Genomic DNA, 252,727 nt, shown 5'->3' on the forward strand with positions numbered 1-252,727 from the left:
AGCTCCTACATGGGGTGCGCTAGATTTAAATTAACATTTTGTGCCTGGAGTTCAGCTTTAAAGGAAAACCGTCAAAAACAGAAACATTGAGGTTGTCTTTACTGACCTTTGCTCATAAATAGGCTAGTTGCCTAGCTTGCTAGCCCTTTCAGTTTCATTACTTTTTTTTACTTGCTCCGTACTTGCTTTGGTTGACTAAAGCCAATGGTTCAGCAAGAAAGCCAGGGAACTGGCATTTTCAGAAGATGGTCAGTAGTGGCAGAATAGATTTACTTTAAAAGATGCGCTGGAAAAACATCTCATAATGCCATTATTTTCATTCAGGACAGGAAAATTGGGAATGGACTAAAATGTGTTATTCCACTCAATGAGATTATTACGCTTTCTTCATGAAGAATCCTAAACATTAGAAATTGAAGTCTCTGAAGTCCAAGTTTAGTAATAAATGGGGTTTTGTTTTGGGACTAGAAAGACTCGGCGACAAGGCAGATCTCCTGCGTCACATCACATACCTAGTACATGATCTGCGATCATGGGAAGGGGGCGCACACATGCCCGCTGGCCCGACAGTGCTGTGATTCAATTCAGCACCGATAAGTCTTCAGGTCCAGGCCAATAACTTTTGGCCTGGTCCTGCTGATCGGTCCTGGCAAATCACAGATCAGCATGTGCCTGTATTTACAAAACACAGGCACATGAAATTACGAGATCTTATCTCCTGGAGTCCTTTTTGGTTCCAGAGAGAGAAGAGATCGGTCACAGTGAGTCAAAGCAACACACATACACGTTAAATCACTTAGTTGGGCACATTTAATCCCCTGATCACTCCCCCCCCTCAGTTAACCCTTTTACTACTCTATTACAACGTCATTAGTGCAGTGCACAGATTTTTTCATTGATCACTGTATTCGTTTCATGGGTTACGCCAAATAGCGTCTGCGTCAGTTAGCGTCAATCCCAGATAGCGTCAGTTTGCCCACCACACGTTCATCATCACATTTAACCCTTTTATTGCCAGCAACACTATCACAGACACACTATAAATCTCCATTACTAGTATGATGTCGGAATGGATCAACATCTTTGATCAGATCAGAACTATTGAAATCAAAAAATGTGCTGCTCTAGAACATAGTGAAAGTGAAATCACCAAAATGTACACTCAAACCTATTTTTAAAGTGAAAAAACGGCTGAAAACAATCAGTGATTTGTGATATCATCAAATAATATATATCATGTGTGCACAAAATACTTGAAATTTATCACAAGTAACAAAACAATCTGTGCAAAACAAAGAAAAAAAGAATATGGAAACAAGAGGATAATTTAAGTCCCAATAGAGTCTATGGTGGTAAAACACAGAAATTATTTCAGGAAGATCAGCCACAAGGTCCCAGAAATTATTATTATATCACCAAAAAGAATCAGATGGCTGCTTACCAGACAGAGTTGGTCACTCAAACTAATGAATAGACCTAAATGGGCTTATGTGCAGTACCGAGATTGGCTACAGGATGTCTCCTTACAGACTCAAGTACGATATCCACATCATGAGAACAGGGGAAAAAGTATAGACAGGGACATAGCGTAACTCCATATAAAACCGTTTTTATTTATATTAAAAGCAGGTATTGCACTCACATTTCAGTAGAATGCGAACGAACATCTCCCACGGTCTGGATGTCTCTTGGTAGCCGGCTATTGGGGGCATGGTCACGTCACGTCTGACTCACCCGACCGGTTTCGTCATACGCTTGACGTCATCAGGGGTGTGAATGTAATGCCCGTAAGCCATGCCTGATGATGGCAACTATCTTTCGGAATAAAACTATTCCTATCTGTTTTTTTTAAATGGGTACTAGTGACAAGAGAATTATTATGTACCTCCAAATTGAGGTCTAAAAACGTGATACATGAGGAACTACTAGTATACTCAAGTTTGATGCCCTTATCATTGAAGTTAAGGCCTAACATAAAATTTTCCAAGGAGGCGGAGTCGCCATCCCATAGGAGGAGGAAGTCATCAATGTATCGCCGCCACAAAACTAATTGGGTGGGTCGATTACCAAAAACGACGTCCTCCTCCCACTTCGCCATAAACAAATTTGCGAGACTGGGCGCAAATTTCGCGCCCATGGCGACTCCGCGGTCCTGTAAATAATAAGTATGGTCAAACCAAAAAAAAATGATGTGTCATGGCAAACTTGAGTATTTGAAGAACAACATTTCTTTGCTCTGCGGGTACTGAACCATCCATTTCTAGATAGTATTTAGCTGCCTCTAAACCATGGTGGTGGGATATAATCGTATATAGCGAATTTACATCCGCCGTCGCTAGTATGTATCCCTCCCTCCAAGTGAGGTCTTGTACAAGATTCAGAACATGAGTCGTATCTTTTAGATATGATGGCATCTTTGTGACTAATGGCTGAAGAAACTCGTCAATATACTTTCCGATTCGGGAACACAAAGAGTCTATCCCACTAATAATGGGACGCCCTGGAGGTTTCACAGGGTCTTTGTGTACCTTCGGCAGAAAGTATATGACCGCTAGTCTTGGGGTGGAAGGGATAAGGAATGCTTTTTCTTTTTTACTGAGAATACCTGCATTGTATGCTCTATCAATGAGAGTTTGGAGTTCCCCCTTATATCTAAAAGTGGGGTTATTTTTTAAAATTTTATAAGTGTCCCTGTCATTTAAAATTGTTTTCATTTCTGAAACATAGTCCTGTTTATCCATAACAACTACCCCCCCCCGCCCTTGTCGGCGGGGGGGATAACAATATTTTTGTCCTTACAGAGCCAGGGGGGTTGAATAGAGAAGCATTGGATAATGAGGTATGAATATATCCACTATCATTGTTATTAAAAGTCGAGCGGGTGGGATTTGAAATCAGGTATCTTTTAATATTCATTTTTCTTATATATTTTTGAATATCTATAAAGGTATTAAACTTATTTAGTGTTTTTGGAGGTGCAAATTTCAGGGCCTTATTGAGGACCAATTTCTCTTCCTCCGAAAATACCTTTTTAGATAGATTAAAGATACCTATGTCCGTTAAACCCGCCTTCTTTTTCGACCTGGTGCGCCTCCGCCCTCTGGTCCCTCTCTTTGTTCTGGATCTCTTTGGTAGTTGTAGTTTTCCCTGTGAAAATCCATGGAGTATTGTTCTCTATTCTGATTGGAATTATGTGGTTGAGGAGGGGGTCCTGAAAATTGTGAGGGCCTCCTTGGTGAATACAGAGTTTCTGGGCGTGGTTCTCTGTTATGATACCATCCCTGATTGGGTGTATGTGCCGGGTGGTGGGTAATAACCCTATTGACACTAGGGGTGTCAAATTCTTGCTCCTCTAACGGCGCATATCGGTTGTAGGTGGAGATGGGTTCCCCCCTTCTTGGTGTAAAATTGTGATAATTCCCATTTCTAGGAGTAAAATTGGGGTTGTTAAAGCTCCCATTCCTCGTTTGAGGGGGGCCTGGTGAGTACCAATTATTAGTGGGGAGTCTTGGGCCCTGGTTACTCCAATTGGGGGGTGGTGGTCTCTGATAATTATACTGGTTGTTAGGAATAGGTCTATAATTATTCCCTGATTTATTTGGGCGTGGAGCCCCACCTCCCCCTCTGTTCACCTGTTGGTTTTGTCCTCTGAGGGGGATATTACTCCCTCTATTGTTAGGTGGTTGAGAGAGGGTACTTACGGGTAATTCCATGGGTTCTTCTTGATTAGAAGCCCCTACTACAGTGTTTTGTGGCCTATTACTTTGCCACTTAAAAACTGAGTTGCTTTTATAGTCATTAATATCTCTGTTAAATTTACGTTTTTTCTTGTTTTTTTGGTCATTATCCTCTTTCTCTAGATGTTTTAAGAGGAGGTCTGATTTTTTCTTATACTCCTCACTGTCTTTAAGTTCTGTTAATGAACTTTTCAGACTGTCAATTTCAGTATCGATTTTGGTTAGCTTTAACTTTTTCCTGGAAATCAAGAATTCGAGGAACTTAACCCCCGCTTCATTGAAATAGGCAAACCATTCATCGATGTCCTCATCATTTGGAGGGTTCACCTCCCACCTCAAACTCCGTGGGACCATTTTGTCGGTGACATAGCGTTCTAAAAAGGCTATGTCCCAACTCACATGTATCTCGGACGTCATGAGGTTTTTAAGTCTCATAAAATGGCTTCCTAGGTCGTCCGTTGTATGTGGACTCCCATCGAAAACACCATCTGTATCCAAAACATGTTTGTTACGAAATTCAAAAATATCCATAATTAAAAATTGTATATAAAAAGTATTTTTAAAGGTATGTGATTTAACAAATAAGCTGCAGAAAAAATTCTATGTAATAAGACTGGTGTAATGGTGGAATTTCTGCGCTAATCAAATAAAATAATTAATAAATAAAATTGTTATATGATAAGCTGCTGCACAAAGGAATCATAGACAAACCCAAAATATATTGAAATCAAAAAATGTGCTGCGCTAGAACATAGTGAAAGTGAAATCACCAAAATGTACACTCAAACCTATTTTTAAAGTGAAAAAACGGCTGAAAACAATCAGTGATCTGTGATATCATCAAATAATATATATCATGTGTGCACAAAATACTTGAAATTTATCACAAGTAACAAAACAATCTGTGCAAAACAAAGAAAAAAATAATATGGAAACAAGAGGATAATTTAAGTCCCAATAGAGTCCATGGTGGTAAAACACAGAAATTATTTCAGGAAGATCAGCCACAAGGTCCCAGAAATTATTATTATATCCACATGACACTTTATGAGGATAGGGAGGATACTGATGTGCAAATCACCAAAAATTTAGATGGCTGCTTACCAGACAGAGTTGGTCACTCAAACTAATGAGTAGACCTATATGGGCTTATGTGCAGTACCGAGATTGGCCACAGGATGTCTCCTTACAGACTCAAGTACGATATCCACATCATGAGAACAGGGGAAAAAATATAGACAGGGACATAGCGTAACTCCATATAAAACCGTTTTTATTTATATTAAAAGCAGGTATTGCACTCACATTTCAGTAGAATGTCAAAGGCATATAGAAGCTGAATGGTACCGCATTAGGAGCGAACAAACATCTCCCACGGTCTGGATGTCTCTTGGTAGCCGGCTATTGGGGGCGTGGTCACGTCACGTCTGACTCACCCGACCGGTTTCGTCATACGCTTGACGTCATCAGGGGAGTGAATGTCAGACGTGACTCCACGCCTATATACCCCCTAGAAGGACGGCGGGCGGAGCCGCGCACCTCTCATAAACATAGGCATGAGAGGGCGGAAGTAAGCACCATGGTTGACTCGAATGAGGGTGGAAGTGATCATAAATAATAGGAAGTACCTCCAGTGACGATAGGACTATTAAATCCAGTACAATACATTTGGTTCAATTATAAGATTATACAAATAGTAATTATATAATTCTGGGATTGTGTGAAAATAAAACTTATTACAGTGTATGACTAGTTTAATAGTGAATAAAATCTATATTAAAAAATTATTTTTTAGTATATATAGTGAATAAGAAGAAAAATAAATGTAAAAAAGCCATCTTGTGGACAAAAGTGAATATACAAAAAAGTGATGAAGAATTAATAGTGAATGTGAAAACATCAATTGAGGTGCTTAATCCCGATCCTATATAAATACAATAAAATTTATAAATAACCTGGAGATGTTCGTTCCATATAATAATCATATTGACAAGGGTGCATTAATACTTCCATACAGTGATATAAAAATGAATTGTTTAAAACCTCTTATTACATCACATAAAATTCATTAAAAATACATGTAAAAATATAAAACGTACATATAAAAAGGAAAAAAGAGTAGTTTAGCTATTATTAATAAAACTATTTACGTCCCATTCGACATTTAAGCCGAATGGCACGTAAGTTTTGAGACAGTATATCCAGCGTGTCTCAGCCCGTGAGATTTCTCTCTTAGCATTAGAACCTCTCCAATGAGGGGTATGTTTGTCTATTGCTGTAAAAAATGTTTGTTTGGGATTTTTATGATGACATAAACTGTAGTGTTTGGACACACTATGCCCAGGCAAACCTTTTTTATATTCCCCACATGTTTGCCGAGGCGTACCTGTAAGGCCCTGGTAGTGCGGCCAACATACTGTTTCACACATTTGCATTGTATCATATATACTACATTTTAAGACTTGATCGTATATTCTTTAGAAGTTTGGGTTGAGAGAAATTTTTCAATTTTTCTCCCCTTAAAACTGTTAATAGCACAAATATTACATCTGCGGCATGTGTAGTAACCTTTTAATTCAGCAAAGAAGGTAGGTTTTCTATTACGTTACGGGCTATTTGGTGTCTAAGAGAAGGAACGCCTCTATAAACCACTACAGGCTGGTCAGGTAGAGTGCGGCCAAGGATGCGATCATTTTTTAATACAGGCCAATGTTTCTTGAAGATTTTTTTAATGAGGTAGTGTTGTGTAGAAAATGATGTTAAAAATATATCTTTAAATGTATCCTGTTCAGAGACATCTCGCCTTCTCGGAACTAATAAGGTGTTTCGATCAATGTTGGCCACCTCATTCAGAATATTATCAAGAGATTGCCTATCGTAACCCTTGTCTATAAACTTTTCTCTCAAATCCGAAACCTGTTTAAGAAATTCATTGTGGTGAGTGCAATTACGTTTTAAGCGAATAAATTGACTCTTTGGTACGGCCGTAAGCCATGCCTGTTGATGGCAACTATCTTTCGGAATAAAACTATTCCTATCTGTTTTTTTGAAATGGGTACTAGTGACAAGAGAATTATTATGTACCTCCAAATTGAGGTCTAAAAATGTGATACATGAGGAACTACTAGTATACTCAAGTTTGATGCCCTCATCATTGAAGTTAAGGCCTAACATAAAATTTTCCAAAGAGGCGGAGTCACCATCCCATAGGAGGAGGACGTCGTCAATGTATCGCCGCCACAAAACTAATTGGGTGGGTCGATTATCAAAAACGACGTCCTCCTCCCACTTCGCCATAAACAAATTCACGAGACTGGGCGCAAATTTCGCGCCCATGGCGACTCCGCGGTCCTGTCACAGATCACTGATTGTTTTCAGCCGTTTTTTCACTTTAAAAATAGGTTTGAGTGTACATTTTGGTGATTTCACTTTCACTATGTTCTAGCGCAGCACATTTTTTGATTTCAATATATTTTGGGTTTGTCTATGATTCCTTTGTGCAGCAGCTTATCATATAACAATTTTATTTATTAATTATTTTATTTGATTATGCAGAAATTCCACCATTACACCAGATCAGAACTATACCAGTGTCCCCAATAATATAGTGTCCACCAAAATGCAGCATTAGCAGGATCAGCCCTGACACCTGCCAGCACCTGCGTTTGGCCCATCCACCTCTCCCCCCAACAAGTGCAGTGTCAGTAGATCACTGTCACTTCTGATACATTGCACACAAAACCGCAGCGTTGGCAAGATCAGGTAAATTTTATTTGTAGCCACTCAAGCAGTCCCTGACAGCCAGGTGCTCTTTTTCCGCACTATGTACCTTAAATTTAGTGGCCAAAATGTCCAACAAAGTGTTACACTAGTGAAGAGGTCTACAGGACTCTAAATATTTAAGCTAAGAGCGAAGGAGAGTCTTTACGGACAGAATCAGGCTCAGAATACGAACCTGTAGAGAGCAGTGGTACCCCGACAGGTAGCTCAGATTATGGAGTAGAGGGCCCTGCTAAGGTCAGGCGTACCCAAACCGGTGCCCAGGTTGCTGCAGCCATCTTGGGCATGTGCAGACTGCTGTCTTTTATAAACTCTGTTTGCATCATCACTTGCCTGGTGCCTGGGCTCAGTGATGATGTTTCACACCTGACTATATATATATCACCTGTTGGCTTGCAGTCCTTTGCCCTTGTGTTTTTGCTCCTGGGTGCATCACTGCTAGCTGTCTTCTGTTCTCCGTGTTTCTTCGTGCATGACCTGGCTTGGCTGACGACTTTCCTGGCTCTCGATTCTGCATCAGCAGATGACCTGGCATCGGATCACTACCCGTTTCTAGACTCGATCCTGGCTTGGATGGCTACCCGCTCTGGACTTGACCCTGGCTGTTCCTGATTTCGCTCCTCACTCTTGCTGTGGGTTTATTGTTGCTGCTCTAATAAACTGCTTTATTTTACTTGCATCTTCGTGTGGTCTGGTTTTCTGGCACCCTGACAAGGAGCTACAATCGCATGATGATTCACGTATGCAGAAGAGTGCCAGTACTAGTGCCACACTACCTTTTGGTGAACTGACGAGCACCAGCGGCCTAGTACAATCTGGTTATCGACAAACCAGCACTGCAGTATCACTTGGTGACGTGTCAAGTCCCATAAGTGCAGTCCAAGCTGGTACGGTGGCTAGCACAAGTAGCATCCTGCAGCCACCAACAATTAGAAGACAGGCCCATGGAGCCCATAGTCTCCTTTCGAATGTGCTTGCAAGTCCTGATTGGAAGCCCACAGATTCTGCAGCACCCATACTTCCACAATTCACTGCCCAGGCGAGAATTCAGGTTTTTTTTTTTTTTTTTTTTCAATTCATTTTTTTTTTTTTTTTTTTTTCATACCAGCATCAGGTTCTGTTATATTAGTAATCCCCCTGTTTATCGCAGGTGGTAGTGCGACCTTCTGCGTCAGCAGTGATTTTTTTTTTTTTGCGCAGAAGCACTAATAATATTAAGGGCATAATTGCTGCTCCTCTTGTGCATCTCAGACGCTCTTCCTTCAGCTCCAGAAGTGGGTGTTTTTTTGATGGGTAGTGAACCAGCAACAATAATATTAGGACCATAATTGCTGTACCCCCTTGTAAATCTCAGGCGCTCTTCCTTCAGCTCCAGATGTGGGTGCTTTTTGGTGGATGGTGAACCAGCAACAATAATATTAGGGCCATATTTGCTGTACCCCCTTGTGCATCTCAGGCGCTCTTCCTTCTGCTCCAGACGTGGGTGTTTTTTGGTGGGTGGTGAACCAGCAACAATAATATTAGGGCCATAATTGCTGTACCCCTTGTGCATCTCAGACGCTCTTCCTTCTGCTCCAGATGTGGGTGTTTTTTAGTGGGTGGTGAACCAGCAACAATAATATTAAGGCCATAATTGCTGTACCACCTTTTGCATCTCAGGCGCTCTTTCTTCTGCTCCAGACGTGGGTGTTTTTTTTTTTGGTGGGTGGTGAACCAGCAACAATAATATTAGGGCCATATTTGCTGTACCCCCTTGTGCATCTCAGGTGTTCTTCCTTCTGCTCCAGACGTGGGTGTTTTTTGGTGGGTGGTGAACCACCAACAATAATATTAGGGCCATAATTGCTGTACCCCCTTGTGCATCTCAGGCGCTCTTCCTTCTGCTCCAGACGTGGGTGTTTTTTTTTGGTGGATGGTGAACCAGCAACAATAATATTAGGGCCATAATTGCTGTACCCCCTTGTGCATCTCAGACCCTCTTCCTTTTGCTCCAGATGTGGGTGGTGGGTGTTTTTTGGTGGGTGGTAATCCAGCAACAATAATATTAGGGCCATAATTGCTGTACCCCCTTGTGCATCTCAGGCACTCTTCCTTCGTCTCCAGACGTGGGTGTTTTTTTTTTGGTGGTAAACCAGCAACAATAATATTAGGGAAATAATTGCTGTACCCCCTTGTGCATCTCAGGCGCTCTTCCTTCTGCTCCAGACGGGGGTGTTTTTTTTTTTGTGGTGAACCAGCAAGAATAATATTAGGGCCATAAATTCTGTACCCCCCTTGTGTATCTCAGGCGCTCTTCCTTCAGCTCCAGACGTGAGTGTTTTTTGGTGGGTGATGAATCAGCAACAATAATATTAGGGCCATAATTGCTGTACCCCCTTGTGCATCTCAGGCACTCTTCCTTCTGCTCAAGACATGGGTGTTTTTTGGTGGGTGGTGAACCAGCAACATTAATATTAGGGCCATAATTGTTGTACCCCTTGTGCATCTCAGACGCTCTTGCTTCCGCTCCAGACGTGGGTGTTTCTGTTGTTGGCGCACCAGCACCAATAATATTAATGGCATAATTGCTGTACCCCCTTGTGCATCTCAGGCGCTATTCCTTCTCCTTCAGACGTGGGTGTTTTTTGGTGGGTGGTGAACCACCAACAATATTAGGGCCATAATTGCTGTACCCCCTTGTGCATCTCAGGCACTCTTCCTTCTCCTCCAGACATGGGTGTTTTTTTGGTGGGTGGTGAACCAGCAACAATAATATTAAGAACGTTTTGTTCATGTGGAGTGATCCCTTAAGTGCCACATCCCCAACTTGAACTACAAACACAATGAAGTTCCCCTTGGGCGGGACTTTTTAGGCACTGTTAGATCAAAAGTACACAAATGAGTGTAGAAACACAGAACTCCTTCTTCAGGGGTGCCCGCAGAGGGTGGTCTAAAGGTAATTGATATATGAGTAATGTGTTATACAAAAGAACATCAAGTTCATCAACATTGTAATATTTCCACAAAAAAGAACTCAAAACACTTACATAGTTCACTGTAATGAATGGGAGAACTTGCCTGCCTGCGAAGGCTAAAAACAGGAAATCAGTATGCCGATATAAGCCAACTGGGGTGCCGTATGGGGATTCTAGGTGTTGAACCCGGAAAAGGAAGGGTATTCTTAGGTGTCACATTAGTCGAGATTGCTTGCAAACCAGTCTCCTGCAGGAGGCTGGGTGGGAATAGCTGAAACCCCAATTAGGCAATCCTGCTGAACAGAAGCCAAATAATTAGAAATGTGGATCGTGTCCGGAAGTCAGGAAAGCAAAAAAGAGAGGAGGAAAAAATAAATATAATAATTTGAGAGAATCCCCAGTAGTAGTAATTATGGGGTCTCCATAGCCTTAAGGGAATCTGATTATTGGCAGAAAAATAAGTAGGCAAGTCATTTTTAAAGCAGGGTATCATAAGGGGCTGAAAAGCCCCAAATAAACCACCCAAAAGTTCAAGGGACAGACAATCCCCCATGAAAAAAACAAAGTCTGAAAAAAGGGGAAAAAGGGGCTTACTGCCAAAAATCAGATAGCCAGGCTAGTGATATAGCTCTCAATGTAATAAGAGGATTGTATGTCATAAATACCTTCAAGATCCAATTTTCCGGGCAAGATAGATGTTGTTACATGTTCGGCAAAGGAGCATATAAGTCCGATGCCAAGCATGTGAGGTATAAAAAGAGGCTGCCGATCAGCTGAGAGTAGTCTCAGCTGAACGGCAATTAGAAACAGCTGGTCGCCGGCGGGATTTCCTGGGTCACGTAAGCCGGGCCCGCCCCCAGCCGGAAGTGATCCGGCGGAAGCGGGGCCGGCCTCTGCGTCCCACCGACATGGTGATGGACTTCCGTCTGCGTGGAACGCATGGCAGGGTCCATTGGGCATGCGCCGAAAGCTCACAGAATGAGCCGGATGGTACAGGCTGCTGCCGAAACTGCAGGCGCCACTAGGTGGCGTCCGCCTTACCGTGCCGGGCTATCCCACAGCATAGATGGAGATATGGTTCTCTCCATCAAGCAAGCTCGATGCATCATGCCAATGTATAAGAATTGTGTCCTATGATGGTATAAAGAAAAAAAAAAAAAGGGGGAGTAAATATATATATTCAGACAGTTATTGCCATATCAACTTGAATGTGTAGAATATATTTTGAGGAAAAGAAAAAATGGTCTTATCTCCCAATTGGCCATATGGGCAGGCTAACATACCTGTGTACAGAAAAATAACACATATATGTAATCACAGAATGTATATACAAATAATGAGTCTGAACAAAAATAATAATAATGACTGAAAATAAACAAAAAAGGGGGGAGGAAAAGAAAGGGAGGCAGAAAAAAAGGGGGGGGGGGTTTGGTATAGGGGAAGGAGATCAGAAAATTGGGAAGCAAGGATCAAAAAAGAGGGAAAAGCAGAGAAATAGAGGATCAGGGAGATGAATAAGGATCCATGATTATACATCCAATGTAAAATTGGGTGCCCTATAATATACTGAAAATATCAGATATGACAAAAGGGGGCTACATCATGATAATAGGCTATCTTTCCATGCCTCCAGATGTGAAACCCTCCAGGAATGGTTTGAACGAGATCATCTCGTTAAGTCCTGGTGGTTCTGTCGCCTTTAAACGATAGATCCACCGCAGCTCAAGCTGGAGGAGAATCTTGTTCCAGTCTCCTCCTCTTGAGCTGGAGTGGACTCTATCTAAAATTAAAAATTTGATTTTCGGGAACCTACCTGCATGGACCAAACTAGTATGGCGACCGAGAGGAAGGTCTGGATCACAAGTTCTCATGCTTTTAATGTGCCTGCATGCACGTTTTGTAAAGTCTAGTTTGGTTTTGCCAACATAAAAGCAGCTGCACTCACAGAGGAGTAAATATACCACCCCGTGAGTGCGGCAGTTGGCAAAATGCATGGGTTTGAAAGTTTGTCCATTCGGAAGAATGGGATTTTTTTTGGTGTACATAAACTTGCAGTATTTGCACGCCCCACACATGTAGGTTCCCTTGGCTTTGCAAGGGTCCCTACCAGCGTGGGCCGCAAATTCACTGCGTACAAGTTGGTCTTTAAAGGCAGGGACTTTTTTGTATGTAATTTGAGGGAATGCAGGGACATGTTTAACCACAATGGGATCAAACAACAGCATGTGCCAGTATTTCGTCACAATCTTTTTGATATCCGTATGTTGTTCTGAATACTTGATAATCAATCTTAAGGTTTGATCAGTCGGTTTTGGGGTCTTTTGGGCCAACAATGTGGTCCTCTCCCTTGCCATGGCTTTCCTGTATGCCTTTTTCAAGGTAGTGGGGGGATAACCTCTGGCAAGGAGTCTCTCTCTTAGATCATCGGCTGCTTTTTGGAAACTGGTAAGATCCGTGCAGTTACGTCTGGCCCGAAGATATTCGCCAAACGGAATGGAGCGCACCAATGTTTTTGGGTGAAAACTAGAGGCATGGAGGATGGTGTTACCAGCAGTGGGCTTGCGGTACAGCCCACTGTGGAGAACACCATCCTCCCCCCTAGACACATCCACATCTAGAAAAGTAACGGGGCAAGCATCACAGTTCATCGTAAAGTTTAAATTGAAATCATTTTTGTTCATTCTGTCCATGAATGCATTAAGGAGTTCCAGCGATCCATGCCAGAGCATGAACACGTCATCAATGTACCGGAGCCCACAAATGAATGTGGTCCGTGTACATTGACAGCGCGTCATCTCTGAGGAGAGCTTGTTCCCACTCCCCCAGGTACAAATTGGTGTAGGATGGGGCACAACAATTATTTTGTAGAACTACAATTGATATTTCATAACAATATCTGCTGGAATTTTTCTATACCAGTTATAGTTCTTGAGGATCTTCAAGTACATGGCAACATATTGGGAATTATTCATAATCACCACGTTGCCGCCCTTGTCAGCCTGCTTGATAGTGATGGAATGATTAGCCTTAAGTTTTTCAATGGCCTGTTTTTGGCTAACGGTAATGTTTGTTTTAGTAGGTTTTTTGGTATTTAGTTTTTCAATTTCTTTTGTCACTAGTTTGACAAAGGCGGCAACGTGAGGATTTGATGTGCTAGGAAATTTATCTGATTTTTTCTTTAGGAGAGAGCCTTCATTTGTTTGTGTTGCTTTTTTGGGCTCCAGGCCGGCCAAAAGAGAAGGCAGGTCGACTCGATCAATGAGATCGTCATTCTCCTCTAAAAGTGAAATAAGTATGTCCAAGTCGGGATATTTTGGGATTGCACAGTCTTGGATGTATTTTCTTTGTCAAACAGAATTTTAAAATTCAGTTTGCGGGCAAAAAGATGTAGGTCCTTAAAGCGGTTGTAAACTCTATAAAAAAAAAAAAATAAAAAAAATAAAAAAACCTGCAAGACAAAGGCATAATGAGCTAGTATGCATCTTTTTAGGCACTGTTAGATCAAAAGTACACAAATGTTAATTTTTAGAAACTTTATTAAAGAATATGATACAAAAAGATAAAATTGAAAAGGCAAGTTGATTCATACATTACATATACAGTAGAACATAAACCACATGACCCCCGGGTATTCACCCGACGCGTTTCGGAGTAGAAACACAGAACTCCTTCTTCAGGGGTGCCCGCAGAGGGTGGTCTAAAGGTAATTGGTATATGAGTAATGTGTTATACAAAAGAACATCAAGTTCATCAACATTGTAATATTTCCACAAAAAAGAACTCAAAACACTTACATAGTTCACTGTAATGAATGGGAGAACTTGCCTGCCTGCGAAGGCTAAAAACAGGAAATCAGTATGCCGATATAAGCCAACTGGGGTGCCGTATGGGGATTCTAGGTGTTGAACCCGGAAAAGGAAGGGTATTCTTAGGTGTCACATTAGTCGAGATTGCTTGCAAACCAGTCTCCTGCAGGAGGCTGGGTGGGAATAGCTGAAACCCCAATTAGGCAATCCTGCTGAACAGAAGCCAAATAATTAGAAATGTGGATCGTGTCCGGAAGTCAGGAAAGCAAAAAAGAGAGGAGGAAAAAATAAATATAATAATTTGAGAGAATCCCCAGTAGTAGTAATTATGGGGTCTCCATAGCCTTAAGGGAATCTGAATTATTGGCAGAAAAATAAGTAGGCAAGTCATTTTTAAAGCAGGGTATCATAAGGGGCTGAAAAGCCCCAAATAAACCACCCAAAAGTTCAAGGGACAGACAATCCCCCCATCCAAAAAACAAAGTCTGAAAAAAGGGGAAAAAGGGGCTTACTGCCAAAAATCAGATAGCCAGGCTAGTGATATATCAGTACAAAAAGGTTTTGGTGAAACCAAAAAACTGCGCAAATGGTTCAACCGTAATGATGTGAAAATTATATATATATATATGTGTATATGATACATAAATAAATAAATTAATTAATTAAATAATTAGTTAATTTTAAGGAATTGCTTCCTTATTGTGAGCAGCAACAAAAAAAGCAGTGGTGCTAAATAATTTTTTAAATAGAAGAGAGTGTCCCGCTCAAACATAAATATAAAGTGCTTGTGCAGATAATAAATCAAAATTCAATAAAAACATCAATCTGTGCTCAGCATTATAAAGTGCAAAACAATCCATATGCAGCATCAAGGAACAAAAGTCCACATATCATTGGTGTCACTAAATATAGCAGAGACTTGATATTGGTGCAGATTAAGCCTTCACCTCCACAGTTCACCCAGTGATCTAGTAAGGTACTCCTTACCGGAAATATATGACCCCTTGATTATAGGGGGTCACATAGGCATTTTCTCCACTCAATACACGATCCTCAGCTCCTCAGCTCCACAGTAAATTTTCAAATGTCAAGCCTTTAGAGTACAGCTCGGATCAGGTAGCAGACATGAATGGAATAGAAAGAGACTCTCATGGTGTAGTAAGTCTAAACAGATCGCTTTATTTAAAAAAGGTTTACACTTACTAGAATCTCCATATATCAATCGCCTTTATGATAAAATCATGCAGCGGGATGATGAGCACTGCCGATCGCCAGCGCTCCTCTAACCCGGAAATGGCTACGGTCTCACGTTTCCCTTCCCGACGTACGTTTCGTCAGTACGACCTGACGTCATCAGGGGATCAGGCTAGTGATATAGCTCTCAATGTAATAAGAGGATTGTATGTTATGAATACCTTCAAGATCCAATTTTCTGGGCAAGAAAATCCACCGTGGCAAGATAGATGTTGTTACATGTTCGGCAAAGGAGCATATAAGTCCGATGCCGAGCATGTGAGGTATAAAAAGAAGCTGCCGATCAGCTGAGAGCAGTCTCAGCTGAACAGCAATTAGAAACAGCTGGTCGCCGGCGGGGTTTCCTGGGTCACGTAAGCCGGGCCCGCCCCCAGCCGGAAGTGATCCGGCGGAAGCGGGGCCGGCCTCTGCGTCCCACCGACACGGTGATGGACTTCTGTCTGCGTGGAACACATGGCGGGGTCCATTGGGTATGCGCCGAGCAGACATGAGGAATGAGGATCAGGAGGAACAGACTCCAGAGAGTGAAGCTAACGGATAAATGCACCCCATTCCTGGTTTCTCTCAGCGACAGCACAAACCTGACACTCCTGGATCTGAGTAATAATAATATTACTGATGCCAGTGCTACATACATACAGGATCTGATCGTGTCATCAACCAGCCTGAAGGAGATCAAAATTGATGGGAATCACTTTTCTTTGGAAGTAAAAAAGTTCCTTCAGCAATTAAAACCTAAAAAGTGTTCCATGAAGGCTACCAGATCTTCCTCTTCCCCTTGCCAGATGAAGATGATACAGCCTATACATGTGAGTGCAACACATTTTTACTTTTAATATAGCATTTTGTGGTTACGGTACTTCACTATGTGGGGCCATTTCTTTTTCTCCATGATATCCTGATACTGAGGGAGTGCGTGCAAGGATTTGTTATGAAGCAGTGGTGAACAGGTTCCTGCTCTATATCCATCTCACATTTCTGCGCAGTCTGCTCTTGTGTGAGAACACCTGAGCATTGAGTTCTGGTGAGTGGCCAATCCTACTATTCTGTGGTGTGACACCTGGTGGTTGATGGTGACCTAGCAATCCAACTAATTTCACTTACCCTTGGATTTCATGGACTGAATGGACATTAGTTCTTCTTCTTTTCTGATTACTTTTTTGAAATGTTTGTTTAGCAGTATTCTTCATAGCTTGCTTACAACATCTTGAGTCACTTATAGTTGATCTCGTGCGCTACTCTTTTTTCCATTTATGTATTTACAAATATCTTCCATTATTTGTTCAAGTAGCAGCAATATTTATCTGTTATAATAGTCAAGAGATTGACTCCTCCTCAAGCGCAAAGATATATTTCCCTTGACCATTTGTGTCCAAGTTTATATATATTTATTTATAATGTATGAATCAACTTGCCTTTTCAATTTTATCTTTTTGTATCATATTCTTTAATAAAGTTTCTAAAAATGAACATTTGTGTACTTTTGATCTAACAACAATAATATTAGGGCCATAATTGCTGGACTCCCTTGTGCATCTCAGACCCTCTTCCTTTTGCTCCAGATGTGGGTGGTGGGTGTTTTTTTTTGGTGGTAAACCAGCAACAATAATATTAGGGCCATAATTGCTATACCCCCTTGTGCATCTCAGGCGCTCTTCCTTCTGCTCCAGACGGGGGTGTTTTTTTTTTGTGGTGAACCAGCAAGAATAACATCAGGGCCATAAATTCTGTACCCCCTTGTGCATCTCAGGCACTCTTCCTTCAGCTCCAGACGTGAGTGTTTTTTGGTGGGTGGTGAATCAGCAATAATAATATTAGGGCCATAATTGCTGTACCCCCTTGTGCATCTCAGGCGCTCTTCCTTCTGCTCCAGACGTGGGTGTTTTTTGGTGGGTGGTGAACCAGAAACATTAATATTAGAGCCATAATTGCTGTACCCCTTGTGCATCTCAGACGCTCTTGCTTCCGCTCCAGACGTGGGTGTTTCTGTTGTTGGCGCACCAGCACCAATAATAATAAGGGCATAATTGCTGTACCCCCTTGTGCATCTCAGGCGCTATTCCTTCTGCCTCAGCAGGGGTTTTCTTTTTTTTTTTTTGGCTTTATTAATTTTTTTCTTTATTTGTAAAAAAACTAGAACAAAACGGTTTATAGTGCACCAAGCACAAAAGTATTGCACCCAAGCACCAAATTCTCTTTCCACACTCTATATTAAAAAGTTATCAAAATCCCCCCCAAAAAATAAAACACAATAATAAAACAGTTTATAGTGCACCAAGCATCATATTTCCATCACATTCTATAATAATCAGTTATAAAAACCACTCCAAAATCCACATCATGTCCAAAAGACCAAAAAGGAGAGGAAGATGCTCACAGGCCACTAAAAGAGTGCAAGTAACCTCTGTGTCCACAGTGAAAAGTGGTGGCCAGTGGCCACGAACATGGTGCATCCTCTGCAGGCGGGGCACGCTTGTCCTTTTTTCCGGTGCTGGCCATGTAATCGAGCCACAACATGCAGAAGAGTTGGTGGAGTGGATAACTAAGCCGTCCTCATCCTCCTCTGTCACACAGGCTCATACTAGTTTGCCTCACAACGCAGCTGCCAAAGTGGCCCGTTCCACAGGCTCCTTGTCTACAGCTACTCCTTCTGTAGCCTCACCATTATGCATGGAGGAGTCACCGGAATTATTTGATCATAGTGTCAGTTGCATTAAGCTGGAGGATGCGCAGCAGCTCAAATGCTCTGATGTTGATTCCCAGATTGAAGAAGGGAATAACGTGAGCCTAGAGAGAGGGGGTGACAATGACGGACTAGAAACTAGCAGTCATGTTGCCTTGCCACAGCTGCAGCATACTGCCAAGTTTGCTCTAGTGACGAGGAGGGAGGGGATGATGAGGTCACTGACTGTACTTGGGTACCTGAGAGAATAGAGGAGGAAAGTGAGGAGGAGGAGGTGTCACAACTCCAATGTGGCAGGATGTGCTCCAGGGGCCGCCTTAAAGGACGCCACCCTATTGCATCACGCCACATAGCTCCACAGGTACAGGGCGAATTCCGAAAGTTCATTGGTGTGGGCTTTTTTCAAGACATGTGCAGTAGACCTCAGCGTTACTGTTTGAAATCTCTGTCTGAAGCGGATCAAGCATGGCCAGAACACCAGCCGCTTAGGCACCACATGCTTGACAAGACATATGACGACCTGCCCTGCAGTCCGTTGGCAACAGCACCTGAAAGACCAACAGTGGCAGGTTCCAAAAAGACATTTATTTTCACATAAGGCCATTCCATCTCTTTACCATCGTATGGAAGGTAGTGTTTTGGCCTCCTTGCACAGAGCAGTCAGCAGGAAGGTTCACATTACTGCTGACTCTTGGTGCAGCAGGCATGGGCAGGGACGTTATATTTCTTTCACGGCGCACTGGGTAACTCTGCTGGCAGCTGGGAAGGATGCAGGACAGGGTTCAGTGCTGGAGCTTGTTCTGCCCTCCACACCTCCAAAAAGCTGGTGCTGATTCTGCCACATCTGTCTACTCCACCCCCTCCTCCACTTCTTCTTCCTCTGTGTCCTCTTCTGCTGAATTGTCCTCTAAACCAGCAGTGCTCCTGAAGCGTTCAAGGGGCTACGCTAGCAGTCAGGCTAAAAGATGCCATGCATGCTTCAGTTGGTCTGTCTAGGGGACAGGAGCCACACCGGGCAAGAGATTCTGTCAGCTATGCAGGGGCAGGCTGAGAGGTGGTTGACACCACGGCAGCGTGAGCCAGGAATGGTTGTATGCGACAATGGCACCAACCTTCTCTCTGCCCTCTGACAGGGACACTTGACACATGTTCCATGCTTGGCACATGTCCTGAATCTGGTGGTGCAGCATTTCTTGAACAGGTACCCGGGCTTACAAGATCTTCTGAAGGAGGCCAGAATAGTCTGTGGCCATTTCCGGCGGTCGTACAATGCCAGTTCTTGGCTATCTGACATTCAACGGGAATTCAACCTGCTAATAAACTGCCTCATTTGTGACATGCCCACCAGGTGGAGCTCAACATTGGCAATGCTGCAGCGGCTGCAAATGCAGCAGAGGGCCATCAATGAGTACCTGTGTGAGTATGGCACAAGGACAGGCTCAGGGGAGCTTGGCTTCTTTTCACCATGCCACTGGCTGCTGATAAAGGATGCATGCACTGTCCTGTCACCAGTTGAGGAGGCCACAAGGATGGTGGGCCAGGACGATGCATGCATCAGTGACACTATCCCTCTAGTCTTCCTGCGGAAGCACACGCTTCATGGAATCATGGCCAGGGCACTTGAGGCATAACAGCGGGAGGAAGAGGAGGACTCCCTTTATGCAGATGTCATTCCTGCGGGGCGACAAAACACACAGGAGCAGAAGGAAGCTCCCGGGTGGGGAAGAAGGAGGATTGTGGCAGCATGGATGTAGAGATTAACATAAAGCAGTCTTCAAGGGATGGTTGTCATTCCCAAAAACCCCAGGATTTGTACGTGGCTGGGGGAAGGTTGCTCCTGACAATTTCATCCTTAGTGACCCAGAGGACTCAGAATCTCATGCCTTCTCAAACTTACGCTGCATGGGCTCCCTGATTCTGCAAAGCCTGCGAAAGGACCAGAGATTTTGTGGTATCAAGGAGAGGGATTATTACTGGTTGACAACCCTTCTTGATCCATGTTACAAGGATAAAGTTGCAGAGCTCACCCTGCCTTCACAGAGGGAGCAGAGGATGAAACATCTTGGGGACACCTTAAAGAAAAACTTGTGTAACACCTTTCCAGACACTGGGAGGTTAACATTCTCTGGACGTGTTTCTGAGGCATCGTTCAGCCAAAGGAGGAGAGATGGAGAAGGCGGCCGGCTGACTGATGCCTTTAACCAATTCTTTAGTCCTCAGGGCCCAGGGCTGTTAGGTTTCAGCAACTACCGGCAGTGTCTCCATTATATGGTGCAGGATTATCTAAGGGCAAGAGCAGATTCTGAGAACTTTCCAACTAAGCATCCCCTGGGTTACTGGGTCACGAGGATGGAGCACTGGCCAGGACTTGCTCAATATGCAATGGAGCTACTGGCCTGTCCTGCTTCCAGCATGCTTTCCGAATGGACATTCAGTGCTGCTGGAGGTTTTGTGACGAACAAAAGAGTGCGTCTGTCCACAGACTCCGTTGACCAGCTGACTTTTATTAAAATTAATCAGTCCTGGATCAACAGTAGCTATCAAGCCCCTGATGCTGATATAACTAATTGAATTACATAGTTACATAGTTAGTGTGGTTGAAAAAAGACATCAGTCCATCCAGTTCAACCTATGATGTGTGTGTTTGCCGTTAACCGTACATTGTATACTCCTGTACGTTGTGGTCTTTAAGGTGCCCATTTAATCGTTTTTTGAAACTATCGATGCTCCCTGCTGATACGACTGTTTGCGGAATTTCACATCCTTACTGCTCTGACAGTGAAGAACCCTCTACGTACTTTAAGATTTAACCGCCTTTCCTCTAGTTTTAGTGAGTGGCCATGTGTCTTATTGTATTCCCTTTCTCTGAATAGTTTGTTCCTTATGCTAGGGTCGCCAGTACAGTATTTGTACATTGATATCATATCCCCCCTTAATCGTCTCTTCTCCAGAGAGAATAAGTTCAGTGCTTGTAGTCTTACCTCATAGCTGTTGCCCTCCATTCCCCTAATTATTTTTGTTGCCCTTCTCTGGACTCTTTCCACTTCCAGCACATCCTTCCTGAGGACCGGTGCCCAGAACTGGACAGCATACTCCAGATGTGGCAGGACCAGAGTCTTGTAGAGAGGGAGAATAATCTCTTTATTTCTGGAGGGAATCCCCTTTTTTTTTTTTTTTTTGGTGGAGGATGGTGAATCCCCTTTTTTTAAACATCCCAGTATTCTGTTGGCTTTGCTTGCAGCGGCTTGGCATTGCATGCCACTGCCAAGCCTGTTGTCTACCAGTACCCCCAGGTCCTTTTCCATCCTAGACTCACCCAGAGGTTCCCCCCCCCCCCTAGTGAGTAGCTTGCTTTCTGGTTTCTGGCACCCAAGTGCATTACTTTACATTTTTCAACATTACATTTCATCTGCATAGAAGATATTGGCATGCTTAGTTTAGTATCATCCGCAAATACTGAGATTGTACTAGATATCCCCTCCTCTAGATCATTTATGAATAAATTAAACAGGATTGGCCCCAAGACAGAACCCTGGGGGACCCCACTTTCCACACCACGCTCTGAAAGTGGTTAATACTGGGAGGTCTATAACAAACTCCAATGATAATCTTTGTATTACACACACCCATGTACATTTCCACCCATACTGCTTCAGACTCATCACACTCTCCATCAACTAGATCCTCTTTCACACTCACTTTGAGATCACTACTCACATAGAGACAGACACCACCGCCTCTCTGTTTTACCCTGTCTTTCTTAAAGAGAGCAAAGCCAGGAATATAAATAGCCCAGTCATGTGAAGAATAAAGCCAAGATTCAGCAATACCAATTAAATCATAGCTCTCCTAGTGCACCAGAGCTTCCAACTCACCTATTTTGCTTGGCAGACTTCTGGCATTGGTGAACAAATAGTTCAATTTATTGTCACATTTTGCACACTTATTTTGCATATTTTTAAATTTGGTACAAATAGTACAATTTCCAATGGTTGTTTGTAACATGGGAACCTTCTTATCCTATGCCATAACTCTCCCCCCATCTTTCCCCATTCCACCCACCAATAGGGGCTGACCTGTCTGCCCCATTATAATCAAATTCACCCTCCCCGCTCAATGCTAGTTTTAAAACTCCTCCAGCCGTCCCATAAACCTCTCCCCTAGCACAAAAGACCCCCTTCCATTGAGGTGCAAACCATCTTCAGCATATAGGTTGCACCCCAATGAAAAGTGAGCCCAGTGCTCTAAAAACCCAAATCCCTCCTTCTTACACCAGGTCTTTAGCCATGAATTCAGCTCTCTAATCTCCCCCTGTCTTTCCTGTGTTGCGCATGGCACAGGCAATTTTTAAGAGAATATCACCCTGGAGGTTCTTCCCTTCAACTTGCAGCCTAGTTCATTAAAATGGTTCTTAAGGAGCCTCCACCTTCCATATATTCTGTCCTTGGTTCCAATGTGGACCAAGACAGCTGGGTCATACCCAGCCCCTCCCAGTAATTTATTAACCTGGTCCACCACATGCCGAACCCTGGCACCAGGGAGACAGCAAACCATTTGGTTGAGGTGATCCTGGCGACAAATTATTCTATCAGTCCTGATTATAGAATCCCCAATTACCACCAACTGTCTTAGCCTACCTACAGTCCCCTCACCACCTCTACTACTCCTGGCTGTTAGGGATAGCAGTGACATCTAGGGCTGCCACCTCTGAGCTTGCCACCCTCACATCTTCACCCAACATGCCAAAATGTTAGGGTGATCAAACCCAGGGCTGGCCTTCCTTTTCTGTGAGCCCCTACCACTCCCTCTGACTGTATTAACCCATCTTCCTATCTGATAAACCTGACTTACCCCTCCACTCTCCAGTTAACCCCACTAGCCACCTGCTCAGTGAGCAGAGGACCCCTTTCAAGGTTGTCAGTTCTGCCCAATGTTGCAATTTGCTCCTCCAGATCTCTAATGTGAGCTTCCAGAAGGGAAACCCGCTCACATCTGTCACAGCGGTATCCATTCTGGAGTGATTGCTCCATTATTGTATACATGCGGCAAGCCTTCAATCTTGCTAGCACAAATTTTCCTGGTTACAACAATAATACGACTGATAGGCAACACAAGTTCCCCTACAGATGATATACCGACATACGAGCTCATGTGACTGTTTTCATAAAGAGGGCCTGTTTCTTCCAGAAAGAGTCTTCCAAGATGGTGGTTGGTACAGGTGTAAAATGTAGCAGCGGGGGGGGGGGGGGGGGGGGTGGAGCAAACAAGCAGAGCTTCCCCTTTTGTGTGGAGCTCTGCTTTAAATACTCTGGGAAAGGCCAGCAGGGGGAGTATGTTGTTGGGTGGAAGCTGGAGATGGAGTGCTGAGGAGGCTGTTGGTGGCCCTTCAGGCCAACCCCCCTAGGTTGGGGGGGGGGGGTCCTGTCCAGAGGCAAGGGAGCAAGAGTGAGGACAGCAAGAGCCAGCAAGCACGTCCAGGAGAAGACAGCCGGGTGGGCTGGTGAGTGCGCAGTCTGGGAGAACTGTAGGAAGTAGCCAGGAGGGCTAGTGACAGGGGCAGCTGCAGCCAGGTGGGCTGGCTGGGCCTGAAGAGGTGGTGCTGGTATCAGTGACCACAGAGAGGAAGTGTAGTGAAAGTGCTAGTGGTGTCACCCCATCGTTCTTAACCACCTAAGGACCGCCGACCGTACATATACTGTGGCAGGGTGGGCCTTAAGCGCAAAATCACGTACATATACGTGATCTTGCTTTAAGGCTCTAGGGGGTGCGCGTGCCTTCGAAGCCGTGCTCCCACTGTCGGCCTCCTCCAATAGTCCTGGAGACTGACAGAACGGAGGTCTGCCTATGTAAACAAGGCAGACAGTTGTTCTGTCAGAGGCAGAGATAGATCTTGTGTTTCAGCTGAGCTGAAACACAGATCTTTCTTTTCCGTGAGCACATTCATTCCCCCTGACAGTTAGAAAGCACTCCCTAAGAGCACACTTAACCCCTTGATCACCCCTAGTGGTAACCCCTTCACAAAACAGTGCATTTTATTAGCACTGATCACTGTATTCGTCACTGGTCCCCAAAAAGTATCACAGTGTCAGGTTTGTCCTCTGCAATGTTGCAGTCCAGCTGAAAATCGCTGATCACTGCCATTACAAATAAAAACAATAAAAAAAGTCCATATATCTATCTCATAGTTTGCAAACGCTATAACTTTTGCGCACACCAATTATTATACGCTTTTTGGGATTTTTTTTTTACCAAAAATATGTAGCAGAATACAAATTGGCCTAAACTGATAAAGAAATTAAATTTTTTATTTTTTTTTTTTATTAGGAATGTTTTATAGCAGAAAGTAAAAAACATTGTTTTTTTTTTTTTCAAAATTGTCTTTTATTTTATTTTTTTGTTCATAGCGCAAAAAATAAAAACCGCAGAGGTGATCAAATACCACCAAAAGAAAGCCCTGTTTTTTGGGAAAAAAAGAACATCAATTCTATTTGGGTACAGCGTCGCACATCCACGCAATTGTCAATTAAAGTAACGCAGTGCCGTAACGCAAAATAATGGCATGGTCATTAAGGGGGTAAAACCTTCCGGAGCTGAAGTGGTTAAGTATAGGGGCCCACGGTCAGTGCCTGTAAAGGGCCTTTGCTGTAGCCTTTTCCTGGGGTGACACCAGGGCCGGTGCTTCCACTAGGCAAACTAGGCAGCCGCCTAGGGCGCAGCCATGAGGAAGGGAAGGGAGCCCACTGGAGTGCTGCCTGCATGATGATCCTCTTTGTCTGGAGCTGAGGGGCATAAACCCTGGGCAGGATGTAACTCTCTACACTGAGCTGGTGGGCAGCTGTTCATTTCCCTGGGTCGGTATTAAGCAGGGAGTGGAGGAGAGCTGAACCTGAGCCGGAGCTGGGCACTGGAGGGCAGCACCTTTACTGGAGCAGAAGAGACAAGGCACCGGAATGGTCTGAGGATGTTGGTGATGGAGGTGCGGAGCTCTCGGACTGCTGCTTCTCCCTCCACCAGGAGCCGGTTGGAGCTGTGGTGAGCACTGTGGTCCAGGAGAGGAGCATCCTGGGAGAAGGAATCAGCAGGATCATGGTGAAGGAGGGCAGAGTGCATGCCACTCTCTTCATACTGCCCAGTGAGTGTCCCCAGAACAGGGGATCGGGGTCCCTGGGTGTGCCATGTAGGATCCCTGGTGTGAAAGAGAATTGGGGTCACCAGGTGTGCCATGGGGAATCAGTGTCACCAGGTGTGACATGGGGGATAGGGGTCATGAGTGTTATACACAGGGGTTTGAGGTCACCAGGTGTGCAATGAGGAATTGGGATCTCTGGTGTGCTATGGGGGATTGAGGTCCCCAGGTGTGACATGGAGGAACATCAGGGTCCCCTAGGTGTGACATGGAAAAACATCAGGGTCTCCGGGTATGACATGGAGGAACATCAGGGTCTCCTGGTGTGACATAGAGGAACATTGGGGTCACTGAGTATGACAGCATGACATGGAGGAACACAGGGGTCCCTGGGTGTGACATGGTGGAACATCGGGGTCATTGGGTATGACAGTATGACATAGAGGAACATTGGGGTCACTGAGTATGACAGCATGACATGGAGGAACACAGGGGTCCCTGGGTGTGACATGGTGGAACATCGGGGTCATTGGGTATGACAGTATGACATGGAGGAATATTGGGGTCCCAGGATGTGACATGGAAAAACATTAGGGTCCCTGGGTGTGATATAGGGGGACATCAGGGTCCTCAGATGTGACATGGAGGAATATGGGGGTCCCTAGGTATGACAGCATTACATGGAGGAACCATCAGATCAGGGTCACTGGGTATGAGGAGTTTTTAACCCCTTCCCTTTTTATTTATTTTGGTGGTGGCGCAAGTAGCTGGTCTTGCCTAGGGTGTAAAATAGTGTAGCACCGACCCTGGGTGACACCACAGTGGTTCTGCAAGCAAGTTTTGTTCAGGAGGAAGAGGAATGTATATATAGACGGTGTATATAATTGAAGTGTCCCTGAAGAAGTTTGTTCCAGTCAAGTGGGCATTCCTGGCCGTGCAGGGTGGGGGATCCCTACTCACCAGGGGCTCCTACATGGGGGGGCTACGCTGGTTTAAACATTTTATGTTACAATTAATATCTATATACAGGGAGACAAAGTTGCAGATTTAAGGACTGGCTCCGTGTGTAGGAAGTCACAGAGGGGTCACCTGTACAGATACAATGTGACAATGACCCTTATCAGGTTTCTCGGGACGCCAAACATTACATAGCGACCGTTACTAAGCGGCATTCATGCCTATCGGGCACGCGCCTCGGTGTACGTCAGGGACGTACATGCCCGCTCCCGCAGCTCTTCTCTCTTCGCGCATGCGCCACCTCTCCAGACAGCTCCGGTTGACGTAGAGCGCACGCTTCCTCCGGCTCCTCCCTGCTACAGCGGCGTCCTGTCTCCGCCCCTCCCTGGCTTGTGAATGTGACCGGCAGAGGCGCTTGTTCGTCCGCTCCCCACCTCCTCCTCCTCCACAGCCCCGTCCCGTCCTCCCCTCCTTCTCCTCCTCCTGTTACCCGGCATCGCCTCGTCACCGCTGGCCTCCTTTTTCAAACAAAAACATCCCGCAGAGGGGGAGAGAGAGCGGGAGAGGCCGGGGGCAGCGCTGACCTGGGGGGGAGCTGAGCATGGCAGCCAGCTTCGGCAAGATCCAGATCGGGATCTATGTGGAGATCAAGAGGAGCGATGGTGAGTGTGTCTTCCCCCTCCTTACTACTCCTCCCAGACCGGCATCCCCAGCCAGCCCTCCATTCATTCCTCATACACCGACCGCCATTGTGTGCCACAGGGTGGGGGGAACCAGCACTGCAGGAGCCGGCCCTTCCATCACCCCCCCCACCCCGGACCTGGGGGTGCTGAGGAGACAGGGAGAGACCATCACAGGATAGGGGGGTGCTGAGGAGACAGGAGAGCCCATCACAGGATAGGGGGGTGCTGAGGAGACAGGAGAGCCCATCACAGGATAGGGGGGTGCTGAGGAGACAGGGAGAGCCCATCACAGGATAGGGGGGTGCTGAGGAGACAGGGAGAGCCCATCACAGGATAGGGGGGTGCTGAGGAGACAGGGAGAGCCCATCACAGGATAGGGGGGTGCTGAGGAGGCAGGGAGAGCCCATCACAGGATAGGGGGTGAGGGGGAGCTGTCAGACAGCAGTGTGAGGATGTCTGCTGGTCCTATACATTTATATAGGAAGGAGGGGGACTGGGATCTTGTCTGGGAAGGACCATGTTTAGAGGAGGGGTGCCTGGCCAGATTGTTAGAGGATTGGCCCTCATGGATTGGCCTAGGTTTGTCTGAGGATGGGTGTACAGATTGGGCCCTGTCAGAGGATTGGGGAGACAGCCTCTGTCAGAAGAACGTTTGATGAGGCTTGTCTGGAAATGGGATGCCTTGGCAAGAAGCTCTTGAAAATTGGGATGGCTTTGGTTAGTAGCTGTCGGGTAATGGGGTGACTTGGCGTGTAGCCAATGTGTAATGGGGTGACTTGGTGTGTAGCTGTCAAATAATGGGGTGACTTGGCTTGTAGCTGATGTGTAATGGGGTGACTTGGCGTGTAGCTGTCAAATAATGGGGCGACTTGGCTTGTAGCTGTCAAATAATGGGGCGACTTGGCTTGTAGCTGATGTGTAATGGGGCGACTTTGCTTGGAGCTGATGTGTAATTGGGCGACTTTGCTTGGAGCTGATGTGTAATGGGGCGACTTTGCTTGGTGCTGATGTGTAATGGGGCGACTTTGCTTGGTGCTGATGTGTAATGGGGCGACTTGGCTTGGAGCTGATGTGTAATGGGGCGACTTGGCTTGGAGCTGATGTGTAATGGGGCGACTTGGCTCGGAGCTGATGTGTAATGGGGCGACTTGGCTTGGAGCTGATGTGTAATGGGGCGAATTGGCTTGGAGCTGATGTGTAATGGGGTGACTTTGCTTGGAGCTGATGTGTAATGGGGTGACTTTGCTTGGAGCTGATGTGTAATGGGGTGACTTTGCTTGGAGCTGATGTGTAATGGGGTGACTTGGCTTGGTGCTGATGTGTAATGGGGTGACTTGGCTTGGAGCTGATGTGTAATGGGGTGACTCGTGGCTTGGAGCTGTCGATAATTCAGATTCAGGATACTTTAATTATCCCAAAGGGAAATTACAGTTGCATTCAATGAATACAACACAAAATCACAATAATGAAAGGAAACCGCCACAATAAAGTTGTCACAAACAGTATTAATACTAAAAAAAATACTATGTTGTAAAAAACATTCCATCCTATTACAATACTACATAGAATACAATAACACTGATGGGTTGACCTGGCTCGGAGCTGGCAGCTAATGGGGTGACTTGGCTAGGAGCTATTAGGAAATGGGTTGGCATGACTAGAAAATGTGCAAGTGCTTTGATAAAAAAAAAAACAGGGGGGGGGGGGGGCTTGGTTAGAAAATGGGGGGGGGGGGTTTAAAAAAAAAAAAAAAAAGGAATGTCTTAGCTGGCAGCAGAAGGAACTCATGGGGTCTTGTAATTGATTTGTTAGAAAATGGCTTGGCTAGAGACTCTTACATTTTTGAAAGTGATGAAATGAATGACTGGGCGGAACATGGCAGAGTATGGATGATGGACTAGAAATGGTCATAGGAAGGGTTGTTTTAATTGGATGTCAGAAGCTGTAGGGATGGATTAGGACCTGTCAGTGGATGGAATAGTTGAGTGGGACTGATCAGTGGATGGAATGGTTGAGTGGGACTGACCAGTGGATGGAATGGTTGAGTGGGACTGACCAGTGGATGGAATGGTTGAGTGGGACTGACCAGTGGATGGAATGGTTGAGTGGGACTGATCAGTAGTGATGATATGAATAGTTTGACTTGTTTCTTGTGTATAAAAGTTAGGTGATTTATTGTAAACAAAGGCTGTGATAGTAGACTAGGACGTGCTGACAGTTGTCCACTGGAGATAGTTCTGTGGGAGTGGAGGAAAAGTATCAGAGAAGGAATACATAGGTAATGTGGAAGAATTGGCTGTGATCATGGGTACTTTTGTTGAGCAATGTTATGGCCTTTGTATTGTGGGGAAATGAGGTGAAGAATAAGAACATCTACTTGAAGTTCAGGTTATGAGATCTTTGTAGTGTGGGTTTAGTAATGTATGAGGATGTTGCAGTAGATGATATAACTAATGCTGGAAATGGGGTGAAATCTGAGGTATTGTTAGATAATGGAGAAGGCCAGATAGCCGTTGGCAGAGGCGCTTACTGCAGCATTCATAGTGATAACTTTGACTAAATATGTTTAGGTATGGCCAGTGTGGTGAAAGAAGTAGATTTGCTGTCCCCTATGGGGAAATTTAAGTCATTCTCCCAAAGGATGGCTTGGTAGGGCAGGTAGTGCTGCCAAGTGTATGTTTTGGTGTCTCCTTTCTTAGCAACCAACAATTGCTAAATAGCGACACTGAGAGACGCACTCCACCTGGGAGAGGTTGGGCCTATGTAGTCTCTTAGGTTTCATTAACACATTTCTTCTCACTCTGTCTTGTACCCTGTTCATTCTTCTTCTTCTTTTTTTTTTTTTTTTCTATATGGCCTTCAATATATTTCTGCAGCTGTCAGCCTGTGCTGAAAGGTTTTGCTGTAATGTCAGGATACATGCAGGATATTTGGAGCACCTTTCACTAATAATAACCTCATGCAGCTTGAGAGGACTGCAGTGCAATGTAGATTGGTTACATGGTAGATAAATCTGTGCTTTTTGTTGCAGATTCCTTGTATAATCTGCTTTTGCAGAGACATTTTGGCTTCCTTCCCTTTAGTCTAATAGCCTTGATGGCAAAGCACTTGTGTGAGAGAGCAAATTTGCAATTCCAGCACGTTGCAGTGACACATTACACGCCCCTTCTTACAGAATGTTTTAGGATATCATTGCCACAGTAACCAGACTCGCTACAATGAATGACTTAATTGTGTCAGTTGCTCGGTGTGTACATTACAATGCTGCTCGGTGGGTTTGAATGGGCTCGGCAGGTGTAATGTTTATAATGGAATTGGGCCGTGTTTTGCGGTTAAATCGACCTTTGTTAACCCCTTTGTTAAGCGTTGTGTCATCTATGCAGTAATTCACAAGCTCTCCTTGCTTCCTTTATGGAGCAGAGATTTTCGGACTTCTCTGGCAGCGAGGATGCAAAGTAGAGCAGTGGTTGAGGCCGTCCGCCTGTCCCTTGTATGTCCCCTCCTCTTTCCAGGCAGCATGGAGGTGCTGAAGCAGAGATTCTCCACAGGGTGTACAGTGCACTGCATCAGGATGCCCAGCCCAGCCTGCTGATTGGTCTGCTTCTGCTATCATCCTATCGCTCGCACTGCGTACAAGTGCCAAGACTTGTTGCTATGGCCAAATTAAGGGGGGTAACGCTTTTGTTACAACTTCACTGCTTCTCAAATCACACCGTTGTTCAAGCAGTGGACAGCTCCTCTGTGTTATACCATTGTGTTCTTTCATGTCATTGTTTTGCTGAATCATCTGTGAATTGTTATCTTTACAGCTGGTAGATGTGTTCTTTCATTACGTCATCCATAATGCCTTTGACTCTTAACAGCGTGTTAACAGACTAATGTACACTTCCTGTATTACTCCATAACATAGTTTACTGTACAAGGAGTAATCTGCATTGCTTATAACCATCCCTCATGTACTACATGCTTTGCAAGATTTATCAGAATGGGAGCTTGTGGAAAGTGTGTGTAAGGTTAGCGAAGAGCTTAAATTATAGCTTAAGTCCACATATTTTTTTGTTTTGAATAGAGCGAGGAGAGGAATAACAGCCCATTCACACCACAGCCCATTCACACTGCCGCGACAGGATTTTGTGGGGCGACGTGTGAAGTGCACCGCGACCTCGGCGCGACTTGCACAGACTTCATATAATTGAAGTCAATACAAGTCGCCTCCAGGTCGCCCCAAAGAAGTACAGGACCCTTTTTCTAAGTCGTAGCGACTTGTGTCGCTCGTATTATGGCGCTTTTCCACTGCATGGAACCGTACCGGTTCGGTACGCTTTTGTGCTTTTCCACTGCTGGTACCGCATGGTATAGGGTCGGAATGGTTAGCTACGGTACGGTATAGGTTTGCTTTTCCACTGCATGGAACCGTACGGTACGGCTCTGAAAAAACAGTACCTACTCGATTGTGGTTCCAACAGGTACCAAACTGGTACCATATCCCACAATCCTTTGCATGCAGTCACTACTAGCCACTGATTTGTCAGAGAATCCCACCCACTTAACTAGTACTACTTTAGTGGAAAAGCAAACCTATACCGTACCGTACCGAACCGTTCTGACACTATACCATGCGGTACCAGCAGTGGAAAAGCAAACCGGGCCAAGCAGGGCCGAGTAGAGCCGAGCCGGTACTTGCAGTGGAAAAGTGCCATTAGAATGGGTCCTGTACTATTCAATGGCGAGCGACCGACCGCAACTTGTCAGGTGACCAAGTCGCCTGACAAGTCGCGCTAGTGTGAATGGACCCTTAGAATACTTGTCATTATTTATTGCTGTGTGTGCCCCAGTTAGGGAGAGCCACCCTCTTTATTTGTCCTGCTTACCATTTATTATTGAAAGTGAAAGTAAAAAAAAAATCCCAAATTAGGGATTGTCTCCAGAAAAGTAATAGAGGGGAAATCTTCCAATGGGGACACTTGTTCTAGTGACCTGGGGGTCCCCAAAAAATTCCTTTAATTTGCGATGAATTCCTCTTACTTCCTGTTTGGCTATGGGACTGGAAGTTAAGGGAAATCTCCGCAATGGGACACAGATAGCAAAAAAAAAATCTGACTGGTTATAATAACCCTCCCTTACTCTATTCAAAATGAAAAACGTTTTGCCTATAGATCTACTTTAAAGGCTAATATAATTTTCAAAAATAAAAATATATTTTTGTTTGCATTTTAGCCTGGAAGCATTGCAACCATGATCAGTGACTCTCTGGTGCAATGCTCAGGCCCCTGTGGATTATTTGTCTAGCCCAGTGTCTCAACCTTTTTTTTAGTTTTCCAGGGTACCATGGAGCCCCTGAAGCACGTGTCACCACCTGACCCACTCTTAGAAGCTGCGGGACACTCTGGGTGGGTCTGTCTGCCCTGGTGGCCATGATGGCGGTCCTGCAGTCACTGGTGTCAAAAGTGGATGTAGCCCTCTAACAGAGATCCAGTAAAATGCGCCCTCCGCCTTCACCTGCTTCCTCAGCATCCTTAGACTCTAAATGCTGAATTGGCAACCGTAGAGGCGAGTCACCCCACGGGGTCCACGCACTTTGAGTGCTCTGATAGTGAGGATTAGGGATGCACTGAAATGAAAATTCTGAGCCGAAACCGAAAATGCAGCATGCCCTTGGCCGAAAACCGAAAATGACTTTTTCCCCCAAATAATTTTAAAATAGATAGAACAGGGGCATACACCAAAAACAGGCAGCGACGTACACCTGTCGCTGCCACCCTGTCACAGTATATGTACTGTGACGGGTTGGCAAGTGGTTAATTTATTTACCAATGGTATCTGTATTATGCAGCATGAGGGGGTTAATGTATTGCCACTGCTGGTCACTGATGCATTAGTGACCGACCAGTGGCAGTTAATTAACCCCTTTGTGCTGCATTAGTGCAACCAGTATCAGTGTCAATTAACACTGGTTGCACTAATGCAGCACAAAGGGGTTAATTAACTGCCACTGGTCGGTCACTAATGCATCAGTGACCAGCAGTGGCAATACATTAACCCTCTCATGCTGCATAATACTAATACCATTGGTAAGCTCGCCTCAGCGTCCCTCCCCATCCCAAGGATGCAATCTCCTTACTCTCGCTATGCTCCTCCGGTGTCCTTCCTTTTAAAAGACGCACCTCTGGCCGGTGGCCCGCCTCCCTGTGATGTCACTACTACTACGATCTGTGCATGAATGAGCTAACACACTGGGCGGGCGAGCGGCCGCTAATGGCTATAACTATGTGAGCGCTTCACTTCCCTGTCAGAAGAGATACCCGTCTGATAGGGAAGTGAAGCGCTCACTTAGTTACAGCTATTAGCAGCCGCTCGCCCGCCAGCCCGGTGTGTTAGTTCATTCATGCACAGATCGTAGTAGTAGTGACATCACAGGGAGGCGGGTCTTTTGAAACCTGCGCTGCGCCCGCAGCGGCAATCTTTAATATCGGCATCTTTAACCCATTTTCGGCCGAAATGGAATAAACCCATTTTCGGCCGAAAAATTTGGTTGCCGAAATTTCGGTGCACTACTAGTGAGGATGATTCCTCTTCCACTACATTTGCGCAAGAAAAGGCGCTTGTGGAGGCACGGATTGTATCAGTGCGGGAAACTTTAAAAAATGGAGGACACAGCTAATGCGTCAGCTGTGCTGGTGCAATTTGGCACCTGCAGACCATCCAAGGTGACTAAGGTGTTTCCCTTTCCTGCCTATTTTGACGGGATCGTTGCTAGTCAAAGGGGTTCGCTGAAACGCATGGTTGGGAACCTAAGCATTTCGCTAGGAGGTATCCCTTTTGAGGAGTCCCTCCTAAAGAAACTGAAAGTTCCACCGGTGGTGGATTCTCAGGTTTCCAGATTGAATAAAGTCTTGTTGCTACCGGTGTAGGATGCTCCGTCTTTTAAAGACAGGATGGCTAAATCTCTGGTCCAATACCTTTTCACTGTTGCAGGTTTAATTTTGAGGACAGTGTTTGCCATAACTTTAGTCTTTCAGACCTTAACGGAATGCGCAAAGCTTTTGCGTCAGGATTTGGTAGGGGGTCAGCACCCCCTGAGTTGGTGGAGCTGGTGGACCAGTTGATAAAGGGGTTACAGTATCTGAAACGCAGCCCCTTTAGCTTGCAGTGGGTCGGTGAAAGCAGTGACTCTGTGTCGCATGATCTGCTTGAAATGCTGGTCTGCGGACCAGGCCTCCAAAAAAGGTGCTGACAGATCTCCCCTTTGTGGGGGACTGCTTGTTCGGAGCTTTCATGGAAGAGATCATGAAAGGTCTCATGGGAGGCAGGAGGACCCTGCTTCCGCAGGTTACAAAAAGCAGCAAGGCTTGCCACAAACGTGGTCCGGTCTTCTCAGCCCACAGGCGGCCCTTTTGTCCCACAGGGGAATTTCTGGCCTCTATCGATTTAAAGGACGCTTACCTTCATATCCCAATACATGTCGAGCATCAGCATAACCCATCGGTCAAGGAAGATATGAAGCTGTTTTCGTCAAAGAACATCAGAGAAAAGGATTTTAGGGTAAAGGCCCGTACACACGTACCGATTGTTGGCCGTAAATATTCGGCCAACGTCCGATCGGCCGATTGTAGGCTTGTTAGTATGATGCTTCCGACAACCGACTGCGACTTTTCGGCCGAACAAAATCTGGTGTGCAGGCTTTAAAATTTTTGTTGGCCAACAAAGAACGGCCGATTGTTCATCAGTCAGTACAGATTTCGGCCGACAAAAATGTGATGATCAAGACTGGGTATGCTCAGTGAAGAAAAAACACACGAAAAGTAGACCAGAACATGACATCACTTCTGCAGTTGGTTGTTGTTGGCCGACAAAATTCGTGTGCAGTCTTGAGCACTTTTCAACCAACAAAACAGCACCGGACAAAAGACGGCCGATCGTTCGGCCGACAATCGGTACGTGTGTACGGGGCTTTAGACAAAAATCCAGTTTTCTCACATGTCGTATCCGCCTATGAAACTGTCACGAATGCTATATGGTACATTACTTTATATCCGTGGCCGCAGCTCCAGTGAAGTGTTGGCTTTATTGAATGGCTGTCCTTGTTTTGAAATAAGAGCCAGGCAAATAACATTGTCTGAAGGGAGGACAAAATGGCAGCCTATCATTTTTGAGCTTATTGGATAGGTCTGCCAATGTGGAGCAGACCTTATTAATGTTATGAACATCATGAAAGTTGATTTCTGTTCCTTTTATCTTTTTTCACTTCTTTATCTGAGAAAAGCCATGCACATTGCCAGCTTCCTGTGTCATAAAATGTGAAAGGCAGGAACGATCTAGAGCAAAGGAAAACTAGGTTAAGCTTTGCAAAACATGCTGATATACTGAGGACTTTAATTCAGATTTTTGTGTGCATCTCATCAGAAGCTGCATAAAATGGGTACTGGAAATACAATACTGTAGATACATTTGTGCAGTGTGGTTTGGATTTTGGTATGCAGCTTGAAATGCTGATTCTGTAGAGTTTTATACTAAGCACAGCAACTTTAAAACAGGAACTGGAGCGAGGTGGAAAAAAAAAAATAAAAATTAAAGACCGCTATGGCATTGGTGTTCTATACACAGCACTATGACAAACAGAATTTGCTGCCCATCAAGCTGTGGGTCCTGTTCATTTTCTTCTATACCTCAGCTTGACATGGGGGAATCTCAAGCAGAAGTTTATCTAGGCTCAGTTTATTGCAGTCCTACCAGTGCCGGTGAATGCAGCCTCGCCAGCGCAGTGTCCCCCAGTGCAGCCTCGCCAGCGCAGTGCCCCCCAGTGCAGCCTCGCCAGCGCAGTGCCCCCCAGTGCAGCCTCTCCAGCGCAGTGCCCCCCAGTGCAGCCTCGCCAGCGCAGTGTCCCTCAATGCAGGGCAAAGTAACAGCAGCCTCGCCAGCGCCATTGCAGAGAGCGGTGACATACCGGTATTTTAAAAAGGCCGCGCTGAGAGGCAGAGGTGGGCGGGCCGGACCGAGGAGAATCGAGGACGAGCGGCCGCTGTCATCAGTAGTCCCCGCGTCTATGATAGACGTCGCACGTCCCGCGTCCCGGCATTGGATCACTGGGCTGTCTATCATAGGAGGCGGGACTTCCTATGACAGCAACCGCTCTTCCTTCCTTCTACTCGGCCCGGCCGGCCCCCCTCCTCTGCCTCTGAGCGCTGCCTGGACTGTTTTTTTTTTTTTTTTTTTTTTTTTATACATCCGCGTATAACACGTACTGGTGTTTTGCCCTCCATTTTTAGGAGGAAAAAGTGCGTGTTATACGCCGATAAATACGGTAATTTATGCAGCACTTTACATATACATTGTACATATCACATCAGTCCCTTACCTCAAGTTGCTTAAAATCAAAGGTCGCTAACTCACATTCATACATAAACATGGGCCAAATTAGACAAATGCCAATTAACCTACCAGCATGTCTTTGGGGTGTGAGAGGAAACCAGAATACCTGGAGGAAACCCACGCGAGCACAGGGAGAACATGCAGATTCCATGCAGGTAGTGCTGCCCTTGGGATTTGAAGCGGTGACCCTAGTACTGTGCTGCCCTGTTGCAATTTTCTGTTGGCCTTTCCTTGTCGCTTCCCTGACTGGTAATCCCTATGGTGCTCGGTTCAGCCATGGTCACAAGAAGATGGGATACAAAGAGACCCAAGAGTGATAGATTTTCCAGCTCGACTCCTGGTATAAGTCCTGTCCTGCCAGGCGGTCCGCTCTCATCCGATTCCCCCATAGAGAGCAGCGGGCTCGGACACCTCCCTCTCCGCACATAGAGCAGAGACGGAGCTGTCATCCTCCTGCTCAGTGGGGATCTGTGTATCGATCCCCCGCTGAGCAGCACGGAGTCCGCCGACGGAACGGACCGTGTGAAAGAGCCTAAGGCTCCCTTTACACGCGTGCATTTTAACCACTTAAGGACCAGAAGGTTTTTCCCCTTAGTGACCAGGCCACTTTTTGAGATTCGGCACTGCGTTACTTTAACTAACAATTGTGCGGTCGTGCGACGCTGTACCCAAATAGAATTGATGTCCTTTTTTTTCCCCAAAAATAGAGCTTTCTTTTGGTAGTATTTGTTAACCTGTGCAAATTTTATTACGCTATTAAAAAAAAAAATCTAATTTTTTCATCCTTTTAGGCCAATTTGTATTCTGCTACATATTTTTGGTAAAAAAAATCCCAATAAGTATATTTTGTTTGATTTGTGCAAAAGTTATCTCGTCTACAAACTAGGGGAAAGATTTTGTCATATTTACTTATTTTTACTAGTAATGGCGGCTATCTGTGATTTTTAGTGGGACTGTGACATTGCGGAGGACAGATTGGACCCCTAACTGACATTTTTGATACTGGGGGGGGGGGGGGGGGAGCACCAGTGACATTACTACAGTAATCAGTTCTAAAAATATGTGCTGTTACTGGAATGTCACTGGCAGGGAATGGGTTGACCCAGGGGTGATCAAAGGGTTAAGTGTGAGCCTAGGGGGAGTGTTTTCTAACTGTATGGGGGAGAGACTTGTGGAATCATCGCAGAGACCTGTGATCCTAAATTGGAGGATCACAGGCGCTCTGTTTCCATTCCAGAGAGAACAGTCTGCTGTTTTAACAGCAGACTGTTGTTCTCTCTCCACGGGGAGTGGTTGTGGGTGCCCGGCGGCAACCGTGGCCGCTGGCCCCATGGATCAGCTTCCCCGCTGCCTAATGGGGGTGGGCGCGTGCCCCCAGGAGCGCTCCGGCAAACCGATGTACCGGTTTTCGTACAGCCAAGCCAGTCTGCTGCAGTATATCTGTGGCGGGCGGTCGGCAAGTGATTGTTATGCTTGTGTTTTAAACACACATTAATATGTCCTTCTCAACACGCACTGTCGTGCATCTTGTGTGTTTTGGTGAATAACGCATGTCCATTACCCAGTTGCCACCCACGCAACACACACATGCGGCAGAAAAAGGGTGGGCTTTAACATCTACACGCCACACACATGCGCGACTCTTCGGTCAAGGCTTCTGTGCTGAGAACATGCTCACTGCGATCCCAGCACACAGACCAAGCTGTCAAAGAAATGTCTTGATCCCCTGCTAACAATAGGTAGCCGGGGAACCAGCTCCAGATTGTGTAAACATTGAGACAACCAGTCAGTGGTCACATGATTTCCGATCCTTTCTGCTCCCCGGGCATACAGACCCTATTAAGGGTCTCCGGAGCTGGGTGGGAAGCTATTAAAAACAAGCAGCAGTCCAACTGTGTGAACGCTCTTCATAGTGAGGAGACCAGGCTGCCCTTGGGATTAACTAAAAATCTTGTCAGTGGCAGAATTGATTAGTGTGTTGAATCGACCATCTAAGAGTTGGCAGCAGCATTCTGTTAAGAAGCCCAGAGAACCACGTGCCACAGTATTGCGACTAGTCCATAATTGGGTTGGGTTTCGGATAGGTAGACAGAATGATACACTGACAAACAGGAATAGTTTGAGCTGAAGCCAATGCGGTTTTGGATTCTGAAGCAGGTGCTGATTATATCAAGCTGTGGCTTTGTCCAGTCATTGAGTCCAAACTGACTCAGCATAGCCTTAGCCCTTCACTTCTGGTTGTCAGCAAATGGAAAAGTGTTGGCCTGGTTGTCTATCTTGTAAGGAACTGGAATTGTATCCTTATGCTGGTTCTATGTAGGGCCTTACTGCCTAACGAAATAAGAGCTCTACAATGTCCATACCCCTCCACATCCCTCTGCTCCATACACAATGTTACCAAAGGCTCTTGTAGAATAGTGAAGCTTGGTGTTTGGCTTTAAAGCTGAACTCCAGACATACAGTATACTAAAAAAAAACACATCATTTGACAGTTAAATGTTCATTTTAAAAGGCCATAAATATTTGAAAAAGTCTAAGTGCCTGAATGTGACCAAATTTGCCTCCTCTGTGTCCCCATCTGGTTTTGTTTTGCTTTGTCACTGTGGCCTGGCTTTGCACACTTCATAGCCAGATGTCACCTGCTGACATTCCACTGGTCAATGAGTCAGTCTCACCAGGCAGGTGACAAGGCTTAGCCATAAAGGCAGGAGGTCTGACATTTGACAGCATCTTTGTTTTATTCGAGTGTGTTATAAGCACTGAGCTCAGGCAGGTCATTGGTCGCCCTTATAACCTTGACACTTCAGAAAAACCCTGAGAGGTAAAGCTGCACTATTACAACTATTCAAAATTACAGATGTCAACTGGTGACTGGTTCTCTTTATCCCTTTTACTGCCGCTAATCACTACAGAACGGCAGTAATTGGTTTCAAAGCAGCCCACAGCTAGCAGCAGACTGTTCTTCTTTTTTTTTTTTGTAGAAGTGATTTTGGTGGCTTTTCTATGGTATTGTGAATAATGGAATAATGAGATGTTCTAACTGTATTAAAGTGGTTGGTAAATCCTTTACGTATACCCAGTAAAGTGACTGGCCTCAGGTGATACACAAAAATTAAACCAATCCTCCTACATACGTTGTACCTGTTTATCTGCAGTCTTCTCTTCTCTTCTCTACAGCTGTTTAAAGTCCAACATTTATAGAGTGTCTTAGATGTCAGAAAAAAACGGGATGAAGAGCTGAAGTTATGCTCTTTAGACCTCTGTGAGGAGAGCTTTGAGAGCTGATTGGAGGTAAGGGACACACCCCCTTGCACACAGGAACAGAGCTGTGAGGAGAGCTCTGAGAGGTGATTGGAGGGAAGGGGTACCCCCCCTCCCCCCTTCACACAGGAACATAGCTGAGGCTGTTAATCTGCTGGACCTCCCTTCCCTGTCACCATTTTTCTCTTGGTGTCAGGAAAATGTATCGAAAGTGATTCAGAGGAAAGGAGCATCAGACCGAAATTGCACTTAGGCTGGCCATGCATTATACAATTTTTCCTTTAGATTTACCAAAACCATATAATATGAGGTCAAACCTAAACACTTTCAATTTGAAAACAATCGGGCAGGCCCTTGCACTACATAGCTAAAGGTGAATCTAGTTGTGTAATATATGGCCACACTATAGAGGGATATTGTTTGTTTATATTTCATGTCTGAGGCTTACAACTAGAGGTGCACCGAATGGATATTTTGGTGCTGAAACCGAAAATGTAGGATTACTTGGCGGTAAACCGAAAATTAAAATTTAAAAAAAAATACTTATGTTTTTATATATAATTTGTATTCTATTCGACTTTTTTAAATTAATATGAATTTTATTGTCTGCCAATTATTGGCACGATTTTAGCACAAGAAAAGCTCAAGAAAAATGTATCCCTTCAAATTCTATGTATGTCTTTACACTGGTCTGTTCCCCTCCCGTTGTGGTGTTAAAAATCTTGCTTAGAAATATATGGACCTATGCACAGGACCAAAGGAATAGTGTAAAAAAAAATTGTGATTGAATGTGCAAGATATATAACTCACAAGCAGCCCGTTTTAAAGCAAATACTTTGCCCAAAATAAAAAACAAAATATATATATATATAGTTGACCGCGCTTATAAGCAACCAGTATAATAAACCAAAAATTTATAAAAATTATTCTAAAATCCACTATGTGAAAAAACAGTGCTCCAAAAAAATCCCTTAACATAAATTCCTATATTGTGGAGATGCAATCTTCTCCAATAACTTAACTCCACATGAACACCCGTGATAGTGCGATTTCCTTCCTCCACCGACGCTCGCATGCACAAGCCACCCACCAGATGTGTTTGACCCCCCCACTACAGGTAGTCAAAAATAGCATTAAAGATGAATCCATATGGGTCCCGGATTTCACATATGAGGTATTAGTTCTCAGATTGGGGGTATGTAGAAAGAAGAAAAAGGCCTCCTCATTGCGTAGTATTCCAACACATTTAATAAAGGTAAAAAATTCACTCACAAGGTAAAAGCTTGCTCTCAATCGTTATTTGCAAGCAGGGGACGCCATTCTGCGTTCCACTCAGCAGAAGTTGCGTGTCCGTATTCCAAAGCGTTTCGTCAGGAACGTCTGACGTCGTCAGGAGTCAGGTGACCACCCACGTCGCTTCTCCCTATATCCATAGCCGCCATGAAATCGCCATAAAGTCAATCCAATTCAATCTTAAGTTGCAGTGCCTGAACGATGACTACCGGATATTTAAATCCTGCTTGCTGCATTTTGCACCTCTCCGTTGAAATGCAAAAGCCCTTGTTCACACTGAACAGAGCTTTGAAATCGTGTAGCTTCATCTGAAATTGCACAATGTGATTTGATCTGTCGAACAGCATGACAAAGAGCTTCAATGGGAACGAGGGCAAAAATGCAGTAAGAATGCATCTTTATCGCACCCGTGTTATGTTTTTGATGTCACATGACCTATGAAAAGCAAACCATAAGCACAGTAAAATTGTGTCAAAATTGGTCACGAATTTGCATGCATTTTCAGCGCCCTTATCAGCAAAATGCCAAGAACACCAATATGGCCAATTCGGCCAATATGTTTCAGAGGCCAAAATTTCAGGACATCTGACTTACAACCACTTTAAGGTGAAAAGTGAGGTGTGCTTTCTGTATGCTGCCCATACCTTCCACACTGCTCTACTTTGTATGCTATACTCTGTTATACATGCCTTACTGCGAATCATCACAGCATTGTCCTATTAATGGACACACCATTAACACCATCAAGACTTCTGAATTCAGGAATGGGCACACTGCTTTGTTAGTACCATGAAGAAGGTTTGGTCCATGTGCCAGCTGATTATCTTTGGGTTAGTTTGACAAGTAGCTTTCCTAGCTATTACAGTCCATGTATAAGCAGGACTAAACACAAAAAGAAAATGCTACAAGCTGAAGAGGCATGTCACTGCTGGCAAAAAAAACCCCAAAACTTTATCCTTGTTTTTTGAAAATTTGTTTTTTTTGTAGCGTTACCCTGTCCGTGGCACTTCTGTAAGATGCAGAGAATGACGTCAGTTCAGGGACAATATAAACTTCAGCTTACAGGAGTTACAGCCTGAGCAGCCAGCCAGTGGCTGAAGGGGATTGATGCAAGGTTTGGAATAGACCAGGAGAAGATGGCTACATAACACTTAGTCATATATCAGCTCATGTTCATAAATACATAAAGGAGGTAAGAACTCAACTTTTCAGGGATGTTGGAACCCCCATTTTTTTCATGAACATGCAGGAGGTTTTTGAGAAAGAGAGGGTTCCTCCTCTCCCCCCCCCCAATAAAAAAAAATGGGTTCTCCCCTTCCATTCTATTAAATAAGTTCTGGCTCTGACTTCCTTCCCATTCTATTTTTGGTGCTGAATTCCTGTATGTATTTCTGAGAATCAGCTGCTATATGACTAAGTGGTGATCACTTTATGGACATGGTACTCCTTTTGGTTATAGTTCAGTCACACTTCCTGCAGCCCTGAACTGACCATGGTTAAAATGCTTTGCACGCTCCTAAATTCTCCTTTTTTTTTTTTCCCTGCTAAGATGAGTGCATTTATCTATTTTGCAAAAGGTGGACTTCGCTTATAAAGCGGTTTATAAATGTATTTAATGTTTAACTAGAGCCATGGGACAAGCTAGTCGTTGTTGGACAGTTAAAGGCACATGACCTAGAAAACATGACCTAATCTTTTTAAGTTTTAACTTGGTCAAGGCTGTGTCCTCTGTCTGTGACATACATTTCAAACTGTTTAATGGCTTCAATGGTTTGTTGTGCCATTTTGTGAAACCAGATGTGTGATTTTATAAGCCACTATCTTGCTACATCAAAAGATTAATGCAAACTTTTTTTGTGCTGCACTGTGAGCCTACAGCTGCAAGTTTCATCTTTCCCGATAGACTCGAAAAGAAGCTGACATTTTTTATGTATTTTAAAGTGCACTGATGCCCAGGCTATGGACATTTAAAATAGAAGTATACCCAAAAATATTTTGTCTGTACTTCTATAGTTTACAGAAGTGCAGTTTGTTCTGCACTCCTGTGATCCCGTTTTCAGCTGACAGTGGGCTGAAGCCCGCTGTTGGCTGACATCATAGAGCCGGTCCAGGCTTTGAAAAGATCCTGACCATATGGTAGAGATCAGCCTAGAAGCCTGAACCGACAACTGGCTCAGCCTTTTAGCAATCTGCTGAGAGCCTGAGCCAGCCCCTCCCACCCCCTCCACAGCCTGGCGCTCCAGTGCGTGTGTGTTGCGCGTGCGTGTTTGGGGGCGGAGTAAAGCAGAAAGTCCAAGACTGAACGTCTCTGGCTGTCTGCTCACAGAATGCTGGAAATCCTTTGATCGCTCAGTTCTCAGTGCAGAGCTGGCTGAGAATAAATGCAGCATCAGATCAATATAAATGTGTTCTTTTTTTTTTTTGAAAGTCTTTACTTCTCTCTTCAAGGAGAAGTAGAGCCAAAGCTCTTTAGTCTCTACTTCTCCTGTGGGTCACAGGAGTACACTTCGTTCTGCACTCCTGTGACCCAGATTCAGCCGACAGCGGCTAAAGTCCAGACTCTAAAGGAATCCAGATTTTTTTTAATGTCAGGATCTAACCAGATCCTGACTCACGCCGCTGAGAACCTGAGTCAGCCACTTCCATCCACTCCACAGCCCAGCACTCCATTGAGCGCTTGTGGGGCACAGTAGTGAGCCAGTGACTGGCAGTCACCGTGTCTCTGCTCACTGAAGGCCAAGAACTGAGCGATCAGCAGTCTTTGATCGCTCAGTTCTCTGTCTTAGAGGTGACAGGGGACAGATGCTGCATCCACCTATAGAGGAGTATGGTTGGTTTTGTTTTTTTTAATCCCAGTTTTTTTATCACAGTTTCATGTGTGTGTGTGTGTGTGTTTTTTTTTTTTGTTAACTCTATTTGAAGTGCACAAAGTTACTTCAAATCTCCACACAGCTGGCCGTGCCTCACTTCCATGCAGCATTGCATTGCAAGCGGGACAGAGAAAACAATTGTTTTCTATGTGCCCCAGCAGTGACCAGCATTCTTCCAGTGCATAAAAATCCAAGGCACTGCACCGATGTGTGGATGACCTCTAAATGTTTGGAGCACCTGCTGTCTGTTTACATTAGGATGGCGGGTGTCTAGTCCCTGAAGACGTCACATTGAACCCACGGTCATATTGGAAAAGGCGCCAGTAGAAAACATTGATGTCCGATCTCTGTATGTTCTATGTGAGTGTGCAATTTGCTGTTTTTCTGCTCTACTAAATTAAAAAATAGTATTAGGGCTCTTTCACACGGTCCGCCTCCGTAGGCGGATCCGTGTTGCTCAGCGGGGATCGATCCGCGATCCCCGCTGAGCCGGCGGATGACAGCTCCGTCTCCGCTTGCAGAGCGGAGAGGGAGGTGTCTCAGCCCCCGCTGCTCTCTATGGGGGATCGGATGAGAGCGGACCGCCTGTCCGCTCTCATCAGATCCGATCCGCTCCGATTACTGAACGGATGGAAAAATAGGGTTTCCATCCATCCAGATTTCACGGACAGGATCGGATGCGGATGGCAGCGGGTGTCAGCGGAGGTGTCTCCGCTGACATCCGCTGCCCCATAGAGCTGCATGGAGGATCCGATCAGATCCGCCTAAAAAACTGACAGGCGGATCTGATCGGATCGCCCGTGTGAAAGAGCCCTTACACTGTTGCTAGTCTTCTCTCTTGATGCTATGTTTTGGAACCTGGTAATACTGGAGTAATAAAGTTGGAGGTATAATACAGAGGAGAATGCGAGGTGGAGACCTGGATGAGGGGCAGCCTGTATATAAGCGCCTAAGAGCTTATTTCATAAGGGGTCATATAATAATAGAGTGTCTCTCATAGAGGGGGAAGGAGTTTGTGCTCCGAGCACTTTGTTTTGGAGTAAATTGAAGCACTGGTTGATATAGAATAAGCACTTTATCAGCACTTTATTGGAGATCAGTTTACTAATATGATATGGACTGGATGAATGGACACTGAATTTATTTGCACTTTTAATAAATGGCACATTAGCACTTTGTAGTAACGTAGAACGTATTAGTGACATGAATTTCAGTGTTTTGATTTATTATAATTTTTGCGGTACACCTATTTATCGCTTATCACTTGTTCACATTGATGCGATTTGACAGATTAAATCGCATGACAAATTGCAACCTATTGCCAGCAATGGCACCGCCCCAATCACTGCGATGCTGCCTTTGGGGCGCCGCACCGATTTCCAAAAGTAGTTCCTGTACTACTTTTGGCGACTTCAATAGACATCTGTGCATAAACCCGCACAGATATCTTTCAAGTTGCCCCCGAAGTTGGACTGAAATGCGGCTTTGAAATTGTACAAGTTCAGATGAAGTCTCACGATTTAAAAGCCGCGTTTGAGGGCTTAGTGTCATTAACCACTTAACGCCAAATCACGTACGTTTACATCATTTGACATTAAGTGGTTGTACTGGGATGATCCCTGCAGCTACAGGCATCATCCCGGTATCTTTTTTTTTTTTTTCCCTCTGCTGGCTTTTATGTAAAGCCATCCTAGCAGCTAGTCTCTCCAAGTACTCCCGTTCTGTACTCGCACGCCAAGGCGAATGCACACATTGATCCCGCACCACATGTGAGGTATTGCCACAAACTTTAGAGCGAGAGCAATAATTCTAGCACCAGACCTCCTCTAAACTGGTAGCTTGTAAAGGCTTTTAAAGCATTGCCTATAGTTTGTCACCACTCCACGAGCATGCACAATTTTAAAGCGTGACATGTTTATCTATTCGCTCAACACAATACCATCTTCTATATTTTACCAAAAAAATGGGTATTATATTGTGTTTGTGCATTAAGATTCATTAAAGTGTTTTTTGTTCAAAAAACACTGCGCAAATACCACGTAACAAAAAAATTGCAAAACCCACCATTTTATTCTCCTAGGGCAGTGATGGGTATCTGCTAAAAAAAAATCTATATAGTGACATAGAGTAGTTGGCTCTCATGGTAGATACATTTATACAGTCAGTGCAGGGAAAACAGGAACTATTTTTAAGGGCCTGGTAACCCTTCTTTTTTCTTTTTAACCACTTGCCGACCGCCCACAGTATATTTACTGTGGCAGTCAGCCCCTCCTGCGTCGCTCGCCCAGGAGCCTGCAGGGTGCGAGCGGGAGGCGCGCCCCCGCTCGTTCAGGGACATCCTGATGTCCGCCGGTCACTCGCGATGTCCGCTCCCTGGTGTAACTGCAGAGATCCTAGGATCCTGCTATGTAGGATCGTGTGTCTCTGTGGTTACATCACAAGCCACGTCCATTTACAGTTAGAATCACACCCCTAGGGACACACTTAACCCCTTGATCACTAATAAAGTTAACCCCTTCCCTGCCGGTGTCATTATTACAGTAACAGTGTATATGTATAGCACTAATTACTGTAGTAATGTCACTGGTACCCCCAAAAGTGTCAAATGTTAGTCAGGGGTCCGATCTGTCCGCCTCAATGTCGCAGTTCCGCAAAAAAAATCGCAGATCGTCGCCATTACTAGTTAAAAAAAAAGACATAAATCTTTCCCTTAGTAAACGCAATAACTTTTGCGCAAACCAATCAAAATACGCTTATTGCGATTTTTTTTTTTTTTTTTTTTTTTTTTTTTTTTTTTTTCTTTTACCAAAAATATGTAGCAGAAAACAAATTGGCCTAAAATGTTAAATTTTAGATTTTTAATTTTTTTTTTTTGGGGAATTTCATATAAAAAAAAATGTGAAAAATATAATTTTTTCAGAATTGTCGCCCTTTTTTGTTTATAGCGCAAAAAATAAAAATCGCACAGGTGATCAAATACCCCTAAAAGAAAGCTCTATTTGTGGGAAAAAAGGATATCAATTTCATTTGGGTACAGCGTCGCACGACCGCGTAATTGTCCATTAAAGTCACGCAGTGCCGAATCGCAAAATAGGCCCTGGTCTTTGAGCAGGAAAATCCTTCGGGGCTTAAGTGGTTAAATGAAGCAAAAAGTTCACAAACTAATGAACCACGCAGAGGATCTTCTCCAACTTCAGTAAAAAAAATATACACACTGGAAAATGCTGAGCCACCTGGCTCATATGCTCACTCAGCTACAATTGCAGAATCACACTGCTCCTCTTACCAGTCTCTCTGACTGTGATTTCCAGCACTCATGGATACTTGGCTCTCTAGCCTTTTGGTTGCAGCACCTCTGGCTTAAGGATTGGGGTTCTCCTTACACCCCAATAGGAGCTGACCTGGCTCCTGGAACTGAGCCCACTGTCTCTCGGCTTCTGGCTGAGCCCTCTGACCCCTCGATGAGACCTTTCACCTCCCACGCTGGGAGCTGTCTCCCATTGGGAGCTCTCAGCTATCCTCAGACCTGAGTATATAACAACCTCGCACACCTGTGCACTCTACCAGGTTGCAGGAGTCCAGAAAAAACCCAGAGGCAGGATTGAATGCTCCACTCCAGGCAGGACTACAGAATCCGGAGAGAACGTCACGTTTACCATTAAATGTGAATCCTGTGTCACATTTTCCTTCATTCTCAGTGACAGTCTCCTCCTGTCACAATATGTATGTTTGGGGGTTCTAAGTCATTTTTTCTTGCAAACAAAAGGTGTCAGAAAAGGCCTGGTCTTCAAGTGGTTAAATTTTAACTCTACACTTAAAAGAAGCTGTGATTCAGGTGCTTCTCTTGTGAACTTTGATTATGATTTCTGCAGCTACAGAAGTTATTTTAGAGGCTTGTTTTTAAGCTTTTGCTGCTTGTCAAGAATACGCAAATATTTATTTCCATAGTCTGTGCACAATGAGCACTTTTGTTCCTAAACTATTTACCTTTTTTCCATAGAATACGATTTTCGCCTCCTGTCTACACGCATTTGCTCCAGCGTCAGCTGAACATTATTTCTCTGGATTGCCTTCCCGATGGTGACAATGATGAATCATGGCAGGATCACCAGATATTCTTTTAATGAAAACTGCTTATTTTTCCACTTGACCACCGGAAGGTTTCCCCCTTCATGACCAGGCCATTTTTTGCTATTTAGCACTGTGCTACTTTGACTGACAATTGCGCGGTCATGCACCACTATACCCAAATGAAATTTAGATAATTTTGAGTGGTATTTGATCACCACTAGGTTTTATATTTTTTTGCTATATATACTAAAGACTGAAAATTTTGGAAAAAAACCCAATATTTTCTACTTTCTGTTATAAAACTTTCAATAAAATCTAATTTCTTCATAACTTTAGGCCAAAATGTATTTTGTTACATGTCTTTGGTAAAAAAAAAAAATCCCAATAAGTGTATATTGGTTTGTGTTAAAAGTTATAGTGTCTATAACCTATGGTGTATATATATTTAAAAATTAATCAATACTGATGTAGTGACTGCCTATCTCATTTCTTGAGGCCCTTAAAATGCCAGGACAGTACAAAAACTATATAGAACACGAAGTTTAGTGGACTGCTGACCTAAAATGACCTTGTCCTACACCATGCCATTAGTTGCCTCATTTGACTCTTGTAGAAAGATCTGTTCATTTTACGTCTGATACTGTTGTAATGGAATAAAGTAATTTTGTATGTCCTGGTGTAGACTGAACTCTTGTGAGGATACAGATCATCTGCTACTGTATCATTGGCTGGCTATTGCAGCACACACGCCTGAATTTTGCAATGGGAAGGCTGTGGCAGCAACATCCTACTTTTAGGACAACAATTATGACATCTAAATTACAGTGTGGATTTCATAGATTAATACACCATGGAACTTTAAGAATTTGGAAATTGATCTTATGCAATACAACACACCCAATTTAGTTTTTCATATTGTGGCATTGCAGCATAAATTACCTTTTGAGTCTTGGAATTCTGTTGCATATGGTGCATTTTACTGCATGCCATTAAGTACAACTTCCGGCAGTTGGCTAAATATAAATCTGTTCTGCCTACTAAATTATTTGAAGCAGCAGAGTCTTGTACTGGGTTAGTCATTAAGTGAAGTAGGTTTGGAGTTAAATTGGTATCATCTATTGGCAAGGTTTCAAGACCTACAAGGTTTGTTTCTTAGCCATTAACCTTAGCAAGGTGTCTTAGCAGAAGTCCGAAAGTCAGATTTTTATACCTATTTATCTGGTAGACACCCCCCCCCCCCCCCATAAATAAAAGGTTCAGGAGATGCTGTTCTAGAACTTGATTTTCTATGCTAAAGGTAATCTTTGCACAGTTAGGCCCCTTTCACACTGATGGACCGATTAGGTCCGCGGACCCAATCGGACAACCTATTGCTCTGTATGGAGTGGTGGATGTCAATGGACACCCGATCTGATCCTGTCTGCTAAAAACCGATAAATGGGAATCGATTCCCCATCCATCTGGCGCATTGAATCAGGTGGAGATTGGCAGGGGGGCTGTTTCCTTCTGACAGCCCATAGAGGACTAAGGGCTGTGTCTGTGTCGCATCAACAGAGCGGACACTGACCTGTTATCTGCCTGCTCAGTGGGGATCAGTGGAGAGAACCCCCTACTTAGGGGATGGACTCTGCTATTGTAAAAGAAGCCTTAGGGCTCTTTCACACGGGCGTTCCGTATGTCCGTTTTTCATCCCATCCGTTTGCGGATGAAAAACGGACATAATGTATCTCTATGTAAATACGGATGTCATCGGATGATCATCCTCTGACATCTGTTTTTTGTCAGTTCAGTTCAGTTTTTTTGAACGGAGGAGAACCCTATTTTTTCTTCCTTTCAAAAAACGGAACTGAAGCAAAAACGGATGTCAGTGGTGTCATCTGCAGACATCCGTATTTACATAGACATGCATTATGTCAGTTTTTCATCCGCAAACGGATGGGATGAAAAACGGACATACGGACCGGATGACACAAGTGTCATCCGTGTCCGTTACAAAAAAAAGAAGAAAAAAAAAGGACCTGATCGGGCAAAAAAAAAAAAGGAACGCCCGTGTGAAAGAGCCCTTAGGGGGCTATCCAAATATATGAACAGGCACTGTTAGATGTCTGTTATTCAACTAAAGAAAAATCCCCTGGGGTGTGGGACTTTTAAGGCAATTATCAATCCTTGAGTAATTATCGTAAAACATATGAGTCATTTTATTAATGTTATACAAAATATGAAAAAACCTTACAATTCCAAAAAAGGAAAATGAGAGATTAAAAATACATGTGGCCATAAGTTACATCACTAGAATGTGGAGTGGCTGAGAATTCCAATGAATGATCTGACGCGTTTCGGACTTTGGCCTTTTTCAGAGGTCAAATGGAGGTATATCTCATACTAAGGGTACAAGAAGATACAAATCTTTAATATGTAGCTATAGATATATAATATAACATGTTATACACAGAGTTTTCATACATATAACAAAATATACAGAGTATCTGCTGTATTTAGGTATGTACCAATATAATACTTTGTGATGTAATAAAATCTGATAATATATACGTACAACTGATGCCAATCCATGGGATGTATATAGCCACTATTTTAAAAACAGACGGAAGGTGTTATGCATCCAAAAGGACTGCTATAACCTTGACAAGGCCAGATAATATGGCTCAATTACAAGAAAAAATAAAAAAGAGAATAAATTGCCACGACTAAATGGAGAAAGAGATGACAAGCCGTCATTTCATGGCAAAGATAGCCGCCCTCTACCAATGGTTCCCACGAGGATCCCTGTGATCGGTCCCAAATGGGGCGTCTGAAAGGGGGGGGGGGGGAGAAGAGCAAGATGAGAAAAAATATAGTACTCAAGGCAAAAATTGGCTGTGATGAAAATAATTTAAATGTATTGTATTAAGAAATACATACTATATAACGTGTGAGTATATCACAGTCTTGATAGCATGTAAGCCTTGAAGTATACCTGGGGTGGCTGCTTTAATGGTCCTCTAAGGAGAGATGTAATTTTAGGATTCCATAGCCCAAATTACTTAATTTGATGATGCTGAGGGGAAATAGGGGTAAAAATTAGGGGTAAAAGGTTGTTGAGCCAGGCAGTCAATAAGGTAAGTATGAAAATGTGCAATAAGGACTCATAGGACCTGACGGCCATAAATATTAAAAGACATACCAGTGAGAGAGTGATGGTATAACGGAAAATGTGGTAGTATATATAGAGAGAGCCATCTCAATCCCATAAGAGTCTATAACCACCAAGTGAAAGGTATGAAAAATTGTAGAGCAGGGAGTGTAACAACCATGCTCTGCCCAAGTGTAGAACCCACAAAGTAGGTGGTCCAAAGATGCCCCAAAAGAAAGAAAAAAGTAAGAACATGATCGATGACCAAAAGAAACAAAGTAGATATTGCCTGGGTCAATTACCTGCATGTGTGGTTAGATGGATTCCTATGGCGGTACGCATCCGAGTGTCGGGCGTCCGATGTCTGTTATTCAGTTCTACTGTTTACCTTAAAGCGGTATTAAACCCAAAACCAAAAATGTATTCTGTTGCAGTTTACTAATAGATGTGAGGGCTGAATCAGTTTTTTATTTTCTTTGTCCTTTTTTCTCCTTGGTTTTCACCTGCTGATCTGGCCTGTATTGGTGAGACGGCTCTGGAGGAATGAGAACATGAGGCACAGCAGACAGCAGCATTGCCAGTCTAGGGGAAAGGGGATTGCTAGATGTATTCGCAGATTTAGAACCAATAACAAATTGGAGCCAAACTTCAGCTCACACTTTATAAGCAGTTGTAGCAAACAGTTTCTTTCCTTTTTGGTTTTGCATGAATAAATAAAAGCTGATAATTTTATCACTTCTGCCAGTGTTAAAGAGGAATTAAACTTCCTCTGTAGATATTTACCTACAGGTAAGCCTATAATAAGGCTTACCTATAGGTAGTGAAAATATCTCTTAAACGTGTACCCTGTAGGAGATATTTGCCTTGCATGCAGCCAGTGAAATTACTGGTGCATGTACTCTAAAGGAGTGGCCACGGATGCCGTTCTTTCCGAGCCCCGTGTAAGTATTACATAATGAGCTAGTAGCGATGCATACTAGCTCATTATGCCTTTTGTCCTACAGGGTTTTTTTTATTTTTGCAGAGTTTACAACCTCTAAGTGGTTTATCTCATCCATGTAAACTGATACATTCTGCTGGAGAGCTTGTGCTGTGACAAAAAGACTTGCTGGCTGGATCACCAGATGAAAAAACTAGAAAAAATGAAAAGAGAAAACCTAAAAAAGGAAACGAGTGTAGCCATCTCATCTAAGAATTGGTAGGCTGCAATGTTTTCTTTTGAGTTTATTACTGCATTAATGTAATCTCTAAAAATGTATAAACGTTAAAGTGGAAGTAAACCCATTGATTTAACAGTTTCAAAAAAGCCAGGAATGTAACTGACACAATGGTTGTGCTCTCAACCAACTGTCAAACCATCCAATCACTGGTGTCATAACTGATCAAATGTGCACCATCATGGCAGATGAAGATCAAACAGAGGCCAAGATGGCAGCTTCCTTGGTTGAAAACGATAGGAGGTTTTAGTTCCACTTCAATACGTTAACCTAATTGACTAACTTGTTTTCAAATGTTTAAAAACTTTTGAAATCTGTAATTTACAGAATACCTGGTGATCCCGCTATGGAAGTCATTGCTTGGTTATTTCCTGTTATGGGAAGCTTCTGTCTACCAACTGTGCTCTTTCACCCTGTAAAATGAACCCTGGCTGAACCTGAGATGCCACACAGGTACACATTACACAGGCATGGGTTTACCTTTGCCCCTTACAGAAGGCCATTCCGGAGCATTTTACCTGAATTTAAGTAATTAATTGCAGCCAGTATGAGGTGGGTTTTTGTACAGTGTATGTGGGACTACAGTCTGCCACATTATTTTGTTCTGTAAAGTGCAGAGGGTGGTTCTTGGAATAAAAGCACTTGGTTTGCTTTTTTGGAGCTTCCAGACGTCTTAATCCTTAAGTTTTCTTATACAGTTCCTACCTACTATTACACTATTTGAATTTGGGTGGATCTACTTTTGCATGATATCAGTGCTTGACATTGCCTAGAGTTGTCCTGAGCATATCCAGAAGCCAGATGGCACCATTGCCAAACAATGCATCCAGCAACATATTGCAAACATTTAAACCACTGCCCACTAATCCACCATAAAAAGCACATCTTCCTGAGAGTGATGGGCCAGGCAGGAGATATCGGTCTAGTAGAATGGACATCTTCCACTGAACATCACCCTGTTACAGGAAGATGTGCCACAATGAATAGTTTCAGCATCTAAGGGCTCCTCAACCCTTAAGCCCTATTCACACCTAGCATTTTGGGTGTGCATTTTTTTTTCTATGTTTTCAATAGGCTGCCCTACATGTAACAAATGTGGCAAAGTAGCCCGTGTAGCTTTTTGGCTCGTTCAGTTTTGCACGTTTATTAGTGAGTGCCCCCGCAAACGCAACGCATGTTTTCTAATTGCACACAAAACTGGGATTTTGCTTTCATTTGCAAAACGTGCGGGGGTGAATAGAGCCTTAGACTAGGCATGTCCAGACTTGTATAAAGTACTCAAAACCCATACTTGAGTAAAAGTACAAGTGCTCGATCAAAAAGTGACTTGAGTAGAAGTACTAAAGTATTCAACATTTTTTGTACTTAAGTACTGCAAGTAGTTTTTTTTTTAAATTTTGCTACTCAAGTACTGAAAGTAAAAGTACCAGTAGTTTTGAAAAAAAAATTGCTACTCAAGTACTGAAAGTAAAAGTACAAGTACTGTGTTATGTAGTTATTAAAGAAAGAAGTCAAAAGTTTGAACATCATATTGTTTTTTATTATTTCAAATGCAGCTTTTATTTATACATACAGTAGCATTTATTTTCGTATGCGCTGATAATACACATGTTTTGAGCTTCATGAAACCTGCCATCTACTGTTCTGGCAGTGGTAATTTTTATAATAGTAACGAGTAACTATGCAGCACAAAAAAAAAAATATCAGAGTATAAGTATTGAAATCATCGAAAAAATGTAGTGAAGTAAAAGTGGATTTACACCTACATATATACAGATACGTTTATAGCACTCTACAGTAACATTAAGAATTACAATATTTTATCCTAGAGAATCGTGCCATAGAACATGAGTGTAGCCTGCAAAAATAACAAGGTGGTGTAGCCTAAATCAACTGGAGGACAACTGGGGAATGGAAATTTTATAGATAGGCAACTCCTATCCTATTGATTAGTGGCTCAAAATGAATAACTACTGCAGTTGGAAACCGACACAAAAAGATACTCAGTATCTTTCCACTAAACTGTTCTGTTTATTTTCCGCAATTGTATTTTTTTCTATATACCTAATTACGTAAAAGTCACATTAATATTCCAATTGTACTTTTATGGTAACAAGGGGTTACATAGGCAGGCTAATTTCTAATCAGAACTTGAAAGAATGCAAGCGTAATCAAAACAATATTAGTGTAATGTGCAATATATAGGCAAAGCATACCAAACAGAATACAGAGTTTACCATTTCTTTTACAATCTCCCCTCTTTTTCATCACTGACCACACCTACTGTTACCTTTTTAACTAGTGATCGACCGATATCGGTTTTTCGTTGCCAATACCGATATTTTGGCAATCGCATATCGGTATCGACCGATTTTTGTACGTTTAAAATTTTGCAGAATAAACACAAATTTCGACACAAATCTGTTACTGAACATGTTAAAGAGGAAGTAAATCCTCCTCTGTAACTTGTACCTATAGGTAAGCCTATGATAAGGCTTACCTATAGGTACTGTAAATATCTCCTAAACATGCACCGTTTAGGAGATATTTACCTTACATGCAGCCAGTGACGTCACTGGCGCATGCGCTCTGAAGGAACGGCCGCTCGTGTCGTTCCTTCAGAGCTCCATGCCGTCGGCTCCCGCGCGCGTGCGTGGGAGTGACGTCACCGCGGCTCCGGGCAATCAGATGGCCGGATGCCGCTATCCTGGAAGACGGGCGACTGGACATGTCGCCCGTCATACAGGTAAGCAGACGGCACGGCGGGGGCTCGTTCTAAGGTAAGTATTTCGTAATGAGCTAGTATGCGATGCATACTAGCTCATTATGTGTTTCTCTTGCAGGTTGCAAAAAGAAAAAAAAAATGTTTACAACCTCTTTAATCTTAACATTTTTACCATTAAGGGCTCGTTCATCACACCTTAACTGCATGAAAACTGATAGGAAAACTTCACTTGCAGGGACATCCGTTTCACATCATCTGCTGCAGTAGTGCACTCACTGCAGTATTTTTTAAACCACTACTGCAGTGCAAAACTGCTAGAAAAAAAGCTAGGCAACAGCTACACAGTGGATAGGACTGGAGTCAGTGGACTACCGCTGCAGTAGGGCACTCACTGCAATAATTTTAAAGCAGTAGTGATTTAAAATTATTGCAGCAGTGAGTGGCGCACTACTGCAGCAGTAGTCCACTGACTCCAATCCACTGGCTAGCTTTTTTTCTAGTTTTGCACTGACTGCTAGAAAAAAAAAAAGCTAGACAGTGGAATGGAGTGGACTGGACACTACTTCTACACTTTCAATACTCCCAGTTAAGTAGAACAATATTATAGTGCAGAAAGCATAACATTTCAGCATGTTTACCAGTTAAATGGCTTCTTTTCATAAATTGTTGCCACTTCACTAAAAGCATGCTCACTTGGTACCGAGGAAGGAGGGGCAGAAAGGTATCTTCTTGCATTAGAAGCAAGTCTTTTGTAGCGTTCTTTCCACCACTGAAGAGGATCACTTCTTCTGTCAATTACTGGTTCCTTCAAATAGAGATGAAGTTCATCATCCAGGCTCATTCTTGCAGATTCTGAAGAATCCTCCGCATGAGGCCCCAATAAAACACTGAACATGGCATCTATTTGACCACAAGGAATTTTCTCTTCTGTCTGTTGTCTTTTTTAGACATATTTCTCCTGCATCCTGCTCTTCCACATCAGAAACCTTCTCTTCTTGACTTTTCTTTTCGTCAGGAACCTGCTGCACCTTCTGTTGAATATCTTCTGTCAGCCATTGTTTGGCCTTGGCCAATACATCATCAGAAGAGAGAGGATGGTTCTTGTATCGAGGATCCAAAAGACATGCAAGCACAACATTTTTATGCTCATGCTGAAAACGTTTGGCGAGGCTGTCCCTCATGGCCTGCCTACATGTTTTAATGCCACGTGTGTTGGGTCCTTCATTCTGTTGAAGAAGCATCTTCAGCACTCTCACACATGGGATGACAGAAGACACAGATGAGTCGTAATGACTCGCCTCTAGTGTCCCTTCCTCAATGGGTAAGAGGGTCTCAATGATGTTGGCTACTATGTCCCACTGATCAACAGTAGGACAAGAATGTCCTCCAAGTCCATATTCACTAGAATGAATGGTAAGAGCTCACCTCTGCTCCAGCATCCTTTGCATTGTTGCCTGGGATAGTGATGTTTCACCTTGTGATTTATTTTGTTTTTTTCTGTGCTGCATGATACAATTCAACATGATGAACTCTTAGATGGGCCCAAAGATTAGAAGTATTTTTGGTTGTTGCAGTCATTGATCCCATGCTTACATTGTTTTTGCAAGTGTTGCACAGTGCTGCTGCTTTTCCTGGAGATGGTGATGAGAAATAGTCCCAGACCACACTTTTAATTTTTCTATCTGCATCCATCGCCATTAAAACTTGAAAGACACTAATGAATATAGGCTTAAAAAAAATGGCAGGCTGGCACCCTTTGGTGGGTGGCTGGCTGTTACCCTTTCATAGGTGGCTGGCTGTTACCCTTTCATGGGTGGCTGGTTGTTACCCTTTGGTGGGTGGCTGGCTGGCACCCTTTGGTGGGTGGCTGGCACCCTTTGGTGGGTGGCTGGCTGGCACCCGGTGGTGGGTGCCTGGCACCCTTTGGTGGGTGGGTGGCTGGCTGGCACCCCTGGGTGGGTGGCTGGCTGGCACCCCTGGGTGGGTGGCTGGCTTGCACCCCTGGGTGGGTGGGTGGGTGGCTGGCTTGCACCCCTGGGTGGGTGGCTGGCTGGCTGGCTTGCACCCCTGGGTGGGTGGCTGGCTGGCTGGCTTGCACCCCTGGGTGGGTGGCTGGCTGGCTGGCTTGCACCCCTGGGTGGGGGGCTGGCTTGCACCCCTGGGTGGGTGGCTGGCTGGTACCCTTTGGTGGGTGGCACCCTGTGTTGTGGCCGGCTGGCTGGTACAGGGCCTGTGGCCGGCTGGCTGGTACAGGGCCTGTGGTGTGTGTGGATGGCTGGCTCGCACTGGGCAGCTGTGGGTGGGTGGCTGCAGTGGGTGTTTGTGCACTGTGACTGGTCACTGTACTGTATGATTTGATTTGAGAAAATCCCTCACTGTCCCGACTGTGCAGAGATTCCACTGTGGCCACGGTGGGTATAAAACACACTGTGCGCACTGTGAGACTCCAAAACGAGGCTGAGGGAGGCGGCCTAAGAAGGCCGCAGAAGCTGTCCCAGACTCGCATTGTGCGGAGGTGCATGGCGCAACATACGCAATGACGTCACGGCAATATCTGTAACCGTCGGGGCCGATTCCAATATATCAGGGCAAGTGCATATCAGCCCCGGATATATCGGCTAGTTCCAGCCTAAGCAAACTGCAGTGATTCATACACCCATGTGAAGGGCTGTCTTCACCTGCATGGGCAGCAGCCTATACAAGTCAATGAAAGGCAGCCCACTGTATGGACATGCACAGATATCCAAGCGCATCCCGGAGTGTACATCAGTGTGGGTCTTATCTGTACATCCCACGCAGGTGAGATGCCCTTTTACATTGGTCTAAAGATGAGTACGCCTGTGTGAATGAAGCATTAAAACAAGTTCGCAGTGGTAGTTTTTACATAATCATTCTCACGGATTCATGATAAAATGTATATAGAACAGAAATTTTGGGGATTTTTCTTGGATACTGTAGTGAATGGTCAAGATTCCTCCACAGGAAGTGAGAACAGATCAATTCAAACGGAGGAATTATTGATTTCAAGCGTCACCAAAAAGTGCTTCAACACTTGGATTTTCATTATATTCAGTGTTGTCTATTTACACCTGAACCTCATGGCTCGAAAAAGTACTTACGCTGCTTCTGAGGCAGAGATGTGTGTTTTGGCCCCAAAAGACTTCAATGGCAGCCCCTTAAAAATGTGCCTTGTCTAGTAACTAAATTCCACTGGCTAATAATCAACCCTCAAGCCTAAAACACAAGCAAAAAGGGCGTACAAATGCTTAAATGGCCAATAAGTGGCCAAAGACGTTTTACTCAAGTGTGAATGGAGCCTGAGGAGTAATTCCATTTTAGGCAGCTGTCCCTATAACTATGGTTCCTTTTGGAAGATTCTCTTTGTTTCTGTTCTTGATAGAACTACAAAACCTGGTACACACTATTTGTTTTTCTTTTTTTCGTTTAAAAAAAAACAAAAAAAAGTAAAGCGCTTGGGAGGAGCCGCTGTGCTAACCAATGTTAGTAAAGCGATCTTCCACAATGCGCTATTGTGTTCTGACAGGGGGTAGCCCCCTGGCAGAATACACTGGTTAGTGCTCCCCGCCATTGGCAAAGAGCGCTAATCGGATGCCGATAGCTAGACCTTTTTTGGTCTTGCCCCTTCGACAGAGGCCATCCTGGCTGCTGTACACACGGGTCGAATGTTGGCCGGTTTCTATTGAACTGGCCAATGCCGCCCAATATTTGGCCCGTGTGTATGGCCCTTTTTTTTTTTTTTTATTTCCTGTCACTTTCTAGCTAGATCAGGGGTCTCGACTTTCCAAACAAAGGGCCAGTTTACTGTCCTTCAGTCTTTAGGGGGGATGGACTATAACCAGTAAGAGTATATATTGCCCCAGCACCAGTGGGAGTAAACCATGTCTCAGGCTTGGTGGTCAGTGGGAAGGAAGAATACTTCCCCATCATTGGTATCAGTGGGAGAAATACTTCCCCCATCATTGGCATCAGTGGGGGGTATAGTGCCCTATCATTGGCATCAGTGGGGGGAATAGTGCCCCATCATTGGCGTCAGTGGGGGGAATAGTGCCCCATCATTGGCGTCAGTGGGGGGAATGGTGCCCCATCATTGGCGTCAGTGGGGGGAATGGTGCCCCATCATTGGCGTCAGTGGGCGAAATAGTGCCCCACCATTGGCCTCAGTGGGTTGAATAGTGCCCCACCATTGGCCTCAGTGGGTTGAATAGTGCCCCACCATTGGCCTCAGTGGGTTGAATAGTGCCCCACCATTGGCCTCAGTGGGTTGAATAGTGACCCATCCTTAGCGTCAGCGGGTGGAATAGTGCCCCATCGTTGGCATCAGTGGGAGAAATACTTCCCCCATCTTTGGTATTGGTGTAAGAAATAGTGCCCGATTATTGGCGTCAGTGGGTGGAATAGCGCCTCATCCTTGGCCTCAGTGGGTAGAATAGTGCCCCGTCATTGGTGTCAGTGGGTGGAATGGTGCCTCCTCATTGGTATCAGTTGGTGGAATATTGACCAAATGTTGGTGTCAGTGGGAGGAATGGTGCCCAATTATTGGTGTCAGTGGGAGGAATAGTATTCCGTAATTGGTATAAGTTGGAGGAATAGTGCCTCATCATTGGTGTCCACAAAAGAAATAGTGTCTCAATGTTGGTTTCAGTGAGAGGAATGGCACACCAATGTTGGTTTCAGTGGGTGGCCATCTTTGGTTATGGTGGAAGGATTAATACCTCATATCAGTGGGAGGAGCAGTGCCGCAAGGGCTGGATAAAGGTAAGCAAAGAGACCACTAATCCAGATGAATAACAGTGTTCACCAGAGTAGAAAGAGGATGAATCTACCCAGTGGGGACAGATCGGTCCTTTTGTCAAAGCTTACTTGAACAAGCTGAAGTTAGAAGCTGATTGGCTACCATGCGCAGCTCCACCAGATTTTGCACTCTTCAGTTTAAGTAAATCAACCCCAGTGTGCTGATACTTGGTTCCCAGCACATCAATGGGTTTCCTTTTTTCACAGAACTTTATTGAAATGTCAGTACAGTCATATTCACTACAGTTGCATGACAAAGAAAGCTGTGGTTATTGTTGCAACATGCAGCACTGAAAAAAAAAAAAAATGAACTGCATGCAGTACATTTTTTTTTTTTATGCACACCACCATAGCTCTTGTGTGACCTAATGCTATTGGAAACGAGGCATTTTGCCCTGTCTCTACATTGGGACTGCCCAGGAAATAGCTGCAAATGTAGTCCCAACAAATCGGGTATGAACGGTCCCTTAGGCCCCTTTCACACAGGCAGACCGTTCAGATCCGCCTGTTCGTTTTTTTGGCGGATCTGAACGGTCCCCCCATGCATTCCTATGGGGCATCAGATGTCAGCGGAGATATGTCCGCTGACATCCGATCCGTCAAATCTGGACGGATGGAAACCCTATTTTCCATCCGTCGATCGGATGGGAAGGGACCGACGGTCCATTCCCATCCGATTTCCCCCATAGAGATGCATGGGGAACTGACAGCCGTGTCTCCGCACACAGCGCGGAGACACATCTGTCATCCTTCTGCTCAGCAGGGGATCGGCTGATCGATCCCCCACTGAGAAAAGCGGAGTCCGTTTGACGGACACAGTGTGTGAAAGAGCCCTTAGGGCTCATGCACACTGCAGCTTAAAAAAAAAAAAAAAGCTGCTTTTTCAGGCATTTGAGTTTTTATTTCTCTGCCTAAGGCCCCTTTCACACACATTCAGTTCATCAGTTCAGTCACGTCAAAATGTATCCGTTTGTCATCCGTTTGTCATCCGTTTGTCATCCGTTTGTCATCCGTTTGTCATCCGTTTGTCATCCGTTTGTCATCCGTTTGTCATCCGTTTGTCATCCGTTTGTCATCCGTTTGTCATCCGTTTGTCATCCGTTTGTCATCCGTTTGTCATCCGTTTGTCATCCGTTTGTCATCCGTTTGTCATCCGTTTGTCATCCGTTTGTCATCCGTTTGTCATCCGTTTGTCATCCGTTTGTCATCCGTTTGTCATCCGTTTGTCATCCGTTTTTACATAGAGATGCATTGATGTCTGTTTTTCATCCGTCAACGGATGGATGAAAAACGGACAGCATGTGTGAAAGGGGCCTAAAGTTTCTTTCAATTCTTTAAATTAAGTTTTGTTTGCTTGATGGAACAATTGAAATACATCTGTTGATAAATTTCCTACATATGAACCTTTTATGATTTATCTCTCTGAGCACGTCACAGATATCCATAATACTCTCTAGTAAATACGTTCCTGTTTCTCTGTAATTAATATACAGAATGAAACAGACTGGCTATTATGTTCTGTATGGAAGTAATGACTAAGCTATTTGGCATTTACTAAATCAGGTCACCTCGAACTATTGCTTGCACTGATTGTATGGGGTGTAAGATAAAGACTGTTTATAAAGAGGAAGAAAATACCTGATTTTAAATACCTACCCCACCCTAAGATTGGAGCTACAAAGAAATTGTGATTTCATTATACAAGACTTGTGGCTCTAGTGATTTTGCCTATAGTTCTACTTTAATGCTACCAGTGTACAGAAACTGGTGAGAATCACAGCTTTAAAGCTATTGGTGTGCAAAAAAAACTTTGTGAAGTGTCATCCAATATTGGGTTGGAGGCTGCAAGCAATCATGTCATGTTGGTGTTTTAGCCTTGTTTAGGTCAACCTGAATGCTTAAAGGCCCATGCATACTATGGTGTTGTGGAAGCACGCAATAAATGCGTTAGAACAATGCAGAGCCATTCGTTATGAATGGCACCCCTGAACACTTTGCAAAAGACATGCAATACAGTACAACACCCGACAACTGGTGTATGCACCCCACAACTGGTGTATGCACACCACAAAAAAACAAATTAGTGTGTTGCCTTCTGCTGCTCTGCAGTGCATGTCCGTCAGCTTTGGGGTACCATTCAAATGACATAATGTCGCACCAAAACATGTAATGTGTGTTGCTGCTCGTTGCAGTAACGAATGTATTACCGAAACAGCATGGTGTAAGAGGACCCAAAGTCAAGATTTTCTGTGGTATAGGTAACATCTAGAAATGGTAATTGTGCCCTATCAGTATCCTGGAAAATGTTCCTTTTTTTGTCTGGCATTTCTCCTGAAAGATAATGACGCACTTCTTGCTATGCTGTCCTGTGCCCATAACCCCATAGCTGTATTTCTCTTTCATTCATTGACAGACACAGCTTCTGATTCTTCTTAACCATTGGGGGGGGGGACCCGCCCGGGGGCCCTCTCAGGGAGCCTGTGGCTGGGTTGAGTGCACTTGCGGCTGGGCCTCCACACTAAATGAGACTGTGGCCTACTAGGCCATGCGCCCTGCTTGGCACCTCCCTTGGAAGGGGTGGGGCTGTGGGGGTGGTTTAATTTTTGATGGCAACTATGCTGCTATTATTGTGGAGGGCACCTTCCCCTTTTAGTGCTGCGGTACCATCAGAACACCCAGCCTGCGCGTCCACGTCATGGCGGGCAGCCTATTTCCTGTTGTGCGGGCCTCTATGCAGGGGCGACCCCCTTGGTTTTTGTGGGGTGCAGTTGGTGGTCCATTTGTGGACCCTGGATCGGCGCCCCCCTTGCGTGATCGCAGTTGGTGGCCCTCCCCTGATTTAGATTTTCTGGGTAACCTTAGTATATAGTGTCCACCACCCTCATCTGTCCATCAGATCCTGAATCTGTTTCGACCACTGCAGACGCGAGTCACCCTAGTGAGTCTGCGTCCGCACACCCTGAGTGCTCAGTGAGGAGGTTTCTTCTGCTCTTCTAGCCGTGCATGAAAATGCGATGGTGGATGCACTGTTTGTGTCAGAGTGTGAAATTTTAAACATGGCGGAGATGCTGTGTCTGAGGCACCGGTCCCTTTTGGCACCATAGGTCCTTCACTGTGGCGGGGGTGTTCACCTTTCCTGCTTACTTTGACAACATTGTCACATAGCAGTGGGGTTGTCCAAAATGCACTCTTGTGGTCCCTAAGCAATCTGCTATGCGGTATCCTTATAAAGAGGGGTAAAAAAAAAATGAAAAGTCAGCAGTTACAAATACTGAAGCTGCTGACATTTTAAGTATAAACACTTGCCTGTCCAGGGAGCCCACGATGTAAGCACCCCAGCTGATTTTCTGAACGACTGCCGGGTGCTGCCACCACCATTCTTTCTAAGTGAAACCCATCAATGAAGCCTTTCGGCTTCACAGCCGGTTCCCTACTGCGCATGCGCGAATTGCGCTGCGCATCATCATAGGCTCGGTGGCGTGGAAAGGAGGAGGAGAACTGAACTCCCCGGTGGACAGCACCGCTGTCTCCCAAAAGTGGGGAAGGGTACCTGTCAAAGGTGCCAAATGTTGCACCAGAGGGGGGTAGGAAGCAAATAAACAAAATTTCCACTTTTGGTTGAAACTCCGCTTAAAGATTCCCTGCCTAAAAAATGGACGGTCCCACCTGTAGTGTACTTGCAGGTTTCCAGGTTAAATAAAGCTACCTTAATTCCGGTTGAGGAGTCCTTGGCCTTTAAAGATCCGGTCATAGGAGAGCGGAGGCTCTGGCCCACCATATGTTTCACTTTGGCTGGTTTGGCTTAGGCCGGTATATACTATTGCCCTGATGTCACAAACTCTGACAAGTGGGCTAAACTTTTACGCCGGGACCTGGAGGGGAAACGGCTTCCCCCTGCCTTTGCGGAGCTGGCGGATCAGTTGATCTAGGGGCTACTGTTTATCGGTGATGCCTCTTTGGATGCGGCGGTTTTGATTTTAGGCTGTTTGTATCAGCGGTGGTCCTTTGGTGTCTAATCTGTCTGACAATGCTGGTCTGCGGACCAGACTTCTAAGAAGGCCTCATCTGGTCTCCCCTTTGCGAGAGATCGCCTGTTTGGAGCTTCCTTGGATGACATCTTTAAGGGTCTCACAGGGGGGGAAGAGTACTCTTCTTCTGCAGGCTACCGAGGGCAAGGAGCCCCGTCATAGATGTGGGCCATTCTTCCCAGCTCATAAGAGGCTTTTTTGCGTCCCTCAAGGGATAAAAGTCCTTCAGGACCTCCCCTGAAGGTTCCAAAAGTACCTGGTCTGGCAAGCCACGAGTGACTTTTCCAGACCTACGGGTTCCTCTACATGAAGGGGCCTCCTCCCCGTATCTGGGGTGGGGGGATATCTTCACTGATTTCTGGATCCGTGGACCTCTCTGGTACAGGTCAAGTGGGTCCACAAAGTAATTTGGTCTGGCTACAAGATCGAGTTTCGGTCTTTTGCTCCGGAAAGGTTCTTCCCTTCCAACCTGCACTTGTCCCCAGATCCCTTGTGGGGTCACTTTGGGGCAGTGCAAGACTTGTTACTTCATGGGGTGATTGTCCTGGTTCAGGCTTCAGATTGTTTTCAGGGGTTTTACTGAAACCTGTTTAGTTCCCTGGAAGGAAGGCAAGGTACGTCCAATTCTGGACCTCAATGCGCTGAACTGCTTTGTGCGGGTTCAGAAGTTCCGAATGGAGTCCATTCGCACGGTAGCAGCGTCCCTACACCAGGGGGATTTTCTCACTTCTATCGACATCAAGGACACCTACCTTCACATTCCAATATGTGCCGGTCACCAGCGCTTCCTCCTCTTTGCCGTGGGCGAGGAGCATTATCAGTTTGTGGCATTTACCTTTTGGTCTCGCCTCGGCTCCTCTGGTCTTCACAAAGCGTTGGCCCCGGTGCTAGCATTGTTGCGTCAGCGGGGATCGCAGTATTGGGGTACCTGAATGATCATCTTCTGCGAGCAGAGTCTCCGACTGCTCTGATGGACATCTTGAAAATTACTCTGGGATATGGCCTAAGCCAGAGTGTTGCTTCCTCTGGGAAAATAACTCCAGAAAATTGAAGGAGGCAATTCAGGCAGACGGTCATCCCTCTGGGCTTGCATGCGGGTGCTGGGCCTGATGGGGTCTACCTTCGAGGCGATTCCGTTTGCACAGTTCCATGTGATTTCTCTACAAAAAGAGATTCTGGTGAAATGGGACAATAAATCCACAGTCTCTAGAGGTGGCTTCGCTCTCCGGCACTTCGACAGGGAAATCCTTCTCCCCCTGTACTGGGCGGTTGTCACCACGATTGCCAGCCTGTGGGGAGGCATCCTCGGCACAGTTTGTGCTCAGGGGGTCTGGACTCGGATCCAGACTGCCTATCAATGTACTGGAACTCCGAGCGATCGGACTTTGTCTGGATAATTAGTCTTCAGAGGTGTCCGGTACGAATTTGCCCATCTTGGTATGCCGATCTGATAGGCCTGGTTGCCGATGCTCCTTGGAGACTTCCTCTCGGGGAAGATCTGCTGTCTCAATGATCAATCTTCCATTCTGCTTTACAGAAGCTGGTTTTAACGGCTTGGCTGTTGAAAGCCAGGTGCTGAAGGGTAGATCGGTGATTCCTACGCTGTTAAGGTTAGAAAATCTACCTGTCGAAAGATCTACCATTGTATTTGGAAGACGTAGATTGCGTGGTGTGAGTCTTTTGGGGTTTTCCCTTGCTCCTTTTCGGTGGCTCAGATCTTGGCTTTCCTCCAACGGGGGGGGGGGGGGGGGGGATGAGCAGCGCCTGGCCTTAAGTACCATCAAGGGCCAATTTCCTTAAACATCCTAAGGAAATTGCTCTGTATTCCCTGGATGTGGTTCGGGCGATCAGGGTGTACCTGGCAGCTACGGAGTCTTTTAGGAAGTAAGACTCCCTATTTGTACCCACAGTTGGACCTCAAAGGGTTGGCTGTTTCTGCTGCAACCATTTTCAGATGGATCAGACAGACATTGATTCAGGCTTATTCAAAAAGGGGTCAGGTTTCTCCTTTCCCTGTTAAGGCACACTCTACTCGGGCGTTTAGTGCCTCCTGGGCCTTCTGTTATCAGGCTTCAGTGATGCAGGTTTGCAAGGCGGCCATCTGGTCTTTGGTGCTCACTTTTACAAAGTGGATGTGTTGGCATCTGCAGATGCTTCTTTTGGCTACAAGTTTTTGTAGGCTGCTGTTTAGAGGACCTGGTCCTCTTTGAGGGTGTGTTTGTTTTTTCAGATGAGCTCCAGTTGTTTTGGTTGAGCTCCATGTTACCTGGTTGGCTATGGTTAGCCTTGGGATTTTTTTTCTGCTTTTTTCCCACCCCTCATGTTTAACACTGCTTTGGGACATCCCAATGGTTAAGAAGTATCAGGAGCTGTGTCCGTCAATGAATGAAAGGGAAATTGGGATTTTTGACTTGCTGTAAAATCTATTTATCTGATGTTCATTGACAGACACAGTACCCACCCCTCTGTGGAGTTGGCTTTATTCTGACACTGCTTGTAACGAAACAGAGTGCCTTTTAACTGAGTGTGGGTGTATACCCCCTGGGACTGCCCATAGGCATAGTCAAGCTTTTTCCTCCCTGGTGTCCTACTCCTGTAGGGGGCAGTATAACCCAATGGTTAAGAAGAATCGGGAGCTGTGTCCGTCAATGAACATCAGAGAAATGGATTTTACAGTAAGTCAAAAATCCCATTATTTGCAGTGTGAGATCGAAGGCACTGCTGGTCTGAGGAAACTTGATGATTTGGTAATGACAGTCCTGTGCTACTTACTGTTCGTCTGATATGGCTACTTCCACTCAGAGACACAGTGCAGAACAAGGCATTATAAGTCGGTGGTCTAGTGAAAGATCAATTGCAGAGAAAACACAAACAATACTGGTGATCTGTTCTTCGCCCTCTTGTGATTTTTTTTTTGTCTTTGGCCATAGCTTTTAAAGTGTTCCCCCTACTCAGCAGATTGCAGAATTGGTCATCAGACAAGGTTTTCAAATCCCTATTCACCCACATAAGCCTTGGCCTCAAGCTAACAGGTACTGGTTTGAAAACTACCGGAACTGGAGTCAACCATCTAATGTCTATCGTTACTTTTAAATTGGAACTTCACTCTCCCAATCAACATTGATTATTTTTAACAATTATGCTGCTAGCATTAGTAATTAGATGGGAAAGTGTATCCTATTTACTTGTTTTTAAACCTTTTTTTTTTCCTTGTTTTAAAGTTTTTCAATTACTTCCTGGTTTCTTGCCTAGGCAAATTATGTCGTACATCCCAGGAGTCTTAGGGAGGGGAAGAGAAGCGTTTTTCTCAGCTAAACACACTCTCCTGCAAGCATGCTTGAGCTAAGGGATTCCAAGAAGTAAATTCTACATAAATCATTTGCCCTTACTGAAAATGACCACAACCAGAAATGCCAAGGGGCTGTTTTTAAAAGTGATTTCTCAACAAAATAAAGCATAGAGACATGGATGGATGGGGGCGTCTACTTTGAATATTAAAAATTCAGTGTTTGTGGTGCTCCGATGCAGTGAAGATCGCTTTGTCATACCTAGCATTTATGACATCTACTTACTTGTTGTCCGTTTTACTATGTCATTGTAACTGACCTGTATACTGAACCAGATACCCTCCTTTTTTTTTTTTTTTTTTTAATCTCGTCATTGGTATTCCTGCCTAATGTGCTGTCAATGTGTTGATTTTTGCAGGTCGAATACACCAAGCCATGGTAACGTCCCTAAATGAGGACAGTGAGAGTATCACTGTAGAATGGATTGAAAATGGAGACACAAAAGGAAAGGAGGTACGTGTTTTGTTTTTTTGTTTTTTCTTTGTAGATAAATTGAATCCTTAAACATCCAATAGTAAAGGAAAGCTCCCAGAAATATTACTAATTTAATGTAAGTGTAAAGTGTTAGTGATTGTAAAGGTTCTTGTTTTATTTAAAAAAAAAAAAAAAAACATACATGTTATACTTACCTGCTCTGTGCAAGGGTTTTGCACAGAACAGCCCCGATCCTCCATTTCTGGGGTTGCCCCGGCTGTGCTCCTGGCTCCTCCTCTTCATTGGGTTCCCCCCCCCCCACGGAGAGCCGCTTTCCATGACGGTACCCGTGCGGGCAGGCTCCCAAGTCCCGCTGCTGTGTTCATTGACACAGACTGCGTGACTCGATTCCGCCCCCAGCTCCCGTGTCACTGGATTTGATTGACAGCAGCGGGAGCCAATCCGGCCTTCCGGCCTCTGTTGCGGTCGATTCTCACTGGGGCGGAATTACGGGCGCTCTTTGTGCTCAGGGGAAGTGATCGGCAGGGGAGACTTTGCTGCCAGTAAACGTCTTGGAGCTCCGAGCGATCAAACTTTGTCTGTTCCGGTGGTCATCTCTACTTCAGGGGTGTCCGGTCCGGGTACAGACGGACAATGCCACGGCTGTGGCTTTTATCAATTACCAAGGGGGCACCAGGAGTGCCTGGGCGGCCAAGGAAGTGGCCGAGATTCTCTCTTGGGCCGAATCGCATGTACGTCAATCTGGCAGGCGGACTATCTGAGTCACCAGACCTTGGACCAAGGGGAATGGTCTCTGCATCCGGAGGTATTTCGCCTCCTGTGCGCCCGGTGGGTGATCCCGGATGTGGATCTGTTCGCGTCTCGTCTCACCGGAAAGGTGGAAAGATTTGTGGCCAGAACTTGCAATCCTCTGGCGGACGCGTTGGTGGTGCCTTGGCATCGCTCTCGGCCTTTCCTCCGATTCAGCTGTTGTCCATGTTCCTTCGCAGGTTGGCATCGGAACGGATGTTAGTCATTCTCATGGGCCCGGACTGGCCTTGACTTCTGTCTCAAGGACCGATCTTCCATCCTGCTTTACAGTCTCTGGCTTTAACGGCATGGCTGTTGAAAGCCGGGTCTTGAGTGATAGAGGTCTTCCACAGGTGGTCATCCCTGCCTTGTTAAAGGCTCGTAAAGCAACTTCTAGGAAGTTTCATCACCGTACCTGAAAAGCGCATATCGCTTGGTAAGAAGCGAATGGTTCTCATCCTCGCTCCTTCTCGGTGGCGAAGGTCTTGGCCTTCCTGCAGCAGGGCATGGGTCAGTGTCTGGCGCTGACTGCGGTCAAGGGTCGGTTGTCGGCTTTGGCCATCTTTTTTTTTTTTCTCAACGACCTTTGGTATCGCATTCCTTAGTCCGCACCTTCATTCCAGGGGTACGGCATTTGACTCCCCCCAGGAGTGCTCCCTTGACTCCCTGGGATCTGAATTTGGTTTTGTCTGTGTTACAACAACTTCCCTTCGAGAACATCAGAGGGATTCCTCTGTCTGGGTTGTCCCAAAAAGCTGCCTTTCTAGTGGCTATCACGTCGGCTCGCAGAGTTGGCGGACTTGTCTTGCCGCTCTCCTTATCTGGTACTTCGTAGAGATGAGGTGGTTCTGCGACCGATCAGTCTTTTTCTTCCTAAGGTGGTTTTTTCGTTCCACCTCAATGAAGATATCGGGTTGCCTTCGCTGTGTGCGTGGCCCGAGCGTCCGAAGGAATTTGCCTTGGATTCCCTGGATGTAGTCCGGGCGGTCTAGATCTACCTGTTCGCCACGGAGTCTGTTCGACAGTCTGATTCTCTATTTGTTCCTGAGGGACCTCGGAGGGAATCGGCCGCCTCTGCGGCGACCATTTCTGAATGGATCAGTCAGATAATTGTTCGGGCCTAATCCATTTTAGGTCGGATTCCTCCTTTTGCCGGTAAAGGCCCATTCTACTTGAGCCGTTAGTGCCTCTTGGACTTTTCGCCATCGGGCTAATGTGGCTCAGGTGTGCAGGGGGGCGACTTAGTCGTCCGTGCACACTTTCACAATGTTTTAAAAACTTGATGTTTTGGCATCTTTGGATGCTTCCTTTGCCCGCATAGTTTTGAGTGTTTTCAGGGGACATTATTTTTACTGTCCCGCCTTGGGGTGTTTTTTTGTTGTTCTGGGTTTGTTTCCAGTTTTTTCCTGTGAGCTCAGGTTGTTACTGGCCCGGCTGTTTGCGTTACCTTCTGAGATGTTGCGTTGTTTTCCCACCCCTCATACCTGCACTGCTTTGGGACGTCCCATTAATGAAGGCTAATACCATTGGGCGGCGACTGTCAGAGGATGTAAGGGAAAATATAATTTTTGTAAGAACTTGCCGTAAAATTCTTTTCTCTGAGTCCTCTGACAGTCGCCGCCCCCCCCCCCCCCCCCTCTGGTTTTGGATCTGGGGATTGTTGCTTTCCTGTACTGCTTGCTACAAACTGAGGTAATATCAGATTGGGTTCAGGATAATGGCTGAGGGATGGCCCCCTAGTGGCGTGCCGAGGTTAAAAAAAAAAAAGTTTTTTTTGTATTAACCTGATAATCAATTATCTGCCTAGCCTTGCTCCTGCAGAGGGCACCGTTGCCCATTAGTGAAGGCTAATACCATCGGGCGGCGACTGTCAGAGGACTCAGAGAAAATAATTTTACGGTAAGTTCTTACAAAAATTCTATTTTTTCATGAGCTGAACTCAAAGATCTAAGACTTTTTCTATGCACAAAAAAGACCTATTTCTCGCGGATATTGTTCATAAATCTGTGTTAGTGAGCACTTCTCCTTTTGCCGAGATAATCCATCCACCTCACAGGTGTGGCATATCAAGATGCTGATTAGACAGCATGATTATTGCACAGGTGTGCCTTAGGCTGGCCACAATAAAAGCCCTCTTTAAAATGTACAATTTTATCAATGCCACAGATGTCGCAAGTTTTGAGGGAGCGTGCATATGGCATGCTGACTGCAGAAATGTCCACCAGAGCTGTTGCTCGTGAATTGAATGTTTATTTCTCTACCATAAGCCATCTCCAAAGGTGTTTCAGAGAATTTGGCAGTACATCCAACCGGCCCCACAACCGCAGACCACGTGTAACCACACCAGCCCAGGACCTCCACATCCAGCATCTTCACCTCCAAGATCTGAGACCAGCCACCCGGACAGCTGCTGCAACAATCGGTTTGCATAATCGAAGAATCTCTTCACAAACTGCCAGAAACCATCTTCGGGAAGCTCATCTGCATGCTCATCGTCCTCATTGGGGTCTCAAACCTGACTGCAGTTCGTCGTCATAACCGATTTTTGTGTGGGTAAATGCTGACATTCGCTGGTGTCCGGCACTTTGGAGAGGTGTTCTCTTCAAGGATGAATCCTGGTTTTCACTATACAGGGCAGATGGCAGACAGCGTGTATGGCGTCATGTGGGTGAGCGGTTTGCTGATGTCAACGTTGTGAATAGAGTGGCCCATGGTAGCGGTGGGGTTATGGTATGGGCAGGTGTATGTAATCAACAACGAACACACCTGCATTTTTTTTTTTTTTTGCCATTTTAAATGCACAGGGATACCGTGATGAGATCCTGAGGCCCATTGTTGTGCCATTCTTCCATGACCATCACCTCATGTTGCAACATGATAATGCATGGCCCCATGTTGCAAGGATCTGTACACAATTCCTGAAAACATCCCAGTTCTTGCATGGCTAGCATACTCAACGGACATGTCACCCATTGAGCATATTTGGGATGCTCTGGATTGGTGTATACGACAGCGTGTTCCAGGTCCTGCAAATATTCAGCAACTTCACACAGCAATTGAAGAGGAGTGGACCAACATTCCACAGGCCACAATCAACGATCTGATCAACTGTATGCGAAGGAGATGTGTTGCACCACATTTTAGAGTGGCCTTTGTGGCCAGCCTAAGGCACACCTGTGCAATTATCATGCTGCCTAATCAGCATCTTGATATGCCACACCTATGAGGTGGATAATTATCTCGGCAAAGGAGAAGTGCACACTGACACATATTTAGACAGTTGCGAAAAATATTTGAGAGAAATCGGCCTTTTGTGTACATAGAAAAAGTCTTAGATCTTTGCGTTCAACTCATGAAAAATGGGGGCAAAAACAAAAGTGTTGCGTTTTATAATTTTGTTCAGTGTAAATGAATGGACACATTGGCTTTACGGACTCACCTGCAGAGCTGAGTTTGACAAGTCCACAGATCCCAATACACAGGCACGGGTGCTCAGGCTATGCATCTATCAAACTCTGCTGTGCAGGTGAGTGTACATTTATTTGGGCTGTCTGCTCGCAGCTCAGCACTAGTACAGAAATATAAATAGCTCTTCGCTGTATGAGGCTAAATGCTCATGTTATTGAGCTCTAAAAGAGAGAACTGTTCCAAAAAGACATGTCCTTTGCAGGCCGGCATGATGGGACAGCATTGCTCTCTATAGCCAGGTGCATTATAACTACCTTGTATTAATTGTGACCATTTTCTGTTTGTTTTTGTTAATTGCTTATTTTTTTCTTTTAGATTGACTTGGATAGCATATTTGCACTTAACCCAGATCTGGCCCCAGATGAAGAGATTGAGCCTGGCCCTGAATTACCGCCCCCACCTACGCCTACAACAAAAGTTAACAAAATTGTCAAGGTCAGTCCCTTTGATTGGTCATTAAAGAGGTTCTTCAGTCAACTTAAAAAAAAAAATGAAAAGACCCTTGGATTGCGTACCTTCAAGCCCACCTAGATGGTGGGTCATCTCGTGGATGGAGACCCGGGCCGAGGGGACCCCGGCTTTCTCTTTTTTTTAACTTTTTCTTTTATTCTTTCATTCGTTTTTTTGTTGGTTATTTCTTTCGTTATTTTTTTCTTTCTTTGCTTCTGTTGTACTTTAATAATTTTTTTTTGGTAAGGATGCTGATGGGGGACCAAAAGCCTCCCTGATCGTTATACTTCCTCAGGAACAAGGTTTTCTGATATGAGGCACTGGGTTTAATCCCGGACAGTAATGTACCACTACCTCTCCATGTACTTCAGCTATGCATGACCTACAGTTTATGGCAATGTTCACAGTTACGTTATTTTCAGATTTTTATTTTTGTAATCAGTTTGCTAATGCATATGGGCTCAAAGCCTTGGACTTGTGGTCGCTCTATTAGGTAGAGCCTAATCCTTAGGTCAGATCTTCTTGATTTAGCTGTTCTTTGGTTACTGTGATATGGCCTTTGATCACCTTGGTGGAAGCATCTGCTTTTTGTCATTTATTTGACATTGTTTGTATTTGTATAATTTGCAAAATGTTGCAATAAAAATTACTGGAAAAGGTAAAAATATGTTAGCATAGTTATACTGTTTCAGCTGACTTTTAATCAAGAGGCACTTGCCAGCAGTCCAGCGATCCAGTGTTGTCCTCACCGGTGTCAGTTCCTCAGGTCTCTGGTGCCACCATGTTTACTGTTGGAAGTCAGCTGTTACTCCTTCAGGCTTGAAAGAGAAGTATGGGAATTTTTTTCTTTAAAAATTATACTTACCTGGGTAAATGCCGCATCAGTCCGAGGCTGCATCTGTCCCCTGTTGGCTCTAAGACTGAGAGCCGAGCGATTAAACACCGCTAATCGCTCGGTTCTCTGAGCAGAGAGCTAGAGACTGTCACTGGAGCGTTGTGCTGTGGAGGGGGCGGGAGTGACTGGCTCGCTGAGAGGCTGAGCCAAGTGCCGATCCAGGGTTGTGGGCAGATCCCGACCATATTGTCGTGTTCTTGCCCCAGTCTGCACTGGCTCTCCGATGTTCAGCCCGCTGTCTAAATGAACTGCACTGCTGTGATCCACAGGAGAAGTACAGCCAAACAAGCTTTGGCTGTACTTCTCCTTTTAACAGTCTGCTCCCCACTGCGCATGTGCAAACTGTGCTGCTGTCCAAAAGTGCTCCCATAGCCACCTGTAACGTGTCCCAGGAGCTTGTGGACAGGTAGTGAAGGGGGCAAACAGCGCTGCAAAACCGCTGACAGCGCCTAGGCAATTCCAGCGGAAGTGAGAGCTAGGACCTTGCAGAAACTCCCCCAGAAAAAACATTATGAATTTTGGCAGAGGAGTTAAGAGGGGGGGAGGAAGCTCCAGGTCATTGGTTTTATTGGGGATAGGAAGGGGAAAGGGGGGTATTTGCGTTTGCATAAATGGCTGCTGTCAGGGGTAGGAAATTGTATGTATAATTGCTGTGACGGTCAGGATACTTTATATATGGCTACTGTGGAGGATAGGGATAGGCATCTGTTGTGTGAGAGACGAGAGCTGTATAAAAAGCTACTCTACTGGTGGGATAGAGTTGGTGGTTCCTGCTGTTTATCTAATTCTGGCTTTGACCTTACTTTTTAAAACTTTGTCTGAGAGATCAAAACCCTTTAAATGATGACTTGAGCCATAGGTGGCTGTGGGCTATGCCATAGCTTCCCCTGGGGTTTGCTACACTATTTATGGCATTGCCTGCAACAACATTCTGAGGACACCCTCCAGGTAGAATCAATATAAAGTCCCGATATTTAAATATCATATTTATGACATGGACAATATTCAAGGACTGTATGTATGTGAGTTTGGCGTCTAGACGCTCCTTTTTGGCTTTTTAGAAAACGTTCTCTTGTTTAGGTGGTGTGAGGTGGTTCACGTTTTTGTATTTATATTGTCTGATTTTTGTAATTTGTGTTTGTAAACCCATGCTCTTTTTAAAATAAAAATAACTCGTTCTACTTACCTGCTCTGCATTGGTTTTGCACAGAGCAGCCCCAATAGTCTTCTTCCATCCTCTTCTTCTGAGGTGCCCGGCCGGCGCTCCAAGCCCCTTCCCTTCAGGTGCCCTCACGGAAAGCCGCTTTCCATGGGGGCATCCATGCGGGGTTGCTTCCAAGTCCTGCTGCTGCGTCCATTGACGCAGACAGCGGGATTCGGCCATTGACTCCTGCTGCTATCAATCTGTTCAATGTGGAGAGTGGAAATGGCTGGAGCCACTGCGCTCGTGCACATCGCTGGATCGGATTGGGCTCAGGTAAGAAAAAGGGGGGGGGTGGTAGTTGTAGCAGAGAAGGTTTTGCACCTTAATGCATGGAGGTGAAAACCTTAAGGCTTTTCGACCACTTTAACCCCTTCTGGACTGGAAGGTTTTACCCCCTTAATGACCAGGCCATTTTTGCGATACGGCATGTTACTTTAACTGACAATTGCGCAGTCGTGTGACGCTGTACCTAACTAAAATTGATATCCTTTTCTTCCCACAAATGGAGCTTTCTGTTGGTGGTATTTGATCACCTCTGTGGTTTATTTTTTGTGCTAGAAATAAAAAAAAGAGCGAAAATTCTGAAAAAACAAAACTATTTTTTACTTTCTGCTATAAAACACAGACAATAAAAAAAAACTTAAAAAAATCGAATTTGTTCTTTAATTTAGGTCAATATGTATTCTGCCACATATTTTTGGTAAAAAAAATCTCAAGTGTCCGCTGGACCCACTGATTGGCTCCCACTCTGGCTATTACTGGCTCCCCCTCTGGCCAATCAGCATGCACGCCCCCACTGGATATTACACGAAACGACATACAGGTATGTCGTTTCACATAATAGAGCCAATATACCACAGTAAAAGTGCTGCGGCTGGTCGGCCAGTGGTTAATAAAGACTTTTTGTACTTTTTTATATGTATGCCCAAGTTTTTATTTGGATTAGGTCATCTTAACCAGGTGGCTCATTGTTATAGACCTGTTCTCTATACCTGCCTTTTGCGTTTATACACTTCGATATGATGCCTAATTCATGGTTGAGTCAATGATTAAGCTGCCCAGGTCTTGAAGCAGTAAAGCAAGCCAAAACCATATTATTTCTGTGACCATGCTTCACAGTTAGCACAAGGTTCAGCTCTTGAAATCCTTTCAAAGGTTTGTAACAAATATGTCGTTTATGTTGCCAAAAAACTCTGTTCTATTTATCCGTTCACAGCTAATTGTTCTAGAAAGCCTGGGCTGTCACTGGAACTGATTTACTAAAACTAGAAAGTGCAAAATCTGGTGCAGCTGTGCATGGTAGCCAATCCTCTTCTAACTTCAGCTTGTTCAATTAAGCTTTGACAAAAAAACCTGGAAGTCGATTGATTTCTATGCGGAGCTGCTCTAGGTTTTTCATTGTCCAATTTTAGTAAATTAACCCCAATATGTTTGATAGCAAGCTGTAGTCTCGCTCAAATCTTTGCTGTCCAAAAAAAAAAAGAAAAGATTTTTTTCCCTGGCACACCTACCATGCAGATTAAATTGGTGCAATTTTATTCTGATTGTTGAGGCATTTAATTTAACATAAACTGGTGCAAGAGTTCACAGATCTTGCTGTGACATTTTGTGGTTTATGGAGACTTCTTTTGGACTCAAACGGTTGGGCTGAATTTGCTGCAGTCTTGGAATATTTAGCATTTGTTTGAAATCTGCACCACTTGTAGATTAGTTTACTTATAAGTGCAATGATTGATTTCAGATAATTTAGCAACATTTTAAAATCCATTGCCATATTCGTTTGCATCCACTGCCTTTTTTCTGAGGGGCTCAGACCCTGGATACCCAAAGTTTACATAAATCGGATATAAAAATGAACCATCAATTCATAAAGTGCACAAATACATCCAAAGTGCAAATGAAAGTGCTATGTGATATGTAAACTAAGGTATTAAAAAATGGATGAATAAATATATATAACAAAAGTCCATCAGTCCATACAATGTGCAAATATATCCAATGTGAAGAAGATTTCACCCCAGTAGTGATAAGGTGCTATTTATTAGCAATTCTTCAAAGTGCTCGTGCCTGTGTTGTCTTTCACCTAATAATGTGAGGGTGACTCACCAGAGAACAGAGGGCCTCCAGGACCCAACTCGTTCTAATATGGACAAGTGGGCTCCTAGGATGAATGTAGTATCTTTACCAGATAGCGCCCTGGCTCACAGTATGAGATATGAAACTTGTCCACCAATCAGGAGAATGATGCCGTTCCCCATAAAAAATTAAAGGACATGCAATTGCGCAATATCGTTTGACAATTTATTCCACAAAACAGATTAAAATACATTCACGTTTAAAAGTGCCGCCATCGGCACATTAGAACAGCCAAAAGGAGAAATGAACACCGCTCAGTTCCGGCGTGCGTTCCAGACAAGGAGCAGAAGTGGTGAACCAGAAGTTGTGGCTCTCAACCAACCTCCTCTGTTTGGTAAAGATACTACATTCAGGAGCCCACTTGACCATATTAGAGCGAGTTGGGTCCTGGAGGCCCTCTGTTCTCTGGTGAGTCACCTTCACATTATTAGGTGGAAGACCACACAGGCACGAGCACTTTGAAGAATTGCTAATAAATAGCACCTTATCACTAGTGGGGTGAAATCTTCACATTGGATATATTTGCACATTGTATGGACTGATGGACTTTTGTTAGATATATTTATTTATCTATTTTTAATCATTTAGTTTGCATATCGCGTAGCACCTTCATTTGCTCTTTGGATGTATTTGTGCACTTTATGAATTGATGGTTCATATTTATATCTATTTATTTATTCACTTTATTCCAGGATTTATTTGCTTAGCCCTTTAATCCAGGATTTTTTTTTCATAGCACATTAGCACTTTCGGGTACAGCACCTTAAAATTTTTCTTTACTTATGGATTTTGGATTTTCCAAAATTGTAGGCAGCCGTACGCCTATAATATTTTACATTTTACACCTTTGGGAGGTGCTATTTTCTATTTGTATGTTTACATAAATCAGGCTTCACCTGCATATTTCCTAAGGAAGTTCTAATCATTGTCACCTAATCTGGGATACTTGATTATAATGTATGGATTTAAAGGGGTTCTAAAATCACAAGGCTTTTATCGTAATGCTTTAGGGTACAAAAACCTTTTACTAGTTTCCCCTCCTCCCAATACTTACCTGAGACACGGCACCTCCCGATGCTTATAATAACAGCTGAGCAGCTGCTTAGCTGCATCAGTTGTTATTATAAGAATGCCGACCGTCGGCTCTAAAAAATGGTACCGGGGTGATGCCTGTAGCTGCCACTTGCCACCACTTGTACCACTTGAAGCAATATCGGTCGGAGCGGCAAGTTTGTGACCAATACGTAAAAAAAAAAAAAAGTGAATTTTCGGCCTCACCGATAATCGGTCGATCCCTAATTCACAGCGCTTCACTTTTTCCACATTTTGTTTAAAACAGCCTTATTCCAAAATGGGTTAAATTCATTATTTTCCTCAACATTCTACAAACAATACCCCCATAATGACAACGTGAAAGATGTTTGTTTAAAATATTTGCACATTTATTAAAAACGAAAAAAAAATCCCATGTACATATTCACAACCTTTTGCTCAATACTTTGTTGAAGCATCTTTGGCACCAATTACAGCCTCACGTCTTTGTGAGTATGATGCTACAAGCTTGGTGCACCTATTTTTGGGCAGGTGCTCCCATTCCTCTGCAGGACTTCTCAAACTTCATCAGGTTTGGATGGGAAACGTCGTTGCACAGCCATTTTCAGATCTCTTTAAAGATGTTCAATCGGTTTCAAGTCTGGTCTCTGGCTGGGCTACTCAAGGAAATTCATAGAGTTGTCCTGTAGCCACTCCTTTGTTATCTTGGCTGTGTGCTTAGGGTCGCTGTCCTTTTGGAAGATGAACCTTCGCCCCAGTCTGAGGTCCAGAGTGCTCTGGAGCAGGTTTTCATTAAGGATGTCCTCTGTACATTGCTGCATTCATCTTGCGCTCGATCCTGACTAGTCTCCCAGTTCCTGCCACAGAAAAAACATCCCCACAGCATGATGCTGCCACCACCATGCTTCAATGTAGGGTTGGTATTGACCAGGTTTCCTTCAGACATGATGCTTCTCATTCAGGCCAAAGCGTTCAATCTTGTTTCATCAGACCAGAGAATTTTGTTTCTCATGGTCTGAGAGTCCTTCAGGTGCCTTTTACTGAGCAGTGACTTCCGTCTGGCCACTCTACCATACAAGCCTGATTGATGGAGTGCTGCAGAGATGGTTGTTCTTCTGGAAGGTTCTCCTCTCCACAGAGAAATGCTGAAGCTCTGTCAGAGTGACCATCAGATTATTGGTTTGACCCCGGGGGTCCCGCTCTGGGAAAAGTGCTGGTGGTTCTAACGTCTTCCATTTACGAATGATGAAGGCCACTCATTGGGACCTTCAATGCTGCAGAAATTTTTTTGTACCTTACCTATCCCCAGATCTGTGCCTCGATGCAATCCTGTCTCTGAGGTCTACAGACAATTCCTTGAACTTCATGGCTTGGTTTAAGCTCTGACATGCACTGGTAACTGGGACCTTTATATAGACAGGTGTGTGTCTTTGCAAATCGTGTCCAATCAACTGAATTTTCCGCAGGTAGACTCCAATCAAGTTGTAGAAACATCACAAGGACGATAAGTGGAAACAGGATGTACCTGAGCTCAATTTTGAGTGTCATGGCAAAGGCTGTGAATACTTACGTACATGTGATTTTTTTTTTTTTTTTTTTTTAATACATTTGTAAAGATTTTAACCAAACTTCTTTCAAGGTGCAATTATGGGGTTTTGTTAGTAGAATTTTGAGGAAAATAATGAATTTAACCCATTTTGGAATAAGGCTGCTGCATCAGTTCTGGCTGTGATGACACGGGGGATGAGGAGGACCCAGGCTTTTGTCATTTCTGGTTCTAGACAGTATCATTGGGAGTTCTTTGACAAGAGTAGCGGAGGAGTGAAGGTATCAGCAGGCAGGAGCGGGTTTTTTTTTTTTTTTAAGAGGTTTTTTAAGAGGACAAAATGACAGTTTCTCTTTAGGGATCTGTAACTGGTGTAGTTGTGTATTTTCTACACAATTGTTGGTTTCATGAGTTTTTAGTTTGTACGAAACAGGTATACTTGCCAGTATACGTAAGATAAAAAGCCTTCTTTTGTTTTTATTTTAGAATCGGCGTACTGTAGTCCCAACTAACAAGGAAACTCCTGCAAGAGACAATAGAGGTAAGGCTAAAAGAGCTCAATGCCTTTCAAAGTGACATTGCTTTGCCATCTGTTACCTGACTGTATGAACTCCTCTGTTTAGGAAGAGTCAGATTTCTTTGTTGTTCAGATTCTTTTAGCTGTCCTTTGAAAAAGGCTGAATGTTACTTTTTTCTAACATACTAGATAATGTTTTTTTATAAAATGTGTTGCAATAGTAAATTCAGTATTTTTGTTGCATTGTGCAGTCCATGACTTCAGGACTTGCAATGGGCAGGGTGGGTGCAAGAATGTTTAGTCTTAGTCCTGTGGTAAACTAGTTAAGAAAGCAGGACCAGCATGCTGCTATGTATGGAACCTTTCTTTTGTGAGGCCTTGATTACACTTGTGCTCTCTGAAGAATGACCCGCATTCGAACATGATGGTGGGGATAATTTTTTGCTGCGCCGGGATGCTGTACCTCCTGGCCATTGCATATGCCTTTTTGTAGCACAAAGTAGAGCGGGCGTAGCGTGGTAAAACCACAGTACAACCATGGGGTTTACTAAACCCCCCCAACCACAAGTGTAAATGAGGTTTAAGGCAATTTACCAGAAAACTGGGCCAAATCCAGTTAGTGCTACAGAAAAAATTGCTAAAAATACATATTGACACAGGACCTTAATGAAAGCATCACGCTATCAAATACACAATTACGGTATTTGTTCCTTACTGTCTGCCATACAACTTATCTGAGTATGCTTCTAACTACTGCTCACTACAACTACCCTTCCAGATCCAACTCCCACAATAAATGTAAACTCTGATAAAGGGCAATTGGTTCCAGAACCTTGAAACACTCTGGTTGTTAAATCTTCATAGATCTTTTTATAGTGACAGACAAAAATTCATATCTGGACAAATGTCTTTTGAATGACGCGCTCATTCTTTTATTCCCTACAAGCTAATTCTTCCAGGGACCCCATTGGGGCTCCACCTGACAGTAGATAACTGCTGTACTTTACCAATCATTTGTTTTATTTTGCAACCTTAACCAAGCTTTAGGCTCCATGTACACGGGACGTTGTTAAAAGTCCCTTTTTGAATGCTGGAATTTTTAGGACGTTTGAAACGTCCGTTCGGTCGCGTTTGTACCCGCGTTTAGCGGGCATTTGCGTTTAGAACCATTCCTAGAGGTCAAAAAAATCATTCCCCTTTAAAATGGAAAAACGCGAATACTAAACGCGGGTCATCGCGTTCGGACGCATTTGTGCGTTTGAAACGCTGGGAAACACACGTTCGAACGCAAATAATTGCATTCTAAAAAAAAGTCCCGGAACGCAACTGCCTGCAAATGACTGTAAACGACCCTGTGTACATGGACAGATAAGATAAAATGTAGATGGGTTCAGGGGCTTCTGAAAAAAACGCCCAACTGCTCCTAAACGGCCATTTCCAGCGTCCCGTGTACATGGAGCCTTAGAGTATAATTAAAGGCAAAAGTGCAGAGGGATTAGTATACCTGTCAGTTTTTATTGCTGTCTGTGCCCTCGTTGAAGTGATTGTAAAGTCTTGTTTTTAAAAAAACAAAAACAAACAAACATAATATACCTATTTCCTCTATGCAATGGTTTTTCACAGGGCAGCCTGGATCCTCCTCTTCTCAGATCCTTCTTTGCTGCTCCTCCCTCCAGTCGAGTGCCCCCACACAGCAAGCAGCTTGCTATGGGGGCACCCGAGCCAAAATGCAGCTCCATGTGTCCATTCAGAAATGGAGCTGCCATTCTGCCCCGTCCCCTCTCTCTCCTGGTTGGCTAACTGATTTAGATAGCCACAGGAGCCAATGGTGCCGCTGCTGTGTCTTAGCCAATCAGGTGGGAGAGTCCCGGATGGTCAAGGGACTTGTAAAAATGGCTGAACAGAGACACGCTCAGTTAAGTATTAGGGGGGCTGAGGAGGGCTGCTGCACACAGAAGGCTTTTTATCTTAATGCAAAGAATGCATTAAGATAAAAAGCCTTCTGCCTTTAAAACTCCTTTAGGCAGATACAACCCTTCCTATTTGTCCTGTTTACCATTATCATTCAAAATCAAAGTAAAAGAAAATCCCAACTTTTGGGTTGTCCCCTGAAAAGTTATAGAGGGGAAATGTTCCAATGGGTGCACTAATTCTGGTGAGCTGGGGGTCCCAAAAGAATTCCATTAATTTGCAGGGATTTCCCCTCTTTTTCTGTTGGCTATGGGACAGGAAGTGAAGGGAAATCTTCGCAATAGGACACAGATGGCAAAAAATAAAAAATCTGACAGATAACCCTTCCTTAGTCTATCCAAAATGAAAAAAAGTTTTTCCTATAGTTCTACTTTAAGCCTAGAGCTCCTCTATCCTAATTATAGAGCAACGTGGAAGCCCTGTTCACACTTGAGTATTTTGTAGCTTGTAGCTCAAAGCTTAACCGGCAGAATCCCATTTATTTCAAGGGCACCTGTTCACATCTGAGCGTTCTGTGGCTTGTAGCAAAACACCGGTCTCTCCAAAAAGAACATGAAATCCCTTTAGGCGGAATTGGGCGTTTTTTCCCCATAGACTTAAATGGAAACGCCTGAACAGCTCACAATTCTGCTCTATTCACACCTAGGCGTTCTGGAATCGCAGCAAAACGAGGGATGCGTTTGCAATGCCATTTACTTTTTAATGGCACCTCAATCGCTGCACGATGCTTGACGCACAAAGTGCAGCAGGAGTGCCTGTTGCAATTTGCTTCGCGATTACCGCGGCAAAATTGCACCGCAATTGGGATGCCATTAAGAAGTAATGACATCGCAAACGCATTCCCGCGTTTTGCCGTGATTCCGGGACACCCAGCTGAGCATTTTTTTTCAAGCGTTTTCTGTTCAAACAGCAACTCGCCTCCCCTTTTTCAGCAGCACTCCACACCTTTTAGTTGAAATACTAAAAGGTGAAGTAGTACAAAATTGGCAAAAATGTACAATTCTGTTCCAATTCTGTGCGTAAAAAAACTCTTCATAACTCGACACTCAGGTGTGAATGTAGCCTAAATGATAAGTTCACCTTTGGGAACACGTTACTGTACATGTTCCACCTGTTTTTAGGGTGGAACATGTAACATGTTCCCACTGCTGCAGCTGTTCATTGCTGCCCTCTCTCCCTGTGACAGCAGAAAAGTTTCCCGTACTAGCTGTCACTTTTTGAAAAGAGTTCTGTAATTAAATGAACCTCAAGTCCCGACATCCTTAGTTGCTGCTGGCTTGTAGTTCTCAATGAACTACTATAGTGCTGTTGAGTGCTCTAGGTAGTTAATTGAGTCTCCCTGTCAGTGTGAAACTGCCTGGCCATACGATGTATGGGGAGAAAGATCATACTGACAGCCTGCAGGAGACCTGTATGGCTGGTACTATGCTTTCCAGGCTCCTTAAAAAAAAAAGAGGCATTAATTTGTGATCCATGAACTGTTGAACTTTTATTCAATGCTGTATTACTATGGTGCGGATATAATGCTTTGCATTTCAAGGTTTTTGTGACCTTTTTTAGAACCTTACAAATAAGTATGTTTTGACACTTTTTGATTCTGTTGAGTGCGCTCTTCTGCATATTTGTATTTGCCAGAAAGGCCATTTATCATGCAGATGGGTCAATAGAAAAATACAAAATAAGACAGCCAAGTGCTTAAAGTGGAACTCAAGGGCGAAAATACTTGTTTGCATTCTATCTCTCTCCACTGCCACATTTGGCACTTTTTTTTTGTGGGGGGGGGGGGGGGGGACACCTGGTTTTGATAGGTTCCCACTCCTGGCTCAGGTCACAGCGGAAATCTGAGCTGGAAGTTTGGTCCCTCCCCTCCTTACCCTGCAGTCTTCTAGGACATAGCACTGGTCCCAGAAGACTACAGGACCATTAACAAGGTGCAGCGCGGCTAGCGCATGCTCAGTACCAGCTGTGAAACTGCAAGGCTTCGCTGCCTGTTTCCCTTACTTGAGATGCCTGCACCCAAAGCCAATTGAAGAATCTGCTCGGGATGAGGGAATCGCTTTGGGGGGGGGGGGGGGGGGGGGTCTGGAGCTCCTCTTTAAGCTTTGGCAAAAAAAGAAGAAAAAAAACCCGGATGCTGATTGCTGATGAGTGGTGCCACACAGGATCCTCCTCCCTGTGCCCAGCCATGACGAGGATTTTGACAGCTGTTATTAACTGCAATGGGAATTTTAATTCCCACTGATGTCACTAAGTAATTTTTTTTAAATCAGAAAAAAAGGTTTAGATTGAGTTTGGGAAGATCACTTGCAAGGTTGATCCTGGAGTTCATCTTTGCCACTCCTAGGAGAAGTTAAAATCTGCTTGTTATAGAATAATGGGGTTTGAAAGAAACCTCTTGCACAGTCACCATTTGGTGAAGGATTGTAAAAGGGAACCCATTAAAGTGAATCTCCTAAGCCTAGTACAAACGGGCCAAATGTCGGGCGGTTCAATAGAAATTTGCCAACATTTGGCCGGCTTCTGTCGGAGGGTCATGACCGATAAAGGTCTGCCCACCGGCTCCCGATCAGCGCTCTTAGCCAATAGATGAGATTGCTGATGAGAGTGTTATGGGGGAGGGGGAGCGTCCCCTGGTCAGAACACAATAGCCCAGCAGGGGAGATCGCTGTACGAACATTGTATTGTTAGTACAGGGGTCCCAACCTGAGCGGTCAGCAGGTTAAACAAAAAAAATAAATTGTAGTGTGTACGAGGCTTAAGTGTACACCCCAGAGATGAGCCATTTTCCATGTGCTCATATATTTTAAATTGGTATACACGATTTTAAAATAGCTACACTTTATTTCCTTAAATTATTCAGCGATAGCAATTTTCTCTGATTCCGGTGTTCTAATGCTTGTAGCGCAACATAAACAAAACCCCTCAAGCTTCCCCAAACACTGTTTATCCACTAAGGCTGCTGAGAGCTGCACTGAGCATAACTGGTGTATAACTACAACAATGGATGCCAAATCAGCATACTGTAAATAAATGAGGGAAGGGATAGCGAAACAAAGAAAATTGAGATGCTGTATAGCAGTAAAATAAATATGGGATAAATAAAGCTTGCCCTTGCTTACCACCTCCTAAGGGCTCTTTCACACGGGCTTTCCGTGTGAGAGCTCCGCTGCGGTCCTTTTTTTTTTTTTTTCACGGAGCGGATGACATTTCTGTCATCCGCTCCGTAGGTCCGCATATCATCCCATCCGTTTGCGGATGATATGCGGACCTAATGCAAGTCTATGGGGATTGCGGATGTCAGCGGATGACACCGCTGACATCCGATTTTCCTTCCTTTCCGTTTTTTGAACGGAGGAAAAATAGGGTTCTGTTCCGTTCGAAAAAATGGAACAGAACTGAAAGGAAGGAAATCGGATGTCAGCGGATGGTATTCCGCTGACATCCGCAATGCCATAGACTTACATTATGTCTGCAAATCATCCGCAAAAAAATAGGATGATTTGTGGACATACGGAAAGCCCGTGTGAAAGAGCCCTAAAGGACATATTTATTTATTTCTCTTTCGTTCATTGACGGACACAGCTCCAGAATCTTCTTGATCATTGGGTTAGGCTGCCCCCTACAGGAGTAGGACACTAGGCAGGAAAAACTTTACCACGCCTATGGTGCATTCCCAGTGGGGTATTCTCCCATTCTCTGCTAGTCAGGAGTAAGGACCTAAGTAAAAGTAAATGGGTCCTGCGAGCAACCTTGAGGTTCTAAATTAATGGGCTATCTGCTGCAGACACTCCACTTCTCATAACAGTGTAGATAACTTAAATAAATAAATAGTGCTGCGCAAATATACAAATAATCATAAACTGCACTACGTGCATCAAAGTATTAAAATCCCAAAAAACGTGAATAGTATGTAACATTAAAGTGCCAATATATGACCAGAGTGTCAGTGGACAGCCAGCCATGCACCCCCTTGTGAATGGGTGCTCATCTCAGATCTTTATAAAGAACGCATGGGTAAAAAGATCCTATAGATCAGTGGTCCTCAACCCTGGCCTACAGGGCCCACTAACAGGCCAGATTTTAGGTATTACCTTGGGGAGATGCAGACTAGAGTACTGCAATCACTGAGCAGCAAATGATATCACCTGGGATGTATTTCAGTTATCTTGAAAATCTGGCCTGTTAGTGGGCCCTGTAGGCCAGGGTTGAGGGCCACTGCTATAGATCATCCATCCGTATCCTTAGTGTTCCTCTCATCCACAGTACTGAAACCAGGCTTGTAGTGTCACTCAATGCAGCATAATATGGAAATAGAAAAACTTGCAATAGTGCATGAAATCCTTCAAATACGGTCTTTATTAAGTAAAAGATAAATGGTCTCACTCACATTTGTGGGTGCATCTCATGCACATAAACAATCGCATCAAAAGATGGTAGAAATCATGGTGGTATAGCGGGAGAGACCGCTCAGCGCCGCCTTGTCTCTCCCGCTATACCACCACGATTTCGACTTAAGACCAAACCTACAGACCTTATCTTGTTTGTAACCCGGGGACCGCCTGTAATGCACTGTGAGGAGGTAGTAGAAGAAACGGAGCATACATATTTTCTTTATGTACTGCACTTCTGCATATAACACCAAGATATTCCACAGTTCTTTACAGGTAACACTAAATATGCCAGTCACTGCTCCTGAAGAAACAGCATCATGTCCCTACCACTTTCCTACTTACACGTGTGAAGGCTGTTTGAACCAGTATTGCCTACCAATATGTTTCTTTAGATCATTGGTCTCCAAACTGCGGCCCGGGGCATGATTTCTCTCACTGATACAAACAGTTGGGCACGATTCCTCCCACTGACTCCGACGACGGGTCACGATTCCTCCCACTGACTCCGACGACGGGTCACGATTCCTCCCACTGACTCCGACGACGGGTCACGATTCCTCCCACTGACTCCGACGACGGGTCACGATTCCTCCCACTGACTCCGACGACGGGTCACGATTCCTCCCACTGACTCCGACGACGGGTCACGATTCCTCCCACTGACTCCGACGACGGGTCACGATTCCTCCCACTGACTCCGACGGCGGGTCACGATTCCTCCCACTGACTCCGACGGCGGGTCACGATTCCTCCCACTGACTCCGACGGCGGGTCACGATTCCTCCCAGTGACGCCGACGGCGGGTCACGATTCCTCCCAGTGACGCCGACGGCGGGTCACGATTCCTCCCAGTGACGCCGACGGCGGGTCATGATTCCTCCCAGTGACGCCGACGGCGGGTCACGATTCCTCCCAGTGACGCCGACGGCGGGTCACGATTCCTCCCAGTGACGCGACGGTGGGTCACGATTCCTCCCAGTGACGCCGACGGCGGGTCACGATTCCTCCCAGTGACGCCGACGGCGGGTCACGATTCCTCCCAGTGACGCCGACGGCGGGTCACGATTCCTCCCACTGACTCCGACGGCGGGTCACGATTCCTCCCAGTGACGCCGACGGCGGGTCACGATTCCTCCCAGTGACGCCGACGGCGGGTCACGATTCCTCCCAGTGACGCCGACGGCGGGTCACGATTCCTCCCATCGATGGCGGGTCACGATTCCTCCCATCGATGGCGGGTCACGATTCCTCCCATCGATGGCGGGTCACGATTCCCACTTTTTTCCCACTGATGCTGGCAGTTTTAATTTTGTTGACTAAATTAACACCATTTAATTGACTAAAATACAACTAAAATGGTATTTTAGTCATAAGACTAAACTAAATAAAATTTACCTCAAAATCAACACTCCTCTGCTGGCCATTTCTAAATCGACAACACAATTCCATCCCGAGCCTGTAATAATAGCACATTAAAGTTTAAACATGTATTGCACTAATGCATAAGTAAGGGGTATCTGTCAAGCTTCTGAAAGAGAAAAAAATGAAGAAAAATACTTTTCTTATATTTTTTCCTAATATTTTATGTTGGTAATGTTGGTGTTTGTTCACGTACTATGCATCAGCCTAATTGTCTTTATTTCTTTTCAGCTATCGGTTCAGCCCGGGCACGGCCAAGCCAGCCAGTAGAACCTCCAGCCTCCGCACAGCAGAATGGTAGTGTTTCAGATATATCTCCAGATCAACCTGGAAAAAAGGACTTTGGCCCTCCTTGTATGTAACATATGTCTAGGATTGCTTCATATTTTATGTGCACCTTCATAATCCAATAGAAATCATGAGCACCCAGTTGTAGACCATCTTGCATAGCAATTTCATGGTCGTACATATGAAGCATCTGCACCTATCCTTCATTGTGAGCTATATGATCCTCATTTCCTGCTTTTAGTAACATTATAGTACAGATATCATACCCACCAGTGTATTGGCAGATTCATTTGCATGCAAATCAATGGGTCACATTTTTTCATTTCAGTTTAGATGGTTTCTTGGTGACTTTGACTGGTATGCCTCAGCAAGTTAATGGACTCGGGACATCATTGATATAAATAATGGACTTGCTTATTTCCATACCACTCTGATTGCCTTTCATGATTTTTAAATCCTCACTGTTCTTGGCTGAAAATTGGAAGTGTACCTGCAAATCGATTACAAACAATGTTTCTGGAGATGAACTGTGTACTTGGTTCCTCCAGTGTTGATTGGCTTGTTTTAGAAGTGCCATTTTTTTTACTTTTAACAGAGCAGATATGACCATGCCACACTGCACCTTCATTTTACATGTACAACCAGTGGGGTATTCTGCAGACTGTTTGCTGCAAAATACTGCAGAGATTATTCTGTGATCAGAAAACAGCCTGTTCATATTACCAGGCTTTCCTACTACTGCCATTTTATTGACCATTTATTAAACTTAATGTGGCTCTGCTTGCTTTGAAATTTTGAAACCGCAAAGTTGGGAGCACTTTTGTAAAGCACACTTATAAAAGTAGAAGGCCTCATGCACACAACAGCTGCTAAACTGATGTTTAGGAGCAGTTCTGTGTTTTTCTTTCAGCACCCCTTGAACTCTCCTTTGTTATTTTATGTGTACATTTACACTTAGTAGTTCAGAGGCAATTGAGGTTACAGGCATTTTTTTGAAGGCTGAAAAAAATTGCGTTTAGGAGTGTAGTTTACCGGCATTTCAAACACCAAATGCTTGTAACTGTGGTAAACTGCGTTTATGCGCTTTTTATTTTTATATATATCAGCGTTTTTAAAGGGTAAAACATTTCTGATAACTTTTTGAACATATAAAAATGTTTAAAAAAACACATTTCACCACATGCTATTGCCTGCATCAATGGATGAGTCCAGTAGCAACAAACTCTGGTCCTCTGTCTTAGGAGCCTCAGCAACATCAGGAGCATTTCCTCACACTTGCTCATGATGGGATCCTCCATAGTGAAAACACAAAAAATAAGCAAGGTATCTACAGGCACACTGCTCTCTCTGCTGTGGCTCTCTCTTCTCTCACAGAATGGCTGAAATAGTTCATTGTTTTTCATGCATTGTGGGCATTTGGAAGAGTCTCCTTAAGTTATCTTTAACCACTTGCCACCCATGCCAATTCTGACACTTCTCTCCTACAAGTAAAAAATCATATTTTTTTTAGCTAGAAAATTACTCAGAATCCCCAAACATTTAAATTTATTTAATTTTTTTTTGCAGAGACCCTAAGGAATAAAATTGCGTCCATTGCAATTTTTATCTCGCACGGTATTTGCGCAGCAATTTTTCAAACTTTGTTTTTTTATTTTGGAAAAAAAAACTTTTTAATTAAAAGAAAAACACTAAAATTAGCCTGATTTTTTTATTTTTTTTTGCATAATGTGAAAGATGATGTTACGCCGAGTAAATAGATACCTAACATGTCATGCTTTAAAATTGTGCACACTTGTGGAATGGTGCCAAACTTCAGTACTTAAAAATCCACATAGGCGACTCCTTAAAATTGTTTACAGGTTACCTGTTTAGAGTTAGAGGAGATCTAGCGCTAGAATTATTGCTCTCGCACTAACGTTCATGGCGATACCTCACGTGTGTGGTTTAAATGCCGTTTACATACATAGGCGCGACCTATGTATGTGTAAGTTTTTGCGAGCGCACACATGGGGACGAGGGCACTATAAAAAATATATATATTTTTTAATTGTTTATTTCACTTTTATTTTTCTTTTGACACTTTCCTTTTACTTTTTCTTTTTGATCAATTTTATTCCTATTGCAAGTAATGTAAATATCTCTTGTAATAGGAATAGGACATGACAGGACCTCTTTACAGCGAGATCTGGAGTCTATAAGTCCCAGTTCACACATATGCGATGCGGGAACTCTAGGAATCCACTGCGGGTTCCCGCATCGCAGGCAGTTCACATTGCCATATGCGACTCGCTGGGAGTGTCAATACAAAATGAATGACACCTCCCAGATCAGTTCGCATATCGCAGTGCAAACTGTCAGTTCGGACATGAATCGGATCGCATAGGAGTGCGGACCCAAAAAAGGGTCCTTTGCGAGTTTGGCCCGAATGCGATGCAAATTCAGCCATACAGCTGCATGGCTAAATTTGCATCGCACAGACATCGCATGTGATTTGCAGAGCAGTGCGCTGCGAATCACATGCGATACCTGTCATCGCATATATGTGAACCGCCCCGGAGTCCCCATATCTTGCCTCTAGGCTGAAAAGCCTGAGATAAAAAAAAAAAAAGATCTCGGCTTCCCAGCCGAAGCAACAACAGTGTTTGTAACTGCAAAGGCCGGGCGTGACGTCATAACATTGTGCCGGCCTCTGAAAGGTCATAGAGACTGCTAGGGACCATTTGGCCCACGACATTCTCTATGGTGAACTTCTGGCGCCAGCAGATTCCCTCTCCAGCTTGCCAATTGCACAGCGAGCCGGTAGGAGCACCGGAGGAAAAATTCGGTATGTAAAAGCTGTGAAACGGATGTTTTTCACTGTCGGTTTCCAGAAAAGGTTTTCAACTGCCCTGTGTACATGAGCTGTATACTGTTTTAGAGAGAACCATATCAGACAAGAAATCAGGGAGGTTCCATACCGACTGTTTTTCTGATTATGCTGATTATCCGACTTTCATGTTGACCCACTAGCTTTAATAATTTTAATAACTGAGCTAAATTATGTCTGAAGATTGGATCCCTGACTACAATCAGGCTTTTCTGTCTGGATACTTGTATGTATTGAGTCCAGCCTCCAGCTCATAATACAGGTTTCTTTAACCACTTCCCGACTGCCGCACGACTATCTACGTCGGCAGTCAGCCCCTCACAGGCAAAGTGACGTAGGTCTACGTCGCTAGCCTGTGAGGGTCTAGGGAGCGAGCGCGCGTCCGCCGGTCACTCTGCGATTGCCGCTGCAGAGGGAGAAAGTCAGGCAGCTTGTGTAAACAAGCCGCCTGTCATTCTCCCCTGTGTAGAAACTGTGATCACACGGTTCTACTATGTAGAACCGTTGATCATTGTTTCTACAGCTCAACAGACAGCCAATCACAGTTAGAATCATGCCCCTAGGGACACACACAGCCCCTCCCTCTCAAATAAAGTTAACCCCTTCACTACCAGTGTAATTTTGCAGTAACAGTGCATATGTATAGCACTGATTACTGCAGTAATGTCACTGGTAACCCCAAAAATGTCAGTCAAGGGTCCGATCTGTCCGCCGCAATGTCGCAGTACCGCAAAAAAAATCGCAGATTGCAGCCATTACGCGTTAAAAAAAAAAAAACAACAAAAATGACAATCTTTCCCTTTGTTAGTAAATGCGATAACTTTTGCGCAAACCAATCAAAATACGCTTTTTGCGTTTTTTTTTTTTTTTTTTTACCAAACATATGTAGCATAAAACAAATTGGCCGAAAATGTTAAATTTTGATTTTTACATTTTTTTTTGGGGGAATTTCATATAAAAAAAATGTGAAAATATTGTTATTTTTGCAAAATTGACGCTCTTTTTTTGTTTATAGCGCATGATCAAAAAATCGCACAGATGATCAAATACCACCAAAAGAAAGCTCTGTTTGTGGGAAAAAAAAAGGACGTCAAATTCGTTTAGGTACAGCGTCGCACGACCGCGCAATTGTCCGTTAAAGTCACGCAGTGCCGAATCGCAAAATACCCCCTGGTCAGGAAGGGGGTAAAATCTTCCGGGGCTTAAGTGGTTAAAGCGGACCTTCATGATTCCCTCCCTTCCCTTTTTTTTGTGGTACTTGCTTGTGTCCACTTTGTCCGTTTACAGCCTCTTGGGTTCACATTCTAGGAGGAAGTAGGATCAGTACCCCTTTACTGACCTATCTCCTCCAGTAGGGAGCTGCCAGTAAGACGTCAGGAAGTGACATTTGGCCAAAACCAAAATAGTGGCGCTGAAGATCAAAAGCATTGGGGAAGACAGTCCTGGACTCTGAGTTGGCAACAATCTCTTTCTTATCCCCTTCGCACCCAAGGGTAAAAGAAATATGAATGCCTCAGCACAATTTTGCAACTTTAACATGTGTTAGTAAAACTGTACATATTATCACACCTACTTTGTGCATCCAGGTTGATTATACCTTGTTTTTTTCCAGGACAAATTGGGCTTTCATTTGGTGGTAAATGGTAATGGATATCACCTGTTGTTTTGTTTTTCTTTTTATCAAAGAATAAATGGCCCAAAATAGAAAAAAAAAAATTAAAAAAATAGCTGTATTTCTTGTTACTACCATAACCTTCCACCAACCCAAAATAAATTCTGCCCCTTACAATCACAGAAATACCACATGTGTATTTTGTTTGTACCCATAGTAAAGCCCAGAAACAATAGTGCACTTTTTTTTTTTTTATCCTACCTAAAACCCATTGACACTAACTGACACTGATACTAATTTAGAAAAAAAATCCAGACCAAAAAAGAAAATACCAAGGACAAAGAGAGAGAGATACAATGTAACTCTCTCCTTCAGTCAGAGATGGAAAACACGGGGGCGGGCTTCACAGTGACTGATCACTATGATAGCCAATCGGAAAGCTATCACAGCAATTGGGTGATCCAGAATCAGGAGTTCTGGGTCCCAATCATTAGTCTGGGGCTCTCAGTGAGACCCCGGTCTCTGTGCTCAATATGTAGCTGATGACTTTTTTTTCCATGACCATGTGAAGTGCCTCTTTAACCACTTCAGCTGTGGAAGATTTACCCCCCTTTAACTGACAATTGTGCAGTCGTGTGACACTGTACTCATATAAAATGTGTGTCCTTTTTTTCTCTATCGCTCATTGACAGATGTAGTCCTCGGTGATTCAACACACTCGGGTTATGCTGCTCTCCACAGGAGTAGGACTAGACAGGAAAGAAAATGCTCTGGCCACACCCTAGGGGCAGTCCCCAAGGGTATATCCTCTCTCTCTCTCTCTGCTACAGCAAATCAGTTTTTTTCTGTCTAGTCAGGAGTAAGGACCTAGATACCTTGCTGGGATCTTCGGTCCTGGCAGGATTTTTTTTTTCTTAAAAAGATTTTTAGACAGCTTTTTTTCTCCAGTGTTCCTGTGAGATCTTCAAGCAAGAAAGCTGAACTGGGCGACGGGCGGGATGTTGAGATCCAGTGGTCACCCCAGTTCAGCCTACGAGCGCGTGCAGGCCATAGCTCCGCGCTGGGTCGGCCGCGACATAGTCCCACTGGACGGGGACTGACCCTGCGAGTTAGACGTCTCGCTGAAACGCCAAAGACCATGAGTCACGGCGTCCGTATTGGTCGACAGCCCTCCAACTTCGGTGGAGAGGGGTACTGTCAGGAGTTGGCGCCCGCCTGGTTCCGGTACGGTGAGTAGTATGTTCCCCCATTTCCCCTGACGGGTCCTGTGGTGAACGCGGGCCCCTCTCTGTAATGATAAGGATGGGTTCCCATCTATCCTATAACATGGCACAGATCCCCCTATATTGAGTGTGATTTTTGTGTACAAAAAGCCAGAAGGCTTGGTTAGGGAGCATTCTAAGCGTACCTTTACTATTTCCAAACGTATTGCTAGACGCTATCCGTTTGAGGAATCCCTCATTAAGAAATGGACGGTACCACCAGTGGTGGACCCACCTATTTCCAGACTGAATAAAGCCACGGTTATTCCAGTAGAGGACACTTCGTCCTTTAAGGATCCGGTGGATCGGAAGGTGGAAGCGGAGTCCCGCACTATTTTTTCCCTTATAGGGTTAGCATTTAGACCAGTAATTGTCATTGGTCTGGTTTCCCAGACACTTACGGAATGGGCGAAATTGGTGCGCCAGGACCTGAAGGGGAAAGATATCCCCCAGGGAACATCTGAATTGATGGAAAAGATTATACAAGGGCTACAGTTTGTCTGTGATGCAGCCTTGGATGCTACCCCCCTATTAGGGCATGCATCTATGTCAGCGGTAATACTCAGACGTGTGCTGTGGTTAAAATGCTGGTCAGCGGACCTAGGTTCCAAAAAGACCTTGACGAATCTCCCCTTTCAGGGGAATCGCCTATTTGGGGCCACCCTAGATGAGATCATTAAGGACGCCACTGGGGGCAAGAGCACTTTCTTGCCACAGGCTGCTAAAGCTAAGGGACCTCGTAACAAGCGGGGACCTTTCTTTACCGCCCATAAAGGGTTTGTACGCCCGGCTGGAACAAGCGGGAAAGGCAAGGCTCCTCCAGGAGGGTTCAAGAAGGGCTGGTCGGACAAACAAAAGACCGACTCAGCCAAACCCGAAGCAAAGGATTACACAGCCTGAAGGTGCGCCCCCACCCGGTTTGAGGGTGGGGGGACATCTTCACCGGTATTCAGGGCATTAGATCGAGCATCGATCACTGCTACCGGTGCGATTCTTCCCTTCCAACATTTAAGTACTACAGGGAGCGGCAGTTACCGTTCCCTGAACAGATCTTTTCCTTTACCTTTTCCAAAGATTAGTCTCAGTTCCCCACAAGAATCGGATCCGGTTGAACAGACAGACCAAGAAGCCTTTAGCCAGGTGACTTCGGTCCCGGAGGTTCAACCAGGAGAGATCACCGTTCCTGATAGGAATCAGGTGTCTGATAAATGTGTGGGAACAGAGAACGAGCAGACTTTGTCGGATGGTCGGGGCCAGTTAGCTCTAGGGCCGCCTGGTTCAGATCCAGTCAGCGCCAGTGGTCCTAGAAATTCTAGGCTGGCCTCGTCAAGCCGGTCTGGCCGGCTTGGACATACTAGTCGCGGACGTTCCTTGGGAACTTCGTCTCAGGGAGTGTCTGCGGTCTCAAGGACCAATCTTCCATCATGCTTTACAGTCGCTGGTTTTAATGGCCTGGCCATTGAGACCCAGGTACTGAAGGACAGAGGGTTGTCAACTTCAGTTATTCCTACCCTTATTAAAGCAAGGAAAGCGACTTCCAGCAAGGTCTATTATCGCACATGGAAGCCATATCGCGTGGTGCGAATCTTTAGGGATTCCTCCACGTACCTATTCGGTGACCCGAATATTGGCCTTTCTGCAGAAAGGGGTTGAGCAGAAACTAGCCTTGAGCACCATCAAAGGTCAAGTTTCAGCATTAGCAATCTTCTTTCAGAAACCTTTAGCTACCAAGTCCTTGGTGCGGAATTTCATCCAGGGGGTGCAGCACCTGGCTCCACCAGTCCGCGCGCCCTTACCGCCCTGGGATCTTAATTTGGTTTTGTCGGTTCTACAGAAACCTCCCTTTGAGAAAATCAGGGAGATTCCCTTGCTTACTTTATCCCAGAAGGTGGCCTTCTTGGTGGCTATCACTTCTGCACGCAGGGTGTCAGAACTGGCTGCATTATCATGCCAGTCCCCATACTTAGTGATTCATAGGGATAAGGTAGTGCTTCATCCTAAGCCATCCTTTCTTCCAAAGGTGGTTTCAGATTTTCATCTGAATGAAGATATCGTACTACCTTCCTTGTGTCCTCAGCCCAAGCATCATCGGGAACATGCGTTGCATTCCTTGGATGTGGTTCGGGCAATCAGGGTTTACCTGAAGGCTACGGAATCGTTCCGTAAGACGGATTCACTTTTTGTGATCCCGGATGGCCCCAGAAAGGGGTTGCCTGCATCTGCCGCGACTATCTCCAAATGGATTAGACAGACGGTGGTACAGGCTTATTCTATTAAGGGTCGGAATCCTCTGTTCCCTGTTAAGGCGCACTCCACTCGAGCGCTCAGTACTTCCTGGGCCTTCCGCCATCAGGCGTCAGTGGTCCAGGTATGTAAGGCGGCCACCTGGTCGTCGGTACATACCTTTACAAAATTTTATAAGATTGATGTGATGGCATCGGCGGATGCCTCATTTGGCCGCAAGGTTTTGCAGGCCGCAATTTGAGGAGACCGGTGGTCTACCTCGAGGGTTTTTTTCTGTTGAAAAATTTCTGTTGAGTCTCATCACTGAGGATGAGCATTGTAAACTTCTAGTTGGCACCGGTTGGGCCTTCTAGATTGGATTTGATTTCCATTTTCCCACCCCTCATTTGTGGTACTGCTTTGGGACGTCCCGAGGGTGTTGAATCACCGAGGACTACGTCTGTCAATGAGCGATAGAGAAAAATGGATTTTTGTAAAATCTTACCGTAAAATCCTTTTCTCTTAGCTCATTGACAGACGTAGTACCCGCCCCTCTGTTTTGGAGTTGGGTTAAATTCTCTAGACACTGCTTTGTGACATAACTGATTTGCTGTAGCAGAGAGAGAGAGGATATACCCTTGGGGACTGCCCCTAGGGTGTGGCCAGAGCATTTTCTTTCCTGTCTAGTCCTACTCCTGTGGAGAGCAGCATAACCCGAGGGTGTTGAATCACCGAGGACTACGTCTGTCAATGAGCTAAGAGAAAAGGATTTTACGGTAAGATTTTACAAAAATCCATTTTTACCACAAGTAGAGCTTTCTTTTTTTTTTCTTTTGATCACCTCTGCATTTTTTTATTTATTGCGCTTAAACCAAAATGACAACGAAATATTTTTAACTTTCTGCTATAAAACACATTCAATAAGAACATGTAAAAAATCTAATTTCATCCTCAGTTTAGGCCAATATGTATTCTGCTACATATTTTTGGGGAATAAAATCCCCAATAAGCGTATATTCATTGGTTTGCACATAAGTTGTTGCTTCTACAAACTGTGGGATATATTTATAGAATTCTTATTTAATTTTATTTTTACTAGTATTGGCGGTGATCAGCGTCTTATTGCGGGACTGCGATATTGCAGCTGACAAATTGGACACTGACACTTTTGACACTTATTTTTGGGAACCAGTGACCCTAATACAGTGATCAGTGCTAAAAAAATGCACTGTCACTGTACTAATGGCACTGGCTGGGAAGGGGTTAAACATCAGGGGCGATCAAAGGGTTAACTGTGTGCCTAGCTAGTGTTTCAGTGTAGCGGGGGAGGTGCTTTTATTAGTGGAAGGCATAGATTGGTTTTCCTGCTTTACAGGAAAACAGGATACATATCTCCTGTACTGACAGAACGGCAATCTGCCTTGTTTACATAGTGTCTGTACCGAATGATCGGTGGGTGGCAGTGGACACATCGGGTCTGCGGGACTCGCTGATTTGCTCCCGCTGTGTAGAATCACAGCGCGAGCGAGCCGTCAGCAGCCCGCACTTGCGCCCGCTACCCGGAAGTGCAGGATTGTGTGTGTATATACAGTTGTGTTCAAAATTATTCAACCCCCCAATGCTGTAAAAGGTTTAGGGAATTTAGTGTACATTTGTAATTGTATTCAGAATGAAATCCTACAAGGACTTTTTAAAGAACCACATGCAACTAAAATGACATCAATTGGTTTTGTAATACAGTAGTAAATGTTTCTTTTGTGAATTCTTCATTGACACAATTATTCAACCCCTCAAAGACTACCACTCTGAAAACAGAGGTTCATTGAAGTGTTTTCAATCAGGTATTGAAAACACCTGTGGATGTCAGGGAGCAGCAATAAAGCCTAATAAGCACCAATTAGGCAGCTTTAAAATGACTGTGATACTCAGCTCCTTCTAGACATTTACTGGTGTGTTTACAAACATGGTGAAGTCAAGAGAATGGTCCAGGAAGACAAGAGAAGAGGTGATTACTCTTCACAGGAAGGGCAATGGCTATAAGAAGATTGCAAAGATGTTAAGCAAGAGACACCATAGGAAGCATCATTCGCAAATTCAAGGCAAAGGGCACTGTTGAAACGCTACCTGGTCGTGGCAGAAAGAAGATGCTGACTTAGACTGCTGTGCGCTAGCTGAAGCGTAGAGTGGAGAAAAGTCCCCGTGTGACTCCTGAGGAACTGAGAAAAGATTTGTCAGATGTGGGTACTGAAGTTTCTGCTCAGACAATACGGCGCACACTGCGTAATGAAGGCCTCCATGCCAGAACTCCCAGGCGCACCCCCTTGCTGTCTCCAAAGAATAAAAAGAGTCGACTTCAGTATGCCAAAAGTCATGTGGACAAACCACAGAAGTTTTGGGATCGTGTTCTGTGGACTGATGAAACAAAATTAGAACTGTTTGGGCCCATGGATCAACGCTATGTTTGGAGGAGGAAGAACAAGGCCTATGAAGAAAAGAACACCTTGCCTACTGTGAAGCATGGCGGGGGTCAATCATGCTTTGGGGCTGTTTTGCTTCTGCAGGTACAGGGAAGATTCAGCGTGTGCAAGGTACCATGAATTCTCTTCAGTACCAGGAGATATTGGATGACAATGTGATGCAGTCCGTCACAAACCTGAGGCTTGGGAGACGTTGGACCTTTCAACAGGACAATGATCCCAAGCATACCTCCAAGTCCACTAGAGTATGGTTGCAGATTAAAGGCTGGAACATTTTGGAGTGGCCATCACAGTCACCAGACTTAAATCCGATTGAGAACCTCTGGTAAGACTTAAAGAAAGCAGTTGCAGTGCACAAGCCTAAGAATGTGACTGAACTGGAGGCTTTTTCCCATGACGAATGGGCGAAGATACCCATAGATCGCTGCAAGACACTTGTGTCAAGCTATGCTTCACGTTTAAAAGCTGTTATAACTGTAAATGGATGTTGTACTAAGTACTAAGATTGAATGTCACTTGGGGGTTGAATAAAACTGATAATGCTGTGAGCACAGAAAAGACATTTGTGGTTATTTCATTATAAATGTTATGTTATATTTGTCTGACCTACACGTGCCTCTTTGATTTAATTGTAAGCAGGACTGAATGATCAAAATCAATGTCAAACTGGCCAAAACAATCAATTTCAGTGGGGGTTGAATAATTTTGAACACAACTGTATGTGATCCTGAGCAGCGTGGCCACCCTAAAGCAGTATAGGGTGGTCGACAAGTGTTAAAGAGGAACTTCAGCCATATGTTAAAAATTACAGCAAAGGCACTTTGAAAAATGTTTAGTTATGGCAATGTATAAATGGATACTTATAGATAGTTTCAGACTGTTTTTTTGCATACCTTATTTTTCCCTTCCTCTCCATTCTTCTCATGGTGGTGATTTGCACTAAGGGCAGACAAATTCATCTCTTTACTTTTGTGACAATGCACATCATCTGAGGAAAAACTCACTGATGATCCCCGGTGCCCCAGAAAATGGATTGCCTCACAGTGCGCTGCACTGCCCAGTGCCACACACCACTGCCAGTGCCACACACCACTGCAACGCAACTGCAATTTTGCCTTGTCATGTGGAAGGACTGGAATAGTGCCGAACGCAGTCCCACAGCATCTGGTGTGAACTTCGCCCTAATGTAAGATTCCATATTAGCAATCCAGAGCTGCATTTGCTTTTTAGTGAAGGGGGGGTGGGAGGTCCGCTTTAAAAATTCCCCAAAGTAGGAGATGATTAAAGAAATACTCCAGCCTTAAGTGTTTTTTTCCCCCCTTGTTAATGGCAAAGTCATTAGGTGTCTAAATATAACTAATTGCATACGATATTTTATCCAATATACTGAAGCTGGGAGTTTTAATATGCAAACCAGCTAATCTAGGCCAGACATGAAATATATTTGCCATCTTTCAGTTTCCTGCTTTATTATGATTGGATGTCAGTGGTAGTCATGTCTTTTCTGGACCCTGGCCTCATCCTTAACAGGCATTAAAGTGTGTTATATCTCTAGCTGCCTTCTTTTATGCTCCTTTTTTACAAGAGTGGGGTGCTAAGCACACATCTTCACACTTTGAATCTGCTCCTCAGATGCCAAGACCTAAAGTGTATATTGTGTTAAATGACTAGATGCACACGCCTAATAAAGCATTTGCTTTGCTGCTTGCTTAGAGGAATAGTACCAGCATTGCCTGACGTGCTTGTATACTGCAGCATTCTTTACATGTCTGGGCCACCCTTCCCCTGTGCTTTGAAACTCTGGATGTTTTCCCTTCTATCTCAATGTAGACTTCTCAGATCATGGCAGTAAAATAAAAGAAAATATCTGAGCACTACATTTTGTGCTACAACATGTGTTAAAGGCTGGGTGTGTATTTAAAGTGGAACTTTACCCATATCAGTTTGATTACAATGAATGTTCTTTAGCAAGAGAACGTACATTCCACAATAATAATTATGCCACCACATCAGTGTGTGCTTTAAATTGCCTACAGCATTGTTCCTGGATGTTCTTGCCATAGTCCACCATTTTGTTGAAGCCCAGAGAAGTCACCATATTAAAAGCTCTCCCCCCACTCCTTGCTCTCAAAAACTATTTGTCACTTTCTGTAGTTTAAAATGTGTGGATTTCCAGCTTTCATTGTATGTCTTGGCTCAGCTAGAGCGGAAGGCTAACAGAAGCTTTATAGTGTTGCGGTTCAAAGGCTGCGGATTAGGGCAAAAGGAGAGCATATCATTGAGATAACATAAGATCCTATCCTTGTAAGTTTAACTCTTTTGTTTCTCCCTGGCAGCAGAGTTTTTCCTGTCACCTCTTTTCTTTTCTCTTTCCCTAATCTGTGTTCCCTTGGCACAGTCTGCATCAGTCCTGTTGTTTCCTCCCCCCTTATTAGTAGTAAATATTTAGGCTGTCAGCAGATCGCCCTTTAGTGACTCAATGATTATCGGCCCATTGACGAGAATACAGGACAACTGAGGCTGTGCAGAGCAGGGTGAGACAGAGTCTTACTAGATTTTAAACCGTATAGGCACTTATTTTTAATAATTTGCTGTACCTGCTAAAGGAGACAGCCTGAGGTGATCTATCAGGATTTAATATTCTGACTAATGTTCGACTTTAAAGAGGAAGTATATTTATATAAAAAATGTACCTTTTAGCATATACAGTAACTGCAAATTAGAAGCTGAAAACCACATGACCACCTAGGCGCACCATCTGTTTCTCTATCGCTCATTGACAGACGTAGTCTTCTTGATTCTCAAGAGCTGGGTTATGTTGTCTCCGCAGGAGTAGGACTAGGCAGAAAGACAAAACGTTCTGGCTCCACCTTAGGGGCAGTCCCTGAGGGTATATCCTCCCTCTCTCTGCTACAGGGAATCAGTTTTTTTCTGTCTAGTCAGGAGTAAGGACCTAAGTTCCTTGCTGGGATCTTTTTTGGTCCTGGCAAGACTTTTTTCTTTAGAAAAAGACATTTTTTTTAGGTAGTTTTTCTCCAGTGTTTTTCCTGTGAGATCTTCAAGCAAAAATGCCGGACTGGGCGACACTTGTGGTCACCCCAGCCGGCCTACGAGCGCGCGCAGACCATGGCATTGCGCTTGGTCGGCCGCGACACATTCAAGTAAGTATGCGGGGCCGGGCAACGGGCTGGATGTTGAGATCCAGTGGTCACCCCGGTTTCTGCCTACGAGCGCGTGCAGACCAGAGCTCCGCGCTGGGTCGGCCGCGACGGAGTCCCAGTGGAGGGACTGACCTTGCGAGTTAAAAGTCTCGCTTGGACGCCAGGAACCAGAGAGTCGAGGCGTCCGGAGTGGTCCACAACCCCCCACCCCGGTGGAGAGGGTATTGTGAAGAGAGAGGGTGCCTGTCGGTTCGGTATGGTGAGTAAACGTTCCCTTTTTTTCTTTCCTCGTTATGAGGCAGTATAAATTATGGGCCCCTCCATATATGGTCAGTATATATCTGATACTTATAAGTCCCCCTTGTAATACAGCATGTGTTTGTGGGAAGTGGACTTGGTTTGAGAGCTAACACTCTACCCAGCAGACTGTAACATTACAGCAGACATAGGAGGTATAATCCTACCTTATTTGTAAGTGTATCTCCTGTAGATCCATATATCGCCTCTTAGCAGAGATGCAGGTGGATGTGCTGGGATAACGATTTCGGCGGTCCGCCGCCATTTTGCCGTAGACCAGGTGCATGCATGTCCTCAGGTCACGCCGGCCGCCATGTTTTTGGAGTCTAATGTCTCCTGTATGGGGGCGGCCATTTTTCATGAGCCCAGCTACCTCGTGGAGAGCTGGGAACGCCGGAAGGCGTACACAGGGGGCGGAGCCACGTCCTTCTACCCGGGGAAAAAGCAACAGTTCCTTCCAGTCTGTAAAAGACAGACGCTGACTGCAGTTGGTTGGAAACTTCACTGCATCTGTTGGTGAGCCTTGGGGGTCCCTCTCTCTCTGTGGGATCGAGAAGCAGGTACTCTGAGGGGCGCTATTGCGCTAGGGGGAGACACACAAAAAAAAAAAAAAAATTAAAAAAAAAAAAAAAAAAGAGGTATCTTTTTATTTAAAAAAAAAAAAAAAAAAGGTTTTTTTGTGTTTTCTGGCAAAGGTGTCCTGAATTAACATGGACCCTGCCACTCATGTATCTCCTCCGGATCCCCTCGAGGGGTCTGCGGGATCCTCCAGCACCCCACTGACGATTGAATCATTGTCCGCTATTATGGAAACTTTTGTGTCCCGGGTGGAAGTGGCTTGTCAGGGACAGGGCGCAAGTAAGCAACCCCCGCCTAACCCCTTATTATCTGTAACCTCGGATTCAAGACTCTGAGCCTATTTCTGCAGTTGCAGGTACTTCATCTGGTATTGGTGTCTCGTGTACTGTCTTTTCAGACAGTGAGGAGGATGTTTCGGCATCAGCCATAGCCAGAGAGGAAGCGTTGGTAAACGCACTCATTGTATCTGTTCTAGAAACCTTAAGATTACAGGGTATTCCGTCAGAAATAGCTGAAACTGAAATCCCTTTTGGGACTAAAAAACGCATCAAAGTGGCGAAGGTTTTTCCATTGCCCAAATGTTTTGGCAATCCCATCAAAGATGGGGTCTGCCAAAACGCATTTCTACTATTTCTAAACGCATTAACAGGCGTTATCCGTTTGAGGAAACCCTCATTAAGAAATGGACAGAACCACCTGTGGTGGATTCACCAATTGCTAGATTGAATAAAGCCACGGTTATTCCCCTAGAAGACGCTCCGTCTTTTAAAGATCCAGTGGATCGCAAGATAGAAGCTATGTCTCGCACCATGTTTACCTTGATTGGATCAGCTTTCAGACCAATAATTGCTATTGGTCTGGTTTCGCAGGCTGTAACTGTATGGACCAAGTGGTTACGCCGGGACTTAGAAGAGGTCCCTCAGGCGGTATCAGATTTGTTGGAACAAATGATACAGGGGTTACAGTTTGTGTGTGATGCGGCGTTAGACGCCACTTCATTATTGGCGCGAGCATCTGTCTCAGCGGTGGTTCTCAGGCGTACACTGTGGCTAAAAGGTTGGTTAGCCGACCAAGGTTCCAAAAAAGCATTGGCTAATATCCCCTTTTTAGGAGAGCGTCTATTTGGAGCCAACTTAGATGAGATCATTAAGGATCTCACGGGTGGAAAGAGCACCTTTTTACCGCAAATTTTAAAGGTAAAGGAACTCGTCAAAGACGAGGGCCTTCTTTTTCTGCTCACAAGAGGTTTTTTTCGTCCCGCGGGTGAAAAAATTAAGTCCTCCAAAGCTCCTGCAGGAGGCGTCAGGGGTCGTTGGTCGGGCAAGCAAAAGCCCGCCCCCTCCAGACCTGAAGATAAACCGTCCAAAGCCTGAAGGTGCGCCCCCACCCATAACTGGGGTGGGGGGACATCTTCACCGGTTCCCGGATCCAGGGCTTTCCAGAATCCCGGACAGATGGGTTTACGAAGTCATAAGGTCAGGGTACAAGATCGAGTTTCGATCTCTCCCACCGGCGCGATTCTTCCCTTCCAATATCCGACTATCCCCGGATCGTTTAGAAGATCTGCGGAGAGCAGTCACAGATTTACTACAACAAGCAGTGGTAGTCCACGTTCCTTGGACAGAACGGTTTCAAGGGTTTTATTCAAACCTATTTACAATACCCAGGAAAGAGGGCAAAGTGCGTCCAATTCTGGACTTAAGGGCACTCAATTCTTTTGTCAACATAAGAAGATTCAGAATGGAGTCCATTCGCACAGTAGCAGCCTTTCTGCATCCAGGGGATGTCCTAGCGTCCATAGACATCAAGGACGCATATCTTCACATTCCCATTTTCGCAGGACATCAGCGGTTTCTACGCTTTTCCGTAGAAGAGAACCACTATCAGTTTGTGGCGTTACCTTTCGGTCTTGCCACGGCTCCGCGGGTCTTCACAAAGGTGTTGGCCCCAATGTTGGCACTTCTGCGCCAAAGAGGCATATCGATCCTTGGTTACCTAGACGATCTTCTGCTTCATGCAGAGTCTCCTCAGACCTTGCTACAAAACATAGAAATTACTATGATTTCTTTACAGGAATTCGGGTGGCTGGTGAACCAGCAAAAGTCATTTCTGGTTCCCACCCAGAGGCTCGAATATCTGGGTCTAATTCTAGACACAGTCAGGACAAGAGTTTTTCTTCCGGTAGGGAAACTCCGAAAGATTCAATCAGCAGTCCAGTTGTTACTGTCCAACAGCTGGTCTTCCCTTCGGACTTGCATGAGGGTTCTGGGGTTGATGGTGGCTTCGTTCGAAGCAGTCCCATTTGCCCAGTCCCATACCCGAATTCTTCAGCAAGAGATTCTTCTCAGATGGAATCGGAATCCGGAATCCCTGGACAATCAGATCCGATTGAGCAAACAGACCAGAGAGTCTCTGGTCTGGTGGCTTCGGTCTCCGATGCTCAGCCAGGGAAAGTCATTTCTGCCAATATATTGGACGATAGTGACCACGGATGCCAGTCTATCCGGATGGGGAGGAATTCTCGGTCAGTTATCTGTCCAGGGACTTTGGTCCCCGGAAGAATCCAGGTTACCGATAAATGTATTGGAACTGAGAGCGATCAGACTTTGTCTGATTCACTGGACCGAGCAGCTCCAGGGCAGCCCGGTTCGGATCCAGTCGGACAATGCCACGGCCGTGGCTTATGTCAATCACCAGGGGGGCACCAAGAGTGTCCGAGCGGCCAAAGAAGTGGCTTGCATTCTTCGCTGGGCGGAACGATTTGTTCCAGCAATCTCTGCGGTGTTCATTCCGGGGGTGGAGAATTGGCAGGCAGATTATCTCAGCCGTCAGACTCTGGATCAGGGGGAATGGTCCCTCCATCCAGACGTTTTCCACCAGTTGTGCCTACGGTGGGGCACCCCGGATGTGGATCTGTTGGCATCACGATTCAACAGGAAAGTTCAGAGATTCGTGGCTCGCTCCCGCGATCCTCTAGCAGAAACCGCAGACGCACTGATCGCCCCGTGGGGGCAATACCAGCTAATGTATGCCTTCCCTCCTCTCGCGTTACTGCCAAGACTTCTTCGCAGGATAGAGGAGGAAGGAATTCCAGTAATTCTGGTAGCTCCGGACTGGCCTCGTCGAGCTTGGTACGCCGACGTGGTCAGACTGGTGGCGGACGTCCCGTGGAGACTTCCTCTCAGGGAGGACCTACTGTCTCAGGGACCGATCTTCCATCCTGCTTTACGATCGCTGGCTTTAACGGCCTGGCTATTGAGACCCAGGTGCTGAAGGACAAGGGATTGTCAGCTTCAGTTATTCCTACTCTAGTTGAAGCAAGGAAAGCGACTTCCAGAAAGATTTATCATCGCACATGGAAGTCCTACATTGCATGGTGTGAACCTTTGGGGTTCCGTCCTCGGTCTTATTCGATTAATCGAATATTAGCTTTTCTGCAACAAGGGGTTGAGCAGAAACTGGCCTTGAGTACTATCAAGGGTCAGGTCTCAGCATTAGCTATCTTCTTTCAGAAGCCTTTGGCTACTCATTCCTTGGTGCGGAATTTCATCCAGGGGGTGCGACATCTGGCTCCGCCAGTGCACGCGCCGTTACCCCCCTGGGATCTTAATTTAGTGTTGTCGGTTCTTCAGAAACCTCCCTTTGAAGATATTAGGGAGATTCCTCTACCTACGTTGTCCCAGAAGGTGGCCTTCTTGGTGGCTATTACTTCTGCACGCAGGGTGTCAGAACTGGCCGCATTATCTTGTCGTTCACCATATCTGGTGGTTCATAGAGATAAGGTGGTTCTTCGTCCGAATCCATCCTTCCTACCAAAAGTGGTTTCAGAATTTCATCTGAATGAAGAAATTGTGTTACCTTCCCTGTGTCCTAAGCCCAGTCATCCGCGAGAGTTTGCTTTACACTCCTTGGATGGGGTCCGGGCGATCAGGGTATACTTGAAAACGACAGACTCGTTTCGCAAGACGGATTCACTTTTTGTGATCCCAGATGGACCCAAAAAGGGGTTGCCTGCATCTGCCGCGACCATTTCCAGATGGATCAGACAGACGGTAGTACAGGCTTATTCTATTAAGGGTCGGGAGCCCCCGTTCCCTGTTAAGGCGCACTCCACTCGGGCACTTAGTGCGTCATGGGCCTTTCGCCATCAGGCGTCAGTGGTCCAGGTGTGCAAGGCGGCTACCTGGTCGTCGGTGCATACCTTTACTAAACTTTATAAAGTTGATGTAATGGCATCGTCTGATGCCTCGTTTGGCCGCAAGGTTTTGCAGGCCGCAATTTGAGGAGACCAGTGGTCTACCTCGAGGGTTTTTTCCGTTGGAAAATTTTTCTTTAATCTCATTCTTTGTTTATAATGAGCCTTTAAAACTTCTAGTTTGGCACCGGTTGGGCCTTCTAGATTGGATTTGATTTTGTCAATCCCACCCCTCATTTGTGGCACTGCTTCTGGATGTCCCAGCTCTTGAGAATCAAGAAGACTACGTCTGTCAATGAGCGATAGAGAAAAATGGATTTTTGTAAGATCTTACCGTAAAATCCTTTTCTCTTAAGCTCATTGACAGACGTAGTACCCGCCCCTCTATCATTGAGTTGGGTTGGGTTAAATTCTCTGTTACTGCTTTAGAACAGAACTGATTCCCTGTAGCAGAGAGAGGGAGGATATACCCTCAGGGACTGCCCCTAAGGTGGAGCCAGAACGTTTTGTCTTTCTGCCTAGTCCTACTCCTGCGGAGACAACATAACCCAGCTCTTGAGAATCAAGAAGACTACGTCTGTCAATGAGCTTAAGAGAAAAGGATTTTACGGTAAGATCTTACAAAAATCAATTTTTTTCAGATCTCAAAATGCAGTTTTATATGCATACCCTACCCACTCTACTTTTTAAAATTTACTGGATTACATTGTTGGTGTTATCAGGGGCGAGGTCTGAAGAGATTCTGTGCCATGGATGGAAAAGTGGGCCAGGGCAAAAAAGCAGCTGCAGAATGTAACAATTGCGTTCTTTAGCATTCACAACTAACTTATCTTTGTTTGAAGAATACAGTTCCATAGTCTAGTTTTACTTTACCATTCACACTTTTTATCTCTCTTCCCAACAAGCAAGGAGAAAATCCAACTGTGTGAAAGAAGTGGAGAAGTTGCAGGAGAAAAGAGAGAGAAGACGGTTGCAGCAGCAAGAACTCAGAGAGAAGAGGGCTCAGGTGTGTGAGACTTATTCTCATTGTGACCTCTGATTTATGTGTCTTAAACCTCACGTTTTAAAGTATTAATTTTTTTTGTCATGTGTTTCTCCATATTTTAGGAAGTTGATGCCACAAACTTTCCAAACTATGAAATTATGTGTATGATAAAAGATTTTAGAGGAAGTTTGGATTACCGGCCTTTAACTACAGCAGATCCTGTAAGTTGTAACCATTTGCCTTTTACATTCTCTTCCTTGAAGTTATGTAAAAAAGATTATTTCAAATGTAACGCGGTACTAAAGGAAGGCAATACCTTTCCTCCAACGGTCCTGTCCCCTGCCGGCACCAGCATCTTCTCCTGTGTGCCAGTTGTCGGCCATCTTCATTGGCCGCTGCGGGATGACTTCACGCATTCGCAGCTCTGTTTACATGCAAGGGATTGCTGGGAGCAGGTAAGGTGAATATTATTGCAGAAGAGATATTGCATGTCACTTCTGTAATAAAAACCTGCAGGTTCCCAGTAAATAAGTGGAAAATTTAGTGCCACTTTTGCCAGGGACTGGGGGTTTATTATTAAAAGCATGACCCCACTATTGTGATTATTTCTCACATTTATAGTGAACAGTTCTTGTAACACAACTGCAGACACATTGAGGTGCCTGCAAGTACTGATGGAAATATTCATATCAATTTCTATGCCCTTGGGAAACCTTTGGTCCTGGGCAAACTCTGTGCACAGTGTGTCCACTTTTGCCCAGCCTGACCAGCTCCCAGAACTAAGCTTTTCCCCAAAGCTGTGTGTGACAGCGATGACTATAATGAGTAAAATGCACATCTCTAGACATAATGCTGACTCTCTTTGGAGTGTTCTTCTTGCCTTTTCTTAAATGCCCTAAGATAACCACACTTCAGAGATGTACATCAGTCGTTCGATATTATTTAAAAGCATTCATTCTGTGTTCATGTAGGCACTCTGATTAACAAGGGGATGATTCAAAATGGCAACCAATGAATATTTGAAGAGCAACCAAATGCCTATAACTATGCCCTTCCCCTGCTTAATTATCTTGAGTTTCTCAAACCGGTCATATTGCTTGCAGATATTTGGCCACTATGTTGTAAATTAGTTTTCTCAAATATACTTTACCATTGTAAAAATTACTTCAGCGAATTGATCGGTTAAATGAAGATTTTTCATGCTTGTATTTCTTATAGATTGATGAGCATCGGATATGTGTTTGCGTAAGGAAACGTCCACTAAATAAGAAAGGTAAGGGACAAGCGTAATATGAACAAACAAGTATATTGCTCACTGAGAACTAAAGCATCCCATAGATTATGCAATTCTATTTTCTTCCACCACAAGTGGAAGGAAAGAACATTGCTCAACTCCCCCATGCACATAACAGTGTTGATGGGGAAATTCCTTCCGCAGCTATATTGTATTCTGCCCAGTGGGGAGCTTTCAATGCTGGCAGAACAGGAGTACTCCTAGCGCTATAGCCTCTGGCAGTGATCGCATGAAATAAATCCAACAGGCTGGTTGTACTGAAGTCGATCGATGGACCGTCTTCAATACAACCAGCCTGTCCATAAATGGACTGAATCTCGGCCGGATCAGCAGAGATTCGATCCATCTATGGCTAGCTTTACTTTTGCAGTCTGCACTGGAAAAATAGCAGGAATCTGATTCCATGAAACTTAAGTTCTGTATAGAATATTACCACTAGAACCTACTGAACAGATGAATCTTCTGTATTAAGCCTGGTTTAAACTCAAACTGTAAACATAAAGGAATTTACATTGTTTACACCACATCTTGTCTGTGCTAATTTTCTGTCTTGGGTCAGAGGGAAAGGGACATTTCCTGGGGGTTAGGTTTGGGAAATTTGTAACAAAAGCAAGGGTTTTGTCTAGAGTTATACTTTGGGCTCGGTTCGCACTGCTGTAACAGCAAAGTCGTATGATTTTGTCTGCGACTTGGATGTGATTTCGGAGCCTGTACAGGGGCTGAAATCACAAAGTATGACCAAAGTAGTGCAGGAATATTTTCTAAAGTCAGAGTGACTTGTGTAGTATCAGTTAAGACGGCTCTCATAGGGAAACATTGATTTTGAAATGTCATGCGACTTGGGGTCTCACAAGTCAGATCCCATGTCGCAGAAGTGTGATCTGGGCCAAATAAATTGTGTAGGGATTTTATTTTTGAAGTGTGTTTTTTTTTTTTTTTTTTTTTTCCTTGTGTTGGCTTGCTTGATAACCTTCCTACAGTTTAACCTATTTCTAAACACAAAAACGAAAATGCTATGTATTGCAGTTTACTAGTCTTTCGATGTGAAAGCGCATTTGTTTTCCTTTTTCTTTGGCTATGTACATTTTCTGCAAGTATACAAAAAAAACATTCGTCCTGTTAGAAATCATGTGTGCTTGCAACGTCCCGTGGACTGTAGTGAAATCTCAGGCAATGTTGTAAGCTTTCTCCGCTATCTTCTGTAAACTACAAAGCAATTCCCTCTATAAAAGGGGAAGTTTTTAAGTCCTCATCATAAGAACAGCCTAGAGTGGCAGCACTGCTTTTTAAATAAATAAATATATTTATTGTGGAACATAGAAAATCTTTAACCTTGTGGTTATACTGGTGTCCTACAGGAGGAATGGACAAGGGGAAAACAAAAAACAGCAGGTCAGCCCAGGATAAGCCTTCTTGCTATCAGCATGCATTCGTTTTGTAGCAAAGCTGTACTGTTGCAGGCATGAGAGACTGCCACACAGCGGTGACATTACTATAGTCCAAGTTTGTTCCGTATTCCATGTGGAACTCCGTGCTTGAGAGTTACTTACAGGTTATATGTAATGGACTGAATTGCCAATTGCCTTCCTGGACACTGGGAAAAAAACATGGCATGCTGGTAGTAGACATTGTACTGATGTTTGAAGATATTCTATGGTAAGGGTAAAGTATAACTAAAAGAAACATTTTTCTCCTTTGTTCATTGATGGACACAGCTCCTGATATTCATAACCATTAGGTTATACCTTCCCCTACAGGAGTAGGACACAAGGCAGAAAATAATTCTGGCTACACCCATGGGCAGTCCCAGGAGGTATACTCCCTCTCTCTGCTATAGGCACATAGTTTTTTTCTGCCTAGTCAGGAGTAGGGACCTATTTCCTTGCTGGGATCTTTGGTCCTGGCAAAAATCTTTTATAGAAAATGTTTTTACTCCTGGATTTTTTCCTGTGAGATCTACCATCAACTGCTGGACTGGGCGACGGGTTGGATAATCTAGATCCAGTGGTCACCCCAGACTGGCCAGCGAGTGCGCACAGACTTCAGCCCTGTGCTAGGTCAGGACACAACATAGCCCCACTGGACGGGGACTGGCCTGTGAGTTAAACGCCTCGCGAGGTCGCATACGACTGGGTCTTGGCCCGAGTCACAGCATTCCTCCTGGTCGTCAGACCCCAATTTCCATGGAGAGGGGTTCTGTCTGGAGCGATGCCCGCCTGGTTCCTCGTATGGTGCGTACCTGTCCCCCCCTCTCCCCCTGGAGGGTTTTGGGGTGGATGTGGGCTACTCCGTGGGACGGTCGGACCTCCGGGTTTCCCTCCTTCCCTCAGGCACCCCTCGCCAAGTCTCTCATCTTGCCCCCCCCCCCCCCCTCCATGCTTGGGCTATTTGGGTGGTCTGGCCACTTTGCTGGGATTAGGGCAGGGCACTTTACTGCAATGGGGGGTGGGGGGTGTGCCTCCAGTGACCAGGCGATCGATTGTGCAGCCCGTCCTGCCTGGATCTGTATTTGAGACCTGGATCCCTGTAAGCCTAGTGGTGCAGTCATTTTGTTTGTAGCCTGTGTTTCTATACACGGCGGCCATATTTGTGTAGTCCGGTGGCCATTTTCTTGTGGTTTGTCATTGGAAATAGCGGCGGCCATGACAGTGGAGCCCTGTGGGTGGCGATTTCGGCGGTGGGAGCCCCTCCTCATCCCCTGGTGCTGACTCCTGGATCATTTTACTTCCTAACGATGATCGCTTGGTGCTTTGTGCCTGGCGACTGGGTGGTGCTGCCAGCGTGGTGGGGGTTGTCCCTTAGCAGTGTTTTACACTTTTTATGGTGTCCCCCTGGTGACTCATGGAGTCTTTGGAGCACATTTCCCCACCTGATCCCCTCTCTGAGGCTGCGGAGCACTCCAAATCCCAACCATCCATGCATGCACTGACGGCGGTCCTGGAGTCCCTTGTATCCCGGGTGGAGGTGGTTTGCGGGCAAAGGGCTAGCAAAAAGTAACCCCTGCGTCATCTGTCTCATTAGATCTTGAATCTGATTTTGATAGTGAGGATGATTCCTCCACAGCTGGGACCGCGCATGAAAAGGCGCTGGTGGATGCACTGATTGTATCTGTGCGTGAGACCCTGAAGATGGACGCATGCTGAAGCTGCGACTGAGGCGCAGGTAACCTTTGGCACTCACAAGCCAGCCAAAGCGGCAAAGGGGTTGCCTTTCCCTGCCTATTTTGACAGAATTGTCGCTAAAGAATCGGGATGAACAAAGCGTCGCCGTGGGAACAGAATTAGCAGAATTATCTACACTTTGACATATTTATTTGGCAATTTCTCCAGATATGAGCCTAAGGGCTCTTTCAGACGGCCGCTCCGTGTGAGAGCTCCACTGCGGGACTTTTTTTTTTTTTTTTCATGGAGCGGATGACATTTCTGTCATCCGCTCCATGTGCCCGCATATCATCCCATCCGTTTGCGGATGATATGCGGACATAATGTAAGTATATGGCATTGTGGATGACGCCGCTGACATCCGATTTTTCCTTCCTTTCCGTTTTTTACACGGATGAAAAAATAGGGTTCTGTTCCGTTCCAAAAAATGGAAGAGAACTGAAAGGAGGAAAATCGAATGTCAGCGGATGGTATTCCGCTGACATCCGCAGTGCCATTCACTTACATTATGTCCGCAAATCATCCGCAAAAAAATAGGATGATTTGCGGACACACGGAGCGGCCTTGTGAAAGGGCCCTTAAAAGAGATGCATGTATCATTTTTGCTTGTGAATTTGTGAAGGAGCCATAAATCTAGTCATTATGGTGATGGTCTATACATGCAGGTGTCCAAATAAATACTTTATAGGTCAGTCTACTTGTTCATTCAAATTTGCTATTGTTTTAAAAAGTTTTCATTAAATGCGTTCTTAGTTTTATTTTTATTTTAGAAATGTTGCTTTTAAAATGTCATTGTATATTTGCATTTCAGAGAACACAATGAAAGACCTAGATGTCATCACAATTCCTAGTAAAGATGTAGTCATGGTGCATGAGCCCAAACAGAAGGTGGATCTCACTAGATATCTAGAAAACCAAACTTTTCGTTTTGACTATGCCTTTGATGAAACTGCACCAAATGAAATGGTCTACAGGTATGTAAATCATAATACCTACAGTGCTTTTTCTATTTATATGTTCAGAGATTTATGTTGAGAAAGGATCTTCAGTTTAGTGGGGTACATATAGTTTGCTGGAATCTACAAAAAACAAATGAAAATCTAGTGGTGAATAAAGGTTATTTTAATAGCCTTATTTCCCCTGTACAGGGCCCTTTCACATGACCGTTCTAATCAGGTCCGCCTGTCAGTTTTTCAGGTGGACCAGGTCAGACGATCCATTCACCCCCTATGGACCGGCTTATGGGCACAAGTCCATTTACAACCACCAACCTGCAATCATTTGATCTGGTCCACTAAAAACAAGAAGTGGATCCATTGTCCTTTGTGTAGGCTGATCAGAGGTAGTGGAGTGTAAATGGACAGCAGGGTTTGTTTACATCTGGTCTCCCGTAGAGCAGAACGGTCTCTGTACATGTCCAGTCTGCATAAACTAAGCAGACACAGACCTGCTATCTGCCTGTTCTGCTCTGATCAGCAGGGGATCTGTGAGCGGATCCCCTGCTGAACGGAACAGAGTCCGCCCCGTTCCACATCTGGAATAAATGGTCCAGTATTAGACACCTTATTGTACGAAGACTAAGGAGTTTTGAAGAAAGTTCCAAGGCATGCAACTAAATTAATAAAAAGTATAGTTAACGCTGTACTAGCAGATATGAATTAAACATAAATGCATATCTGTAATCATAAATACTACTTTAATTTTTTTTTTTTAAATTTACTTAGGTTTTAATTTCATTGCTATTTGGGATTCTTTCAGACAGGATGCTTACTGTCCTCTAAAAAGTGATCCACAGTGGATCATTTTTCAGAGGGCGATTTAGCAATGGTTGGCAAGCGTTCAGGAGGCTATCCTGCTGCCTTCTGAATGTCGGATTTCTTTTTTAATTTAAAAAAAAAAAAAAAAAAGCTCTTCTATGCCCCTTGTGGAGACTCTTTCCTCATGCGTCTTTGACACAACAGGAAGTGTGGGAAATCTCCACAGCAGGGACATGGGCAGCAATATAAAATTTGTTAGCCTGAGGAACAGTTGGAATCGTTATTAAAATCTCTGCCGAAAACTTCAACTGATCTGTTTTAAGTTGTGGTTCAGCAGCTCTGCACTCCTATTAACTCATCAGAGACCATCAGGAAAGAGTTCAACCACATTTTCGTGGTACTGTGTGTTGCTGTTATTCTCTCCATGCCTCCTTTTCTTTCTGAGGACTTTGAATCCTATTCAGAACAGTGACACAATCAATGTTCGTTCTCTAATTATAGGGATTTGTAAAAATTCAGTATCTTTTTTTTTTTTTTTACTGTGAACATTCATATATTTGCTCTGTTTTGCTACGACTGACAATGCATGTTTTTAGGTTGCCCCAAGGGACAGCCACATCACTGTGCATGAGATCATAAAAACCCCATTTGCCATGTCTCTATAGTTAGTGACAGCTGTAGTCAAGATGAAGAGACTGGGAGACAGTACACCCAGCCATACAGTTGGGTCCATATATATTTGGACACAGGCACACTTTTCATACTTTTGGCTCTGTATGCCACCAGAATAAAATTAAAACAAAACAATCTAAAGCATTTGAAGTGCAGGCTTTCAGCTTTAATTCAAGGGGTTGAACATAAATATCAAGTACACATTTTAGGAACTGAAACCATTTTTATACATAGTCCCCCCCCCCCCATTTTCAGGGGCTCAAATGTAATTGGACAAATGAAAATAATCCTAAATGTTCATTTTTAATATTTTGTTAAAAATCTTTTACTGGTAATGACTGCCTGAAGTCTGGAACCCATGGACATTTCCAAAGACTGGGTTTCCCCCTTTCTGATGCTTTGCCAGGCTCTAACTGCTGTGATTGGCTCGGCCATTGCAGAACATTCCACTTCTTTTCCCTCTAAAGCTCCTGGGTTGCATTTGCAGTGTGTTTTGGTTCATTCTGCATCTGTACTGTGAAGCGCCGTCCAATCAACTTTGCTGCATATGGCTGAATCTGTAACTGTTGATTTGACCACTCCTAATGTTGCTACGATCTCTGATGGATGTTTCATTTTTGAAACCTTACAATGGCCAGTTTCACCTGCCTGGACAGCTCCTTTGAATGCATGATGTAGGTTCACAGCAATAGATTTCAAATGCAAACACCACACAAACAGCTCCAGGCATTTTACCTGCTTAACTGATGAAGAAATAACATAGTAGCCCACACCTGGCCATGAAACCGCTTTTGATTCAATTGTCCAATTACTTTTGGTCCCTTGAAAAAGGGGGGGGGGTGGCTATTCTTAAGAGCTGTACTTCTCAAAATTTTCCTCCGATTTGGATGTACATACCCTCAAATTAAACCTGAATGTGTGCACTTTTAGCCAATACCCTATATATAGGGAAGTGTTGCAGACCAATCAATTTTTAAATATTGATAAAAACACTCCAACCAAGTGTTCAATTAATGTGATAGTGCTCAGAATGATTAAAGTGTTTGCTGCAAATTTCTGGGTGTACCTCTAAAATATTCAATAAATTAAATAATTAATAAAACTTCATAAAACTCTCTTCAAAAAAAAAAAAAAAATATATATATATATATATATAAAAAAGTGCACCAGTGCTTAGAGTTAATCATATATATAAATAAATACTATCACTCTTATTAAAATAAATACATGTGGGTGAATAATAATTAAATCTCATATAGGTGACGGTAAAGTGCTCAGTGCTCAATAAATACACAGGTGAGTGAACTTATTATACAATCTTAGTATTCAGTCCTTAGAGTGCTTAGGTTGTACACAACTTGTTCTATTGATCGACTTGTGTACAACTAGCCTGTTGGAAAATTTGCTCTCTAACAGTAGCTGGCGGTGCTGATGAGTGTATTCTGCAGGGAAAGCGCCCCACTGTCAAAATACAAAGGCTCAGTGGGGGGATTCACCCACCCACATCTAGTGTGTGGATGGGGGAATCCAGTCATTTTCTTTCATTTAACCAGCAGATTGAACGAAAGAAAATGACCCATTTGTTGCCAGCCTAACACTGGTTCTTATCTTTTTTGATAACTGGCATTTTCCAGAAATCACCAGACTGTCTAGTCATAAGTGACTCACTCTTGTGATAATGCAGAGTTAATGAATTGTGAATGAACGTTTTGTATTATGCTGAAATAGGACTAATAAGAAAAATAAGAGTGCATGGACTGTAATCAGAATAGATATGAAGGCTTAGCAGTCACTGGTCAGGATAGGACTTTAAAGCAAGTTTCTGCTGGTAAACATAGTTTATCTTAAAAGCAAACACCCTCAAAAAAAAATGACTGCCAAGTCTGTGCTGCTTTGAACATCTCACCACTGTGACACGTGTCTTATGCTGGCCATACACTATACGAAAAATTGGCCGAAATTCTGTCATTTGGACAGTTCTTTCGTTTTTCAGCCTGTTAATGGGCACGAATCGGTAATCAGTTGTGATGTTTTTGAGCCAAAAAAACAGAGGACAAGTTTGGAAATTTTCTGCCAAATGAACGATGGGTTAATGATGGGTTAACGAAAGGTTAATGTGTTTCTCGTCCAAACTGTTTGCACTAGGTATATGTGAAAAAATTAACAAAAAACTGATTAATTTACTTCAATTGAACGATTTATCGGTCATTACATGTTGGCACAATCGTTTGTCATCACGACCGAGTGTTCGTTTTTCTAAAATTAGTTTGAACGGTTTTTCATATAGTCTATGGCAGGGGTTCTCAACTCTGGTCCTCAGGGCACACTAACAGGCCAGATTTTAAGTATTACCTTGGGGAGATGCAGACTAGAATACTGCAATCACTGAGCAACAAATGATATCACCTGTGATGCATTTCAGTTTTCTTGCAACCCTGGCCTGTTAGTGTGCCCTGAGGACCGGAGTTGAAAAACACTGGTCTATGGCCAGCATTAGTCAAGAGAATGAGTAGATGATTAGAACTGTTGATGTGTTATCTAGCATATTTTGCTGACGTAAAGTGATAACAGGTTTGTCTTCTAAAGCTGGCCATACACCAGTAGAATTTAATTTGTATAGAAATTCTGAAAACTCGTTTGTCAGAGCATTTGATCTTGCCATCATAGTCAACTAATTTTCATTGAAAAGCTTATAAAAAATGTCTTTTAGACCTGCTACTTTAATGGAATTCCAGTTATATTGGTTTTCTTTTTTCCCTAGCATATGCTCGGTAAGATATGTACAGTTTTTACCAAGTAAAAACGTTGTTTACAGTTAGAATTAAAATAAAAAAAACATTTTTGAGAAAACCAATCTGCTCCTTCGAGATCTCTTGTCATTACATTCGAGCATGATTCTCAATTTATTCGCAACTAACCATTAGAAAATTAAGCAAATGTTAAACTTTCAAATCCAATTTGACTGGTGTATGGCCAGCTTAGGTTAGTCATAACATCTAAAAATAAAGTCAATAAACCAATGCGCTACCAATAATTAACATGAGGATGGTATGTCTGAATAATGTGAATAGCAATAGCAGCCGATTTCTGTAGTGTCCCCACACACAATAAAACTGATATTAAGGAATCTAATCCGCGCTAAAGCAAAGAACATGTATATAAAGTGCTTAAATCTAGAAAAGTGTGAACAGGATCGCAGAGTCCCGGAATCTAGCAGTAAAGTAAATGTAGACTTCCTGTCTCGGCCGAAAACCAGAAGTGACGTCACCCGGCTCCCCCCGACGCGTTGCATCACAAAACACGTGACTTTCTCAAGGGTTAGCAACGCGCTTCAGCATCTTTGAGGTGAGCTGCCATTGCACTCACTGGTTGGTTTGGTGCTGGTTCACATTTGGGATCTTTGCACAGAAGTCACTATTATTACTGCAACTTCCTCTCTTTATATTCATGGACTTTTATATTTTAGCTTTATTGGTCACATGAAGTTTTGGGATTCTGCACAGAAGTCACTATTATTATTGCAATTCTGTCACTTTAAATGTATGCATTTTTTATATTTTTGCCTTATTGGTCACATGAAGTATATAGACTTTTTACACATATTCAATTTTTTTTCCCCTCATTTTCACTGTGTGGGTTTATATTATTTATTTTAGCATGTTTTGCACATCAATATTGCCTGCAAGTTTCTAGATCTAGGCACTTTATATACATTTTTATGCTCATATTTACTGTTTTTTGCTTTATCGCTGATTAAATTCCTTTATCAGTTGTAACATAATTTTCATGATTTTCGATTCCTGAGCTATTACTGCCACCACTCTGGATGTCATAGGTGATTGGTACTCTGTCCTCACACAGATTTGTGAATTCTACAGGAACAGATGTACGTGAGCTTGTTACACATCTGCTCCAGGAAAATATGTTCCAAAAAACTCTGGTCTTTTTTTAAAATGTACAACATGTAATTATCTAAGACAGGTTCATGTACGAAATATGAAAGCCCTAAGTTGACCAGGCTTGATCCTTCTAGGGACCTGTGGTAAGCTAATACAGGGCAAAGCAACAGTTTTCTTCTAAAGTGTACATTTTTGGATCGAATAGGGAAGGATAGGACCTTATGACAAATTCTCTTTGTGGTCCTTGTCCCTGCTGGGGGTTGTCACCAAGAGAGAAAAACATATGAAATATTAAACTGCCAAAAAAACAAGAGGATAAATGTTCTGGTGACAACTGTCTTAATTGGGAACTCCATTTAGTTTGGGAAGATTTCCTCTAAATTCCTGTTTATCCAAAACAGGAAGTGCAAAATCATTCTAACAGGACATAGACTTAAAAAAAAAAAATACCTAACAGGATTTTAACCCTTTCCCTACTCAAACAAAATGTTATGAGAACACATACACTTCAGGTCACTAACCTGGAATAAACATTCTGTTCCATGAGGTATCAGGAAACCTAATATGTACCGTATATGTATTCAAAGTCAGTGGCTCGCTAAGTAGTGAAGTGTGGAGAAGTATGATTGTCCCAGAGCTTGCAATATCTATTCTGCTGCTGTCAATCAAATCCTGTGAGGAGGTAGCGGGGGCTGGGCTGAGCCGCGCTATACGTCTATGGATACACACAGCCTGGCTCGGGAGCATGCCCAAACATGTGTCCCCATAGTACAAGCAGTAGAGGGGTGTATAGTTCCAGTGGGGGACCCCAGAAAGGAGGATGTTAGGGGCCTGCTTTGTGCAATACCATTACACAGAGCAAGCAAGTGTAACATGCTTGTTTTAAGAAGAAAAATAAGATGACGCCTTTACAACCGATTTGAGTCTGTAAGGTTCTGTTCACACTAAGTGTAGCCGGAACAAGTTCTTCTGCTTGATTTTCAAAGCGTGATTCTCATGCAGTTCTGCATGTTGCACATAAAGCAGCACATTCACCCAATGTGCATTTGTCTCCCAAAAGAAGCTCCTGCTCCTTATTGGAAGACAGGCTTCATACAATTTTAAAAGGCATGTTTTGCCGTGATTGCCATGCAACAATCATAGCAAATGTACACCATGCTTGAGGTGCTATTAAGAATAAATGGCAGCCAAACGCGCGTTGCTTGTTTTGCAGTGATTGCTGCTCAATATGGAATCGCGGGCAGAAACTCGGCAGTTATGCCTGCGATTCTAAATCTCGAAGTGTGAATGGAGCCTAAAGGATACTGGGCCTCCAATCCCAGTAATTACAGTGCTGTAAAATATGTGGAATAGAATCTGATATTTTCCCTCATTTATATTGATCTGTAAACATTTAATGTATCTGTTTTGTTTTTCATAGGTTTACTGCAAGACCTCTGGTAGAAACCATTTTTGAAAGGGGAATGGCCACTTGCTTTGCGTATGGGCAAACTGGAAGCGGTAAAACTCATGTAGGTTTTATTTCTAAAATATCAGGTTCTGTGATATGAACAATAAAAGAAAAGCAGATAGCCAGCGTTGTAGCCTGTTCTCTTTATTTTGGTGCTACAACCCCTTTTTGCAATAGGAAACTAGTGATTATGTATTTGAAATCTGCTGATCTCATATGCTTGGCCATAGGCAGATTTGCTGTTAAACAATTTGGTTCTAGTATATGATCTGTGATCAGAATAACAATGAGATAATAGTGTACTGGGAACAACCAATCAGATATGTGCTTTAATGTTGAATAATCATTAGAAAACTACTTCACGGCTCCAGTACTTATTTTGCAAAAATACCCAGGTAAAATATTTTACATTCCTGATCTAATATTTCCACTATTGTAAGTTGAAGAGGAAAATATCTGGACATGTTCGGTTTCTTTTTCTGTCCCATTTTTAGGATTTATACTACTAAATGTTAATCCATTGTATTGCTACCATTATATCCCTTATCTGTTGTATAGCGATACATATACACAAGCTCTTTGGAGGCAAGTGTTTGGCTTAATTTGGCTGTTTTGGGGCTTCATCTTCTGTTTGTTCTTTAAGTGTCACTAAAGGCAAAACTTTTTTTTTTTTTTTTGGAAAGGGTGGAGGTCCTTTTATGATTGGGAGGGAATGTGTGCGAGAGGCCTGTTTTGATTTGTCAGGGGCTGTGGCATGCTGTATGTCTACACAGTGCCCTGTACTTCTGAATGGCCAACCAAATAATGAAAAGTGTCCGCATTAACACAGATCAGCTTCTATGCTTTGTGTGGTCAGTTTAGAACAGGGACCCTCAAACTACGGCCCTCCAGCTGTTGCAGAACCACACATCCCATGAGGCGTTGTAAAACTCTTACATTCACAGACTTGACTAGGCATGATGGGAAGTGTAGTTCCTGAACAACTAGAGGGCCATAGTTTGAAGACTCCTGGTTTAGAACAAGGAAGACAGGTGACTGGCGGGTTCAAACAGATACTTCAGATGGAAGAAATACATGAAAATTATTTACAAAGATACACATGTAAAAAAACACCGAAAAAATATTTAGGTTAACACTCTCTTTAAAATGTTTTTGGTACACTGTAGTTGGGAATATGATATCATGAGGGGATTGCATTTTTGCCACACTGTATAAATATTGTTTGAAGTACAGTGTATATGAAATGTGTCACTGTTTTCTTGAGGAAGGGACCCTGCTTTGCCCCAAAACATCAGCATTAGCTTGTGATGCAATTTTTTCCCAGTAAAACAGTGAATCAAACATTTTTTTGGAGTCCTGGTGGCTTTTGCTTCTCTCCTAATACTGAGACTCCTAGATTATGCTGTCAAATAAAATGCACTGGCTATAATTTATCAACCTGTAGTGATACTTAAAATGGTTCTAAAGGCTCTGCTTTCTTTTGTTTTATAAAAAAAAAAAAAAAAAACTGTTATACTTACCTGCTCTGTGCAGTGGTCCTGAACCAATCTTTGCACCTTTTCTTCTGTGTCTGCCCCCATATCAAGTGCTAATGCTGGTATAGTTGTGTAAAACATTAAAAATAAGTGAGTTGAGGTGAGTATATCATGGGTTAAAGGCTGCTCTGTCCCTAAATATTATACAAAAACATGCATCACCCGTGGGACTTTAGAAGAAAAAAGTTTTTGTGTAAAAAGATTAAAATTTCATAGTGACATAAAATGTTCTGGTCTTTTGGTTAGACCACATCATATGCTGTTCTCCCATCAAGGGTTAGAGATAACATACAGAATACATCAGTGTGTGATGGTTTTGTCACCAGTATGGACCAGAAAATATACATCGTACATGGAAAGGTTTATTGATTGCCGCATATTATTCCCGATGCGTTTCAATTGTGAACAATCATCTTCAGGGGATATCAGGTGGACCTTACCTGAGTATACAAATAACAATAGAGCGTATATAGGCCTAATACATATACAAAGTTAAGGACAAACTTTTGGCCAAAACAACTCACATAAGCAGACCAGATTAATAAGGCATGAAGTCACTGCAGCCTATCTCAAATGGATCCCAAATCAATGGAATGGAGCCATGGTCCTAACAATGGGTTTGGGGGGGGAGGAGGGCAACCATGTGGATCAGGCTCAAAGTGAGCATTTAAATCACCCAGCAATCTATAGACATATCCTACATGTGGATCAGTATGATTTTAAACCGTTTTGCCTCCAGAAACCTAATATTTTAAAGGTTTCAAAAACCATAAAGATGTATGCATGTGTATACAGTGCTCAGTATAAATGAGTACACCCTAACAGATTTGTCAGAAAACCTTTACTTTCCTTTTTAGAATCAACATTTTCTATGGGACACTAAACTACAAAATACTCTCACAAATGCGGGCCATTGAGGGCAACCAAGATTTGGTTATTTGCGTGCACACAGTATTTTGCCTAGCAAATTCATTCAAGCCCATGTTGTAAAAATGAATACACCTCAATGAAAGTCTTAGGAGCAAAGCTTCATTTTAGACAACAAAATCCTAACTAACAAGAACTCCAGTCTAGCTATTCATTAACCACTTACAGACCGCCCGCCACAGTTTTACGTTGGTACTTTATACCGGGGTTATGGCAGCAGATAGCTGCCATAACCCGATATTTTTTTAAACGGCGGGTGGTTCGCTTTAACATAAGGGTGGTCCCAGTGGCAGATTCCCCAACCCCGCTGCTTCCCCGTCGTTTCCCCTGCTTACCAGACCCGTCGGTAGCAGGAATAAACGTTCAGATCCGCTGTCCCCTCAGGCACAAAGTCAAGTGAGGGCAAGATGGCCCTCACTCGACTCTATGGCCTTGGAGGACGGGAGCGAATTCATACATTGCTTCCTAGCAACGGATTTAAATCATGGAAAAAAAAAGACTTTTCTCTTACGTCCTCCGACAGTCGCTGCCTCCTCTAAGTCATCACTGTTGGGTATTGTCCTCTGCTCCGCAGGAGTAGCTAGGCATATAGACTTAGTTAAAAACAAAAGGCATTTGCATATACACACCCATGGGGGCTGTCCCATCTGGTCAATACCCCCCTGCAGTGACCACTCCCAACTCAGTTTTAATCTGCCTAGCGTCAGTAGTAGTTAGGCTTCCCTGTGCTTGGGCTACAGTCTCAGCCTATCTCATTTTTTCTTTGATTTTCTTTGAAAATGTCAGTTTTTTCTTACTTTACCAGCTGTTTATTTTGTCAGCTTTAGTTTTAGTCGACTCTTCGGAAGAAGATGGATCATGCGGTGCTGGGATTCGGACTGGCCGCCCTGGTTCTCCAGGGCAGAGGGTCAGATGGACCCCCAGCCTGCCATCGAGCGTTCCGCTATGGTTCGCCCTGGCACTATGAACGACCCATTCCTGTTCGCAGCAGGGATGCAGCCGTGAGGTGGCTACCTCACTGGACACATCTGCAATTCAGCAGTGCAATGTCCCTGGCAAACGGCATTCCCTGTCAGATGAGGACAGCAGCTTTCAGTTCGGAGAGGCTCCCCACGCCATCTGGTACAGGTAAATACTTCTGTGTGGGGCCTCTGTCTGGGGTGGCAGTCTGTTTTGCTGTGTGTTCTCCATGTCTGTGCCTGGGTGACTTCCTGATGCGGTCCCTGCGGGGATCGCTTGTACATGCGCTGCGGCGCTGTGTGGATTTGGGGGTCCCCTTCCCTGTGTCTCTTCGGTGTTTGGGGGTGCAGACTGTTTATGTGGCCGCAGCGGGGTGAAACCGCGCGGTCCGCCATGTTTAACTATGGGCAGGCATGTAGGCTTCACTATGGGCTATGCTACATGCTGTTTTGGCGCCAATCGCCGCCATTTTGCGGTAGACGAATGATCGATTCGGCCGCATGTTCGGCTGCCATTTTGGCGGAGCCTCCTGTGCTTTCCTATGGGGCAGCCATTTTCCCTGGGTCATGCAGCCTATAAGTTCAGCCTACTTTAGCAGCACTTCCTTTTTCTCTGAAGAAGGACATCGGTGGCAACACTCTGCGGGGCTCTGCAGGTTATTGCTCTCAATATCTCTCTGTATTATCGCTTCTGGCTCAGTTTTTTTCTTCTCCTGTTTGGGGGTCCTTTTGTCACTGTAGCCGTAGCGGTGGGCTGCGCACTCCGCAGCGCTCTTAAAGGGACAGTACTTAATTCTTGCACTGTTATTTTTTCTCACTTTGAGCAATGGATTCTCAGGACAGCAAATTCCCCCCAGCCTTGGTGGGTGCCCCCAGTTCTCCTGTGGCCCCTCTGAGACCTGATTTGGCCGCTGTAGTGGCGACTTTGGTGTCAAATATGGAAATGCTGATGGCTGAACGTGCTGCTCGTAAGAGGCCCAGATTGTCTCTCTCCTCTGATTCAGAGGGTGATATGGCTGCTGCTGCTGCGAGTGTGCCCTTTTCAGGGTCCCGCTCATCCTTGGACCCGCTGGGGTCTGAGGGGGAGGCAGAGGTGGAGGGGGTTGATACCTCCTCCCCGGGGTCGCCTGAAGAGCAGGCGACCATGGATGAATTAATTGTTTCTGTGAAGGAAACTTTACATTTGGAGGATGAGCCCTGTCCTCCGGGCGTTGTGTCCTCATTTGGGACGCACAGGACCCGCAAGTCGGTGCAGGTTTATCCCTGCCCCGATGAGATTCATTACACTGTTAATGAAATGTGGCGCACGTTAAAACGTCCATTCGTGGTGCCTAGTCGGTTCAAATTGCTTTATCCTTTTGCACCGGCTACGGAATCGCGATGGTGTGTGCCTCCACAGGTGGATCACACAGTTGCTGTGTTAAACAAGGCTACCTTGGTTCCCATGGAGGATTCTCCGGTTTTCCGGGATCCCACGGACCGGCGGTTGGAGTCTTTAGCCCGCCATTCCTATACGGTGGCGGGCTCACTGCTCAAACCCATTTTTGCGTCTGTGCTGGTGGCTCAGGCGGTTGCTGATTGGACTAAGATGCTTAGGAGCAACCTCGTGTCTGATGCTGTTCCGCCTGCCCGGCTGGAAATGGTGGATCAAATCCACCAAGAAATCATGTATCTGTGTGATGCGGCCTTAAATGAGGCCCCCTTAGTGGCACGCCTGTCTAGTGTCTCGGTACTTAACCGGCGACTGATATGGCTGAAGAGCTGGTCAGCTGACCAGTCCTCGCGGAAAACGGTTGCTGATTTTCCCTATGTTGGCTCTCGCCTTTTTGGCGAGGCATTGGATACCCTGGTGAAAGGCGTCACGGGGGGCAAGAGCACCATGCTGCCCCAGAACCCGAAGCACAAGTCCTTTCGAGGCAAGCGGGGTTCTGCGCCTAGATCCAATCAAGGGTCCTTTCGGAACCAATCCAAGGGCAAGCCCTTCAAGGCCCAGGGGGGCCAGAAGAAGCCCTGGGCGGGTAAGTCAGGCAATGCCGGCGCGGCGAGTCAGTCCGCCTCTGCCTGAAACGGCGCCCTCACCCGTTTCTGGGGTGGGGGGACGTTTGCGCGGTTTCCACCGACGTTGCTCCAGATATCGGACAAGTGGGTTCAGGAAATCGTTCAATCGGGATACAAGATCGAATTTCTTTCCCGGCCAGCGGACAGATTCTTCCCCTCAAATCTTCATTTGCCTCCGGGGCACCTGCAGGACCTGCACCGAGCAGTTCAGGACCTTCTTGCTCAGGGGGTGATCGTCCCAGTGCTTCATCGGGACAGGTTTCGGGGCTTTTATTCAAATCTGTTCACTGTGCCCAGAAAGGAGGGCAAAGTGCGTCCTATTCTGGACCTGAAAGCGCTGAACCGCTTTTTGCGCGTTCAGAAACTCCGTATGGAGTCTCTCCGCTTGGTGGTGGCTTCCCTGAGCCCAGGAGAATTCCTGGCCTCGATAGATCTCAAGGATGCGTACCTGCACATCCCCATTTTCGAGGGTCATCAGCGGTACCTTCGGTTTGCAATTGCGGAGGACCACTACCAATTTGTGGCGTTACCTTTCGGTCTCGCTTCGGCTCCAAGGGTTTTTACCAAAGTGTTGGCGCCGGTTCTGGGCCTGCTGAGGGCTCAGGGCATTGCGGTCTTGGGGTATCTGGACGATCTCCTCCTAAGATCGAGTGTCAGCCAGGACCTTGTGCGCGATATGTCCACCACGGTACAGACGCTCCGGGAGTTCGGATGGACCATCAACGTTCAAAAATCGACGTTGTCTCCTTCGGTTCGTCTTCCCTATCTGGGAATGACTCTGGACTCTGCTCAGGCAAAGATGTTCTTACCGGAGGAAAAGCTCCGGACGTTGCAAGACGAGATCAGGTCCCTCAGGGACAAACCGTCCTAGTCATTCAGGACCTGTATGCGGGGTCTGGGGTTAATGGTGTCGGCCTTCGAGGCGATACCCTTTGCTCAGTTTCACACGCGGGCTCTCCAAGCAAAGATCCTGGCCAAGTGGGACAGACTGCCTCAGTCCCTGGATCTGAGTGTCTCCTTGAGTCGTCAGACCAGATTGGCTCTTCTGTGGTGGCTCCAGTCGGTGGCGGAGGGCAAGTCCTTCCGTCCGTTGGTGTGGACAGTGATTTCCACGGATGCCAGCCTGTCAGGCTGGGGTGGGGTCCTGGGCAACCTGTCTGCCCAGGGCACTTGGTCGGAGGAGGAATCTTCCCTCCCGATAAATGTGCTGGAATTGCGAGCGATAAACTCTGTCTCTTCCAGTGGTCGGACCTTCTTCGGGGTCGTCCTGTCCGGGTACAGATGGACAATGCAACCGCGGTGGCTTACATCAACCACCAAGGGGGCACCAGGAGTGCTCGGGCGGCCCGGGAGGTGACCGACATTCTGTCTTGGGCCGAGACTCATGTCCCGGCAATCTCAGCAGTTCACATTCCGGGTGTGGAGAATTGGCAGGCCGACTATTTGAGCTGTTCGACCCTAGACCAGGGGGAATGGTCCCTACACCCAGAGGTCTTCCAAATGCTGTGTGCGAAGTGGGGATCCCCGGACGTGGATCTGTTCGTATCTCGGCTAAACTGAAGGTTGGAAAGGTTTGTGGCAAGAATGCGCGATCCGCTGGCGGATGCCTCGGATGCATTGGTGGCCCCTTGGCATCAGTATCGTCTGATGTATGCCTTTCCTCCGATTCAGTTGCTGTCCAGGTTCCTCCGCAGGTTAACCTCGGAACCGCACCTGGTGATTCTGCTGGCGCCGGACTGGCCTCGTCGGTCCTGGTACGCCGACGTTGTTCACCTGGCAGTGGCGCCTCCGTGGCGATGGTGTCTCAGGGACCGATCTTCCATCCTGCTTTACAGTCGCTGGCTTTAACGGCCTGGCTGTTGAGACCCAGGTCCTGAGGGACAAGGGTCTCTCCCCTGAGGTTATCCCTACTCTAATCAAGGCTAGGAAAACCTCCTCTGGTAAAATCTATTACCGTACCTGGAAAGCTTATTTCGCCTGGTGCGAGTCCAGGGGGTTCTCCCCTCGCTCTTACTCGGTGTCGAGAGTGTTGGCTTTCCTCCAGTCTGGAGTGGATCAGCGCCTGGCGCTGGCCATGATAAAGGGCCAGGTGTCTGCACTGGCTATCCTTTTCCAACGCCCTGTGGCGTCTCATTCCTTGATTCGCACCTTCATTCAAGGTGTGCGACATTTGGCTCCTCCCAGGAAGGAGCCTTTACCTCCATGGGACTTGAACTTGGTTCTGTCCGTGTTACAGCGTGCTCCCTTTGAAAACATCAGGGAGATATCGTTGCCTCTGCTGTCAAAAAAGGTTGCTTTTTTAGTGGCGATCACTTCGGCTCACAGAGTGTCGGAGCTGGCGGCGTTGTCTTGCCGCTCCCCTTACTTGATAATTCACAAGGATATGGTGGTTTTGCGACCACCCCCGTCCTTTCTTCCCAAGGTGATCTCAGAGTTCCACCTTAATTAGGACATTGTCCTGCCTTCGCTTTGTACGAAGCCTAAGCATCCGAAGGAGATTGCTTTGCATTCCTTGGATGTTGTCATGGCGATCAGGGCTTACCTGTCGTCTACGGAATCCTTTCGGAAGACGGATTCCCTATTTGTCCTTCCTGAGGGATCTCGGAAGGGCATGGCTGCGTCTGCAGCAACTATTGCCAAATGGATCAGACAGACCATTGAGCAGGCTTATGCTTTGAAGGAACTGGTTCCACCCTTCCCTGTTAAGGCGCACTCTACCAGATCTTTGAGTGCGTCCTGGGCCCATTGGCATCGGGCCTCGGTGGCCCAGGTGTGCAAGGCTGCGACTTGGTCGTCAGTGCACACCTTTTTCCAAATTCTACAAAGTAGATGTTCTGGCATCAGCTGATGCTTCCTTTGGCCGCAAAGTTCTCAGTGCGGCAGTGCCATGAAGGACCCTTGAATTTTTTTCTGGGTCCCTGGCTGTTGGTATTTGCTTTCCTGGGCTGTTGCTCCTGTTGAGCATTGTTTTTTTTTCTGTTGCCCAGTTGGTTCTCTTACAGTACATGTAAGATTCCTTTCTCTGATGTGGGTACTGCGTTGCCTTTTCTATGGTTGCGTCTCCCACCCCTCATGTCTATACTGCTTTGGGACATCCCAACAGTGATGACTTAGAGGAGGCAGCGACTGTCGGAGGACGTAAGAGAAAACGGAATTTTTGGAAAATCTTACCTGTAAAATTCCTTTCTCTGAGTCCTCCGACAGTCGCCGCCCCTCTTTTGGGGTTCTTATTACCTACTGCTATGCTACCAAACTGAGTTGGGAGTGGTCACTGCAGGGGGGTATTGACCAGATGGGACAGCCCCCATGGGTGTGTATATGCAAATGCCTTTTGTTTTTAAGTCTATATGCCTAGCTACTCCTGCGGAGCTGAGGACAATACCCAACAGTGATGACTTAGAGGAGGCGGCGACTGTCGGAGGACTCAGAGAAAGGAATTTTACAGGTAAGATTTTACAAAAATTCAGTTTTTTTTTTTTTTTTTTTTTTTTTTTTTTTGTGTAGATGCGAGATCTAAGGTCTTTGACCCCAGATCTCACATTAAAGAGGTCCTGTTGTGTTTTTTTTTTTTTTTTTTTTAAATAAAAGATGAAGTAAATAGGAAAAAAAATTAAAGCGCCCCATCCCCGTTAGCTTGCGTGCAGAAGCGAATGCATACGCAAGTCGCGCCCACATATGTAAACGGTGTTCAAACCAAACGTGAGGTATCGCCGCAATTGTTTGAGCGAGAGCAATAATTTGAGCCATGGACCTCCTCTGTAACTCTATACATTCCATGAGAGTGCGCAATTTTCAAGTATGACATGTTGGGTATCCGTTTACTCTGCGTAACATTATCTTTCACATTTATAGAAAAAAATTGAGCTAACATTACTGTTTTCTTATTTTCCTAATTCAAAAAATTATATTTTTTCCAAATAAATTGAACTTGTAAGACTGCTGCGCAAATAGTGTGATAAAAAAATGTTGCAACGATCTCCATTTTATTCTCTAGGGTCTCTGCAAAAAAAAAAAAAAAAAAAAATATATATATATATATATATAATATATATAGTGTTTGGGGGTTCTAAATAGTTTTCTAGCAAAAAAAACTGATTTTAACTTGTAAACGCGAGCGTCAGAAAAAGACCCGGTCCAGAAGTGGTTTAACAGGTGTCCAGCAGACAGTTGATTATAAAAGGGCATTACTTAACAAATAAAACCCCTTTCCATTTCACACTGTCAGCAATGGCACCACATGGAAGAGAAATGTCACTGGCCTGATAAAGAAAAACATATATATACACAAAAAAGGTGAAGGCTACAAGAATATCAACAACGCTTTACTTATCAGTCAGAATACTGGAGCAAAAGTGATACAAAAATGTAACAAAGATGGAGCTGCAACCATCTCACAGAGACGTCCAGGCCGTCCATGGAAGTTAACACCTCAACAGGAGCGTCTTCTGATGAGAAGGGTTGAAGAAAATCGCTTTGCAAGTTCACTGCAGTTAGCTAAAGAACTAGAAAGAGGTGATTGTTTCCTGTGACACAATACAGCATACGCTGCAGAGGAATGGCATGCATGGGTGTCATCCACGAAGGAAGCCTCTCCTAAAGCCCATGCACAAAAAAGCCTGCCTAGAGTTTGCCCGGGCCCATGCTGAAAATGAAGACTTCTGAGACTCTGTGCTCTGGAGTGAAAAACCAAAATAAATGTTTTTGGAATGGATGGCTTCAAAACTGTATGGCTTCGCAAAGAAAAATGCATGGTTCCTGCAGTGCAGCATGGTGGCGGCAGTGTCGTCCTGTGGGACTGCATGAGTGCGGCTGATGTCAGCGAGTTGCATTTCATTGATGGTATCATGAATTTACAGATGTATTGCTCTATGTTGAAAGAGAAGATGCTACCATCACTCTGTGCCCTTGTTCGTTGTGCACTTTTCCAACATGACAATGTTCCAAAACACACATCCAAGGCCATTGTGGCATTTCTGAAGAACAGGGTGAAAGTGATTCAGTGGCCAAGTATGTCTCCTGATCTGAACCCAGAACACTTATGGGGAATTCTGAAGCGACAAGTTGAGTATCACTCTCCATCCAACATTCATGCTTTAAGAGGTCTTTCTTTAGGAATGGAAAAAGATAGATGTTGCAATATGTCGCCAACTTGTTCATTCTATGCCTAGAAGACTTGGTGTTGTCCTTACAAATCATGGAAGTCATATAAAATACTAGATGTAGTATTTTTTGTTGTGGGGTGTGTTCCTTTTTGCATCAACTTAACTTAGGTTAAATTAAAAAAAAAAGGTTTTGTAATCGAAGTCCTATTATTAACTAGAGCTGCACGATTTTGGATAAAATGAGAACCAAGCTTTTTTTGCTTAGAAAAAAGATCACAATTCTCGGCATAACATCCTCTTTCACATTATACAAAAAAATTGTGCTACCGTTTTACTGTTGTTCAGTGTTTTTTTTAATTCATTAAAGTGTATTTCTCTAGCGCTCATTGACAGACGTAGTCCTCGGTGATACACCACCTTCGGGTTATGTTGCCTCCACAGGAGCAGGACTAGACAGGAAATTAAAAAGCTCTGGCCACACCCTATGGGCAGTCCCAGAGGCTATATCCTCTCTCTCTCTGCCTCAGCAAATCAGTTATTTTCTGTCTAGTTAGGAGTAAGGACCTAGATACCTTGCTGGGATCTTAGGTCCTGGCAAGAATTTTTTCTTAAAGGATTTTTTAGACAGCTTTTTTTCTCCAGTGTTCCTGTGAGATCTTCAAGCAAGAAAGCTGAACTGGGCGACGGGCTGGATGTTGAGATCCGGTGGTCACCCCAGTTCAGCCTACGAGCGCGTGCAGGCCATAGCTCCGCGCTGGGTCGGCCGCGACAAAGTCCCATTAAAGGACTGTCCACGCGAGTTAAACGTCTCGCTGAAACGCCAAAGACCATGAGTCACGGCGTCCGTATCGGTCGACAGCCCTCCCGCCCCGGTGGAGAGGGGTACTGTCAGGAGTTGGTGCCCGCCTGGTTCCGGTATGGTGAGTAGTATGTTCCCCCTTTTCCCCTGACGGGTCTTGTGGTGAACGCGGGCCCCTCTCTGTATGGTAAGATAGAGTCCCTCTCTATCCTATAACATGACACAGATCCTCCTACTTTGAGTGTGATTTTATGTGCAAAAAAGCCAGGAGGCTTGGTTTGGGAGCTAACAATCTAATTGTATACATGTTAAAAAGATGTAATCTGTGGCATTCTGGGAATCTTACGGTGTTAAGAATAAGCTACCTACCAGTCAGAAGCCACGGACATGTAGACTGCCTTCCTAATCAGATCTCCAGCTATTAGCAGGCCTCCCGAATGGCCATGCGGTCCGCCAGGGCCGGTACCGCCAACCACGCCATATCCCCATGCAGAGAGAGTGTTGTGTGCCCTGCAGCACACCGCTATTCAGTACAGGCCGCCGCCATTTTTTTTGCTGGATCGCACGAGCCGCCATTTTGGCGTAGCCTCGTGTCTCCAGCATGGGGGCGGCCATGTTTGAGGTGATCCAAACACCTCGTGGAGCTTGGGGGAGGCGCCGGAAGGCGTGCAGAGGGGCGGAGCCGCCTCCTTTCTTCCTGGGCAGCCAGCCAAAAGACTTCCTGTTTGTCAAGACAGCGCTGTAACCTGTTGCAGTTAAACTCTGAGCATCAAGTGGTGAGCCTGGGGGTCTATCTCTCTCTCTCTCTCGATCGATAGGGATCCCTAGCAGGTAACACTAAGGGGCTTTTGTGGCGCTGGGGGTCTGAAAAAAAAAAAAAAAAGTTTTTTATTTTTGAATTATATTATCCAGGAAGTGACTGGAATTATCATGGACCCTGCCACACATATTCCCCCACCTGTTTCCCTCGAGGGGGCCACGGGACCCGCCGGTGCACAGAGTATAGAGTCATTTACAGCAATTTTGGAGTCTATGGTGGCTCGGGTGGAGGCGGCCTGTCAGGGACGGGGGTCAAGGAAGCGACCCCCGCCTACCCCTATACTATCTGACACCTCTGACTCTGATTCAGAGATGGTCACTGCAGTTGCAGGTTCCTCTGCAAGGGCTGTTATCCCAGGTAAAGCCCCCTCAGACAGTGAGGAGGACGCTTCTTCTCCTGCTATAATTCAGGAAGAAGCATTGGTGGACGCACTAGTTGTGGCAGTGCAGGAAACCTTAAAACTTGAGGCTTTACCGGCAGAGGCAACTGAAACAGAGATTCCCTTTGGTACTAATAAGCCCATCAAAACGGTGAAGGTTTTTCCTGTACCTAAATGTTTCGGTAATCAGATTAAGGAGAATGGGAGCATTCTAAACGTACCTTTACTATTTCCAAGCGTATTGCTAGACGCTATCCGTTTGAGGAATCCATCATTAAGTAATGGACGGTACCACCAGTGGTGGATCCACCTATTTCCAGGCTGAATAAAGCCACGGTTATTCCAGTGGAGGACACTTCGTCCTTTAAGGATCCGGTGGATCGAAAGATGGAAGCAGAGTCCCGCACCATCTTCTCTCTGATAGGGTCAGCATTTAGACCAGTAATTGTTATTGGTCTAGTTTCCCAGACACTTACGGAATGGGCGAAAATGGTACGCCAAGATCTTAGGGGAAAAGATATTCCCCAGGAGACATCTGATTTGATGGAACAGATTATACAAGGGCTACAGTTTATCTGTGACGCAGCCTTGGACACTACTCCTTATTAGGGCATGCATCTAAGTCAGCGGTGATCCTCAGACGTGTGCTGTGGTTAAAATGCTGGTCAGCTGACCTAGGTTCCAAAAAGACCTTGACTAATCTCCCTTTTCAGGGGAATCGTCTATTTGGGGCCAACCTAGATGAAATCATTAAGGATGCCACTGGGGGCAAGAGCACTTTTTTGCCACAGGCTGCTAAAGCTAAGGGACCTCGCAACAAGCGAGGACCTTTCTTTACCGCCCATAAAGGGCGCCCGGCTGGTACTAGCGGGAAAGGCAAGACTCCTCCAGGAGGGTTCAAGAAGGGCTGGTCGGACAAGCAAAGGACCAACCCAGCCAAACCCGAAGCAAAGGAGTACACAGCCTGAAGGTGCGCCCCCACCCGGTTTCAGGGTGGGGGGACGTTTTCACCGGTATTCAGGACACTAGATCGAGCATCAACCACTACTACCGGTGCGATTCTTCCCTTCCAACATTTAAGTACTACAGGAAGCGGTAGTTACCGTTCCCTGAATAGATCTTTTCCTTTACCTTTTCCTAAGATTAGTCCCGATACCTCACAGGAATCGGATCTGGTTGACCAGATAGGCCAAGTAGCCTCTAGTCGGGTGACTTCGGTCCCTGAGGTTCAACCAGAAAAGATCACCTTTCCTGATAACTATCAGGTATCTGATAAATGTGTGGGAACAGAAAACGACCAGACTTTCTCGGATGGTCGGGGCCAGATACCTCTAGGGACGCCTGGTTCAGATTCTATCAGCGCCAGTGGTCCTAGAAATTTCTAGGCTGGCCTCCTCAAGCCGGCCTGGCCGACTTGGACATGTTAGTCGTAGACGTTCCGTGGGAACTTCGTCTCAGGGAGTGTCTGTGGTCTCAAGGACCAATTTACCATCATGCTTTACAGTCGCTGGGTTTAATGGCCTGGCCATTGAGACCCAAGTACTGAAGGACAGAGGTTTGTCTACTTCAGTCATTCCTACCCTTATTAACCACTTACCGCATACTAACGTAGGTCTACGTCAGTAAACTTTGCGGTAGTGTACCGGGATGATGCCTCTAGCTAGAGGCATCATTCCGGTACCGTGGTTTGAAGCCGACGGTTGGCTTTCCGTCGGTACCGACCGATGCGGCTCGGGAGCCGCTCGATCGGTACCCGGGGGGGCGGGAGGGGACGTCCCCCCCCCCTCCCGCCGCCTTCCGTGGCTTTGCTCGGGGCTCCCGTCCCACCAGGAGCCCTGAGCACCCAGCCGGCGCGTCCGCCGGCTGGATGGAGTCCCGATGAATGCCGGAAACAGCATCGATCGGGGCTCCGTTGACGTAACCCGGAGGCGGCGTCCATGACGTCACTTCCGGGTTACTGTGCCGCAAAAGGCGGCAAATTTGAAAATCGGCTGTATGCAAAAACGCCGTTTTTGGCATTTTGCATACAGGGAAGTGTAGTGGAGGGGTCTAGGGTCTTTTAGACCCCCGATCCCTCCATAAAGTGTACCTGTCACGACATATTGCTGTCACAAGGGATGTTTACATTGCTTGTGACAGCAATAAAAGTGATCAGATTTTTTTTTTTTTTTTAAAACTGTAATAAAGTTAAAAAAATAAATAAAATAAATGGGAAAAAAAAAAAAAAAAAAAATTTAGCCGTCACCGTTAGCTCGCGCACAAAAAAAAACGTATACGCAAGTCGAGCCGCAAATGAAATCGCTGTTCAAACCACACATGTGAGGTATCGCCGCGATCGCCAGAGTGTGAGCAATAATTTTAAAAAAAGAGCTACACTCTACCTCTAAACTGGTAACCGTTAAATAATTTTAAAGCGTCGCAGATTGAGATCTCTATTGACCGTAGTTTGTCGACATCCCACGGGGGGGCGCAATTTTAAACCGTAACATGTTGGGTATCTATTTACTCGGCGTGACATGTTCTTTCACAATATACAAAAAAAATGGGGTAACTTTACTGTTTAGTATTTTTTAAATGCAGTGAAATGTGATTTTTCAAAATTTTTCCAAAAAAATGGCGCTTTATAGACCGCTGCGCAAATACCGCGTGACAAAAATTATTGCAATGACCGACATTTTATTCTCCAGAGTCTTTGCTAAAATAATATATATAATGTTTGGGGGTTCTAAGTTGTTTTCTAGGAAAAAATACTGATTTTAACTTGTGAACAAAATGTGTCAAAAATAGGCTCGGTCCTTAAGTGGTTAAAGCAAGGAAAGCGACTTCCAGCAAAGTCTATTATCACACATGGAAGACTTATATTGCGTGGTGCGAATCTTTAGGATTTCCTCCACGTACCTATTCGGTGACTCGAATATTGGCCTTTTTGCAACAAGGGGTTGAGCAGAAGCTAGCCTTGAGCACCATCAAGGGTCAAGTTTCAGCATTAGCAATCTTCTTTCAGAAGCCTTTAGCTACCAAATCCTTGGTGCGGAATTTCATCCAGGGGGTGCGGCACCTGGCTCCTCCAGTCCGCGCGCCCTTACCGCCCTGGGATCTTAATTTGGTTTTGTCGGTTCTACAGAAACCTCCCTTTGAAAACATCAGGGAGATTCCCTTGCTTACTTTATCCCAGAAGGTGGCCTTCTTGGTGGCTATTACTTCTGCTCGCAGGGTGTCAGAACTGGCTGCATTATCATGCCAGTCCCCATACCTAGTGATTCATAGGGATAAGGTAGTACTTCATCCTAAGCCATCTTTTCTTCCTAAGGTGGTTTCAGATTTTCATCTGAATGAAGATATTGTACTACCTTCCTTGTGTCCTCAGCCCAAGCATCATCGGGAACATGCGTTGCATTCCTTAGATGTGGTTCGGGCAATCAGGGTATACCTGAAAGCTACGGAATCTTTCCGTAAGACGGATTCACTTTTTGTGATCACGGATGGCCCCAGAAAGGGTTTGCCTGCATCTGCCGCGACCATTGCCAAATGGATTAGACAAACGGTGGTACAGGCTTATTCTATTAAGGGTCAGAGTCCTCCGTTCCCTGTTAGGGCGCACTCCACTCGAGCGCTCAGTACTTCTTGGGCCTTTCGCCATCAGGCGTCAGTGGTCCAGGTATGTAAGGCGGCCACCTGGTCGTCGGTACATACCTTTACAAAATTCTATAACATTGATGTGACGGCATCGGCGGATGCCTCATTTGGCCGCAAGGTTTTGCAGGCCGCAATTTGAGGAGACCGGTGGTCTACCTCGAGGGTTTTTTTCTGTTTGAAAAAAAAAAAAAAAAAAAAAAATTTTTCTCTTTTTTTTGTTGAGTCTCATCATTAAGGATGAGCATTGTAAACTTCTAGTTGGCACCGGTTGGGCCTTCTAGATTGGGATTTGATTTCATTTTCCCACCCCTCAGTTGTGATACTGCTCTGGGACGTCCCGAAGGTGGTGTATCACCGAGGACTACGTCTGTGAATGAGCGCTAGAGAAAAATGGATTTTTGTAAAATCTTACCGTAAAATCCTTTTCTCTTAGCTCATTGACAGACGTAGTCCCCGCCCCTCTGTTTTTTTGAGTTGGGTTAAAATCTCTAAAGACTGCTTTTTCACATAACTGATTTGCTGAGGCAGAGAGAGAGAGGATATACCCTCTGGGACTGCCCATAGGGTGTGGCCAGAGCTTTTTAATTTCCTGTCTAGTCCTGCTCCTGTGGAGGCAACATAACCCGAAGGTGGTGTATCACCGAGGACTACGTCTGTCAATGAGCTAAGAGAAAAGGATTTTACGGTAAGATTTTACAAAAATCCATTTTTTCCCCACAAAATTGTGTTTTGAAAGACCGCTGCAGAAATCCAGTGTGACATAAAATACCGTATATACTCGAGTATAAGCCGAGTTTTTCAGCACATTTTTTTGTGCTGAAAACATCCACCTCGGCTTATACTCGAGTCAAGGAAAAAAGAAATTCCCTGGCCGCTCCGAGGGGCTTAAGCTTTAAAAATGGCGCCGCCAGTCGCATACATGTCACCGCGCACGCGCCGCCGCCGCTCGGGAGAGGCCAGGAATAGCCGAAATTATACGAGTGGCGGCACGTGCGCAATGACGTGTCGGCGCCATTTTTAAAATGAAGGCGCCGCTGGAACAGGTAAGTGAAACAGCTTCACTACCTGCCATTATGCAGGGCTGCGGGCACACTACAAGGGATGCAGTGCTGCGGGCATGGTCCACCTGTAACATGCCCACAGCACTGCATCTCCTGTAGTATACCCACAACCCCGGATCCTCTTGTACCATGCCAGTACCCTGCATTCTCCTGCACCATGCCAGTACCCTGCATTCTCCTGCACCATGCCAGTACCCTGCATTCTCCTGCACCATGCCAGTACCCTGCATTCTCCTGTACCATGCCCGCCACCCTGCATTCTCCTGTACCATGCCCGCCGCCCTGCATTCTCACCCTAGGCTTATACTCGAGTCAATGATTTTTCCCATCTTTTTGTGGTAAAAGTAGGGGCCTCGGCTTATACTCGGGTCGGCTTATACTCGAGTATATACGGTATTGCAACGATCGCCATTTTATTCTCTAGGGTCTCTTCTAAAATATATATAATGTTTGGGGGTTCTAAGTAATTTTCTAGCAAAAAATACTGATTTTAACTTGTAAGCAACAAGTGTCGTAAAAAGGCTTAGCCTTTTACGTGGTTAAACTACCCTCACTTATAGACCCAAGTTATTTCGAGCAAAATTATGCTTTGATTATAATGAACTCCCAGCCTTAGGGGATGCTCTTTTTTTTTTTTTTTTTTTTTTACACTTGTGATGAGTGAGCAGAGAACGGCTCTGCTCTGTATGAATCAAGGAAATGCCATTTTAAGATCATGAGGGGGGTGAATCGAGATTGCAATTTATTTAACGATTATTCGTGCAGCTCTATTATTAACCTTACTTTCATATAATGGAGCTAAACCAATGTTCTACAAAACTCAGTTTTGTAAAAATTTTGGAAATAGTTTTTGTACATTTAGATATTTATTGATATCTTACTTTGCAAAAGGGATGTACTAATTTATGCTGGGTTATTTGAACTTTAGGCCTGCTCCACATGGTCGCCCTTCTTCCCCCAAGCCCCTTGTGGAACCATGGCTCCATTGCCTTGATTTGGGATCCGAGATGGGCTGAAGTGACTTCATGCCTTATTAATCTGGTCTTTCTACTTATGTGAGTTATGTTATGGCCAAAGGTTTCCTCATTGTCGTTAACTTTATATATGTATTAGGCCTATATATCTATTTACTTGGGTAAGGCCCACCTGAGAACTCCTGAAGATTGTTCACAATTGAAATGTTTCGGGAGCAATCTGTGGCAACCAATCAACCTTTTTATGTATGATGTATATTTCCTGCCTCTTGTAGACCATATCGGTGGCAAAACAATCATTCACTGATGTATTCTGTATGTTATCGCTCACTCTCAATGGGAGATCAGCAGATGATGTTGTCTAACCAATAGACCAGAACATTTTATGTCAGAATGTAATTTTAATCTTTTTATACAAAAATGGGTTTGCAATCATTTTTTGGCTGCCAAAAAGTCCTATGGGAGGTGCATGTTTTTGTAACATTAACCACTTCCAGCAAAATCACAAACCTGTACGTCATTTAGAGGAAGGAGTTGTACCGGAGTGATGCCTGCAGCTAGAAGCATCACCCCAGTACTGTTTTTTAGAGCGGGCTGTCGGCTTTTATGAGAGCGGCTAAGCAGGCGCTCAGCCATTATTCCAAGCAGTGGGAGGGTACCACCTTCGCTGCTTTGCCTGGGTCTCCCGTCCCACCCAGAGACCCAAGCAACCAGCTAGCATGTCCACCGGCTGACCAGAGTACCGAACAAAGCTGGATTCGGCTTTGATCAGCTCTCTGATGTAAAAACCCAGAAGCATGTCACGTCTGGTTTACTCTGCAGCCAACAGCGCCGATATAAAAAAAATCCAAAGTATTCAAAAACGCTGATTTTGGCGTTTTGAATACTTTACAGTGCAGAGGAGGGGAGACCCTAGATCCCTTAATAAAGAGTAACTGTTACTGCTTATTACTGTCACAAGGGATGATTACATTCCTTGTGACAGCAATAAAAGTAGAAAAAAAATACATTTCTGATCAAAGAGACTGTAAAAAAAAATAAAAAATAAAATAAGGCAAAAAATTATATTTTTTAAAGTGCCCCCATTCCTGCATGCTCACGTGCCTAAGAAAACATATGTAAATTGCACCCGCAAATGTAAACAGTGTTCAAATCACACATGAGATATCCCCGCGATTTTTGGTGCGAGTGCAATAATTATAGAAAAAGACCACCTCTAATTTAACTGGTAACCATTATAAAATTTGAAAGCATCACCTATGCAGATTTTTTAGTCCTGAAGTTTGTTGCCATTCCACGAGTGCCTGCAATTTTAGAGCGTAACATGTTGGGTATCTATTTACTCGTCATAACATCTTTCACAATATAAAAAAAAATTGGGCTAACTTTACGGTTTAGTTTTTTTAATTCGGTGAAGTGTATTTTTTCCCGAAAAATTACGTTTGAAAGACTGCTGCGCAAATACCGTGTATCATAAAATATTGCAACAACTGCCATTTTATTCTCCAGAGTCTCTGCCAAAAAAAAAAATGTATATACAACATAATGATCGGTGGTTCTAAGTAATTTTCTAGCAAAAAATACTGATTTTAACTTGGAAGCAGCAAATGTCAGAAATAGGTCTGTTCTTAAAGTGGTTATAAATAAGTGCCTGTACTTTTTTAAATCCAGTAACAGTCTCTAGGCTTCAATAAAATGGCAGCCTCGAGCAGGAAGAAACCGGAGCAATGCTGGAGGCAATATACAGACTTTTGATACCACCGCTGTACTCTTCACTGTTTCCCTTCCTGGACATGAGCGTTGCCATTACCGTTACCAAGATGGTTGCCTCCACACCGTGCAAAACAGGTCATAGTAAATCAATAATGGGAAAAGATTAGCCGCAGTCAATACTGGTGCAATTGTAGTTTGATAAATCGGGGGCCCTTCATTTCAAGTTTAATACAAGTTTAATTTCTTTGCAGACCATGGGGGGTGATTTTTCTGGAAAGAATCAAGACTGTTCAAAAGGAATATATGCACTTGCAGGTAAGCTTCTTGTATGAAATGTTACAGGAAGAAAAATTTGCATTTGTCTGGGTCCCCACTCCACCACCTTACACCACTGAGGTCCTTGGTTAGAATCCTGTCCAGGACACTATATGCATGGAGTTTGCATGTTCTCCCTGTGCTTGCATGGGTTTCCTCTGGATATTCCAGTTGCTCTTTTTTTTACCATCCCTCAAAAAAAGACATGCTAGCAGGTAATTGGATATTGTCTAAATTAAGCCATTATGTGGGTATATGTATGCTTGTGAGTTAGGGACCTTAGATTGTAAGCTCCTTGATTGCAGGGACAGATGTGAATGTACAGTATGCAAAGTGCTGCATAAATTGTCATCACTATGTAAATAAAAATTAAATATTGATTTCCAAATTAAGTTCATCATTATCTTAGTTACTCCGATTTTTACCTGGACTTGGATAACATTGCTTTATGAATGATTTTCCTTGTTTTATTAACTACTTACCGACCACCCATCGTGTATTTACGTCACTACTTTGACGTTAAATACCGGGGTTATGGCAGCAGATAGCTGCCATAACCCCAGTATTTTTTTATATGGCGGGCTGTCCTCTTTGACATAAAAGTGGTCCCAGCAGTGGATTCGCTGCGAGATCACTTTTATGGGCAGTGGGAGAGGTGTGACAGATGTTTGCAAAATGGATGTCTGGGTCTCCCAAGACCCCACCATGTCAGTAGATCAAAAAAAAAAAAGGAAATGTCTATATGATTTTGGGAGCTACCATTTAAAATACCCACTTTCTGCTGTAGATATCCCCCAAGCTTTTTCTTTGGATGCTTTCAAATTTTAAAGCGCACCATTTCTCTGAGAAGCAAAAACATCTGCAAGTCGCACCCACATATGTAAATGGTGTTCAAACCGCCACGATGGAGTGAGAGCAACAATTCTAGCCCTAGACCTCCTCTGTAACTCTAAACTGGTAACCTGTAGAAATTTGTGTTGCCTATGGAGATTTTTAAGTATCAATGTTTGTTGCCGTTCCACGAGCGTGCGCAATTTTGAAGAATGACATGTTGAGTATCTATTTACTTGGTGTAATATTATCTTTCACTTTATAGAAAAAATTCTGTCTGACTTTACTGTTTAGTTTTTTAAATGCAGTGAAATAAATTTTTTCCCAAAAAATTGCAAAGAGTGCTGCGCAAATTCTGCGTGACAAAAAATATTGCAACGACCGCCATTTTATTCTCAAGAGTCTTTGTTAAAAAAAAAAAAAAAAATATATATATATATATATATATATATATATATATATATATATATAATGTTTGGGGGTTCTAAGTAATTTTTCTGGCAAAAAATACTGATTTTAACTTGTAAACAAGAAGTGTCAGAAATAGGCCTGGTCCTTAAGTGGTTAATCTACTTACAGGCCTTGTTCTCCTAGGGAATGTGTGGTAGATTTTTTTTTTTTGTGCTGGTGTTTATGACTGCCTTTTATTTACTTTGTTTTCCATCCTCAGCGCGAGATGTATTCCAAATGCTGAAGAAACCAAACTATAAAAAACTAGAACTTCAAGTATACGCTACATTTTTTGAAATCTACAGTGGTAAGGTAAGTGTAGAGGTCTGACACTTCAGTGAACCTTTTTGGTAGGGATTCTGATCAAATAAAAGTATTTGTACAATGTTCTTTTCTCTCGTTTGACGGACACAGCTCCTGATCTTCATAACCATTGGGTTATACTGCCCCCTACAGGACTAGGACACTAGGCAGAAAAATAATCTGGCTATGCCTATGGGCAGTCGCAGGGGGTATACTCCCTCTCCCTGCTATAGTTACTCCGTTTTTTTTCTGCCTAGTCAGGAGTAAGGACCTAGTTACTTTCTGGGATCTCTGGTCCTGGCAAATTTTTTTAGGTAGAAACTTTTTCTCCTGGTTTTTACCTGTGGGATCTACAATCGAACTGCAGGACTGGGCGACAGGATGGATAATCTAGATCCAATGAGTGCGCACAGACCTCAGCTCCACGCTAGGTCAGCCTCCACATAGCCCCATCGGACGGGGGCTGGCGTGCAAGTTAAATGTCTCGCGAGGTGGCACACGACCGGGTCTCGGCCTGAGTTGCAGCGATCCTTCTGGACGAAACCCCCCCCCCCCCCCCCCCATTTCGATGGCGAGGGATTCTGTCTGGAGTGGTGCCCATCTGCTTCCTGGTATAGCGGGTAGCTGTCCCCCCTCTCCCTCTGGAGGGTTTTGGGGTGGACGCGGGCCCCTCCTTGGGACAGTCAGACCCCTGGGTTCCCCTCCTTCGCATCAGGCACCCCCCTTTCATCTGTCCCCCCTACCCCCCTACCTATGCTGGGGCTGTGTGGGTGGTCTGGTCCACCTCCTGGAGTGGGGGCAGAGCGCTCTTCTGGCATTGGGGGCTGGGGGGGGGGGTGTGCCGCTGGCGATCGGCTGTGAGGGGGGGGGTTGTACCTGGTGGGGGCTCTTGCCAGGGGTCCCCTGTTTTTTAACTAGGTCTATCCTGATGCCTAGGGATCCCTCCTGGGAGCCTCACGGTGCCACACTGGGGCTGCCAGTTTGCTGTAGCCTGTGTGTTTTCTATGCACGGCGGCCATGTTTGTGTAGTCCGACGGCCATTTTGCAGTGGTTTGCCATTCAAAATAGCGACGGCCATGACAGTGGAGCCCTGTGGGCAGTGGGAGCCCCCCTCATCCCCTGGTGCTGACTCCTTGATCCTTTCACTTCCTGATCGCCGCATGTGGAGTGCAGACTATCCTGGTGGCTGCAGGTGCCTGTTTCTGCTGGGTGGTGGGTCTGGTGGTTCTCCCTGTCTGCTGAGGATTGCTTGTGCTTGAAGACCGGGTGAGGGTTGTCCCTTTGCAGTGTTTTACACTTTTTGTGGGTTCCGCTGGTGACTTATGGAGTCTTTGGAGCACATCTCCCCCACCTAACCCCTTCTCTGAGGTTGCAGGGCCCTTCTGGTCCCAACCATCCTTCGTTGCACTGACGGCAGTCCTGGAGTCCTTTGTGTCCCAGGTGGAGGTCGTTTTTTGGGCAATGGGCTAGCAAAAAGCACCCCCGCCTTCCCCTGCCTCATCTGTCCCATTAGATTCTGAATCTGATTCGGCCACTGCGGACATGGGTCACACTGCTGGGTCTGTGACCTCGCGCCCGTAATCCTCAGTGAGGAGTATTCCTTCATGTCTGCAACCGTGCACGGAAAGGTGCTGGTAGAAGCACTGGTTGTATCTGTGCTTGAGACCTTAAAGATGGAGGACGCAGCTGCAACGGAGGCGCAGGTTCCCTTTGGCCCTCACAAGCCATCCAGAGCGGCAAATGTGTTCCCTTTCCCCGCCTATTTTGACATAATTGCCCCTAAAGAGTGGGGACGACCAAAATGTCCCCTTGGGGTTCCTAAGCTATTCACTAGGCGTTACCCCTATGAGTGGAGTCCTTTATGAGGAAGGGACCTGTTCTACCAGTGGTGGACCTGCCGATTTCCAGATTGAACAAGGCAGCCATGATACCGGTTGAAGAGTCCCCGGCCTTTAAGGATCCAGCTGACAGGAAGGCGGAGGCTGTGGCCCGCACAATGTACACTGTGGCTGGTTCGGCGCTGAGGCCGGTATTCACCATCGCCCTGGTGTCCAAAACTCTGACCAAAGCTTTTACGCCATGACCTAGAGGGCGAACAACTCCCCCCTGCCTTTGCTGAGCTGACGGACCAGCAGGTCCAGGGGCTGCAGGTTATCTGTGATGTGGCTCCCCTAGTGGCTCACCTCTCTGTCTTTTGGCTTAAATGCTGGTCTGCGGATCGGACTTCTAAAAAGGCCTCGACTGACCTCCCCTTTTCAAGGGGATCGCCTGTTTGGGGCTACCCTGGATGACATCATTAAAGGTCTCACAGGGGGAAAGAGTACTTTTCTTCCGCAGGCTACTAAGGGCAAGGAACCTCGTCCTAGATGTGGGCTCTCCTTCTCGCCTTATAAGAAGTTTTTATTCGTCCTTCGGGGTAGACTACCAAGTTCTCGAAGCCTTTCAGGGCCTCTTCTGGAGGATCCATACTAACCTGGTCTGGCAAGCCAAGAACGGGCTTCTCCAGACCCTTGGACTAGTTCAGCATGAAGGTGCGCCCTCACCCGTATCGGGGGTGGGGGGACGTCTTCGCTGGTTACTGGACCTGAGGACTTCCCTGGTACAAGACAAGTGGGTCCACAAAGTTATTCGGTCCGGCTACAAGATTGAGTTTCACTCTTGTCCCTCAGCAAGGTTCTTTCTTTCCAACTTGCACCTCTCCCCGGACTGCTTACAGGGTCTGTTTGGGGCTGTACAAGACCTGTTGCTTAAAGGAGTGATTGTCCCGGTTCCGATTTTGGAACATTTTCTGGGTTTTTACTCAAACTTGTATACAGTTCCCTGGAAGGAAGGAAAAGTGCATTCAATCCTGGACCTCAAGGCACTGAACTGCTTTGTGCGGATTCAGAAGTTCAGGATAGAGTCCATTCGCATGGTGGTGGCATCTCTGCATCAGGGGGATTTTCGTGCCTCTATCGACATCAAGGATGCTTACCTTCACATTCCAATATGTGCCGGTCACCAGCGCCCCCTCTGCTTTGCCGTGGGAGAGGTACATTATCAGTTTGTGGTGTTATCACAAAAGTGTTAGCCCCGGTGCTAGCATTGTCAAGCCTATGGGGGATCGCAGTACTGGGCTACTTGGACGACCTCCTTCTGCGAGCGAAGTCACCTACTGCTCTGATGGAAAACCTTGAAATAACCATACGAGCTCTGAGGGAGTTCGACTGGGTTCTGAATTTTCAGAAGTCTGCTCTGGTTCTGTCCACAAAGCTGGACTATCTGGGTCTGACTCTGGACTCAGCCTTAGCCATAGTGCTTCTTCCTCTGGACAAACTCCAAAAAATGCAGGCTGCAATTCGTCTCCTGCTGTCTAGCAGATGGTCATCCCTCCGAACTTGAATGTAGGTGCTGGGCCTTATGGTGTCTACCTTTTGAGGCGGTTCCGTTTGCACAATACCATATAAGGTCCCATTACGTGGCCAAATGGGACAAGACTCTGCAGTCTCTGGACAAGCAGATTCGGCTGAGCTGGGGAACAGAGGAGTCCCTGATATATGGTCGCTTCATTCTCCAGCGCTCCGGCTGGGCAAATCCTTCCTCCCCTTGTGTTGGACAGTGGTCACCACGGATGCCAGCCTGTCTGGCTGTGGAGGCGTCTTCAGTAAGAATTCTGCTCAGGGGATCTGGACGCTGGAAGAGTCCAGACTACCGACCAACATCTTGTAACTCCGAGCGATCAGACTGTGTCTGGACTATTGGACGGATCATCTTCAGGGTCCAGTTAGCATTCAAAAGGACAATGCCACAGCCATGGCTTATGTCAATCACCAAGTGGGCACAAAAAGTGTCCTGACGGCTCGGGAGTCTAAGGTGGGCAGAACGGTTCCTTCCAGCCCTCTCCGCCATATACATTCCCGGGTTGGAAAACTGTGAGGCGGATTACCTCAGTCGTTGGACCAAGGGGTGTGGTCCCTTCATCCGGAGCCATTTCATCAGTTGTGTCTCCGGTGGGACATCCCTGTTGGTGTCTCGGTTCAACAGAAAGGTGCAGAGGTTTGCGGCTTGGTCACGGGATTCTCTGGTAGACGTCACAGATGCACTAGTGGCCCCATGGGGTCAGTATCGTCAAATTTACGCCTTCCCCCCTCTCAAACTTCTGCCAAGACTTCTACGCAGGATCGAGGCTGAAGGGATTCTGGTCATCTTAGTGTCTTTGGACTGGCCTCCCCGGGCTTGGTACGCCAATCTGGTGCAGCTGGTCGCTGACATTCCTTGGAAGCTTCTTCTCGGGGGCATCTGCTGTCCCAAGGGAAAATCCTGCTTTACAGTCACTGGCTTTGAGGGCTTGACTGTTGTAACGCCAGGTGCCGATGGATAGAGGTTTAACTAATGCCAACGCTGTTAAAAGCTAGGAAAGCTACTTCTAGGAAGATTTTCCACCGTACGTGGAAAACATACATTGCGTGGTGTGAGTCTATTGGGGTTCATCCTCGCTCTTTCCCGGTGGCTCGGATTTTGACCCACTTTAACGGGGATGGAACAGAAATTGGCTTTGAGTAACATCAAGGGCCAGGTGTTGGCCTTGGCCGTCTTCTTCCAATGACCCTTGGCCACACACTCCCTGGTGCGTACCTTTCTTCAGGATGTCCGACATTTGATTCCTCCAGTGCGATCTCTGTTGCCGCTTTGGGGCCTCAATTTGTTGCTTTGGGTCCTCCAAAAGCCTCCTCCTGCTCACACTGTCTCAGAAGATGGCATTTTTGTTGTCTATCACCTCTGTGCGCAGGTTGTCAGAATTGGCGGCGTTATCCTATCTACCTTATTTGGTGATTCACAGAGATAAGGTGGTTCTTCGCCCCTGTCTGTCGTTTCATTTGAATGAAGACATTGTCTTGCCTTCCCTGTGTCCCAGGTTGAAACATCCGAAAGAAATTACATTGCATACCTTGGATGTGATCTGGGCAATTAGGGTGTACCTGGCAGCTACGGAGTCTATTAGGAAGTCAGACTCCCTATTTGTGCTCAAGGATGGGCCTTGGAAAGGGTGGTCTGCTTCCTTTGCAACCATTTCCCGATGGATCAGACAGACATTAGTTCAGGCCTATTCCATCAAGGGTCAGGTTCCTCCTTTCCCTGTCAAGGCCCACTCTACTCGGGCGCTCAGTGCCACCTGGGCCTTCCGTCATCGGGCATCAGTGACGTAGGTTTGCCAGGTGGCCACCCGGTCGTGGGTACACACTTTCACAAAGTTCTATAAAGTGGATGTGTTGGCATCTGCGGATGTTTCTTTTGGCCGCAAGGTTTTGCAGGCTGCTGTTTAGAGGACTCGATCCTCTTTGAGGGTGTATTGTTTTTTTGTTTTTGTTTTTTTTTTTCAGGTGGGCTCCAGTTGTTTTGGTTGAGCTCCTGTTTCCTGGTTAGCTACTGTTTAGCCTGGGGAATTTTCTTTGCTGTTCTCACCCCTTTAGTTTACCACTGCTTTGGGACGTCCCAACGAACATGAAGATCAGGAGCTGTGTCCGTCAATGAATGAAGGAGAAAATTGGATTTTTGGCTTACCGTAAAATCTATTTCTCTGATGTTTGACGGACAGAGCACCCACCCATCTGTGGAGTTGTAATTCTTCTGACACTGCTTGTGACAAAACTGATTACCTATAGCAGAGATAGAGAGTATACCCCCTGCGACTGCCCATAGGCGTAGCCAGATTCTTTTTCTGCCTAGTGTCCTACTCCATGTCGGGGGCAGTTAATCAAATGGTTATGAAGGTCAGGAGCTGTGTCTGTTAATAAACAGCAGAGAAATGGATTTTATGGTAAGTCAAAAATCCCCTTTTTTTTTTTGTTTTTTTGTAGCCTATTGTACATTCCTAGATAGATAGCCATAACTTTATGATCACACACCTAATATTAAGTTGGTCCTCCTTTTGCCACCAAAACAGTCCTGACTCCTCTAAAGGTATGCTGTGATTTCTGTCCCCAAGCCATCAGTAGTAGATCCTTAAAGTCATGTAAGATGCAAAGTGGGGCCTCCATGGATTGGACCTGGATTTTTTACCACACCCCACAGACTCTTGATGGATTGAGATCTGGAAAATTTGGAGGCCATGTCATCACTTCGAAGACACGTTCTTCCATTTCTCCCTGGTCCAGTTCTGATGCTCGCTTGCCCCTTTTAGTCACTCCTGGCTGTGGACACGGGTCAGCTTGGGAACCCTGAGTGGTCTGCAGCTACGCAGTCCCATGTGCAATCCACTGATGCAGTGTGTCTTCTGACACCTTTCTATCAGAACCTGCATTAACTATTTCAGCAATTTGCACTACATCAGCTCCTCCATTAAATCAGACTACACAGCCCAGCCATTGCTGCCCACGTGCATCAGTGAGCTTTGGCCACCTGTAGCCATATCGTCGGTTTGCTGATTTTCCTTCTTTGGACCAGTTTTGGTTGGTCCTGGCCACTGGACGTCGGGAACATCCCGCAGGAGCTGCAGTTTTGGAGTTGCTTTGACTTTACCGTCTAACCATTACAATTTGGCACTTGTCAAAAACACTCAAAACCTACGTTTGCCCATTTTTTTTGTTTTTGCTTTCAACACATCAACTTCAGGGACAACATGCTTACTTGCTGTCTAATATATCTTATCCACTTTCAGGTGCCATTGTATTGATCAGTGTTACTCACTTCACCCCTTAGTGATCATATTGTTATGGCTGATCTGTGTATATCGACGTGGAGGGAACTTCAGAGCTGTCCATCCTAACCGGGAGAAGAAAGGCTTCACGAACATTGACAAATGCAGAGTCTGCATCCTGTCACAGAAAGGGTTTTGCGAAATGAACTTATCCATTTATTTCAATACACTTTCTACTTTGGGTGCCTCAGGGCTCTAGGTAGATCTTGGGGGTGTGCTGGACTCCCTATCTTGGCCCAGGGCTCGACAAACCCTAGGCGCCAGGTCGCATTGGCCAATAGAATTGGTGACCTGGCACCTGGGCTACACTGTGGAAGGTGTCCTCTTCCCATGCAGACCCCGCTAGGGATCGACCGATTATCAGCACCACCAATATGCACCTTTCCTGATATATCGGAATCGGCCCCTGAGGTTACCGATATTGCCGATATTTCGGGAAAATGCTGTACCGGAGTGATGCCTGCAGCTAAAAGCATCACCCCGGTACCGGCGTCCATAGCCGACGGTCGGCTGTCTTGTAATGACAACCGATGTGGCTGAGAAGCTGCTCGGCTGTCATTACAAGGAGCGGGATGGGATGTCCCCCCCCCCCCCCCCCGGGAGACCCGGGCATCTTACCTGCACGGCCACTGAACAGAAGACCCAATCAAAGCCGCATTCGGCTCTGATCGGGTCTTCGTGTAAACAACCCGGAAGTGATGTCATGACCTCACTTCCGGGTACTCGGCGCCACATTCAAAAAAACTGACAGCATTCAAAACAGCCAACTTGGCAATTTGAATGCTTTTCAGTGCTGAGGAGGGGACCCCCCAGATCCCTCCTCAAGAGTACCTGGAATAAAAAAATAAAATTATAAAACATTTTTTTTTTTTTACATGCCCGAACATATCTCCCTGTCATGCAGGACCCTTAAGTCTCCTCTATGGAGCAGCGGATGTCCGCTGACAACCACCGCCATCCGATCCTGTCCTATTTTCCATCTGTCCGCTGATCGTATCAGATGGCATCGGATGGAAATCGACATGCAGTCCATTTCCATCCGATTGCCCGATAGAGAAGAGTGTTAGTGTTCTCTCTGCATAGCACAGCAGACAAGACCTGTCATCCGCCTGCTCAGCTGGGATTGGCGGAGAAATCTCCGCTGAGCAAGCGGATTCGGCTTAGCGGGAGTGCCTGTATGAAAGGGACCTAAGGTGGCGTGGGTTACTGGATCACCTATCGCCCCTACCTTGCTGCACTGTCTTTTCTTAGTAAGCCACTGCCCATCACACCATCAAGCCAAGTACACAACGGGCCGAATGCCGGGCAAAAGCAGCCGGTTCAATATAAACTGGCTGCCATTCGGCCAGTGTGTATGGCAGCCGGTTGGACAGAAGCCGGCCATTCAACATGCGCAAAAAAAACTGGCTCCTAACATTTTTAGCTGGCTCCTAGATTCCAAGGAAATTTGTCAAGCCCTGACTTGGCCTAATGCAATAGAAATGATGCTAGTTTGAAGAATCTGTAAGCAGGTAGCAAAAAGTGTGGTGGAGCTTTCAGTGTTGCTAACAAACCAGATACCTCTGCCTCATTAAATGATCGATCTATATTATGAAAAGAATACTGTAGTAACTATTGCTTGGCTTTCTGTTAAAATGTTAGTTGCTTGACTGTCTCTGACTTTCGTTCTTTCTGATCCTGGCCCAGAATAAACAAAGCAGAGTTCCTGGTCTTGGTTGAATACTCATTTTCAATGATGCAGAAAACAGGCAACTAGCATTTCAAAAGCATGTACGAAATGACAGCCAGCTGTTTGTCAGGTTTGCATTGTGCAGTGAAAGTGAGAGGTGACACGCAAACTTCACATTCTGCTTCAAAAGTAGTCTTGTGTACCTGACAAATGGTTGTTGACAACAGGTCTTGTTTAAATTTTGCTGATCTTTCCTTGTCACACACCTATGAAAATCGGAGTAGTTTAAGGTCAGCAGATAATCTGCTGAGCCTATAATTGGACAAATTATTCTGAGTAGATTAGGCTCTGACAAAAAAAGCAGCCCTTGTGTTATACTTCATATGTTCAGTTTTATTTTTGGGTGTTCCAGCCACTGGCTCTTTGAAGTGGGAATTAGACTGGCTTCTAACATTGCAGTGGGATGTTAGATACACAAATGTAGGGCTTTGCAGTATGGGAGCTCCTGAAGCATGTTTGCTTCTGCATGCACAGAGCCAAATGGAACATTGATCTGCGATCTGTTCCTGCTTCCTGTCTTCAGTAACTTTAGTCGCATGTAGCTGAATGACTTTCTTTTCTTTCTCATACGACGAGGGACAAATAGGTTTTTAAACTCTCCATTAATGGAGTCTATTAAGGGATTGTTTATGATCATGATTTTAGTCCTGCTTTGTTAAAAAACCAAGACATACTGCGTGAATGAGGTTGTTCTAGTCTGGCCTATAGTTTTTTTTTTTTTTTTTTTTGTTTTGCATGTGTCCAGTATTTTTGTGTTCTCTCTAGACTCCAAGAAAAAGGATTTTACAGTGAGGACAAAAATCCTTACTCTTTGGTTCATTGACGGACACATCTCCTGATTCTTCTAAACCATTGGGTTATAATGCCCACCTACAGGAGCAGGACACTAGGCAGGAACAAGCTTGACTAAGCCTATGGGCAGTCCCAGGGGGTATACACCCGTACTCAGCTATAGGCACTGCCTAGTCAGGATTAAGGACCTAGTTCCTTGCTGGGATCTCTGGTCCTGGCAATTTTTTTCCTTTTTTAAATTGATTTTTTCCTTGATTTTTTCCCATCTTTGTTATTTTGTTCCTCTGAGAATCTACTGTCCACTATCAAACTGGGCGACGGAGTGGATAATCTGGATCCAGAGGGTCCCCCCAGTCTGGCCAGCGAGTGCGCGCAGGCCTCCGAGTTAAATGTCTCGCGAGGGCACACACGACCTGGCTTCGGCCTGAGTCGCAGCGTTCCCCCTGGCTTCGGCCTGAGTCGCAGCGTTCCCCCTGGCTTCGGCCTGAGTCGCAGCGTTCCCCCTGGCTTCGGCCTGAGTCGCAGCGTTCCCCCTGGCTTCGGCCTGAGTCGCAGCGTTCCCCCTGGCTTCGGCCTGAGTCGCAGCGTTCCCCCTGGCTTTGGCCTGAGTCGCAGCGTTCCCCCCTGGCTTCGGCCTGAGTCGCAGCGTTCCCCCCTGGCTTCGGCCTGAGTCGCAGCGTTCCCCCCTGGCTTCGGCCTGAGTCGCAGCGTTCCCCCTGGCTTCGGCCTGAGTCGCAGCGTTCCCCCTGGCTTCGGCCTGAGTCGCAGCGTTCCCCCTGGCTTCGGCCTGAGCCCCCCCCCCCCCGCGTCCTCGTCCTCTAAAAATTCGGTGGTCACTGTGGGTCTTCAGCCCCCCCTACCCCCCTACTCTCTGGGTGAGGTTATGGGCTGGCTTTTGTCACATGCTCTTAAGGGGGGCTTGTTGGAGTTGCTGCTGACTGGGTTTTTCCCGGTGCACAACTGGGGGTTGAGCAGGGTTCCACTGCTACCCTGGGGATTGGAGACTAGGGCAGGGATGTCCTCTGGGCTCTCTGCTGCAGTTGTTGGTCTGGAGGGAGTGGATGGTTTGGCGCTGCACGCGGCCAGATCCGGACACAAATTTTAATTCAGCCTACTGGTCAGAACTATGTGGGGTGGCCCCAGTGAGGTTGGCTGACGCCACTACCCTCCGTTTGGGCATCTGCCCTCCCCTCCCCTCTGCTGCCCCTGGGTGGTCTGCTCTGCTGAGGCTCGCGTCATTCGGACAATGCCACGGCCATGGCCTATGTCAATCACCATGGGCGCACAAAAAGTGTCCTGGCAGATCGGGAAGTAGCTGGCATTCTAAGGTGGGTAAAGCGATCGATCCAGTCCTCTCTGCTTTACACATTCCATGGAAGGTACAGAGGTTTGTGGCATGGTCTCGGGATCCTCTGGTCGTCGCTGCGGATGCATTCGTGACTCCTTGGTGTCAGTATCGTCTGACTTATGCTTTTCCTCCAGGGCAGGATCAAGGCAGCAAAAGATCCCGGTCTTTCTGGTTGCTGCCGACTGTCCTCGCCGGTCCTGGTACGCTGATCTGGTACAGCTGGTTGTCGATGCTCCTTGGAGACTTCCTCTCAGGGTAGATGTGCTGTCTTAATGACCAATCTTCCATCCTGCTTTACAGTCGCTGGTTTTAACAGCTTGTCTGTTGAAAGCCAGGTGCTGAAGGATAGAGGTTTGTGTGAATTGGTGATTCCTAAGCTGTTAAATGTTAGAAAATCGAACTCTGGGAAGATCTGCTTTCGTATTTGGAAGAAGTACATTGCGTGGTATAAGTCTTTTGGGTTTCTCCCTCATTCTTTTTCGGTGGCTCGGATCTTGGCTTTCCTCCAATGGGGGGGTTGAGCAGCACCTGGCCTTGAGTACCATCCAAGGACTAAGTTTCTGCTTTGGCATTTTTCTTTCAATGTCAATTGGCCACAGTTTCCTTGGTGCGTACCAAAAATTTCGAGAGGTTCCCCTGCTTACTGTTGTCCCAGAAGGTGGGCTTTTTGGTGATTATTACTTCTGCGTGCAGGGTGTCTGAGCTGACAGCGTTGTCTTGTCGTTCACCTTACCTGTTGGTTTACAGAGCTAAGGTGGTTCTTCATCCCTGTCCGTTGTTCCTTCCAAAGGCCGTCTCTTATTTCCATTTGAATAAAGACATTATGTTGCCTTCCTTATGTCCCAGGCCTAAACATCCTAAGAAAATTACTCTGCATTCCCTGGATGTGGTTCGGACAATCAGGGTGTACCTGGCAGCTACGGAGTCTTTTAGGAAGTCAGGCTCACTATTTGTACTCACAGTTGGACCTCCAAAAGGTCTGGCTGTTTCTGCTGCGACCATTTCCAGATGGATCAGACAGACAGTGATCAGGCCTATTCAATGAGGGGTCTGATTCATCCTTTCCCTGTTAAGGCACTCTACTCAGGCGCTTAGTGCCTCCTGGGCCTTCTGTCATCAGGCTTCAGTGATGCAGATTTGCAAGGCGGCTATCTCGTCGTCTGTGCACAGTTTTATAAAGTGGATGTGTTGGCATCAAGAGATGTTTCTTTTGGCCGCAATTTTTTGTAAGCTGCTTTTTAGAGGACCTGTCCTCTTTGAGGGTGAAATTTTTTTTTCAGGTGAGCCCCATATTTGGTTGAGCTCCATGTTACCTGGTTGGCTAAGGTTAGCCTTGGTAAATTTTTTTTTCTATGGTTTTCCCACCCCTCATGTTCAACACTGCTTTGGGATGTCCCAGTGGTTAAGAAGACTCAGGAACTGTGTCCGTCAATAAACGAAAGATAAAATTTGATTTTTTACTTAAAATCCATTTCTCTGATGTTCATTGACAAACACAGCACCCACCCCTCTGTGAAGTTGGCTTTCTTCTGACACTGCTTGTAACAAAACTGATTTTCCTATAGATTGTGGGTGTATACACCCTGGGACTGCCCATAGGGCGCAGTCAATCCTGCCTAGTGTCCTACTCCTGTAGGGGGCAGTACAACCCAATGTTTAGGAATAATCAGGAGCTCTTCTTAAAGCGGAAGAACGTTTGGCATGTATTTTTTTGGTGAGGCGGTGGGAACGGGTTGTTAGTTTTTCGGGCACCAGCTCCCACTTCCACTTAGATCGCTTAGGCTATCTGAGCGAAGTTATGCTCTCCCCCTCCCCGCAGCCTTCTGGAACCTGTGGCGGAACCATTCCTAAAGCGCAGCCGGCTGTGAAGCCAAAAGCTGCAAAGCCAGCTGCCCACAGTTAGGATGCTGCCAATGGAAACCTGAAGGCTAGAGAAGAACTTGCCTGGGTGAGGATAACGCTGGATCTCCCTTCACAGGTAAGTGTTCTTTTATCAAAAGTCAGCAGCTGCAGGGTTTGTACATATACATATGTATACAGTACCTGTCACCCCCAAGGTCTTGGTGAAAGAACAAGGTTAGGTGAAAGGGAAATGTATGGCTGGTGCTACCAAGGAAACATTGCCACAAAGTGTATCTTAAAGGATATCCACCCCCCCCCCCTTCCAAAAAAAAAAAAAAAAAAAACAATATATATATTGCAGCTTATAGTCTTTAGAAATGGTGGCTGCATTCATTTAGTTCTTGAACCCCCCCCCCCCAAGCCTAGAACATTTTCAGAAAATACCCTCTTTCTAGAAATGCAGCGTTCTTGCCATTTCCTGTAGGTTGCACTGAAGAATATCTTTCTTCTAGCTATCTTCTGTAAACTTCTGTAAACTACCAATTGTCCTGCCCTACATGTAATGGGGATAGAGATATGGTCATGTTTGTAGTCAATAATAGGGGAGAGAGCAGCTTAGGGTGACAGCCATGGTTTCCTCTATAGACATTGTGATTCAGTGACACAGCCACCCAGTGACAGGAACTGTATTATTTGCAGGATTACCAGGTGAACATAAAGCGAAAGAAGCTTGAAAAATGAATGCAGCTACCACTTTAAGAACTAGTAAGCTGCAAAATATTACGTCTTTGGTTTTGTGTTTAGATACATATTAAGATACTTCAGCTTGTTTTCCTTTTAACTTCTTGCACCTACATTGGCTGGGGATTTTGTCTCTGGGTGAGACTGCAGGCTATCTCCAATTCTAGAGAAAAATAACATAATTGCGACTTATTAAAGGTTTTGGGTGTGCATGATTTGAATGGTATATATTAAGACATATGCTGGACTTGTGTTCATTGAAGCTGTACTAGTATGTATGGAAACAGGGTGTCTGAGAACCCCAGGTTACCAGCAAGCATATTGTTTTTCAAAATGGGTATATTGGTATATATAGATGGCAAATAAAGGCCAAGGGCATGTAGGCTTTATCTGCTTTATGTGTTTTAATAAGGGGACAAATGGAGGGTGTTCTGAATTAAATTAGCCAAATTTAGACTGGTATTAAAAAATAGAATAAATGTGTATTGCCCTTAGAATAAAGAGGTCAATTAAAAAAATGTACACACACATTTCAATTGTATTTTGATGAAACTGCAGTTCTTGAAATTAGGAATGTGTTTTAATGTTTGATTTATCATTATTATGAAGCCCCTCTTGATCTAGTCTTTCAGTGACTTCATAGTTTAAACATAAAAAGCATTTTTACTCCTATATACTGCACACAAGTACAACGTGAACATTCATAAAAAGGGCTTGTTAAAAATAAATTTACCTATGAAGGAGCATGATATCTCAACTATTTTCAGGTCTTTGATCTGTTGAATCGAAAAACCAAGTTGCGAGTTTTAGAGGATGGCAAGCAGCAAGTGCAGGTCGTTGGGCTGCAGGAACGGGAAGTGAAATGTGTGGAAGATGTCCTGAAACTAATCGAGATCGGCAACAGCTGCAGGTACATTCCGTCTGATATTAGATGTTAAGTGCTGAGACTAGCAAAGCATCTTTGATAATGTAATGCCTAGTCTAAAATATAGCATTTGCCCTCAGTGACCATGGTTCCTAGGACAAATACAGGGGCAAGTCTTCTACCAAGGGCATAGACTTATAAAAACTTGACATAGGGTCTAACCCTTCCCCACTCTATTCAGAACAAAAAAAGACAAATGTTTTTTCTTTACGTACACTTTTTATTACACAACTCTGTACAAATTGGTTGGTGCCATGGTAGGCTAACTTCTAACATTGGTCTGTGCTGCCATATTGTCCAGTATTGAACACTTTTTTTTTTTTTTCTCCCCTTTTTGGCCTTTAGAACATCTGGCCAAACCTCAGCCAATGCACACTCCTCTCGAAGTCACGCCGTGTTCCAGATAATCTTACGAAAGAAAGGAAAGCTCCATGGTAAATTCTCTCTAATTGATTTGGCTGGAAATGAAAGGGGAGCAGACACATCAAGTGCAGACCGACAAACACGACTTGAAGGGGCTGAGATAAACAAAAGTTTATTAGCTCTGAAGGTGAGTTTTTTAAGCTTGGTTTGAATGAAGATGGGTCAGCAAATGCAACAGAGCTTTCACATGTGTGCCAGCCCACCTGAAACATTTAAGTTTTGTGGAAGATGTCTTTGGGTTTCCCTGTATCCACTTAGGCCTCATTCACACCTGAGCAGACCGATTTGCAGGCTTTTTCTATTTGAGAGTTTTAGAAGCGTATTGCGAGCGTTTTAGAAGCGTATTACAAGCATTTTACATGTGTATTTAAACTTTTGGTGTTTTTAGTTTGGCCAATAGAAAGTACTAGGAGGGGAAGAGATTATCGGTGAAGAGCTGTTTTGCCTGAAAACATGTAACAAGCAAAACGCTCATGTTGAGCGTTTTTAAAATGTTCTATTAGTCTGTGGGCCTAATCTGCCTAAAAGAAGCTCATGTACTTTCCCCCAGTCGTCTTCCAGCTCCTACCACCAATTAGGAAACACATTGCCAATTTTATTTTTAGGTGGTCCCTCAGTCCCTGGCCAGTTATTGTGTTTCCTCAATCTGGAGGAGACCTGTTGCCTGAGAACCATGGTGAATTACCTCATCTCTCATGGCGGCACCTGGGTGGCGAGGGGTCTGTCAGGGTGTAAGGGCAGGGCCTTACCGAGTCATACTGTTTTGGCGGAGGTGGTCGGCTCACAGCCGCGGAAACCTCTTCTTAGCGAAGGCAGTAGGTCATCTGCACCCCCTTTATCTGAGCCCAGGCCAGGACGAGAGGCGATGGGGCATCCGCTTCGTGGCTCCGGCAGGGGAGCATGTACCTCACGGCCGGAGGCCCCTGACCCAAATTTTTTTGGGTCTGTAAAGGGAAAAATATCTACTTTTAAAGAGTTCAAGAAGCTGATTGTAGATGTGAGCACTCGAGCTGCTCCTATTAGCCCTCCCTCCCCTATAGCTTCACCAAGGTCAGTAGCTTCAGGGTCACAGGGCACTGCGGCCAGCCTTGTAAACAGTAAAGCTGGCACCACCAGCTCGGATTTAGACCAGGAGGAAAATAGTGGGAAAAAAAAAGGGTGCCCTAAATTCAAATTGTCTCTGGATGCAGTAGACGACTTCCTATGTGCCATTTATGAGACTTTGTAAATTTAGGAGGATAAAAATCTCCCTTCCAAGCATGACTTAATGTATCGGGGTCTGCAAAGGAAAAAGTCCAAAGTATTCCCAGTTCACAAAGTCATATCTGATGTGGTGCGAAAGGAGGGGGTGGACCTGGAGGAAAAAAAAAGTTCTTTGCAGGCAGTCAAAAGAGGAGGTTTCCATTTGATGATGACCCTCAAGCAGTGAGGAACAAAAATCCAAAATTGGATGCTTCCCTGTCAAGTTTCCAAAAGGTTAATGCTGCCCTTTGAGGACATAGGCCATTTAAAGGACTGCATGGATAAGCGAGGGGACATTATCCTAAAGAGGGCATGGGAGACTAGTGTGGCCAGCTTGAAACCCATCTTAGCCGCAACATGCAGAGCAAGGACTCTTTATTTCAGGCTACCCCGGCTGCAGGATCATATTAGGAATGGCATTCCCAGGGAAAAAGTTCTTAAGCTCCTACCGGTCTTCAAAAGAGTAGGCTACATAGTGGATGTGTCCACAGAATCCGTGAAACTAACTGCAAGAGCCAGGGGGTTTGGCTGTGGCAGCAAGGAGAGCCAAATGGCTAAAAACCTGGTTCGGGGATTCGGCATCAAAATTGAGGTTATGCAATCTGCCTTTTTTCTATAGACCTGCTATTTGGATCAGGATTGGAGGAAGAGATCCTTTCTGAGCAAAAAGCAAAAGCTGGTTCAGAGGAAATTCTTTTTTCGTAGACAGAGGGATCGTCCACAAAAGATAGAAGAGATCATCCCAAAAAACATTGGGAAACTGAAGAGCAATGTCCTCTTTGGCTCTGCTGGCCAAACCTCAAAGCCACAGTTGACTACAAGATGACTGGCTACCTTTCTACCCCAATGGCAAAGTATAACTGAAAATAAGTGGCCGCCATCCTCATGGGTTACGCTTTGGGATTTGACACGGTTACATAGTTTGTGAGGTTGAAAAAAGACATCAGTCCATCCAGTTCAACCTATGATATGTGTGTGTTTGCTGTTAACCGTACATTGAATACCCCTGTATGTTGTGGTCTTTAAGGTGCCCATCTAATAGTTTTTTGAAACTATCCTCTGGTCTTCACAATGTTTTCGCCCAGGTGTTGGCATTGTTGTGCCAGCGGGGGATTGCGGTACTGGAGTACCTGGATGATCATTTTCTGCAAGCAGAGTCTCTGACTGCTAAAGGACAACCGGGAGATTACTGTGCGGAATCTGCTGGAGTTTGGTTGGAAATACATTTCTAGTTATTGGCTCTGGTTCCGTCCACCTAGTTGGACTATCTGGGTCTGCTCTGGACTTGGCCTCAGCCAGGGTGTTCTTCCCAGGGGACAAGCTCCAAAATCTGCAGGATGAATTTGGCTCCTGTTGTCCAGCAGTTGGTCATCTTTCAGGACTGGCATGCGGGTGCTGGGTTGGATGGTGTCTACCTTCAAAGCTGTTCCGTTTGCACAGTTCCTCACAAGACCTCGGCAAGGAGCGATTCTTGCCATGTGGGGCAAGAATTCAGTCTCTAGATGATCTGATCCTGTTGGGTCGGGGTACGAGAGGGTCTCTGATTCGGTGGCTTCGCTCTCAGGTGCTTCGACGGGTAAAATCTTTTTTCCCCTTTACTGGACAGTGGTCACCACGGATGCCAGCCTGTCTTGAGTGGGGTGGCGTTTTTTTTGGCACAGATTGTGCTCAGGGGGTCTGGACTCTTCAAGAATCCAGACTATCGATTGTTATTGTCCGAATCAGTAATTCCCACGCTGCTGCAGGTTAGTAAATCTACTTTTAGGAAGACTCGAACCTTGGCTTTCCTCTGAGGCGTTAAGCAGCGTCTGGCCTCGGGTACCATCAAGGGCCAGGTTCGGCCTTGGCGGTTTTCTTTCAACGTCCTTTGGCTACGCATTCTTTGGTTTGCACCTTTGTTCAGGGGGTTTGCCACTTGGCTCCCCCAGTTCGGTCTCCATTGCCCTCGTGGGATCTCAACTTGGTGCTGTGGGTTCTTCAGTAACCGCCGTTGGTAAATATTCATGAGATTCCTCTGTTTACATTGTCCTAGAAGGTAGCCTTCTTGGTCGCTTTTTTTCTTCTGCAAGAAGGGTGTCGGAGCTGGCAGCTTTATCTTGTTGTTCACCTTACTTGGTGGTTCACAAAGATAAAGTGGTGCTTCTTCCTTGCCAGTCGTTCCTTCCTAAGGTTTTCTCTGGTTTCCATTTAAATTAAGACATTGTGTTGCCTTCCTTGTGTCCTAAGCCTAAGCACCCTAAAGAGAATGCCTTACATTGGATGTGGTTCAGGCAATAAGGGTGTACTTTGCGTCTACTGAGTCATTCCGAAAATCGGATTCCTTGTTTGTCTTTGCGGATGGACCCCGTAAGGGGCTGGCTGCGTCTGCTTTGACCATTTCCAGATGGATCAGGCAGACTGTGTTGCAGGCCTATTCCATTAAAGGGTCTGGTTCCTCCTTTTCCTGTCAAGGCGCATGCTACAAGGGCGCTTAGTGCCTCTTGGGCCTTCCGTCATCAGGCGTCAGTGGTGCAGGTTGCAAGGCTGCCACCTGGTCGTCCATGCATGCTTTCACAAATTTTTATATGGGGGGATGTGTTGGCATCTGCAGGTGCTGGCTTTGCCTGCAAGGCTTTGCGGGCCGCTGTTGGAGAGGATTAGCGAGCGAGGGTGTAGTCTTTTGTCAGGTGAGCTCCAGTTGTTTCCTGGTTGGCTACGTTTAGCCTTTGGGAAGTATGTTTATTGCGGTGTTCTTCCCACCCCTCATGTTGACACTGCTTTTGGAGGTCCCAAGGGTCAAGAAGATATGGAGCTGTGTCCGTTAATAGATGAAAGGAAAAACTGGATTTTTGTCTATCGTAAAATCCTTTTCTCTGATCATTGACGGACACAGCACCCAGCCCTCTATTGAGTTTGGTTATATGTTCTTCTAAAACTGCTTGTTACAAAACTGAAGACCTAGAGCAGGAAGTGGGAGTATACCCCCCTGGGACTGCCCTATAGGCGTTGTCAAACTTTTTCACGCCTAGTGTCCTACTCTTGTAGGGGCAGCAAAAACCCAAGGGTCAAGAAGATATGGAGCTGTGTCCCTCAATGAACATTAGAGAAAATGATTTTACAGTAAGACAAAAATTCCGTTTTTCTAGGGTAACATCTCCGTTCGGTAGACCAGAAAAGGTCCAGAATCTGATCAGAAGAGTGAGTTCCTTACAGAATGATTCACCAATATCGTTTTGAGAACTGATGTCAGTTCTAGGCTTGATAACCTCTGCAGTTCCGGCGACCAGTGAACAAAATTCCACCTGAGACCTCTGCAGTACTTTTTTCTCCAAGTAAGGGGTCAGGAGGATCTGGACAGAACAGTCCATCTACCAACAGCAGTGAAGAGGACACTGTGGTGGTGGAGAAACCACTCAAATTTAAATCAAGGCCTAGCCTGGATCTTCCCAGTCGCTCGAAAACTGAAGGGCAACATGTTCTTATCCTATTGGACAACTCTACTACTGTGACATATGTAAACACGCAAGGGGGCAAAAGAAGCCCACCCTTGATCAAAATTTCGAACCAGCTATGCCGTTGGGCAGAAGAAAACGTACTTTCTCTGTCGCTCATTGACAGACGCAGTCCTTTTGATTAATAACACATTGGGTTATACTGCCCTCTACAGGAGTAGGACACTAGACGGAAGGAAAACGTTCTGGCCACACCTTAGGGGCAGTCCCAGAGGGTATATCCTCTCTCTCTCTGCTACAGGAAGTCAATTTTTTTTCTGTCTAGTTAGGAGTAAGGACCTAAGTTCCTTGCTGGGATCTTGGTCCTGGCAAGATTTTTTAGAAAACTTTTTTATTAGGCAGCTTTTTTTCTCCAGTGTTCCTGTGAGATCTTCAAGCAAGTACGCTGAAACTGGGCGATGGGCTGGATGTTGAGATCCAGTGGTCACCCCAGTCAGCCTGCGAGCGCGTGCAGGCTCTAGCTCCGCGCTGGGTCGGCCGCGACATAGTCCCACTGGACGGGGACTGACCCTGCGAGTTAAACGTCTCGCCTGGACGCCAACGACCAGTTGGAAACTGAGTCACGGCGTCCGTATTGGTCGACAGCCCCTCCCACCTCGGTGGAGAGGGGTTCTGTCAGGAGTTGGCTCCCGCCTGGTTCCGGTATGGTGAGTAGAATGTTCCCCCTTTCCCCCCTGTCGGGTTTGTTGGTGGACGCGGGCCCCTCCTTAGGATGGTCGGATGCTCAGGTTTCTGAGTCCCCTCTCTATCCTGTAACAGGTCACAGATCCCCCAATGGAGTGTGATTGTGTGAAAAAAAAAAACAGGAGGCTTGGTTTGGGAGCTGACTATCTAAAGTCACTGTATAAGTGGGCACTGTTAAGGGACCATGACTGAAGTCAGTGGCATTACTGTGATTATGGCCATGTATAAGGGTGATAGCATCCTACCTGATAAGGTTGCAATACAGGCTGATGCCTGTGCCTGGACTACCGCCATCCGCCCGCAGACCGCTATCCTCCCACAGGCCGCCATCCTCCCGCAGGCCGCACAGGCCGATAGCGCTTCCGCAGGCCGCTGCCATCTTCCACAGGCCGCCACCATTTCCCCGCAGGTCGCGCGGGGCCGCCATCTTGGCGTAGCCTCGTGTCTCCAGCATGGGGGCGGCCATTTTGGAAGTGACCAGTTACCTCGTGGAGAAGCATGGGAGGCGCCGGAAGGCGTGTAAAGGGGCGGAGCCGCCTCCTTTACCCGGGAAAGGTGCCAAAAGACTTCCTGTCTGTAAGAAGACAGCACTGAGGCAGGTTGATAGAAACTTCTGTGCATCAGGTGGTGAGCCTTGGGGTCTCTCTCTCTGTGGGGTCCGAAGCAGGTAACACTGAGGGGCGCTGTTGCGCTGGGGGATTACAAAAAAAAAAAAAGTTTTTTTTTTTTTTTCTTTGCAATTATTTTTTTGTTCGCTGGCAAGTGTCTTGTATAATCATGGACCCTGCCACACATGTATCCCCACCTGATCCCCTCGAGGTGGCCGCAGGACCCTCCAGTACCCCACTGGTTATTGATGCATTATCAGCAGTTTTGGAGTCTTTGGTATCCCGGGTGGAGGTAGCCTGTCAGGGACGGGGGTCAAGAAAGCGACCCCCGCCTACCCCTATTTCATCTGATACTTCAGATACAGATTCTGAGCTGGTCACTGCAGCTGCAGGTCCCTCTGCTGGGGCTGTTGTCTCAGGTAATGTCTCCTCAGACAGTGAGGAGGACGTATCTGCCTCCGCCATAGCACAAGAAGAAGCGCTGGTGGACGCACTAGTTGTGTCTGTCCGGGAAACCTTAAGACTTGAGGTTACACCGGCAGAGGTACCCGAGATGGAAATTCCTTTTGGTACTAGTAAGCGTGCCAAGATGGCGAAGGTTTTTCCGTTACCCAAATGTTTTGGCAATAAAATTAAAGAGGAATGGGATCATCCGAAACGAGCTCTTGCTGTTTCTAAACACATTGCTAGGCGTTATCCGTTTGAGGAATCCCTCATTAAAAAATGGACGGTACCACCAGTGGTGGACCCACCTATTTCCAGACTAAATAAAGCCTCTGTTATCCCGTTGGAGGACGCGCCATCCTTTAAGGATCCGGTGGATCGAAAAGTGGAAGCGGAATCCCGCACCATTTTTTCCCTGATAGGGTCAACCTTTAGGCCAGTGGTTGCCATTGGTTTAGTTTCACAAACATTGACAGAATGGGCCAAATTGTTACGCCATGACTTAAAGGGGAGAAGTATCCCCCCGGCAGCATCTGATTTGATGGAACAAATTATACAAGGACTACAGTTCATCTGTGACGCCTCCCTGGATGCCACTCCCTTGTTAGGGCATGCATCGATGTCAGCAGTGGTCCTCAGACGTGTGTTGTGGTTAAAGTGCTGGTCGGCGGATCTAGGTTCTAAGAAAGCTTTGACTAATCTCCCTTTTCAGGGGGATCGCCTGTTTGGGGCCACCTTAGATGAGATTATAAAGGATGTCACTGGGGGCAAGAGCACTTTTTTGCCACAGACTGCTAAGGGCAAGGGACCTCGCAACAGGCGAGGACCTTCCTTTTCCGCTCATAAAAGGTTTGTTCGCTCCGCTGGGGCGAGCGAGAAGGGCTCCAAAGCCCCCTCAGGGGGTTTCAGAGGATGCTGGTCGGGTAAACAAAGATCCGGCTCAGCCAAACCTGAAGATAAGACCAACAGCCTGAAGGTGCGCCCCCACCCATTTCTGGGGTGGGGGGACGTCTTCACCGGTTTCCGGATCCAGGGCTTTCCTGAATCCCGTACAAAGGGGTTCAGGAGGTCATACGGTCGGGATACAAGATCGAGTGTCGATCACTTCTACCGGTGCGATTCTTCCCTTCCAACATTCATATGCTACAGGGAGCGGTAGTTTCCATTCCTTGAGAAGAACGTTTTCTTCACTTTTTGCAAAGATCATTCCCAGTTCCCTCCAGGAATCGGATCCGGGTGAGCGAGCAGACCAGGGAGTCTCTGGTCTGGTGGCTTCGGTCTCCAATGCTCAGCCAGAGGAAGTTACTACTTCCGATAGAGTCCAAGTTTCTGATAAATGTGTGGGAACTGAGAGCGATCAGACTTTGTCTGATTTTCTGGAACGAGCAGCTCTAGGGCAGCCCAGTTCGGATCCAGTCAGACAATGCCACGGCTGTGGCTTAGGTCGAACACCAAGGATTTCACCAGCTGTGCCTTCATTGGGGCACCCCATTGGTGGATCTGTTGGCATCTCGGCTCAACAGGAAGGTGCGGAGGTTTGTAGCCCTCACCCGCGATCCTCTAGCGGACGCAGCAGACGCGTGGATCGCCCCGTAGGGGCAGTATCAGCTACTCTGTCTTCCCTCCTCTCAAGTTGCTGCTGAAGCTTCTCCGCAGGATAGAGGTGGAGGGAATTCCAGTTATCCTGGTAATTCCGGACTAGCCTCGTCAAGCCGGGCACGCCGACTTGGGCAGACTGGTCGCGGACGATCCTTGGATCCTTCCTCTCAAGGAGGATCTGCGGTCTCAGGGACCAATCTTCCATCTTGCTTTACAATCGCTGGCTTTAACGGCCTGGCCATTGAGACCCAGGTACTGAAGGACAAGGGATTGTCAGCTTCAGTTATTCCTACTCTAATTAAAGCAAGGAAAGCGACTTCTAGCAAAGTCTATTATCGCACATGGAAGGCTTATATTGCGTACCTACGTACCTATTCGGTGACCCGAATCTTGGCCTTTCTGCAACAGGGGGTTGAGCAGAAGCTGTCCTTGAGCACCATCAAGGGTCAGGTTTCAGCGTTAGCAATCTTCTTTCAGAAACCTTTGGCTACTCATTCCTTGGTGCGGAATTTCATCCAGGGAGTGCGGCACCTGGCTCCGCCAGTGCGCGCGCCCTTACCGCCCTGGGATCTTAATCTGGTGTTGTCGGTTCTTCAGAAACCTCCCTTTGAAGATATCAGGGAGATTCCCTTGCTTGCTTTATCCCAGAAGGTGGCCTTCTTGGTGGCTGTCACTTCTGCACGCAGGGTGTCAGAACTGGCTGCATTATCTTGTCGTTCCCCATATCTGGTGGTTCATAGGGATAAGGTGGTTCTTCGTCCGAATCCATCCTTCCTTCCTAAAGTGGTTTCAGAGTTTCATCTGAATGAAGATATTGAATTACCTTCCCTGTGTCCTAAGCCCAGTCATCCTCTGGAGTTTGCGTTACATTCCTTGGACGTGGTTCGGGCAATCAGGGTATACCTGAAGACTACGGACTCGTTTCGTAAAACGGATTCACTTTTTGTGACCACGGATGGCCCCAAAAAGGGGTTGCCTGCATCTGCCGCGACTATCTCCAAATGGATCAGACAGACGGTGGTACAGGCTTATTCTATTAAGGGTCGGAATCCTCTGTTCCCCGTTAAGGCGCACTCCACTCGGGCGCTTAGTGCTTCCTGGGCCTTCCGCCATCAGGCGTCCGTGGTCCAGGTTTGCAAGGCGGCTACCTGGTCGTCGGTTCATACCTTTACAAAATTTTATAAAGTTGATGTGATGGCATCAGCGGATGCCTCTTTTGGCCGCAAGGTTTTGCAGGCCGCAATTTGAGGAGACCGGTGGTCTACCTCGAGGGTTTTTTTCCGTTGGATTTTCAGTTGAGTCTCATCCTTTAGTTTAATGAGCCTTTAAGACTTCTAGTCGGCACCGGTTGGGCCTTCTAGATTTAAATTTTTCTGTTACCCCACCCCTCATTTGTGGCACTGCTTTGGGACGTCCCAATGTGTTATTAATCAAGAGGACTGCGTCTGTCAATGAGCGACAGAGAAAAATTGATTTTTGTAAAATCTTACCGTAAAATCCTTTTCTCTTAAGCTCATTGACAGACGCAGTACCCGCCCCTCGGTTTTTTGAGTTGGGTTGGGTTAAATTCTCTGACACTGCTTTGTGACATAACTGACTTCCTGTAGCAGAGAGAGAGAGAGGATATACCCTCTGGGACTGCCCCTAAGGTGTGGCCAGAACGTTTTCCTTCCGTCTAGTGTCCTACTCCTGTAGAGGGCAGTATAACTCAATGTGTTATTAATCAAGAGGACTGCGTCTGTCAATGAGCTTAAGAGAAAAGGATTTTACGGTAAGATTTTACAAAAATCCATTTATCCTTGACAGCGGTCCACCTAAAAAGGGATCACAACCAAGTGGCAGACTTCTTCAGTCGCCAGGAAATCTCACAGGAGGAGTGGGAGCTACATCTGGAGGTTTTCTCAGAAATCACAGCTCGCTGTGAAAAACCTGGAGATGGTATTCTTGCGGGACGCAAACAAGTCTTAAGTCAGAGTTTTTTTACTCTTTAAACCCGCGAAACCCAGCCTTGTGGATCGATGATCTGCAAAATTCCTGGGGGGTTCGGGAGGTGTTATGCCTCCCCCCTCCCAGTGCATCTGATTCCACGTGTCGTGAACAAGTTCATGCAGGAGCAGACATTTAATTCTAACCACACCATTCTGGCCAAAGGGGGCATGGTTCTCCCAGCCAACCAGCCCTAGCCTCTTCCTCCCAGGGAGGACTTGATGCGACAGGGACCACTGGCAGCCTAAAGCAGGAAAACATCAGCTGGATAGCCTGGCTACTGAGGTAGACCTTCAAAAGTCAAAAGAGTTCTGAGGGAGTAGTAGCCACGCTTTTAAGCCCTAGGAAATGCCAGAGCCATCTACAGGAAAATGTGGAGAAAAAGTAATAGCTGGTGCATGAAAAATAACTATCTATGGATACAGCGACAATTTTGAAATTTTTATATCAAGGAAACAAGCGTCTAGCGTTCAGTGCTCTTAAGGTACAGATAGCAGCTCTTTGGTGTATCTGGAACGGACTTTACAAGAAGACCCTCTGATATCTAGGTTCTGCAGGGCTGGAGCAAAAAACAGGCTACTTAAGTCTTGGAAGTATCCAATGTGGGATCGGTCAGTGGTGCTCAGGGGTATCCTCAAACACCCATTCGAGCCCTTACTGGATGCCTCTCTGCACCTGCTGATGGTAAAAACAGCCTTCACGGTGGCTATCTCTATGGCCCTTGTCATTCTTCAAACAAACCAGGGATGTATACCAAAGGTGGCTTCAGCGTTCCACAAGTCGCAGAATATTTTTCTGCCTTCCTTTTGCAATTCACCTTTCAATAGTAAGAAGCAAGAGCTGAACCTTCTGGATGTCAGGAGGTAAGGTACCTGGCAGGGATGCACCGAAATGAAATTCTTGGCCGAAGCCGAATAATAATGAAATGCTTGGCCGAAGGCCGAATACCAAACGCGGTGTTTCGCATTTTTTCCATTTATTTATTTTGCCAATTTTTTGTCCTCTCTCTTGTCCTCTCGTGTCTCTCTCTCTCTCTCGTCCTCTCGTGTCTCTCTCTCTCGTCCTCTCATGTCTCTCTCTCTCCCTAAATGTTACTGTAGGGAATGGGATTCAGTGCACACTGCAGCCTTGTACCATAGGGTTAATGTTAGTGACACTGTAGGGATTGGGAAGGATGCCGGGAATGGAAATCAGGAAGCATGCAGGCAGCCTTGTAAATTTTAATTGCAGATACAGGGCACTGGGCAGGTCAGGGTTAATATGGTAACATCAATTACTCAGTGACAGTCAGTCAGTGTCAGTGTGGACTCGATCAGATTATACAGTGACAGACAGTCTCTCATAGTGTTGGTAGTAGGAGGCTGGAGGTGGACTAGTAGGAGCCTGGAAAGGAGCACAGCCGCATACATACATTACTCACTCGTGCACTGCAGCCCGCCCCACACATTCTGTGAGTCTTACTCTCCTCCCTAGTTTTTTCAATGGCACATTCAGGAAGCCAATCACGCCGTGAGTAGCGGCACAGCGGAACCAATCAGGTGTGCAGGCACGCGTGATTGGTTCGCTGTGCAGCTAATCACGGCGTGATTGGCTCTCTGAATGTGCCATTGAACAAAACTAGGAAGGAGAGTAAGACTCACTGAATGTGTGGGGCGGGCTGCAGTGCACGAGTGAGTAATGTATGTATGCTCACCGCTGAAGTGTCCCGGCTTCACGGAAGTCTGTGAGTCCTCCTGTCCTCCTCCGAGTCCCTTCCCCCTGTGGTGATATGAATATCGCCTACGGCCACAGAACGATACTCGATATCATATCGACTATCGTTCAGCCCTATTGTTCGGCACAAAATTATTCGGCCTTTTGACTTATTCGGCCGAACACCGAAAGTGCTATTTTCTCTATTTTCGGCCGAATAATATTCGGCCGCCGAATATTCGGTGCATCCCTAGTACCTGGAGGTCACAACTGAGTTCGCCCTGATCATTCTGTATGCAGGAAAGCAGAAGGGTAATCCAAGCTTCCAAGAACACCCTAGCAAGGTGGATTAAGTCAACCATCCTGGAGTGTTATAGTTATGCAGATTAAGCTAACTCCATGCAAGCAGCTAAATTCAGTTGCTGATGTATAATTTTGTGCAGCCAATCTTATGACCTGTGCACCCCTGTCAGACAGCACAGCCTTGTCCTTAATAGGGTTTAGCTCAGGTGTGTTTGGACAAACCTGCCTAAGCTATCCAGCCAGGGAGCTGTTCAATCCAACAGCCAGTCATTTACTGCAGCCACATGTATGCAAGGGGCACATGTGGCTGCGGGGCAGGAAATACCTCTGCCACCTATGGCTGTTGGCTTTTCCTGGTGGAATAGCTCAGGTGGGTTCGGACTCGTGTGTGAACACTCCTGATCTCAGAGCTCGTCCCTGATCCTTAACCACTTCCGGACCGCCACTGTATATATATGTCGGTACTTTGACGTTAAATAACGTGGTTATGGCAGCAGATAGCTGCCACAACGCCGGTATTTTTTTTAAACAGCGAGTGGTCCGCTTTAACATAAAGGTGGTCCCAGCGGCGGATTCACCCCGGGATCACATCACTTTTAAGGGCGGCGGGAGAAGTGCCCCCCTACTGCCACTTCCCGGTCGTTTTCCCCACTTACCAGAGCCGTTGGTAGCAGGGAAAACTATCTGGTCCGCTCTTCTCCTAGGCAGGAAGCCGAGTGGGGGCAAAATGGCCCCCACTCGACTCTATGGTCTTGGAGGACCGGAGCGACGTTATACGTCGCTTCCTCCCAATGGCCTTAAAGGGCCCATTTTTTTCATCATAAAAAATAATTAACTCTAAACTGGTAACCTGTAGAAATTTTTAAAGTGTCGCCTATGGAAATTTTCAAGTACCAATGTTGCCATTCCACAAGTGTGCACAATTTTGAAGCATGACATGGGGTATCTATTAACTTGATGTAACATTCTTTCACATTATAGAAGAAATTGGGCTAACTTTGTTTTCTTATTTTTTAATTCAAAAAAGTGTTTTTTTTCTAAAAAAACCTTTTTTTGCTAGAAAAATTACTTCGAACCCCCAAACATTATATATTTTTTTAGCAGAGACCCTAGAGAATAAAATGGATATCGTTGCAATTCACTTTTATCACACCGTATTTGCGCAGCTGTCTTACAAAACGCATTTTTTAACTTGTAAACAAGCGTCAGAAATAGGCCCGGTCCTTAAGTAGTTAATGTCTGCTATGGCAGCACAGTTATATCAAACTTATCCCCTCACCGTGTGGATATCCGAAGGTGGTATGATCTCTCTGGGATTTTGGTCTTAAAATTAGGACTTTGGTGTTACTTGTGTGTGGTTATGAAAAATGAGAAATTGTCATCCACTGCCCCTCTTGCTGTTACTCTTTAAAACTTGGCCACTCAGTTATAGAAACTCCTAAAATGTGGATCACAATTAGGAGTTTTACCTAAAGTGAAGTGTGAAATACTGTTATGTACGTTTCTATGATGTTCTGTTGATATGCTTTACTGTCTTTTTTTTCAGGAGTGCATTCGTGCTCTAGGGAGGAATAAGCCACATACCCCATTTAGAGCCAGTAAACTAACCCAAGTTCTACGGGACTCTTTTATCGGTGAAAACTCTCGCACATGCATGGTAAGATTTGTTTGCATATTTTAGTTTCCTTCATTGGGGGATCCTATTCAGCAAGGTGTTCGTTCTTTCTTCCAGTCCAAATACTTCTAGTGGTTGATGGACGTTCTTTGCTGCAGCTTGAGCGTTTTATTTCCCTCCAATACCTCCTATTCTCATTAATGCTTTTATTATATTTTTGTCAGAAAAATTGTCTTCGGGCAGCAATCCCCAATCTTTTTCGCACCAGGGACTAGTTTACATTACAGTGCAGTCCCTTTTACGTTACATTGCCCCTTTACAATTATGTAACCGTAACTGCTTGGTAAAGGGGGGCTGTGATATAAAAGGGCACCCTCGATATAAAGGGGACTGCGCTGTAATGATTACAGTGCAGTCCACGTTATATCATAGTGCACGTTGCAATCACAGCCTCCTCCATCACAGTGCCCCCCCTGCAGTCTGCCCCCTTCCTTTTCCTCTCTAACATGACACTTCCTCATTCTAATGTCTGCCTTCCCTGCACAGGACCCTTATATTTGACAGGGTAGTAGTTATAAACAGTGTGTCCTCTCCTGGCTCCTCCACCCACCCGACGAGGTCATCCTGTCAGCAGAGCAGGGGGCGGGAGTGGCTCTCCATTCTGATCTGCTGCTCCTCTCGCCCCCTGCCTTGCTGATTGATTGACATTGTTGGCCGAGGGGGCAGAGGAACCCGAAGAGGACAAACAGATATGGCCGCATGGCAGGAGGTGAGTGGCAGCGCTCATCTCTAGCCGTGCGCCCCGGGCATCAACGGGCCAGGGGTTGGGGACCCCTGTCTTAGAATTGCTGATAAACGTTATTTATCCCTACTGCTAAACATAAAGTAGTATGTTTAATAGATATAGGAATGCATTAAAAGAAAGTGGTGTATCTAGCATTTTTGACCCAGAGTGGTGCCAAATATTTTTGAACACCCCTAACCTATGCGCACAATTCACAATAGTTTTGAGTAGTTTTAATGTTTAATAATGGCCAAAGAAGAAATAGAGAAAGAATGAAAAAGATCCCTTTTATCTTGGTAGTCAGCGGGTAAAAGGCCCCCTTAAACTGTAATCTTTGGAAAGATTACCCCTTACAATAATGATTACTGATCCACATTGCTGGCTTAGCTGAGTGATGTTGGTGTCAGAACGATGCAGATGATCAGTTCCCCCTGCTCAGTGCCTAAGGAACCCCTAGAAATCCTTGGTGCGACACTGGTTGAGGAAGGCTGCCACATCTACAAATGATGATGATGCTGCTGCATTAAGGGATTTGATTATTATAGTGAGGTAAAATCTAGTAATACTTGGTTTTGAATTTTTTCAGGATCTGATTTTTTTCCTGGCTTTAATAATACACCTACTGATTAAGAGAGTGCAGCCTACAGTAACCCACAGCATCTGGCTCATTTCCTTTTCATGTGCGTAGATTGGTAAAAAATTTGTTGATCTGGTTTGCACATATCTGCATTTCCACCCTTAAAAGTCAAGCCTACCTGAAACAACGTGGTAAAACGCTGGAACACGAGTTTCCAGTTGTGCCTCACTATTCTGGGTATATCTTATTGATGTACCCAGGTTTTACCAGAGGACACCTGTTAAGGGGAAAGTATCGGGTAGAGCCACATCTGTGACGTCATCACGCCCAGGTCCGCTGGCGAGTCCTGTGACCATGCTTGTGGAGTTGTATACCAATGATTGATGTCTTTTAAACATGTAAGTGCAATACTTTTTAATAAAATAATGTTATTGACTTACTGCACTATGAAGCTGCTTCTACTCTCTGCCTCCTTAGGAGTTTGAAGCTGGATGGACTTGGTCTGCTTGAGTGGTTTGTTTATATGATCCATTTGGTGGGGACACCACTGTGACCTACGCCGAATGTTGGGTGGCATCGGCCGATTCAAAAGAAACCAGCTGCCCGCTCAGTTGGTTCGAACGGAAAAAGCTACTAGTGTGTACTAGGCCTAAAATTTTAATGCACTTGCCTACAAAGAAAAAAACAAAAAGCCGGTTTGTCTTTTATTGAAGTAAAATAATTAAGTTACAATTTTAATTTTAGATTGCTACAATTTCTCCTGGTATGGCATCCTGTGAAAATACTTTGAACACTTTAAGATATGCGAACAGGTATGCAATATTCCATGCTAGATTCTAAATTTGTGCTATCATGCTTATGGTATGTAAGACTAATTATAGTACAATGTTTGTGTAATTCTACATGATAATGATGTGTGTGTATGGTGTGTATGTATGTATGTGTGTGTGGATAGATAGATATAGTGTGTGTGTGTGTGTGTGTGTGTGTATATATATATATATATATATATATATAGAGCGAGATAGATATAGATATATATGTGAGTGTATAGTAAACATCAAAAAACAATGCAGTGCCAAAGATTCAAATAAAATTCCTTCAACCCATTCTGTGCACAATATGTGCCAAATGGTATAATAAATCTGTGCTATAACACTGTGCATTGATAAAATATACAAAAATATTAAATATAATGAATATATTAATAGGTGCCAAAAAAAATCAATAAATAAATTAAATTGTAATAAGTCCATATGAAAGTGTGTCCTACGACACATTCTCCAGTGAGGTTCCACCGTGCAGTGCCATTATAGATAATAAAGTGCTGGTGCAGAAAATCTACATAGAAAATGTGCTGGCGCTCTCTTCCATCCGTGGTAACAAGCTGCCCACCTTAACACCTGACTCATCTGTTACCAATGAGTCAAATAGAGCTGTTCCCCTCTAGGGATATCTGGCACTGCACGGTGGAACCTCACTGAAGAAATGTGTCATATGACACACTTTCATCTGAACTTATTACAATTGTATTTATTTATTGATTTTTTTTTGGGCACCTATTAATATATTCATTATATTTAATATTTTTGTATATTTTAATCACTGCACAGTGTTATAGCCCCGATTTTATTATACCATTTGGCACATATATCGTGCATAGATTGGGTTGAAGGAATTTTATTTGAATCTTTGGCGCTGCATTGGTATTCGATGTTGACTATATTTGTGTGTTTAGTGGAAGACACTTTATGTAAGCTGCCATTGGGTGAATTTATTCTTTGAATAGAGGTATTTTAACATTTATTGTTTACACTTTGATCCCGCCGTTTTATCATTTATTTTATATATATATATATATATATATATATATATATATATATATATATATATATATACATGTGGCAGATATATAAACAAATTAATAATCTAATTATACAGTACAGGACACAGGAATGGGATCCTAGGCCATGGGTTATATGCCACTACCTTCAGGTGATTGGACAATGGCAAACAGTTTGCTGGGACTGCCGCTAAGTGTATCCATATAACCCCACCCGTTCTGCCAGGCTTCAGTTTCTGTTTGAGAAGATATTTTCTATTTTCAACCGCATTGCTTTTACTTTCTCTAAAACTGTCAAAATCAGAATGCTTATTGTCTTATGGCTTGGTAGCAGTTTTCGGATCATTTACCCTCAGGTTATACCTTGGGAAACACACACCTGGACTATGCAGCAGTGGGGCCACTCTTTAATATCTACTTTGGGCACCTGGTCCTGCATTCTGTGCTCACCTGGCATGTGATGCTCCAGATTCAGCACCATGGTCCATTCCTTAGGCACCCAGAATCCTTCAATGGTATGCCTGCTGTGACAGGTGAAGTCTGGTCCCTGAACAGGACTATTGACATACATGGACAAGGGTAAACCAGTATTACTTGTGCTTCGTACATACCAGTTCCAGACTATATATATATATATATATATATATATATATATATATATATATATATATATATATATATATATACACACAGAACAGACCAAAAGTTTGGACACACCTTCTCATTCAAAGAGTTTTCTTTATTTTCAGGACTATGAAAATTGTAGAGTCACACTTCAAGAGGTAGTCACCTGAAATGGTTTTCACTTCACAGGTGTGCCCCGTCAGGTTTAATGAGTGTGATTTCTTGCCTTATAAATGGGGTTGGGACTGGGATCAGTTGTGTTGTGCAGAAGTCAGGTGGATACACAGCTGATAGTCCTAGTGAATAGACTGTTAGAATTTGTATTATGGCAAGAAAAAAGCAGCTAAGTACAGAAAAACGAGTGGCCATCATTACTTTAAGAAATTAAGGTCAGTCAGTCCGAAAAATTGGCAAAACTTTGAAAGTGTCCCCAAGTGCAGTCACAAAAACCATCAAGAGCTACAAAGAAACTGTCTCACATGCGGACCGCCCCAGGAAAGGAAGATAAAGAGTCACCTCTGCTGAGGATAAGTTAATCCGGGTCACCAGCCTCAGAAATCGCAGGTTAACAGCAGCTCAGATTAGAGACCAGGTCAATGGCACACGGAGTTCTAGCAGCAGACACATCTCTAGAACAACTGTTAAAAGGAGACTGTGTGAATCAGGCCTTCATGGCAGAATATCTGCTAGGAAACCACTGCTAAAGAAAGGCAACAAGCAGAAGAGACTTGTTTGGGCTAAAGAATACAATGGACATTAGACCAGTGGAAATCTGTGCTTTGGTCTGATGAGTCCAAATTTGAGATCTTTGCTTCCAACCACCGTGTCTTTGTGCGACGCAGAAAAGGTGAACGGATGGGACTCTACATGCCTGGTTCCCACCATGAAGCATGGAGGAGGAGGTGTGATGGTGTGGGGGTGCTTTGCTGGTGACACTGCATGGCTACCAGCATGGCTACCACAGCATCTTGCAGCGGCATGCTATTCCATCCGGTTTGCGTTTAGTTGGACCATCATTTATTTTTCAACAGGACAATGACCCCAAACACACCTCCAGGCTGTGTAAGGGCTATTTGACCAAGAAGGAGAGTGATGGGCTGCTGCGCCAGATGCCCCGGCCTCCACAGTCACAGGACCTGAACCCAATCGAGATGGTTTGGGGTGAGCTGGACCGCAGAGTGAAGGCAAAAGGGCCAACAAGTGCTAAGCATCTCTGGGAACTCCTTCAAGACTGTTGGAAGACCATTTCAGGTGACTACCTCTTGAAGTGTGACTCTACAATTTTCATAGTCATGAAAATAAAGAAAACTCTTTGAATGAGAAGGTGTGTCCCAACTTTTGGTCTGTACTGTATATATACACAAAATTATAAATCTGTGTTAGTGAGCACTTCTCCTTTTGCCGAGATAATCCATCCACCTCACAGGTGTGGCATATCAAGATGTTGATTTGACAGCATGATTATTGCACAGGTGTACCTTAGGCTGAACACAAAAAAAGGCCACTATAAAATGTACATTTTTATCACACTGCACAATGCCACAGATGTCGCAAGTTTTGAGGAAGCGTGCAATTGGCATGCTGCCTACAGGAATGTCCATCAAAGCTGTTGCCTGTGAATTGAATGTTCATTTCTCTACCATAAGCCGTCTCCCAAGGGGTTTCTGATAATTTGGAAGTACATCCAACCGGCCTCAAAACCGCAAACCATGTGTAACCACACCAGCCCAGGACCTCCACATCCAGCATCTATACCTCCAAGATCGTGTGAGACCAGCCACGCAGACATCTGCTGCAACAATTGGTTTGCATAACCAAAGAATTTCTGCACAAATTGTCAGAAACCGTCTTAGGGAAGCTCATCTGCATGCTCGTCGTCCTCATCGGGGTCTCGACCTGACTGCAGTTCGTCGCCGTAACCGACTTGAGTGGGCAAATGCTGACATTCACTGGCGTCTGGCACTTTGGAGAGGTGTTCTCTTCACGGATGAATCCCGGTTTTCACTGTACATGGCAGATGGCACACAGCGTGTATGGCATCGTGTAGGTGTGTGGTTTGCTGATGTCAACGTTGTGGATCGAGCATGTCACCCATTGAGCATGCTTGGGATGCTCTGGATCGGCGTATACAACAGCGTGTTCCAGGTCTTGCCAATATTCAGCAACTTCACAGAGCCATTAAAGAGGAGTGGACCAACATTCCACAGGCCACAATCAACAACCTGATCAACTCTATGCGAAGGAGGATGTGTTGCACTGTGTGGCAAATGGTGGTCACACCAGATACTGACTAGTTTTCGGACCTCTCCGGACCCCCTCAATACAGTAAAATTGCACAATTTAGAGTAGCCTTTTATTGTGGCCACCCTAAGGCACACCTGTGCAATAATCGTGCTGTCTAATCAGCATCTTGATATGCCACACCTGTGAGGTGACGGGATTATCTCGGCAAAGGAGAAGTGCTCACTAACACTCATTTAGACAAATTAGTGAACAATATTTGAGAGAAATAGTCTTGGTGAATCGTTAGTGTATTCAACGTATCCTTTATCTCACAAGACACACCACAGTGCTAAGGCTGAAAGGCACAGGCTATGGTGTAATTCTGCTGTAGGCCCTGAGGTACCTCTCAGCTGTTCCCTTGTTCCAGACCAAGGTTTTACACTGACACTGCTCCCTCTTTTGAGCACCCTCACAGATATGCATCATGTAGCCTGTTTGAAGCAGAATTCTTTACCGCTATGTCTATTCCAAAGCCTTTTTCCATTTCTGGAATTTTTGGTTGCTAACAACCATTAACTCTAACCCCCCCCCCCCCCCCCTATTTTCAAGTTACAACCTAAAGTGTCTGACACATTTCCATAAGACAAGGGGGATGCTGAAATTTTAGCAGAGGTTGCTGAAGATTTTTCCCCACCAGAATTTTTTGAAGTTGCCTCTTCCAGTTTCTCGTCGCATACTGGCTACTGTTGTCTCATTGCATACATCATTGATGCAGTGCATACTAGTCTCTGACTGGAATCACCTACTGCTGTGTATCTCCACATGTATTGACAAAAAAGTGCCATAATCCTAGAAAGCCTTTCCTGAATCCTGATCAAGCATTTAGCCCAGCCCCCGAGAGGCTTTTCACTCCTAACAATTTTGATGCTTTGTACCCTATGAAAGGGGAGTTTAAGAAGATATACTGTTCCCACTGAGGACCTGGCCATTCCCGCAGTGATTAAACTGTTTTTATTGAAGGCAGCTGCCTCGTTCACACCATTGTGAAAAAAGTGTTCTCTATGTGCCCTGTTCACACCACAACACATGCAGTTTTTTTTTCTGCGCAGGAATCTGCAACGCAGGAAAAAGAAAAAAACTACGTTATATCGACATCATGGCGTAAACAGGGCATATAGCTGACACGCATGAAAACGGATGTCAATGTGCATAAAAACTCACTGAAATGCACATGAAAACTGATCATGTCTCTGCAAGTGAAATCAGCAGAGTTTTCACATCTGTTTTCATGCACATACCGTGAGAACAAGCCCTTCTAGGGATTCATTTAAGTTCATTTCTTCTCGCTTCTGTTGACCTCAAGGATGCCTACCTGCACATTCTAATATGTGCCGGTCACCAATGCTTCCCCTGTTTTGCTGTGGCCGGGGAGCATTATTGGTTTGTGGCGTGGACCTTTGGTCACGCCTCTGCTCCTTGGGTCTTCCCAAAAATGTTGGCCCCGGTGCTTGCATTGTTTGTCAGCGGGGAATCTCGGTACTGGAGTACCTGGACGATCATCTTCTACGAGCGGAGTCTCTGACTGCTCTGATGAACAACTGGAGATTAGTCTGCAAACTCTTAGGGAATTCAGTCGGATTCTGAACCTTCAGCAGTCTGCTTTGGTTCTTTCCACCAAAAAATGGACTATCTGGGTCTGACTCTGGACTCTGCCTCAGCCAGAGTGTTTCTTTCTCTTGTAAAACTCCAGACATTGCAGGAGGCATTTCAGCGTCTTCTGTTCAGCAAACAGCCATCCCTCCAGGCTTGTATGTGGGTGCTGGGCCAGATGGTGTCCTCCTTCGAGACAGTCTGTTTGCACAGTTCCACAGAAGATCTCTGTTAAAGAGATTCTGCTGAAATGAAAAAAGATCCACACTCTCTAGAGGTGGCTTCATTCTCTGGCACTTCGACAGGGAAAATCCTTTCTCCCCCTGTACTTGGACGGTTGTCACCACGGATGTCAGCCTGTCCGGGTGGGGAGGCGTCCTCAGGACAGATGTGCTCAGGTGGTCTGAACTTGAACTATGGCAGAGTCCAGACTGCCAATTAGTGTTCTGTAACTCTAAACGAACAGCCTTTGTCTGGCTCATTGGACAATTCATCTTCAGGGGTGTCTGGTACAAATTCATTTGGACAATGCCACGGCTGTGGTCTGTCAAACCCCAAGGGGGGCAAAAGTAGTGTCCTGGTGGCTCGGTAAGTAGCCAGCATTCTAAGGTGGGCTGACTGATTTGTTCCAGCCCTCTCAAATTTCTGCCATGACTCCTGTGCAGGATCAAAGCAGAAGGGATTCTGTCCAGACTGACATTGCGTCAGCCAATCGGGTACGGCTGGTCGCCGATGCTCCTTGGGGGCTTCCTCCCAGGGACGATCTGCTGTCTCGAGGAACGATTTTCTGTCCTGCTTTACAATCGCTGGCTTTGATGGCTTGGCTGTTGAATGCCAGGTGCTGAAGGATGGAGGTTTGTCTGAGTTGGCGATTCCTACGCTGGTGAAAGCTAGGGAATCTATTTCTAGGAAGATCTACCTTCGTACATGCAAGATGTACATTGTGTGGTGTGAGTCTCTTTGGGTTCATCCTCGCTCCTTCTCAGTGGATCGGATCTTAACCTTCCTTTTAATGGGGGGGTTCAACAGTAATTGGCCTTAAGTACAAGGGCCAGGTATCGCCTTTTGGCAGTCTTTTTCCAACCGCCTTTTGCCTCACACTCCCTGGTGCGTGCCTTTCTTCAGGGTGTCCGACATTTGGTTCCTTCACTGTGGGCTCTGTTTCCACCCTGGGATCTTAATATGGTGCCTGGAAGGTGGCCTTTTTTGGTGGCTATCACCTCTGCATGCAAGGTGTCGGAACTGGCGGCGTTAGCCTGTCGTTCACCTTTTTTGTGATTCACAAGGATAAGGTGGTGCTTCGCCCTGTCTGTCATTCATTCCTAGGGTGGTCTCGGACTGTCATTTGAATGAAGACATTGTGTTGCCTTCCCTGTGTCCCAGGCTAAACATCTGAAGGAAATTACCTTGCTTGGCTTGAATGTGGTCCGAGCAATTTAAGGTGTACCTGTCAGCTACGAATCTTTTAGGAAGTCAGACTCTTTGTGTTCACGGACAGACCTCGCAAAGGGTTGTCCGCTTCTTCTACGACCATTTCCAGATGGATCAGACAGACGGTGGTTCAGGCCTGTTACATCATGGGCCAGGTTCCTCCTTTCCCTGTCAAGGAGCACTCTTCTAAGGGCGCTTAGTGTGTCCTAGGCTTCCACCATCAAGCGTCAGTGACACAGGTTTGCAAGGCGGCCTCCTGGTCGTCCGTGCACACTTTTACAAAATTTTTGTAAAGTGCATGTGTTGGCATCTGCGGATGCTTGCTTTGGCCACAAGGTTTTGCTGGCTGCTGTTTAGGAGACCTGGTGCTCTAAGAGGGTGTATTGTTTTTTCAGGTGAGCTTCTATTGTTTATGGTTGAGCTTCATGTTACCTGGTTTGCTATGGTTAGCCTTGGGAATTTTTTTTTCTGCTTTTTTCCACCCCTCATGTTTAACACTGCTTTGGGACGTCCAAAGCACTCACCCCTCTGTGTAGTTGGCTTTCTTCTAACGCTGCTTGTAACAAAACTGAGTGCCTTTAGCTGAGAGTGGGTGTATAGCCCCTGGGACTGCCCATAGTCAAGCTTTTTCTTGCCTAGTGTTCTACTCCTGTAGGTGACAGTATAACCCGATGGTTAAGAATCAGGAGCTGTGTCCGTCAGTGAACATTAGAGAATCCCATCATCCCAGGGTGTCTTGGAGACCTTTTACTGCAAGGCTTCTGATGCGGTTGATACCGAATTCTTCTCTGGTTCCTTAACCAACCTTGTACTGTCTATAGTACCTAGGTCTAATTCTGATATTCGTATTATTCACATCACCCTTCAGCACAACATATTTTGGTCTGCGTCTGGCCCCATGTTCAGAAGGATACCCGCATTACCACCCCTTGGTTGTTCATTCCAGATCATTTTTCTCAGGTTATGCGGTGCACATTCCTTGCCTGTTTTTTCTTTTTCTTCCCTCCACTAAGACTCATCAATACTCTCCTCCTCTCTAGGTGGTGGGGAGGTCATCTCCACTACCTGGAGCCTCTTTTACTTCCTATTGCCATGACGCACAACCCCCCAATTCTGCCTTGAGCTCTAATTTGATTTCACCATCCAGATGTCAGTCTTCCCGGGGAAGAGCAGATGATCTTTCTCATATATCACGCTGGTTTTAACTGATCCTTGTGGGTTTAAACCTTTTTAACCTCTTAATAAACTGTCCATGCTACACTTAGATGGCGCTGCTTTCTTCTTCTTCTGTTCCAGAGCTTCCCCGTGCTCCAGCTGGCAGCCACTAAGAACAGCTACATCATACTTATAATGGACTTACATCTGTCTTTCCCCCTCCTTTTCTCTTTTTTTCATCTTATTGTTTGCGGAAGAAACAAAAAAAAAAAAAAAAAAAACAAGATCTTTAAGGAGTGTGTACGGTCATATGGATACACTGGGGGCCTTTTGCCAATGTTCAATCACTGGAAGATAGCGGAATATAAACCATGGTCTAAGGCTGGCAATAGACGGAGCAAATTTGTCTCCTGCAATCACGCATTGCAGGAAAGAAAATCAATCGATTCCCCCATCAATCAATCAGTCAATGTCAACGGGGGAATCCCACTCACGGTCCCAATGTGTTCTGGTAGGAAGCCATGCCTGCCTGGAGAACACAGTGATTATTGCTAGCAGCTATAACAGCCGCTAGCAATAATCGCATGTAAAATACAACAGGCTGGTTGTCCCCAAATTGATCGATCAAATCAACTTGGATACATTTAGCCTGCCCATACATGGTTCAAATCTTGGCCAGTTCCTGCTGAACCGGCAGGGATTCTGTCTATGGCCGGCTTAAGAATCCTTTCCTGTGTTCTGTACTGTACTCCAAGATATAGAATTTGCTTGTAAATCAGAATCTTTTTACATTCTCTTTTACGTTATAAGGAACTTCATTAGTCTTTATTTCAGAAGACATTTGCATAGTCTGACACAAATCATATGAAAAGTTGAAGCTTGTTTTACATATTTTACATATTTTACATTTAGAGGTGAGCCTACAAGTATACATTACATGTTTCCTGTTGATGTACTGACTTGGGGTGGCGATTTAGTATGAAGTATATTCTACCCTGTTGTCTTTGCATGTTGCTTTTTATCAAAGCTTTGAACTAGAGATGAGCTAATCATATGATTTGATTTGAAAGTGAATTGCGGCTCTTTGATGCTTCTGATTTGCTGAATTCATCCTCTGCCCGATCTCTGGTGAGTTGGGGGTTCTCGTGAATCTGATAAATACCATTCATTGACTGGTTCAGCCTTTGCCAGTCAGCATGTACATTTTCAGAAGAGTTGCAGAGTAGTGATTCGCTAGGCAAGCAGCCAATTACAAATTGATTTTCCCATCCCTAGTTCTGGCATTACATGTGTTGACAGTGTGAATGCTTTCTCTGCCTAACTGTGTGGATGGAAAGCGATAAAATGTTTTGTGTCCTTCTCAACCTTTCCTCCATCTTTCTGCTGTGTCTCTGGCCTGCAGAGTAAAGGAATTTGGGATTAGTCCATCGGATATTCCCTTCTCTCAGGGTGGCGGAAGTCGCTCTGATCTCTCTCCTTCCTACGAGTATGACGACTTCTCTCCTACGCTCACCAGGTCTAACCTGCCTTCTACATTTCAGATATTGTCATCACCCATGTGTAATAATGTGGCCTCAGTCATTTACTCTTCAGTTCTTTCTTTAATTCATGCTCTTCATTTCCAATGTGTTTTGCATGCTTATATGATTTTCCATTATAGTTTTGTAGCATGAATTTATTTTCAGTTGAGTTTGTTTTCAGCTCTCATCTTGTAGAGATCTCCTTGTTTGAAGCACACCTTTAAGAAACTGACAGTTCGGCCAGTGAGTGTTAAATAAGTTCAACTTCAGTTCCTTTACATTTAATTGATCCCTTAATAGCAGATTCAACAGAGCTTTTAAAGTGCTTCTTAGTTGGGCTGCAGTTTCCTATTTTGGCAGATCAGGAGCACAGTTTATTTCTGCTAGATCAGAGGTTTGATTAATTAGAATGGGTGTGCATTTTGAGCTATTGAGCTCTGTAAACAGGTTTGCTTCAACCCAGATGTTAGGACAAGTCTGATCATTGGAGGAGAGTAAGCGGAGTTCCCAGCACAGCTCGAGAACTGACCACAGTGTGTTCTGTTTAGTGCGGTCAGTCATAATAGGAAAGCAGAGGAACTGGCAGGAACACAGAGTTTTCACTCAAAGGAAGCAATACAAAGAGAACTGGATACCTTTTCATACAGGTGCATGGTGCAGCAGGCATATTTAGGAATATCAAATGCTGGGTTTACATACTAAAAGTTTTTTTAGTTTTTTTTTTTCTTATTTAATTTAGTCCTGACTTTAAGAAAAAGTATAAAACCACTATACATTCCATTTAAAATCTGAGACGCTATAATCTCACTTGTGATGAGTTGACATTTCCTAAAACTTTCAAGCTGTTTGAACCCCTTGGGGTTGTTCCAGGGTTGGTGGCAGGCTTCATTTACACGAACGTTCCTAGCCACACGTTGCCCAGATCAGCATATTTTTGTGGTGGGTACAGCTGGGTGTTTCTGAATAACTGCGGACAGGATGCCTGTACAAATTTATTACCGGCTGATATTGCCCACGGCTGTCCTAAGAAGTGATGCCATGCGGCTAACGGTAGATGAGCGGCCCTGTTTGCATCCAGTACTACATATCTCTCCCTAACTGAAGGTAAGCTCTCCATGTGCGATACAGATAGCTGTAAAGCCTATCAGCTTGTCATAGATTTGTACCTGCTGCAGCTGTTCAGAAATACACTGATCTTGGCATTGAGCCCTTAGTGTGGTTAGGACAGGCGGCCATGGCATTGCTTTCTACCATGGTCCATTACAGGATTTGAGGATATGTTGTCAATAAGTACAGTAACTCTCATCAGAAAGCTAAAGAAATGTAACCGGCATTTGTAAAATGTTATAAAATGTGGTTTCCAGTAAACCAAAGGTTTAGGCTTGGATGGAACACTGCTGATTATTTTACAAGGAGATCTATACAGAGGGCATTTATATCTCAGAATATTTGATTTCATATTTATTTCTCACTGCCTCTTCTAGTAGATTGGTCTAATAAATCTTCTGCTGTTTCAGAGTGAAAGAGCTGACTGTTGATCCTAATTCTGCTGGGGAGCCGCGCCCCATGTTACATCACGCCCAGAATCAGCTGGATGACCTGGAATCGTTGTGGGGAGTAGGAAGCTCTCCTCAGAGGGATGACCTCAAACTTCTTTGTGAACAAAACGTGGGTGGATTCCTTTATTACACCAGCTGTTTTGCTTCATGTCATTGCTGAATGCTGCACGGAGTGTATACTTTTTGGAGGTCTATATGTTTTTCATGTGTGGTGGTGGTTTTTTTTTTTTTTTTGCAATTTTATTTCTGGTTAATAAAATGTATCTATTTTAAAGTGGAACCTCACAACTTACATTTTTTGCTGTGGTATCCTCTATAAACATACTTATACGATCCACAAATTTGGCAATGATCTACTGCTGCACACCAGACCCTGCAGCACCATCTTCCCCCTCCTAGCTCATCATCAGCCAGCTGCCTCTTACGGGTTCTTGTAGCCGGCTCCCTGATGATGTGCCGCCATGTCCTTCCTCATCCAGGCACTGTGTGGAAGCCAATACCTTTTGGGGTATGTGATGTGACTATACCATTGGGCAGTAGGAGCAGGTACTTCACTGAAGTTAGAATGAAGTGTGAAGATAAAAAAAAAAAACGAAATAAAGTAAACAAAAGACTGGAGGAAAGGAGGGTTACAATACTGCAAAGTTATTTTTTGTGTGATAGTAAAGACACCGCACCCCTGAAAATTGCAGCCTCCTGTTATGTAAGGTCCAGGGGAATGCCTAGTACTCCCATCATATTGTTCAACTTCCTTTTGCTTATTCAAAGTCCTTAAAAAACACCCAGCTACAAAATTAGGCCAAAATTAGCACATTGGGATTTATTCTCTTAGATCCAAGAGAGGTCAGCTTTTTGTGTTGCACGTTTTCAGCTGGTAAGCTGCTGGTTAATGTTCGAATAAGAAAAGGTCCCCAAGGTAGGTGGAGGGGATGTTCTCTGTCAGTGTATGAAGCATTGTTCAACTGATTTTGTTCTTGCACAGTCCAGAAACGTGGACACCAAGCATCTGGCTCTTTTAAACTTGGAATGGAATTTTAAGGGTGTTCCTACATAGAAGAATGTACTTTTGTGGATTAGAGTGAAACTTCAAGATATTTTTCAAAATAAAAAACGTAATTTCCTACACACATGCTAAAATACACATGCAATTCCTCAAGCAAAAGGCTTTAAAGCATAGTGCCTGTACGAACAGAATGAATCTACTGAGAGCTTAGAGATCACCATTCTATGCCAATACTTTCCAAATACCTTATACAATTGCTGTCCATGTCTTTTAGCTCAATAGATGTGGCAGCTCCATGTAATTCTAATGCTCTGTTCACATTTTCAGGAAGAAGAGGTGTCGCCACAGCTCTTTACGTTTCATGAAGCCGTGTCACAGATGGTGGAGATGGAAGAGCAGGTAGTAGAAGATCACAGAGCCGTGTTTCAGGTATGAAGTGATAATATACATGCTTGGAATGTGATCATTCTGTAGACTTATTACATCCTATCCTTTGTTGTATTACCTCCTCTTTTACCTAGCATTTGAGCCTCTGAAATGGTGCTATTTATGACCGTATTCTCTGTTCTGTTGTAGCCAAATAGATACTTTTTCTATGAAGGATGTGTAAAGGGCACTATTGGGTGTCATTCTACCCAAATTGATGTTTGGTAGTTCATGGTATTTGTTTTATTTTTATGGACAGAGGATAAAATATATATATATATATATATATATATATATATATATATATATATATATATATATACACACACGCCAACATATACATACACACACCGGGTAAAATAAGTATTGAACACGTTACCATTTTTCTAGGTAAATATATTTTTAAAGGTGCTATTGACATGACATTTTCACCACATGTCGGTAACAACCTATGCAATCCATACATATAAAGAAACCAGAACCAATAAGTTCAGAAATTAAGTTGTGCAATAAAATGGAATGACACAGGAGAAAAATTTGAACACGCTAAGGGCTCTTTCACACGGCCGTTCTGCTTGTCCGCAAATCATCCTATTTTTTTGCGGATGATTTGCGGACATAATGTAAGTCTATGGCATTGCGGATGTCAGCGGAATACCATCCGCTGACATCCGATTTTCTTCCTTTCAGTTCTGTTCCGTTTTTTGGAACGGAACAGAACCCTATTTTTGTTCCGTTCAAAAAACGGAAAGGAAGGAAAATCGGATGTCAGCGGTGTCATCCGCTGACATCCGCAATGCCAATAGACTTACATTATGTCCGCATATCATCCGCAAACGGATGGGATGATATGCGAGCATACGGAGCGGATGACACAAATGTCATTCGCTCCGTGAAAAAAAAAAAAGTCCCGCAGCAGACAAGAACAGCGGAGCTGCCGTCTGAAAGAGCCCTAACTGAAATGTAATACTTGGTACAAAATCCTTTGTTGGTAATGACCACTTCAAGATGCCTCTTGTATGGAGAAACTAGTCGCATGCATTGCTCAGGTGTAATTTTGGCCCATTCTTCAAATTTTGAAGGTTCATAGAAATCTTACGAGGAGCACCTGGATGTGGCCGGTTTATAGTGAAATGATGATCTTTCCACTTCCAGGTTATGGCCTCCGAAGTTTAGAAATCCTTCTGTAACCAATGCCATTAGTATGTTTTCCAACAACAAGGTTGCAAAGGTCTTGAGCATTCTTTGCTTTTACCCATCATGAGATGTTTCTTGTGTGATACCTTACCTTGATAATGAGACACCTTTTTATAGGCCATCAGATGAGACTGAACCAGCTCATATTAATTGCACTGAAAAGGGGCAGGATTGCTTTTTAATTACTGATAGATTTCAGCTGGTGCCCTGCCTTTTTACACCTCCCTTTCTTCATGTGTTCAATGCTTTTTCCCTTTGTCATTCCATGTTATTATACAAAATGTCGGAACTTATACCACCTTAAGATATTTACCTAGAAAAATGGTGAGGTGTGCAATATTATATATGGTTTTGAACATGTCACCATTTTTCTGGGTAAATATATTTCTATGCTATTGACATGAAAGGTGCTATTGACCTGACATTTTCACCACATTTCAGTAACAACCCATGCGATCCATACATACAAAGAAGCTAAAACAAATAAGTTCAGAAATTAAGTTTATGTGTAATAAGATGCAATGGCACAGGGAAAAGATATTGAACACATGAAGAAAGGGAGGTGCACAAAGGCATTGATAGCCAGGACACGAGCTGAAATCAATCCGTAATTAGAAAAGCAACCCTGCCCCTTGTCAGTGCAAATTAATGTCAGTTGGTTCAGTCTCATCTGATGGTCTATAAAAAGGTGTGTCATTACCAAGGTGTCGCCCAGGAAACCTCTCATGGTGGGTAAAAGCAAAGAGCTCTCTCAAGACCTTCACAACCTCATTGTTGCAAAACATACTGATTGCATTGGTTACAAAGGGATTTCTAAACTTCTGAATGTTCCAGTGAGCACTGTTGGGGCCAAGATTACTGACAGAGTAGTGAAAAGGATTCTCAGAAGAGTTGTCCAGGAGCCAAGGACCACTTGTGGAGAACTTCAAAAAGACCTGGAATTAGCAGGTACAATTGGCTTAAAGAAAGCAATAAGTAATGTAATTAACCACCATGGCCCCTTTGCTGAAGAAAAAGCATGTTGAAGTTTGTTTCAAAGTTTACTGCACAACATTTAGACAAGCCTGTGAAATACTGGGAGCCTATAGTCTGGTCAGATGAGACCAAAATTTAACTCTTTGGCCCCATACCAACATTGAAGTTTGGAAGTGGGAACATCATGGTGTGGGGCTGTTTTTCAGCATACGGTACTGGCACACTTCTGGCAGACATTCTGGATAAAAATCTGCTGCCAACTACCAGGATAAGGATGACATTTTAGCAAGAAAATGATCCTAAGCACAAAGCCAAAGAAACTCTCAATTGTTTTTTTTTTTAAAAAAAGCTCCTAGTATGGTCCAGCCAATCACCTGACTTGATTCCCAAAGAAAATCTATAGAAAGAACTAAAGATCAGAGTTCATAGAGGAGGCCCACAGAACCTTCAAGATTTGAAAACACTTTGTGTGGAAGAATGGGCCAAAAAAATCACACCTGAGCATTGCATGCGACTAGTTTTTAGATTTGGTGCAAAGTATTAAATACATTTCAGTTTGTTAAATACTTTTTCCCTGTGTCATTCCAATTTCTTACACAAAACCTCATTTCTTGAACGTATTTGTTTAGGTTGCTTTGTATGTATGGTTTGCATTGGTTGTTACCAGCATGTGGTGAAAATGTAATCTCAATAGCACCTTTACATATATTTAATTAGAAAAATGGTGACATGTTCCATGCTTATTTTACAAGCTGTATGCATGTGTGTGTATGTATGTGTATGTATGTATGTGTGTGTATATATATATATATATATATATATATATATATATATATATATATATATATATATATATATACACTTTTCATGTGACAACACTGAAGAAATGACACTTTGCTACATTGTGTTTTTGTGTATATATATATATATATATATATATATATATCATTTTTTTTTTCTATGGTAGTCTAATAGGCAGAGTAGAGCAGCATAGTAATTGGTGTATTGACCATCTATATTGAATACCATCATAGCACACCCTAGCTGACCAGCTAAATGCGATGCCTGTTCTGAGCTATGAAGAGCAATTAATAATTAGCAGTTTGAACAGTATTGGCAGAATTCAGTGCTGTTTGCCCTAAAACGCAGGCAAGAGTGCACTAGTAACGATTTGAAAAAAAAGAAAAAAAGCATAGGGCGCACCAGCATAACGCATTACCTTTACAACAATTGTTTAAAACGATGTATGTATTTACAAACGCACAAAAAAGCATTTTATATATAAATATATATATATATATATATATATATATATATGGGGTGTTGAAAATAATCGTTACATCAATGCATCGTGATGGGGCCTTAAACGATTTGAATATGATGCTGAGGAATGGCTGCATCTATGCATGGATGGCGTCATCTCGGCTCCCCCCTGCCTCTCCCAGGACAGCTGCCAGTGCACTCAAAAGTTAAAACAAATTAGTGTCAGTGACTCAGTTTCAGGGACCCTTCCTAGTAGGGGTTAATGTAAACTGATGCTTGATTGATTACCTTATTATCTCCCGATCTTTTCATCGCCGTCAGTCACGTGCCCTCTGGCCGGCCGATCTCCTCCTCCCCGCCGGCCGGAGTTGCGGAGTGCATGAATCTGACGGCCGAGACTAACGGCGATGAAAAGATCGAGAGATAACAAGGTAATCAGGCATCAGTTTACATTAACCCTTACTAGGAAGGGTCCCTGAAACGGAGTCACTGACACTAATTTGTTTTAACTTTTGAGTGCACTGGCAGCCGGCAGGGCTTTCCTGTGAAGTGCAGGGGGGGGGGGGGGCTGCTATATAATGTAAATTGGCTGTGTTATGTCAATTGAGGGGCTGTGTTATGTCAATGGGAGGCTGTCTAATGTTAATGGAGGGCTGTGTTATGTAAATGGGGGCTGTGGGCAGTAATCGTGATGCATCGATAATCGCTCACATGATCCTAATCGAATCGTAAGACCAGTAAAGATGCGCAGCCCTAATATATATATGTATTTATGTATATGTGTGTGTGTGTATATATATATATATATATTCACATAGATCTATTCCTGAGATAAAAAGCACAATCTAAAATGGAGGCAAGTATTTTGGCTCTAGCCCTTAAAGTATCAATAAACATACCATGTACAGTAGATATAAAAAGTCTACACACCCCTGGTAAAATGTCAGATTTCTGTGATGTAAAAAAAAGAGACAAAGATAAATAAATTCAGAACTTTCTCCACCTTTTAATGTGACCTATAAACTGTACAACTCAATTGATAAACTGAAATCTTTTAAGGGGGGAGGAATAAAATAATGTGGTTGCATAAGTGTGCACACCCTCTTATTACTGGGGATATAGCTGTGCTCAGAATTAAGCAATCACATTCAAACTCATGTTAAATAGGAGTTGGTACACACCTACTATCATTTGCTATCAAAGTGCCTCAGATTACCCCAAATAAAGTTGAGCTGTTCTAGTAGGTCTTTCCGGACATTTTTTTTGTCACATCCTACAGCAAAAGCTGTATCCGCAGAGAGCTTCCAAAGCATCAGAGGGATCTCATTCTTAAAAGGTATCAGTCAGGAGAAGGGTACAAAAGAATTTCCAAGGCAATAGATATACCTTGGAACACCATACAAACTGGTCAGGGGGGCTGCCAAGAAGCCTACAGCAACATTAAAGGAGCTGCAGGAATACCTGGCAAGTAGTGGCTGTGGTGTAGTACATGTGACAACAATCTCCCATATTCTTCATATGTCTGGGCTATGGGGTAGAGTGGCAAGACAGAAGCATTTTCTTACCAAGAAGAACAACCACGCCAGGCTAAATTTTGCAAAAACACATTTGAAGTCTTCCAAAAGCATGTGGGAAAATGTGTTATGGTCTGATGAAACCAAGGTTGAACTTTTTGGCCATGATTTCAAAACATATGTTTGGTGCAAGAATAACACTGCACATCACCAAAAGAACACCATGCCCGCAGTGATGCATCGTGGTGGCAGCATCATACTTTGAGGCTGTATTTCTTCAGCTGGAACAGGGGCCTTAGTCAAGGTAGAGGGCATTATGAACAGTTCCAAATTCCAGTCAATATTGGCACAAAACCTTCAGGCTTTTGTTAGAAAGCTAAACATGAAGAGGAACTTGATCTTTCAGCATGACAACGACAAGTCAAGATGTACCATGCTGAAAGACTCATTCCCAAAAAGACTGAGTGTTGTAAAAAAATCAAAAGGTGCTTCAACAAAGTATTAGTTTAAGGGTGTGTACACTTATGAAATCATGGTTTATTTTTTTATTTTTACTTCACTCCACCTAAAAGATTTCAGTTTTTTTTCAACTGAGTTGTACAGTTTATAGGTTACATTAAAGGTGGAAAAAGTTCTAAAATTATTTATCTGTGTGTCAATTTTTTACATCACAGAAACCTGACATTTTAACAGGGGTGGGTAGACTTTTTATATCCACTATATACAGTGAGAATCTGTGAGATGGAATACTTATTATCATCAAACGATTACCGTGTAATCGCCGTCCAGGATGTTCAATGAACGGGGGTATAGATGGGGCCAGACTGTTTATTTCAAAATGTAAGAGTTCAAGAAAAACTCTAATAAACGGAATGATAGTAGGAGTCCTACAGGCAGCCTTTAGAATGCACGCTGGCCAGATAGGGTTATGGCCACGTTGTGTGTTCCAGGCGCCGGCCCGTGACACGCGAACGTCACTTTCGGTAATGCCCAGTCACGTTATCACCGCTCCACAAGGAAACAGTAAGCCGGGATACTGGCCGTGGCGCCACGCAGATGTCCCTTTCGCCTTCTGCAGATCCTGAAGGCATCCGGAAGTTGTAAATAGTGACACAAACGAACCAGCTGCGGCGCCGCATTACATCTAGCCTGGGCATCTGTTTACAGGGGTAAAACAACTATTTTGTACAGTGGGTGAAAATAAACATGCCATTGCCCAAAATCCACTATATGCCTGTTGTGCTGAGACGAGAAAAAAATAATGTATATTCTTAATCATGGCTGGGGGAGTACTAAAATATATTGAGAAATTATTATACACCACATACAGTGCTTGATATTTGCTGGAGAAGACCAACTACCTATTTGAAGGTGTCCAGCCATGAATATGAAAACTATACGGTAAAATACTATATCAGACCATGAAAAAAACATAAAAAATCATTAAAAAATGATATATATTACCTACCGTTCAAAAGTTGATGGTCACCCAGACAATTTCATATTTTCCATGAAAACTCACATTTTTATTCATCAAATGGGTTACAAAATAAATAGAAAATATAGTCAAGACATTGACAAGGTTAGAAATAATGTTTTTTATTTGAAATAGTTTTGTCATTTAAACTTTGCTTTCATCAAAGAATTCTCCATTTGCAGCAATTACAGCCTTGCAGACCTTTGGAATTCTAGCTGTCAATTTGTTGAGGTAACCTGAAGCACCTCCCACAAGTTGGATTGGCTTGATGGGCACTTCTTGCGTACCATACGGTCAAGCTGCTCCCACAACAGCCTTATAGGGTTGAGATCTGGTGACTGCGCTGGCCACTCCATTACAGACAGAATACCAGTTGACTGCTTCTTCCCTAAATAGTTCCTGCATAGTTTAGAGGTGTACTTTGGGTCATTGTCCTGTTGTAGGAAGAAATTGGCTCCAATCAAGCGCTGTCCACAGGGTATGGCATAGCATTGCAAAATGGAGTGATAGCCTTCCTTATTCTAAAGCCCCTTTTACCATGTACAAATCTTCTACTTTACCAGCACCAAAGTAGCCCCAGACCATCACATTACCTCCACCATGCTTGACAGATGGCGTCAGGCACTCCTCCAGCATCTGTTCACTTGTTCTGCGTCTCACAAATGTTCTTCTGTGTGATCCAAACACCTCAAACTTAGATTTGTCTGTCCATAACACTTTCTTCCCTATCTTCCTCTGTCCAATGTCTGTGTACTTTTGCCCATCCTAATCTTTTCCTTTTATTGGCCAGTCTCAGATATGGCTTTTTTTTTTTTTGTCACTCTGCCTAGAAGGCCAGCTTCCCGGAGTTGCCTCTTCACTGTAAATGTTGAGACTGGCGTTTTGCGGGTAACATTTAATGAAGCTGCCAGTTGAGGACCTGTGAGGCGTCTATTTCTCAAACTAGAGACTCTAATGTACTTGTCCTCTTGCTTAGTTGTGCATCGGAGCCTCCCACTTATCTTTCTATTCTGGTTAGAACCTGTTTGTGCTGTTCTCTGAAGGGAGAAGTACACACCATTGTAGGAAATCTTCAGTGTCTTTGGCAATTTCTCTCATGGAATAGCCTTCATTTCTCAGAACAAGAATAGACTATCAAGTTTCAGAAGAAAGTTCTCTTTTTCTGGCCATTTTGAGAGTATAATCGAACCCACAAATGCTGATGCTCCAGATGCTCAACTAGCTCAAAGGAAGGCCAGTTTTATAGCTTCTCTTTTCAGCTGTGCTAACATAATTGCGCAAGGGTTTTGTAACAATTAGCCTTTTAACATGTTTAGCTAACACAATGTATGGGCCTCTGTACACCTATGTAGATATTCCATTAAAAATCTGCCGTTTCCAGCTAGAATAGTAATTTGCCACAATGTCTAGACTGTATTGCTGAATTGCTGATATATGTACATATATACACACACACACAATATATAAAGAGTTGCATGCCCTACTAGAAATCCTATTGGCACTATTGTTAGGGAGAATGAGGACAGTATACCATTGAGGATGGGTACTAGCCACCCTGATGCATGAAGGGCATAAAATCTAGCTTTTATCACTGATATATTTTAATCCTAGAGACCTAAAGCTAATTTACCAAATTGTGTACTTCCAAATCTTCATTCAACCCTTTAGGCGTCAGACTGCCAAGGATGAAGATCCAGAAGCTTTCTCTTTTACACAGTTTCTGATATCGCCTCCCCCTGTCTAGTTCATCAGAGATAGCTTCAATACCAAAAAATCGCATACCCGTGAGATCCTGTTTTTCTTTAAAATGTCAGGGGACAGAATATTTGTTTCTCCCATTATTAATACTGCATTTGTGTTCGCAAATGTGAACCCTAAGTGGACGTGATGTCTGGCAGACGTACAATAAACCACAGGGGCATAAAATGCATATATAACAAATGAGGTCCCACAGGTAATGAATTGTTTGATACAGTGTGTTTTGTCATCAGTTCCCAGTACATCCCGCTTACAATGCCACATAAAGCTACACGTGCCGCAGTTTCTAACCCCACACTTGTAGCTTCTAGTCAAAAAGTGAAGACCATTGGTTCAGTTGTCCGTTGGGGGATTTTTTTAGGTTTTTGTATTCTACTGGGAGCGACTATACTTCTTAGGTCTCTGGGATTTTATAGATGAAGCTGGGCTTGTCTGGGATCTGGCTGCCTAGGATTGAATCCTTTTTGAGGATATCCCTGTGCTTATGTAAAATCCGCTGCATTTGCCAGACCTTGTTAAACCGGGTGCAGAAATTGATCTTTTGTGTTCCATGCTTCCTAGGGATCTGACTACTCTCTCGATGTTTGTTGTAGTTGTGAGTATTCCTATTGATATTCAAACTTTCCTATAGGAGTAGGTATTTTTTGTACGCCTCTTCTATGTGGGTATCCAGGTAGCCCTTATCCTTGAATTTCCTTTTAGGGATAGTTCCCTGTTCCATGTAATCTCGTTTGAGAGTGCAAGTCAACTTAAGTCTACAAAATTGCCTAAAAGGTACATTATTGATCCAACGCGGGTGGTGATTGCTTTTGGCATGCGGGTATAAATTACCTGCGCTGGGCTTAAAATGTGTCTTGGAAAGCATGGACCCGTCTGACTCTAACCTCAGCTCTAGATCCAGAAAATCAAAGTACTGCTATCTAGAACATGGGTGAAGCGGATACCATATGGGTGGTTTTGACAGTGGTCCAAAAGCTCTCAAGTTCAGCATCGGTACCATTCCATATGATCAGAACATCATCAATATACCTGGCATACAGGACCAGGTTCGCACCAAAGGGGTTATGGGATCAGATTTATTGGTGTTCCCAATAGCCCATAAAAAGATTTGCATAGCTAGGTGCGGACCTGGCACCCATGGCAGTGCCCTGCATTTGTCTTTAGTGCTTGCCCATAAATGAGGCGTAGTTATGAGTTAGGGCATATTCAATGCTATCGTTTAGGAATTGGGCTTGTTTGTAGTGAAATTGTTGCTCCTTACATATAAAATGTTGTATAGCTAATAGGCCAAACTCCTGTTTAATAGAAGTATACAACAATGTCACATCTAATGAGAGCCGTCGGTACCCTTTCTGCCATGTATAGTTAGATAATATATCCAACATATGGTTGCTGGTAAGGCTATCAATGGCCACTATAATAGGTCTTCCGGGAGGATTTTATTTTATTGTCCTTATGAATCTTAGGGGTATGATGAACATAGGGCGTGGTTGTATATTTTTTAATACAGGAAGTAGCATTCATCTTTGAGTACTTTATTTCCTAAAGGCCACATCTAACAAGGTCTTCAATTCCTTTTGATATTGCACTACTGGATCCCCTGGAAGTTTCATAGGTCCCACTGTCTCTTAAAAGTCTAAAAGGGTGCGCTAGTGTCAGACATTGACCTTTTGATGGTGATTTATATAGTTCAAAAAAGTGTCCCAATCCATTTTGTGATTTATTTAGCCTGATTAAACTTCCATATTTGAACTTGCCTCTGGAAAGCGATTGAGTTAGTATACTGAAGTCAAGTTTTTCTTCTCTTGGTCCTCCAGTCCTGGGCCCCCAGGAAAATCTATTTCGATTTAGAAGTTGTTTTGTCTCAACAGGAGTCCATCCGGTGGCTGGAAGATGAAAAGGCTCTGCTAGAGATGACAGAGGAGGTAGACTATGATGTGGATTCATATGCTACACAGCTGGAAGCAATCCTTGAGCAAAAGATTGACATTCTGGCTGAGTTAAGAGGTATGTACACTGCAGTGACATGGGCTGATTGTGGCAAAATAGCCACAAAGATATTGTTTTGTAATTTGTTACATAATAAAAGGAACTTCATCCAGACAGCTCGGCTGAATATATAGTTGAAATAGATAATTTTTACTTTGAAAAATATGGTAACAAAGCCACTCTTGTGTAATTATCAAAGTCTATGCTGATAGGTAGTGAAGTGACTTGCAAGGTATTGATATATGCAACTTGCTAACCGATATCAGCTAAATGCAGCGTCTAAAAGTAAACCATAAACGATAACAAGGTAATGCACAGTGCAAACAATGCAACTATAGCAAGGAAACCATATGTGGAACCCAAATTACATTATTCTAAAATAAATCATGAAACACATAAAATGGTGCCGAAGAAAAAGGTTTCCATCAAAGGCTCAGCAAAGATTGTCCATTACAGTGATAAGTATTTATCCACCGATTAAACAATTTAAAAGAAAGATGCACTGAAACTTCTTTAACCCAAATATAGTGCTTACCAAAATGTATAGCCCCAATCAGAGGCAAACGGCATGTATGAGTTGTCCTGAGCTGGATGGATCCCCAATTCTGTGCACCACTCCCTCCCCACCAGTCGAGATTTATAGCTCCAATCAGAGGCAGAAAGCATGTCTAGATCATCCCAGGCTGCATGGATCTCGCTTTCCGTGTACAGCTCACTGCCCGCCAGCCTGATTTCAAAGGACACCCAGCACCACAAATATATAGCAGTGCCCTGCCAAAAAAAAAATAGGACGGGAAAAGCTCTCATAGTGTATTAAAAGCTTTTTTCTCTTTTGTTCATTGACAGACACAGCTCCATATCATCTTTGACCCTTGGGTTATGCTGCTCTCCATAGGAGTAGGACACTAGGCGGAAACAAATTTGACTACGCCTATAGGGCAGTCCTAGGGAGTATATTCCCACTTCCTGCTTTAGGACTACAGTTTTTCTGCCTAGTGAGGAGTAAGGACCTAGTTCCTTGCTGGGATCTCTGGTCCTGGAATTTTTTTCCTTTATAAACTGAATTTTTTTTCCTTTTATTATTTTCTGTTCCTGTGAGAACTAAAATCAACCGCCGGACGGGGATGCACTGGACCTAAATCCTTACGGTCTTCCCAGTCTGGCCAGCGACCCAACTTTAGCTCCGCACTAGGTAGGCCGCGACATAGCCCCACTGGGTGGGGGCTGGCCAGCGAGTGAAACACCTCGCGAGGACGCATAATCCTGGTCACGACACTGGTCATGTACCTCTGGCCCACAGCACCCCCATTCCAAGATGTTGCGGTGGACTGCCCGGAGTGGTGCCAGCTCGGTTCCCAGGTGTGGTGAGTAGTGTCTTCTCCGTCTCCCCCTCTGAGGAAATGTTGGGGTGGACGCAGGGCCTTTCCTCGGGTTGGTAGGCCTCCTATGTGCCCTTCCTTCCCACATGTTATTCCCCCCCTTTCCCCTCGCTGGTGGGGTCACCCTGCACATGTCACCCTCACCTACCCCCCTCCCCGGGGCGGCGAGGCTATTTTCATGTACAGGGTGTCATGCGGTGTTGGGCTGGAGGGGGGAGGGAGCGTGCCGTCAGCGGCTCACAATAACATTATGTGGCAAATGTCTGGGTGGGGTCCCTGTTGGAGCCCCCCTGGTGGCTACTGGTACCTGAAGGGCCATTGGGTGTTCTGGCTGCGTCACCATTTTTTTGTGGACGGCTGTGCTGAAGCTCCAGCAGCCATGTTTATGTAGTCCGGCGGCCATGTTTTCGGAGTTTCCCATTGCAATCGATGCAGCGGCCATTTTCTTGTAGTCTGTGGAGCTGTAATGCGGCAGTGGGCTTCTAGTGGCAGTGACAGCACCTTCCTCTTTCTCTCTGATCACCGCATGGCAAGCAGCAATTCGCTCTGGGTGGTTGGTTGTGGTGAGTCCCTACAGGGTGCAGCTCCCTCTTTCTGCTGTAGCAGCCCCGCTGGTGCGCTGTGACTCGTAGTACCACTGCTACTGCGGTGGGGGAGATTATTTTAGCAAATATTTTTCACATATTGCGGGTGGGCCCCAGGTTAAAAATGGAGTCCCTAGAGCATGTGTCACCACCTGACCCACTCTTGGAAGCTGCGGGACCCTCTGGGTCTCAGATTGCCGTGGCGGCAATGACGGCAGTCCTGCAGTCACTAGTTTCCAAAGTTTGATACAGTCCTTCAAAACCAGCCTAGCTAGAAGCGCCCCCCGCCTTCACCTGTATCCTCTGCCTCCTCAGATTCTGAGGTGGATTTGGCTGCTGCGGACGCGAGTCAACACACCAGGTCTGCGTCCACGCACCCTGAGTACCCTGAGAGTGCCCTGACAGTGAGGATGAATCCTCTTCCACTACAACCACGCATGAAAAGGTGCTTGTGGAGGCACTGATTTTATCAGTGCAGGAAACTTTAAAATTGGAGGACACAGCTAATGCTGCGTCGATGCAATTTACTACACGGAGACCATCCAAGGTGACTAAGGTGTTCCTGCCTATTTTGACAAGATTGTCACAAGTCAGTGGGGATTCCCGAAACGGCAGTGGCATCCCTTCATCATGGGGATTTGCTGGCCTCTACCGATATCAAGGACGCTTACCTTCATATCCCAATATATGTCGGGCACCAGCGTTTTCTTCACTTTGTCATGGGAGAGGAGCATTATAAATTAGTGGCGTTACCCTTTGGTCTCGCCTCAGCTCCTCGGGTGTTCACAAAAGTGTTCGCCCAGGTGTTAGCCTTGCTCAAGCAGAAGGGGATCGCAGTACTGGGGTACCTGGACGATCTCCTTCCGCGGGCAGAGTCTCCATCTGTCTTAAAAGACAATATGGACATCACTGTGCGAACTCTGCAAGAGTTCGGCTGGAAACTGAATTTTCAGAAATCAGCTCGGATTCCGTCCAACAACCTGGACTACCTAAGCCTGACTTTGGATTCAGCCTCAACCAGGGTGTTTCTTCTAGAGGCGAAACTGCTGAAGTTGCAGCATGTGATTCGGCTCCTGTTGTCCAACCGTCGGTCATCTCTCAGAACTTGCATCATGCAGGTGCTGGGCTTGATGGTCTCCACCTTCGAGGTGGTTCCATTTGCTCAGTTGTTTATACTGTTCCATACAGTTCCATACTCAGTCTCCAAAAGGAGATTCTTGCCAAATGGGACAAGAATCCTCAATCTCTGGACAGTTTGATCCTGTTAAGCCGGGGAACCTTAATTTGGTGGCTCCCTTCCCCAGCGCTTTGACAAGGGAAGTCCTTTCTCCCCCTATACTAAACAGTGGTTTCCACGGACGCCAGCCTGTCCAGGTGGTAAGGGGTCTTGGGCAAAGATTTGGCTAGAGGGGTTTGGACTTGGGAGGACTCCAGTCTGTCGATCAATATCCTGGAGGTTCGGGTGATCAGACTTTGCCTGACCCTGTGGACAAATCGACTGCAGGGGTGTCTGGTAAGGATTCAATCGCACAATGCCATGGCTGTGGCATATGTCAATCATCAAGGGGGCACCAAAAGTGCCCTAGCGGCCAGAGAAGTAGCCAAAATTCTAAAGTGGGCAGAACGATATGTTCCAGCCCTCTCTGCTGTGCACATTCCAGGGCTGAAAAAATTAGCAGATGGATTACCTCAGTAGACAGGCGTTGGAGCCAAGTGAATGGTCTCTTCACCCGGAAGTTTTTCAACAACTGTCTCCAGGGGGGGGACTACCAATGTGGACATGTTGGCCTCTCGTCTCAACCAGAAGGTTCAGGATCCTTTGGCCGACCCCGCCAACGCTCTGGTGGCTCTTGGGGTCAGTATCGCTTTTCCTCCACTACAGCTTTTGCCGAGACTTCTGTTCAGAATTAAGGCAGAAGGGATTCCAGTCATTCTGGTGGCTCCAGCCTGGTCTCGCTGGTCTTAATACACAGGCCTTGTAAGGCTGGTAGCCGATGCTCCTTGGAGACCCCTCTCAGAGAATATCTTTTGTCTCAAGGGCCGATCTTCCATCCTGCTTTACGGTCGCTGTCTTTAACTGCCTGGCTTTTGAAAGCCAGGCACTGAAGGATAGAGGGTTGTCGGATTCGGTGATTCCTACACTTAAAAGCTAAAAAATCTACTTCTAGGAAGATTTATCATTGAGTTTGCAGTTGGCTGCAAATTCTTTGGTTCACACTTTCGTCCAGGGGGTTTGTCACTTGGCTCTTATGGTAAGGTCCCTGGTATCTCCGTGGGACCTCAATCTGGTCGGTTCTTCAAAAACCGCCTTTTGAAAAATAATCGTGAACTTCCTCTGCTTACTCTGTCATAGAAGGTTGCCGCCTTCGTGGCTATAACTTCTGCATGCAGGGTGTCAGAGCTGGCTGCGTTGTCCTGTCGGCCACCTTACCTGGTGGTTCACAGGGACAAAGTGGTTCTGCGTCCCTGTCAGTCATTCCTTCCTAAGGTGTTGCACTTCTTGTGCCCCAAGCCGAAACATCCTAAAGAAATTGCTTTACATTCCCTGGATGTGGTTCGGGCAATCAGGGTGTACCTGGTGGCGGCCGAGTCGATTTTGAAATCGGATTCCTTGTTTTTCCTTACAGATGGATCTCCTAAGGGGCAGGCCGCATCTGCTGCGACCATTTCCAGATGGATCAGGCAGACAGTGATGCAGGCCTATTCTATCAGGGGTCAGGTTCATCCTTTCCCTGTTAAAGTTCTACAAGGGCACTTAGTGTCTCCTGGGCCTTCCGTCATCAGGCTTTAGTGGTCCAGGTGTGCAAGGCGGCCACATGGTCGTCTGTGCATACATTCACAAAGTTTTACAAAGTGGATGTACTCACATCTGCGGATGCTGCATTCAGACGCAAAGTTTTGCAGGCTGTGGTTGCAGAGGCTCCTGCCTTTTGAGGGCGTATTTTGTTCTGGTTGGTGAGCTCGTTATTCCTGATTGAGCTCCTGGTTTACCTGGTTGGCTAGGTTTAGCCCTTTTGGGAATTGTGTATTGCCGTGTTTTCCTACCCCTCATGTTGTCACTGCTTTGGGACGTCCCAAGGGTCAAAGAAGAAATGGAGCGGTGTCTGTCAGTAAACAAAAGAGAAAACTGGATTTTTGTCTTATTGTAAAATCCTTTTCTCTGATGTTCATTGACGGACACAGCACCCACCCCTCTGTTGAGTTGGGTTACGTATTCTGACACTGCTTGTTACAAAACTGAAGTCCTATAGCAGGAAGTGGGATTATACCCGCTAGGACTGCCCTATAGGCATAGTCATATTTTTTTTATGTAGATTTTTTTTTAGCTAGCCTTTTTTTCTCTGGAACTTTTTGTCCTGTGAGATCTTCAAGCAATTATATTGGACTGAGCGACAGACTGGACCACCATATCCAGTGGTCACCCGAGTCTGTCCAGCGAGTGCATGCAGACATTAGTTCCGTGCTGGGTCGGCCGCGACATAGTCCCACTGGACGGGGACTGCCCCCACGAGTTAAACGTCTCGCCAGGATGCACACGACAGGGTCTGGGCTTATGTCGCAGCGTTTCCATTAGGCCGACAGCCCCCCTACTCCGGTAGCATGGGGTCCTGTCAAGAGATGGCGCCCGCCTGTGTTCTCGGCATGGTGAGTAAACGTTACCCCCCCCCCCCTCCCTGGCGGATTTTGGGGTGGACGCGGACCCTCTCTCTGGGATGGTCGGACCCTCACACTTCTGGCTTTCCCTCTGTCCTGTTGCGACCCCCCCCCCCCTCTCCACCACTGTTTTCGGTGCGTGACACCCTGCAATTTGGGAGTCGCGGCTGGGGCGCAGGTGGCATCTGGCACTTAAATGCCATCTGGAGCTGCTATTTTTGCTGGCTGCTCATGTAGGAGGGGACGTTAGACGTTGCCCTTTTGGGGAGTCTCTGGTGCAGAGGGCTGTTCCGCCTTTGGTGGACATACCGTCTGTAGCTTAATGGGACTACCATTGTTCCGGTGGAGGAATCCCCGTCCTTTAAGGACTTGGGGGATAGGATGGCGCAGGCTGTGGCCTGCAATTTGTACTCCCTGGCGTAGTCTGCACAAGGGAACAGTGTTGGTATGCCCTTGCCACGCAGACTCTGCCTGATGGGCGGAGTTCCTCCACCGCCGTGACTTGGTGTGGGGCATGTCCCTCTTGCCCTGGGGGAGCTGTTGTACCAGGTGGTGCAGGGGCTGCAATTTGTTTGCGAAACCACGCTGGTGGAGGTTCCCTTGTATGGGTCACCTTGTCGTTTTCGGCGGTGGTTGTCCAGCGTCTACTTGACCGAAGTGTTGTTCTGCGGATCAAACTTCTAAGACGGTCTTAATGGATCTCCCTTTTCGGGGGATCGCCTGTTTGGCACTGCCCTGGATGATATTATATAAGGGTCTCATGGGGGGGAGGAGTGTTTTCTTACACAGGCTTACAAGGGTAAGGGCCTTTGTCGCAGTCGGGGTTCTTCCCTTTCACCTCGCAAACAGTTTTTGTCCCTCAGGGAGGGTCGATGTGGCGAAGTCCTTCCAGACTTCCGCGTGTGGTTCCAAACGACCCTGCTCTGGAGAACATGAGATTGTTTTTTCCAGACCTGCGGACAAGGCCTACTCGGCCTGAAGGTGCTTCCTCACCCGTCTAGGGGGTGGGGGGAGTTCCTTGCCAATCGAGGACCTGCGGCGCAATTTAAAGCGCAATTTTGTGGTGCCTAAGCGTTTTCAGTACCGTTATCCCTTTGCGTCTCCGGTGGATTCGCGCTGGATTGTGGGCCCCTAAGGTAGACCACACTGTGTCCAGATTAAATAAAGCCACTTTGATGCCCGCGGAGGATTCTCCAGTGTTTAAAGACCCGGCGGATAGACGGGTGGAGTCTCTTACCCGCCACTCCTATCTGGTGCCAGGTTCCTTGATAAAACCCGTGTTTCGACTCAGTAAGGGTCTCTCAGGCTGTGGTGGAGTGGACTAAGGTGCTAAGACGCACCCTTGTGGCTGATTCCGCCCCTCCTGCTACTCTGGAGATGGTGGACCAAATTATTCAGGCGGTTTTATACCTGTGACGTGGCCTTGGATGAGGCCCCTTTAGTCTCACGCTTATCTGCAGTGACGATCCGTCGCATCGTGTGGTTGAAAAGCTGGTCGGCCGACCAGTCTTCCAAGAAGACGGTGTCTGATATCCCTTATGCAGGGAATCGCCTTTTGGGGACGAATTGGTGAAGGGGGTCACTGGGGGTAAAGGTACGCTGCTGCCCCAGGTGTCCAGGGGCAAGTCTTTCCGCGGTAAGCGGGCCCTTCCTTTAAACCTAACCAGGGGTCCTTTTGTGCCTTCAAGGCACAAGACAAGGGCAAATCCTTCAAGGCCTCTGGTGGCCAGAAGAAGCCTTGGACGGGCAAGTCAAAAGCCGCCCACACTGGCACGGCTGCCCAGTCCGCCTCAACCCGAAGGGGCGCCCTCACCCGTTTCAGGGGTGGGGGGACGTCTGCGCTGTTTTTCCCGAACCTTGGCTGGCCAGGATTCAGGACAGATGGTTTCAGGAACTCATTCGGTCAGGGTACAAGATCTAATTTCGGTCACGCCCAGCAGACAGATTCTTTCCCTCAAATCTTCATTTGACCCCAGATCGTTTCCAAGATCTCCAACGGGGGGTTCAGGATCTCCTCACCCAGGGGGTTTTACTCTAATCTGTTCACGGTGCCCAGAAAGGAGGGCAAGGTGCGTCCAATTCTGGACTTAAAGTTTCTGAACCGCTTCGTGTGGGTTCAAAGTTCCGCATGGAATCCCTCAGATCGGTGGTGACCTCCCTGAGTCCGGGAGATTTCCTGGCTTCCATCGACCTCAAGGATGCGTATTTACACATCCCCATTTACGAAGGTCATCAGAGGTACCTCCGATTCGCAATCGCGGAGTTGCGTTTTCTGTGTGCACACGCACAGGGCGGTCCCGAAGACAATCCGACCAACGGAGCAAACATAGTCTGATCGCTCTCAGTTCCAAGACATTTATCGGTAGGGGGAAGACTCCTCCGGGACGAAAAATCCCTCTGGACTTGCATTTGGGTGCTTTGCCTGATGGTGTCTACATTCGAGGCGGTTCCGTTTGCACAGTTCAATACGAGGTCCCTACAAGGGAGATTCTGGCCAAATGGGACAAGAATCTGCAGTCTTTGAACAATCCGATCCGGCTGAGCCTGGGAACAAGAGAGTCCCTTATATGGTGGCTTCCTTCTTTGGTGCTTCGGCTGGGCAAATTCTTCCTCCCCTTGTATTGGACAGTGGTCACCACGGATGCCAGCCTGTCTGGGGAGGGGTCTGTGGCAAAATTTCTGCTCAGGGAGTCTGGACACTGGAGGAGTCCAGACTACTGATCAATGTCTTGGTTTTCCAAGCAATCAGACTGTGCCTGGAACATTGGACGTATCATCTTCAGGGATGTCCAGTGCGCATTCAATCAGACAATGCCACGGCCGTGGCTTATGTCGACGGTTCGTTCCATCCCTTTCTGCCATACACATTCCTAGGTTGGAAAACTGGCAGGTGGATTACCTCAGTCAGCAGGTGTTGGACAAAGGGGAGTGGTCTCTTCGTCCGGAGGGGTTTTTATCAGTTGTCTCCCCGGTGGGGCATCCCTGAGCTGGATCTGTTGGCATCCCAGCTCCAATAGAAAGGTTCAGAGGTTTGTGGCTCGGTCACGAGATCCTATGGCGGATGCCAAGGATGCGCTGGTGGCCCCGTGGGGTCAGTATAGTCTGATTTATGCCTTCCCTCCTCTCAAACTTTTGCCAAGACTTCTATGCAGGATTGAGGCAGAAGGGATTCTGGTCATCTTAGTGGCCCCGGGCTTGGTACGCCGATCTGGTGTGGCTGGTCGCCAACGTTCCTTGGAAGCTCTCAGGGAGGATCTTCCATCCTGCTTTACAGTCATTGGTTTTGACGGCTTGGCTGTTGAACGCCAGGTGCTGATGGATCGAGGTTTATCTGAGTCAGTGATTCCAACTCTGTTAAAAGCTAGGAAATCTACTTCTAGGAAGATCTACCATCGTACGTGGAAGACTTAAATTGCGTGGTGTGAGTCTCTTGGGGTTCATCCTCACTCTTTTTTCGATGGTTCAGATCTTAACCTTCCTTCAACGAGGGGTTGAGCAGAAACTGGCCTTGAGTACTATCAAGGGTCAGGTGTCTGCTTTAGCGGTCTTCTTTCAACGGCCCTTGGCCACATACTCATTGGTGCATACTTTTCTTCAGGGAGTTAGGCACTTGACCCCTCCAGTGCGGTCTCTGGTGCCCCCTTGGGACCTCAATTTGGTGCTCTCAGCCCTCCAGAAGCCTCCTTTTGAGAATCTTCAGGGAATTCCCCTGCTTACACTGTCCCAGAAGGTGGCCTTTTTGGTGGTTTTCACCTCTACGCACAGAGTGTCTGAGTTGGCGTCGTTACCTTGTGCTTCACATTTCTTAGTTGTTTACCGTGATAAGGTGGTTCGTCTGTCGTTCTTTCCTCAGGTTGTCTCTAACTTTCATTTGAATGAAGACATTGTGTTGCCTTCCCTGTGTCCCAGGCCAAAACATCCGAAGGTAATTGCTTTGCATGCCTTGGACGTGGTCCGGCGATTAGGGTGTACCTGGCAGCTACAAAGTCTTTTAGGAAATCAGACTCTCTTATTTGTGCTTACAGATGAGCCTTGGAAAGGGTTGTCCACTTCCTCTGCGACTATTTCCAGATGGATCAGACAGAAAGTGATTCAGGCCTATTCCATCAAGGGTCGGGTTCCTCCTTTCCCTGTCAAGGTGCACTCTACTCTGGTGCTCAATGCCTCCTGGGCTGTCAGGCGTCAGTGACGCAGGTTTGCAAGGCAGCCACCTGGTCATTGGTGCACACTTTCTCAAAGTTCTGTAAAGTGGATATGTTGGCATCTGCAGATGCTTCCTTTGGCCGCAAGGTTTTGCAGGCTGCTGTTTGGAGGACCTGGTCCTCTGAGGGTGTATTGTTTTTTTCAGGTGAGCTTCAGTTTTGGTTGAAGCTCCTGTTGCCTGGTTGGCTATAGTTAGCCTTGGGAATATTTTTTTTTGCTGTACCCACTCCTCATGTTTAACACTGCTTTGGACATCCCCAATGGTTAAGAAGATCAGGAGCTGTGTCCATCAATGAACGAAAGAGAAAATGGGATTTTTGACTTGCCCTAAAATCCACTTTTCTGATGTTTGACATAGCACCTCCCCTCTGTGGAGTTGTAATTCTTCTGACACTGCTTGTAATAAAACTGAGTACCTATAGCAGAGAGAAGGCGTAAATCCCCTGGGACTGCCCATAGGCGTAGCTAGACTTTTTTTCTGCCTAGTGTCCTACTCCTATAGGGGGCAGTTAACCCAATGGTTAAGGAGATCAGGAGCTGTGTCCGTCAATGATAATCAGAGAAATGGATTTTACGGTAAGTCAAAAATCCCATTTGTTTTTCAACGCAACATGACAGGTGATACAAAAAGCATGTTGCTGCCTATGTCTTTGTCTTACCTATGACAAAGGAGTCTGTCATGCATAATATTATATTTCAGTCCTGTCTGAAAATCTTCAAAACCATGTTTTAGGTCTTTTTTTCTATTTGTATTAAATACAAATTTTGATCTCTGAGTCTGATGATATGTACCAAATTCATCCTCCAATAATATTAATATCTCTTCTGTCAGTCTCAGAGTGGAGTAAATATTTAATTCCCATACCATGTAGTCGGTTATTTATATTTACCACTGCATATAGATATTCAAGAATAAACTTTTTTTTTTTTTTATTATTTTTCATTTTCATTATGTAATAACTTGGATACCACACTTGTTGTTTTTTTATATCATTTGGTTAATCAATTAAACAACAATCATTGCAGCCCTAGTATGAACCTAGCCTTAAAAGATAGCAAGGAATATGTGTATCACCACATTCAGTGCTCATTTCCATCTGTGCATTTGTGGGGGTTCTGGCATTGTGCACAAAGTTGGAAAACTGGCAGCAAAATGCATGTGGTGTGTAAAATTTACGCTGAGAAGTGCTGATTACACTTGTTGGATGCAACTTGTTTTAATTCAGAACATACTCTGGATACCTACAAAAGAGCAGATAGATAAGTTAACTAGGATGGTATAAAGAATAGAGGGGATGCTGGTAAAGGTGTAAAAGAGATTGTGTACTACTGTAATTTGTGCAATATGTTTAGTTCCTATGATCATCTGGTCATATTGCAGTTTTTCCCAGAAATACCTGAATCAGGAAAATATGGGGTTATGGCCACTGTATGGAGGAGACGATCATAATTAAACATTACAAAACTTACAGGGGATATTCGTGACAGCTGTGTGAATATTTCAGACATTTGCACAGCATTTTTTTTTTTTTTATAAAAAGACCCCTAATAGTGGTGAAAAGCCATATGAAAAACATTCACATCTTGATGTTGATTTCCTTTAAAAGCCTGCAAGTACAGAAGAATGTATGTTTATCTTCCAAAAATGATCTCGGCACATAAGTCTTGTGGGCTGATGACCTTTATGGACTGTGTGGGGTCAGGCCTTCCCAGTTGTCTTTTGTTGATTTACTCAAATCCACCCTATATAAATTAAATAGACTCTTTGAGATAACAAAGTAGTGTGCACAAAACACAGGACAGCTTTGAATTTTTGATATCAACAGATATACAAAAAGCTTTCAATGGTATATTTGACAGACAAAATGGTAGCAAATTAAGTTTTGTTATATTTCATTATGGTTTACATACACTTTGGAGTTGATTTACTAAAGGCAAGTGGTCTGTTCACTTTGCAAGGGAATTTGCCTCCGAGAATACTGGGGCACTATTCCTCTCATTGATTCAAGGCATTATTTGCTCCCACTGATACCAATGATGAAGCGCCATTCTTTCAACCGACACCAGCAGTGTGGCATAATTCCTCTCATTGATGACAACAGTGGGGCCCTATTCCTTCCACTGACCCCAGTGATCAGCCATACTTCCTGCCACTGATATAAATGTTGGAACACTATTTCACCCACTGACCTATTCCTCCCACTAATACCAACAATGGGGCAGTATTTCTGACACTGACACTGATGATGGGGCCTGATTCCTTCCACTGACACTGATGATGGGGCACGATTCCTTCCACTGACACTGATGATGGGGCACGATTCCTTCCACTGACACCGATGATGGGGCACGAGTCCTTCCACTGACACCAATGATGGGGCACGAGTCCTTCCACTGACACCAATGATGGGGCACGAGTCCTTCCACTGACACCAATGATGGGGCACGAGTCCTTCCACTGACACCAATGATGGGGCACGAGTCCTTCCACTGACACCAATGATGGGGCACGAGTCCTTCCACTGACACCAATGATGGGGCACGAGTCCTTCCACTGACACCAATGATGGGGCACGAGTCCTTCCACTGACACCAATGATGGGGCACGAGTCCTTCCACTGACACCAATGATGGGGCACGAGTCCTTCCACTGACACCAATGATGGGGCACGAGTCCTTCCACTGACACCAATGATGGGGCACGAGTCCTTCCACTGACACCAATGATGGGGCACGAGTCCTTCCACTGACACCAATGATGGGGCACGAGTCCTTCCACTGACACCAATGATGGGGCACGAGTCCTTCCACTGACACCAATGATGGGGCACGAGTCCTTCCACTGACACCGATGATGGGGCACGAGTCCTTCCACTGACACCGATGATGGGGCACGAGTCCTTCCACTGACACCGATGATGGGGCACGAGTCCTTCCACTGACACCGATGATGGGGCACGAGTCCTTCCACTGACACCGATGATGGGGCACGAGTCCTTCCACTGACACCGATGATGGGGCACGAGTCCTTCCACTGACACCGATGATGGGGCACGAGTCCTTCCACTGACACCCAATGATGGGGCACGATTTCTCCGACTAATACCAACGATGGGGCAGCATTTCTGCCACTGACACCAACGATGGGGCAGCATTCCTCCTCTTAACCATAGACACAATGATCACCAAGCCCGAGTCCTTTTTCTAGTCCCACTGGCCCTCCTAAAGTCTGAAGGACATTAAACTAGCCCTTTGTTTAAAAAGTTTGGAGACCCCTGGTCTAAATTAATTTACTTTGCAAAGTAAAAACCTTTTTACCCTTAGTAAATCAACCCCTTTAATTCCACATGCTGCTTGGTAATACTGTCTGTTTTTTTTTTTTTTCCTTTAGATAAAGTGAAGTCATTCCGATCTGCTTTACAAGAGGAGGAGCAGGCCAGCAAACAAATAAACCCCAAGAGACCCCGAGCCCTTTAAAGAAAGGTTTTAATGAAGGATCACCTTAAGAACTTTCTACTGTAAAATAACCTTATTCTCAAACTATGGCCGTATGAACCCAATTACTTGAAACATTAAGTACATTTTTATACTGTCAGTGGAAATGTCCTCCTCTGTCACTTGAATGGATTCCTGTTTTGGGCTGACCACTACACTGACGTCTAGACAAGCGTCAATCCCAGACAGCACAAACCTATCAATAGGGGCTGCAAGGCACTTTGTCCAGATTCCTTCATTTATTCATGTTTTAGTTCTCGGTTTGTCTATTTTTGTTTTGTGTTTTTTATTTTTTTTTTTATTTTGTTTTTTAATAAATATGTTTAATACTGTGTACTAAAGGGTATACACCATTTTTTTGTTTTGTTTCATTACGGGATTTCATCGTGCTGCAGAAAGCGACCGTGCGGTTTTAAGCTACTTGCATGCCTGCATTTCATCCGTGTTTGTACAGATAGCGATATTACATGAATTAGCTGTGCACACCTCCTGCGTGCCTTTATCAAGGCGATACTGACTTGTTTTTTCTTTTTCGTTCTTTCTTTTTTTTATTTTTTTTTCCAGTATGCACAGCCTTAACTTAATAATAAAACTATTCCTTGTTCCTCTATGTAAAATAATTTATAACATCTGTATTGTTTTCTGTTTTAGGATGTGCCATACAAGCATAGAGATGACACTGTATAAAAGGAGTAGGGAACATGTGGCTCTCTTAAAGTACCAGACAGTAAATATGTAGTACAGACCTTGAAGGTCTACAGAGGTATACAATCTGCTGGCAGGAGTATGCAGCCCAGTATTTTGGGTCTTCAGCATAACATTGATGTCAAAAGTTAATTTAGAAAGAAGAACATTTTATTACTGTAGACACTGGCTCTTAAAAAATAAATGTATGCCCTAGTTCATCTACCACTCATTGGAGGGATAAAGAGCATGCACAATATTCAGAAGGGTCTGCTTAAATCCCAACTTTGGACTCCAGTTTATTACGTCCTCTGATATTGTGTTCAGTCCTGGTTGTGAAATAGAATGGTTCATACGTGCCCTCCACCTCTCCTCCTTTCTGTGTGCCTCCAAATCTGCATTTTAATGAGCACTTAGAAATCTCGTCACCAACTTCAAAAATTGCAGTTTAATACACTGAAAAATCAAGTAAATTTAAATGCTTACTTGCAGTGGATTTCCTTTCCATACATATATATATATTTTTTTTTTTTTTAATAAAAACTTGCAATGTGCCTGTAAAGTGGCTATTGTGACTACTTCTGAAGAATTGTTTCTTTAGCACAGTCTCCTCTCTTCTTGCATATTATAGCCCTCTTCTCTCAGGGAGTTTCTATGCTGGCCCAGCTCCCTCTCCCCTTACCTCTCTAAATAGCCTTTTATGTAGCAGCTTGAGAGGAGTGAAGGAAAACGCTATAGACTGAGGATCACTTAAATCACAGATTTAGGTCTACTGCCATCACATGCAAGCTGGCTGTGCCCATCAACAGTCTCAGAGCTTTTGCGTGCCTACACAAGGGAGGATTTTACAGGTAAAAAACCTGAATAACATGTTGAATGTGCATAAAATCTCATGGGAAGATTGTTGTTAAAATGAGTGGTCTGGTGACCGGGACTCTCTATCTTTCAGGCTGTGCCTGCCCAGCCAGGTCATTAACCCCTAAGCACAATTTTGCAACTTTGACATGTTCATAAAACCGTACATATCATCACAATTACTTTGTGCATCCAGGTGGATTATACCATTTTTTATAGGACAAATTGGACTTTTATTTGGTGGCAAATGTTAATGGATAGCTCTTTTTTTTTTTTTTTTTTTTTCAAAAGAAAACTGGCCTAATATAGTAAAAAAAATATACAGTATATACATTCTTTTTAAATGTAGCTGTATATTTCTTGTTCCTATCATAACCTTCCACCAAAGAACAACCCAAAATAAATTCTCCTGCTCTTGACGATCACAGCAATGCCACATATGTGTATGTTTGCTGTTTGTACCTGCAGTACAGACCTAGTAACATTAGTGCGCATTTTGCTTTTTTTTTTCTATCCTACCTAAAACAGACAATACAATTTTTTTTTTTTTTTTTTTTTTTTTAATCCTACCAAAATATACTGTCTTTGACCCAAATACTAATCCTGGAACTGACCTAGATCAAACCTTGATCTAGGTTTTTTTTTTTATTTATTTTTTCTTTATTATTTATTTATTTTTAACACACTATTGTTTTTTTCTGTCTTTGGCTTTATTCTGACAGCCAATCAGAGGCCATTACAGCGATCAGGTCTCCTGGAATTGGAGTCCAGCACAGGGCCAATCAGCACTGTCCACACCGAGGGTCAGGAGCCATGCAGCCTCATAGGACAGTCAGAGTAAAATGAAAACTCCTCCTTCAAACTTTAACTAGTGCTCTGGCGGACACTGATAGAAGTCACAAGACTGCTATATACTGCTAAGAAATATTGCATTTCCTTGTTCTGTGTACGATGGGAGATCAGATATAGTGAATGCAGGCTCCTGGGTTTAGGAACATTTTAAGCCATAACTTCACACAACATAGTTGTCGATAAAGCTGTTGATTGTACAATATCCTTTATGATTTACCAACAACTATGTAGTGCCAGAGCAGAGCCTTACTGAATAATACTTAAATGTAATGTTAAGTTATGTATTGCATCCACACTATATATCCTGAAAATCTGAAGTAGATTGTATTGTAAGGTGTGTGGCCAGGAATAAGCTATATGTTGGTATCTTCAGAGGTCTAGTGGGGACCTATTCGATATTAGGTGTGTGGCCATAAAGTTATGGATGATAGCTGTAAATGTTATACCCTGTTATGGCTCATATCCTATTAAACACTATAAGCTGCGAGATTTTAAAAATCTAATGGCAGCTAAGTGGTAAATCTGTTTTACCACCAGACCAAATAGAAGATAAAACTGTAATACTGTTACCTGTCAAGCTTCTATAGCCAATGTAAGGCACTTTCCTGCTTGTAGATGCATACGCTATTAAAGACATTCGTGCAAGAGTACCTGTAGTCTTCACTGCTCCTTCCTAACATGCATAAGAGCGTACTTGGATAGCAAGGCACTGGGGAGGACAGTAGTAGATGAGGACTTTAGCAAACATGAAAGGGGTGGCATGTTTACGTATCTTAAAGGATATGATGGCTCAACTTGAGTTCAATCAGCCTGCCAATACATTGTTCGAATTTCAGCTGGTCCCTGCTGAATCAGCCGAGATTGGAACTGTCTTATGACCAGCTTTGGTAGCATTGCAGAAGGACTTTTACTGATCCTCTCTGTGGAAGTCTATAGGTCAGTCTGATCTCACTGATGGCAGCAAACTCTGAGCCCAATTGACAAAAGTGTGTGAGGAGTTAAAGTGGTTTTAAACCCAGGACCCTGAATTCACTATTTCTGATCTCCCTCAGTACATAAAACATGGAAATGCAATTATTTTAGTAAATATAAACTGCTAAATACCTTTTCTCATCAGCAGTTAAAGCAGTCTTGTGACTTCTATCAGTGTCCAGAAGGGCAGTGGGTAAAGCTTGTTGGAGGAGTTTTCATTCTCCCCTGATTGTCCAATGAGGTTGCAGGACCCCTGACTCTGTAGACAGTGCTGATTGAACCTGTGCTGATCACATGCACTTTCCCAAGAAAAGTAAACTCTCTAGCAATACACACTAAACAGAACATGTGCAGCTTGCCCCCAGGAACTGTTCTATAAGGAGATGAGTTGGGGGACAGTGGAAGAAGGGGAGGATCTGTGTATACAGGATCAAACAGCCTTTTTACACAATGCAAAGGATTAACCCCTTAGATTCCACAGTGAGTATAACCAGCATGCTTTACTGCATATGCAGGCTGATTTTACTGTTGTGGGTTTAGTAACACTTTAGGGACATTGATTTGTTCATGTGTTCACTTCAAACACCAAACATGTCGGCGGTGCTCTGTTTTTGATATTCTTCAGCACAAGATTGGTAGTTTAATGCAAACACAAGTTCACACGACTACACTTCACTTTGCTTCGTTCATTGAGAGAGAGAGAGCTCCTGATCTTCATAATCATTGGGTTATAATGCCCCCTACAGGAGTAGGACACTAGGCAGAAAAATAATCTGGCTACGCCTATGGGCAGTCCAAGGGGGTATTCTCCCTCTCCCTGCTATAGGTACTAATTTTTTTCTGCCTAGTCTGGAGTAAGAACCTAGTTCCTTGCTGGGATCTCTGGTCCTGGCAAATTTTTTCTTTTTAGATAGAAAATATTTTGCCTGGATTTTTCCTGTGAGATCTATAATCCACTGCTGGACTGGACGACGGGCTGGATAATCTAGATCCATTGGTCACCCTAGTCTAGCCAGCGAGAGCGCACAAACCTCAGCTACGCACTAGGTCGGCCGCGACATAGCCCCACCGGACAGGGGCTGGACCACCTGGCAAGGTCGCATACGACGGGTCTCAGCCTGAGTTGCAGCGCTCCTCCTAGCGGACAGCCCCCCCTCCCATTTCAATGGAGAGGGGTTATGTCTGGAGCGGTGCCCATCCGGTTCCTGGTAAGGTGAGGAGCTGTTCCCCCCTCTCCCCCGAGAAGGTTTTGGGGTAGACGTGGGCCCCTCCTTTGGACGGGGGTCCCCCTGGGTTCCCCTTCTTCCTGTTAGGCACCCCCCTTTCATCTGTCCCTGATCCTACCCTACCCACTTATGCTGGGGCTGTTTGGGTGGTCTAGTCTACCTCCTGGGATGGGGGCAGGGTGCTATACTGGCGATGGGGGCTGGCCCAGATGATCGGCTATGCGGGGGGGGGGGTTGTACCTGGTGGGGACTCCTGCCTGGGTCTGTCCTTGAGACCTAGGGATCCCTCCTGTGTCTCTGGAAGCCTTTTAGGTGCCGCCATTGTGTTGTAGGCTGTGTGTTTCTTTGCACGGCGGCCATGTTTGTGTAGTCTGGCGGCCACTTTGTGGTGGTTTGCCATTGAAAATTGAGGCGGCAATGACAGTGAAGCCCTGTGGGCGGCGATTTTGGTGGTGGGAGGCCCGCCTCATCCCCTGGGGCTGGCTCCTGGATCTTTTTATTTCCTGATCGCTGCACGTGTAAAGCAGATTATCCTGGTGGCTGCAGGTGCCTGTTTCTGCTGGGTGGTGAGTCTGGTGGGGTCCTCTTTCTCTCTGCTGAGGATCGCTTTGTGCCTGGTGACCAGGTGGTGCTGCCAAGCACGGTGGGGGTTGTCCCTTGCAATGTTTACACCTTTTTTGTGGGGTCCCCCTGGTAAATCATGGAGTCTTTGGAGCACATCTCCCCACCTGAACCCCTATCTGTGGCTGCGGGGCCCTTCGGGTCCCAACCATCCATCGATGCACTGACAGTGGTCCTGGAGTCTTTTGTGTCCTTGGTGGAGGTGGCTTTTGGGCATCGGGCTAGCAAAAAGAATGTCCCACCTTCCCCTGCCTGATCTGAATCATCAGATCCTGAATCTGATTTGGCCACCACAGGCATGGGTCACCACGCGCTTGGAATCCTCAGATAGTGAGGATGATTCCTCCACATCTGCAACCACGCATTAAAAGGCACTGGTGGATGCACTGATTGTATCTGTGCCTGAGACCTTAAAGATGGAGGACACCGCTGCGACGGAGGTGCAGGTTCCTTTTGGCACTCATAAGCCATCCAGAGTGGCACAGGTGTTTCCTTTCCCCGCCTGTTTGACAAAATTGTTGCTAAAGAGTGGGGACAACCAAAGTGTCCCCTTGGGGTCCCTAAGCGATTTTCTAGGCATTACCCCTATGAGGAGTCCCTTATTAAGAAGTGGACTGTTCCACTGGTGGTGGACCCTCCAGTTTCCAGATTGAACAATGCAACCTTGATTCCTTTTGAAGAGTTTCCAGCCTTTAAGGATCCGGCTGGCAGAAAGGCGGAGGCTGTGGCTCGCAATATGTACACTCTGGCTGGTTTAGCACTGAAGCCGGTATTCACCATTGCCCTGGTGTCGCAAAATCTGACCAAGTGGGCTAAGCATTTACGCCATGACCTGGAGGGAGAAAGGCTCCTCCCTGCCTTTGCTGAGCTGCAGTTTATCAGTGATGCCTCTTTGAATGTGGCTCCCCTAATGGCTCGGCTTGCCTTTTTCAGCAGTGGTCCTTCGGCATGTCTTTTGGCTCAGTGCTGGTCTGCGGACAAGACTTCTAAAAAGGCCTGTTTGGCGCTACCCTGGATGACCTCATTAAAGGTCTCACAGGGGGGATGAGTACCTTTCTTCTGCAGGCTACTTAGATCAAGAAACCTCGTCGTAGATGTGGGCCCTCCTTCTCGGCTTCTAAGAATTTTTTTCTTACCTCTGGGTCGACTGACAAGGGCTTGAAGCCTTTCAAAGCCTTCTGAAGGATCCAAACAAACTGGTCTGGCAAGCCGAGAGTGGGCTTCTCCAGTCCTGCAGAGAAGGCTCCTTCAGCATGGGGGGTAACGTCTTCGCTGGTTTCCAGACCTGTGGACTTCCCTGGTACAAGACAAGTGGGTGCACAGAGTCATTCGGTCTGGCTACAAGACCAAGTTTCACTCTTGCCCCCGGCAAGGCTCTTTCCTTCCAAATTGCGCCTGTCTCCGGACCGCTTACAGGGTCTCTTTGGGGCGGTACAAGACCTGTTACTTCAAGGGGTGATTGTCCCGGTTCCGATTTCAGAACGTTTTCAGGGTTTTTACTCAAACCTGTTTAAAGTTCCCAGGAAAGAAGGTAAGGTACGTCCAATCCTGAACCTCAAGGTGCTGAATTGCTTTGTGCTGGTGCAGAAGTTCAGAATGGAGTCTCTTTGCACGGTGGTGACATCCCGGCATCAGGGGGATTTTCTTGCCTCTATCGACATCAAGGATGCTTACCTTCACATTCCAATATGTGTCAGTCTCCAGAGCTTCCTCCGCTTTGTCGTGGGATAGGAGCATTATCAGTTTGTGGCGTTACCCTTTGGTCTCGCCTCTGCTCCTCGGGTTTTCACAAAAGTGTTTGCACCGGTGTTGGCTTTGTTTTGCCAACAGGAGATTGTGCAACTTCTACTGCTTTGGTGGAAAGCCCGGAGGTCACCATACGAACTCTGCGGGGGTTCAGCTGGATTCTGAATTTTCAGAAGTCTGCTGTGGTTCAGTCCACAAAGCTGGACTATCTGGGTCTGACTCTGGACTCGGCCAGAGTGCTCCTTCCTCTGGACAAACTCCAGAAATTGCAAGCTGCAATTCGTCTCCTGTTGTCCAGAAGATGGTCATCCCTCTGGACTTGCATGCGGGTGCTGGGCCTTATGGTGTCGACCTTCGAGGCAGTTCTGTTTGTACAGTTCCGTACGAGGTTACTGCAAAGGGAGATTCTGGCCAAATGAGACAAGACTCCGCAGTCTCTGGACAATCCGATCTGGCTTAGTCGGGGAACCAAGGAGTCTCGGATATGGCTTCATTCTCTGGCGCTTTGCCTGGGCAAATCCTTCCTCCACTTGTAATGGACAGTGGTCACCACAGATGCCTGTCTGTCTGGGGAGGCGTTCTTGGCAAACATTCTGTAAGTGTCCAGTCTATCAATTAATGTCTTGGAACTCCGAGCAATCAGACTGTCTGGATCATTGGACAGATTGTATTCAAGGATGTCCAGTGTGCATTCAATTGGACAATGCCATGGCCGTGGCTTATGTCAATCACCAAGAAATGCCCTGGCTGCTCTGGAGGTAGCCGGCATTCTAAGGTGGGCAGAACGGTTCGCTCCAGCCTTCTCCGCCGTATACAATCCTGGGGTGAAAAACTGACAGGGGGATTACATCAGTCGGCAGGCGTTCGACCAAAGGGAGTGGTTCCTTCATCCGGAGGTGTTTCAGTTGGTCTTGAGTACCATCAAGGGCCAGGTGTCTGCTTTGGAGGTCTTCTTCCCACAACCCTTGGTCACATGCTCCCTGGTGCGTACCTTTTTTCAGGGTGTCCGACATTTGGTTAATCCAATGCAGTCTCCGTTGCCGCCTTTGGACCTCAATTTGGTGCTTTCAGTCCTCCAGAAGCCTGCCTTTGAGAATCTTCGGTAGATTCTCTTTCTTGCACTAGAAGGTGGCTTTTTTGGTGGCTATTCTGCGTGCAGGGTGTCGGACCTGGCGGCGTTGCCTTGTCGTTCACCTTACCTGGTGGTTCACAGAGATAAGGTGGTTCTTCATCCCTGTCCGTAGTTCCTTCCAAAGGTCATCTCTGATTACCATTTGAATGACGCCATTGTGTTCCCTTCCCTATGTCCCAGGCCTAAACATCCTAAGGACATTGCCTTGCATTCCCTGGATGTGGTTTTAGCAATCAGAGTGTGCCTGGCAGCTACAGAGTCATTTAGGAAGTCAGACTCATTATTTTTACTCGGGGATGGACCTTGAAAAGGGTTAGCCACTTTTGCTGCGACTATTTCCAGATGGATCAGACAGTGATTCAGGCCTATTCAATTAAGGGTCAGGTTCCTCCTTTCCCTGTTAAGGCGCACTCTACTAGGGCACTTAGTGCTTCCTGGGCCTTCCGTCGTCAGGCGTCAGTGATGCAGGTTTGCAAGGCGGCCACCTGGTTGTCGGTGCACACTTTCACAAATTTTTGTGAAAGGATGTGTTGGCATCTGTGGATGCATCTTTTCTTTTGGCCGCAAGGTTTTGCAGGCTGCTGGTGAGAGGACCTGGTCGTCCGAGGGTGTTTTTTTCAGGTGTGCTCCAGTTGTTTATGCTTGAGCTCCATGTTACCTGGTTGGCCACGGTTTAGCCTTGGGAATTTTTTCCTTGCTGTTTCAACCCCTCAAGTTTGACACTGCTTTGGGACATCCCAATGGTCAAAAAGATAAGGAGCTGTGTCCGTCAATGAACGAAAGAGAAAATTTAATTTTTGACTTACTGTAAAAATCCATTTCTCTGATGTTCATTAACGACATCTGTGGAGTTGGCTTTCTTCTGACACTGCTTGTAACAAAACTAAGTGCCTATAGCTGAGAGTGGGAGAATACCCCCTGGGACTGCCCTATGGGCATATTCAAGCTTTTTCCTGCCTAGTGTCCTACTCCTTTGGGGGGGGCAGTATAACCCAATGGTCAAGAAGATAAGGAGCGGAGTCTGTCAATGAACATCAGAGAAATGGATTTTACGGTAAGTCAAAAATCCCATTTTTTTTTTTTTTGGTACCATTAGAGAAGTTTCCTTTCACTTCCGGTTTCAGAGATGCAATAGGTAGTTTGAGAATTGAGTTTAGCACTGTACACACAGGCCAAATATTAGGCAGTATCGGCCTGTGTGTGCGGTAGCCAGTCTGGCTTCTGTCAAAGGGGCATGATTAAAAAAAGGCCTGCCCTTTGGTATCCGATTGGTGCTCAGTCAGTGCCTGAGAGTACGGACCGGTGTGTTTTGGACAATAGTTTAGCGGGAAGTTCAATGTACTAACATCGGGTTGTTAGTACAGCAGCTCCTTCTGAGCTCTTCATTTTTTATTTTTTTTGTTTAGATCAACCCGCTGGTTTGAACTAAAAAACTTCTAATGTCTTAGGCTTACCTGGCTTTAAGGATATTTGTAATGAACATTTTGAGACTGAAGCGGATGGGTATACTTGACAAGTTAGAATATTTGTAGGGCAGGTCTGTTTTACCATACATATTCAGGGAAAGTGTGAATTTTGCCATACTCTGTTCAACTGGGGCAGGCAGGAAAAGTGTTTACCATTCATAAAACTGATTAAAAAGGTAAAGTTTTAAATGTTACATTTCTAAATATTTTCTGTGCCCCTATGAATGTTTGATAGTGCTTATTTTTGTTTTACTGATTTTGTACCAATGTCCTGTTAAATTCTCAGGCTACTGAAAATGCACTTTACTACTGCCCTATTTCTGGAAAAGTAGTTTATCCCAATTTCAATGCTGCAAAGGCTCTTGAAAACCAAACTTGCTGTAAAGCAATTAATTTTGTTCCATGCTTGGAAGGATGATGGGGTCTGAGCACTGCCGGCATTGAGACCTCTACCTCCTTTCTCCTTTTATGCTTACTTTAATTGTCTTTGAAGAATCAGACAGAGGGCAGTGCCACTCCCCAAATGTCTTCAGGAATAAATTCAAAATCACACAGGGCCAACATGCAAGCCTGCTTGTGAGCTGCCTTTAATTTTTAGCATTTATTTGGAACAATACTTCTAAACAACATGCTTCTAGTGTGTTTGGAAGTGATGGGTAGCTCTACTAGGAAGAGAATTGGAAATAATTTTCCCATGTGGTTTTTGGAATTTTTTTTCTGCCGCTGTAATGCCCAATAACGTGACAAGGCTGTTGATGGGCACAAATTATTTGCAAGTGTTAAATCTGTTCCTCTAGTAGAGACAATCCCTAAAGAACCAAGAGCATTGTGACCTCTGAAGACTGTTAGAGAAATTTGTATAACCCTTCTAGTATACCTCTGCTATTAACTAGCCCAACCAGTCATCTCGGCCCCAATGATTTCACATCCTCCATGGCTTTTCTGGTGGAAGGTAATAGTGTTTAAATCACTGAGCAGCATCCTTGGTAAGTTAGTGGAAAAGGTTCTCTTTCCCAGAAAGCCTCTTTAAAGATCCAAATCATTGTTTAAAGAATTGGCAGTTGGGGACAGAGCCAAATATAGAAGTCATCTTTCTTTGGTTTTGGCCATGTCTTAACTTCCTTAAGAGCCTTTAATATATGACTGTTAACTATCCATTGTAACTAAGTGATAAATATAGGTAAAAGGCTTTATAGTGCCTTTTTTTCGCAAGACCTAAATAAAGCAGCTTAGACTTTTCTATAATAGAGGTTTATCAATTGCTATGTTCCATGAAAAATGTGTATAGTAAATATTATAGGTAGCAGTGGTTTTCAATGTGGTCAAGCTAATGTAAGCTGATATCTCTTATCATGGGTGCGGTACTACAATTCCAATGAAGCATTGAAAGGCTGACCATTACAAGCATGACTCCCAAAGGCAGAGGCATGATGAGACTTGTAGTTCTGCAGCAGCTAGAGGGCCAAAGGTTGAGCACCCATGCTTTACATCATGTAGGCGTGGGCTTTCGGGAAGTGGAAAACCTCTTAACTTGCTCTGTTTTCAGGCTAGCAAAGAGGGGTCACCTAACAGAAAAGACACCTGTCACAAGAGAAATGCATAGGCTGTCTTAGCTGCCCTTATAATTAAAACTATTTGCCTGGCTGCCTGATAATAATACCACTTGTGTACACAGATATTGATTATGGTGCTCTTTCTTCTCTGATATTTCATCAATTCTATTCATGCACAAGGGCTACCTAATGAGTTACCGTACTATACCTGGCATATTCCACTGTACACTACAAGTTAGGACACCAAATTGGGTTCTTATCTATATCTTCCACCATGTAGCCAGTGAAGTCCGAAATCCAGCAAGATGATTAGCATGGCAACCAGGCAACTAACATTGTCAAGAGATTTATGTATATCATGACAAATGCCCTCTAAATTTTCTTGCATACAGCCCTTATTCTGTTCTGTTTGCTGCATTTTACCACTACGTCAGTGAAGGTAAACCTATTTAGCTTTACTGTAAGTTACATCATTGCCCTGAAGTATGAAAATGAGTAGCTTCCATTTAAGCTTTCTCACACAGGTATAGGTATTGGGTTACTGAAGCTCTCATAGCTGCTTGGCAAAAAACACTGGATTTCTGAGGCTGGTCTTTGTTGTGATAAAAGCAAGACCAACTGCTTTTATTTATTTATTTATTTTTGGTGAGGTGAATAGGAGCTGATTACAAGATCCAAATAGATTCTCAATTATCCTAATCAGGGTGCAAGTGAAGGACACTTCTGCTAAGTCGGTGTTATATGGATTGCAAAGAATTCTGGTAGTTTTAATGAGCTGCATGTTACCCGCTCTTCCTGTAAAAATAATTAGGCATCTGAAATTTCCATCTTTCTCTTTTAAAATGCACATTTTAAATGCTGGTTGTATAATTAACATTTTTTTATTGATTTCTTTTTATATGTATAAAGAAGATAACCTACAGAGCTATTAATGAAGTGTTGCAGCAGAGGCTGCTTTAACAGAATGATGGCTCTTTATTTCCTGTTCTCCGCCATGTTTTCTTTCCTGAGCCCTGAAAGACTTCTTTATAATGTATGCTGTTAGAGAGTATGTTCCTGTGTACATTTCATAAAACCAGATTCCTTACCAATAACTATTGAAATATGTAAAGAATACAATCACTGCCTTACGTTCCAAATGTTAACTTCTGCTTTTAGCAAAAAAAAAAAAGTTAACAATAAACAGAACTATGTTGGCAACTGTGCATTATATGGTTCTGTGTTTACTGCTGCTGTAAACCATTTCTCATTGGAGCATTTGTTGTGTGCATGTTAGCTGTGTGAGCATTCATATACAGAAATGTACTCAAGGTGCATCTAACAAACAACCGCCATCTTTCAAAACAGATTCAAGCTTTTTTTTGTTTAATTGTACAGTACAGGACATAGGCTGGATATACAGTACATAGACCCTGGGTATACATAGATCTTGGGTTATAGGCTGCTACCTTCAGGTGATTGGGAACTAACAAAGCTTTGCAGAGGCACAATTTCAGGGTAATATTTGCTGTCAAAGGTTTACATAACAAACTGCTCATAGTGATGACGCTTACTTTCACTGGCGCAAGATCCTATTTTAACACCAGTCTCTACATCCGATTCTAGCTCTGTCTGACCAAGGGAGATTTTTCTGCAACGGTCAGACTTCTTTGGACAGCTTACTTTCTAAATACAGCCATCACTGGCTAGAGCACAAAGGTGCCAAGCTTCTTCTCCAAGGCCATCATCTATGCTGGAGTCAGGAAGTGAAACGCCTTATAGAGGACATGGACATTAACCAGTTCCCACCTGGCCTGCAGCAATTTGACAACTGAGTGGGACTTTCGTCGTTCTGGGTGGACGTCATATGATGTTCTCTCTCAACGAGCCTCGCACGTGGCAGTGCAGCGGGGCATGATCTGTCACTGGCTGTGTCCAGCGGACACAGCTGATGACTGATCAGTGTACAGGCCTGCTGCCTGTACCATGTGATTGCTTTGGCTAATCAGGACTACTTGTGTGAAGCTCCCTTCAGTGGGATTTTTTAGGGCATGAAAATTTTATTTACATATATTTATGAAAAAACATGACAATACAACATTGCAATAAAATAACAATGTGGTTAAATTGTATATTGTCTTTTTACATGTTTTAACTTATGCGTTTTTTTTTCTCGTTGTGCAGCCCTAGCAGGTCAGTATGAACACGCAAGACAAGTTTATTTGATGCAATATGGTTGTACATTTAATTTTATCATATCTTTTTTCATATTTTTTCTATATAATAGAAAAAATACACTGTGTAACATTTTTACCCCTGAAAAAGGATCTTTGTCATCACAGTTGATTAAGGTTACGCTTGCACAAAAACTATATACAATTTAACCATGTTGTTTTATTGGATTATTGTATTGTCATGTTTTTTCATACATATATGTAAATAACATTTTCATGTACTTTTAATTGTCTTTCAATATTCATGCCCTAAAAAAATCCCACTGAAGGGGGCTTCACACACGTAATCTAGATATTTTAGAGATGCGGGCACCATTCTCCATTATTCAGCAGCTACCTGTAGTATTGCTGTGACCGATCACAGCAGATTACATGGCAATTGTAAACAATAAAGACTGATTCATGCCATTTATTGTTACAATTGTGTTGGTACAATGAGCTGTGATTGGCCCTGTCTGTACCATGTGATTAACTGTGGCTAATCACAACAAAACAATGAATCGATTTCATTCAGTAAAATTGTTGTTTTAGAGCATTGAAGGTCATTGGTATAAGCAATCATAATGTGTAAAAAATAAAAAAAAACTGATCATTTCCCTAGAGTAGAACAATGTTCATGGTAACTTTTATTAACTGTTCTATTTGCTCTGGTCACAGAATTTCAAAAAAAAGAAAGTAATAAAAAAAAAACATTGAAGAAAACTTTTTTTTTGTACTGTCACTACGCAGTGTCCCTGATCACCACCACGCCAGTTATACGATTATGCTGTACTGCACTGGTGGCAGTATGTAAAAAAAAAAAAATTGTAAAGTTTTTTTATTTATCAAAAAACTCGCCATACCTCCTTAACCACTTGCCGACCGCCGCAAGTACATATACTGCGGCGGTCAGCCCCTCACAGGCAGAGGGACGTATCGGTACGTCACTAGCCTGTGAGGCTTTGGGGAGCGAGCGCACCCCCCCCCCCCGCCGGTCACTCAGTGATCGTCGGGGGAGAGAGAGAAAGTCAGGCGGCTAGTGTAAACAAGCCGCCTGTCATTCTCCTCTGTGTAGAAACAATGATCATACGGTTCTACTATGTAGGACCGTTAATCATTGTTCCTACAGCTCAAGCCACAGCCAATCACAGTTAGAATCACGCCCCTAGGGACACACACAGCCCCTCCCTCTCAAATAAAGTTAACCCCTTCACTGCCAGTGTAATTTTACAGTAACAGTGCATATATATAGCACTAATTACTGTAGAAATGTCACTGGTAACCCCAAAAGTGTCAAAAATGTCAGTCAAGGGTCCGATCTGTCCACCCCAATGTCGCAGTGCCGCAAAAAAAATCGCAGATCGCCGCCATTACGCGTTTAAAAAAAAAAACAACAAAAATGACAACAATCTTTCCCTTTTGTTAGTAAACGCGATAACTTTTGCACAAACCAATCAAAATACGTTTTTTGCGATTTTTTTTTTTTTTTTTTACCAAACATATGTAGCATAAAACAAATTGGCCGAAAATGTTAAAAAATTTTGATTTTTTAATTTTTTTGGGGGGGGAATTTCATATAAAAAAAATTTGAAAAATATTGTTATTTTTGCAAAATTGACGCTCTTTTTTTTGTTTATAGCGCATGATCAAAAAATCGCACAGGTGATCAAATACCACCAAAAGAAAGCTCTGTTTGTGGGAAAAAAGGAAGTCAAATTCGTTTAGGTACAGCATCGCACGACTGCGCAATTGTCCGTTAGTCACGCAGTGCCGAATCGCAAAATACCCCCTGGTCTTTCAGCAGCCAAATCCTCCGGGGCTTAAGTGGTTAATGAGTCCAATACATCAGGATTATTTGGTTTTCGGATGGATACCATAGTTTGTGTACTCTATAACCTTCCTACAGACTAAATATACACTGCTTTGGATTATTTTCACTAAAGAAGTGTAACAGAATACATTTTGGCCTACAATTATGAGGAAAGATTTGCAAAATTTCATTACAAACTAAGAAAAATGCGTTTGTGTTTTTTTTCAAAATGTATTTTTCTCTTACGTCCTCTGACAGTCGCAGCCCATTCAGTATGCCTTCATCATTGGGTAATGGCGCCCTCTGCAGGAGTAAGCTAGGCAGTGAAAGGATTTAGCAAAAAACTTTACACCAAGACACACCTCTAGGGGGCAGTCCCTCAGACATTACCCTGTACCATTCAGTACTGTTCTCCAGTTTCTTGCTGCCTAGTGTCAGGAGTAGGTCTAGGTTTCCCAGCTGGGACCTTAGTCTCAGATTTTCTTTTTCTTTTAATAATTTTGGTTTTATTTTCCTCACTCACTATCGCTAGTTAGTCAGTGGGATCCTCCTGGAGGTCTACAAGTGAAAGCCGGGCTGAGCCTCGCACTGGATAATATAGATCCTTATGGTGTCCCAGACTGCCAACGAGCGTGTGCAGGTTATTGGTACGCCCAGGCCTCGCCACGATGGTGCCCCTGTGGATAAGGACGAGCCTGCGGAGTGCCTTTCTTCACCGGGATGTCTCGACTCCGGGATGCCTGTGATGCAGTGTCCCTTCCTGGCAGACGGCACCCCTACTCAGGGTGGGAGGTGTTCCGTATTGGAGCGGAGACCGCAATCCGTGGTATGGTGAGTGATGCTACCCCCGTATCCCTGGGACAGTCGCCTGTGGGGGAGTCATGTTGGCCCACTCCTAGGGGAAGGCAGAAGTTGCGGTCTCTGTGGTGTCCCCCCTGGCTGCTATGGATGGCCCCTACCTCCCTGCCCCTTTGGGGGCGCTCTGCGGTGAACACTGCCTGGTGGGAGGGCTTATTACCTTGTCCTGGGGTCTCTGAGGGATCCCCGCAGTGGCCAGCTCCTGGGTTTCCTGACTGTTGGCGCCGTTCGATTCGGCCGTCATTTTGGGTGAAGGCAGCCAAACTGGCTTCCCTGTGAGGGCAACAGCCATTTTCTGGTATTTGGCGCCAGTTCCTGCGCCATCTTGGCTGTGGGCAGCTGCCTAGTAAGGGCAGTGGCCATTTTGCAAGTTCTTTTATCCCCATTGAATCTAATAGGCATCCATATTGCTGTGGCTAAGGGCGCTACATCGGCCTCTAGTGGTTTAAGGTCACTTCCTTTTGACTACTTCCTCCTCCTGCAGCAGCTCGTGAGAGGGTGTCGCCGATTTAAAGGGCCAGTGTCCAAAGAATTTTTGTCACAAAATGGAGTCCCAGGATAGCAAATTCCCCATAGACCTGGTTGTTGCTTCGGGTACTCCTGAAACAACGTCCATGGCCTCCCTATCTGTTGCTCTTGCGACCTTGGCATCAAAGGTTGATCTGCTGATGTCTGAACGTACTGTTCCAAAACGGCCAATGCCCTCTGTCTTCTGACTCAGAGCCTGATTTGGTTGCCATGGACAATGTCCCCCCCTGATGGGTCCCAGTCCTCACATTCTGAAGGGGAGGAGGAGGGGTCCTCCGCTGTGGCGAGGGAATGCGCTCTGGTAGAAGCACTTATTCCCTCCGTCAGGGACACTTTGCATGTTGATGATGAGTCCGCCCAGTCAGGTAAACGGGTTTCCTTCGGGTTCCGCAAAGCCCAGAAGTCGGGTCAGGTTTTCCCCTCCCCCCAAGGAGTTTCACTAGATGGTGAACGAACAATGGCGTCGCATCAAGCACATGCTAGTGGTGCCTAAGCGTTTTTAACGCCGCTATCCTTCTGCGGATCCGGCCAACACTCGTTGGACAGTGTCGCCTAAGTTGGACCAGGTTGGATCGGTGCTGCCCGTGGAGGACTCCCCGGTGTTCAGAGACCCTGCGGATAGACGCGTGAAAACGTTTTCCCGCCACATGTATTTGGTGAAGGGCTCTCTGCTCAAGCCTGTGTTTGCTTCTGTGATGTTCACAAACAGTCACTGAATGGTTCAAGGTGCTTAGGCGCACCTTGGTGGCGAAGTCGGTCAATCCAACTGCCCTTGACCTGGTGAATCAAATGGCCCAGGCCATGGTATACCTATGTGACACAGCCCTGGACGAGGCTCCTTTGGTCGCAAGGTTATCTGCAGTTGGGGTCGCACTCCGCCGCATTGTTTGGCTAAAAAAAGCTGGTCGGCTGACCACGATTCCAAAAAGACTGTGTCTGATGTCCCTTATATGGGAGATCAGCCTTTTGGTGATACTTTGGATGAGTTGATCAAGGGTCTTACAGGAGGCAAGAGTACCCTTTTACCCCAAACCTCTAAGGGAAAAATCGCCCCGCGCTAGGTGGGGTCCTTCCTTCAAGGCTCATCGTGGGTCCTTTCTTGCCTCAAGGGCACAAGAAAAAGGCAAATCCTTCAAGGCTTCTGGCGGTCACAAGAAGCCATGGTCTGGGAAGCCCAAAGCCGGTCAGTTCGGTGCAGCGACCCAGTCCTCCGCCTGAAGGGACGCCCTCACCCGTTTCAGGGGTGGGGGCGTCTGCGGTGCTTTCAGGAACATTGACTGTCCCAAATCCGGGACAGGTGGGTTCACAATCTGATTCGTTCAGGGTACAAGATCGAGTTTTTGTTCTCGTCCCGAAGACAGGTTCTTTCCATCAAATCTCCGTCTGTCTCCCGATCGTTTGCGGGATCTAACGGGGGCTGTGCAAGATCAAGGAGTCGTTGTACCTGTCCCTCGGCGGGACAGGTTTCAAGAGTTCTATTCTAACCTGTTCACGGTGCCCACAAAAGAGGGCAAAGTGCGTCCGATTCTGGACCTCAAGTCTCTGAACTGCTTTGTGCGGGTGCAGAATTTCCAGATGGAATCCATCCTGTCGGTGGTGGCGTCTTTAAGTCAGGGAGATTTTCTGGCCTCCACCGACTTAAAGGATGCGTATCTGTACATCTCTATCTACGAAGGTCAGCGGTATCTCCGCTTCGCATTGGCAGAGGACCATTTTCAATTTGTGGCATTACCCTTTGGTCTAGCTTCGGCTCCCAGGGTATTCACCAAGGTTTTGGCCCCGGTGCTAGCTCTGCTGTGCAAGAGGGGGATTGCGGTCCTCGTTTATCTGGACGATCTCCTCTTGAGGGCGAGCTCGTGTGCCACTCTGTCAAGCGATCTGACGGTTCAGACGCTCCAGGAATTCGGGTAGACCATCAACTTCCAGAAGTCGGCACTGACCCCATCAGTCCATCTGTTACCTGGGGATGGTCCTGGACTCCGCTCAAGCGAAGGTTTTTCTCCTGGAGGAAAACCTCAGACCTTGCAGTGCGGGATCAGGTCTCTCAGGGACAGCGATCTTTCTTCTCTACGGACCTGCATGCGGTCCCTGGTTCTGATGGTTTCGGCCTTCGAAGCTATCCCGTTTGCTCAGTTTCACACGAGAACTCTGCAAGCAGAAATTCTTGCATGGTGGAACAAGGATCCTCAGTCTTTGGACAGGATATGTTTGAGTCGTCTCACGAGGACGGACCTTTCGTGGTGGCTCCTGTCACCAGCTCTGTCCCAGGGCAAGTCCTTCCTGCCTCTGATGTGGATGGTGATCACCACAGATGCCAGTCTGTCAGACTGGGACGGTGTCCTGGACACTCTGTGTGCCCAGGGGACGTGGTCAGCAGCGGAATCCATCTTGCCGATCAATGTCTTGGAGCTCCACGCGATCAAGCTATGCTTGTTCCATTGGTCGAATCGACTGCACGGTCACCTGGTTTGTGTTCAAACAGACAATGCCACGGCAGTGACTTACATCAATCACCAAGGGGGCACCAAGTGTGACCAAACGTCCAGGGAAGTGGCCGAGATCCTGTCTTGGGCCGAGGCGCATGTTCCAGTGCTTTCAGCTGTTCACATTCCGGGAGTGGAAAACTGGCAGGTGGACTATCTGAGTCATCAGTTCTTGGATCAGGGGGAATGGTCCCTGCCCCTGGAGGTGTTTCATCTCCTGTGTGCCTGGTGGGGGACCCCAGACATGGATCTGTTCGCTTCCCGGCTCAACAAAAATGTGGGAAGGTTCGTGGCAAGAGCCTGCGATCCTCTGGCGGACGCCACAAATGTGTTGGTGGTGCCCTGGCACAGGTACCGGCTGATTTATGCCTTCCCTCTGATTCAACTATTGTCCAGGTTCCTCCGCAGGTTGGCGTCGGAACAGGTGCAAGTCATTCTGGTCGCTCCAGACTGGCCTCTTTGGTCTTGGTACGCGGACCCCGTACAGGTGGTCATCGAGCCTCCCTAACAGCTGAGAGACGATCTACTGTCTAAAGGGCCGATCTTCCATCCTGCTTTACAGTCTCTGGCTTTAACGGCGTGGCTGTTGAAAGCCAAGTGTTGAGAGACAAGGGTCTCTCGGCTGTTGTCATTCCTACCTTGCTGAAGGCTCAGACTACCTCCAGGAGGCCATCACTTCTGCTCGCAGAGTGTCGGAACTGGCGGCTCTGTCTTGCCGCTCACCTTATCTGGTGATTAATCGGGATAAAGTGGTCTTGCGACCTAATCTGTTTTCTCTCCCCAAGGTGGTGTCTGATTTCCACCTTAATAAAGATATTGTATTGCCTTTGTTTTGCGCGAAGCCCAAGCATCCAAAATAATTTGCCTTACATTCTTTGGATGTGGTCCGGGCGATTTAGGGTTTACCTGTCAGCCACGGAGTCCTTCCGTAAGTCTGATTCACTGTTTATCCTTCCCTAGGGACTTCGGAAGGGTTCGGCTGCGTCCGCTGCAACCATTTCCAAATGGATCAGACAGACTATTGTTCAGGCCTATTCTCTAAAGGGTCAGGTGCCTCCTTTCCCTGTGAGGGCACACTCTACTAGAGCCGTTGGTGCCTCTTGGGCTTTTCGCCATCAGGCTTCTGTGGCTCAGGTGTGCAAAGCGGCGACTTGGTCGTCTGTGCACACTTTCACAAAATTCTACAGAATTGCTGTAATGGCATTCTCGGATGCTTCCTTTGGCCGCAAAGTTTTGAGCGCGGCGGTTGTTTGAGGAGGCGTGTTGTTCTGTCTCTTCTTGGGGTGAATTTTGTTCTGGGGTTGGCTCCTGTTAAGCTTCTGTTGCCCTGTTGGCTCAGTTTTGTCTCTGGCCTTGTTGACACGTTGCCTTTTTTCTTTGGTTGCATATTTCCCACCCCTCACACCTGCACTGCTTTGGGACATCCTAATGGTGAAGGCATACTGAACGGGCTGTGACTGTCAGAGGACGTAAGAAAAAATAGAGTTTTTGTAAGAACTTACTGTAAAACTCTTTCCTCGGACTGTCGCACCCCCCGCCCCTCTATTTTTGGGGTTGATTGTCTTTCTGTACTGCTTGCTACGAAACTGGAGAACAGTACTGAATGGTTCAGGGTAATGTCTGAGGGACAGCCCTCTAGAGGTGTGTCTTGGTGTAAAGCATGGGAGTCCAACCTTTTGGCTTCTCTGGGCCACATTAAGTGTAGAGAAATTTTCTCAGGCCGCATATAAAATATATACTATAGTTAAGGTATATAAGTAATAAAACGCCGCCGTGCCCTTCCCGTGCTGCTGCACCCCCCCCCCCCAGCACTAATTTAACACAACTAGTGGATGATCCCCTCCGAGGCAGCCTCTGCCTACAGCTAGTTGGAAGGCGCTGTGGCCGTGCCCCCAACTCGACTTTATTCCTCCCCAGCAAAATAAAAAATTGTCAGGGGGCAGTGGGCCGCATTGCCTGTGGTTCCGGGCCACAGGTTGGACATGCCTGGTGTAAAGTTTTTTGCTAAATCCTTTCACTGCCTAGCTTACTCCTGCAGAGGGTGCCATTACCCAATGGTGAAGGCATACTGAATGGGCTGCGACTGTCAGAGGACTCGGAGAAAAGAGTTTTATGGTAAGTTCTTATACAAAAAATTATTTTTTCGTTTAGCAAAAAATTAAAAACCCTGGGGTGATTACCACCAAATAAAGTGTTGCATGACCGCACAATTATTCAAAGTGTGACAGCGTGAAAGCTAATAATTGGTATAATGGTGGGAATTTCTGCGCTAATATATTAATCAAATTATGTGAATAAAGAGAACAAGCTGCTGCACATAGGAATCATAGAAAAACCCCTAAATAAAAACTAAAATCAGGAATGTGCTGCGCTAAAAAATTGTGGTTAAAGTGTCACCAATTGTGACATTAGTGCTCAAAAGTCTACATCAAAATATACAGTAAAAACATGTAAATTGCTCAAAACATTAGTTGAAAACAATCCATGCAAACAAAGTGTGAAAAAAAGGATTTTGAATCCAAAGAGAAGTCCACAGTGATATAGTATATAAAAAATTCAGGAAATCCACCACAAGTCCCAATAATTGTTAGATCCACAGGGTACTATGGAGATGAAAGGACCACCAATGTGCGAGTCACCAGATAGATTGGCAGCTTACCAGATTAAATAGGTCACTCAAATTAATAAGTAAACCTGTATACGCTTTATGGATGGTAGTACCAGGAGCGGCCACAGGGTGTCACCTCACCGACCCAAACAGGATATCCACATAGTGTAAACAGGAAAAGATGACAGGGACATAGTGTAACTCCGTATATAAAATCCGTTTATTTGATTAAAACAATATCACACTCACATTTTAGATGAATGTCGCAAGCATAAAGAATTGTAGACAACCGCTGAGAAGCGAACGAACATCTCCTTCGGTTTGATAGATCTTTGGAAGCCGGCTGTTGGGGGCGTGGTTGCGTCACGTCTGACTCACCCAACCGGTTTCGTCACACGCTTGACGTAATTTTATATACGGAGATACAGCTGCTCCATCCCCATAAGCAAATAATCTTTAGTTAGACCTGGCAGCCTGGTTTCAGGAGCAGATTGATATACAGCCTCTCTGCTGCTTCCCCAGCCAATGAGAAAGCATTGTACCCCCCCTCCCTGCTGATTTGACTTCTAAGCTGTATCAGGAGGAGGTGCCGGAAAATCGATAGGATTGGGGCAGGAGAGGAGTGGAGAGAACACAGCCTGCTATGGCGGAGGTAATTATTTAAGGCAGACTGATCATTTCTCAGCATCTGCAGTGAGTCTAAAGAAACACCTTCTGCCAGCAATGAGTGTGGGATACAGAAGGTTAGAAGAGCAGCACCAGGACAGGATGTCTGGGTGTTCTATTCCTCCCTTCATCCATCCCACCAATTATCCATCCCTCCCTCCTTCTATTCATCCCTTCATCATGCATCTGTTCCTCTCTCCATCCATCCCTCTATCCCTCCCTTCCTCATCCATCCCTCCCTCCCTCCATCATCCAACCATCCATTCCATCCATCCCTCCCTCCCTCCATTTTCCAACCAGTCCTCCATCCATCCAACCAACTATCTCTTGTTCCATCCATTTAACCATCCATTCTATCTATCCTTCACTTCAATCATCCCTTGCTCCATCCAACTATCCGTTCCTCCATCCAGGCCAGGGCTCTTGCACACAGGTGTAATTGCAGCCCACGTGAACTGAACAGCCCGTCACTAACATGAATATTTTTGTGCTGCTGTGTCTATACAGTGATCATAAAAAAGTACAGCAGTGAACAACTATTCATTCCATAAACACATACACTGCATATATCATTTGAGGAAAATATGCTTATATAATAGTTTATCAATTGCCAATAAAAAAAAAAAAATGTCCCTGGATTTCATTTTAAAAATCTGGTCCTTACTCTGGGCCCTCAAGGAACAGCCCTTGGGACCCTCAGGGTCAAAATGGCAATCAGAATTAAAATGAACATCGGGTTTAAAGTGCCCATTTTTTTTCCATGCTAAAAAAAATGAATTTATTTTATTTTTGCTCTTAATTGTAGATGTGGGGTCTTTTTGACCCCAGATCTCACATTAAAGAGGACCTGGCCTGCTTTTTTCTATTGCAAGGGATGTTTACATTCCCTGTAATAGGAATAAAAGTGATTAAAAACATTTTTTTTAAGGGATGGTGTAAAAATAAAAAATGGTAAAATAAATAAAAATATACATATATATATATATATATTGAAACGCCCCGTCCCTCTGAGCTTGCGTGTTCAAACTACACGTGAGGTAGTGATTGACCGATATTATTTTTTTTATTGCCAATATTTTGGTCATCGGTATTGGTCGATATTTTCGTACATTTAATTTTTTTTTTTTTTTTTGACAGATACTCTTGTGGAGGGATCTGGGGGGGTCTAAAAGACCCCAAACCCCTCCTCTGCACTTAAAAGCATTCAAAACGCCAAGTTTGGCTGTTTTAAATGCTGTAAATTTTTTTAATTTGGCGCTGAGTACCCAGAAGAGATTTCATGATATTACTTCCGGGTTTTTACATGGAGACCCGGTCAGAGCTGAATGCGGCTTTGATCTGGTCTTCTCTTCTGCGGCTGTGCAGGCTGGTTGCCCGGGTCTCCCGGTGGGACGGGAAACCTGGGCAAGCCGCGGGAGGGGGGGTGGCATCCGCTCCCGCTCCGAATGACAGCTGAGCAGCTTCTCAGCCGCATCGGTTGTCATTACAAGAAAGCCGACTGTCGGCTATGGACGCCGGTACCGGGGTGATGCCTCTAGCTTCAGGCATCACTCCAGTACAAGCACTTTCCCGAAATATGCACTTTCCCCGATATTGCCGATATCAGCCCCCGATTTATAATCGGTCGATCCCAAATGTGAGGTGTGGCCAGGATTGTTTGAGCGAGAGCAATAATTCTAGCCCTAGACCTCCTCTGTAACTCTAAACTGGTAACCTGTGGAAATTTTTAAAGCATCGCCTATGGTGATTTTCAAGTACCAATGTTTGTCGCCATTCCATGAGCGTGCGCAATTTTGAAGCCTGACATGTTGCTATCACATTATAGAAAAAAAATTGAGCTAACTTTAATGTTTTATTATTTTTTAATTAAAAAAAAGTGTTTTTTCCCGCAAAATAGCAGTGTGACAAAGTATTACAACAATCTCCATTTTATTCTCTAGGGCAGTTATGGCGAACCTTGGCACTCCAGATGTTTTAGAACTACATTTCCCATAATGATCATGCACTCTGCAGTGTAGTTGAGCATCATGGGAAATGTAGTTCCAAAACATCTGGGGTGCCAGGGTTTGCCATCACTGCTCTTAGGGTCTCTGCTAAAAAAAAATATATAAAATGTTTTGGTGTTCTAAGTAATTTTCTAGCAAAAAAATACTGATTTTAACTTGTAAACAAGTGTCAGAAATAGGCCTGGTCCTTAAGTGGTTAACTACTTGAAGACCAGGCTTTTCCTGAAATTTTTTGTTGTTTACATGCAACAATCCGTTTTGCTAGAGAATTACTTAGAACCCCCAAACATATATATTATTTTTAAAGCAGAGGACCTAGAGAATAAATTGGTGGGTTTTTTTTATGTCACACGGTATGTGTGCAGTGGTTTTTAAAACGCAATTTGGGAAAAATACACTTTTTTACATGCATAAAAACACAATACGTAACCCAATTTTCTTGTAAGTTAAAAAAAGATGATGTTACACTGAGTAAAAAGATACCAAACATGTCACGCTTTAAAATTGCGCACACACGTGCAACAGCCACAAACTACGAAAAGGTTACTATCCATAGGCAATGCTTTAAAAGTCTTTACAGGTTACCACTTTAGATTAATGCCCCATACACACGTGCAGATTATCTGCAGACTTTTGTCTGCAGACTTACCAAAACCATATAATATGAGGTCAAACCTAAACACTTTCAATTTGTATGCAATGCGGCAGGCCCTTGCACTACATAGAAAAGGTAAGTCTGCAGACAATCTGCACGTGTGTATGGGGCATTAGAGAGTCTGGTGCTAGAATTACTGCCCATGATTTGACGTTTGGGGTGATACCTCATATGTGTGAAACGATAGCTATTCGCATGTGTGCGGAACCAACGCATGCATTCGCCTTTGCGTGCAAGCACGAATGTGACAGGTACTGCTTATGGATGGATCTGGGGTTCAAAAATTCATCCCTCCTCTGCACCTAAAAGGATTCAAAACACCAAGATCAGTGTTTTTGAATGTTTTTTTTTTTTTTTTATTTATAAACCAGGAGCGATGTCAGTTCATTACTTCTGGGTTACCGCTATGGAGACCCTGTCAATGCCGATCCTGGCTTTGTTCGGTTGTCCAGCCATCCGACAAACACTCCAGCTGGTTTCTCGGGTCTCCTGGTAGTGTGAATAAAACATAAAAATATCAAAATAACAATAAACAGTTGTGCAAAAAGTCCATAATTTGCACTCCTTAATAAAAGTGCTCAGTGCTAAAAAAAAAAGAAAAATACATCCAAATGTAAAGGAAAGTGACACCCAGAACAATAGTGCTCTTCCTCTCTTTCCCAATAGAAGTACATTCCACTCACCAGAAATAAATGATCTCTTTTCTCAAAGAAGGTCAAACTCAAATATGGGGGTTCCCGTTTACATCTGCTAGGTTTTCAGTATCCAATGGCATCCTGTACTCATGGACTGCTGGACCTCCCAATATACTTGATGGTACTGCTGCTTCTTTAAGAGACTCTTTAGACTTACCTTGCAAGGGAGAGAGGTACAGGAACCTCTTCTAGTGTGATAATATCTGGTTTTGTAAAAAAAATAGTTTAATAGCTACACTATATTACAAAAGGTATTGGGACGCCTTCCTTTACACACATATGAATCTAAATAGCATCCCAGTTTTAGTCCGTAGGGTTAAATTTTGAGTTGGCCCACCCATTGCAGCTATAACAGCTTCAACTCTTCTAGGAAGGCTGTCCACAAGGTTTAGGAGTGTGTCTATGGGAATGTTTGACCATTCTTCTAGAAGCGCATTTGTGAGGTCAGACACTGATGTTGGAAGAAGGCTTGGCTCGCAGTCTCCAATGTAATTCATCCCAAAGGGGTTCTATCAGGTTGAGGCGTAGCGTGGGTTGTCAACACCCAAGGAAAGGCAAGTAATTTGTGCCCCCTAACATGTGGACTTTTAGCACTCCCTGAGTCCCTTCCTGGAATAGTACTGATCAGCCTGAATCCTACACTGACCACTACACTTCGCTGACCATTACACTACACTGACCACTACACTTCACTGACCACTACACTTCACTGACCACTACACTACACTTACCACTACACTTCGCTGACCATTATACTACACTACGCTGACCACTACACTTCACTGACCATTACACTATACTACACTGACTACTACACTAACCACTACACTTCGCTGACCATTACATTACACTACACTACACTGACCACTAGGCTTCACCGTCCATTACACTACACTACACTGACCATTACACTACACTTCACCGTCCATTAAACTACACTAGACTGACCACAACACTACACTGACCATTACACTACACTTTACTACACTACACTGACCACTACGCTTCACTGACCATTACACTACACTAACCACTACGCTTCACTGACCATTACACTACACTGACCACTATACTGGCCACTACACTACATTGTCCACTACCCATTACACTACACTGATCACTACACTTCCCAATACACTACCCTACCAACTACACTACACTATCCACTCCACTACACTGATCACTACACTCCCTTACCCACTCCACTACACTGACCATTCCATTCCATTACACTACATTACACCACACTGACCATTCCACTACACTACCCACTCCACTACTCTACACTGACCCCTGCACTACATTACACTGACCCCTACACCTCCTCCCCAGACCGTGTCCACTCACCCGGCCAGCCAAATGACTTACCTCTCACTGGTGTTTTCTTCAATGATCCATCTGCTCGCTGGCTGCCACACGGGGAACTTTTTGGAGATCCAGAGTGGCTGAGGAGAAGACGGGGACTCAGACGGGGTTCCAGAACCATCTGTTTGCACAGGCGCCACCCACGCTACACCATTGGCTAGTTCCCCCTGCCACACATGACCAAATTTATCCATTCATAGGGCCCCGTTGGCCATCGCTGACCCTGAAGATGGTAGCTGGAGAGCAGTGGGTGACACAGTCAGTGTATTTATAGAGTGACACTGGCGCGGGATGCGCCCCCCCCCCCCCCCAATGTTGTGCCCGGGGCCTATTTCTCTGTATACTCATCTATTTTCAGGCGGATCTGGTCCTGTCAGGTGATCTGAATCCCCTGTGTCTGCCAGCAGTGGCTGCAGGGCCGAAGAGGGAGCGTCGTCAACTATGGCTGATGTCACCGCTGCCAGTTATTGTTGAGCCCTCTCTTCTCCCCTGCAACAGCCACTAGCTGACACAAGGGAGATCATGTGACCAGACCAAAGCGGCCTGAAAATAGGTGAGTATTCAGATATTTCTTACACAGGTTAGTCTGAATTGGTGTTAGAAGGGGAGCAAGCATTTTTAAGCTTTGTTAGGTTTTAGCTGGAATTCTACTTTAACCACTTGCCGACCAGCCGCTGCACATATACTGCGGCAGTTCGGCTCTATTATACGAAACAACGTACCTGTATGTCGTTTCGTATAATAGCCAGTGGAGGCGTGCGCACTGATTAGCCAGAGGGGTAGCCAATCAGTGGGTCTGGCGGATGTGATGTCCAGCGGCCACCCACGTTTGCTCCCCAAAGAGACAGAACAGTGGTCTGCCTATGTAATCGAGGCAGACTGCCGTTCTGTCACAGATGAAAACAGGGATCCTGTGTTCCTGCTATTTAGGAACACAAATCTTTGTTCATCTAGTCCATCCCCCACACAGTTGGAAAGTATCCCCTAGGGATGCACCTAAACCTTTGATCGCCCCTGTTGTTAACCCCTTCCCTGACAGTGTCATTAGTACAGTAGAAAAACATAAGGTAGTGGTGCAAGCAGGAGTGTGTTTAATGCAATGCAAAGTCCATCAAAGTCCTTAGAGCTGCTAGCTCTGTTTATGGGATGAAGGATACATAATCAGTAAACTCAGGGCCAGCTTGGGAGGGAAGTAGAAGCGATCTCCAAACATGCAAAAAAAGAAGAGGCAGGCGCCTCTGAGTGTAGACTGGTATATATTTAGTGATAAAAAAGAGGAGTAAAACTTGCATGAAAGACATGGATAGCAGGCACATAGAGAAGGTCCAGTGACTGGAGGCTGCACTTGTCCGCCCTGGGGTAGTTTCCGCTGCTCCTGGAGCTGTCCTGGCTGGCAGGATGTTGTTGTGATGGTGGATGATGGAAATGAGGACTAGAACGCAGGCTGGACTGCAGCGTCGTCCATAATGGTGTCACCAGGGTGTTCGTGACGCGTTTCGGAAATACAAAAATGTGACAGGCGCATTAGTCACACATTATAAACCAGAGTCAAAGGAGTCATAAATGGCACAAGGAGAGAAAAAGTCCACCCTATAGGGCAGCCATCCAGAAACCAAAGCCAGGGGTTCCACAAGGCTAAAACAAAGAAAGACAGAGGCGCCTCTAAGTGTAGACTTTTTATGATACGTTTAATAGGTAAAATTGTGCACTCACATCTGCAAGCATATGCTCATGTCAAGGAAACTCATAGGAAAGGTTCCGATGTGGGTAGGTAATGAAGAGTGGTCATCCAGTCCTAAGCATCCATCCCGCTGGAGCCGAGATCCCCTCGCCGTGGCCGGCAAGTACGGCGGAGCTGAAACCAGGAAGCAGGCTCGGTATGGTGACTGAAAGCGAGGCTTGGTGGATGGTCGGCTGGGGATGACGTCATCTGTATGCGACGCGTTTCCGAGCGTGCGTGCTGCCTGGGGGAGGGCAGCCACGCTCCTTCTTCACGGCAGTAAAGACACAAGTGGCGATGGAGTACATTTAAGGAATGGAGTGGGAGGGAAAATGCAAATAAACCAAGCATAGGGGAACATGTCTAGTCGGTACTCCATGCATATATCCTAATAATCATTGTACAAAGAATCAATAAAATATAAAACAGTTAACCCTCAGCCATATAATCTAATAGAATAACAAGATTAAAAAATAAATGATACAATATTATATATATAACGTATAATAGTATTATATAGAAAAAGATGGGTATATGGCAATAGCCAATCCAAATACACCAGCTGGCTATACATAAAAGGCCATTGCCATAGACTAAAAGATCGTGCGGTAGAAATGAGTCATGGACATGAAAATAGAAAAAATTATTGATTAATAAAACCAATAATAATAAAATTAATAATAAATGAAAAATGAAAGAAAAATAATAATAAATATAAAAAATAAAATAAATAATGAAAAAATGAAAAATAAATTAAATGAAAAAAAATAACAAAAAAATATATATAAAAAATAAAATTATTATATGTATTTTTTTGTTATTTTTTCATTTCAACAAAAATGACATAAATCTTTCCCTTAGTTAGTAAACGCAGTAACTTTTGCGCAAACCAATCAAAATACGCCTAAAAATTTTGATTTTTACATTTTTTATTTTTCATATAAAAAAATGTGAAAAATATTATTATTTTTTCAAAATTGACGCTCTTTTTTTGTTTATAGCGCAAAAAGTATAAATCGCACAGGTGATCAAATAACACCAAAAGAAAGCTCTGTTTGTGGGGAAAAAAAGGACGTCAATTTCATTTGGGTACAGCGTCACACGACTGCGCAATTGTCCGTTAAAATCACGCAGTGCCGAATCGCAAAATAGGCCCTGGTCTTTGAGCAGCCAAATCCTCCGGGGCTTAAGTGGTTAAGGGGATGGGAGAAGGGAATGAGTGGGATACTCCTTTAGGCTCAACTAATTACACTTGGGACTTAATCCTAGAAAAATGCCCATTGGTGCTTCCTTGACGCCAGCCAATGCTCCTTAACACTGCGAGCACACTGTAGCTTGCTAGAGGTGCTAGATCCTCAACTATAAGTCCAGAAGACCCAAGACTGTGGATTGTAGAATTACTGACACTGCTGCACTGCAAAGTCACTGAATACTCCCCTCCCACCTTGCACTGGCTTGAGGTAGTACACTGTAGGTTTCAGTGAAGCTGCAACTGTTAACTGACACACACTGTACACTTCAGGGGCCCAACTGTAGGTGCCCCCTTTAACTTGAATTCTTCAGGGTTCACTGACTATGTACCCCCTCTATTACTTCAGGGTCCTCAACCTAGGTATCCCCTTTCAGCTAGCTGGCACTGGATCCCAGAACCTCTTGCGGAGTGGTCCCCTCTGACTCTGGCAGACCCCCCAGGGTCAATCCTCAGTACTCACGACCTGTGTAGGCTTTCCTGGGACTGGACCCCTCTCGCTCTCCGCAGGCTCTCGGCACACCGGATCCCCTCAGCTCAGCTCAACACTCTCTGGATCCTCAGGTGACACCTCGAGAGGAGAGACAGCCGCACTCTCCTTCCTGGGACTCTGCTCCTGCCAAAGACACCCTGTCACACACTTCCCCCAAACTTATTCCCACTCCCAGAATCCTTTGCAGCAAAATCTGCCTTCTGGGGTAGTTACAAGCTTGGATGTGTCCCCTGATTGGGCTTCCCACATTGCCCTATGAGAAGCCACTCGCAGGAGCCAGTGAGGATACTTCTCCCCTCAGCAGGCACATCTGGAATCCATGACACCCTGGCTAGATAAATCACAGCCCTGCTGTTAGGCAGACAAGGCCCACTATGCATTTACCTAGCACCTACCTGTAGGGTGCTACACAAGTAAATGGTCTAGGATCCAGCTGGAAATATACCACCTGCCTCAATTTTGAAATACTCACATTATGGTTGTACTTGTTCCCTAGAGGGAATTGTTCAAAGATTTGTATCATTCCATTTAAATATTTTTTACTAAATGTTGTAATAAATATGGATAATTTTTAAGAAGTTTGTGATATTTTTGAAAATTTAGTAGAGTGTTAAACTCGCAAATTGCCAAATATAGTCCCACTAACAGCGAGGGGTTTCTTTTATCAAGTAGCAGCGGCAACTGCTAGAACACCAAAGAAAATGGACTTCTCAGGTTCATAGCATCCTGGGGTGCTGTAAAAAAAAATTGTTGTGGTATATTGTCACACAAAATCCAGTATGCTATTGTTTCCTCTGTCAGTACCGCTTTATTCTTTGTTACCTAATATTTTTTTCCCTTTTTCTACTTTTACTCATATATACAGTATCTCCCAAAACGGAGTACATCCCTCACATTTTTGTAAATATTTTATTATATCTTTTCATGTGACAACACTGAAGAAATTACACTTTGCTACAATGTAAAGTAGTGAGTCTACAGCTTGTATAACAGTTACATTTCCTGTCCTCTCAAAATAATTTAACACACAGTCATTAATGTCTAAACCACTGGCAACCAACATTTTGGGTAGCCACCATTATTTTCCAGCACTGCCTTAACCCTCTTGGGCATGAAGTTCACCAGCGCTTCACAGGTTGCCACTGGAGTCCTCTTCCACTCCTCCATGATGACATCTCAGAGCTGGCTGATGTTAGAGACCTTCCAGTTGAGGATGCCCCACAGATGCTCAATAGGGTTTAGGTCTAAAGACATGCTCGGCCAGTCCATCGCCTTTACCCTCAGCTTCTTTAGCAAGGCCATGGTCGTCTTGGAGGTGTGTTTGGGGTTGTTATAATATTGGAATACTGTCCTGTGGCCCAGTCTCCGAAGGGAGGGGATCATGTATGTCACAGTACATGTTGGCAAGCATGGTACTCTCAATGAACTGTAGCTCCCCAGTGCCAGCAGCACTCATGCAGCCCCAGACCATGACACTCCCACCACCATGCTTGACTGTAGGCAATACACACTTGTCTTTGTACTCCTGACCTGGTTGCCACCACACACGCTTGACACCATCTGAACCAAATATGTTTATTTTGGTCTCATTAGACCACAGGACATGGTTCCAGTAATCTAGTCTGCTTGTCTTCAGCAAACCGTTTGCGGGCTTTCTTGTGCATCATCTTTAGAAGAGGCTTCCTTCTGGGACAACAGCCATGCAGACCAATTTGATGCAGTGTGCGGCGTATGGTCTGAGCACTGACAAGCTGACCCCCCACCCCTTCAACCTCTGCAGCAATGCTGGCAGCACTCATACGTCTATTTCCCAAAGACAACCTTTAGAAATGACTCTGAGCACATGCCCTCAACTTCTTTGGTCGGCCATGGCGAGGCCTGTCTTGTTAAACCTGGTAAACCTCTGTATGGTTCTGGCCACCGTTCTGCAGCTCAGTTTCAGGGTCTTGGCAATCTTCTTATAGCCTAGGCCACCTTTATGTAGAGCAACAATACTTTTTTTTTTCAGATCCTCAGAGAGTTCTCTGCCATGAGGTGTCATGTTGAACTTCCAGTGACCAGTATGAGAGAGTGAAGGTGATAACACCAAATTTAACACACCTGCTTCTTGTTCACACCTGAGACCTGTAACACTAATGAGTCACATGACACTGGGGAGGGAAAATGGCTAATTGGGCCCAATTTGGACACTTCCACTTAGGGGTGTACTCACTTTTGTTGCCAGCGGTTTAGACATTAATGGCTGTGTGTTGAGTTATTTTGAGGGGACAGCAAATTTACACTGTTATGCAAGCTGTACACTCACTATTTACATTGTAGCAAAGTGTAATTTCTTCAGTGTTGTCACATGAAAAGATATAATAAAATATTTACAAAAATGTGAGGGGTGTACTCACTTTTGTGAGATACTGTATATAAGCCTAAATGAAGAGGTGAGATATTGGGTTCCTACTTTAGTTCGCACAGTTTATTAAACATCTCTCTAGAGAATTATCACCCTGATTAGCTGTGGAGAAAGGGTTAACACAACATATCATCCACTTTTGATAGTTTGTTAAATATACATCTAAGTCAACAAAATTCTTCCTTCACCTTCCCTGACTGAGCTCAATCCTCCTTCATCTGTGTCTCAACGAACCCCCTCCTGATTTAGAGCTCACAGTGGGAAGAATACATGAAGGAATTGTTTACACTTTCGGTTAGAGGGGAGCTCAAGAACCAGAATGCAGCGGCCCTTAGGGGCCAGTCTGGCCCTCAGGGGTGAGAATTGGCCCTCATGGAACTGAACATAGTGTTATATATTATTTAGGTGTCATGTAATGTGCTTGAACAAATTTATACTGCTGTAATACTGCTATCCTACATTTATATGTTCTTTGCCACAAAATTCATACTTTCATACATGTTTTTTAATCGTTATTGTACCAATAATTGGTATTATTTGTAATTAATATCTGACAATTTTTGGACACTTGGGGTCAGTGTTTGCAGCGCTGCTATAAATAACTAAATTCACTGTGTCCTTAAAAGCTCATCTGGGCTAGTAGGTTCTTAATAACTAATCAATAAAGTGCCAATAATGTGCAATATCTGTGCAAAAAAAAATGCAAATGTGCAAATAATGCAATATGAAAATCATATAATAAAGTGCATTATTTGCACATTTGCATTGTTTTTTGCACAGATATTGCACATTATTGGCACTTTATTGATTAGTTATTAAGAACCTACTAGCCCAGATGAGCTTTTAAGGACACAGTGAATTTAGTTATTTATAGCAGCGCTGCAAACACTGACCTCAACTATCAAAAAGCACTAGCACTTTTTTCCTGCAGCAGGCAGCTAACTTAAAGATAAACACAACACATATGGTATTTTCACTCTCCATAAGCGTGAGGTTCACAGTCCCACAATTTTTTGGCAACTGCCTACATCGTCCCAATCCTAGAGGGTTCATTTATATAGTTGTCTATTAGGAATGGGAGCACAATACAACTAAGGGCAACATTTTTTTCTGTATTAGGGGTCAAAATGGCCCTCAGGGTCCTCAACAGCCCTCAGGGGCCAAACCAGCCTTTAGTCACCAGAACACACAAACCCTCATCACCCATCCCCTCAAAACTCTTGTCACTCATCTTCCCCAGATACTTGCACTCACCTTCCTCCAGACCCCTATCACTTACACCCCCAAACCCTCATCACTCATCCCTTCAAACTCTTGCCACTCCTCTCCCCCAGACATTTGCACTCACCTTTCACCAGACCCATCACTTACACCCCCAGACCCTTATCACTCATCCCCTGAGACCCTCATCATTCACCTCCCCCAGGCCTTTATGACTTATTCCTCAAGATTTTCATCACCCACCCCCCAGAACCTTGACACTCTCTCCCCCAGACCCTAATCACTCTCCTCCCCAAGACCCTTGTCACTCTGCTCCCCCAGATCCTCATCTCTCCCTGGACCCTTCTCACTCACCTCCCCCAGACCCCTGCCACTTCCCCCCAGACCTTCATCATTTACCCGGGACCCTCATCACTCAGCTCCCCCAGACCCTTGTCATTCATTTCCCCCCAGACCCTTGTCGTTCATTCCCCCCAGACCCTTGTCGTTCATTCCCCCCATACCCCTGTAACAACCCAGACCCTCATGACCCATCTTTCCCTGGACCCTCATCACTAACCCCCCCCCCCGACCCTCATCACTCACCCTCCTCCAAACCCCCATGACTCACCTTCCCCCTAATTCTTGTTATTCACCTTCTCCCAGACCCTTGTCACTCACTTGTGTGGGGCCTCAAGTCGGATGGGGACGACAGCAGCTCCCTTTAAGAGGTTCTGATATGCAGCCAAGTGGTGGATTAAGAGTAATGGAGATCGGGGGGGGGGGGTAATTGGGGTCTGGGGAAGGGGAGAGAGTGATGGGACCTGGGGGGTGTGAATGACCCTATTAGTTAAATATATGGATTTTGTAAGTACAGTATGATATGGATACATATTTAAAGTATATGTGAATCCTTACCTTATAAATCCACCCAGTTTAAAACAGAAATGCAAGACAAAACGGGTGTGTGTGCGCGTGGAACTGTGCAGTGCAGTGGGATGTGGCTCAGACCATTGGAGGGACTGTCAGGAACACCAGGGATTTCACACAAAGGAAGCAATACAAAGAGAACTTTCTTATACAAGTGCATAGTACAGCAGGTACATATCGGGGATATAAATCTTTGCCGTAACATACTTTCAAAGAAATATATTTTATAAAGGTTGTAATTATAATTTATTTGTGTATTATTGCAGAATCTCAATACCTCTGAATTCCTCCTGATGAAGATGATCTGAAGTTCAACAAAATACTTTGAGAAATGAGCCTCAAGAACCATCCCCTCTTGCAGTGTTATATAGATGTGTGGACAGTCTTCTGGGTGGTAGTTTGTGATAACTGATGTGGCAAGAGCCTAGCGGGTGTTGGTATTATGTGGCTTTTTACATAAACTTTTTATATAAACTGTGTGTAACATTTTATGCTAATTCTTTTGCACTATAAATACAATTTATGATATTTAGGTGGTACCATTGAAAAATCTCTGTTCTATAAAAACAAAAACGTGGCTTAATGAATAGGGGTTATGGGTACCAGAAAACTTAATTTTAATTAATTCATGGTTCTCATCCTGAATTATTAGCACTTTGAAAGATTGTATTAACATGCCTTATTACATTTCATATATTTCAGCTTATGTCCATTCCATGATGAAATATGGGCCCTTGCATTTACATAGTAACGAGCTAGACTGACACCCATTCATCCACCTTGGACAGCAGCCAGCTGTATTTTGCATTTAGACGACATGTTAAACCACCTCTCTATTCATTCATTTGAACACTTGACAGTTGGATATTTTGCATTTAGATTACAAGACACGTTGCATAGAGATTGCTGACGCCACCCATAAACAATTGACAATTGCTTACATTAAACACAGACAAGCTGAACACAGACGGACCGACTCTACAACAAAACACCTCATATTGACACAAATGCATAGGGAAACAAAAGCCTTTCATGTACTGTTCTGTCTGATATGTGCTAACAGTTAATTTGACTGATGAATTGTAAACCAGTTTGGATCAGTTTTTCCCGCTCAAAACATGCCTTAAATATGAGCTACACTTGCAATAAAATCAGTTGTGACTGCGCTAAGTTTGAGTGCTATGTGTCATCATAACTCCCGGCTGGACGAGAGGGAATTCACTATCTAGGGGGGGTTAGCAACTGAAAGGCTGTATATCATCGTGATTGCCTCCTGACGAGATTTGAGCTAACAGTTTTGGTGTCAGAAAGTTGGATCTGCCAAAAACACAGTATGGGGTAAGTAATTATATTTTTTATTATTATTATTACTACCCTATACTGTCAGAGCAGATAAACGGTACCCAGTTAACTGCTAATTTTAGCACCTCCCGGGAATCTGATATTCCCAAAGATGGGGTCTGATACTCCAGGGCCTGAAGCTCCAAAGATAAGATGGGGTCTGATATCCCAGGGTTTGGAACCCGTTTACGAAGCAGTACTGTGTGTGATAGTGAATTCTCCCTCCAAAACTTGTATATATTGCTGTATAGACATTTAACTGTATTTTTAGTCGATATAAGATTGCATGCCATTGTATAGATGTATGTGGAGATTGTATGTGATATTAAGCTGAGCCTGAAGGTATACACTTGGCCACCAAGGATAGTTAACAGCAAACCATGAGTTGGATATATATAAATCTGATTATTAAGACACAGGAAACCACATAAGTTGGGAAACTAGGTTGTCCAATAGAGTCTAAATACTGACCTCACCACCCCTATATATATATATATATATATATATATAAACCTTCAAACTCAGCTGATCTCACTTTGTATTCTGAGCTTAGATAATGGGAAATTCTCAAGGCAAGGGGAATCTCAAAAAAAAAAAAAAAGATGAAATTTACGTTTTGGAAATTGTATGAAAATTGTATCGTGTATGGGCAACCTTAGATCCATGAATCGTTATGTTGTGTTCGTTTTAACACTGTTCCTAAAGGTGCTGTACCAGCAAAGCATTTCATAACACTGAATGAATATTGGTTGCATAATAATTTGTTTTGTGTTTATTACTTATGTTTTAAAGTGATGTGATTTTGCCGTACTATACTGGTCATGGCAGCTTTTAGAAGCAAGGAAATATATATTTGGTGTGTAAAGTGTGACCTTAAGGACTAAAATGGTATTTCTATCCCTAACAAAATCGTAAGCAATTTTGAACTTTTATCATTAAGGTTTTGTGTCACCGACTTTTCTTTCTTTATCACTGACCTTTTATCAGTTTTGCTTTGTAGAGAAAACCAGTTTTTGAGGAATGTTCCGAATGTAAGAAGAATGGTGATGGTGACGTATGGGTTCTTGTATAAATGGGAAATTGCAAATGTTTATTTTTGAGCTGCTCATTTTTTAACCATGGTGAACAATAATAAATTTTCCTTAAGTTTATGGTATACCATAATATAAAAAAAAAAAAAAAAAAATATAGAAATCCACGTGGTAATAATTAATTTGACGTCAACAATTTTTGGTATTAGAGAAGTGCACTGTTAGGAAGGGAAATGTTTGACATGCTTACTGTATGCTAAATTCCTCTAACCGTTGGTTTATTTTTAGGAGGAAAAGTAAAATGTTTTGTTACTAAACCTTTCTTGATGCTTATTCCTCAGATAAGTGTAATTTGAGACTTTCAGAACGAACAATCACAGCCTTCAACGACAATGGGAGTATTGCTTACAAATTGTTTTTTTCTGATTGATTAGACTGTTTTTATTGGGTGTCAGATATTTGATGTGTTGTAATTTGACATATATGAGCTGTGGCATTAATGAGGTGCTATGCTTTAGATAATTAAGCATCTCTGGTCTTTTTAAAGTTTTCTTTTAGTATATTGGTCTTAGAAAAAAAAAAAAATAGGATGGAAGTGGATGGCTTGTTGATAGTGTGCTAAGAATTATAATGAATTTATGCCAGCGTTACTACTTTGATATTGTTAAAGATTTAAAATTTTAAGGTAACCTCCTGCGGTGAATTCAATTAGTTGATCTCTTTTCATTCTAAAGGTGACTCATTGCCCAGGTTTTGCATATAAATGGTCCTTGAAGTCAGATCCTGTGTCTCCAGGGCTATTTGTTTTCAATTTCCTGCTCTGTGTCACTGAGCAAACTGTGCAATCTCTTATAAATTTATGTTTGCATGAGTACTTACTTCTAGCTGTTTTGTGTGTCTATATGTGTCCATGTACACAAGACAGCTTGAATTTCACTCCCTGTTGTTCAGTGATCACAGCATCTTAGCCATGCAAGGGATTCTCAGTTCTAGGTAGCTGCCTGCTTGGGTGAGTCAGAGGACTGCAATTTAACCCATCTCCACCTTTGGAGGAATACAAGGCAGTTCAACCCCTCCAAGGGCCCTCACCATTGTTGCATGCATAGACATGCTGTGTTCTCCCAAAACAGTGCCATTAAGTATCCTTCCTGTCTGAAAATTACCTGCCTTCCTGTAGGCCCTAAACCCCAGTGCTGCGAGTAGTTTCACTAGCATTTATTTTTGCTGCCTGCCTGTAGGCCAGAAGCCCAGTGGCGCAAAATACTCCTGCCATTGTTGTAAAACTTGTATTTTTGTCTCTGTACTTACCTGCTATTCTTGCTAAAGTCAGAATGACTTCAGACCCGTCTCAACCCCATGAGTCCATTTATTCTCATATCTAGAGATTTTGCAAGAGGAATATGTGGCAGAATTAATTAATTGAAAAAATTAAACAGTGATTATGGTGATATCTCGCTCTCGTTTCCTTTGCCAACAGGTGCACCAACCCACCCATTCAAGCCTGGAGACAGAGTCCTGGTGAAGGCCCCTCCAAAAGCTGACGTCGCTAGACCCAACCTACGGACCTCCTGCAATAGTTCAAGCAGTGACCAGAACAGCAGTATTGACAGACGACTCCCCGGTTTGGATCCACGCATCGCGACTGAAGGAAGCCCCACCCCTGGACCCCATGACAACTTACCGGAGATTGTGACGAGCACCAGACGAATTATTGGAGATTGTGACAAGCACCAGAGGAATTCCAGTTGGATCCAGACAGACGCATTGGTACAATGCCAACGGACACCCCTACTCCTGGAAAACTTCCCATTTTTGTAGCAGTGGTACTGTTTACAGCAAGCTGAGCACTAGTAGCCACTGTTTGGTTACTTGCAACATGTGCTCACCCCCCCCCCCCCGAGAACCTCTCCTCATTTTGCCCTTGCTCACCCCAGGAAAAGAGAGAGACACGAGACATTCATGTCTCCACTTTACAGTCAAAGTCAAGCCGATTGGACACAAAGGACATTGTTTTTACATTGTAGCCGCCAGGGACTTGGTCTGACCGCTCTGAAAGGAGGGTCGAAAGGGAATTTTTTCCTCCCATTAAATGTGGGGGGGTTTATTTTGCCCTTTCCTGGCAAAGGCTTTAGGACATGTTGAAAAATCACATGCCATAGTCAACAGGTGGTATGTGCTGCTATGGTCTATTTGTAGTGACTTTATTGCAATAATAATGGAGTTGGATTTTTCAGGCCATGGATTCTTGCAAGCTATGACCCTCCCCATTGAACATGTCTGTTTTGATTTGATAGAATTCTAAGAAGTTATATCCCTATGTGCACACAACCAAGTCACCAGCCTACATACACCTTGGAATATAATGTCACCTGTTTTGTGCTAATCAGTTACCAATAATATGACATGCACTCATACAAACCCACAACCCAGGTATGTCAAGAATGTCCAGCTCATTCATAGTTGGACATATATCCCAGGAGGGCACATAGTGCTATTCAGAGACTCTAAGTGATCCCACCATTATGAATAAAGTTGGGATCAAAGGTTGGGTTGAAAGATTGTATTAACATGCCTTATTACATTTCATATATTTCAGCTTATGCCCATTCCATGATGAAATATGGGCCCTTGCATTTACATAGTAACGAGCTAGACTGACACCCATTCATCCACCTTGGACAGCAGCCAGCTGTATTTTGCATTTAGACGACATGTTAAATCACCTCTCCATTCATTCATTTGAACACTTGACAGTTGGATATTTTGCATTTAGATTACAAGACATGTTGCATAGAGATTGCTGATGCCATCCATAAACAATTGACAATTGCTTACATTAACACAGACAAGCTGAACACAGACGGACCGACTCTACAACAAAACACCTCATATTGACACAAATGCATAGGGAAACAAAAGCCTTTCATGTACTGTTCTGTCTGATATGTGCTAACAGTTAATTTGACTGATGAATTGTAAACCAGTTTGGATCAGTTTTTCCCGCTCAAAACATGCCTTAAATATGAGCTACACTTGCAATAAAATCAGTTGTGACTGCGCTAAGTTTGAGTGCTATGTGTCGTCATAACTCCCGGCCGGACGAGAGGGAATTCACTATCTAGGGGGGGTTAGCAACTGAAAGGCTGTATATCATCGTGATTGCCTCCTGACGAGATTTGAGCTAACACACTTGTTCTGAAAATTATATTATATACTCTAGGAAATCTATTAAAGCTAAACTCCTCTGCCCTCATTCCCTCACCAGTGCCAACATCTACACCTAGTCCTTTTCCACATTTGTGATTCTCGGCTATCTTACTTGGCAGAGCCTCAATGATGTAACTCCCAAAAAATGCGCAGGGGAATTTATTTATTCCAATACCGAGGTGCACTGAGAAGGTACACTGAGCTGTGAATGTGCAGCTAACTGCATTTTAGAGAAGATAGGAAACCTCTCTAAAAAGAGCATATTTACATTTGAGAGATATTCTAACCCTTTTGGGGGAAGTCCTAGCACTAACTATGGTTCAGCACCCTTTAGCTTATCTAAATGGGCGTTAGCACTGAATTTTTCTCCCTTGTTGTTTGATTTTTTTTTTTTTTGCTTTTTTTTTTTTTTTAGTGTTTGCTTTTATAACAGTTTTATACCACCTAGATGTTAACTGTAATATTGAAAGCAGAGTGGAGCTTTTCCCGTCCCTTTCTCATGTCAGCACACAATGGGTAAACGCTTCCTCTTGAACCCACAGGATCTAGCTAAATAAAAAAAAGCCCCTCCCCTACTGAAGTGTTCTTTTTTTTTTGGTAATGCTCTAGGCCACAAGATCATCTATGAATGCTACATATAAGATAATATGAAGGAAGTTTGTTCTGTTTGCTCAGTAAAAGATTTCTCTCCTGTGTCCCCAGCTCTAGTCAATATCTTGGACATTTTTACTAATAGCGCTAGAGGTTGGTCTGGCATACAATGCCATTAAAGTACAGTTCTCTGCCTTTATCCTCTTTTTCAGGCTCCAGATAGGTGGAAGAGCTATTGACCAGATGCTTCATACAGGCAGTAATCCATATACGACCACAAGAGAAATCCTTGTTCCCTTCATGGGACTTGAGATTGGTTCTAAAAGCGCTGGTAAAGGCACCCTTTACTCCAATAGCTTATTTTACATTGCGGTTCCTAGTGGTAAAACAAAATCCTCTAAAAGCAGTTGCTTCAGACAGAAGGATGTTGGAGATTGCAGCACTTTCCTGCAAAGATCCCTTTCTTGTCTTTTTTTCCAGAAATAGTGATACTACGTCCATCTCCAAAGCTCAATTCTAAAGTTGTATCCAGTTCCCAGGAAAACTTGGGGGGGGGGGGGGGTCACAGGAGTCACTGAGTGCACGGCAGGAAGACTTCAGTTCCTTACATATGGACAAGTTGCTAACAGTGTACATGCAAAGGTCAAAAGACGCTAGGAAAGTGGACAATCTTTTCATTTTGCCTTCAGGTTCTCAAGAGTCATCTTCTATTGGTTTAGCAGGGTGATTAGATTGGCACGCAGGAAGTAGGCCTTTTTGCTTAGGAAAAGGTGCACGCTCCTTCGACCTGAGGGATGTCAGCCTTTGGGGCAGTTATGCCAGGATTCCAGGGAAGATATGTGAGACAGCTAGCCCTTCATTCTACTTTACAAGCTAGGCATGCGGTCAGCAAGTTCTGCAAAGTTTGAGACTAGACAACTTTTTTTTTCTTTTCCCGCCCATTTATTCAGCTAGTTCTATCCCATTGTGTGCTGACGTGAGGTATGGCCAGGAAAACTGAAAATTATTATCAAATACTTACGGTAATTTTCCTTTCCTGGTCTATCCTTACGTCAGCACAGAACTCCCTCCCTAGTGGCCTGTCGCAGGCTCGGTTATTGAACACTTCAGTAGGGTAGGGGATGTCTTTTATTTAGCTAGGAAGAGGCGGTCCTGTGGGTTCCAGAGGAGGCGTTAATCCATTATGTGCTGACGTGGGGATAGGTCAGGTAGGGAAATTATGGTAAGTATCTGATAACAATTTTCTATTATTGTGTATGAGAATTGGTATAAGCATCAGTATTTTTATTTTTAAAAAAAGAAAGGTATTTTAGTGATTTTAGTGCATTAAGAGCATCTTTAATTGGTTTTCAATGACTTGATTAAAACATTCTCGTTTTTTTTCATTCTATTTGTATTCACATAATACAAAATAATTTACAGTTACCCACAGGGTTTATTTCTTTTAGGCATCACAAAGACAATCATATCAATCTTTAGAACTAATCTGTACATCTGTACTAATCTGTAAAACAAATCAGAAAATGATCATATCTATATATCACAATAGAACTTTACATTTAAACATTTTAACACTAAGCACAAAGATTTTCCAAGCTGCAAGTCACTTTCAAGACCTTTGTGGTGTCCTGTACCATTATTTAAATTGTAAAAGTTACTGTTTTTTTTTTTCATGTACTTTCTCACCATATTATTCAAAGAAATGTTCCATTTTGGAAGCAGAAAAGCACTGCATTTGCCTCTAGTGAGGCAAACTAGAGGCACTAGTTTGTGCCTCTTGTAGAGTATTCACTCTACAATGTGAATCCAAAACTGCCAGTGGTTAATCAACTTAAAGCAGAACTTCACCCAAAAAGGCTACATTTGGCACCTTTTTTGGGGGGGGGGGTACCTGGTTTTAACAGGTACCTGCTCTCACTTCCGGTCAGATTGCGACAGCGATCAGAGTGGAAGTTTGGCCCCCCTCCTTCCCCTGCAGCCTTCTGGATCACATTCTCAGGTCCCAGGCTCGCACATGCGCAGTGGGGAACTGGCTATGAAGCCGCAAAGCTTCACTGCCGGTTTACCTTATTCAAGATATGGCACCTGGACCCGAGACCGATTAAAGAATCAGCTCAGGTGAGGAAGACGCTTGATCCTTGAACAGGTAAGTGTCCTTATATAAAAAGTCAGCAGTTACAGTATTTGTAGCTTCTGACTTTACATTTTTTGGGTGGAGGATGGAGCTCCTCTCTAAAGAAGCAATTAGGCTAGTGCAGCTTCTTGGAGCTGCTTAGCCATGCTTTTCACTTCACAGCTCCAACATAAAGTCCATTAAGGCAGTAGGTTTTGCAAGCAGACATGCACAGACACTGTTTACTTATGCCTCATACACACACAACGATTATCGGCCAACCGATCGTCCGACTTTTGTCCAAGTTGTGTTTTGTTGGTTGGAATGTGCCTAGACTGCACACGAATTTCCTCGGCCAACAAAAATCTACTTCAGAAGTGACGTCGTGTTGGTTTTTTTTCTGATGGAAAATCAGCCGTTGTGTTGTTGGCCAACAAAAATTTTATAGCCTGCACACCAGATTTTTTTCGGCCGAAAAGTCGGAGTCGGTTGTCGGAAGCATCATACTAACAAGCCGAAAAACGGCTGATCGGACTTGGCCGAAAATTCCCGGCCAATAATCAATGCATGTGTACGGGGCATTATAGTGCTCACTTTCTTCTCAAATCCTTCTCATTCCCATGGACATCACAAGTTTGGTATCATACTATTCTTGTAGAGCCCACATCTAATCAGTGCACTGCCCTTCCCAAAATATATATAAGTTCTTTAGGCTGGGTTCACACTTGAAATGGATGCGGCTGAAAGCAGGGGTCTGGTGTATCCCTGTTCTCCATTTCAGGGATGAATCAGGCCTGAATTTTTGGCTGAATTTGGACCTGAAAGAGAGCAGAAGAACCCTGCACAATTTTCTCTGCAGCCCCCCCGGAGATGTTTGAACCGGCTCAGAGCCGGTCACAATCTCCTGTCATGCGAATTGGATGCAGGGAAGTGTGAACCCAGCCTTAAACTGATATTTATTGCCTGTAGGTTAAATTACCGCTTCTGCTGCGTTCTCTATCAAGGTGGCCACCACTAGAGTCTTAGTATTCTTCCATAAAGCAGAAAACCAAACAGATTTTTATTATGAAGACCAATTGTAAGTACACTATGTAGTCCTCTGCATTTTAATTCCAAACCTTACAAGTTCCACTTGTATTAATGGACTACCACCTTAAGGCAACCTATACTGAGAGAAGTGCATAAGCTGCCACTGCTGACCCCCTTCTGAAAAGGCTACCTGCTTGGGTGTCACTGGCCTCAACACTTTTAAAATTACTGTCTCTAATGAGCTTGTAACCATTAACCACTTGACCTTTGGAAGATTTACCCCCCCCCCCCCCTCCTGACCTGGCCATTTTTTTGCTGTACTTAAAAAAAATATATGCCCTTTTTTTCCCTACAAATAGAGCTTTCTTTTGGTGGTATTTGATGTTCACCTCTGAATTTGTTTTGTTTTTTTGCGCTATAAACAAAAAAAAAAATGACAATTTAAAAAAAAGAAAAAAACTGTATTTTTTACTTTCTGATATAAAACATATCCAATAAAAAAAAATTGAAAAAAAATGTCTTCATAAATTTACGCTAATATGTATTCTGCTACATATTTTTGGTAAAAAAAATCCCAATAAGCGTATATTGATTGGTTTGCTTAAA

At 44.7% G+C, this 252,727-nt stretch overlaps 1 protein-coding gene across 4 annotated transcripts; it reads left to right on the plus strand.

Annotated features, from left to right (window-relative positions):
* Positions 1-26,674: 26,674 nt before the first annotated feature.
* KIF2A (kinesin family member 2A) lies at positions 26,675-208,621 on the plus strand. 4 transcript variants are annotated; one of them, XM_082243440.1, is made up of 21 exons: positions 26,675-26,959; positions 67,462-67,556; positions 72,111-72,230; positions 79,566-79,620; positions 87,609-87,674; positions 107,243-107,343; positions 107,445-107,543; positions 108,541-108,595; positions 112,589-112,751; positions 119,526-119,616; positions 139,770-139,833; positions 141,335-141,426; positions 155,313-155,455; positions 155,816-156,020; positions 169,489-169,599; positions 171,663-171,730; positions 181,247-181,360; positions 182,882-183,032; positions 184,254-184,355; positions 194,408-194,543; positions 207,737-208,621. In XM_082243440.1, the coding sequence occupies exons 1-21, from the start codon at positions 26,899-26,901 to the stop codon at positions 207,820-207,822; spliced, it is 2,178 nt and encodes a 725-aa protein (XP_082099566.1). In that variant the 5' UTR covers positions 26,675-26,898; the 3' UTR covers positions 207,823-208,621. The 4 variants fall into 4 exon arrangements, with proteins under 4 accessions (XP_082099566.1, XP_082099565.1, XP_082099568.1 ...); XM_082243439.1 differs by having other exon boundaries at positions 87,609-87,731; positions 207,737-208,620; XM_082243442.1 differs by lacking the exon at positions 181,247-181,360 and having other exon boundaries at positions 207,737-208,616.
* The last annotated feature ends 44,106 nt before the right edge of the window (positions 208,622-252,727 follow it).

Source organism: Pelophylax lessonae, assembly GCF_965119305.1.
Source record: "Pelophylax lessonae genome assembly, chromosome: 1".
NCBI classification, from domain to species: Eukaryota; Metazoa; Chordata; class Amphibia; order Anura; family Ranidae; genus Pelophylax; species Pelophylax lessonae.

Bases quoted from the DNA above. Each gene is read 5' to 3' on its own strand.
- KIF2A (XM_082243439.1), top strand. From the start codon at position 26,899: ATGGCAGCCAGCTTCGGCAAGATCCAGATCGGGATCTATGTGGAGATC. The intron at 87,732-107,242 runs GTATGTAACATA...CTTCCCAACAAG, and splicing joins AAAGGACTTTGGCCCTCCTT to CAAGGAGAAAATCCAACTGT. The intron at 108,596-112,588 runs GTAAGGGACAAG...TTTGCATTTCAG, and splicing joins ACGTCCACTAAATAAGAAAG to AGAACACAATGAAAGACCTA.